Raw genomic sequence first — 284902 nt, forward strand, 5'->3', positions numbered from 1 at the left:
TGCTAGTGTTAATTCACTTGGTTAATGTTGGACCATGTTAATTTACTTGGTTAATCGGAGCGAGCATCCAGGTCAGCATCTTTTGGCAGCCTCAGCAGAAGCTATTGAAACTCTTGATGGAAAGGAAGAAGGAAGAGCCGTTACTGGTGTCTTTAAGTATCATGCTGGATCAAACACGATAGCCAGTTCCAAGTTAGCGAAGCTAGACTCTTGATAACAAACGTCCACATAGCACCACAACTGAGTCTGTAGGCTAGATATCTTTGTGATTGATCAATCCTCTCTACAATTTTCAGCCATCAAGACAGGCTGTGAATGCAACACCACTTTGAAGTGAAGAAGCAATCACATTCTTATGTTCCCTTTCCTCCAGCAAGCCTTACATAAGGCATGTCTCATTTTATTTGTAATGATGCAGAAACCCTGTAAAGTAGATTGCCTTTGGTCCACATAATGCGCTACTAGACTTGTCATCTTTGTGATGCTCTGGATAAAAAGCTCCATGAAAGAAGAATAGGAGCCCAATAGTGAACGTTGACGCTGATTGCGGAACGTTTCTTCTTGATGTCCTAGTTTTCTACTTTAAAGGAGTTTTAAAAAATAAAACAGCATTCAAAAATGGCAACTTCCACCTGTCTTCAGAAGGGATGCCATCCTTTATCTAAATTTCGTTTTCTGCCACAGTTGCAGCTTAACTTTTAGCTATGGATGTTAAGCTCTTTGGAGCAGGGCTTCATCTCTGCAAAGGGCTGGGTTCGCTCGATGGCCCTCTGTGAAGGAGCTCCCCCCCTTTGCTGCGGCTGCACAGCGACATACCTGCTTCCTTGGGACTGCAGAGTGCAGTGGTGCCTGTGTGGAAAACAAGGCGGGAGGGTTGCTGCTGGAGGAATTTGGAGGGGTGTGTGAAAAAGTCTATCGTTGTGCTAATCAGGAGCAAAAGCAAAGCGTGCAATTAATATGCCAGCAGAAGATAGGGCATGCATGCTAATAATAAGAGATAATTGGGCTTAAACAGCACCCTCGGTCATGGGCTGTGTGATGGGGAAATGGTGTTTGTGCTCCTTTTTGAATTAGCAAAACGGAATAAATTAGCACCCCCTCCAAATGAGCTGCTCTTGTCAAAAGGGCAATGGAGGCAGACACTTAGCAAAACTTACAGCTTCAAAGGTGGAGAAGCGGGAGCATCTGTAAGCAGGATTGGCAACAGCAGACGGCATGCTTGGACAGCTGCTTTGGCCCCAGGGCCCTTCCCGACACCAGCTGTGATGCTCTAACCTGAGCTGCAGAGTTGTATTCTGCTGTATCATCACGAGGTATGGAGGATGGTTGCATGGATACCCAGAGGAGGGAGCTGGCAGGGCTCCATCGCACTGGGACCCACCAATTATTAGTTGTATTCTGTGCTGTCCTTCGAGAGGGAGAATGGATATGTGTGGAATTGCCACTTGAGCTCACGATGCACACGGGGCCCCCAAACACCTGGAAGTGCCCCTGTGTGCATGTGAAATGAAGGTGTCACATCTCACAGAGAACACATCATATCCAAACAGATTTTAGGTGGAAACTGCAAGATTGCCTGTTCAAACGTTTGTGTCATTTCTAATTGGATTCCCAGATGGAAGTCTTGAGTGATGGCATAAACCCAGGAATCAAGAAACGAGAATGGGCTTGGAGGCCCAGCCTAGCATACAGGTTGCCGGTTTATTTTCTAAGCACTCAGGTTCCTGTTTTTACATTCAGAGATGTGCGTTCAAAACAACATCAATTTATTAGCAAGAAGCTATAGGGATAAGAGCAACTGATTTCAAGACACGACCACATGTGCAGTCTACAAGTCTAGCCAGGGTCCAGCAGGGATTTGATCCCATGGGACAACCAATTCACAAAAATATCCAAGGTGGGGAAGCAAAGTGTTCCATTTTAACATAGACAATAAAAACACCACAAGCACATCTACAGTTTTCAAATCTGCCTGACCATTCCCACTGCTCACTTCAGACCACCTTTTGGAGCACATTTATTTTCTTTTCGCAATGCAAAAGGCACCACGTCGTAACCTATCAGTTAACATTTCCTAATGCCCATTTGACCTCTGTTGCTCTTGTGACTCTGCAGAAGGCCACTGTGAACCAAAAAAAGATGTTGGTAGTGGGGGAGTCTCAGATAAAAGGAACAAGAGTGTTTGCAGAACTGTCATAAACTGCCCTTTGGAGAGATTTGGTTGCCCTGGAGTAGCAACTGGGAGCATCTCTGACAAATTCATGGAGTTCAGCTTGCAGGTGGCACGCTGCAGCTCAGAAGAGGCCTCCTATTTATAGACGCCATATGGATCCTCCACGGAGTTGTCGATGGTTTATTTAAGAGACGCAGGTGGGGTGTTCTTCGAAGAACCGGCTGGGAAGGAGAGACGTCTACAAGAGAGTCAGATTGGATTTCTTTCAGTCAGGGGCTGTCTCTTTATCTTGTGCTTTTGACTCCCCTCATTGTTATTGCTTATAATGGATCTTATAACTAGAAGGGTCTTTCCTGCTACCTGAGGTTGATTTACCTGGGATGGCAGCAATTGAACCCAGCCCATTTTCTCACCAGGCTTCCCCAAGAGGGTGTCCATGGGTTTTATGGCACCCATCATTTTATGGCACGCCTTGGTGCCTGTCAAGCATTTCAGAAATTGGATGCAGCCATCGTAAGTCAAAGCTTGTTATTGGTTGCCTTCATTAACATGAAAGGGTCTTCATTGGATGATGAGCAGGGACATGGTTCGTTCAAATGGCACCCGGGGCTTACCTTGGCTGCTGTCCCGTCCCCCCAGCTGAGACCCCACTCCATTAGGGATGGATGCAGCTGAATGCCAGCGAGCAGGGCTTACTCCACCCCAACCTCTATGTGGAGGTTGGGAGCCGTGCTCTCCCTACTTGCCAGCATTCAACTGTGCCCTGTCATGAACTCCTGGGGAGGGGGTGTGGCCCCAAAATATGTCTCCAGCAAGTGGCCCCTGGGGCTCCTGCCCCCTAGCTACACCACTGATGAGGACAAGGACTGATGGGCTTTAAATCCATTCCCCCCTTCAAGCTTCCCTTCCTTCCAGGAGGGGTGAAAAGAGGTAATCTGTTTGACTCTGCCTCTACAGGCAGCCATTTTGATTTGGCTCTGCCTTCTGTAGCAGCCATTTTGGGATTGAGCTCACCACTTCCTCTTGAAAACTCAAAGGTGCCGACAGGCTCAAAAAATTTGGAGACCTCTGCTCTACACAAAGCTTGTGTTCGGTCCTTCAGTGACGGTCCCACAAAATAAAGCGGTTTCTAGATTCAAGTCTTTTTGACAGAAATTTGGGATATAATATTGTTTTCTATCAAGTCAGCCTGTTGGTTCACTTCACTCAGAATGGCCTCTGAAAGGCCAGAACCTCAGGTAGAGAAAAGAGCTTCTTAAGGTCTTGCTGCATGCAATCGTTTGAACCATGAGCCCGCTAAAGTTCACTGATGCCTTGGCTGCTAGAGTCCTGCTTTTTAGTTTCAGCTTTTGAGGTTTTTGCTGGGCAGAGCTCATGCATCTCCAAGCTTTTATTTACGCTCACGAGGACTAGCAACTTGCTGTTGACATTAAAAGAGAATACGTGTGCCTCAAGACGACAGTTCCTCTCCCACATTCTGACCTTGCATGTTTATGCGCTCTGCAATGCAGCGTGTGAGAAGCAGACTGAAAACTGTGGAGAAACACATCGCAGGGTTAATTGCTCTATTTCCCTCTCCCCAAAGTGTTCTTTGTTGTCCCTGTCTTATTGAATTTTCCTGTTTTCTCTTTTCATTCTCCCCCACCCTCGCTTCTTCCGATAAGCCTGCACTTCAATGGCTTATTGAGAATTCCCCCAATGCTCTCCAAAATGTCAAGGGAGATGATTTTCATCTTCCCAATTGCAGAGGCCTTCATTTGCATCCCCTAAATCAGTCTGCAGAAATGATCAAAGCGCAAGATGGAACGTTTCAAAGGGGCGGGTGGTGAAGAGGGACTGGACTAATCCTCTTAAACAGAGCCCTCCCCTCTCCCCAGCAAAACATGGAAGCAATTTTAAAGAGTAAGAAAGGCCAGAGAAGGGATCGTCGGAAGGATCTGAGCCCTTTGCCTTCTCCCTGGTCGGTTTGCCCTTGACAGCACCCAACTGGAACAATATCCATCTGTTACGTCTCTGGGACGAGTCTTCTCCCTGTTCCGGCAGAAATTTCCAGGGATGATCCAAAACAGATCTGCTATCCTACAAAACAGTTTAAACTGCAAGAGTTTTTATCCAGTTAAAGAAGCTGAACTCAAACATCAAGATAAACTTTAGCCTGATCAAACGTCCTGATGCCTGTACGCAGGACGTGGAGGTTTCAAACCAAGGTTTGTGTCTAATTTATGCACTGTAGATTGTACAAACTCTGGCTTATTGCAACATCTGACTTCACAAACCACATTTTGTTGAACAGCAGCAACAAAATTCACACATCTGGTGGCTGTGGGAAAGAGGATGCTGTATGTGATAGATAGATGTGTGGGTCTAATCCAGCAGGGCTGTTCTTGTAGTCTTAGCTATCACTGGTTATTTGCCTGGAGGGATAAATAGAACCTCCATGTATAGGAGCAGCGTCCCTCCAAATGCCAGGTACAGGGGTCAATTAACAGGACAGGTTTGTTGCTTTCTTGGCATGCCTGTGGATTTCTCAAACGCATCTGTTTGTTGGATGGAGAATCCAGGGTTAGAAGGACTTGGGGTTGGGTCCAATATTGGTCTGCTTGGATTTTATTTTTATGCAAATTTCAGCAGTAGTGGAGGCCACTCTTTGGCACTACTGGTTGGTTGGGGGGCGTTATAGAATGGGGGTAGACTAACTTTTCAAATCCAGGTATGAATGTATTGAGAAACAGTTGCCCACTGCTTTTGTTTGTCAGATGGTCTCTGTCGCCAGAGGATGAGATTCCTTAGGAAGACAGCTACAGGAAGCTAGCTATCTGTTCGATTGATTTAAAAAGCCAGGCTGCCTGGGAGGGCTGTCTGCCATTCCCCAGTGTGAAAAAAGGGTCACGTGACACATCTGAAAATAAAATCAAAGCTGGAAACAATAGCATCCCAGAGGCACCACAGTTTATTTCTGAGTTTCTTTTTTTAAAATTTCTCCGAGGGAGGGAAACAGCTAAAGATGGGCATGGAAAAAGAGAAATGCTCAAGGGTTTGTTTTTGTTTTGGGCAATTCTGAAAGAATCCCAGGTCATCCGCTTTGCGACATGCCATCAGCCAGAGAGGCCAACAGCTCCCCAACGCCTAATTGAGTCTCCTCTCCCCCCCTCCTTTTTGCTCCTCATTACAGGAGGGTGGGAGGCACAGCACTCCTTTGCTAACGAACAAGTTGTAGGCACTTTAATTATTTATACCAGCAGGCTGGTGGAAGTGTGCAAAACATGTGGTGCTTTCCACTGAGAGAAAAGAGCCTTCGCAAGAACGCAACTGGCATCCATGTACTGTCATTTTTCTTCTGGCTTCTCTTTTTTGTGTGGGGATCTAGGTTTGGCACAGTCTGAAGGGGCTCTGGTTCGGAGGCAGCTCTAGCAAAAGGCGTCTGGGTGAGCAAAGAGAGTGGAGAAGACAGACATTAAGAGGATAAAAGGGCTTGGACAGCATTCCTTGTACGATGAATAGTTGTGGAGCCTCTAGCCACAGGAGGAGAGAGGCTGTGACTCAGTGGAAGAGCTTCTGCTTGGCATGCAGAAGATGCCAGGTTCGATCCCCGGCAACTCCAGTTAAAAGCACCAGGCAGTAGGTGATGTGGAAGAAACGGGAAAACTGCTTCCAGTCTGAGTAGACAAGATGTCACTTGCTTACAAAAAAGTCAAGACTTCATTACACACCTCACCTTGTTATCTGCTCATACGGATGCTGCAATGCAGCAAGACTGGGGAAAAAAAGCATTCAAATTTAGCTGTGGTTCCTCCCACATCTTCTAACTAATTGATGAGAACTTCAGAACGCAATTGTAATTTACAGGGAGCTGCATCCCCCATAGGATTGTTCTGTGCTGTTTGCCCTGTAGGATGGAGCAGCTATCATTGGGCATTACTCTGTTCAGTGGAACTATCACATGGGCTCTTGAGGGCTTGCCAAAGGGATGGAGTCCTAGCCACCTCTGCGTCATCTGCCTCCCTCCCTGCTCCACCTTTCTTGGCAGCCTGCAGAGCAAAGAAGAGGTTTCGGATTTGCAAGCTGAATACAATACAGGGCAGCAGTCAAAGTATCCTTCACAGCAGCAGCTTGGTGTTTACCCTTTGAAAGCATAGAGGTGTGTCCAAGTCAGCAGCCTAGAAGGGAGACAGAGGGGAGGGATGACTGTGGACAGAGATGGAAATGCTACCCTGCTACAGGGAGAATTTGGTTTCCTCTGTGCAGCCATTTCACCCCACCCATCCATGGCAGAGTTCTGTCTCCATTCCTTCCCCATATTCCTTTCCTGACCCTTTCTCATTTCCCACAAATCTCATCCCTTAATGTAGGAAGGCTCTGACATGTACAACTTAGGCTACCTAGCCTATTGAAAGCTAAGCAGGGTCAGCCCTGGTCAATATTTGGATGGGAGACCGCCAAGGAAGGGTTGCCATGCAGAGACAGGCATTGGTAAAACACCTCTGAATGACTCTTGCCTTGACAGTCCTAAAATGGCTGCAACTTGATGGCAATTTAAAAAAATGTAGGATTACCAGCTGTGGATTTCATCCACCTGGTACGTGGAAGTGGGTGGAGACTTGAACTGGGCAGGGAAGTAGATTCCTGCTAAGGGCAAAAGCCTTAGGTGAGCTCCGTGGCTGTCAACGTGTTGGGATTTCTGCATGGGGAAATAGAGCTGCATGCAGAATGGGATGTCCTGCTGCCTCCATCCCTCTCATGGCAGCAGAGGAAGGACACATGGTAAACCGTAAATCCCATGTAATTGACTGTAGGTTTGCAACCTCAAGGAATTGGGGTTTGGAAGGATTCCTCCTGTGAGATTTTGCAGAGCAAATTACCAGTCAAAGTATTTGCTGGGCTAGACAGTTTCAAAGGCTGACTCAGCAAAATACAGCTCTTGAATAAACATGCCCAGAACTGATGCTGCTTGGCTACAGTTTTGTACCCCTGCTTGCACAGAAGTAAAATCCTAATTTGGTGGCATTTACTTCCAAGTAAAACAGAAATGCATTTGGATTAAGGCTGACTGCTAGCTACAATTCTAGGTGTGTTTACTTGTGAGCAGAACCCCCACTTTTGAACTAAGACTTTTACATTGTGTGCCTAAACCCGCATTTTGAAGGCTTTATTTTGGGTAAATATGTCTTACAACTGGGTTCCATTCCTAAACACACTTGCTTCTTTACTTGTTACCAAAACACCTTCAGCCTATCCAAAAATGACAAAATAATGCTGAACAACTTGAATGACTCTCGCTTGGCCTTAACAGTTAGGCTTTCCCTGAGCAATCAGAGATTTTTTTTCCTGGCTATTCTTAACACTTGTTATCAGTATCTGTTAATTTTCATTTAACCATCAGACTACTTTTCCCAGAGTAAACTTCATCCCCTTGCTTATCTTTTCGTGCTGGCTGCACTGACATGGATAATTTACACTTGAATGACAGAACCCAGCCATTCTGTCTCAGCTGCTTCCCCCTGTAATCCTCACCATGATGTGTCTGTAAAGTGCCTCCAGGCCCAGCTGATTCAGGGCAGGCAAGCAAGAAGCAGGAGGTGCTTGGCCGTGGCCTTCCTCTGCACAGTCTTCCTTGGTGGTCTCCCTCCCAAGGACGGATCCAGCTTATCTTCCCGGGTCTGAGGAGAGGGCTATACCGTGCTACCTTTCCTTTCTCTCGGCATCATGGAGGTTTATAAAATTATGCGTGGAATGAAGAAACTGGACACAGAGTTTTTCCTCCCTCTCACATAATATTAGAAATGTGGGGTACCCAATGAAATTGTTGGGAAACGGATGGAGATCAGTGGGGTATAGTTGTACAGAGCCCACCGTCCAAAGCATCCGTTTTCTCCAGGGGAACTGATTTCCATTACCTGGAGACAGGGCCGGAGTGAGGGGGAATTGCGCCCAGTGCACTGCACACACCCCATTCCCCTTGGCGCTACGCCACTGCCTGGCGATCAGCTGCAATTCCAGGCCTCCCCTGGAAACTGGCCATTCTACAAGATTGTTGTTGTATGAGGATAAGATAGAGGAGAACGAAGTAATCCATTGGGGAGGAAAGGGGGCTATAAAATGAAGTAAAACAGAAGTCCTATAAATAAGATGTAAATCAGTGTGCAGGGGTGGACCAGAAAGGGAAGGGATCCGACCTCCCCCTCCTTTCCTTCTCTCCCACCTCTACTCTGCAAGGTTGTTGTGTGATGATAACATGGAAAAGGACGATGTGATCCATTGGGGAGGAAAGAGGGGCATAAATGAGGTAAAACAGAAATCCTGTCAATGAGATGTAAATCAGTGTGCGGGGAGAAGGGGCAGAAATGGCAGGCGCCCGACCTCCCCCTCCTTCCCCGTCCCTCCCTTCTCCCCCACCTCCCCCTACGGACATGGTCTCTCCTGCCGCCCCGCTCCTCTCAGCGAGATGGTCTCTCCCCCGCCGCCGCCTCCCCCGCTTCTGCAGTGGTCTCTCCCGATGCCCGCCCACCCCTCTCCGGCCGGCCGCTTGGTCCCTCCCGCTCCTCGCCTGGCAACCGGTGCGGGGGAAGAGGGAGGGAGCGGGGAGTGAGGGCGCCGCCATCTTAGTTCGCTGCCAGCCGTGCTCGGCTGAGGGGAAGGACCGCGGCGGCGGGGGCGCTTCTCCTCCTCCTTCCCGCTCGCTTCTCCGGCCTCAGGCTTCCTGCTCCTTTCCGGCGGGGGCGAGCAAGAGACCCCCTCTTTGCGGGGGGTGGGTCGGGGGGCGCCGGGGCGGTGGTGGGAGGAGGAGGAGGAGGAGGAGGGGGTGAAGAAGAAGCAGCACCAGCAGCCGCCCCCCCTGGCCGGGCCGGAGATGCTGCGCTCCCCGCTGGCCCCCGCCTGCCTCCTGGCTGCGCTGCTCTGCGCAGGGATCCGCGCCGCCCGAGGTGAGATTGCAAAGCCGGGGTTGGGCTGGGGGGGGGGGGAGGGCAGGAGGGTGCTGCCCCCTCTCCCCCCCCCCCCCGGTGCCTGTTCAGCCTTGCAGTGTGCAGACTTGTGTGCAGACTTGCATGCATTGCGATCGCTTGACAATTAGGAGCAAGGGCTGTGCAAAGCGTTTGAATGCATCGTTACGGGCAAGAAATATCCCTTTGCTGCGCAAGGGATGTGCAGCCGTTTCGATATGCACAGATACGAGGAGAGGATCTGCAGTCGCTTGTATGCACCGCTGTGAACAAGGAATATGCAGCCACTTGAATGCATCATCATCATCGCTATTATTATTGTTATTATTGTTATTATTATTAAGCAGCTTGCAGCGTGGCGTTGTTGTGAGCCAGGGCTAGTAGTGATGGATTTGGAGCGCTGCTGTCCGCCCGGACGTGTCGATCAATCGGGCTCCGACTTGGGTGCGGGGCTAATGGGGCGACCTGGCGTTTATTTACTGGCTCCGGGGGATGTTTTTGGGATGAATGCGGTGCAGCTGCTTTATTGCTAAACGTCGCGGCCGCACAGCGTGGTCAGTCCAGATAGGGAAGACCCAGGAGTCCGGAGCTGCAAAATGAAGCTGGACCCCCTGTTGTATTTTTATGTCTACACCAAGCGGCTGGTGAGGATCTTTCGTATTAATGCCAGCCTGTTCAGTGTTGTGATGAAGATATTTAATATTATCACAATACTTTTATTTGCTGTTAATGTGTTTAATTGCGGGCGAGGGTGCTGTAGCTTGATAATGTTGCTTGCAAGGGCACTATAATGCTCATAACTACTCTGTCCACAGAGCATTAACAATAACACCACATTGTTAAGTGAGCAAAGATATTATAATGATCGCAGTAATATTGTACTACTTAATATCCTTCCTAATAGTGTTGATATGGTATGGCAACATTACTGCAATATTCAATTATAGTCTTGTTAATGACACCTTCTGTTATGACATCCTTGTTAATAAATAACGTTGATACTTTAATCACTTTTTATTACTAGGATACATGCAGTATCCTTAAAAGCTCCTCACATTATCGAAGTCATGAATGTTGTAAACGTATCCATTTCCAAATGGATCTCCTTATTTATTTTTACAGAAATGTTACAGCATGTTGTTAGTACACGTTAAAAGATGTGACGACTTGATGTGGTGCTTTTTGCGCAAGGATTGATCTTAAAACCATGTGTCCCAAGGTATCATTACAAACTGTGAAATGTTGTTCTGAAATATTAAAGGTGTTATAAGATGTTGGTAATGTAGTAGAAGACATCTCCTTAGGGAAGCAGGAAAAATGACTGTGTGTGGCTTAATTACCTCGCTTCTCATTTTTCTCTAAGCTTCACTCCAGAGAATCACCCCATTGGTATGCGGAACCCCCTCACACCCCCCCCCCCAAATAGAATATCTTCTTTTATATGTAAATCTGATTGCTGCTGCCCAGGTCAGGGTTCTGTTTATGGCCCATATCCTGCTTTCCCAATAGCAACCCTCCCATCCCAGTCTCAACAAACACCCTCCCTCTCCTTTAACATCCTGTTGGTTAACCTTACCACAGTATATGTTCTGACATTCACCTGCTTCTGTTTATCTTTCGATTCCTCTCCCAAGACATGGCATCCTTCTACATCCCTCCCTCCCTCACTTGGTGCATGCCTGCAGAAGCAGAGATCTCTTTCCTCCCCATGGCAACCCATCCCGGTAGCAGTTGGCCCCATAACCTCCCCTTTTGGTAACCCCCCCCCCCCGTAACTTCTATCCCTTCCCCAAATCCATGCACTTGAAGCAGAATCTGCCTATAAAATGGCATCCTGTTTTCTTCCTTCTAATATTTCATCTTTGGTCCCAGCAAGACCTACCAATTCACCCCATGTGCTCTAAAACTCTTTCTTGGCTCCGTGGAGCTGGGGGCGGGGTCGTCTTTTGTCCCCCTTTGAATATTTAGTGTTCATTCTCCTCTCAGGTAACCTTGTACCCTGAAGGATTAAGCAGTCTTTGACCAGCACGTTTTGCCGACTGACCCTGTGCCCTCTCCAGGGATTTTTCTTCCTGTCGCCTTGTTAAGCTCTTCCTCCAAGGGTATTTTTTCTAAAAACCTGGCAAATGCTTTGGAAGACCTTCCACCCCCCCTTTCCTCCTTTCTGATGGGGAAACACGCCCCTTAGGTGTATGCTTCTGTGGCACCGGCACCGGCCCCCTTTTGATCCCTTTCCTTTTGTGTGTGTTTTCAAATCCTCCTTTGTGTCCAGCAGGCCGGGGACTTCAGTTTCGCCACCAGCACCCCTGCAAACGCACCTCTGCTTTTCATCCTTCTTGATTTGAAGGATGCGCCCTCTGTTTCCCTGGTGGCTCTCCCTGTTTGATCCGTGTTTACATCTCAATTGGGATTTAATTCACCACAGCAGCCCCCTCCCAATCAGATGTCCTCTTCTGCTGGTCAGTGCTTAAATGGGGAGGGGACATTCTTGGGGATTTCCTGTCCTCCTCTTTAAGAGCAGCCATATAGAGGAAGTGTGTGTGGTTTTCCTCCCTAGCCATTACCATTATCGCAGTTTATCTCTTTATTTGCTTTGTTTGTACCCTGCCTTTCTCACCAAAGGGAACCGTAAGCAGCATTGTTCTCCTTTACTCCATTTTATTCTCACAACGAGGTATGTTAGGCTGAGAGACAGCGATTGGGCCAAGGTCACCCAGCAAGCTTCCATGGGGGAGTGGGGATTCAAACTCAGATTTCCCGAATCCCAATACAACATTCTAAGCCCTCTAAAACACTGGCTCTCTAAATAAATTGCGGCCCTTGATATTTTGCGTGTGCATGCTCATGCTGTCCCATGCTAAGGGATGGCTGTAGGCCTGGTGTTTACATTCACATCAGCAATGAAATCTCCACCCTTTGAGCCGCTTATCTCCTTGTAAACACTCCCCCTCCCCAAATTTACATCAGTGATAGTTCCTCTTGCCCCAGGTGTTGGACAAGTCACTAGAGAGTGATGTTTCACTGCTAGCCCGAAGGGGTGTGTGGAAGGGGTGGGGTGGGGAAAATACTTTTTAGTCTCTGACAAAAGTTTTGAGCCGTTCTTGAGCAAGCCGGACTGAGGCCTGCAAGTGGGTGTTTTCTGGGAGTGGAAAGCAACGTTCTCTGCTTCTTCTGCTGCTGCTGGTTTTGGCTGGCGCTCCGCATTATTTGGGAGGAATGGAATGTGAATGCTTTGGGGTGATGGGGAATCTGCAGCAGTGGTGCCGGAATTACATTTGCATGCCTAGATGTGTGTTGTGCTCCTGTTTTCTTTGTTTGGGTGTACAGAAATGGTTTTCTCCCTTCCTGTGGACCCACATTGTCTCTGACTGGGTTTCCTTTTCTTGTTGTTCCTTTAAAGACAGAGGGACAGAGGTTGGAAGGAGAATAGCCAGGGAGCTTTTCTTGCATATTGTGAATACTGCCAGTCTTCTTCAGGTGTTAAGATTGCTGCTTAGGTGTGGAGAGCAATTTCCCACCCTTTCCTTCAAACAGTGGAGAATTGTACTTTTGATCCGTAGCTGTGAATAGCTTCAGTAAATTGGATATCTCATTGAATTTTGGCAAGCTTTTAACCTGTACAATTTCGCTGAGAGCGCTTTGTGGTGTTTTTAAAGCAAGCACAGGTCTTCTCTGCATTTGTCAGCTGCTTCATGTTAGAACTACTCAAACTCTTGAATATGGCTTGCCCTTGCAGAATGGAAAAATGGCAGCTGGTGTTCAAGGTTGCAAGCACTTCTTTCATGTTTTGGTCATAGGTTTCTTGTTCAGGTCATAGGTCATAGAGAGGGCCAGTTAATATTCTGAGTCCTTTGGAAGAAAATTTAGATTATTTTTAGCTTGGAACAGAAATTGTGATTTTAAATTTTGGTTTATGTATTTTTATATATGCTATTTTATGTGAATTACCTACATTACTTTGTGTATTAGTATATAATGTTATGTGCTATATTACCATGTGTGGTACTGAAAGCTGATCAATTAAGAAAGTAGATTCTTTTGAAATGTGGTGTTGGAGGAGAGTGTTATGGATACTGTAGACTGCCAAAGAACCAAATAAGTGGATTCTAGATCAAATCAAACCAAAACTGCCCCTAGAACAGTGATGGCGAACCTTTTCGAGACCGAGTACCCAAATTGCAACCCAAAACCCACTTATTTATCGCAAAGTGCCAACACGGCAATTTAACCTGAATACTGAGGTTTTAGTTTAGAAAAACAGTTGGCTCCGAGGCATGCATTACTCGGGAGTAAGCTTGGTGGTAGTCGGTGGCTTGGCTTTGAAGCAACCGTGCAACTCTTCCAACAGGTGAATCACGACCCTAGGAGGGTTTACTCAGAAGCAAGCCCCATTACCAGCAACCGAGCTTACTCCCAGGTAAAGGATCATGCTTTAGTTCTTCGCATCAAAATCAGTGGGGTTTAATAGCGCTTAACAGGGTTACCTACACTGCTTCCCCAAATCTAGGTTGTAGGTTTAATGCTAATAATCGAGCCCAGCGGCCCAGGCCAGCCTAGATGTTTGTGGGGGGCACTCTGCGCATGCCCACAGAGATGGCTCTGAGTGCCACCTCTGGCATCCGTGCCATAGGTTCGCCACCACTGCCCTAGAAGCTAAAATAACTGAAGTGAGGCTGTTGCAGTGAATGTGAGGCTGTTTGTCAGATAATGAGAAGACAAGAGTCGTGGGAAAAGACAATAACGCCAGGACAGGTGGAAGGCCACAGAAAAAGAGGAAAACCCTCCATGAGATAGATTGACTGTATAAAGGAAGCCCCAGCCCTCAGTTTACCAGACCTGAGCAAAGCTGTTAACAATAAGATGTTTTGGAGAATATCGATTCATCAGAAGCGACTTGACAGCACTTAACACACACGCACACATCTATATCACAAACTGCCTTGAGCCCTGTAGAAAAGAAAGGCAGCTAATGGATGTTTGAAATGAATGGAACATTTCTCTCTCCTGCCCATGACCGGAGTACATGAATATGGAATTCCAAGTTGCTGGTTTTTTAAAACCCTGATTCTTAACTGAGACGCTCTCTTCGTTGGGCCTGTGTCCAAACACCGGGTGCTCTTCTTCTGTGGACTGTGCTTGTGAACGCTGATCTGGATGCACTAAAATCAGCATCATGAGAAAGAGGCACCAAGGTACCATAGGATCCAAAGTAGCATCATGTTAGCCCACCCCCAAACCCACAAAGCTCTCTTCTCACCATTGAGCATTGGTCTTCTCAACCTGGGGTATGTGTACCCTCGGGGATATGCACCAGAGCATTTGGGGGCACGCAAAAAAATCACATAATGTGTTTGCTAGTGGGGGGCACAATTTTAGGAAAATGGGTTGCCAAGGGGTACATGAGTGGGAAAAGGTTGGGGACCACTAAATTAAGACATCAAATCACAAGAACTTGCTTCTATCTGGAGGGATCCTGATCCTTAAATTAAGAGGTGGAGCTTTGCTAAGTTGGCTTATTTGAAACAAAAGAAGCTCATCCGTGCTTCTGTCTGCAGGCGGGCTATCGTTTCCAGGGTACATTTGTCACTCTGCGAATGGGCTGGGGAGTTTGCCGACTGAGCATGCTCAGCTTGGAGGCTCATTATGTGTTTAAATCATCAAAATTGCCACATGCCTCCAGGAAGCCTGCAGATCCCCCCCCCAATACATGCAAAACCTACCCAAGAGCTGCTCCTTCCGGGTCCCCTAATATCCCCTCAATTTGGTGCATTGCTGTGAAACGTCTGGGCTGCCAATGGGACTGGCACGCTTTTAAGCAGACGAGGCTGTTCACTGTTAGTTGCTTCATGGTGATAAAAAAGCAATTCTGCTCAGGTTCCCTTCTTTTGTTTCTGCTCTTTCAGTCCTTTGGGTTTTTAGCACAGCAGGAAAATGCTTTTGTTTGGCCTGGGAAAGTCTCCCTCCCCCTTCCCCCCCCCCCCACTGTACTTTAAAGGGGATGGCTTTGAGGATTTGTAAGGTGTCTGTGTGCTACAGGGTTGCCACTGAACTGTGCTCCACAAGGGATTTCTTTAAAGCCCGTCCAGTTCTTTATAGGTCTTGCTCTGCAGATAACCCCACAAAACAGCGACGTGGCCAACCTGCCTTCATGGGACTAGGAAAGGGTGAAGAACCAGCATGTGTGAAGCTGTCAGAGCCCAGCTGGCATGAAACTGTTTCTTTTTGGTTGGTTGGGGTGGCTTTCTGGGCTGTGTGGCCGTGGTCTGCTAGATCTTGTTCCTAACGTTTCGCCTGCATCTGTGGCTGGCATCTTCAGAAGTGTATAACCCTACCCCCCACCCCCTACAATTCTGGGGCCAACTAAGGCAGCCATCAACCCCCCCCCCCCCCCCCCGGCCTAACCCAACCACGTCACATTTATGTCATCCGACTCTTATAATAAATGAGCTCCACGCCTCTAGATTACATTAATATCTGTTTGAAATCTTGGGTGGTTTATTTGTTTTTGTTTAGCTAAGCTGCCTGCTGCTGCACAAGTCAAGCCATTGCTCCGTCTAGCTCTTGTGTTGCATGTCCGAACAAGCTCTCAGTCAGAGAAAAATCTTACCTAATGCCTGCTACCTGTTTCTTATGGGTTACAGACCAGCTGTATAAAAAACATACAGTAGCAACTGCGGAGTAGAAGCTGTAGCATATGACTGGGTCGTTCGTCAGTATGTAAAAAGGAAAAACTTTTCCCCCCATGGACGGTGCTGAGTTGTAAAAGTGAGAAAGGCTCGTATTGTAAATGGATAGCTTGAGAGCTTTTCACTGTGAGATTAGGGATCCAGGAAGACATGGAGTTATTGCTGCTTCAACTTGGATTGATGGTCTCAGTGAAGGTGATATAAGGTCACACAGATTGAGGCAAGAAAACCAGCCCCGTAGCAGTACCCAGGAAGTTAGTTGTTGCTGATGTGGAACGACTCATGCGGTTTCCTGGGAGTGGTTTTGTTTAACCACAGACAACTTTCTTATCACCCCTGCCCTTCAATTTCCAAGGATTCTGTTTCCTCAACAGCTTTGTATATTTCTACAGAAGAGTTGGTGGCACAGCAAACATTTGGATGGACTGATTTATCTGGGGGGAAAACATTGGGTTGCACCCCAGTTCTTACCCGAGTAGAGTTTGTCAGTTCCAGTATATTTGCAGGACAGTCTCCTTCCACAGTGCCAGTATATCTGCAGGACAGTATATCTGCATGTTGTCCCTTTGTGTTTTGGAGATACTCCATTGTGTGAGGTTCTCCTTGGGTTCTCAGATGTTCTGGTCTGAATGGACTAGATGCTTCTCCATTGCCATGGCTGTGGGTTGCTTTTGAAAAGTGTTCCTTTAAAAATATTTGTGTGACTATGTAGCATCTTTCCAAATACCTGCCAGCGTGGCACAGTGGTTAAGAACAGCTGGATTCTAATCTGGAGAACCGGGTTTTATTCCCCACTCCTCCACCTGAGTGGCAGAGGCTTATCTGGTGAACCAGATGCGTTTGCGCACTCCTACATTCCTACTGGATGACCTTGGGCTAGTCACAGTTCTCTCACAACTCTCTCAGCCCCACCTGCCTCAACAGGTGTCTGTTGTGGGGAGAGGAAGGGAAAGGAGCTTGTAAGCCACCTTGAATCTCCTTAGAGGAGAGAAAGGTGGGGGTATAAATCCAAACTCCTCCCCCCCTCCTCCTCCTCCTCTTCTTCTTCAGCCCATTTTTTTAACTCATCTGACTCTCTAACAGATTTGCCCATTGACTGCTGATATCTCCCAACCCCCACCCCTGGCCCTTTCCCGGCTGTCCAGCAGATTATAAATGTTTCTTGATCATTTTGGCAGGTGTGAATCTTACCTGCCACAGGTGGTTTGGAGAAAATTTAAGAGCCTGCTGTGCACGGTCTTGAATACTTTTAGTAGAAAAGTAATTTGTGCAATTTGAGGCTTGGCCTTGAATACTTGCAGACGTTTTGAATTGGCGTCTGTCTACCTTTCCCCTTGAAATACTTTTTCTAAAATAAAGCTGGGCCTTTCCTCAATCGAGTTTAGACTCCATTTTAAAAACTGCCAGCTCCTGTGGCAAGTTGAATTTAAGCTGCTGCCACTCATGTGTCGAGGAAGATTCCCTTCTTTGGTGGGATTAGATGTGAGCTGGTCTGTAACCCTGTCGCATCTTATCATGGGATTTGCAGCAGATTCCAGCGGGGTCTCCTTGGCAGGGCAGAATATTGTATTTCGAGAAAACTCGCAGAACCTGTCCTTGCTTCTGTGGCAGGAGATTAACGGAGGTTAAGTGACTAAGTGAGTTTATTAATGTCTTTGTAGACGGAGCCTTCGTATTCCTGACTGTGTGAACGGTTGGGCATTCTTAACGTGTTGTTTGTGGGGAGAGCCATTGGGAATTCCAGATAATTTTTGAATCAGGGTATAGATGCATGCATGCGTTATTTACCCTCCTCTCTTATGCTTAGGATTTCCAGTGACTTGAATTTGGATGAGTGTCAGAAAGTGCATGTGAAATTGCCTTATATGACAGGCGGTAGGTCCATACTGCTTTGGTATGTCAGGCAACTTGTCTTGAGGGTTTCAGATGGGTCTTTTCCCCCTGGTAGGTCCCAAGCTCCATCCCTGCCTTCCCCAAAAAGATTTCCTCACAAAGAAAATGAGCTTATTGGTGAAAAGGTTAAACCAGAATCAGTGGATTTGCAAAACTCTGCAGAACCAGACATTTAGCTTGGCATACTTTGCCCTGGTTTGCAGCAGCACTCTACATTTTCAGGCGTAGAGGGTTCTTTCTCAGCACTTGCCAGGAATCGAACCTGGGACTTACTGCATACATGCAGCGTGTTATTCCACTGTGGCCTGCTGGGCTTTTCAGAGATCTCCTTCCTGGTCTCTGGAAAAAACAGTTTGATGAGAGCCGGCATGGTGCAGTGGTTTGAGTGTTGGGCTAGGACAGGGGTGGCCAACCTATGGCACTCCAGATGTTCGTGGACTGCAACTCTCATCAGCCCCTGCCAGCATGGCCAATTGGCCATGGAAGCTTGCTGGGTGTGAGTAACACTGTCTCAGCCTAACCGAGGAGGAGGAGGGGGGGTGTAGTAGTAGTAGTAGTAGTAGTAGTAGTAGTAGTAGTAGTAGTAGTAGTAGTAGTAGTAGTAGTAGTAGTAGTAGTAGTAGTAGTAGTAGTTTGGATTTATACCCCCCCCTTCTCTCCTGTAAGGAGACACAAGGTGGCTTACATGCTCCTTTCCCTTCCTCTCCCCACATCAGAGACCTTCTGAGGTAGGTGGGGCTGAGGGAGTTCTGAAGAACTGTCACTAGCCCAAGGTCACCCAGCAGGTATGTGGAAACACATCTGGTTCACCAAATAAGTCTCTGCCACTCAGGTGGAGGAGTGGGGATTCAGACCCGGTTCTCCAGATTTTTTGAGATAATATTTGGGTTCAAATTTTAGAACGCTGAAAAATTTCAGTAAAAAGCCGAACAAAGCTGATGGTTATTGGCCTTATTTGGCTTTACTAAAAAAAATTGGGTTTTTCAAACTTGAAATTTACTGAATAAAAAGATTGTTCTCGCCCCTGTTTGGAACACACAAGCATATCAGAAGGAATGCCATTCGCCAGGCAGAAACAAGGGCTGCTGTTGTGGGTGCTTATCTAAATTGGGCATTTGCCACCCTGAGGGACAGGTTGAGTTAGAAATAACATCCCTTGTATTAATTTCCAGATTGAATTTTAACAGGCTTTCTGTTGAAAACATCAGAAGCTTTAAAAATTAATCCCATTTAAGAGACAAAAAAAATCTGATTCTCTTTCATTCATTATTAAACATCCCAAAATGGACTTAATCTTATTAACCTTCCTAAAAGACTACTTATTAATCAAACTGTAAGGCTAAGATAAGAATTTGTGCATAATAGACAATTGTTCTAATATTCTCTGTAGGTAACTTTAGATAGCCTGTGTGTGTATGACAGGGTTTCTGTTTTCTATGTACAGATTTGTTTGTTACTGTAATATAAAGATTATTACGCCCACTCTCAGAAAGATGTGACTTTCTGTGCATGCCTAACCCATAATAGGAAGAAAATGGATAGCATGTGGGTGATTTTTCAGGATCACTACTTGGGCAGGATCACTACTTACATCAACCACACCATGTGTGCTAGCCATAATTTGTAACTCAAACCTTTGTTTACCAGCAGATGTACCAGCAAAAAGCCATCAAAACGATCTCTGATCCACTGGTTTACTTCGACGAGGGCTTGGCATGATGTTGGAATTGACCTTTGTCTCAAATAGGCAATTTGGGGGCTGGAAGCCATGCAGACAGGCTGGGGTTTGTCGTGTGTGCATCTGTAAATATAGCAGGGATCCCCAACCTTTTTGAGCCTGCAGCCACATTTGGATTTCTCACATGGGATGGTAGGCATAGCAGAAAAATGGCTGCCACAAAATGGCTGCTGCAGGAGGCGGAGTCCGTCACAAAAGGGTTGCCACAGCTTAACTTCTTCAGCTACACAGTGTAGATCCTTTTGCTCTGCTAGCAGCTGCTACCAAAGCAACATTAAAAAATCTGCACTGTCAATCCAATCTTTAATTGTCAGAAACCTTGCTGGACAGAAGCACCCACTTTCTAAAAGCACTAGGTGGGCACCAGAAAACCTGTCTACAGGCACCGCGTTTGGAATTTCTGTGGTACAGCATAGCCATGTTTACACGCTTGCCCGTCTTTCACTCGTGGCTTCTTTCTTCCAAGGCATGGTGCTTATGAGCTGCATTATGTGTGGTAACAGCTGTTAAAGATTCATGATACACTGTGCCAAAGGTTTGGCCATCGCTGCTGCTACACCAGGAGAAAACAAAACCTCTCCCATGCCCAACCTCTTTATGTTTCTGTCATTCTCCTTGCCTTATCGTTTGCACTGTAGTTTGCAAAAACATTATAGTTTGCAAAAACGTCAAATGTTTTAATGACTTCTTTAGAGTGGCCAGGAGGGCTGAATTGGGAGAAGTGACCATATCTGTGGTTAGTGGGATGTTTATGCTGAGGAATAGCAGTCACGTGTTGGGGTGTGGAGAGAGAGAGAGCAGTGTGGTTAAGAATAGTTGAGTTTGGGAATAAGTCTCACTGTTATCACAAGGTGTGCTTCTGAGTAAAATCGGGTCAGGCTGGGCCTTTGTTGATTGGGGTGCCGAGTCTTCTCAGGCCTTCACTCGCATGGAAGTTCAGGGCCTTTTTTTGATGTCACATCTAGATTAGCAGAAGATTGAAAGCAGCTAGATTTGTGGCGTTCAGAGTCTGTGCACAGTTTGGCCTTGCCAGCTTAAACTGGTTTTCCGGCAAAGTCATGTTTTAGCAGCAAGCCATATTGAGTGGCTTTGTGCCTGTTATTTAACCTGATGCAACTCACAGCTGGGTACTTTAATCAGGATACAGACTGAGAAGCGGAGCGTCTGGCCTCCCTGACCTGGCTGGGTCCTTTAGCAAAAAAAGCTGGCTTAAGGCAGATGGGTGATGCAGGATCTAGGAAAATGCCAAATGTAACGGCATTCAGTTAGTTCAGCAAATATTTCAGAGAGCACATTTGTATTCTGGTTTGATGGTGGGTTGTAGCAGTTAGTGTGAAAGGTCACATTTCACAGAAACCTTTGACCAGATTTGTCGGGGTCACAGTTCATAGCACAACGCTGGTTTCTGCGGACACTGTCAAGACTGTTTTTCCGTGCTGCGATTGAGAGGCGTGAGTTAATTTCTGAATGATATTCCTTCAAAACTAGAATCAGGGTAAGAATTCTGCTGGCCGGGAGGGTGTGGATTGGTTTTGCGTCCTCAAGGGGACAGCTGGCTTGTTAAAGCTTTTTTTCTCCTTTATAACAAATCATATCTAAACTTGCTTTTTTCCTGCTCCCTCCCGCCACAGTTAACAAGCACAAACCGTGGATTGAAACAACTTATCATGGCATAGTTACTGAAAACGACAACACAGTCCTGTTGGATCCTCCGTTAATAGCACTGGACAAGGATGCGCCACTCCGCTTTGCAGGTATGTTCACTCGTGCATTCTTTTGCAAATGGCTATGGTTGTGTTCTGAATTTGTGGCCAGATTAGGAGCGAGGGGGGGGGTTGCCTCAGGTGTCTTGTGGGCCTGATAAGCCCTCTCCAGGCATCCCCCCGCGCATCCCATTCTGGGGCCAGCCGAGGCAACCACCCCCACCCCAGGGCCTTGCCCAAGCAAGTCACATTTATTTCATATCCTGGTTCTCGTTTACAAATTAGTTTGATACCCCTAGCCTGGAAGGAACTCTGGCCAGGTGGTCTAGCGCTTGACTTGAAATAGTGCTGTTGGTGTGATGATCAGTGAGTGCAAAAAAAAATTGGAAAAGGGCTCGAGCAGAGCTGTGGAGGGGCCATCCTGGCACTTGGTGCAGCCCAGCATCTGTTACCTGTCTCTTGGAAGGAGCAGGTGATATGCGCACCAGGTTCTTGTTAACCCAGGTGTCCTGTCAAAACGAGCTGGGATGATAATGAAACCGCTGCTTGAGAAGCAGGTTATCACCTGAAATAGAACAGGGGTAGGGAACCTGCGGCTCTCCAGATGTTCAGGAACTACAATTCCCATCAGCCTCTGTCAGCATGGCCAATTGGCCATGCTGGTAGGGGCTGATGGGAATTGTAGTTCCTGAACATCTGGAGAGCTGCAGGTTCCCTACCCCTGAAATAGAAGAACTGAGTCCAAGGCTGTGCAGAAGCAGAACTTCTGAGCAAAATTTGAGGTCTAGACTTGATCATAAAAAGTGTTTTCAAGACCAGTGTTCTCAGGTTTAATAGAAGCAGTTAATAGTGGGGGAAGGCATCCCACTTCCTCTCCCTTTATCCAGATTTGGGCATCCTGCATTAGGACAGATGTTAAACTCCAAGGGGAGGGTTCCATATGTGGCTTGATGAATTAAGTGGATTTGCTTAAAATTGTAGGTCATGGTATGTTGAAAGGCTGGAAGGTTATGGCATAGACGAATCAAGCACAGGCAGGGCAGGGGGGCACCAATACTGTACAAGTCTGGCAAGACACAGAAATTATTGACAACACCGGCAGCTACTATGTCAGACTACATGGGGAAGCCATGGAAATCCACAGACAGTTTCGGCAAAAAGGAAGAGAGTTTGAAAATCAACAAAACCTGGCCACCAGTACTAAAAAACCCCACCAAAACTAAAAACCAGAGACAAATAAAGCATCCAGACACATGCTAATGTTACTGCAACTGCAAATAAAACCCACCTGGACAAATGCGCCTCACTCCCCCTACCTATGAGGTAGATGAAACATTACCTCACCACAAAATCACTCCACACTGTGTCAGAGAGAGAAGCACATATTACAGTGATGTACCTCTGAAGATGCCAGCCGTACATGCAGGCAGAACCTTAGGAGCAAAATCAGGCCACGGCCACATAGCCCGGAAAACCCACAACACCCATTTGGCAAGACTGTTCTTCAGATACGTTGTAGAAAGGAACACAGGTTTCAAACTGCACGAAACTGGGTAGATCTTAACCTTCTAGAGCAGGGGTCTTCAAACTATGGCCCTCCAGATGTTCATGGACTACAATTCCCATCAGCCCCTGCCAGCATGGCCAAGTGGTAGGGCTCATTGGAATTGTAGTCTATGAACATCTGGAGGGCCATAGTTTGAAGACCCCTGTTCTAGAGCAAACAGTTTTAAACGTAAACTGTTCAACAAGCTGCTGTAGGGACTTTTGAAAGGGCAGGATGGATCAGTAACTGGTAAGAGTATGTGAAGGAAAAGTGTGCCCTGTATCAGGGGGAAGACATCCTGGTCTGTATCATTACTTACAAGGTGTCTTAAAACTCCCCACTCTGCATAGTTTGCCTGCTATTGTTTTGTTTTTCTAGGCCTGTGCCAATTTCAGTAGCTCACATCGACATCTGCTACATTCAGCAAAGGGATAAACCTATCCTGCAGGTTGTCTCTTTGATCAGTCTGGCCTAAGCAGATTATGGGTAGGAGACCCGTTTGGTGTCCTGTCTGTCTCTTTATTACAGTTAATGTAAGCTTTTAATTAATGGCCTGTCTGCATGAAATCTTTTTGCAGGTCTGAGTCCTTGAGGGTTTTTTTTTTTCAGCCTAGGATATTAGAAGCTGACTGAAATGTCGCAGAACAAGTTCTTTGCACCCTGTTCTTGTGTGTACAATATCTGCTTCCCAGTAAACCGCCTGGGAGAGGAGGTCACAGCCACCTACCTATGGCTGATAGTATAGTCACTCATTCGGCAGGGCACTGTTGTAAGGTTTTTAGTACCTTAAAATAAAAATTAACCCATTTGTTGCGCAGCTTTCACAGGTGAAAACAGTGAGCAGGTTTGGGTGCTGTTTCTTGCAGTGGTTGAGTGGCCAGCCGAATAGATAATCAATGGCAGATGTACCCCTGCTTGCTCTGAGTACTTGGGTGGTTATTTTCCTTGGAGGGCATAATTGGGGGAGCCCAGAAGAAGCTTCCACTTCTTCTTCCCAACAGAACTTTTTGGATCCAACGCCAAAGCAATGCTTTGTGGAATGTAGTCTGCACAACTGGGGGGTGAGGGCGGGGTGTCACTTTTATTTTAAAAAGGCGGGAAAGGTGTTGACAGTGCAGACTCATTGGAAACATTTGGTACCAGTTAGTTGGGTGTTGAAAAGCTGCAGTGCATGTTAAATTAGGGGTGGCCAACCTATGGTGCTCCAGATGTTCATGGACTACAATTCCCATCAGCCCCTGCCAGCATGGCCAATTGGCTGGTGGGAATTGTAGCCCATGAACATCTGGGGACCATAGGTTGGCCACCCGTGTTAAACCATGACCTCCATTTAAATGGAATATGCAGATTAGCACCCTTTTGTGTGTGTGTTTTTTAAGCAACTCCTTTCTCTTTCCTTGTGAAGTGTTTGTTTGGGTGAAGGAAGTCCATGGCTTGAACACTGAATAGCCACACGAGTTCCACACACTTCAAAGCCCAATTAAAGAATTCTCTGGGTGAAAACGTGCTTTCTCTTCTTCCCCATCTTTGTGAAACGGGGCTGAGTCAGTTTGCCGATCCGCCCTTTCGGAAAACAATTTCTTCTTCAAATGCTCCATGCCCTCTAGCCAGAATGTTCTCAACTTATTTTTTTGCTTGATCGTGCACAGCTCTGTGTGTGTTTTGCACTCGAATGCAGATTAACTGCTGTGAAAATGTGAGTGGCAGTATGCCTCTGGACGATGAGCTGCACTTTCAAGCAGATGATAGCATCAAGTGATTTGTGGCGTTAAATCTGAACTTCAGTCAGGTTTGGAAATTGCCACTTTCCCAGCCGGCTGCCTCTGGTGCCGAAGGATTGCCTCCAGGAGACCAAGAAGCTTTGGTCAACTGGAATGCAAATACTGGTTTCCTGTTTCTTTTTTATATATATACTATCTCCCCCATTGGTAGGCTGTGTAGTAAATATAGTGAGCTTGTAGTAGTTGGAAGTCTGGATTGGGCAGAACTTAAAAGATAGGATGTGTTTGGATTTCACATTAAGCTGGGATGTGCACACATTGAATGGCTGCAGTGCTTGCGTGACTAGCCTCTTCTTCATCCTCCTCCGGTTTCAGAACAGCGAAGACTAGTAATAATGCCAGAAATTGAACCTGAGCATGCCAAGTAAATGCTCTGCCTGTGAGCCACACCCCCTCCCTAGATTAACCTGGTGGTCTCAGTCGTCTATAATGGCAGTGTCAGAAAACCATAACTGGAAGAAATCTACCAGTAGGTTGCCTTTTTGGAGTGTTGTGGGGTTTCCGGGCTGCATGGCCGTGTTCCAGTAGCATTTTCTCCTGACGTTTTGCCTGTATCTGCCAGCCACAGATGCAGGCAAAATGTCAGGAGACAGTGCTACTGGAACACAGCCATACAGCCTGGAAACCCCCACAACACTCCAGTGATTCTGGCCATGAAAGCTTTCGACAGGTTGCCTTTTTGCTTATCCGTGGTTTAATGTGCAGTCATGTCTCAACAAATAGATTTTTGTTGGAGGACTTCAGAATCTCTGCATGGCAGGAAAAGAAGAAGAGTTTTGGATTTATCCCCCTCCCCCCTTTCTCTCCTGAAAGGAGTCTCAAGCTTGCAAACTCCTTTCCCTTCCTCTCCTCTCAACAGACACCTTGTCAGGTAGGTGGGGCTGAGAAAGTTCTGAACGAAATGTGACTAGCCCAATGTCACCCAAGTAGGAATGTAGGAGTGGGGAATCAAACCTGGTTCTCCAGATTAGAGTCCACCACTCTTAACCACTACACCACGCTGGCACGGCAGGCAAAGGAAGTCAATAAATCGCAATTGTGCCCATCGCAACCAGCTGCCGTTTGCTTGTCATGTCTGAACGTCGCCTCGGTTGTCCCTTCAAAGTCATGAGACTGTCATCCTGTGTTGTCATTATATTTTTGGTCAATGTATTTTTCAGTAACGAAGCTCCCGTCCTTGCGAAACAAAGGGAAGCGGGTATTTGCTTTCCAAAATAACTTTCTGGCGCTGCAGACCTTTTTCAAGCAGCAGTTCAATACTCCTGCAGAGTGGCTGGGGGTTTTACTGGAGGGTCGGGTTGTGTCGGTGAGATGCCAAGAAATGTGAGGCTTGAATTGCCTTCTGGCAAAGGTTGGCACCGATGCCGCAGCTTCGAGCCCAGCTCCAGAGGCCAAGAGCTGAACGGCCTTTTCTCTCTTTCTGATTTTTATAGCAAGCCGAGACAACTGCCACATTAACACACTTTCCCTCTCTCCCACTTTCGATATCCTCTGTTGGGCTTTCTGCCATCCTGCCCTGGCCAGCTGTATGCTCTGCTGGCAACATAAATGCTTTCATGGGAATGTTGAGCTTGGAAGGTTAGGGTAGTGGGGGGGGGGGGGCATACCCGCTAATTGAAAGTGGGCAGTTGTTGTGTTTAAGCCGCTCTTGTGGCGTCAGCCCGAGTGGCAGGCGGCCTGGCATTTTCAGGAGCATTCCTGATTCAGCCGGTGGGGGAATTTGGCCGGTTTCCACTCGCAGAGATGGCAACAAAGCAGGGCTCTTGTGCTCGCTGGGCCAGTGGCCCTTGAGCTCCCTGATGGGCAGCCCAGGTTGCTGTTCCCAGCAAGGCAACCATTTGCCTTGTGTTCATGGCCTCGATGCGAGTGGACCTTGGCCTAAAGCAGGAAGGGAGTTGAGGCTTGAGTGGCACCTGATACCTCCCTTGTATACCTTTCTGCATTCCTCAGCATGAACATGTTGCATTTGGTTTGCACTTCCAGCATTCAAAGAGATTGGCAGATGCTGCCTTGTAATCCTTACATCATCCCTGTAAGGTGGGCCAGTATTATAGGACCCTGCTTGAAAATGGCTTTGGTAAAACAAGTGAGAGGTTTTCCCTTTTCCTGCCATTTCTGTTTGCAGTGCCACACCTCCCCCTCTTGCCCTGGGGGGAGATCCACCTGGTCATTTTTGTAGGTTGTCATTCTGCAGTGACAGGTAACCACAGACGGGCTCAGGGCGGCTTCCACCAAAGAAAAATAACTCATATACATAAATTCACAATTAATATTAAAGCACTAACATTAAAACATACTTCTCAAGATGGCAGAAATTGCAATATATTGTATATATCTCTAGTAAAAGAGCTTTTGTTAGCAGTCCCCAAAAGTTCCCAGTTTTTCCATTGGCAAAATTGAGAAAGTTGTCAAACGTTTTCACGGAACACATGTTGAGTGTGAAAAGGCTTGCTCTAAGAAGCACGTTATTCATTCTAAAAGAGAAAATGTAGGTGTTTGTTTCTGGATTTTCCATAAGAAAAATGTGGGGGGGGGGCAGGAAGGGGAGCTTGTTTTTTTGAACGATCCCTAGGCCCTCTAGCATGCAGTGAGAAGCCAATTTCCTCAAGAAATTGCCATTATGTTAGAAGAAGATGATGATTTTGGATTTATACCCCCCCCCCCTTTCTCTCCTGTAAGGAGGCTCAAGGTGGCTTTACAAGCTCCTTTCCCTTCCTCTCCCCACAACAGACACCTAGTGAGGTGGGGCTGAGAGAGTTCAGAGAGAACTGTGACTGGACCAAGGTCACCCAGCAGGAATGTAGGAGTGCGGAAACACATCTGGTTCACCAGATAAGCCTCCGCATACTCAGGTGGAGCAGTGGGGAATCAAACCCGGTTCTCCAGATTAGAATCCACCTGCTCTTAACCACTATACCACGCTCCTCCATCTTTACCCCTCATTCAGCAGTCATAGCCTTTGTACAGTTTTTCATCAGAGTTGCCAGTTCAATAAAACCCGCAGTTTCCTTTCTGAGAGAGGAGATTTCAACCCTGGTGCTTTAAAAAAAAAAGAAAAAGAAAAAAAGAACCTGGTTATAAATACTCCTAAATACTCTAGAGAGAGACCCACACGAGAGGGTGTCAGCTTTGTAACCAGAGATTCATTGATTAAGAAGTTGCTATTATCCTCCATATATATATATATATTTCTTTTTCCATTACGCTGAAGAGTGATCACAGGCCCGCACTTGTTCAGTGTTAAATAACCTCGATGTAGAACTGTGCGAGGAACGAAGCCTCTTGCTGTTAATCTGGCTTCTTTGTTCGTTAAAGCGAAGCCCAGAGATAAAGAAACCAGCGTGTGTTTTTTGCGCCCAGCTCCCAGATCTTCTGCTGCTTGAGAGTTGCTTCCTTGGAGAAGTAGAGAAAGCTGCACTTAGGGGGGCATTGATTTACAGCATCTTCTAAAGAGCTTGGGGGGGGGGGGACGGGGAGCACATTTAGCCTCTCTCCACCCTCTTTGTGGTCATGTGACTCAGCTGTCTGGTAGTCCATGATGCACGAAGACTGTGTGCAGTTTTGGTCACAGTATCCCAGAAAGGATATTGCAGGGCTGTGTCTCCAACCTCCAACCTCTTGTTACTTCAAATTCCTAGACCCCCCCCCCCCCCCCCCGGCCATTTTGGCCCGATACCCTTCAGCCATCTTTCCTCACAGTCTCTTCGCCGTTCCACTACTCCCAGGATACAGTCATGATCTTAAAATCTGTCAAGTCTTTTCAGAGCCCCTCTGTTCTGATCAACCCGTTTGTGTTTCCAATTCTCCAACTCCTTCATCCCATATTCTGTACCTGCCCCCATTCATGTTCTAGTCATGTGGCCAACCTATGGCTCTCCAGATGTTCATGGACTCCCATGCTGGCAGGGGCTGATGGGAATTGTAGTCCATGAACATCCGGAGAGCCATAGGTTGGCCACCCCTGTTAGTCTGTTCCCTACTCTACACAACCTTTCTGTTCCATACCCGCCTTACATCCCAGGACCTCTTCCCAGTGCCTCAGCGTGGTGTTTTCGTCCCATTCTGGCAGGCAGTATCTCTTTCCCTCTCTGAATCGGGACAGCAAACATGTTTAGTTCCCTGAGTGGCTGAACATGCCATACCACCACAGCAGGTCAGCCAATCAGTGCTGGAGACCTACCTCACCATCAACAGTGTTAATTAACATGTTTGGGTGGGCATGGGAAGGCTACTGCAAAGCATCTTTTCAGGACGATTCAGCTATCTTTTGTCTAATTCAGACAGATATATAGGATTGGATGTAAGGAGTCCCTTCCACTGTGTTGGAAAGGAAGTTTTCCTCAGACAAAGGAAGAACTCTTTATTTTGTAGAAGGGAGGGCAGCGAACAAAGCAAGTTAGAAGAAACTGGATGGATTTAATGGGATAGATTCAGTCGATGCTAAAACTGTTTTATCTGAAGTACCTTGTGAATGGAACGATTATAAATAAAAATGTGTACATTTAAGATGGCGTTGCCATTGTCCGTGACCTTTGCATGTGGGTGGGTGACCCCTCACCAAATAAGCTGAAAATTGGCTCCACTGAATTTACAGTAACTAAGAACTGGATTCTAATTCTTGAAAAAGAAATGTGTAATGTCTGAATCTCTTGACCTTCCGTTATTTTTTTTCCTTATTTGCTCCCTCTTCAGTCTCTCCTGCATTTACTGACTCGGGTTTATCTTTTCTCCCTTTAGAGAGTTTTGAGGTGACAGTCACCAAAGAAGGTGATAAAGGGTTCTTTCTATCCCTTTTATGAATATTAACCTACTAACTTTTGGTTTTGAAAATGGGGAATCAGCACTTAAACAGAAGATCCTGTCATGCTCTTTGACCCCATTTTATTCCCCCAGTACTCTCTCCTCCCCCCTCAAAATATATATAAATATATATTGATTTTAAAATGTTATGTAACCAACCCTTGGCTAGAAATATCTGTAAATCAGACATCCATTTGAACTGTGCAGTTATTAATATGTAAGCTGTGTAGCTGGCTTTTTGAAAAGAGGTGGTTTTTCTTGCCATCCCTTGTATTCTCTTGGACAGTTTGTTTTGCAGGGCATATTTGTTTGCATTTCAGTAATTATTAGTTTACCCTCAAACATGTATGGAAACCTTGGATCTATACAATGTACGGCAACGATTTGCAGCTAAACTTGCGTGTCATCTTGGATGCAGTTGAATATGAAGTTCCGTGGGATGGTCCTCATCTCAGCTGCGGAAGTCCCATCCCCCCCGTAAACTTGAAACCCCGCTTCTGCCATTCCTTTGTGTCCCTTTTTGGAAGCAAGTGTGCATTTCCATCCACAGACACCCCTGGCACTAATATTTGTGGTTTGCTAGCTCCAAGTTTGAAACCGATCATGGTTCATGGTGCCAACAGAAGAAGGGAGCAACTGCAGGCAGGAAAGGTGCAGAAGGCAGCTGTTTCCCAGCGGTCAGTCGTTGGGAAATGGGAACTGTTCTGAATGCACCGGACCTGTTTCCTCCTTTGGGTATGTTAGGTTACCTGCTGAGCAGGTGAAATGTCTCACCTGGAGGCCTGGGGGGAGGAAGCGGAGGGGAGGTTCTGACGGAGTGAATAAGATGGCTGTTGAAATGGATGCCTGAGACAGTTGGTATTTCTACCTTTTTCCATTCAGTAGTTTGTTTTGATTCCCCCGACTCTGGGATTTGTTTGGTTTGGTTTGGATTGTTTTGTTTTTTCAAAGTCAGGTACATTGCACAGGAAGACTTTGTCCTTTGGCTTCATTGACAGAATTTTTGTTAATTACAGTGCTGAATCTTCTATATCCCCCTTTTAAGCTTCCTTTCACCTCTTCTCAACTTCGTAACTGTGCATTTTTAACTTTCTGGCTCTGGTCAAAACCCAACCAGCTGCCTTCGCCATTTCCCAGCAGCTTGGCATAGAAGATACTCCCGGCGGCCTTGGCTACTATGCTGTTCTAAGATCTCTACTCCCCCCCCACCCCTAGAGTTTGTCTCAAGTACTCCTGTGAAATGCCTGTCTACATCTTTCTCTTTTCGTACTCCTGCATGACTGGATGCAAAGTAAACCAGTTGCTTGGAAAGCAGATGTATGCTTTATTTTTTTTTAACTACCAGCTCCCAGATCTCACCCATCTTTAAAAGCACAGTGTCTTTTGCTTTGTCCACAGACCTCTCACAAAACCCTTGGCTGCAAAAACAAATGTCGAGTGATATTTGTCTTGTTGTTTTTTTTGAGAGAAAAAAAATAAAAGCCAACACGGCACGCAAATGCGCCCCTTATCCCCTTTGTTACTCGGAAGTGCTAACCAGAGTCGCTTTGAATCTCGTAGGTGAGATTTGCGGATTCAAAATTCATGGGCAAAATGTCCCCTTTGAAGCCGTGGTGGTGGATAAGTCCACCGGCGAGGGCATGATCAGATCCAAAGAAAAACTTGACTGCGAGCTGCAGAAGGACTACACGTTTACCATCCAAGCGTACGATTGTGGGAAGGGACCAGATGGAGCCAGCGCGAAAAAATCCCACAAGTAAGTAGTCAGTGGGTGGGCGGGGGAGGGGGAGGGGCGGGGTCCAGCATTCCGGAGGCGATGTGGTTTCTCCATGTGGAATGAATGAAGGCAAGATGCTTGCCGTGGTGGCTGTGTGGGGGGTGGTCTCACGGAACAGCAGGCAGACCTTAAGAATCCTCCAGTCCTGTTCTAAAGTAGTCAGGCTGTGCCCCCAAAAACCGATTTCAACACTTCTGGATCTTTTTAAACTGTTAGTTTCTTTATGAAGGCCTGTTGGTGATGCGGGGTGGACCACGTGCCAGAAGAATTCCCGAGGCTGCGTTTTCCATGGAAAATGGTCTGCCCCTATATATAAATGTAGCCACTTTATCTCTAGTTGTCTAGGCTGTCCTGCAGCAAATCAATCATGTCAGATGGTCTAAATGTGTGATACAAAGCATGAATAAGCCCCACTGTTCATTCAGGGTTCAGGGCACGCAATTCATTTGCCTTCTTTTGCCTAACGTGATTTAAATTTCAGCCGGCAGATTTTCCGATTCAGATTTTCCCAGAAAACCCACCCCAGTGAATCCTACCCGGTACAGTGCTTTATGTCACTTGTGCCTGCCGTGGAGTAGTTGCGTTTACAGAACTTGCAAGGTAGGCTCTCCCCCTTCCTGGCAGAGAGAGGGGGCATCACCGTTGTGGCACTAAGTCCAATTGCATAACCCTCATGGACAGTTAACAAAGCCCTCTCAGAGAGGCACGGCGGAGGGCTGTTTATGCCCCGTAAGCAGTCGGCAGTTCTCCCGCTGCGGCTCATCGTGCCAAAGAGAATCCCACCCAAAGGGCATCCAGGCGTGGCCTAGGATGGGAAGAACAGTGCCTCGTTGCCTAGTTTGGAGAGTGAGATGAAGCAGTTGTTTCCTGCACTGCAGGGGGTTGGACTTGGTGTCCCTTGAGGTCGCTTCCAATGCTTTGATTCTATCTCTGTAGTAGTAGTAGAGTTTGAACATCAGCTCAGCCCAAGTTCTCCCCTTCTGGAGCAGCCTTGGGAGGAAATTGGGGTGCCGTGAAAGAAAAATCGACTCTGTTCAAGCCAAGTGCACATTGTGGTGGAGCCGTAGCCCCTTGCAGCCATAATCTCCTTCCACTGAATGCTCTTGTCTAATGCATTGAAAGACTAATTTGCACTGCTTTGACAGTTTTAGTACCTCGGCAGCGATGCATTAAAGGGGTGGGTGGGTTTCAAGCGACGTCGTCATTTCTAACTAGTTCAGAAGCACTAAGTGGACCCAGTAATCGATGTAACAGTGAGGCAGGTAAAAGAAAGAGAGATGCTGCTTGAAAACCTTTTAAAATCCCTCAGGGGAAGGTGGGGCCCAAGGAAGACCTCTGCTAGAAGCACTGGGGCGGGGTTAGGCTCCTGAGGCCGGGGAAGAAGAGAGCTGGATTCGAGTCCATTAGCATCAACAGACCATTGGGATTTTGGGGATATGAGTTCTTGAGTTTCAAAGCTCCCTTCACGAGGAAGGGGGTGACGGCAGCCGTTCACAGCAACACCCAGGGCCAAAGGAAATGCTTTCTTATTTCAAGAGTTGGGTGCACATGGAGCGGGGAAAACAGGGAAGTAAATCCCATGCGGTTTCAGCATGGAAAACATCTGTGAGGGAGGCCGGAGCCTGCCCCACGCAACAGTGTTCTGAGCCCAAACGCTTTCTGCTTTATTGTTTAAGAGCTGTTACTCCCAGCTGCTGTACGGTTGCTGAGAAGCTGGGTTGGGTTGAGGCAACCTGGAACCCAAATGGATATCTTGTTTTGCTCCCGATTCCCTAAAAAAAGCTGCTTCAGAGGAGCCTGCAGACTGCTTTGTGGGGGAAAGTAGGGTAGGGTTGCTCAGGAAAGGAGATGCCAAATAAGACATCTACAGCCAGTGTTGAGTGAGTGGCCTTGTCAAACCTGCCCCCACCCCCACCCCGGTCTTGTCTATGGTATGCCTCTCAAGTCCCCAGGTTCTGAAAGGGTGTGTGTTTGCTCTACAGTTTGGAGGAGGTGGCCAGACAGACATATCAGGCTTTGCAGACACAATGCAGAGAGGCTTGGGTGCTCTTCTCCACCAGGCAAAAGAGGGGCCCAGGAGTATGGGAGAAGGAAGATGGTCCCTTGCTTGTCAGAAGACTAGACTGCTTCTCCCCTCTCCTCATTAAGAATGTGGTATAGTGCCTTCTGCCCTCTTCCACTGGCCCAGGAAGCTGATCTGGGAGCCAAACTCCCTGTTGATCCAAGAGTTTGATTCTTCTTCCTCTCCTCTCCCTCCCGCAGCACTACTTGTGTGTGTCTAAAGTGCCATCAAGTTGCAAACGACTTGCGTTGACCCCATTAGGGTTTTCGAGGCCCGAAGCATGCAGGCAGAGGTGTTTGGCCATTGCCTGCCTCCACGTCATGACCTTGGTATTCTTTGGAGGTCTTCTATCAAAATACTTGCCAAGGTTGAGGGTTCCTCACCCACAAATAAATCATTGTTGGGGGAATCGTTTCAAGGGTAGAAATAAATTCCCAGTGCTGTGGTCCCAATGCATCCATTTCCTTCCCCAAAAGCTGCACATTTGAGAGTTGCTTTTGTCGGGCAGTCTGAACTCCAGGGCTGTCTTTTTGAAGGATACAAATGTGTGCATTTAACAAAAATGGAAATGTGTTTGAGGGATGCAAAGTATGTAGCTGATCCTCCCCCTCCCTTTGGTGGAATGCTGACTCAGCAAAATCAAGGCTGTTCTCAGAAGCAAAACAAGCCTGCGAATTAAATCAATGCTCCAGAAGGACAAATGAGTTTTGTTTCCTGATAGTGTCTGCATTTCTGATTCTTGACCGGCATTGATTCTCATGTTGGTTGTGCTTACTAAACTAAAATGGACATTTCCCCCCTAATAACCTTCAAGTACAAGTAGGACGTATTGGCAGCCCCAGATTTCCTTGTAGCCTGTTCTGGCAAACGTGAACACTGTAGGTGTTTGGCAAACTGTCGCTTGTGTTTTTTTCCTTTCCATGTACTGACCTTTATTTCTTTCCTGTCTCCAGGGAATAAGATGAATTGTGTGTGTGTGTCTTGATTCAGTTCTTGGGTAGTAATCAAGTCTCCCTTAACTCTGAATGAGCCAATAACCCTATCCTAATTTAAGCTCCCGTAGTTCAGTGCTTAATAAGGTATATTCATAAAATGCAGCCATCTTTTGCGACTTAGAGAGCTGGGTTTGTTTTGTCTGGAGAAGAGAAGGTTAAGGCGTGACATTATGATAGCCGTGTTTAAATATTTGAAGGGATGTCATGTTGAAGATGCAGCAAGCTTGTTTTCTTCCGTTCCAGAGACTAGGACAAGGAGTGATGGGTTCAAACTATTGAGTGGCGACTGGATTTTGCTTTATGGGTTGAGCTTAAAAAGCAATTCCCGCCCCCGTTTTAAGTATTTGCAAGTATGGTTAGATAAAAAGGTGTGCGTTGTAATCCCCCACCCCTGTCATGAACTCATAAGGAGAACCCTGCTGCTGTCTCAGACCAGGGGACCATCTAATCCAGCATCCCGTTTCACACAGTGGCCAACCTGTTCCTCTGAAGGTCCTGCAGCAGAGTACAGAGGCTGAGGCCTTTCCCTGAGGCTGCCTCCCAGCACTGGTATTTGGAGGTAGACTGCCTCTGAACGCGGAGGTTCCCTGGCAACCTGCCTCCATCCTTGCATCTGTGAGAGAGGAATAAGAGCAAACACAGTAGATGATATGGAGGATTCCCACCCCACCCCCCCCCCAGGAACAAATCTGAAGCTTCTGGAATTGAAAATTGAACAGCTTCTAGAAACAATAGGCCCATGAACACATGAAGATGCCCCACTCCTCCACCTGAGTGGCAGAGGCTTATCTGGTGAACCAGATGGGTTTCCGCACTCCTACATTCCTGCTGGGTGACCTTGAGCTGGTCACAGTTGTTTGGAACTCTCTCAGCCCCACCTACTTCACAAGGTGTCTGTTGTGGGGAGAGGAAGGGAAAGGAACTTGTAAACCACCTTGAGTCTCCTTACAGGAGAGAAAGGTGGAGTATAAATCAAAACTCCTCCTCTTCTTCTTCCTCCTCCTCCTTCATACTGAATCAATTTAGCATTTTCTACTCAGTGGCTTGCCAAGCTCTCAGGCTGAAGTCTTTCACATTTCCTATTACCTGTGTGTTTAAGTTGAGATGGTGGGGATTGAACCTAGGACCTTCTGCATACCCAGCAGATACTCTGTCTCTTAGCCATGGGCTCCTCCCATATGGATAACATTCATGCATTCGCTGCGTGCAAGGGAGCAGGGTCCCCATTCAACTGAACGCCGGAGAACAGAGCCTTCTTGGGAACTGAGTGAAGAAGCAGAGTCCCCAATCATGCAGTGGTCCTTGGCTGCACCGACCACTTTTTGACTTTTCCCGCGAACGGAAGTTGGGACCGAGGATGCGCAGAACCTCACGCGCTTGTCCCCCTGCCTCGCTTTCTGTGACGAAACCTTGTCGTGCCGTTTCACTTTTGAACTTATCCCGATGTTATTGAGAGCCTCTTGTGTTTCCAGAGCAACCGTGCACATCCAGGTGAACGATGTGAATGAGTACGCGCCTGTATTTAAGGAGAAGTCTTACAAGGCGACGGTGATCGAAGGGAAGAGGTACGACAGCATCCTGAGGGTGGAAGCCGTGGATGCCGACTGCTCCCCCCAGTTCAGCCAGATCTGCAGCTATGAAATCGTGACTCCGGATGTTCCCTTTGCGATCGACAAGGATGGTAAGGGGGGGAGGGGGAGGGGGAGCAGGCATTTGGGCTTATTCTGTGTCCCTGGAATGGTGTCCAGTCAGCCTCGTGCTGCACCAGCATTTAAAACTAGTCCCTTTTAATTGTGGTGGCTGTATGGTACCGCAAGAAGAACTCCTGTTTGTTCTCTCCAGTGTGGTGTAGTGGTTAAGAACAGGTGGATTCTAACCTGGAGAGCTGGGTCTGATTCCCCCACCTGAGTGGCAGAGGCTTATCTGGTGAACCGGATGTGTTTCCGCACTCCTACATTCCTGCTGGCTGACCTTGGGCTAGTCATAGTTCTTTGGAACTCTCTCAGCCCCACCTACTTCACATAGTGTCTGTTGTGGGGGGAGGAAGGGAAAGGAGTTTATAAGCCATCTTGAGTCTCCTTACAGGAGAGAAAGGTGGGGTATAAATTCAAACTCCTCCTCCTCTTCTCTTCTTCTTTCTGCTTTTTCGGTGTTTTATTTTTTCTCTATTTTTGCCTATAAAAATAAGAGTGTTTTGCTGTGTTCTTGAGAGCCCCGATTTTGCTCACAGACTTACAGGGGTTCTCCTTAAAGACCAATTGCAGGGGTAGATAAGCCTCCTTAAAGGACATGTTGCCAGTCACCATTGTATTTCATCTGAAACAAGGACAATGGTATTTATTTCAGTCATTCTGCCACTTCCAGCCAGACAGGAGCAGCTGGATACGTTGCAAAGTTTTGTGGACTTTTCAGTTCACCTGGGGTGATGTGCTCCACTGGGCTGGGTCGTGTTCTAGCAAGAAGCAGCGGTGCCCCTTGGAACATGCCACAGAATTCTCTTTCACGTCTGGGGCTCTAACTTGGGAGGCTGGGGATTTATTATCTATTAATTAAGAACATCAGAAAGAGCCTACTGGATCAGACCAGAGTCCATCTAGTCCAGCACTCTGTTACTCACAGTGGCCCACCAGGTGCCATTGGGAGCTCACATGCAGGATGTGAAAGCAATGGCCTCCTGCTGCTGCTGCATCCGAGCACCTGGTCTGCGAAGGCATTTGCAGTCTTAATATTTGGGTAGGCTGTAGCTCAGCAACAGGGTCCATGTTCTGCATTCGAAATCTGCAGGTTCAGCCCCAGCTATTTCCACGTTCTTGGAGAGGCCCTGGGGAAACTGGGCCAGGGAGTGCTGAGTTAGACAGACCCACAGTCTGACGAGATGTGTGTCAGCTTCACATAGCAATTTTTTCCATGGGTCTGTGGTGGAACATCTGCTTTCCATACAGGATGTCCCAGATTTAGCTCCCAGAAAGTCTAGCCTAAAAGGATCTTGGGTAGGCAGGTGTTGGGGAAGTGGCGTAGTGGCTAAGAGCAGGTGCATTCTGATCTGGAGGAACCGGGTTTGATTCCCAGCTCTGCCGCTTGAGTTGTAGAGGCTTATCTGGGGAATTCAGGTTAGCCTGTGCACTCCCACACACGCCAGCTGGGTGACCTTGGGCTAGTCACAGCTTTTCGGAGCTCTCTTAGCCCCACCCACCTCACAAGGTGTTTGTTGTGAGGGGGGAAGGGCAAGGAGATTGTAACCCCTTTGAGTCTGCTGCAGGAGAGAAAGGGGGGATATAAATCCAAACTCTTCTTCTTCTTCTGGCTGACGGCAGCTCATACAGAAAACGCCGAGACGCAGATTGATCAGCGTTCTGACTTGGTAGGAGGCAGCTTGGCGCGGTTAAAAACCGTGTTCGTTAATGGCTGAAATGTCTTATTTCAGGTTACATTAAGAACACAGAGAAACTCAATTACGGCAAGGAGCACCTGTACAAGCTCACCGTGACGGCCTATGACTGCGGGAAGAAGCGAGTGGCAGAGGACGTGCTGGTGAAGATCAGCATTAAGCCGACGTGCAAGCCCGGCTGGCAAGGTGAGTGCGGGCTTCCCGTTGCCGCCAGCCGTCCTGTCAGGTTGTTGTTAAATGCCAGTCTGGCGGTTCAAGCCCGCCTGACGGATCTCTTTCTTTCCGAGCTCAGGATGGAGCAAGCGGATGGAGTACGAACCTGGGACGGGCTCCCTGGCCCTCTTCCCCAACATCCACCTGGAGACGTGCGACGAGCCCATCACTTCCATCCAAGCCACGATCGAGCTGGAGACGAACCACATTGGGAAGGGTTGCGACCGAGACACCTACTCCGAGAAATCCCTTCACAGGCTATGCGGTGAGATGGCGCTGAGATGGCCTGGGGAAAAACCACCGGGTGTGGTAGTTTTGTTATTCCTGTGAATTTTTAATCTCTTGCCCACTCAGCCTAATTGGGAAGAATTGCTGAAAGGGGAGGGACAGAGGAAAAGATGCCCCCTGGAGGGGGGGGGGCAATTTCTAACTGCTGGGTTTTAAGAAATTGATCAGTGGACCTTTTGTGTAACTCACAGAAGACACCCCCCCCCCATTTTTTAAGAGAGCCGGTGTGGTGTACTGGTTAAGAGCAGGTAGATTCTAATCTGGAGAACCGGGTTTGATTCCCACTCCTCCACCTGAGTGGCAGATGCTTATCTGGTGAACCAGATGTGTTTCCGCACTCCTACATTCCTGTTGGGTGACCTAGTCATAACTTTTTGGAACTCTCTCAGCCCCACCTACCTTGCAAGAGGTCTGTTGTGGGGCGAGGAAGGGAAAGGAGCTTGTAAGCTGCCTTGAGTCTCCTTACAGTAAAGAAAGGTGGTGTATAAGTCCAAACTCTTCTTCCTCTTCTGTCCTGGTATCAGGGGCGGAGCGAGGGGGAACTGCGCCCCTGCCACGCCCCGGAACTCCCCCCTCCCTGCGTATTGGTGCACACCCGGTGTATCGCTCCCCACCCTCTTGGCGCTACGCCACTGCTTGGTATGAGCTGTTTTTGGAAGGGTCTTTGGCTCAGTGACAGGGCATCTGCTTAGCAGAACTGCTGCCATCCAAGTTGACCATACTGAGTCTTTCATGGCCTGACGGTCTCATTCAGTGATTCAGCTTCATGAGTTGTAACTTTCTGACAGTGCTGATTCCGAAAGCTTAGGACTCGTCCGGGAGAAGTAACTGTCTTGAATCCCTTGCTTGGGAATCCACTCACGCACTGTCCCGTGACAATCCTTTAATTCCAGGCGCTTCCTCAGGCACAGCTGAGCTGCTTCCCCCTCCAAGTAACACCGCCAACTGGACGGCAGGCCTTCCAACAGACAACGGCCACGACAGCGACCAAGTCTTTGAGTTCAACGGCACGCAAGCCGTGAAGGTTCCGGACAACGTTGTCACCGTCAACATGAAAGAGCCCTTCGTGATCTCCGTCTGGATGAGGCACGGACCCGGGTCTAGGGAAAAGGAGACCATCCTCTGCAATTCGGACAAGACAGGTTCGGAAAAGCTCCCTGTTTGCTGGGCCAATGCGCAACAGCGACTTTTTAGTCCCAACTACATCCCCACCCACCCCCCATGTAGTTGACTGGTCGGACGTGATGCCAAAGAGTGTTGACAAACATCCTTTTAAAAAACATCACCATTTTACATAAAATATAGTTTTATATTTACCAAACATAATGGCTTCTCTTATAGCGAAGCGATTATCAGCCGCTGTTCCTCCATACAGCAATTTTTTTCACCCGTCTTTTTTGTTAGTTCCAGCCTGTTGAGGCAGATGGGATGCTCCTACATTGGCAGTGTGCTGTTGGCTATCATCGCTGCAATATGATTCCTTGGTATCTTTGTCAAGGGAACTGACGGCACAGAAGTGTTGATTTGCTTCCAGGAGAGCAGATTTCCCCCCCCCCCCCCCCGCTCCCCCTTCCCCAGTGTGAATAGCTTTCTCTGTGAACAGCACTGCTCTGTGGACGCTTTCAAACAGGAATTTTTAAAGACTGTTTCAATACGCAGGAAATGTGATAACTTGGATTCCATAACTGTACCTTAACAGAGCCCCAAAATTGTTTCTTTGTCTCATCTAGAGAAAGGAATGGTGATTTTGTTTGATTTAAAAAAAAGAACCTCTCTGATAGTACCCTCTTTCATCCTTACTCAAAGAACTGGGGTTGAAATACACATTTCCTCTTCCACTTTACCCATGCAGCAGTCCTGTGTAGTCCTGTCAGGCTAAGAGAAGGTGATGCCTCCGAGGTTCTCTAGCAAATGAAAATTTGAACCTGCATGTTTTATTTTATTTATTTTATTTATTTATTCAACTTATATACCACCCAACCCCCGAAGGGCTCTGGGCGGTGAACAACATGACATTCAAATACAGATAAACATAAAACCAAATATAAGTTAAATCTCTAAATAATATAAATTAAAATGCAGCAATTAATACATAACATAACAATGCCCGCAATATCCCTCTTAAACCCTCCCGAGAGGAGAAAAGAAAGGGTGGGTCCAACAGATGGTAATGGACCCTAATTCCATAAAAATGGAAGGGGGGGGGGCACTTTCAAATGCAGCAATCAAATTCAAATGCAGCAATCATTTAATTCAAATGCAGCAATCTGAGCACACTGGGTCCCAAAGGAGACAAAAGCCGAAATCTGGAGCTATACAAAGTGGTCTGTTGAACTGGGGACAGAGCCAGGAAAATGCCAGTTCTGTTCACAAGCAGCTAGACCAGGTCAAAAAGTGCCAATCTGATAGCCAAAGTCATCTTTTTAATATGAGAATCGGAGTTAGGCTAACTAAGATCCCCCCCCCCCCTTAATTAAAAAGATATTGCTGCTGTAAGTCATTAGATTGGAAAGGGGCAAGGAAATTAGAAACACCCGTCTTTAGATATGGCTCATCAAGAGAGCCACTTCAAAGAATTTACTTTCTCAGCCACCCGATGTTAATTTTCAAGATGGTGGGGGTTTTTTTTGTTTTGCTTATTGATCACAGTAGCAGAAATATGAAGCCCCCCTTCCTCACAAGTGTCTTTGGGGCATTAAGGTTTTGTTGTTTTTTTAATTATCTGAATGGGTCCAACACGCTGTAGACTTCAAGCTGAACACCAGCACTTGGTGGAACAAGCCAAAATCTCTCCAACTTGTAGAAAAGGTTTGGAAGCCTTTCCTTCTTGGCCCACAGAACTGCAGAATCCCTCCAGTCAGGGCAATGGTTTGCTGAATCCCTTCTGCAGGTTAAAGGGGTCTTGATCTAAACCAGTGTTTTCCAACCTTTTCGACGTCATGGTACCCTTGACCTCGCTCTTCTTATCTCACAGTACCCCTGCCATCCTCCCCCCACCTTCCCCTCCCAGCCACCCCCCACCTCCCCCCCCCCCCAGGGAAGCATGGGGGGCTGGGTGGGAAGTAGCTGCTGACCTTGCGGCAGGCCCTGCCCCTTGGCCAGCTCCATATCCTTGCTGGTGCCAGCAGGAGACACTGCAAAAGTGAGGGGGGTGGTAGCATTACCGTGGTACCCCTGGGACATGCTCACGGCACCCCAGGGTACCATGGAACCCTGGTTGGGAATCGCTGATCTAAACTGAGCTCCACAATGTTCAGCCACAAAACCAGCATAGCAGATTTTGGCTCAGCCTTTTCCATTACTGCTTTGTTTCCTTCCTGTATACCTCCAGGTGAAATTCAGATGAGCAATTACATGCCTGGGGGGGGTGGGGGAATGTTTCTCTGATGTGCTGAAACCCCAGTTCTGAGTTATCACCCTGTGATGGCAGTCTGGGTGCTCTAATGGGAGGCAAGATGTGGCTTTAACTTCTGGGTTTTGCTGTGCTTCTTTTTTGCGTGTTTGTCATTTCCTCCTCGGTGCGAAGCGTACTGCAGTAGCTAGCCAACATTAAAAAAAACATGACTTGGAAATGGAGAGAGGCGGAAGGAATAGTAACGGATCTCCTCTTCCTCATGCAGACATGAACCGGCACCACTATTCATTGTACGTACACAATTGCCGATTCGTCTTCCTCTTCCGTCAAGATCCTTCGGAGGGGCAAAGCTACAAGCCGGCAGAATTCCACTGGAAATTGAACCAGGTGTGTTAAAAAGGAGGCTTTTTAAACGTTCTGTTGAATGTATATGTTGACTGTTTTATTTCCAACCAAGACTCTCCAGGCAGCTAAATAAAATCAAAGTGATTCAGGCTGAGCCAGCCGAAGGCTCTTGTGCTTCCATTTCTGGATCCATACCCCAGTGGCAGAGAAATACTTTTCGTTCAAACAGAAGGCCCCGAGTTCATTTCCTGGCATGTCCAGGTAAAGGATCTTGGGTGACAGGTATGGGTTTGTAAAAGGGCTTTAAGCTAGTCTCTGTTCGTTGGCCTTTGCTTCCTGCATTTGGATAATAAAAAGTAGTCGAGTCCCACCTCACAAGAAGCAGCAGTGGCGTAGGAGGTTAAGAGCTCGTGTATCTTATCTGGAGGAACCAGGTTTGATTCCCAGCTCTGCTGCCTGAGCTGTGGAGGCTTATCTGGGGAATTCAGATTAGCCTGTGCACTCCCACACACGCCAGCTGGGCGACCTTGGGCAAGTCACAGTTTCTCGGAGCTCTCTCAGCCCCACCTAGCTCACAGGGTGTTTGTTGTGAGGGGGAAAGGGCAAGGAGATTGTAAGCCCCTTTGAGTCTCCTGCAGGAGAGAAAGGGGGGATATAAATCCAACTCTTCTTCATCTTCTTCTTCTTAACCGATCTATCAGAAAAAAACTGTTTTCCATGGATCAGAGCCCAGGTTTCGTCCCTCAATCAATCCCAATTTAAGAGGACTTCAAAGATTAGACAATTCTGGCTTAAGTCCCTTAATTTTGCAGAGATCTCTCTGAAGCACATCTTTATAGTAAGAACTGGAATTGTCCAGTGATTCGCCCGTTCCATAGCTCCTTAGGCCAGAAGGGGCTCCAGCACGTCCACCAAGCTCTGTGTGTTTGAAGTGCGATATAACAGACATATTTCCTCTGCTGATGGATTGCCCGCTGCTGCTGCTGCTGTTTTTTTGCCAGGTGTGTGACAAGGAATGGCATCATTATGTCCTCAACGTGGAATTGCCGACAGTGACGCTCTACGTCGACGGCGTCTCCTTCGACCCTTTCCCAGTGACGGAGGATTATCCGCTTCACCCCTCCAAAATAGAGTCCCAATTGGTGGTTGGAGCGTGCTGGCAAGGTAACGCAAACTTGTTGAGTCCCTGTTGGGCAGTCGGTAGTTTGTGGTCAGGGAAGGGAAGGGAAGGGAAGGGCGCCGCTGGTTGCCCTCTTCTCTTGGCTTATGGGTCCTTCCCACTAGGATTGTGACCTGCACCAGCCTCCGTGGAAAGAGTCAAGGCACAAGCAGGAATGAATTATACACTGTCAGACTTCTGGCAGCTTAATGTATTGTCAAAGGCTTTCCACCAGCTTATTTATGGAGTTCTGTACTGGGGAATTCCTGACCTGGATGGCCCCGGCTAGCCTGATCTGGGACAGGGAATAGCAAGCACCTCTTTCCTTGAAAACTCTATGGGGTCAGGTCAGCTGCAACTTCATGGCACTTTGTTCCCAATAGTAGAAGTGATAACTATTGCCCTGACCTCAGTGGTCCTCAGTGGCCCAGACTAAAATTATCTTGTGAGACCTCAAAAGCTAAGCAGGATTGGCTCTGACTAGTGCTTGGGTGGGAGACCTCCCAGGTCGTCCAGGATTGCTGCGCACAGGCAGTGGCAAACCACCTCTGTTGGTTTCTTGCCTTGAGAACCCTGCAGGGCCTCCGTAAGTTGGCTGCAATATGATGGCACTACACATGCATATTTGGCTCTTTTCCCCCCCAGAAATAAATCTTGGCTGCAGTTGCAGCAGCAAAGCCAGCAAAATATAAAACATATACCCTTCATCCAGGAACGAAGAAGTTTGTGTTCTCAAACTGGGTCGCAAACCAGAACTCACACGGAGCAGAGGCTGCTGTTCCACGTGCACTTGGGCACATGTCAGCCTTGACATGAACTTGCCTGGGATTGGGGCCTGTTGTTTCTGTCTTGTTAATCATGCATCTCTTTTCAAGACGCTTTCCAGAGCACTTCTCCAGCGTTCAGGGTTTTGTTTTGTTTTTTGCTTAGTTAATTTTGTTGCTTTATAGCTATAAAAAGAAACACGGCTGCAGTGTAGACTTTAACATGCAGGGCAGGTTTGAAGAGCCGTTCCTTGGAGACCGCATGGTGCTGAGTCATAGACTCCGATGCCGCTGAAGCTTTTCTTGCTGGCATCTTCAGAAAACGGATCTGGGGATTCATCTGAGGATGGAAAATAAAAAGGAACGCAGGTTACCAGCGCTTTCTAAAGCACACCGCCTTTTGATGTCTTTCTATTTCTCAGTGCATCTTTTGACGGTTTGCTCCGACTTCATCTCCCGCCCAGTGGGCATCCTGTATGTTTGTGTATTTATATCCTGTAAATCTCAGCTGAAGTTTTGGCTGTGATTTGCAAGATAATTAAAAAACTCTTTTAACAAGTTTATAAAAATGTGACCCTTGTAAATAAATGAGACGATAGGAGCCAGGAAGACGGGGTTGCGCAGAGGACGAGCGTGACCGTGTCGTGGAGAGCAGGGCTGCTGTGTAGACATCTTTCTGCAATCTCCAGTTTTGAAAAATGGATCTTGGGGTGGCCAGGCTGTAAAGGATCCTGCTTGGAGACCATGGTTTTGCTGCCTCGAGGAGGTAGCGTGATTCTGGTATTCATGCTTTGAACAACTTTGTTTGAAGAATGATGGTCCAGGTGAGCTTATTGTGCAGGCCAGGTGTGATGTGCCAGATCAGCTGACGAGTCCTAACCGCCTGGTTCCTTGTTTCTTCTTTCTCTTCTGTTTCTTTGTCTCAACGCTCTGCAGAATATACAGAAAATGAGAATGACACAGAAAAAGCGACTGAGGCCCCTTCAGGTTGCCCGTGTTCCTCTTCTTAACTTTTTTTTCTTTTCTTTTCTTCGTTCACTTCTAAGCTGAGACATTGCTTCATCTCACACATAGCATGGAATGCCAGCGTTGCCTGACGGCCGTTGAATCAACATAATTCATTGCGGAGCTTGTTTATTTTTCTCCATTGTGCTGCTTGTATCTGATGTGTTCACCTCCCTTCGCCCCCTCTGATTCTTAACACCAAAATGCTGTTCTTAGTAGACTTTCAGGCAGTTGACTTGTACTGAAATGGAGAGTCTGGGATGCATTTTTATTGCAAAAATCTATAGCTTTTTCTCTCTCTTCTGTTCAACTCGTTGCTGCATGCATTGCCTAGAGGAGGGGGGACATTGTGGTCTGTTGTAGTTCCACAGTGGCAGTTAACCCTTGTCCCCAAACCAGCTGGCCAGTGGGAAGAGCATTTTCATAAACTAAGTAGTTCCAGAATGGTAGTCACTTTGGTCCAGTAGCACCAAAGAAGCCAACAAGATTTTAGAGGAAGAAACTTTCAAGAGCTAAAGCTCCCTTGGTCAGATATCTGATGAAGCTTAAACCCCAAAGCTCTTGTTCATCTCCACTAGACTTGAATCTAGCTACTAAACCAAGCAAAAATGAGGGGGTAGCGTTGAGGGTTATGGAGAGGAATCTTTAGAATGACATGCTGGTTTGTATGTCTAAGGCCCCTTCCGCACACGCAAAATAATGCATTTTCAAACCACTTTCACAACTGTTTGCAAGTGGATTTTGCCATTCCACACAGCTTCAAAGAGCACTGAAAGCAGTTTGAAAGTGCATTATTCTGCATGTGCGGAATGAGCCTTTGTGGCTGTTTGCATGACGCTTACTGCTTACAAAAGGGCTTTAGGAGCCGTGTAGCGTAGTGGTTAAGTGCTTGCACTGCCATGCACATGGTCAGGAGTTCGAGCCCCCTGTGGGTCAGATATCCTGGCAGCTGGCTCATGGTCAAAGCCAGCCAGCCATTTCTTGGTCGGTAAATGAGTACCTAGTTCATAGCTAGGGGGTAAAGAATAGCTGGGAAAAGCAATGACAAACTACCCCACAAAGCCTATAAAACCACTGCTGTAATTCTCACAACAACCATGCAAAGTAAAGCAGTGTTACTATTCCCATAATCCAGATTTGGGGTTGAGGCTGAAATAGTGTGGCTTGGCATTAGGTCACCTGGTGAGTTTAGGCCAGAGGTGGGATTTGAACCAGCAGCTTTCTGGTTCTCTTAGCCACCCCACTTTCCACCAGCTCACGTGCTTTCAATGCAGTTCACATTCCTAGTTATTTCTCACCGGGCTTTGCATTTCACTTAGAGACTATTTTTGTGTTTTTAAAAAAGCCTGCTCCCGTTTATTTTAAATTGTACATTTGAAAATTGCTGATACTCCAGAGAGTTTTGCCAGAGTAGGAAAATACCCTCTAATTATTCATCGCTTGAGCAATGAAATTTAAAACTGTCTTAGAAAAGAATAGTTAAACGGTGCAATTTAGCACTTCTGCTGGAGCCGGAGTCCTGTTGCAAAGAAATCTTAATTGATTTAATCAGAGGTGTCTTAACCTACTGATTAGAGCTGCATATATTTGCATAGGAATAAAGGCAGTCTTTCTACTGAGGAGGAGCATAAATCTCTGTGTTTTGATTATGAAAGCCCAGGTGAGAAGAGGCAGGAGCCAGAGGAAGGGATGCCTCTTCTTAGGAGGTGCATTTCATGCCTGTCTATTCTTTTAGAACTTAATTGGAGATATCTTTTCGATCCTTTGGAGGGTTTTTAATAGTTTGATATAAGTAAATGACTGCAACCAAGAGGCTCTTAGCTTAGGAGTAAATCGAACGGGAGATGTTGTGGTGTGTCCAGTAGATTCTCTAGGCTGGTGATTTGTCAAACTGCCTTTTGAGTCCCTGGGGAGGGGTGTGTGTGTGTGTTATGTCTTAATTATCCTGTGGATGCACACTTAATGTGTTTGAATGTATAAAGTATCAGTGGCTCATGGGAGAATTCTGGTGAGGTGAAGAATAGGCCGTGTGTCCGAAGAACCCTCATCTCTTGGCATCTGTTAAAATTTAGCTGACAAACCATTCACCATCTAAGGCTTTAGATCACTAATGGATTGTCAGCTAAATTTTGGTAGCTGTCAAGAGGAATGGAATCCAGTGATGGGGCTCTTAACATATGGGAGGGGGGACAGGAAAGATGGGACCGCTTGAGTTTTTGGCCTCCCCAGCTGTAATAAAAACGAAGCTCTTCTTCCAAAAACAGTAGCCATAAACTGCTGTAAGTTTCTCAAACCAGTCCCTTAAATAGCTTTTCTCTGGGTTTCGTTCCAGGAGTTCTTCACGCTGTTCACAGAGTTTATTTGGGTAGACAGGTCTCAGCAGTAACACATTTTCAGCAGGCAAGAACAATCCCATTACTTACAAATGATGTTCTCCGTCTTGGGATTGTTCTTCTCTGTTTGTCTAACGAACAGCGAAGCGAGTTTTCTTTTTATTCACATTGTCGTCCATAACCCATTCCCTCCCACTCCATTTCCGCGGCATGGAAGTTGAGGTTTGCCCTCATTTGTTCTGTGGTACATGTGTGATATGAAACTCTTCGGAGTTGATGAGAGACGCGTTTTTCCGTCCGCCCGTTCTGAATTGTAGCCGTGAAATGTCAAACGGTTGATGATGTCGCTCAAGGGTTGAGATTCATCTTTGGTCACAGATAGAGCCTTTAATTTTCCAGGGCTGAGCTGGGCCGTTCCATTCCCCTCCTTCGCTCACAGGACTCTACTGTATGCAGAGCTTCCTTTTAAGTTCCTGTCCCTCCTCAGCTGTGTGCTTGGATGTGACAGAAAGGTTAACCCACTAGAATGGATATCTATAACCTGCATGCTAGTGCAATGAAAACCATGAGCAGAGCTGTCCCACCAAAGAAGTTGACCGCACTGACCGTGTCTGTCTTGCCTTGCTCAATGAAGGTGGTGAGCACCGCATGGCCCAGTTTTTCCGAGGTAACCTGGCCGGCTTGATGATCCGCTCTGGTAAGCTGGAGAACAAAAAGGTGATCGACTGTCTGTACACCTGCAAAGAGGGACTAGATTTGCAGATGGCTGAGGACGCCAGTAAAAATGTGAAGGTAAGCTGGGATGTGAAATGGTGTGGTATTACCCGTTCTTGTCGGCTCCCGAAAGCTACACAGGGTTGGTTCTAGGATGGGGGACAACCAAAAAAAGATCATGTAGAGGAAAGAAATGGCAAACCACCCCAACATCTCACTTACCTTGAAAGCCCCTTGCTGGGATCACTGTCAGTTGGTTGTGACTCAGCAGCAATCTCTGGAGAGCAAAGTTTGGCATGGAGTTGTAGGGAGGGACAGATCTTGGACAAAGAAGAAGAATGTCCTTCTCAAGGTCTTCTGCCCTCAGGACCATCTGGAAACCCTCGGGACATTTTAGTGCTCGGCTAGATCCTTTTTTAATCTTATTCTGAAGAATTTTTTGTGAACAAGTTGGTTAAATGAGGGATGAGCATCCCTTTGAAGTACAGTTACTTAAACCTGGGGAGACATAAGGCTCAGCAATCACTGAAGGAGGTAGACCTGGAACTTAAAGATCCAAGCAAAACAAGGTGGGCTATCCTAGAGTTCCCAACTTCTCTTGAAGATGAACTTCAGGCAGGTGGGATCACAGTTTGGATCCTGCGGAGAAAGGTAACCTCTGCATGGTCTCACCTATGAAAACTGCCACCTTTCCCCTTCCCTGTTCTTGTTATCTAGGACAAGAGATAGGCACCCTGCATTTTTCCCCCTCTTTTCAATGTTAATGTGAGCGTGGGGGGCAATTTTGAGGGCAAAACCCCTTGCTGTTGGCCCCAATCTAAAGTGGGCCACTTGGATACCTGAAATGTTGTTTTAAAAACGCTGGAGGATCCAGGATTTCTTAGCTACTCAAGAGTTTTAAGCTGCTCAAAATGTATTTTGAAAATATACATGAGCAGCACGGTGAAATATTACACGATTTCCTGGAGGTTAATGCGAATCTTGGTTAGATTTTATTTGTTTGGCAATTTTGGACAATACTTTAAAGACAATTTTGGGCAATATTTTAAAGTGCGTAAGAAGAAAATCACAGTGCTTATCCAGGAAACTAGCACAACTGCCTCAGCATGCCGGTATTTACAGGCAACAAGTATTTAATAAACTGGTACTTTTCCCCAGGAATCTCAGAAATTGTGCTGTAAGTAATTGCCTTTCAGCACTTTGTTTTCCTGTATTTTATCAATCAGCAGTTCAGTGCCTGTCGAACAGCTCCTTGAAATCCTCCAACATAAAAAAGTTAATTACGTTTCTTTCCTCTTTCCTCCCTCGCCTGTTGCAGCAGGAAGCATGAATCACTTCTCTCTGCACAAATATATTCCATTTATTTAGGAGCCTGCAGAAAAGCTGGTGGGGGTGGGGGGGCTACCTTGAGCCGCAAACCTGGAGGTTGCAGTGAAGGATATCCCGATCACTCAGCTCAGCTATTATAGCATTAAGCAAATGCTGCCAGGTTCGCACAGCGTTTCCTGCACGGCGAAACTTGTAAAAGGTGTATGCTTCAGCATTCGGAAGGAAAGAGGGTCAGTTGGTTCATTAGCTGTAAGCCCTGTTTGATACAAGACCCTTCTGCCATTCACTGCAGAGAACTGTGCTCCTGATCTCACGTTGATGAGCCTAGAAGGCCACTGCCCTGACCCGGATAGCCCAGGCTAGCCTGATCTCCTCAGATCTCAGAAGCTAAGCAGGATTGCCCCTCGTTATACTCTGTCTCAGAAAAAGATGTTAGTGGATTGTCTATTCCTCCACTACAGAACTCAACATGCTGAACCTTCTTTGTTGTAGAATGCTCCACCTGGGTCCTATTGCCTACCTAGCCCTGCTCCCCCCAAAAAAATCTGTTTTAAAGTTTGATGCTAGTCCTTCAATGAACTATAAATGTTCTTGTATCAAAGTACCTTGTTCAGTAATGCACAAAATATTGCTTTTGACAAAGGAGGCGTGTAAAAATGAATTATAATTCTCATTTTCGTTTGGGACTGTATTCTAATGCAGAAGCCTACAATTGTCTCAACTGCTGCACCGCAATTGACTGTACTAACATTTTTGTCTGAGACATAGTACCCTGTTTCCCCGAATATAAGACATCCCCTGAAAATAAGACGTAGTAGAGGTTTTGCTGAAGTGCGAAATATAAGGCATCCCCCGAAAGTAAGAGGTAGCAAAGTTTTTGTTTGGAAGCATGCCCAATGAACAGAACACAGAAAAATAAGACATCCCCTGAAAATAAGACATAGCGCATCTTTGGGAGCAAAAATTAATATAAAACACTGTCTTATATTCGGGGAAACACGGTAGTACCTGGCTGGGAGAACTCCCAAGTAGTACCATAGTCCTGAGTTCTGGAGAGAGAGAAGGGGTTTGGATTTATTCCCACTTTTCTCAACCATAAGGATTCTCAAAGCGGCTTCCAAACTCCTTTCCTTCCTCTCCCCACAGCAGACCCCTTGTGAGGTAGGGAGGGCCGAGAGAGTTCTGAGAGAACTGTGACTGGCCCAAGGTCACCTAGCCGGCCTCTTGTGGAAGAGTGCGGAATCAAACTCTGTTCTCCAGATTGCAGTCTCAACCACTACACCTGATGCAGAGGCAGGCAATGGCGAGCCAACTCCAAACATCACTTGCTTCAGAAAACAGGGCTCACCATACGTCAGCTGTGAAAAGGACATTGCTAATGAATTCAGCTTGGCCTGAGTTTTCTTCTCCACACCCGCTGCAAAACAATCTCTTTCACTGCTGCTACCGAACTTCTGCTCGGCCTTTCAGATCCAGATGAACCCCAGCCAGTCGGTCTTGACCTTGGAGGGAGACGACATCGACCAGTTTGACAGAGCCATGCAGCACATTTCCTACTTGAACTCCCGCCAGTTCCCGACACCGGGGATCCGAAGGATCAAGCATCTACCAGGCACACAGTCCAAGTGGAGTCTCTTACCATGTCCAATACTTCACCGCATAAGCCGTGAATCGGTTCTGGAACACCTTTTCGCGGAGAACTAGAAGTCCTCTTTTGTGGCTGCCGATTCCTTGAAGGCAGGCTGGGTGGGCATGGGCAATGAGTGACACTCGTCGCTCAGAAGCAGAGCTGATATTCTGCAAGCAGCAGGTCTACAGCTCAATCCCCCAGCATTCCTAGTGAAAATATCACAGGTAGAATAGTGGGGAGAGGCCTCTGGGTGCCACCGCTGAACGGAGCAGATGTCACTGGGCAAGTCCCACCAGGACTGTGAAGAAGAGAAGAAGAAGAAGAGTTTGGATTTATATTCCCCCCTTTCTCTCCTGCAGGAGACTCAAGGGGCTGACAATCTCCTTGCCCTTCCCCCCTCACAACAAACACCCTGTGAGGTAGGTGGGGCTGAGAGAGCTCCCAGAAGCTGTGACTAGCCCAAGGTCACCCAGCTGGCGTGTGTGGGAGTGCCTAGGCTAATCTGAATTCCCCAGATAAGCCTCCACAGCTCAAGTGGCAGAGCTGGGAATCAAACCCGGTTCCTCCAGATTAGAGTGCACCTGCTCTTAACCTGAGGGGGGATATGATTGAAGTCTATAAAATTATGCATGGGGTAGAAAATGTAGACAGAGAGAAATTTTTCTCTCTTTCTCACAATACTAGAACCAGGGGGCATCCATTGAAAATTCTGGGGGGAAGAATTAGGACTAATAAAAGGAAACACTTCTTCACGCAACGTGTGATTGGTGTTTGGAATATTCTGCCACAGGAGGTGGTGATGGCCACTAACCTGGATAGCTTTAAAAGGGGCTTGGACAGATTTATGGAGGAGAAGTCAATCTATGGCTACCAATCATGATCCTCCTTGATCTCAGATTGCAAATGCCTTAGAAGACCAGGTGCTCAGGAGCAGCAGCAGCAGCAGAAGGCCATTGCTTTCACATCCTGCATGTGAGCTCCCAAAGGCACCTGGTGAGCCACTGTGAGTAGCAGAATGCTGGACTAGATGGACTCTGGTCTGATCCAGCAGGCTAGTTCTTATGTTCTTATGTTCTTAACCACTGTGCCACCGCTGCTCAGGTATATTCAGATATGAAGATTTTTAGGGGACCGCCACAGCATCTGTTCTGCATTCGTAAGGCCAGGATGCATGGTCAAAAGTTCTTCCCTCTCTGGTGGGGATTCTTGCGGCAGCCAAGAAGGCCAATGCAATTCTGGGCTGCATCAATAGGAGTACAGTGTCTAGATTGAGGGACACAATAGTAGCCGGGTTTTGGGCTTCAGTGCCAGCCGGTCTCGATCACTCTCCGCAGGTGCTCAACTGAAGAGGCCTGCATGGCTGTCCCCTTCGTCGACGGCTACGTCATGGTCTTGCAGCCCGAGGAGCCGAAGATCAGCTTGAGCGGCATCAATCACTTTGCCCGTTCCGCATCAGAGTTCGAGAGCCCCGAAGGGGTCTCTCTCTTTCCCGAGCTTCGCATCATCAGCACCATCACTCGGGAGGTGGAGCCGGAGGGAGACGGGGACGAAGATCCCACAGGTGCAGCCTCTGTGCTTGATGGCTAAGTATTATATTGTCAGGTGCGCTGCAGAACCCAGAAGTGACACAGTCTCTTAGGGGCAGGGGAGAGGGTGTAAACACTGAGGAGTGGAGGGAGGGTAGGAGATGCCCTGTGTTTAACTTGGGAGGTCTGTTGGTCAAGCTAAGTTTCTAGTGCTGTGAAAGACAGTGTGGGACTGGTTGAGCTGCGGTTTTCAGGATTTCTTATTTCTGTCCAGAGCAGGTTCCAGGTGCTCCTTCCTTTCCTCTGTGTGCTGTTGTGTCCCTCAGTTCACACCTGCCTGTGTTCTCCTCCCCCATTCCCTCACTGTCTGTACTTCCCCCTCTCGCTTGCTCATTTTCCAGTCGTCCCTCACTATACTGAAAGTGTGGGTGGTGGGGAGCAAATTCCCCGCTAACCATTTCCCACCACTGTGGAACTTCCCTACCTCTGAGCAGAACTGTGTCGCCTGAGAGAGCTCCCTCTTCTGGGCGGGAGGCCAATTTACATGGCACCAATACGGTGACTGCATGGCGGTGCGGCTTAGAGGGAGTGTTGGTAGGGAGGGCTCACAGCAATCAGATAGATAGCAGGGGGGGATGGGGGGTGGCAGGCGTGGGCCCCACCAGAAGATTCAGGGCTTGGCAGGTGCCCCACCTCAGGGTGTGCTGAGACTGGACCTATTTCTGTCACTGCCTGTCCTCCACAACCTCCCTGGTCTTTGAGTGTATGCGTGTGTGTTTGCAGTCCAAGAATCGTTGGTGTCAGAAGAGATCATGCATAACCTGGACACCTGCGAGGTGACTGTGGCAGGGGAGGAACTCAACCAGGAGCAAGAGAGCCTGGAAGTGGATCTGGTCCGGTTGCAGCAGAAGGGGATGGAGATGAGCAACTCTAACCTGGGCGTGATCATTACAGGTGAATATTTGCCAACCAGCCTTCAGTGTGGTCAAGACCCCAGCAAAGAGCCGAGGGATAACAAGAGAGGTCCCAGACGTATTTTCCTTAGCACTTGCATACAAAGGAACTTCATTTAGGATCAAGGTGGTAACCCTTGGGATAACCGACTGCTTGATTTAATCCAGGATTTTAAATGGGGACCAACAGGTTGACATTTTGAGTTGGGCAGATCCTTTCTGAATCTGGAGAATAAATACTACCTTGCCATTTAAAAGGTTTCTGTGCCAGAGGCCAACTGAGGAGTGGGGGGCAGGGAGCAGGTACAGGTGTTTTTCTGTGACCCTCCAGCACTCACGTGTTGATCTATATCAGTGGTGGCGAACCTTTGGCACTCCAGATGTTATGGACTACAACTCCCATCAGCCCCTGCCAGCATGGACAATTGGCCAGACTGGCAGGGGCTGATGGGAATTGTAGTCCACAACATCTGGAGTGCCAAAGGTTCGCCACCACGGATCTATACGCAGGGGTGCTGAATTTAGCTCACTTTGAAGAGCCCGTTCAGCAGGGGCGCCCACTGTCAACCAAAGATGCTTGGTTCGTGTTCTCCCATGAGGAAGCAGGAGGTTGCTCCCAGAAACCCCTGGTGCCTCTTCCTGCTCTGGGCAGTTAATTCCCAAAGAAGGTCTGAGCCAGAATATGTCTTGCTTGCCAGGCTACATAGGAGAGCATCAAGGAGTCTCTTTCTTGATTGCTGTCAAGAGTTTTATTGCCAGCAAGGAGTATTTTCTTCAAGGCTGTGCTGGAGAGGTACCCCAGCAAATGTTGGCACTTTCTTTAGCATCCCTTTAGAGCTCCTTCAGAGAAAGTAACAACTGAGCAAAAATGAATCGCATGTCTAACCTCATCAGCCGCTTTCTTCCATTTGGACCCTCTAAAGCAGGGGTGTCCAACTCTGGCACTTCAGATGTTCATGGACTACAATTCCCATCAGCCCCTGCAGCACGGACTGATGGGAATTGTAGTCCATGAACATCTGAAACGCCAGAGCTGGACATCCCTCCTCTAAAGCGAGCCACACAGGACAGCTGTGAGAACTTTCAGGCTAGCATTTCTATGCACCGGGGGTGGGGGCAGTTTATATCCCTGCTGCCTGAGCCAAGTCCCTGATAGCTGCTGTGCTGCATTCCCTGTAGGTGTTGACACTATGGCCAGCTACGAAGAGGTTTTACATCTGATCCGCTACCGCAACTGGCACGCCGCCACTCTGTTTGACCGGAAGTTTAAATTGGTCTGTTCGGAACTCAACGGCCGTTACGTCAGCAATGAGTTCAAAGTGGAGGTACGCAAGTAGATCTTGAGGAACTGATGGCTGGGCTTGCAGAGAGGGAGTCTGGTATTGAATTGTGGGGTCTACTACTTGCAGAGGAGAGTTTCCATTGCTGATCTGAGGCCCCTGGGTTAACGGTCTCCCTGGTAGCAAAGTCAATCGATGGCAGAGTCCCCGGTAGATCTTGACCAAAATTTTAACCAGCGGCATTCCGTTGGGGCTTTCTCTTGAAGATTATAACCCCCCTGCCTGCTTTGGTCACCATCTCAATACTTCTTGCAAGTGCCTGGCTCCAAGATGATCTTCTTAGCTGTTACCAGAGGGAAGGCTTCCTTGTGGAGCGCACACTCTGATAACACCCATGTCCTGTGGGACTTGCTTCGTTTTTACAGGGTGTGCCAGGCTGAATTGTCCAGGTTGGCCTTTGGAGGTTAACCAGATGTCGTGGGCTGGTTTGATATTGTTCTGGTGCGGAGTCAAATATCTTTTATATATATTAGCTGATTTTTATTGGTTTCTAACTTATGAATGATGTCACACAGCTTGCCAAAGTGAGGTAGCTGCATTTAGTCATTTCTGCAACCTCTCCCTCTTCAACCTACCCGACGTAGGATGAATAAGAGATGCCCTAGACAGCGCAAAAATGAGAACCAGCTTGCAGTCAAAGGCTCTACAGAGAAATGTGGTGGTTTGTTGCCAAGTTGCACAGCTTGCGTGTGTTGGGATAAGTGCTCCTGGTAGTTGGAGATTATCTCTTTATCGTAGTTAGCAGAGCGGCACGGGTGGCTAGAACACAGCAGAAGCCCTTACCTCGCAGCGTATGCAGCGCGGATGAACCAATGTGCCATGTTTACACAAAAGAAAGTCGGATTATAGTTTCTATCTAATAAAGAGTATTTATTATGAACCTGGCCCTGATAGAAAGGTAGATAGAGTCACTATGCTATCTTAATCTAGTTGGATGGAGATGGATGCTAGAGCATCCATCCTCTCTAGGCATGGCAGGAAGAAGTGGTGAGGAAGGGGTCGAGGAAGAAGCCGGAAGGAAGGAAGTCCCTGAGAGTATCAGTCTAACATCAAAGGGATAGAACCAGCATGATAGAGTAAAGGTGTCAAATCCCTAGGTCCCTATCTAGCCACTTCAGTTTCCCTCTAGTAAAAACCCCCTCTGTAGGTTGAGGCAGGAAACAGCGTAACAAAGTCCTTCACTTCCAACAGCGTGCAAGATTTTTTAATTTGCTGCCTGTTTCTCCCGTCTCTCCCCTCCTGCTGCCTCTGTCTGCCAGGTGAATGTCATCCATACAGCCAACCCTGTGGACCACGCCAGTCACATAGCAGCTCAGCCACAGTTTGTCCAGCCCGTCCACCACTCCTTTGTCGACCTCTCTGGTCACAACCTGGCTAACCCGCACCCTGGGTTTTCAGGTAAGGACTTGATCTCCATGTAGTTCCTTCATTCAGATCGAGAGGCTGAACGGGTGCGGGAAGGGCGCCCTTCTCGGAAGTGGCTGATGTATTGCAACAAATTGTCCCATGTTTCTGTTCCCACAAGGGCCACTAACACAGTTAAGAGTTTCAAACGTGCGTGATAAAATCACACGTTAACCATGAAAACCAAACATGCATGATTAAAATACACACAAAGCAGCAATGAAAACGTTGATTAGGAAGTCTTATTGCTGCATTCCAGTGTAATGCTATTCAGCCTCAATATTTGTAGCAAAGAAACTCCAGGGCTTGCTTCTTCATAGGGACCCGGCTGATCCTGGAAAAACCACCCTGAACTTCTGAACTGTTTGGTCCGGGAGTTGCCTGGAACCTGCCACTGGGGATTCCATCCGCTACAGGTCCCATTTGGCTGGCCGTGCGGTCCATGTTGCTCTCTTTCTCTTCCTCTCCCAGTGGTTCCGAGTACGGCCACCGTGGTCATCGTGGTCTGTGTCAGCTTCCTGGTGTTCATGATCATCCATGAAATTCGCGATCAGAGCCCCACCAGCTTAACGACATGCGGGACCAGGATTCGGGAAGGAGAACGGTATGTATCACTTCACTCTGCCTTGACCATCACCGTTAACCTCGGGATGGAGTGTGAGAGGCATGCGATGTTCTCCTTCAAGAAGTTTGGCGGTTAAAAGGTCCTGAACAGGTAAAGCTGTAGACGACATCCTACCTGCAGAACATCTGGGGCGGGGTACAGTCCTCAGTCTGTCTGCAGCTGCTCACAGGGGCTTCTGGTTCTCTTTTAACCTTCCGCTATGATCAATTCTAGGAGCCGCGGCATGAAAGTGGTGCCATAAGCTTGCACCGCCACTCACACGGGTCAGGAGTTCAAGCCCCCCTGTGGTCAGGATATCCGGCAGCTGGTTGGCTCATGGTCAACTCAGCCATCCATTCAATCCTTGGTCGGTAAAATGAGCACCAGCCCATAACTAGGGATAAAGAATTTCAGTTGTGGTGCCATGGCAAACTACCCCACAAAAACAGCTTGCCTATGAAATCACTGCTTGCAGTGGTACCCCAGGGTGGAACACGACTGAAGGGGAAACTTTACTTTATGATCAATTCATGGTTCTTGCATGCCCTGGTCTCCTTCTGTGCATGCTCTCCAGGCTGAAAGCGTGAATCAGAAAGGAATCCAGGTTTCTCGGATGCTTGTGCAAGCCATGGGCATCCCTATTTCGTGCCATCGCCTCCCCTAGCTAGATTGACTGTAGATCTCTCCGCCCTCGGGTAAGCTTAGTAATACTAATTACACAAACATCCTGCCCTACCCCCAGTAGCCACTCCCTGTGGGAAAAAATATTTATTTTGTTCATTTATTTAAGACATTGATCAGCTACCGTTCTTTTGTGCAGAGCTCAAAGAGGATTACCATGTAGATTTTTTTAATCCATAATTTTTTTTTAATAATCACAGTTTAGGATTTCAAGTAACCTAATCAAATACAGTCCTAAATAAAACTGTCTTCAGCTGCTTCTTAAAGACTGCAAGCAAGGGGTCCAAATGCACCCCCATGGGGGAGGTTGTTACATGATTGTGGGGCTGCCGCTGAAACGGTCCTCTGGGCAGCCACGTGAAACTTCACCCATAAGGAAGCAAGCCTTTCTGGCCCTGTACCCAGGAGCTCCCACCCCCCAAAAGCTGGGGCTGCCACTGTCCCCCTCGCAACAAGGGGGATAGCCAGGGTGCGGCTGGGTGGTCAAGCGGAGTTTTAAAAGGGGTGTCCTCTTTCGTCCCTCTGATGTACCAGACCTACGAGGACCAGCACAGCAGTGAAGAGGAGGAGGAAGAGGAAGAGGAGGAGAGCGAAGAGGGCGAGGAAGAGGACGACATCACCAGCGCGGAGTCCGAGAGCAGTGAGGAGGAGGAAGGGGAGCAAGAAGAAGACCAGCGGAATGTCAGCCGGCAGCAGCAGCTTGAGTGGGATGACCATCAGCCACCTATTGATCCCTGCCCCTTCCCGGCCTCCCTCTGTCTCTCCCGTTCTCCTCCAGAAGACTCCATGGCAACCTGCTCCATCGCTCCCGAGGATCCATGACGTGAGCAAGTCACCTGGGCCATAGAGCCAAACGATGTGCCCCGATCTCCCTGCCATGTGTGTGTGTCTCTCTCTTTCCTGCCTAGCCCCCCCCCCCCGCCCTCGGGCCTGTCTCTGGAAACCTAGCTCGCTGCTCCTCCCTCTTCTTTGCCCCACAGTGACTGGATATTTTTTGGGTCTTTTTTTTTATTTTGCAAGGAATTGCCTTGTGCGCGTACTCCCTCCTCACCTCGGTTCATTCTAAGGGACTTGACAGCTCTGTAACAAACACAGGGGTGAAACTGTCTGGATTTTTAACTTTTGGTTTGAGGGGAAGGATGTCGGGGAGACAATGTTATACCTCCCAGCTTAGTTCCTCTTTTCACGCTTTCCTTGTGGGGGATTTCAAGACTGTTCATGGATGAAAATTAATTGGGGGGGGGGAGTTATTTTTTTTCCCTTTTCGTTCTCTCCCCCCTTTTTTTTCTGCAGCTCACTCCATCCCTGTGAATCTGAAAACCTTGTTTCCACCCTCCCACGGTCTAGTGCATGTGTAAAGCGGCAGAATGAGGTTAATATGTAGAAGATTAACAAGACTTTTTAATATTTTGTAAATATATTGGAATTATGTAATTATGTCCTTCGTGGTAGTGAAAATGGGAAGGGAGGGAGGGAATAAAACCATGCTAAGGTTTAAAAAAAAGGAAAGACATTTTTTTTTAAAAAAAATCATACAGCATGATATAGAAATAAGTTTTTTTTTTCTCCATGGGACAAGGTTAATTTAGTGTAGAAGAATTAATGGATGACGTGGTGGGTGTCAAACTCCGCTACCATCTTCACTCTGGTCCAGCTCTGTCGTTCGGCTCTCCCCTTTCTTGATTTTTATTTCAGAGGTAAAAAAGGGTCTGTTAAGCTGCAGATATTTTGCTTCCCACGAGCCTCTCGGGGAACGGAGGGGGGGGGGACCAACTGTTGCCATTCCAGCCGTGGGGTTCTTGGTGCATTTGGCTGGTAGGGAGCGGAAGCGAAGTGGCCAGCGCACACCCTGTGACGACGGCGAGTCAGTTCTTTTTTGCACAAGTGAGGAAGCCTGGTGGCAGACTGGGGCTTCCCGATTTCACAATAGCAGCTGCCACGGGGTTGGCTCCCATTGGTGGCGATGCAGGACCTGGAAGGCCCTGTGTTTTGCTTTGGCTACTGATCGAGACAGGTGAACCTGAATACACAGATTGGGTAGAAAGCCCAGCAGGCTTGGGCCAAGTTACTGGCGTCATTCCCACTTGAAACACTCCGCGTCATTCCCCGTAGCACCTTGTACAGTGGCTTGGGACATGGGCGTCCCGAGCCGTATTTTTGTTGTTGTTTCTGTTCTGCACTGTTTACACAATGGGCACAGGTCCTCCTCTGAACCAGCATGTTTATCCAAGACTCCATCTTGCAAACTGGCTCACCAAGGTTCCATGAGGTTTGGGTGGGCATCGAGGCAGCCTCAGCCGTAACCTCACCTGGGTTTGGAAAGACCAGAAAGCCTAAAGGATGTGAAAAGCAAGTTATGGCCCTGTGGGCGGGGCGGGGGGGGGGGGGGAGGGTGGGTGCTAGGCTTTTCAGGTGAATTGCAGTTTCCTCTGTGCCAGCTCTTCTGGGAGACTGCCTCAGATTTTGTTGTTTTCTGTTTGGTTATGATTATTTGAGGGAAGGAGGGGGTGACCTTCTGGCCATACTAGGTGTCTAACTTGAGTGCCAGATCTGGTTTATTCAGCCCCTGCTGGCATGGCCATGCCAGCAGGGGCTGATGGGAATTGTAGTCCATGAACATCTGAAGCTCCACCCCTGAGCTATACACTGGTGGTGGTGGGAAATGCCACCAAGTGGCAGGCCAACTTACAATGACCTGATAGGGTTTTCAAGGTGGTTTGCCCTGCCTGGCTCTGTGTAGCAACCTTGGACTTCCGTGGTGGCCTCCCCACCCAAGTCCTAACTGGGGCTGGCCTTGCCTACCTTCTGAGATGTGACAAGATCCATCCAGCCTGGTCCACCCAGTTCAGGGCAGGGGGTGGATGTGCCATCACATTGCAGCTGGTTTATGCCAACCCCACAGGGTTTCCGAGGTGACAGCAGAACAGAGTTGGATCGCTGTTGCCTGCCTCTGTGTTGTCTCTGGACCTTCTTGGCAGCCTCCCATCCAAGGACTAGCCAGGGCTGACCAGCTTCTGAGCTCTGCTGAGGTGAGGCTCACCTGACATTCAGGGCAGGTCACATGTTCAGAGTCGGCTTGTCATTGCTGGGCTCTGCAGAGCAACCACGGACTTGCTTGGTAGGTCTCTCCCATCCAAGCCTGCCCAGTCCATCCCAGAACCTGCAGTCCCACAGTTCACCTAAGCACAGCCCTCAAGCTTAGACACTCCTCCGGCCAAGGGAGACTAGGGGAAGCCAAATTTTGTCCGGTTGGTGTAGTGCCGGGCGTCCTAAATGGTGATGTCTGCCAAAGCGGCTTTTGCATTCTGGGCTCCAGAAACACACACAGAGAGTACTGGCAAAGCCTCTTAGGCTCTTGCCATTCCCAGGGTCAGGCAGTTGGAAGGGATTACAGATGCTGCTCACCCTTTTGGAAACAAAGCTATTTCCTTTCTTCTCCCCCATTTCTCCCCATTTCCTCCCCGTTCTAGCAAGCAGCCTGACTCTAGGGGTTTCAGTGGAAGAACAGCTGGTCTCTAGAGTGCCTTTTGCATAGGTGTCAAACTCGCAGCCCTCCAGATGTTTTGGACTACAGTTCCCATCATCCCCTGCCAGCGTCATGCTGGCAGGGGATGATGGGAATTGTAGTCCATAACATCTGGAGGGCTGCGAGTTTGACACGTATGCCATAGAGGGTTGGTTTGAAAGCAGGCAAGGTTGACCCCACACAAATCAGCTTACCCTTTCTTTAAAATGTTTTTTTAAAAGAGATAAATGGTTAGATTTTTTTTTTTAATGGCCAGGGTAAAGCCAGTTCAGCAACTTTTTACCTAGTAACAAATCTGCTAGTTTTAAACCTGGGAAAACTTTTAACTTATGTCCAAGTTGTCCTGTGTTTTAAATGTCATTGTGTGGAAGACTTTTAACCCCTTCCATTATACCATCACTGTAGCGGCTGTATTTTTAGACTGTAAACTTGATCATGAGTCTCTCTCTCTCTCTCTCTCTCTCTTAAAACGCTAATGCTGAAAGGATGTAAACTTTTTTCTGATGCCGTTTGTAGCCATCATGGGTCTAACATTTCAGATGTGTATATTGGTAAATAGGTTGAGTTTGGAAAGTCTGAGCTACAATAAATTTCTGGTTCTAAACCTTGACTGTCGTGCTATACTCTTTCTAAGGAAGTAAAGTGATGACCCAGGAACTCCGTTCAGCTAAACTAAATAAGTGTTTTCTGCTGGTCGCAGGTTAAAGAAACCAAGTGTGTCACTACCTGGTATAATCGGATATTGTTGAGTGCTGCTATGTTGCAGTTTCTCTATTGCTTATAAAGGCTAATGCAGGTGAGAAACTGGGAATAGCGGCACCTAGTGACAGAATGAAGCATTATAGAGTATATCTGTACTCCCAAAAATAAACCACCTCAGTTCTCTAATAATAGCCCAAATCTGCCCTGTCCTGTCCTTCCAGCAGCTATATGAGAACTTTACATGTTTTTTAAAAGGACATTATTTAGAATAAGTAGCAGGCTCATGTGCATTTTCCTCATTATGGAGTGTAAGAAATACAAGCCTCTCTTTTGAGCTTCAGTACAAGTCTGCTGTGGCTTTTTGTCTCCGGCAAAAGAACCAGATTGCTGAGGGTCAGGTGAGAGGGCTGCTTCCCTCATTCAGCCACCACCACCACCACCACCCCACCCCCACCCCCGTGGCCTCTGTGCAAAACGCGCCTGGCCGTGTGCCACCTGGCAGAAAAGGACTGCAACGCTATTTAACAAAAACTGTTTATATTTTAACTCTGAAAAGAACCTAGAATGGCATGTAAACATTTTCCCTTAGAAAAGCAATTTCTGAGGCTTGAACCAACATTTGGAACAAAACAAACAAAAAACTGCAGAACTGGCTCACAGGAAGTACAACAAGTGTTACTTTTTACAGTTACTTGATTAAGAGCATACGAGTATTATATTTATCATGACCTTATAATACTGCTTTGTGTGTGTGGGGGGGGGGGGAGGTGGTGGTTTTGATCTTCACTATGAAGTGACTCCCCATCTAGGGAGTGCCCTTTCTTTTGTCTGGGATTTGGTGCCAAGTTACAGGGTAGGCTCGGAGAGGATTAAGTGTGCAGAAACTGTGCACAGCTCCAGTCTGAATATTGGAGAACATCTCCGAGGTCTCATCAGAGATTCAGCTTGTGAACCATCCACCTCCTGCGATTCCCAAATCTACACCCTAGAAGAAATAGTGCCTACCGCAGGGATAGGCCTCTCCCCCAGTTTTTTTACCCTTTGGCAAAACTACAAATACTTGGGACCAAAGGAGATGCCTGAAGTTTGAACGTACTGCATCCTTGGTGCAGAGAAGCAGACACTTCTGTCTGTGTTAAATGGCTTTTATACAGTGATCTTTATGGGGCTGCGAGTAAAAGGCCTTTATAACGTCAACCAGAGTTTGAGTCCCTGTCTTCATCCGTCGCTGGACTCAACAACTACAGCCACGGCTGTCTAACCGCAGGGAGAAAAACATGCTCGTACTGGGGGACTATGACAGAAAAGACTCTGCTCGGTCTGCCTTGAACTGGTCAGTGGCTTAGAGCCACAAGAAGGGTAAAATGCCACTTGTCCAAGGAGCATAGGGCAAGTGAGCTATCAGCTTTCAGGAACGGATCAAAAGGAGGCTTTCCCCAGCATCTCAAAAGTCAAAACAAGACCCTCTCTTTTGCAGGGCTTGGGGTACCATCCAGGCCTAGAAAAATTCAAGCCCTGCAGTTTATCTTGTCTGAGACTAACACCGATTGAGTTACCAGTGGTTCTCAACCTTCCTAATGCCACAACCCTTTAATACAGTTCCTCATGTTGTGGTGACCCCCAACCCTAACATTTATCCATTTTACAGATGGAGAACACTGATGCAGAGAGTCTTAGGTGACTCCTGTGAAAGGGTCGTTGGACCCCCAAAGGGGTCGCGACCCACAGGTTGAGAACCACTGTTCTAGATAGAGTTAGTGGTTCGTAATGTTTTCCATATTTCATGGACCATATATTCCCATCAGCCCCTGCCATGGCCAGGTGGCAGTGCTGATGGGAATTGTAGTCCATGTACATCTGCAGGGCCGTAGTTTGCAGACCCCTGCTCTAGAGCAATCTTGTGTAAGAAGCACATGGCAGTTAAACAGATCCTTGGTAGCTTGATGCTAATGGGCCTTCTAGACCACCTTCTAGCAGTAAAGTCCAGAAGAACAGAAAACCCTGGGCTTCATTAGGACATTTTTTCAAGGTCTCAAGTTACGGAATGCACGGATTGGAACCTCTCCAATCATTGCAGTTTAACAAAGACGATTTGCTCTACAGTGACACAAGTCACCCGCATGACGTTTGCTTTTGACCAGAAGGGCTTCTGTTTCTTTAACAGCGTTTTCCTTACTGGAACTGGCTTGCAAAGCCAGATTGCATTTTTAAGAACTGACTGAAGTACCTGAACAGCCTCCAAACTTTTCCCGAAGAGCTCAGCTCCTCTTCTTTGAGGCCACAGTCCTTAACGTTTCAGGTTTTTGTTCGACCAGCGAAAGGGTAAAATAAAGCACATCTGTGATCTTTCTAAACTATGCAATTTACACACATACACGCAGTCTCACCTTTAGATCTAAGCTACTGCAGAACTGTCATAACCAGAGGCACAGGTAGCTTTTTCCTTGGAGTTGAAGAAGTCATTGAGCATTCGAGGGAGGGGGGCTATGATCAATTGCAAAATGACTTCCTTCCTGGGGTCAAAAGATGACCCCTGCCTGGGGTCAAAAGATGCAGGACCACCTTGGCTGCCAGCCGAAGAGCAAGCTCTAACACATAACCTCTCTCCTTGGGGTTGCCTCGGGCGAGCAGTGAGGAAGCGGTTGAGCCGGTTTTTCACACTGCAGCGGCTCTACTGCCTGTTATCCTTGGCGACGTTGTGTGCCAGCCAGTTGACCTTGGTCTTCCAGCTCTCCCGTAGGGCCTCGTTGAACTTGAGGTGGAAATGCTTCCTGGCTTCTTCATCTGCTTTCCCTAAAGCCAGCGAATCCTGGTGGGGGAAGGAGGAATACAACATCGGGGTCAAGTTGAAAGGCTGTTTCTGTAGGTCTCTTGCTGCCGCCATCCTGTCATGGATCCCAAGAAAGCAATGAGGGCCCCACGCAGACGCTGACCCACCAAGCATGGTGTAGTGCAGGGGTCTGCAACCTGTGGGAGGGGCTGATGGGAATTGCAGCATGGTGGCAGGGGCTGATGGGAATTGTAGTCCATGAACATCTGGAGAGCCACAGGTTGCAGACCCCTGGTGTACTGGTTAAGAGCAGCTTTGGGTCCCGTAAGGAGAGGCAAGTCAGCTTACAAGCCCCTTCCCACAACCTTGGGAGGTCGGTGGGGCTGAGAGTTCTGAGAGAACTGTGCCTAGCCCAAGTTCACCCAGCAGCCTTCATGCGTAGGAGTGGGGAAACAAAACCAGTTCACCAGATAAGAGTCTGCCACTCATGTAGGTGTAGGAGTGGGGAATCAAACTCAGTTCTCCAGATTAGAGTCCATCGTTCTTAACCACTATGCCACACCGGCTCTTAAATCTATATATATAAAAATCTATCAGTTTGTTTTTTTGCTGATAGATAATCTCCCAAACTACTGGACTGATTGCTTTGAAATTTTCACACAACGTCGCACTCCTGTGCGGCCAGGTTTGCATACTGTTTCCACACCTCCTGTTGTGTACACGTCACAACTGTGGCCGTTATTGTGTACATACTACACCTGTGACAGTTGGAACCACAGTTCTGTTCCGCAACAGCGCCATCTGCTGGCCATCAAAGCAACACCCTCTGATACAAGGGAACCAACCATGCTTTCCTTGAAAACCACTGCCTTATGGAGTGAAAGGGATGGGGCGGGCTATCTGCACATGGCCCACCCACCCTAGCGGAGGAAGGGGAAGGTGAGGGAAGGTCCAGGGGTTTGCTGGACCAAATGCTCTGAAATTTGAACACAACGTAGCTCATGCCTCCCAGCGTGTTTTACGCTACATAATTCGCCTGCAAGGGGAGGGAGTGAAAGGGCAGGACCAGCCACCTGCACATGGCCCACCCACCCTAGCAGAGGAAGGGGAACGTTAGGGAGGGACCGGCCGGGTTGCCATGCAAGGGAATGGGAGAGAGGGAGGGGAGCGAGGGGCCTCTTGCACCTCCCCTCCCTTGCAAGCATTGTGCAATGACACATGTTCGAACCGTTCGCTTCCCCTTTTCTTTCTTTTCCACTTCACCAGACTCAGCCACAGCAACGCGTGGCCGGGCCCGCTAGTGTTTTATACGTGTTGTGAGTCACCCTATGCCCAGAAGGGGCGGGGCAGCATATTAAATCCAACAAATCAAATCAAAATCTTGTTGGTCTCTTAGGAGCCACTGGACGAGAATCCAGCCCTTCTACTCACGGACCAACATGGCTACCCTCTGAAACCAACCATAATCACCCAGTGGCTGAAAGAGTGATTGGAATGTATTCAGCCAGGGAACTTAACAGGCTGAACAGGTAATCGAACTCAGGTTTTCCTGCAAGAAACCAAATGCTCTTAAGGGCTCTAGGTCGACCTAAGGATTGATTTGAGCAGCACACCAAACAGCTGGATTTACATGCAGCCAACAGGACCTATAAGACCTCACACTACACGGGGAAGGAGAATGCTAAAAGATGATGAGTTCCCCCCTTCCCCCCACATATGCTCAACTTCAGGGAATATCAGTGGTCCCGTCCCGCCCCCCCGTCCCCCCCCCCCACACACACACAAACATTCTCTCTGTCTCTGACTCACTTTGAGGTACTGGATGTCTTTGGAACAGCTGAGTTCTGGCAAACCGGCTGCTTTCATCAGTGCAAAGAGATGTAGGAAGAGAAGGCCGTGGCAGCGGAGGATCATGTACGCTCGCTCGCAGTAACCTCGGAAGCTGTTCGGCAGAATAAGAGGAACACGAACTCTATGAGGGTGGGAGGCGGCTGCCTTGCGAGGGGGGGTATCATCTGAAACTATGCAGAGTTCCAGTTGAATGGCAGGCATCTTTTAAAGGGGGAAGGGAGAGAGATTTGGGGCTTGCTGTTTTATTTTTGGTTTTAACTGAAAAATGTGTTTATTATTGGATGCTGCCTTGAACCACAAGAAAAAGCAGGCTATAAATGTTTGAATAAAATTGGGCCAGATATCTCCCCTGACCCAGACCGGGATTTGCCTACTTCTGATGTGATGGTTTGTGAAGTCTGAATTGAGCAATTAGAGTGATACTAGAAAGCGTAGACCGGTTGGTTCTCAAATCTTTGCCCTCTGTTCGGTATTTGGTTACTGGTCTTTTCCCGGCTCTGTCTGGAATACAAGCCTTGGACTTCAGGGGAAAGAAAATCAATGCCACAGCATTGCTCACCGTTCAAATTTCTCGCTGTTGTTGGTTTTCCCTTGCTGGATCACGTGGACAAAGTCATAGGTCAAAATGAAAGGGACCCGTTCGCGGTTGATGCCAAACTTGGTCTTGAAATTGCCCAGAAAATGACCAAAGTCAATATGGAACAGCTGGAAACGAATGTGGAGGCAGGGAGAGAAGAGAAAGGTTAGGAGTTTTTATGTCCAGGTAGAATATTCATCCAGGTGTCACTTCTGAGTGGCTAGCAGAACAAGAAATGAGAATTCAGAACATCAGAGTTCTAAATCCAGAATAAACACTGGATAAATTAAGAAGAAGAGGAGGAGGAGGAGGAGTTTGGACTTATATCCCCCCTTTCTCTCCTGCAGGAGACTCAAAGGGGCTTACAATCTCCTTGCCCTTCCCCCCTCACAACAAACACCCTGTGAGGTAGGTGGGGCTGAGAGAGCTCCGAGAAGCTGTGACTAGCCCAAGGTCACCCAGCTGGCGTGTGTGGGAGTGCACAGGCTAATCTGAATTCCCCAGATAAGCCTCCACAGCTCAGATGGCAGAGCTGGGAATCAAACCCGGTTCCTCCAGATTAGATACACGAGCTCTTAACCTCCTACGCCACTGCTGCTAACCTAAATTGTGCCTTAAGTATTTGGGCCCAGAACTGTAAAAACCACAGAACACAGAATGCATACGCTCTGACAGTCAAAAAGACTAGCGAGGTTGGCTTTTTAAAAAAGCAGCACGGCGGCCAAACAGTAGCTGCCTTATTCAGCCACCTCTCAGCCATTTGGAATTGTGGGAGGCATGCGATCCAGCAGCTCTCTCTGCAATCATAAATTCTAAAAACTTGTGTATGTTCCTTGTTAACAGAATTCTTCTATGTCTCTAACAACATGTGGCGATCGATTGCTACAAACAAGCGGTCAGTACCTGGCCGTTCTCTCGAATCATAATGTTGTCACTGTGGCGGTCCCCAATTCCCAGCACGTACGTGGCCACGCAGTAGCCGGCACAAGAGAGAGTGAACTCCTCGATGGCATGCTCCAGCGCATCACTGCATCAGAGGAAAACCCCATTATATTTTGGAATCTCCCGTGAGGCTCAGTGAGAAAGGTGGGCTATAAACATGATTGATGACACCAATAGTTCTTTGCAGGGACTGCATCGGAAAAGCAACTGTCGCGAGCCAAGACTTGCTTGAATCATGACTTCTGCCAACAGCTTTAAGCTTACAGACAGAAACGGCAAATCCCAATTTGTATGTCTCCCCCAGCAGGACTAACACCCTCTCTAAACTGCCATTTTTAGCCAGGCACATTAGGAAACTGCAGTTTGTGGATTCAGACTCCCCTACAAGGTTAATGCCGCCTGTGGTTAACAAACCAGCTATAAAAACCCTAGTTTGGAAGCCGTATTTTGATCTTCACCAACAAACCCCCTTCTGTTGAATTCAAACATGACAAATAGCTGGAGTTCATAAGCCATGGTATGTTGTGAAGATTGAAGGGGGTTATGGGAGAGAGAGAGAGAGAGAAGATGAAGACAAGAGCCCCCCAGATCAAACAAACCTACAGATGGAGCCCCAAACCTACCCAGGATTCTTGGATTTTAACCAGTTCAGCAAAGCATCCTTATTGAAGGCAGCGGTAGCAGCCATATTGCTCTTGTTGAGCTGAATGTTTGCAATTGTATCAGAGTGCATGATCACTTCAATCAGGCCCGTCTTGTCTCCCGTGGAGAGGCAGCCGTAAGGGGTCATCCTTTGAAGAGGAGAGAAGGCAAAGGTGTCCTTGATATTCTAGTTTGTGTTTACATATTTAAAAAGCAACCCCTGTTGAAGCATAACCTTCCTTGGATGTCCCATCCTTGGACAGTGGAGCCATATTCCCTTTAATCCTGCATGGGCCTACGGTCATTCACAAGGGGAAACACACTCTGTACGTGATCAGAAGCAAACAATTTATCATGTAATCAAACAGTCCACTGCAAATTCATTCAACAGAGGATTATATGAGTGAAAGCACAAGGCATTCACTATCTCATCTCACGGCTTTTTATTTACTTTAGAGATTTACTCTACCTATTCAGTCACAATTCTCAAGGAGACCTTCAGTAAAACCCAAAATTATAACACAACAAATTCTGATCAACCAACCAACCTCCCCAAAGAATTTAAAACAGGCAGTTTTTAAATTAAATATGCTTAAAGCAGCAAAGTTCTGATACAGCAAGAACAAGTAGCAGATTAAAATTAAAAAGAAGGCCGGCTGATGAAATCTAGTTGGTATTTGGAATAGATATGAACACAAGAGAAAGACACGCTATCTAGTCAACAGCCTCATTAATCTTAGGCCCCTTCCGCACATGCAAAATAATGCGTTTTCAAACCACTTTCACAACTGTTTGCAAGTGGATTTTGCTATTCCGCACAGCTTCAAAGAGCACTGAAAGCAGTTTGAACGTGCATTATTATGCATGTGTGGAATGAGCCTTAGAAAGGTTTTCTCGGAGAAATAAACCACACATGGCACAGAGCAGATTCGTACATTACATAGCAGCCAACCTAGGTTTGCCACACAGTGCCCTATCGGAAAACCGATGCAGAAAACCGCATCACATTTGCAGTTTTGGAGGACTGTGTGTTTAATTTGCCCTCAGTTCTGAAGGCAGCAAAATCTGGAGAAGCAACTGTGACGGCATTCAAATGTCACAAGCCAAGACTTGTTTAAATCATGGCTTTCACCGACAATAAGCTCCCAGACAGAAAAAACAAATTCCAAGGTAGGTTAAATGGCAAACTCCTTTTTCCAGGTTAGATGTCAGCTGCAGAGGGAGGGAAGGGAACGGCAAGCTGAGTTGAGCCAAAAGATCTCAGGATTCACCAAAATGTCATTGCTAAATGAAGCTAGACAAAAAAGGTTTTCCGTTGGTAGGGTGGAGGAATGAAGGTCCAGAAGGTTAAATCGGAGTCATTTCATCATAGATCAGTTTAACATTTTAAAAGCAGATAATTTGGGGGGGGGGGGGTTATGTCTCTCTCAGAGAAGTGGCTTTTTCAGGACCATTTTGCCATGCGTAGTAAATAAAGAAATGTTCTGACTGTTGTTCTTTGCTTGGAAGGCGTAGGGCAGTGGTGGCGAACCTATGGCACGGGTGCCAGAGGTGGCACTCAGAGCCCTATCTGTGGGCACGTGTGCCCAGAGTTCATCATGTGGGCAGGGCGGAAAATCATCCCCCCACACACACACATCTAGGCTGGCCTGGGCACAATCCTTTACCTGGGAGTAAGCTTGGTTGCTGGCAATGGGGCTTGCTTCTGAGTAAACCCTCCTAGGGTCGTGATTCACGCATTTGAAGCGTTGCATGGTTGCTTCACCAAGCTTACTCCTGAGTAACGCACACCTCGGACCCAACTGTTTTTTCTAAACTAAAACCTCAGTATTCAGGTTAAATTGCTGTGTTGGCACTTTGCGATAAATAAGTGGGGTTTGGGTGGCAATTTGGGCACTCGGTCTCGAAAAGGTTCGCCATCACTGGCGTAGGGTTTCAGGAAAGGCAATGCCCTCCCTACCCACTCCCACAGTTCCTCGCCTAACTGGAAAGAGCCACATAAAATCCATCAGAGACTGAATTACACCCAAGGGCCCCCGAGGGGTCGACGCCGTTCACAATTAGAAGCCTCACCTCAAGTCCAGTCCCTCTATCTTCCACAAAATGTCCATCAGGTGAATCATCTGCAGGGTCAACATGTCCTGGCGAAGATCTGAAATTTGAGAAAGATAAGAGGTTTTTTTGTAGTCATATGATGTCTCGTAGGGACTAAGATGACGCATTTTTGATTCAGCATGTCCAGACACAAGAGGCCCTCGCAATCTACCCTTATGGGGGTCAGATCCCCAGCCCCTCTTGCTTGACCTTTTTCTCTTCCACATGGCAATGACCCCCCAGGGTCTCTGGGCCTTTCACAGGAGATCCGTGAGATCAAATGTGGGACTGCATTCCAAACACATGCTCCACCATTAAGCCACAACTCGGCCCAACACAGTGGCCTTTAGAGTGGATTCCTTTAACTGGGGAGCCACCTAGGAAGCTGCCTCATGTCCAGCCAGACTGGTGGGCCCCATGGTTCTGACAAATAAAACCAGTAGGATTAACTACTATTGCGGGCGGGGGGGGGGAGGGGGCTGCAAAATATGAGGTACAGAAATCCCAAAGTGAATTTTACATGGTTCCTAACCCCACACCAACTCTGGCGCAGGGGACCGGGAGGCCTTCTTACCATCTCCGTTTTTGAAAATTATGCCCACGTTGGTGCCCCCTATTTCTTCATTGTTAAAGACAATCCACAAGGGCTTCATCTTGGAATCCATGAAAGTACAAAGGTCGACACTAAAATCACATACAAACAAAAAAATAATCCTGGAAAAGGTCCCTCTTTTAAAGAAAACAAAATATCACATTTCTAGTCCTCATCCCCAAGATCTTGCTGATGGTTGGCCAGAAGAAGAGTGCAAATCAATACATCTTTAAAAGGTAAAATGTTATTGCTACGAATACCTAAATCTCACCATGAGAAAGGCGAAGACCTGCAGCTTTCATACATTATGAAAATGAAGCAGAAGTGTCTGTCTGTAAATGCAATGTTATTTAGGCTGTTCGCTAAAGGTAGGGTAGGGAGCTCAAATCACACCATCTCCAGCAACATCTATTGCGTGGCAACTACTAATTGGAACCTCTGGGCTCAATGGTAGGAAATCTCTAAATTGCTGCCAGGGGAAGGGGTCAGTGGTGGGATCCAAAAAATTTAGTAACAGCTTCCCATGGTGGTGGGATTCAAACTGTGGCGTAGTGCCAATGGGGCTGGGCGGGGCACAACAGGGGCATGGCCGGGCATTCTGGGGCGGGGCTGTGGCAAGGACACAGCCGCTGCGCTGGTCCTTGGGCGGGAAACGAATGCACGCAGGCGCAGGCTGCCATGCACGCCGGTGCACCTCCTGCTAGACTGCTTCTGCGAGCTACTGCTGAGAGGAGGGGCGTAACTAAGGCAAAAATCATGTGGCAAAATCACCAATTAGTAACCCCTTCTCGGTACACACAAATAATTAGTAACCTATTCTCGGGAACCTGTGAGAACCTGCTGGATCCCACCTCTGGAAGGGGTCATGCTGTTCATGTCCTGCGTGGGGGCTTCTTCAAAGCAACTGCTAACTCATTCTGGAAACACAATGCTGAATGAGATGGCACTCTTCTCTGGATCAAAAGGTCCTTCTGGAGCTCTTCTCTGGATCAAAAGGTCCTTCTGCAAATCTTTCACATCCTACACCCTCATTTCTGTCCACTAATTATTCCATAACCTTCTTTCATATCCCTGAGGACTAGAAACTTTTAAAAAATGGCTGACTTTATTTTTAAGCTTCTAGTCCTCAGGGTTATGAAATAAGAGTACCCTTTCCGCATTGCCGAAAGTGAGCAAGACCAATGTTATGGGGAAAAATATCTGTCCAGGTGGAGGCATCAGCAGCCACCAGCACAAACTCCAAAGGTTGGACCTCTGGATAGAAAATTGACAGGCGGCCACAAGCCCTGCCCCCCTCCCAAATCAAACCCCCCCCCCCCCCCCCCGGATCCTCTTTGCCCATTCTAAGCAGCCTCCACTGCAGTCCTAGACCACCATCCTATTTACCTGACTTTTGCTAGAACAATGCTGGGGTCCAAGGGGGACTGAAGGTTGGAGAGGGCCTCCAGGTAAGTCTCTTGCCGCAGACAGGAGTACATGAACTCCTTCGTCTGGGGCTTGGGATTCTTCTGGGCGCTCGTCTTGATGATGTCATTCAACGCCTTCATCTTGTGGAGGGCTTCGCCCTGCAGCCAGACACAGAAATACGCTCTTAACCACTACACCATGGCACTCAAACTGACCAAAGACCGAAGGGGAGCACCTGCCCCATCCTACCTGCTTCATCAGAGCCTTCATGTGGTGGGTGCTGCCTCGGCAATAAGCCTCCAGGATCAGCCCGAACCTCAAGGTGACAGAAGGAACGTGCATTTCTGACCTAAGAGGGGAAGAAGACACACATATTATCCAGCTTGCTTCATTGGCCCTGGAATGCCACCAGTTGCATGTCCTTTCCCCCTGAAGACTTTACAAATAAACTTTTGAAGGACACTTCCCCCCACCCCCCAATTTCTCTGCCTTTTTTCGCTCTTGAATTATACAGAGCAGCAGAGAGAGCAGCAGTGGCGTAGGAGGTTAAGAGCTCGTGTATCTAATCTGGAGGAACCGGGTTTGATTCCCAGCTCTGCCGCCTGAGCTGTGGAGGCTTATCTGGGGAATTCAGATTAGCCTGTACACTCCCACACACGGCAGCTGGGTGACCTTGGGCTAGTCACAGCTTCTCAGAGCTCTCTCAGCCCCACCCACCTCACAGGGTGTTTGTTGTGAGGGGGGAAGGGCAAGGAGATTGTAAGCCCCTTTGAGTCTCCTACAGGAGAGAAAGGGGGGATATAAATCCTCAAGGTTTTGCAGGAAACCTCTTCACAAAACTAGTTTCCAGGTTGTTTTGCATGGCAACTGGGTCAGCCAATCAGGCTGGTTTAAATCTACCCTACAAAGGTTTCCGTAAATGCCTCTGCTTACCTGAGATGCCAGAAGAGAAAGTGTCCTATTTTACGATTGGACAAGGCTCTGTCCAACAGGAACTTGACTAATTCGCACTCCAAATAAGACTCGTATTTCAGCACTTGGACCAGCTGCAGAAGATACTGGAACAATTCATCATCCCTGGGGAGAGAGGCGAAGGAATCATTCCTCCAGCAGGTATGGAGCTACCGGTCACCACTACTGGGTTTCACTGACCAACCGAGGCACAAGCCTCTTGCTTCAGCAGAGACCAGAGAGCAGAAATCTTGATGTATAATTCAAGTGCGAAAAAAGCAATGCAGGCTAAATGGATCAGGGCCACAGCGCTGGGTAAAGGAGCAAAGAAGATTCAAAGAAGATTCACAGATTGATTTGTGGAGCTCGGCAATTTAGTGAGGAACTTAAATTTAGACAACTTCCAAAAGCGATTAGATAATGTCATGGAGTGTTAGTGGGTATGGCGGAATGGATCCTCCATGTTTAGAGGCAGTATACTTTGAGTACCATTTAATGGTGGCGGGGGAGAGGAGACCTGGGCCTCTGTGCCTCTGATGCTAGCCTCCTGGGGGTATCCAGACAGCTCCTGTGGAAAGAGGGATGCTGGGAGAGATGGACCAGTTGGTCCAAACCAGCAAAGAAACTCTGCTTTTTCTGATCAGCATCATAATTTATTCATTTGCTTCTTCAGCATCATCCCTGCCATTTGCAGAAAGACATGCTAAGTCCCTGGCCCCAAGAAGCCCACAACCAAGTCTTACGGGTATTGAATCGCAAATGTTGCATCAAGGACCAAATCTTACTCATTCCGCGGCCCACCCCTCCTCCCCATTCCCAAAACACTCACGTCAGCTTCTTCAAGGAGTTGACAGTGAAGGAGCCCACGTGGCGGTCAGGGAAGCTGAAATCCAGCAGCTCCAGGGCGTTGAGGACAGGCAGCTCTGGCCAGGTTTGGAGCAAGTGGATCATCTGCAAGGGATGGACAAGAAAGGTTGAGGCCGGGCCGGGCCCCAGGGGGTTAATCCCTCCCACAGAAACAAAGGAGGGGCACCATCAGGACACTCACAGACTGGGCATCTGAGTAGACCCTCTTAAACCAGGGGATGCCCTGAGTCTGCTGGCACAAAATTGTGAACTGAACAGCCCCTCCCTCGGCTCCTCACCTGAGCTACATCTTCGTGTTTATTCCACTTGGTTACAAGCAGAAGCTTAGCCAAGGCATTGGGGTGCTGGTCCCGAATCTGGTACCTCATTTTCCAGACCAAATCCTTTTCGTGCTCATAGAGTTCTGTGTGGGTCCTGCGCTCCAAAATCTCCCTCAGCTGTTGCCTCTGCATGTGTGGAAAGAAGAAGAGAAATAAATAAAGGAGACATTGGGGGGCATCTGTAAGAAATGCACACAGAAATGCAAACAAATGTCTGTTTTCGGGCCATCCCTTCTGTCTATCTTTTTGGCAGAGTTCATAAAATTCCTGGGGAACAGCAACTTTGCCCCTGAAACTATGATCAAGTCAAAAGATTTTATATTGCCTTCTTTATGGAAATATAAGAAATAAAATTACGCATAAGTTCGTTATTCATTTTTCAGATCCAGATGAGGAGTGCATTCAATTTTTTACTGCCAAATGCACTCCATAATGTTACTTTTCAGCTGGTGACTTTTATGGTTTTGTCTATTAAAATTAGGAAGAAGCTTATATCCTCTTCTTGGTATAGATTTTTATCTAAAATGTAGCCTTCAGTTTTAGCTATGTTGAGAACCGATGAGGTGTTCATCTCATGGCGCTTCAGATAAATGACGACTGGTTTCTCACTTCAGGCCCCTGTTGGCATGGCATGACATGCCGGCAGGGGCTGATGAGAATTGTAGTCCATGAACATCTGAAGCGCCAGAGTTGGACACCCCTGGTTTAAACCATGATTGGATGGGACATGGTTTATACTTGTACTTTGATACGTTCTAATGTTATTTACTTATGGTATATTCTTGCATGTGTGTATATCTGATATTCATGTAATGTTACAACATACCATTACGATATTAAAATCGATTTGAGTGAATTTGGGAACAGCAGGAAGAAAGAGTGCGAGTTCAATGGGATATGACTAGATTGGGTTGGAGTTCTTAGGTCCTTGGGAAGGATTCGATATTCAGAGATGAATTCCAGACACTTGTGCTGTGTTGTTATGTGTATAATAATAATAATAAAATTAAGTTGATGGTTAAGTTAGGGCTTGACGAATCCTAGGTGCCAGGGCACCATGGCACCTAGAAATTTCACTGCAACGCCTATTATTTCCTGCAGTCGTTTAGTGTGTGTCTCTCTTGGCAATTCACAGTAGAAGCACAAAGCTTATGTGAGTGAAGAACAGAGGTTAGCTTCTCATGCAGTGACAACCAGGAAGAAGAGTTCAGGATCAGCTTTTGTTGAAACAATAATTAGAAAGCACAGTCATTAAAATATAAAAGCCAGAAAGTTGAACAATAAGTTTAACTACTATATTTTTGAGATGGTTTGTGAAGGTGAAGAAAATCCATCAAGGCCTGAGATAAAGGGGTAAGTAAGAGAGAAAGGATGAAACAGGTATCCTCAAAGAGTTAAGCAGTCTACTTCCACCCTACCTCCTCTGGATCCTCTACTGTGTAACGGAGACATAGTGCTTTTCTCCCCTCCTCCAGCATCTAGAATATGTAAAGAACAGAACTCATAAGGGAATCTAGAAAGCTGCTTTATGTATAAAAAGCCAGGCTATTGGTCCATCTTGATCTGTATCCTCTGCTCTGAATGTCTTTCAGTCAGAGAAAGGTCTTTCCCAACACCTTGGAAACTTAAATGGGAGATACTGGGGACTGAACCCTTGTAAACCAAACACACTTGCATTGTTTATTTAGCAGAAGCTCTGAGGTTTGGAAGTTTTGACCAGCAACTCAGCAGAACCACCAGAAAGTAGACAAAGATCAATACCAAGACAGCTGCCTTCTTACCTGGTCAAGGGACGGATAGTACACGGGAGAGAAGGCAACGGTGGGGAAACGGATGACCAGGGCTGCGGCGCTTTCCGTGTTAGGGTTGGTCTGGACGGTGCCCATTGGGTTCAAGAGCTCATCCTTCTCATCTGGAAGCCAAAGTGGGGCTAGGATCAGCAATGAAGGTGGCGCCATCTGGTGGCCACAGAATGTCACATTTTTGAAAGATGAAACAGTTTGTCCTTTTTATGGATTTGTTGAGTAGTAGTGGTTTTGCGGAGAGGTGATCTGAGTATGACATAGGCAGCAGTGCCAAACAAATAGTCTCGAGCCTGAGGACCACTGGGTTGGCGTCCCCAGATAACTACTTGGAAAGGAAAAGAACAGAATTGCGCAAGATAATATTATTTCATTCATTTCTAGGGTCCTCTCCCCACAACATAAGAACATAAGAACTAGCCTGCTGGATCAGACCATCTAGTCCAGGACTCTGCTACTCACAATGGCCCACCAGGTGCCTTTGGGAGCTCACATGCAGAATGTGAAAGCAATGGCCTTCTGCTGCTGCTGCTCCTGAACACCTGGTCTGACCTCTTTGTGAGGCAGGTGGGGCTGAGAGAGTTCTGAGAGAACTGTGACTGGCCCAAGGTCACCCAGCAAGGCTTCAGGAAGAGGAAGTCTGGCCCCTTCTCTCCCAGCAGCAAAGAAAAGAAGACTTCTGCCCTACCTGGGAAGGAGGACCACATAGGCAGGAAACACTCCCCAGCTTTCAATTGGTCTCGGTAGTCAAACAGCATAACGTTCACCCAGGCAATCGGGCAGTCCTGCATCGCAAAGGAGGAGAGGAAGGGAAGGGGTTAATCATGTAGGCTCGTCACCCTTTTCACCCGTGTCAGTCTCTGGAGGAAGGATCTGCATGCTGTTTGCTACCGCAGAATACCTGCTACACCTGTGGGTCAAAGGATAAAAGGGAACAGGCATTCTTCTGCTTCCATCCCATGTCGACCAAAGCATGGCATTCAGATAACATCTGCTCCACAGTAGTCACACAGTCTATGTAAGTATAGGATTACAGCCTGTGCCAAAATTGCTCAGAACACTGTTGGATCTTGAACTCCCCCCCCCCCCATCAACTTGGGTCTGGTGTGCTACCTTGTGAGGTCGGTGGGGCTGAGAGAGTTCGGAGAGAACCAAGACTAGCCCAAGGTCATCCCACAAGCTTCAGGTGGAGGAGCAGGGGAAGAAACCTGGTTCTCCAGATCAGAATCCACCTGCTCTTAACCACTACACCTTGCTGGTTTATTGGTCTATAACGGCCTACTGGGCTTAAGTCCGTCTCACCCCATATGTCCCAAGTAGGCCTCTGCGGTCGGCAAACTTACTGGTGGTCCCTGGCCCCTCCATTATGCGCGACTCGGTTTTCTACCCGGCCAGGGCTTTCACGGCCCTGGCCCCTGCCTGGTGGAATGCCCTTCCATCGGACGTGCGGGCCCTGCGGGACCTTGGAGAATTCCGCAGGGCCTGTAAAACGGTTTTGTTCCACCTGGCTTTTGCGAGGCTCGGCTATGCGACCCTCCAGGGATGCCCCCATGCTACGCGCTTTCTATCTTACCATCAGCATCGCCTAATATATAATATCTTGACTGACACTGCTACTCCCCGCCCGGCCTTTGGGATCGGGCACCACACACACTTTTATAATCTTGCTGTTATGTATATTGTATTGATGCTGCTAGTTTTATGGATTTTTGTATATTGTTTTAACTTGTTTTAACTGTTTTTTTGGTGTATGTAGTTTTGGCCATTGTATGTTTGGCCCATTGTACACCGCCCAGAGCCCTTCGGGGGTGGGCGGTTTATAAATAAATACATACATACATACATACATACATACATTGCCATTGCCATATTGCCATACATACATTACATACATATTGCCATACATTATTGCCACGCTATTGCCATTACGCTATTACGCTACGCCAATACAGAAAGAAAGAAAGAAAGAAAGAAAGAAAGAAAGAAAGAAAGAAAGAAAGAAAGAAAGAAAGAAAGAAAGAAAGAAAGAAAGAAAGAAAGAAAGAAAGAAAGAAAGAAAGAAAGAAAGAAAGAAAGAAAGAAAGAAAGTCTGGCTTTCCTCTCTCATTTGGAGCACTCTAGATCTGCAACAGAAGGCACAACCTTTAAACAAAGAGTTCTCAGCACCTTCGTCAAACTACAATTTCGGTTACATCGGTTAAAATGGCATGACGCAGGCATGGGTTTGTACTATAAACAGAGCTTGGGAGACTAGACCAGACCCACCCATGTTTTGTCTATTTTCTTCTGCAATGTTCACTTCCAGCACAGGTCCAAAGGGATCTGAAAATATGGTCAGAAATGACCTACACCAAAACACACACAGAAGAAAAACTGGCAGCCGACCAAGCACAAAACGCTGCGATGGTGGACGAAATCCAAGAAGCCGGTGACTCAGCAATTGCAGGGATAGCTGCTGCGTGACTCAGCAAGCGGGGCGGTGAGAAAGGGTGGCCAGCTGGCCTTGTCAGCTTGCCCAGTTCCTCTCGGAGCAATGCCGTGGTCCTGTTTTTTCTGGGTAGTGAATAGTTCCGAGGCACCTCCCAGCTTCCGGGCATGGAGACTTCCAGACAAAAATGCTTCAAGCGGTTCCAGTTTGCATTTTTTTCAACAACTGCAATTCATGATGAGACAAACCCAAGGGGGAAAGAATTCTCTGACTAAAACTTCTAAACATCACTGTCAGCTTCCTGGGTTGGATGCAGCACTAGAGCGTCACAACAGAGATACCGGCACCAAATGCCCCCTCTGCACCATTGAGGGGGCTTTTGAACCAAGGGAGCCGCCGGCTGGACCCCCTCTGCTCGACTGCCCTGCCCTGCCGTTGGTCGGAGCTGCAGCTTTTCAACCCAGCAGAATCCGGGAGTCAATAAGATCCGATCTGCCCCTCGGCCAGAACTCAGGCTGAGCTGCTGCACTTTTCATACTGTAGCTCTGGTTTTAAATGCTTTGATAATGTAGTTTTTTGTTGGTGTTAATGGTTTTTACAGTGTGATATGATGATGTGTTGTTTGATTTGTTAGCTGCCCTGGTGGCCCTTACAGAGGCAGAGAGGAGGGGTAAAAATGTTGTAAAATGAAAAATAAAATAATGATGATTAACTTCTTCCCATTGGATTTGCTGGGGTCACCATGACAGATATTGAAGCTGGACTGAACTGATATTGATTTGCAATGCAGAGAGGAGCCAGTGGTTCAAACAGGCCCTGGTTTGGGGGGCTTGTGAACCACTTTGCTCTTCCCAAAGTTTACAGCACCAAGATTTAAGAGATAATTTCAGCAGGTAGCCATGTCGTTCTGCAGCAGAAAAGCAAGACTGATGTTGCGTAGGACCTCAGAGACCGTCCAGATTTTCGGGATATAAGCTTTTGAGAGTCATGGTTTCCTTTGCCTCAAAAGCTTGAAAATCTGGATGGTCTCGGAGATCCTACTAGACTTGCCTCAAGACTCAAGACAGGCTGCTGGAATAAAACCCCTTCTTACTGGTGAAAGACTTACGGCTTTCTTGGACTTCTTCTTGGTGGACCGTGCCTTCTTGGTCTTCTCGACGACGGCATAGAGGGCCAGGCAGAGCCGTGCCATGCGAGGAAGGTCGCAGATATGGATCTCGAATTCCAACCTCTGATCCCACAGTGGTTCTGAGCAAACGTTGACCTCGGAGCTGGACACCATTTTGCAGAGCATCTCGTTGCCGTGATACAGGCCCGCCTGGACCACCAGCTGCAAGGAAGGGAGGTCAGCAGTGGGCTTACAACTTACCCTCATAGCCGAGAACGGAACCAAGCAAAAAGATAACCGATAACGGGAGCAGAAGAAACAACTACAGGAACCGAGGAAAACTAGGGAATGTCAGTTTTTAATTCTTTCTCTCATTTTTTTTTAAACTTTCTCTGCAAGTACACAAGTAGTGCATTAGAAACTAAGGTTCTAGTGGTGGGGGAGGTTGTTTTTTTTTAAAATGCCAAACAGCATTCAAAACGGCAATCACACATATCTGTGGCTTGAAGTTTCTAAGAACTTGGCTTTCTGCAGATCGCTAGATGCCTCTCGGTTTCCTCTGCTGGGGTTTCAAAGGCTAAGAAGAGCGCTGAATGAAACACCCTTGAGGGGGGATCATCACGTGACTTCTGGCTTTTGATCTACACTCCCCCCCCCCTTCTGTTTTACACACAAGCAGTAAACAACACCAAGGCAGGAAGAGAAAAAACCTCAGTGCGTCTAGCCGAGAAATCCTACCTTCATCCGCTCATCTGCGTTCACCTTGCAGCCTCGCACCAAGTTGATCGAATATGGTTGCTCCAGCGACCACAGCGAGGTAGAAGTTGGCTAGTGGGGCGGAGGGAGGAGAAGGAAAAGGAGAGAGTGAGAGAGAGAGCACAACCAGAATTTAGCAGAAATACATGGCAGCCATTGGAGTCTCCCACAAGTAATTCGGGGGGGGGGCGGGCGGGCGGGCAGAGAAATATAATGGTTATGTTTTTGTGCACAACTGCTTCTGCGGCCTGGTTCAAATACAGTGTTAGACCTTAGACTGGTGCCTATGTGCATTCACTCACATGTTCCATTGTAGCACAACTCATTGCGTGCCAATGCATCCTTGTTGACAAACTATGATTCATTCTGTAATCCAGAAGTGAATGTACATGAAGTTGCCTTAAACTGAATCAGGCCACTGGTGCGTCAAGATCAGCTCCCTTTCCCCACTTACCTTAAACCCCGCGCTACTCTCCTCAAGTAGCTGCCAGTCCCCCCCGGCACTCCCCACTACAGGGGCGGCAACAACGCAGCCGCCCTGATGCTGCCGCTCTCACGCCCCCTCAGCACGCGGCATCCCTGGCGCTCCTCGAAACGGCGCCTTTTGATGACCCTACGCGGAGCGCGGGGTCGTGAGGACGCCCGGGCGCACGCCAGAGATGCCGCGCGCTGAGAGTAGCATGCAGCAAAGGGTAGCAAAGGTAAGTGGGGAAACGCCCCAGGACTCTCCAGGCGGCTCTCCAGGGTTTCTTTCAGGCAGAGAACTTTCACATTTCCTACTGTCTTGTTCTTTTAACGGGAGACAACCGGGGGTGGGGGGTGGGGACCAAACTTGAGACCTTCTGCATGCCTTCCACTGACCCGTGCCCCCCCTCCCATAAAACTGACTTGTACTTTACAAGCCTGGTCGGGAGAGAGAGAACAAACTGGAGTCTGCTGCTGTGAACTCAACTACAGTTTGTGCAAAAGAAGAAGGTATAAATGGGCTCTGACGGGCCAGGAGAAGGCGGCAAACAAGCAGAATATGTGTTTATTTGTTGCACGCCTAGAACACTTCCATTGTCTGCATTTTCAAACTTAGAATTTTTGCAATTCTAAAAAGTACAAACTTGCACTTGATTAAAAGGGTACTTTTTTAACTAATGCAGAACTATCGTATACCAGAGTGTCACGGCAACTTTGACATTCAGCGGCTGACTATTTTTTATTTTCAGAAAGTCTTCCTTCCGCATTTCACTTCATCAGAATCATTCTGCCCTCTGCACTTCCTTCCACATTCAGCAACCCTTTTAGAACAGGTTAATTTTTGCTGCGCCCACAACAGATCTGCACACACACACTGTGCACGCTTAAAACTCTGACCCTGTTGTTAAATGTGTCTCTTAAGTTGCTCAGTTTTCTACCCCACCTGGGAGTGCATCACATTCACATCACGTGATGGGAATAGGCCATTGGGGGGGGGGGGGTTGCCTAGCAAGGCATTTGATTGGCTGTGCAGATTTTTTAAAACGTTGCTTTGACAGCAGCTGCCACAGCAGCCCTCAAAATTTCACCATGTGACTGAAGGAAAGCTGTGGCAGCCATTGTGTGACTGGCTCTGCCTTCTCCAGCAGCCATTTTGTGGTTGACTCCGCCTCTTCCAGCAGCCATTTTGTGGCTACACTCACTGCGCTGTGTCAGAATTCCAAAAGTGCCTTGAAAAGGTTGGGGACTAGAAGTTCAGTTTCAAAGAAAAGGAGAAGTGCCCTAATTTGTTTCTTTGCGGTTACCAAGCAGTAGCATTGAGCCTCACCTTTTCCTTGGGGGGTGGAAGTGGCCTGGGGGCCATTTTGGGGGGGTGAATGATTCCATTGGTCTGCTCCTCCCGCAATGCCAGGATGGAAGATGAATGTACCACGGTGAGGTGAGGCAGCAAACCACAGTGCAGGCATTCACAGATGTACTGGAGGAAGGGAAAAGAACGGAAGTATGGTTATCCCTTCCCCATCACGATTTTCCTCATTGTGGTTTTGATATTTTGCAGGTCGGCATATGAAATAAAATGGGAACTTTTGTGGAGTTTTGCAGAAGCCGTAGATGACACGCAAAGGCCAACAGATGACACAAAGAAAGTTTAGAAACTGAGCATATGTATAGTATTGTATAATATCAACATACTTTATCTTTTAATACCATAAATACACACAATTTCTTTTTTTTAATTGAAAAAGAGAAGAAGAAAAAATCCAGACATTCTCTGGTACGAAGGGAAGGCCAAGAATTTTTTATGCAGATTTCCAGATCGCAGGAGTTGCCACGCCCCAAACCCCAGAGATGTGGAAGAGATAACTGTAACGCCTTAAGAAAGACAGAACAGTTCAATAGCCAGCTGCAGGCACGAACAGCTTGACACAGGGAACAGGAAAAGAAGAGAGTGGAGGTGGAGGTGGAGGAAGAGAAAGGACACAAAACTGCTGATTACTGATTCAGATAATAGATCGGTCAGTTAGTATTTCCTGCTCTGACTGGCAGCAGCGATCCAGAATCTCAGGCGGAGGTTTTTCACGTCACCTACTATTTAATATTTTTAACTGGAAATGCTGGGAATTGAACCCTCTACCTTCTGCACGCCAAGCAGATGCTGTACCACTGGACCACAGCATCTCTCCAAGCTTCCCTGAACACAGATTATTCTCTCAACCACAGCAGCTTTTATACCAGTGGTGGCGAACCTATGGCACTCCAGATGTTCATGGACTACAACTCCCATCAGCCCCTGCCAGCATGGCCAATTGGCTGATGGGAGATGTAGTCCTTGAACATCTGGAGTGCCATAGGTTCGCCACCACTTTCTTATACCAATTTAACCACCATGGCTTCCCCCAATGAACCCAGGGAATTGTAAGCTGCGGAGGCATGGCCATTTCTAACCCGACAACCTGCCCCAGCCCCCAACGGAGTGCCATGAAAAAGAGAGAGACCCACCTGGAATTGATACAAGGGGTAGCGCCCATAGATATATTCGCATTTCCCATTCACCTGCAGGGTGTATTCCTCTGGACTTTCCACTCTTTGGTGGCGGAAGACAGTGGCTTGCTTCTTGATAGCGTAGCTGATGAGAGTCATGGGGAATTCCCGAAGGGAGATCTGGAAGGTGAAGCTCTCCTGCAAGTCCAAAAGGGACACACGACAAGTGAGAACAGGAATTAAAAGCCCTCTGGACATGAAACACCCCGCTTCCTTTAATGACAGTCTGGTGACTGGTCTCAGGGTGGGTGGGGCCCTATGGGTTTTGGTGTTGGGCAAAGACTTTCCTCTTCACCCCGGTTTCTGACACCGTCGATGCCTCCTCTGGAAACTGCCAATCTGGGGGGGGGGGGGGGAGGGTATGTGGGTGGGTTACATTTTGGAAGTTTGCTTCATGGAGTTTTTATTACTGTTTTATATGATGTTTTTATTGTTGTTCTGGATTTTGTAAGTTGCCCTGAGACCTCCAAATAGGGTGGGGTAGAAGCCCCAGAAATAATAATGATGGTGATGGTGATAGTGATGGTGATGATGATGAAAGAGAGAACAATGCAAACCACTTTCAGTCCCCACTGGGGAGAAAGGTGGGATGTAAATGAAGGGAAACAAAATAAAAAGGAGAAAGTCAGCACCAACCCCCTAAAAATCTCCATACAGCTTTAATGTGATGAATTTTTAAAAGACAGCTATTACCCCTCCAGATTCAAATCGGACATTGATGTGAAATAAAAATAAACAGCCTGTATAGCTTCCCCGGGGTTGGGGTCTGGTCTATAGGGCTGTCGGCCAGGGGCTCCAGCTGCACGGGGAAGCTGTACTCCATCCACGCCTTCCAATTCAGCTGCTGCCGCCTGGCTGCCCTCTCCTCGCAGAACTGCTGCATCCGGGAACGGAACAAGTTCACTTCCGGGTCACGCAGCAAGTCGAACTCGTGCAAACCTGAACAGGTGAGAACCGCAAGCTCCATAATTTTTTGTTTTTGTTTTAATGAAGTAGAACTTGGAGTTGTGTGAGAATTTGCCCACCCATACCATAAAACATGTTGCTGCTGTCAACATGGACAGAATAGCTTATGTGATTATTTTACAAATCCAAGTTCCCAGTTCTCATGGGCAGAGAGGACCATGCTTGAAAAGTGACAAGATCGTGTCTGCCGAAGTATCAAAACCAGACCAGACTTTGAGTGGGAGATACTGTCTGCATTCCTAAAACCATTCCGTCTCTCGTGACTCCCTGCCCAAAGGGTGGCCCTCACCTTTGCCGATTAGCAGGCTGATCTGCGAGTTGACCAGCTTCTTGGCCTTCGGATCTCCTTGGCGAGCCACGAGCCGCAAAACCGGCAGGAACGGCTGGACGTCACAGAGGCGGCGCTGCTCATCTTCCAGCTCCTGCTGTTCCGCCGTCTGGTTGATGCAGGTGAAGACATAGGCCTCCGGGCTACTGAGCATCTGGAAGAGGGGCTCGTACTGGGCATGGTGCCAGACCACCTGTCACAAAGACAGAACCATTGGTGATCCCTTCTTTAGTCCCCCCACTGAGCTCCTTTTGGCCCTACATAGTCTGGGACCCATAGACCTTAGGGCCTTACACTGAATGCCAACCCTAGTCCATAACTTCCCCATGCAATAATTGTCATTCCTCCCTCCTTGAACTACAATTCCCAGGATTCCAATGGGCAGGGACTTCATAGGGTATTACGCCATAGGGTTCGTACTCCAAAAAAGCCATTTTTTCTAATCTCCGCATTGGTATTTCCAGGAAATCTTACACGGAAAATAGCAATCCTAGACCAGCATTATCTCACATCGTCTGAAGCACACTTAAAAAAAAAGTTGCCCAATTTTGCAAACTCCAGTGAGAGAAGCACAAAAGAGGGGTACCTGTTTGATACTGCCGAGACTTGCTTTGCAGGAAACAGAGAGTCTCAGGTAGATTCCGGTGGGCAAAAGGAAATCCACTTCAATGCTCTGGTGTGCTTCCTGGGACCAAAATTCAAGGGGGCAGTAAATGCCCGGGGGCATCCTGCTCGTTCCTCAGCTACAACCTGCAGCAAAGAAGAAAACCGCAAACAAACGTCAAGGATGTCCCTGTAAGGCCTGAAGGTATCTGTCTGCATTTGTCTACAAACACACCACCCGGGTCCAGAATTACATCATCATGATCCTGAGAAACCTGTTTTGTACCTTGGAATTAGTTAGCTTGTGGTCCTTACGTCAAAGTTTTGAAAACAATCCAAAGGAAGTTTGCTACTAATGTCACTGTAAATGGGGTAGGGGTAGCTGCTAGCCCCCTGAAGAATAAGTTCCTGGCTTGGGAGTGCTCCTGGATGCGAGGCGACTCGTGAATAAGCAGATGGCAACTGCAGCCTTTCCTGGGTTGAAAAGATCTGGCCACTGGGGTGCATGCCCTGGTAACATCTAGATTAGATGACTGCAATGCTGTCTACATGGGGCTGTCCTTGGAAAGCGGTCAGAAATTTCAGCTGCAATAGAATGCTGCTGTCATGATCTTGGTTGGAGTGGTCGTATGAACCACATTACTCTAGTCTTGGCCCATCTACACTGGCTCTCTGTTTGTTGTTGGGCCCAATTCAAGGTGCTGGTGTTGAAGCTTAAAGTGTGGCTTGGGTGGCAACTCAAGACAGGGCCTTCTCAGTCATGGCACCAAAATTATGGAACTCTCTCCCCCATCTGTCCCTTCTATCATGATTTTCAGCCTGTAGGCAAAGACTTTCTCTGTTTCAGTGACTTTCCCACTTGTGTTTCAACTCTTTTTGCATTTTTACATTGCATGATAGTTTTGATTTTAACATGCTTTTATGATGTGTTTTTGTAATGTTTTTCTTTGCGTCCAGTGGCCCTGATTAGGAAGGATCAAAAGGTGGTCAATAAATAAACATTCCACCACCAACACTTCCTTCTTTCTGGGCTTGGGAGCAGTAGGGAAGAGTCAGTGGTTGCCTAGCAACCCCTGGGTTCGAACCTGGGCTTGCCCCCTCCCTACCCAGAAGGAAGCCCATGGCCTCCATTTTGAAGACCACAGACAATAGAACTGTGGAGGAATGGTTGCTTTGTTTCTCCTTGCATATCTACAGTGGTTAATCTGAAAAAAAAAAGGTGTTAAATAGATTTCCATCTCTCCCTCCCCACTGACCGCATTTCTTGCGCTTTTCATAGTTACGTGACAGAAATTCAGCAGGCACCCCAACTGACATTTTACCCCTTGTGCATATTATGCAGGGCTAAGCCCAAGGATTGAGACTTGGAACACCCGGCTGAGTTTTTGCTATTGTCCCTGCCCGTGGCTCTTATCTGCTAGTGGCACCAGAACATGACATTTCCTCAGGCGCAACTAAGCAGGGCCAAAGATTCCCAGAAAAGCAAGCTGCGCTGTTTATCTGTCAAAACCGGCACGGTATCACTCCAGGCCCAGATGGGAAGACCGTGAAACCATCAAGCTGAGTTTATAGGAAGGAAGTGAAAGGAAGGGCAAGGAGACTAACTGGGAACAGAAGACATCCAAGCAAAGAGCCTGTTACTATAGCTGGCTGCGGCCGAGCAAAACTAACCAGCTTGCAGGGCACATTTCCCTCCAGAGCCGGAGAGGCGTGCATGCACAAACACAGGGCCCGTTTCAAAAGATGCCATGCCAGGGCACCCCAAATACTATAACGTGCACCCAAACTATTTCTTTAAGCAGCCTCCAAAGCATCCTCTTTGCAGAGCTTTTCTTCTTGAATGGCTGGGAAAATGGTACAGCTAACCAGCCCCCTGCTGATCTACATGATAAACAGCTCTGGATATTGTCAGGAGGCTGCTTCTCTGGAAACTGCTTCGTGACAACAGATTTTTTTCCCCCAACACCATTTTATTATTTAATCAATTGTGTCCTTATATATGTGCAAGTACGATTTTGAGATTAGCTGGATTACACTCAGTTGAATGCCTATTTTGCATGGCAGAGGTTAGAAGTCAGGTGCTGCAAAACATTTACTTATCATACCTGGTTGATTTCTGGCTTTTTACAAATTTAGTGGGTGCTCTCATGGCTTATTAATTAATTGATTGGTTGATTTATACCCCACCCTCCCCTGTAGGGCTCAGGGTGGCGAACAACAAGCAAATAACATCAAAACACTAATCAAATATCAAAACAGCAAATATCAAAACTGCAAAACAGCAGTGTCAATAAACATATCCCCAAATATCAAATATTATGGGAACCCCACAACCGTAAATATATTTCAAGTAAATATATTTCAATTACCCCTCCCCTACATTCCCTTTTTTTTTTCAGAAAGAAAACAAAGTTTTTTTTCCATAGCTGCAAAATTCCAGATATTTTGCACCTCTAAGAAGGAAGTAGAATCCTGACACACCAAATCAAGGAGTTCTTGGTGAAGTGTACAGTATTTCCCACACCACAGGCCGAAACACAGAATCTTCCATTGCTCACAATCAGGAACCAATCCACTTAAGGGCACAAAAAGGGCAGCTAAAATTCCTCTCCAAAACAGCAAGAAAAGAAAGCAGGAAGCTTTTGCAAAGGTGAAGGGCTTGAAAGGGATGTTCAGAGAGTAAAGGATAACAGGAAGTGGACAGTTTATTCCAGGAAACAATAACGAAGTCACGGGGTGGGCAGCCAGCCAAATGTGCATCATTCATAGACAATAAAAACTCCTTTCCGTTCATTCTGGCAACTGAGCCTTTGGCAAATACAACCACATGCAACCTGGAAGCCTAGGTTCTTGTCTGTCTCTTTAACACAAACACAAAACCCAAGTTCTCAGGACGCCAACATTCCGTACCAGAATCCAAATCAGTTGCAATGACCAAGTGAAAGATGAAGAAACATCTGCCAATCCCATCCAGCTTTCGTCCACTTTGTCGGCAAAACTATGGGGACGTTACAAGGCACGTAAAACAAATGCACAGGAAGGGGAAAATTACATTAACACCCATCGTAAAACTGAAACCCTGGCTTTCAACTATTAAGAAAGAGTATTGAAGGCAGCTTGTAAGATCAAACTGACAAGTAAAACGACAGACAACAACTTTTAATTGGAAACTGACATCCATAAAGCACCAACTGGGGAAGGGGAAGGGGGGGATCACCAGGGAATCAAATAATCCCAATGCAGGTAATTTCAAAGCAAATAAAACCAGGAAAGCCAATAAAATCAATCAAGAAAAGCAGCATCAGAACAACTTCCAGCTGGAGGGGATCACATACAGAAAAGTCCATATTCTAGAGGCCACCAATGAAAAGGTCCTGCCTCTTCCTCACCAACCTGATGCCTCTTAAGGCAGCATAAGGCCCCCAATGATCAGCAGTGGGCAGATATTCATATATCAGCCATACCTGGAGAACATGGAAAGGAATCTCAGCCTCATCGCATGCAGCGCAAGAGTGTGAGCACATGTCCCAATCCAGAGCGCTACCAGCAGCAGCTAGAGTCCAGCTATGCCCCAGCCATCTCCAGAACAGGGCAGCAGGAAGACACACACACACACACCCCCCGCAGCCTCTCCCCCCAACACCAAAAGAGGGAGGGTGGGGCAGGGTTTCGTCTTTCTCCGACCAACTTCAAACCCCGCCCCCGCGTGCCTGGATCTCGGCTGATGACTGATGACCAAGCAGCATTCTGTCCATGCCCAGAGGCATCCTGCTCTAGGAGACACCTGCATCCCTCTTGTCATCAGGATCCCGCCTCCGCCTATTCTCCGACCTCCGCTGTCCCGGAAAGCCTTTTTCCGCTCTGGGGCGCTCCTGACCTGGGGGGAGAAGCCAGCAAGCAGGAGGGGAAAGAGCCCCGAGGCGCGAATCCCGGGGGGAGAAAAGGTGCCCGGGAGCAAGGGGGGCTTTCAAGCGTGCGCGCCCCCCCCAAGCTCCCCCGCCCACTGACCTGCAGAGAGCCACCATCTCCGCCCCCCCGCCTGGGGGCCCGTGGACCTGTTGCCACTGGCGGGCCGAGCTCTGCCGGGGAAGCGGGGGGGAGAGGGGGAGTCCCAGCAGCTCCGCCCCCCCGCCCCCACAAGCCGCTTGCAAAGCCTCGGGAGCCTCCGCGGAGCCGCTTTCTCCGGCGCATGACCTCATCTCCTCCCGAGAGCAGCCCGGCAGACTCAGAGCGCGCTGCCTTCACGCACCAGGCGCTGGCCAACCTCCAGGACCAGCCTGGAGACCTCCCGGCGTCTCGAACCAGGAAAGGAAAGGGCTGCTTTGGAGGCTGACCTCGAGGCCCTCGTGCCCCACGGCGGTCCCTGCCCTCCCCAGGCTTCAGCCCCAAATCTCCAGGGCTTCCCCAACCTGGATCTGGCCACCCTCGTTGGCAATTCTAGGCGAAGCTATTGAAGAAGAGACTTGGAACCAGCTCGATCGCTTGCGTTTTGGTGTCGTCCCGGTTTTTAGTGCCCCCTTGTCCATTGGCCATGTGCAAAGTGCAAAACGGAGGCTCAATCCACCTATGAGATTATTCCTTTCTGCACCTGATTCAGCTGTCCCTGTTTGTCAAGGATGGCCCCCATAGTAAGACCATCGGTCCCCAGCTGTTGGCCTTTGGTGGAGAAAAAGTAAATATCAATACAATACAAAATACCAAGCCAAATTCTACAAAGTTGTGCTTTGCAGAACCTGGGACTGGGAGGCAGGCGTTGCTTTTGCTGAGAGAGATTAACTTCTGCATCCCACGAAGCAGGTTCTGGCTCACAGCCAGTCCGTCCTGTTTGTTTATTTGATTTGTTTCTTTCCTTTGTACCCCGCCTTTCTCCCCAGCAAAGACGCCAGGTGGCTTATTCCAGTCTCCTCTCTCCTATTTCTCATCACCACTCATGAAGTAGGTTAGGGGGTGACTGGTCCACATTCACACAGCCAGTTCCCATTGCAGAACAGAGATCCGAACCCGGGTCTTTCGCATCCTATCTAGCCCATCTCTAACCACTACACCACACTGGCCCTCCCACAATAAATATGTAAACCTTTGAAGTATCACTGGTCTCTTTTGCCCTCTTGCTTTTATTTACAGGATTGCTTTTACATTAATCTTCCCAGAATTGAAAAACAAAAAAAAATGACAATCTTACAAACGACAACAAAATGCATTAGTCCAGTGTGGCTACTACACTCTGCTTCACAAAAAGATGTTAGCAGATTGTATATTCCTCCGCACAGAACTCAACATTCGGGACCTTCTTTATTGAAGAATGCTCTGCCTGGGCAGTAGTGCCTACCACGCCCTGCTGCTCTCAGTCCATTTGAAAGTTTAATGACAGTTGTTCACACTATTGTGGATACCACACAACAGTTTGTGGCTGTTGTTTTAACTGCGCTTTCTGGTGTTATTGTTTTTTAATTATTGTTTAATCGGTTTGATTTTTTTTATTTTCGAAAGCAGTTTACTATTTTAATAACAGGATTAAATTCTTCTCAACAAAAAATACATAAATTAAAAATAGTGAATTTAAATATATTTGCATGTGACCAAAACCTCAGCATAAAACCTCAGTAGCAAATACTAACATTTGAGAGAATTTAACAGTTAATAAAAAGATATTAAGAAGCAGTGCCCTTCGTTTTCTGTTTCAGTCTCTGTTACCATAACATGCCAGGAACAAAATAGCTTCAAATATGAGCCTGGTATGACTTTAACTCTTCAGTTTTGCTCCTTATTTAACCCTTGTTGATGAGCAACAAAATTCATAATTGATTAATCTATGCCCGTGTAAATTAAATATGACAGAAATCCATTATTTTCCATTAGTACAAGTATATATTGTGAAAAAGAGTAATTATTTTTAATGCATTATTTTATGTTATAAAAGCAGATTGGGATTTTCCTTTTTAAAATGTGAATGTTCTACATTCTGTTGCAGTTGCTCATTAGGTGTGGGTAAAGTAACTGTGGAAAGCTAGACATTGTTATTGTATTGATTTCAATGCGCTTAGCTTTGCATGTGATTAACAAGCTGCTGCTTTGTTAATTTAATAAAAAATCTAATAAGAACTCACAATCAGTTCATAATTTTAAGGCTTCATATGCATCATGTCGATAATGTCTACAGTGTGATTTTTACAAGTGAGTTTTAATTGGTCCTGCAAGTGGAAGTTACACTGTGGTTTTGTTTTGTTTTTGAATATCAAGCTTCGCTACGGTATAGAGGTATTTCTGAAACTCTGTGTTTACTGGCAGGTCTGCTTTCTGTTCTGCTTCTTTGCCAAGCGAGTTTTGATTCACTGCTTTTGCAAGTCCCACGGAAGGGCTGCCAGTATATTCGAACATGACCAGGTGTTCATACACAGTCTCAGAAAAGAACAGGGCAACTGGAAGGTGGCCAACTTTTCAGCTAGATACTGTAGCTATGCCTTTAGCAGCAGAGCCATTTTCTCTCCCTCCCACAACCAGCTTGCCCATAAAGATACCAGAGCAAACCTTTGGAAGTTTTATTTTCCTGGTCAGTTGGCAACCCTCCACAACGAGAATCCATGAACTGGGCGTACTAACCTCTTAACCTCATATGTGTCCTGAGCAACATACTGGAAAGTTGTTACCAGTTTGCCCAGATAGATTCTGGGTAGGGTCTTTGGCTCCAGATTTGGAAATTCCTGGAGATTTAAGGGTAGAATGGGGGGGTGGGGTGGCAGCAAGGGGGCAGGGTTTCACCAGGGTATATTGCCCTAATGTCCACCCTCCAAAGTAGTAATTTTCTCCTGAGCAACTGATCTCTTTGATCAGTTGAAGTTCCAGGTTTCAAGACCGTACCTGGAAGAAGAAGAAAAAAACGTTTTTTTTTATTTATACCCTGCCTTTCTCTCCTGTAAGGACACTCAAGACGGCTTACAAACTCCTTTCCCTGCCTCTCCCCACAACAGGCCCCTTGTGAGGTAGGTGGGGCTGAGAGAGTTCTGAGAGAACTGTGACTGGCCCAAGGTCACTTAGCAGGCTTCATGTGTAGGAGTGGCTAAACAAATCCAATTCACCAAATTTCTGTTCTGCTTCTTTGCCAAGCGATGGCCGTTATAACGATCGTTCTAACGATGGCAAGGGGCGTTCTAACGATGGCAGGCTCAGGGTGGCGTGGTCGGGGGGGGAGGGGTCTTTGTTGATGAATTCCATTTTTCTTTCCTTCAGAGCCTCAGGATTCAGATGAGAAGCCTGTTGAAGTCTCAGAAGTCAGAGAAGGGGCAGTTTGCCTGCTTGCTTTGCCCTCCCTGTGATCAGCAATATCAGAATACTGCTTACAAAATGGCCCTGTGTCAGCCTCAGTAATGCAAAACTGCTTAATTTGAATGAGCGATATGCATCGCAGGACGGAGCTTCTGTCAGCCTGGGATCACAGTTTAGTTTTGGCCCGGCTGGGAAGCATTTTTGTTATGCAGCGCAAGAGGGGAAGTCCTGCCAGGGGTTGACGTTATCACTGGTCATCCCTTCTGGATGCAGGAGAGGGAGTAAAGCCTTTAGTATCCCTTTACATAAGGAAAACACAGCTCCCTGCAAAGAGAAAGCTACCAAGACAGGGAGGAAAATGCTGCCACCAGCCTTTGTTTGGTTATCTAGGGACTTTTTCAGCACTACAGAGCATCCCTGAACTTGATCCTTCGCCTGCAGAGGAGTTATTTATCCAGCCCCCGTACATTATTTGGCAAATTTGTGACAATTCTATCTAGGCAAGGGAGCAGCAGTGGTGTAGTGGTTAAGAGCAGGTGCATTCTAATCTGGAGGAACCGGGTTTGATTCCCCGCTCTGCCCCTTGAGCTGTGGAGGCTTATCTGGGGAATTCAGATTAGCCTGTGCACTCCCACACACGCCAGCTGGGTGACCTTGGGCTAGTCACAGCTTTTCGGAGTTCTCTCAGCCCCACCCACTTCACAGGGTGTTTGTTGTGAGGGGGGGAGGGCAAGGAGATTGTAAGCCCCTTTGAGTCTCCTACAGGAGAGAAAGGGGGAATATAAATCCAAACTCCTCCTCCTCCTATAAATCCAAACTCCTCCTCCTCCTCCTCCTGCGGCTGCTGCTGCTGCTTCTCCTCCTCCTCCTCCTCCTCCTCCTCCTCCTCCTCCTTCTTCTTCTTCTTCTTCTTCTTCTTCTTCTTCTTCTTCTTCTTCTTCTTCTTCTTCTTCTTCTTCTTCTTCTTCTTCTTCTTCTTCTCCTTCTCCTTCTTCTTCTTCTTCTTCTTCTTCTTCTTCTTCTTCTTCTTCTTCTTCTTCTTCTTCTTCTTCTTCTTCTTCTTCTTCTTCTTCTTCTTCTTCTTCTACTATTATTCCATAGCTGACAGGAGGCATAGTGGTGGTGCCCAAGCTTGGGTAGGTGGGTCATGTCCAATCCTTCCTGACTCCTTTAAAAAAAATGTTTCCTCCATCTTGCAGGACTGAGAATGATCCTCAACAGTCAGAGGAGGTCATGGGTAGTTAGCTGCTAGCCTTCAGAAGGGCCTGGAGATTTCCCAGAATTACAGTGGCAGATCAATCGTCAGCAGAAAACGGCTACTTTGGAGACAGACTCTATGGAATTATAGCCCACTGAGGTTACTCCCCAAATCCTTTTATGCAGGTGCAGCCAACTGGACTGCAGAAAAATCAGCATGGCTGCAAGTGTTTGTTTCTTTACGCCTTTGGAGCTATGCATGCGTTGTAAAAGAGAGAGAAAAGCATTTTCGTGCAAAGGCGCAAAAACAACCTGCATTATTTCCATGGGCTCAAACTGCTTCCTGAAAAGGCACACATGTGAACATAAAAAAGGAAAACGGGTTCATTTATGGCTACTGCGACTCATTATAAATATGTTGTGCAGAATCCACATATGCCACAATGGCCAAGCTATCCAACTTTGTAAATAGACAGCCAAAACAGGAGTTTAAGGAGAAACTGTGTATTGCGCTGAAATGCTTAAATTATGTTTTAGTTCAATGACAGATTTGTGAAATCAGTGTAGTTTTGTTTCATTAATATTTGTGTATTTTATAGATTAGGAACCTAATTGTTAAACTTTCCCCAAGTGAATATATATAATGGCTGTAGCCAATATATATGGTTATTAGTATTGTGTTAATAATTAAATAAGCAAGAAAAAGCAAGTCTCCCCCAAATTCAGACTTTCAAATATGACATGATTTCACCTTTGGTATAATGATACTATCTCATATTCATTGTATGATTACTTTTTGTCTTTTTTGCTTTGTGTATTCTATTTTGATGTTTTTTATATTTTATATACATGAGAAAATAATTACAGAAAGAAACAGATGTTCATATATTCAGGGAACTGATTAAACATCCCATTTTAATCTGGGGGGAGGAGACTAGAGGTCGTTAGGGTCAAAGGTCTGGGGGCCACTTCAATAAAGTCTGAATAAGGCATTTTTTGAAAGACTGCACATTCTCCTCTGTGTTTGGTTCAGCTGAATAAATGGAGCTGTAAATTAATGTGTGGGGGAAAAACACCCTCAAATACTTTTCTCAATAACTATCTGGCCGTGCTGGAGAGCACTGTGGAAATTCCAGTCAGAGAGGATGTTTCAGAGGCCGTTCAGAGGTCAATCGACTTGTTTGTGGAAATGTTCTTTACAAATCCTTTAGAATTTTTATCCTGTCACTTCTTTATCCTGTTGTTATGGCAATCAAAACAATTTTGTGGTTTCTGTTTTTCTGCAGATCCAGAAAAGACTAATGATACGATCTTCACACATACCTCAGTCTCTGGCACCAAATGTCTATTTCACTTCGTAGAGAAACAACAACCATCATCCCTGACTTGGTTGTGATCGACCCCCAAGATACGATTGTTGTCAGCTGCTCTGAGGGGACCCAAAATGCTCACTCCCAAGTTGGAGAGCAGAACAAGACATCACCCAGCCAACGGATCAGGGTCTCCAGAAGACGACGTGATTAAGATGAGTGGCAGACTCTGGTGAACCGGATTTGTTTCCCTGCTCCTCCACATGATGCCTGCTGGGTGACCTTGGGCTAGTCATGGTGTGGCGGAGACTTATCTGGTGAACACCTGAGTGGCGGAGACTTATCTGGTGAACCAGATGTGTTTCCGCACTCCTGTGTTCCTGCTGGGTGACCTTGGGCTAGTCACAGTTCTCTCTGAACTCTCTCAGCCCCACCTATCTCACAGGGGTCTGTTGTGGGGAGAGGAATGGAAAGTTTGTAAGCCCCTTTCAGTCTCCTTACAGGAAAGGCAGGGTGTCAATGCAAACTCTTCTTGTTCTCCAAGGACCTTGGGGAAGACTCATGGGTTGCTCAGCAACCATGGACTCCTCCTCTGGGGGAAAACTTCCCACTCAAGGTCTGATATTGATGAGGGGCTTCCCCACCCCACCCCCGGAGGGCTGCTTTGGTCCCCACAGGGGTGGTGGTGGAGGAGAATGCTTCTAAGCTTCCACTGGGAGTGAAAATCCCAACAGGATGAGGCATATCTTTTGTTGTACCTGGACCTTTCCTGAGGAGGGGGGGAAGGCAAAGGTGATCTCGAATTGGAGCGTTTGGACCTCCAAGATGGAGTTTGAATGGGAGGGGGCTTTTCCCAATGAAGGAGCCTGGGATGCCATCAGCTCAGCTGAACAAGAAGTCCAACCACCTACTTTATGGGTGGGGAGCCTGTACCCCTTAAAGATCCATTGTGGAGGTCAAGGAATCTATCTTGATGGGGGTGGGGTGCAGCAGAGAAAGTCCCAAAAACAAAAGAAACAGCAAAACTGAAAGGAGGTGGAGAGAGAAGAAGAGTTTGGATTTATACCCCACCTTTCTCTCCTGTAAGGAAATTCAAGGTGGCTTACAAGCTTCTTTCCCTTCCTCTCCCCACAACAGACACCTTGTGAGGCAGGTGGGGCTGAGAGAGTTGTGAGAGAACTGTGACTAGCCCAAGGTCACCCAGCAGGAACACAGGAGTGCGGAAACACATCTGGTTCACCAGATAAGTCTCCGCCACTCAGGTGGAGGAGTGGGGGATCAAACCCGGTTCTCCAGATTAGAGTCCCCCTGCTCACACTGGTGTGGAGAGATTAGTAGACTGTAATCCAGGTCTGGATTGCTCTAGGACAGTAGTTCCCAAACTGAGGTACACGTAACCCCCAGGGATATGCACCAGAGGATTTGGGAGCACATGAAAAAAAATTACATAATGGGTTTGCTAATATGGAGGTACCACTGTAGAGAAATGGGCGGCCTAGAGGTATGCGCGTGAAAAAAGGTTTGAACCGACTGCACTAGGAGAAAGGCAAATTAAAGGGGGAGGTTTTTAAGCCACTGCTGAGGAGTTTTCTGTACTCCTTTTAGGAAACAGGATCTGGGGCAGGTGACTCCCAACCAGAAGACAGGGAGTTGTCAAAAGTTGTTTCTACCTCCCTGAGCAATTGGTGGGAATCACTCAAATTTCAAGATGCCTCCTCCTCCTCCTCTTCTAAGTGAGAAGAAACAGGAAATCAGACGGGGGGGGGGGGACGAGCAAGAGAAAAATAGCATTTCCCCCTCCCGCAAAGCTTTACCACAAGGCTCTCTTGGGAAAGGAAACTCACCAGTAGTTCTGGGAAACTGTTGGCCAAAGAAACCCCAGGGAGGGGGAAACCCAGCATCTGGAGGAACGACTGCTTTTCACTGCCAACCCAGAAAGGTTTCGGACTAGGGCTTCATGCCAAACGTTAGGTGAGATAAACATAGCAAGACGGCTGCCCTTGAGGATGGAGCTGTGTGTGTTGTCATCAGTCCTCGCATTTTGACATCCTGCAAATTTCAGCCATCTTAAAAACAAAACCTGTTGCGGATCTGCCAGGTGAATTCCACTGGAGGTGTTTTGTGAGAGATGATGCTGACATTTGTTTGGTAAATGTTTTGCTGGGGGTGATTTGTGAGAGATTTACATGCTTAATACCCACTTGCACTGGCTTGGAGTTGTTTCTCAGGCTAACAACCTACCTCATAGGGTTGTTGTGATTAGGAAATTAGGAAAAGAGTTGGTGGGGAGAAAGTATGTTTTGATGGGAGTGGGAGGTGTTTTGTGAGCTGGTACAAAAATCATTGTTTGGTCATGGTGGGGGAGGGTGGCTGCCCATACGGGGGGGGGGGGGGCGCCAAACTCAGGTTTTGTCCCCGGGCGCCAGTTTGCCTAGGTACGCCCCTGCTGGTGGGCCACTGCGAGTAGCAGACTGCTGGACTAGATGGACTCTGGTCTGATCCAGCAGGCTAGTTCTTATGTTCTTATGTTCCAATTCTTTATGCCACGCAAAGTGCGCAGGTGGAAGGGACTGTGCTCCCCAAACTAAGCAGTTGAACAGATGAGAGGATTTTATCATGCACATCTTATCAGTAGAGGTGAGGGAAGAAATGCAGTTGTTGATGGGTCTACCAATGCTTATTACCCCCTCCCCCCGCAGAACAGGGCTGCTGCTTGGGGGGCGGGACTCTGGGACGACACCCCCACACACAGATCCCCCTCTCAAGCATTTAACCCCAAACTTCTTCAATACCTGGCTGGGAAACCCCCCCCCCCCATCGGCTGCAGCAGCTGAGGAGCATCAGCCCCACAGTGGTCGGGAGAGCCGACCCCTTTCCCGCCCCGCCCCCCCCCCCCCCGCGACCACGCCACCCTGAGCCTGCCATCCTATAACGGCCATTACTATCGTCATAACGGTCACTACTATCGATCGGTATATCGATCGTTAAAACAGTCATCACTATCGTCATAACGGCAACTGCCATAGATCGCTATAACGATCGCTATAACGATCGACAGCAGTGCCTATTATGACGCTAGTGATGGCTGTTATAGCGATCGTTATAGCGATCGTTATAACAGCCATCACCAGCGTCACAATAGGCACTGCTACCGATCGTTATAGCGATCGCTATAACAGCCATCACTAGCTCATGATGGGCACTGCCATCGATCGTTATAATGATCGTTATAACGATCGTTATAACAGTCATCACTAGCGTCATGATGGGCACTTGTATCGATCGCTATAACGATCGCTGTAACGATCGCTATAACAGCCATCACCAGCGTCATAATAGGCACTGCTACCGATCGCTATAGCGATCGTTATAACAGTCATCACTAGCGTCATGATGGGCGCTGCTATCGATCGCTATAACGATCGTTATAGCGATCGATAGCAGTGCCCATCATGACGCTAGTAACGATCGTTATAGCGATCGTTACTATTGTCATGCAGTGGTCAGAGTGGCGCGGCCCCGGCGGAGGGTGCGGGAAAAGGGGTCTGCCTTACAGCCCCGCCGGCCAATCAAGCGGGAGGAGAAAGAGGACGGGAGACGGCCCAATCGGCGCGCTTTGTCCGGCGAAAGGCTTGGCCATTGGCCAGGAGGCAACGGGGGGGGGGCTTCCGTCACTGGCTTCCGGTGGAGGCCAAGCCCCGCCTCCGTGGGATGCCCTTCCGCCCTTTCCAAAACGGCAGGCAGTATACCTCTGAATGTTAGATCCTGGGAATAGGTAACAGAGCTCTTCTTCCTGCCCTGCCGGTATGTTTCTCATGGGCAGCTGATAGATCACTAATGCAAAGAGGATGCTGGATCAGAGCGAGCTTTGGTCTCATCTGTCAAGGGAATGATTGAGTCCTTAACCCTTCATAACCTCCTTCTGTGTTGTCGTTGCCTCTCCAGCTTTGTATCTGACGAAGGGAGCTTTTGAACGCTCATAATCCCAAAATCTTGCTGTTCTCCAAGATGCCAGTGGACTCAAATCTGGCAGTTCTGCTGCATCCCGAAATGGCTACCCTCTGAAACCAAGTTTGCACATTCGATAACGTTTGCATTGTGTTAGATTCAATCAACTGTCTTGTTTGCAGACAACCCCTTTCCAATTTAAATTCTATTTAAATCTGGGTTTATAGCAGAAGGCTCTGGTTTTCTTGGGCACCATATGCAAAAGCAGTTGGGTCGTTGTATGTATGAAAACATTCCGCTTCTTCTTTTCTGTCTGCAGGCAGCTAGTCACCAATGATGGCAAAAAATAAATTTGAAAGAACAAGGAAACAGACCCCCGAAAGGTAAAGCAGTACAATCCCTTAAGATCAAGACAGCCAAACGTTCCCAGAGCACTGTGGATCAAAGATTAGCTGAGGCAAAGTCACATGGAAATCACGCCTCCACCTGGTGTCTAGAGGGGAGCAAGCAGTGTGTGAGTGGGGGGAAAGAAAAACAGCCCTATAGATTGGGTTGCCAATCTCCAGGTGGGTCCTGGAAATCTCCCAGAATTGCAACTGATCGCCAGACTACACAAATCAGTTCCCTTGGAGAACATGGTTCTTTGGGAGGGTAGATTCTACAGCATTAGACCCTGCTGAGGCTCCTCCCCTTCTAATTCCCCCCCCCCAAAATCTTCAGGAATCCCCCAACCTCGTTGGCAACCATATCAATAAAGCAATTCAGTGCACATCAGATTTACAGAGGACACCACGTTGCTTGGGAACTTACCCATCATCTCAGATTCGGTGCTTCAACAGGATGCGCTCATACCTTCAGCTGCCAGTTGCCAAGAATGATGAAGTCACTGGATGCAGATGTATGTGTGAACCAGCCACGTAGCATCCCGTACTGTCAGACAGTAGCAGATTTCACCCTCCCCCCCCCCCCAGGCCCCCACAACAGACTTCTGAGTGTAGTGGTATCACTGCAGGGAGTTGGCTACTCGGGGAGCAATTCAGCATGGTCTCAAAGTGGCACTGATGCGCACCTGCCCCAAATAATGTGACATCACCTTGAGTCAGTGTTTTCAGTCTCTGTGTGGTTCAAAGGCGCCACCTAGTGACGACTGATGGTAAAATGAGAAAATAGTACTATTTTTAAAATATGTTTGTGTGTGTGTGATGTTGAGATTGTAGGGAGCCCTCAGTTCATGGAAGAATCTCTTTTACAGGAGAGTTCCAGGTTTCTAAAAGCAGTGATTTAGAGCTGAGTTTGATTTGGCATGACGAGGAGATCTTATGCTACAAAATAAGTTTATTCTTCAATATAAAAAAGATGCAACCTTTTCTATTTAACCAACCAGTAAACAATACAAGAAAGTGCACCAGAGTGCCCAGTGCTACAATACAGTAATGAACACTTTCAGAAAAATATCTGACTTGTAATTTTGCATGTGAAATATAGTGGGAAAACGAAGTGTATTAAAACCAACCACAAACATACATCTTTGAGTGGAACACATCTGGTGTAAAGCCTGTTTGTGAAAAAGACATTGATGACAGAGTGAATTAAAAATATTTTTTCTAACATGACAAAATGTAAACAAGTTACCTGAAAAATCACTCATCCACTCCTGAAGGCAAATGTCATCCTCTTGGAGGGGTTTGCTTGAAAGATATCCAAATATCTGCATGTAAAAATATCTTCAAGGGAGGTACATGGTATGTGCATATGATGCAATATACATACACAAATACATTTCCTCCTTCCATAAATGGAAAAACTTTCTGGGGCAAAGGGCTTCAACTTGGTTGCCTCCTCCACAACAGGAAGGTGAGTGGTTGTATGCTACATAGTGCATGGAAAACAACATGGCTAAACACATTAACTGCAATCGTTCCTGGAAACCAAGGACCAAATAATTTCTATGAGAAAGTTTCACCGTTAACATTCAGTAGTGGTGGTATAACAAGGAGAAAAGAGTGTGCCTTTGCAAATTTTCAGAGAAGATCTAAGCTTGTAAAGAACTTTCAACTGTGGAAAACCCATTTACAGAGATCCCTTTTTTTTTTAGTTACAAGTTTTGTGGCAACACAGACAAAAATGCAAGTGGACAGGAACCAGCAAAAACGCCACCGACCACTCTTTTCCTGTAGTGTGATCCTTTGCAAGTCAACAACTCCCAGACAATATTTCCCTTAAAGTATAATTTCAAAGGGCGGATTGGAGGGGATTCCCAAATAAGAACCGTTTTGCCACTTGGTGCCAGTTTTGCCTTTCAAGGCATCAACTGCCCCTCCATTCCTCCCCCCCCACCAACCAAGCCAAACTGCGGCAACTTTGGGTGGAACTTCCTTGCAAGGTCCTCCTTGGAGCCAGAGCTCTCACAAATAGCTTTAGGGGTGGGGGTACAACTCTGGGGAAAAGCCCCCAAATCTCACCCCAATGATCTCCCATGCACAGATCATGGTCACTGATTATAGTGGATTTCATCTCTTCCTAGGGCTGCTATCCTAAGCAGGCTTACTGCAGAAAGGAAGCCACCGACCTGACTCACAAGGAAAGTTATTTTGGATGGGGGCCGGGAGGGTCACCTGTCAAGGCACCTAACGGCGGCAGGGCAGGCAGCAAGCCAACAGGGGAAGGCTGCGCCCTGTAAGGCAGAAGCGCTCCACCTGTTGAATTCCTTTCAGCGGCAACAGCGAGTAGCCTCAAAAATCACGCTCGAGGGGGGCATCAAGCGGTTTTCCCGTCATCTTCTCTGCCTGGCCCTCTAACACCCCGCTCCCCCAAGCCAATCGAGGTTGGCCCCCAATTTCCGCGCAGGTGCTGTAAGGGCGCGCCCCTTCTCAGAGGTCCAGGCCGGGCTCGACCCCTTCCTGCGGCCAGGTCCAGCGGGGCCCCAGCGGCACGTCGGGGGGCTGCAGGCAGAAGGCGGCGGCGCGGCTCCAGGGGTGCGGCACCAGGAACCCCGGGTAGGCTCCGTAGGCGCCCAGGGGCCCCAGCCCGGGCTGGCCCTGGCCGGTGGCCACGAAGTAGGCGGCGGCGGGGGGCGAGCCGGCCAGCGGAGGGTAGGGGCCTGGCAGGTAGTAAGGCGGGTCGAGGTGGGGCGCGCCGGCGGGGGGCTGCTGCGGGGCCGGGGGGCCGGGGTCTGGCTTGCGGCGCCGGTGGCCTCGCTGCTGGAGCACGTGGCGGAAGGCCGGGTCGAGCTGCCAGTCGTGGCTCCGGGCGCGCTGGGCGGGCGGGCGAGGCGGCACCCGACGGAAGCAGGCGTGGACGCTCAGGGTGTGGCGCACGGTGTTCTGCCAGCTCTTCTGGCTCAGCCGGTAGTAGGGGAAGCGCGCCGCGATGGCCCGGTAGATGCCGCCCACCGGCAGGCGCTGCTCGGGGCTCTCCTGGATGGCGGTGGCGATCAGCGCCACGTACGAGTAGGGCGGCTTTTGGAGAGCTCCGCCGTCGTGCGCCTCCGCCGCCTCCACGTGGCCGGGCACCGCCACCTCCTCCTCCTGCATGCCTGGACGGGACGAGCCGGCTCCTCGCAGGGGGGCCACCAGGTCCAGCTCTTCGGCCTGAACGGTCCCCCGTAGGCGGCTCCGTCGGGCCAGGCTCCCGTGCGCAACAGGCACCACTCCAAAGCGCCCTCCTCCAGGTCGTGCGCGCGGGGGCTTCGCTGGGCCCCCAACTGCTTTGCGAGTCCCCTGGTCGTCTCGGCCGGGGAGGGGAAATAAGCCGGGCAGGGGGAGAAGCGCTCAATCTCTCGGGTCGGGGCAGGGAACGGATCCAAGCCAAGCGGGACCCCGGAGCTCTCCAAACGGGGCGCGGGGCTTCTTGGCGGCGCTTGCGAAGGCGCCCTCCAGCCCGCGGCTCCTTTCTCCCGCTCCCAGGGCGGCTCGGCTCGGCTCGGTTTCAGGGCAGCAGCAGGGTCCCCTCTGCTGTCCCGCTTCTGCTCCGCGCGCTCCGCTGCCTTGCCCAAGTGGCGCAGCAGCCCGGCTCCTGGCCGGGGTCTCCCGCCTGCCCTCTGGATGCCCCGGCAGCGTCTGTCTGACCTCTCCGGCTGGCTGCTGAGCGGGTCACGGTCGGGTCACCGAAAGAGGCGGCGGGACACAAAGCCACACCTTCAGCTTTCCGATTTGGGGTAACCACCGGTGGTGGGATTCAAAGAATTTAACTGGTTGCTTACAAGCACCATTTTAACAACCGGTTCTGCCGAAGTGGTGCGAACCTGCTGAATCCCACCACTGCCACCAGTACTAGGTATGTATGCAGCGGGAAACGTCACTCCTCCCCTCAGTGCTATTTCCTAAAATTCCTCTTTTCCAGAGCTGCCATTTGCCTTGTTGGAGGACAAGTTGCCAGAGTTTCCCTGGTGTCTTTCTCTGTATGGGACGAATACAAACTTGGGGAAGGAGGAATGGGGGTTGGGCAAATGGCAAGGGAGAATGGTTAACACTTGGGTTCAGAAAGGTCAGGTGAGCCAGTGCCCTCCCTCCCTCCCAGCATTCAGGTACCGTAGCATCCAAGAGTGCCCCAGGCCATACGCAGAGTGCTCTTTTTTAACTCCACAAAGCGTCCAAACAGCTGGTCCTAATGAGGGCACCAAACCAAAGAGCAGGACTTTGGGGGCGGGGGAGGATCAGAGATCCAGCCTTGGGCCCAAGCCCTTCCCAAAGGGGCACTCAGCTCTTGACCTTCTCCCTTATCCTTAGAAGGCCACACTTGGATCTGAAAGACTCTGGTTCAAATCCATCCCTTTTCATGGGAACCTCTCCTGGGTGGCCAGTCGATCTCTCTGGAGGGGGGGGGGGTTCCCACTGAGCCTTGTTCATGACATTCCTGTCCTTTCCTTGGGCCAGTGGATTCTCATCCTCATCACGACCCTGTGAAATAGGTCCGGTTCAGTGGCTGCTCCAAGATCACCTAGCGTGCTTCCTTGGCAGAGCGGAGATTGGAACTCGCCCCCCCCCCAAATCCTACTGGCCAACGCTTTAACCACTACACACACTGGCACTTACTGACTTGACACTTCGCCACCCTGCCCTATGCCACTTAGCCATTTGACATTTCCCTCAATCCTGGGAACCAAAGGACAGTTTTATGTTTTGGGTTTTTGTTACGCCGTTGTAACGCAGTTGTAACGCTGATATAAGGGTTAGGGTTAAGGCAAGGGGAGCGGCTCCTGCTTGCCTTAGTGTTACGTAGAGTTCAAGGGCGCAGTCCGAGAATAGTGCTTTGGTCAGTTTCACGTTTCGGGATATTGTTAACACTTTGGGGAACAATTTATGACTGAATAAATTAAATAAAAACAATAAGTGAGGGTTAAGGTTAAGGCAAGGGCAGCGGGTCAGGCTTGCCTTAGTGTTACGTTGAGTTCTAGGGCACAGTCCGAGAATTGGGCTATTGTCAGATTTATATTTCGGGTTTTTGTTACGCCATTCTAACTGCGTTACAATGGCGTTACAACAGCGTTGTAACGCCTATATAAGGGGTAGGGTTAAGGCAAGGGGAGTGGCTCAAGCTTGCCTTAGTGTTACGTTGAGTTCTAGGGCAGAGTAAAATATTAATGCAATGGTCAGTTTTAGGTTTCGGGTTCTTTCTTTTTTTGGGGGGGGAAATTTTTGACCGAAAAAAATCAATAAAAATAATAAGTTCAGGTTAGGTGTAAGATAAGGGCAGGGGATCCGGCTTGCTTTACTGTTATATTGAGTTCTAGGGCGCACTCTGAGAATAGGGTTATGGTCAGTTTCAGGTTTCAGGGTTTTGCCATAACCCTTGCCCTTGCTTGAAGCAAGGGTGTTACAACGGTGTAACGGTGTTACAACAGCCGATATAAGTGTTAGGTTTAAGGTAAGGGGAGTTGCTCAGGCTTGCCTTAGTGTTACGTTGAGTTCTAGGGCGGAGTCCAGTATTAGCGCGATGATCAGTTTTAGGTTTCGGGTTCTTTCCTTTTGGGGGGGAACAATTTTTGACTGAATCAATTAAATAAAAATAATAAGTTAGGCTTGGGCTTCAAGCAAGGGCAAGGGTTACGGCAAAACCCTGAAACTGACCATAACCCTATTCTCGGAGTGCGCCCTACAACTCAAGATAACACTAAGGGAAGCCGGAGCCCCTGCCCTTGTCTTACACCTAACCTGAACTTATTATTTTTATTTAATTTATTTAGTCAAAAATGGATCCCAAAATTGTAACAAAAAAAATTAAATAAAAAAATTGCTTAGGGTTAGGGTTAAGGCAAGGGCAGGGGCTCAGGCTTGCCTTAGTGTTACGTGGAGTTTTATTATTATTATTATTATACACATAACAACACAGCACAAGTGTCTGGAATTCATCTCTGAATATCGAGTCCTTCCCAAGGACCTAGGATATTTGAGGTATTTGCGTAGAATGTGTGCAGTTCCTGGAAGTGCTGCTTTCTGCAGCATGTGGACTGATGTTCTGTCCAAGTTTAGGCTTTCCAGATGTTTTTCAAGATTTCTTGGGATTCCTCCTAGAGCACCGACTACTAGTGGGATTACTGTTGTTCTTTTTTGCCACAATCGTTCAACTTCAATTTGTAGGTCCTTGTATTTTGTGATCTTTTCCAGCTCTTTGTCCTCTACCCTGCTGTCAACTGGCACAGCAACATCTATGATCCAAACATGTTTTTTCTCTATCACTGTTATGTCTGAGGTGTTGTGTGCCAGGTGTCTGTCTGTCTGTATTCTAAAGTCCCAGAGTATTTTTGCTTCTTCATTTTCTGTGGTCTTCTCTGGTTTGTGCTCGTACCAGGTCTTGCTACAGGGCAGGCCGTACTTTTTGCAAAGGTTCCAGTGCACCATTGCTGCTAGCCTATTGTGATGTTCAAGATAGTCAGTTTGGGCTATTTTCTTACAACAGCAGATGATGTGCTCCACGGTTTCATCACCCTCTTTGCAGAGACGAATAAAAAAAATGGGAGGGGCAAACTTTAAAAGTTACAGTTAAATGACAAGAGACGAAGACGTGACAATCCATTTTTATTTTTAATAAAGAAAATAATCTCTCCAACACGTAACGTAAAACCCCCGGGAGGAAAGAGAGGGGACAGAGGGGGGGAAATGTCCCCTCCCGTTTTCCCCAAACCTAAAGTACAAAGGCTAACTGAACTGTACAGAATTGGGAAAACAACCCTCCCCCCAACATATAAAGCACAACATAATACATTTTTTCCAGTTGAGACTACCATTCCCTCCCTGACACCCCCCCCTTTAACAAGCAACCAATTTTGTGCTTCCCCTCTTCTCTCCACCCCCACCCCTCACCCAGAATTCAAGCCTCCAGGACACACAGTGTATTTGATAAGAGAGACCTCTGAAGGCGGCTGCTCATACATTCGCCAAGGAACTAGCCCCCGGGCAGCCCTGATGGGGTGCAAATGGAAACCTGCTCGTCTGTGCCTTCAACCAACCCAACAGTGCCAGAATTTAAATACCCAAAGTATGTCCACGCATACGATGCAACTGAATGCAAAAGAATTCACCCGCATGTGTTACAAAGCTCACAATTCCTCCCCGTGTGAGGAAAGCAACACTCTTTCTTTCTGTAGACCTGTGACCGTTTAAAGTTTTTAAACCATCCCCCGTCTCACACGCTTACATTCAGCTGCTTTTTTTTTTTGCTATCCCAGTCGAAGCAAAAGAGAAGTCAACTTTGATAAGTTCCACTTTGTGCGCACATACCCCTCTCAAATACAGAAAAAGAAAAGTGGCACCAGCAAATCTCCCCGGCTAGCAGCTGAGCGAGAGAAAGAGGAAGAAAGCAAGGAAAATCCTCCATGGCCAGATGAAGAACGCACCAAAAATTGCATTATAAGGCAGTGGGAAATTGAGGTGGGCTGAGACAGCTTGAACACACCTCCACTGTTATTACACAAGAGAATTGTGAAGCACTGCACCTGTTTGTGAGCACCAAAGTGTCTAGCACCTTATGACAAAGGATAGGGTTTTCCTTTCTCCCCCTCTGCAGACAATACTTGTTTAAAAAAGGAAAGAGGGATCGTGGTTCGTATTGTGTCCAAACTCACCCCAGTTCAACAGACGTCACAGGTTTTGGTATGGTTTTAAAAAAAACCCCTAAAGAACCTGTTTGACCAGAGGCATAATGGGACAAAGACTCTGCATGTGGTCACACACCTGATGAAGCAGGCCATTCCCAGTTTTCAAAAATGGTGGTCTTCAAACTATGCAATTTCAAATCCTTACAAACAGACCTGCTCCATCATCAAAACAATGACACCAGAAGCCGGGTACAAATGAGGTGTGGAACCAGAAACCTTCCTCAAGGAGGAAAACTGGGGGGAGGGGACTTATGGTATGTGCAGGAGAATATAGCAGGACCTGGAGTCTTGAATGGCTAGCTTTCTTGATGAAGGGTACATTCCGTCACTTGCAGGCTGAAGGGGGACAGTCAACAACCAGAAAGTACTCCAGTCAGGGAGAAAGTTCTGTCCTAGTTTTCTTCCAGATATGCAAGTTTTCTACGTGCATTAAAAAAACAACCACCATGCAAGCCATGTTCCCTCTGCCGATTCTTCCTTTAGGTTCAGAAGCAGTTTGGCACTGATGTGGACCTCATCTGCTTTCAGCAAGGACAAGCCCTTATCAGTTGCCACAAGTGGGCATTCTTAAGGTGGTGGGATGTGAACTGAGCCAGTTAAGCAGACTCAAATGTTTTGAGGAAGAGAGCCCACACCACAGAAACCCCTGGCTCTCTTTCCTTAGTTCCTTCCCACCTTTCAAAGAACTGAGCTCCACGCCGTGGAGAGCCGTAATGTGCCCCAGCCCCATTAAAGCACCCTTGTTACGTTAGAATCTATACCTTCATGCGCTTCATGTATGTATGTTTGTTTGTTTTTAAACACACACTGTTAATAAAACAGCACAACTGCGCCCCGAATGAAGCAACACGTGCTACGTCAGCACCAGAATGAATTGGAGCTGGAGGGACGGCCGGAAGACTGGCTCAGGAGGAAAAGGAGATCCGGAGAAAGCCAGACAGAGTTTCAGGTCCACCTGTCTCAGGTCCGACCCTTTCATGAGCCAATAACAGTGTTGCTAAAAAAACAAAACAGAACTACTGAGAAAGCCACCCGCTCAGAGAGATGGAAGCCAACGAGAGCCCAGCTTGCACCCCTGCGACGTCCCTTGCCAACAGTTTTTTTTCAGTCCATTCCTCCTAACCGGTTCTGTACAAAAGAAGGTGTGCGGTGCTCAGAGGGTTCATCCAGATCTCTCTGGCCGCTGCTCGGCTGCCGAGGAGGCAACAACGAGGCACCGGCTTCTTTGTGGCGGGCGAGCAGGAACGGTTGCAGAATGGCAGCGTGGAGGTGTGGGTGGATCGAGTCCTTCTCTTGCCAAGATCTCCCTGTGGGAGAAGGACCACGACGGAGACAAGGAAGGAAGTTCTCCTGGGGCCACGTGGCTCAGCGGAAACTTTGGTAGAGGTAGGCTGATGTGAAGATGGCGTTGACGGTCAGGCTGGCAGCGAGTAGACCTCGGACAGCCGAGTTCCCAAAGCGACCTGGGAGGGGATAAGAAGAAGAAGAGGGGTTTGGATTTATACCTTTCTTTTCTCAACAGTTAAGGAGACTGGAGGCAGCTTACAAACTCCTTCCCTCGTTCTCTCCACAACAGAAACCTTGGGAGGTAGGTGGGGCTGAGTAAGTTCTGAGAGAACTGTGATCGGCCCACGGTCATCCAGCAGCCTTCACGTGTAGGAGTGGGGAAACAAATCCACTTCACCAGAAAAGAGTCTGCCACTCATGTGGAGGAGTGGGTATCGAACCTCGTTCTCTAGATTAGAGTCTGCTGCTCTTAACCACTACACCGTGCTGGCTTGGTTGCGGTTCGATATTTTGCCTGATAAAGGCAAAAGATATTTTGCCTGATAAAGACCAACTAAGACAGATTAAGAGGTTTTCAGTCACACGTCTATCCGTGGAAAACCTGCACCATAGGCTAGAAATGCTGGCTGTCTTAACTATGCAATAAACTTGGCTAGAGAAGGAACAAAGTCAGGTGTTCCCCTGCAAACAAAACCTTTTCCTCATTCCCCTTTGAGGACCAGCTTGGACAGCTAGCATTTCTGGGCAGGATCCATGCATAGGTGAGCACGTACCAACACTCACCTCTCCAGCCCGTTAGCTCCTCCCCCTTTGTTGTGGTGTCCACTACGCAGCTCGACGAGTGTGAGGAGTCGTCTTGCCTCTTGACAGAGCGGTGGCTGCAGACGCTTCCTGCTTCAATGACTGCCCTCACATCTAAAAGGTAGGAGACAAACATTTGCACAGAAATTCCGCTCGAAGAACAGGTCCGGGCATCTCTTTTTCCGCTTCCCTGCAAGCTACCCCTCGTGCCCAATTAATTCCCCCCTCCCTTTTCCCTATCAGTCTGCTTGGCTCAAACTGGTTCTCGTTTAAAGTCAGCAACTCCACAGATTTTCATTCCAACTTGCCGAAGAGCCGAGACCGCTATGCGGTACCCTAACCCCACTGCAGGGGAGGCCAGGCTAGGAGGGAGCAACCGGCAACCAAAATTACGGACATTGCGTGCCAGACAGAGGGCATCAGCATACTAACCCACCAGACATGGATTTTCCAGCAGCAAACAGAAGCCGGACCAATCCAGAGATTTCCTACTGCCTGCCATCTACACGTATGAAGCTTCTTTACACTGAATCAGACGACTGGTCCTTCAGTACTGTCTACTCAGATCGGCGGCTGCTCTGCAGATCTCAGGGGGAGTTCTAACATGTTGCCTACGGTCTGGCCCTTTAAACCGGAGATGCCGGGGACCGAACCTGGATACAAAGCAGATCCTCTTCCGCTAACCCACAGCCTTTGCCCAGGGACTAATTATGTGCTCTGTTGTGCCAGCAAAGGACCAAGTAGAGAGAGTCCCGCGTTGCTCATTCTGTTCTCTGCGAGCCGCAAAACAGGACTCACCGTGCATTCCACCGTCACCCAGATTCCTCTTCGGGAACGTGGGCACTTCCGAGGCAAAGACGCTGTTCTCTGAGTGGACGTGGTCGTCCCCGTGGTGGACTTGACCCTGAGAAGGGAACAGCAGGAGCCGCTGGCCTTTCAGGTTGAGCCGTGCAGGGCTGATGAGGGGTCGGCGATAGCGCAAGGAACTGGAGCTCGATGTCACTGAGCCGGCGACGGAGGGCGCCGGCGACGGAATAGGTGAGGAGACGCAGCTTCCAGACAGAAAGGAGAAATATTCTGGAAAACAGGAGCACGGCCAAGAGAAGTGAACTTTTAAGGAAGACGTTCTTTTGGTATCCAACGGCCCATCCCGTCCAGCATCTGGTTTTCTACAAGCTGCATGTAGCAAAATGCAAAGTGATGCACATTGGGGCAAAAAATCCAAACTTCACATACAAGCTACAAGGGTCAGTGCTATCAGTCACAGACCAGGAAAGGGATTTGGGCGTCTTAGTTGATAGTTCCATGGGAATGTCAACTCAATGCATGGCAGCTGTGAAAAAGGCAAACTCTATGCTGGGGATCATTGGGAAAGGAATTGATAATAGAACTGCAAAGATTGTCATGCCCTTATATAAAGCAGTGGTGCGACCGCACTTGGAGTCCTGTGTCCAGTTCTGGTCGCCGCATCTCAAAAAGGATATTGAGGAGACAGAAAAAGTGCAAAGAAGGGCAACAAGGATGATTGAGGGACTGGAGCACCTTCCCTATGAGGAGAGGCTGCAGCGTTTGGGACTCTTTAGTTTGGAGAGGAGGCGTCTGAGGGGGGATATGATTGAAGTCTATAAAATTATGCATGGGGTAGAAAATGTTGACAGAGAGAAATTTTTCTCTCTTTCTCACAATACTAGAACCAAGGGACATTCATTGAAAATGCTGGGGGGGAAGAATTAGGACTAATAAAAGGAAACACTTCTTCACGCAACGTGTGATTGGTGTTTGGAATATGCTGCCACAGGAGGTGGTGATGGCCACTCACCTGGATAGCTTTAAAAGGGGCTTGGACAGATTTATGGAGGGGAAGTCGGTTTATGGCTGCCAATCTTGATCCGCCTGGAGCTGGAATTGCAAATGCCTTAACAGACCAGGTGCTCAGGAGCAGCGGCCGCCAGGCCCTTGCTTTCACATCCTGCACGTGAGCTCCCAAAGGCACCTGGTGGGCCACTGCGAGTAGCAGAGAGATGGACTAGATGGACTCTGGTCTGATCCAGCAGGCTCGTTCTTATGTTCTTAAGGCCATTGCTTTCACCTCCTGCATGGGAGCTCCCAAAGGCACCTGGTGGGCCACTGCGAGTAGCAGAGAGATGGACTAGATGGACTCTGGTCTGATCCGGCTGGCTTGTTCTTATGTTCTTATGTCCCGGGAGGCCTGCAAGCAGGGTGCAGAGACTCCCCCAAATTATTACACTCTGCTTTTCCACACAGCAGCTTGTAAAGGTGTATACGTGGTTCACCGCAAGTGTCCTCTCTCCAGCCAGACCTGTGTTGCGTTTGCAGAAGAGGCAGCTGGCCATCCTCCAAGACTAAGCTTGTTTTTCTGCTGGAAACCCAGAAAAGATCCATCTCCGCATACTCCCAACACAAAATTACCAATGTGATTTCATTTTGAGTTGTTCTCACGGCTTGTTAACGCAACACACACACATGCACACACACAATCCAGCCACAATGCTCCAGGAAATCATTTGCAGGAAGGCTTAGAAATATTGGAGTCAACAGGGGCACATTTCACTGTCAGCTCCTAAAGAGAGCAGTCAGATATTGTTAAACAAAACAGAACAAAAAAAAAAAAACAGATACATATACCCTCTTCAATTGGCAAAATCAAAAACACCTTCTCTTGACACAAAAATCCAGATCCATTCCAACAACTTACAAGAGAATCACTCAAATGTTTGTGGCATTTTTAATTCCTGGGAAGGGCCTTATTGGTGGGGGCAGAGACAGAGAGTAAAGGGATCCAAATCAGACGGGGTCAGAAGGCCGCTAGACAAGTCAGGGGTGGCAGCTAGAGCAAATACTCTTTCATCCTTGCAGAGTTTGGGAGTGCAAAAAAAAAAAAAGCAAGCTGTTTCAAAAGAAATGTTCTGCACTCTTTGGGTTAAAGCCACCCAACTACTAATTAGGTTAGTTTTTAGAGAGGGTATCTATACTCAGCATATATACTTTTAAATAACTATCTTACCTCTCAATCAGTGTTTAGCTACTTTTACTGGATTATTTAATTTTAAATGTTTTGTTGAAGGCTTTCACGGCCAGAATCACCAGGATGTTGTGGGTTTTCTGGGTTGTATGGCCGTGTTCCAGTAGTATTTTCTTCTAATGTTTCACCTGCATCTGTGGCAGTTTGCAAGTGTAATTTGCATGTGTTCAGTGGAATTCATCCATTTTAGCGTTTGTATTTAACACTGAAGTTGCATAATCAATTAGTAAAGGCATTTGCAAACTGCACCTTTAATACTTTTAACAATTGCACATGGTTCTTTCTCCCACCCTGGGTATTTCACAGGTACATATACTCCACTTGCTTTACTTCCACCAGATTCTCTGAAGATGGCAGCCACAGATGCAGGTGAAATGTCAGGAGAAAATACTACTGGAACACGGCCATACAACCCGGAAAATACACAACATCCTAATTTTAAATGTTGTTTTTAATTGCTCAAATGTTTTAATGTTTCTGTGTGTGCCGCCTTAGAAAGGCAGTAGAAAAGTGATAAAATGATGTGATTAAAATAGTGGAAGAAACCAGCCCTCCCAAAAAACCCTTCTGAAGTCAAATACAACATAGAGTAAAAATGCAGCAGAAGCCATTACGAAGAAGGTCGAAAGGAGATGCACCCCCTGCATAAGAAAACTAGCAACTCAGGGAATAAGATAGTCAAGCAGTGTGTCACTTTAAGACCTTTTGGGGCTACCTTTCCATTTGATGAGGATTCACAAGGTGGCAAACATAAAAACATTAAAGAAATTCAACATACAGTTCCCCCTTTGGGGAGGGTTTTAATGAGGGTTATTGCTGACATTGTTTGTTACTGATCGCTGCGTTTTAAATTGTTTTAATGTATTTAAGGGTTATTGTATATATGTGACTTATGTTGTTCACCGCCCAGAGCCCTTCAGGGGTAGGACGGTATACAAAACCAAACCAAACCAAACCAAACCAAAAAATAAGTAAGTAAGTAAGTAAGTAAGTAAGTAAGTAAGTAAGTAAGTAAGTAAGTAAGTAAGTAAGTAAGTAAGTAAGTAAGTAAGTAAGTAAATAATTCAATTAAAGCGTGTAAACAGGCAACATTAGATGGTCAGTAATGGTCCCTCCCTTGCTCCTCTCTCACCAACCATATTTCAAGCCATATAGAGAGACATCTTGACTCTCACCTGACACAGGTGACTCCTTGGAATAAGAGGTCTGTGATGGGGGGCGGCTTCCACTGAACAGATAACCAGAATCTTGAAAGTAAAATAAAAACAGTGACAGACAACTGAAAAGGGGAAGGGAAAAGCCACAACAACATTATACCCCCAAATAATCTTCAGAACATTCTTAAATGTGAGGGGACCAAAGGTAATTTGCCCCCAAAATCCTTCACCCATATAATTGCTCAATAAGGTGAGAAATAAGCACTTCATGCAAACTCAGAGACACCCTTTACTGAAAGGTGTTTCAAATTAAAACAGCAGGGAAAGAAATTCAATTCACCAGATAAGTACGGCCACTCACACAGAGGAGTGGGGAATCCAAGCCGGTTCTCCAGATTATAGCCCGCTGCTTTTAACCACTAAGAAGTCCATGAAAGCAAAATAAAATGAGTACTTCATACCTGTCCTGGCCAAAGAAGGAATCGTGCCCAAGGAGAGGGCCCGGTTTAGCCGTCCAGGAAGAGAGGAAGAGGAAGCTCGCCGTGGAGAGTGGAAGAATTGCTGGTTCATCAATGGCAGAACACTGGGAGGTGTTGGGATGAAAGCAGATGCAGCAGCCGGGGAATACGGGAAGCCCAACCCTGCACTGCTGGGGAATGCCGCCACCGGGTCTCCAGAGAAGTATCTGTGAACAAGGCACACAAGAGGGCATTCAGGACAAGGGTGAACTCCCTGTATGGAGTCTACCATGTCCAAATGCAAACTGGTGCAGCTGCTAAAAGACAGAGGCGCAAAGAGAGGCTTAGAGAGCTGGGGATGTTTAGTCTGGAGAAGTGAAAGTTGAAGGGGGACATGATAGCTATGTTTTAAATATCTGAAGGGATGCCATGTTGATATGGACATATAGTTTATGATGTTTTAAGCCATTGTATTTAATCATATAAGTTATATGAGTGTAATTCACGGGGCACCAAGCACTTCAGAAGCTTACTTTAGTTGGAAGAAACGAAACTCATGGGGCAGCCTGACATGGAGTTTTTCAGGTGATTTGGGAAAACAGGGCCCCACCAAGGAGATAAGGAATTAGCAGAAGCTCGCAAATACAGATAAAGGTAAAATAAAAACCATTAGTTGTTATAGAAACCTTTTACGCAAGGTGTTTTTGACTTAAGTTTCACCAAATATGGGAATGGGCAAGGTGTGGTAAAAGGTGGCATGAGATGACCAGGTCTGTATGTCTTCTTGACTCAAACCAATGGTCAGAAGACAAGGAGGGATGTTTGTAAGAGGGTATAAATTATGTTACACAAGCAACAGCCCCTTGAACCTCCTCCCTGTTGCTAACAGAGGAGAGTTCCCTCTTCTGCGCAGAATTGAATGAAAACAATAAATCTCTGAACACTGAAGAAGCTTTTGGATGGTTATTTTTGTAACCGGTCAGAGCTTTTGCTCTGTGGACAGGGCCTTTGCCCTGTGCCTATCAATGTCAAAGAGGGAGCAAGCGTGTTTTCTGCTGCCTCAAAGGCTTGGACACAGAGTAATGGATTCAAGGTGCAGGAAAAGAGGTTCCACCTAAACATTAGGAAGAACTTCCTGACCGTCAGGGCTGTTCAACAGTGGAATTCACTGCCTCGGAGAGTGGTGGAGTCTCCTTCTTTGGAGGTTTTTAAACAGAGGCTGGGTGAACATATGTCGGGAGTGCCTTGATTGTGTGTTCCTGCATGGCAGGGGGTTGGACTTGATGGCCCTTCTGGTCTCTTCCAACTCTATGATTCTAAAAGTACCTGCAGACATAATGGTTACAGTGTCAAACTAAGGTTGGAGAGATCCTGATTCAGATCCACAGCCAACCAGGATGCTCAGTGCACTCCGGGCCAGTCACTTCCCCTCAGAATGACCTACCTTGCAGAGCTGTTGTGTAAAGATGACAAAGGCAAGATGGCTGGCTTCTTGGACAAAGTAAGATTTTATCACCGTTGCAGTGTTTAAAGCATTCCAAAAACAGAATATAAGGTAGTGGGGAAGGGAATGGAGAAGACATATTTTTAGGCACTTGAAGTCTAGTAACCAGAGCTCGGAAAATAGGTGCTCTTATGACCATATTAAAATAGCACCTTGCTTACGGTCAGCGAAAGAGCTGGTTACGCTGAGTGAGATTAAGAAACAGAAGTCTAGAAATCAACATTACCTGGATTACATTCACATTTTAAAAATTAGTGAGATGAAATTTAAAGAGCACTTTTGGTATTTTTTAAAGATACTGTTGTTACGGTGTTTTATGGAAATACTAGAGAATGAAAGGGGAAAGAAATTTGAAGGGTTTTCTTGTCCTAAAATTAAATGGTAGCTTGCGTTTTTGAGTTCTCCTACTTATTTATTTTCTTAATTTATTAAAATGTTTATATTCAGCCATTCCTCATGGTGCAAAGTAGCTTACAAGAACTGTCAAAACACCTCCAGCTATAACCAAAAATAAAACAGCAACCCCCAAATCTCTCCCCATCCCCCCTTAAGATACCTCACACTTTCTTGAACATCATACAAACCAACATCTTTCATAGCTTTTCAGTTGGAGAGGAGACTGTACCTAATAAAGGTTTTTGGATTGGATTGGACTGGAGTGTACCTCAAGAAAATCCCTCCAAATGTTGCAAACTCTACCTTCTCTTTTGCAGCATCCAGTTTTTGGCAAGAGACACGAAACACCTTTATTTACAGAGAGGAAAACTGATTGGGAAAACAAACTTCCGCTTCGCCCTTTCATGAAGGATTTTCCCAGTGCTCAAGATTTGTTTTCTTGTCTGCTATTTGAAGCGAAATTCTGACGGCTGTCACTTTTCACGTTCCAGTTTTTGAACTGTCGGCATTACTCGACTATAATCCCTGGACTTTCTTCTCCTTTCTTTGAGCTATTTGCTTATGCATTTAATCCCATAAGTCATCTCACTGCTGTGAATACGTCTAGAAATTATTTCATTCATTGAAATCGTTATTGGGGAACGCTACATCTTAACAAGAACAAAGGGGAGGGTGGCTCTTGTCTGACCGCCCTCCTCCCCTTGACGATCTCTTGCCCCCACAGTTCCTGGGATAGCTGCGGGGCCGGCGGGTCAACCTCTCTTCTGCATGTGGGAAAGCTGGCAAGATCCAAACTAGAATCATTGTCTTATAAGGAACCAGAGAGGAGAAAACAGCCTGACAAGTTCATTTCCAAGCTGCAATAAGATTTAAAGGCCACTTCCGGCCATAAGCTAAAGTTGCCAGGAGCGGTTACGGTGGCGGAGTTCTGACCAATTTCTCTAAAAAAAATACTGCAAGGATTTTTCCAAAGTAAGAACAGAGCAGATGACAGACCCCCAGAGTTTACTGAACTTGCTGCAAATGCACTTTTGCACACAAAGGGCTGTGAAGTAAAAATAAGTGAGACGTCAACACTGCAAATATAATTTACTGGGAGCAAGCAGGAAACCACTCAGAGAGGCTTGCTTTGGAGTAAACTCGACTGCCTTTGCACAGGCTGCTTGCCCTCTATTGTTCCCTCCATGCCCCTTAGACTGGGCAGCCAAGCATTTTATATGTCCTTAAGGTGGCAGTGGTACTTTTAGGTTAAAAACACATGTCGACTATTTTCACCAGGAGAAAGACAGGCACGACAGCCAACGAGAGGCTTCGCCTACCGATGCCGGCACCACGGATGGGCCAGCTGGCCAGGTTCATCTGCATGCCTCGCCACTATTGGCTACGAACATCTTGGAGGCTGCTCCAGCTTCAGAACGGGGGGGCGGGGGAGCTGCAATTTTCAGAAGGCACAGAGGAGTTTGGCAGCTTTGCGGAACTGCTCAAGCACTGGGGCGGACTGAATGCAAGACGGAAATTGCCTCTTGTGCACAGAAGAGACACGGCGCCTGGAAAACTGAGCAGTGTGTTCTCTGTTCCCTGATAAATTATAAAAGGGCAGTGGATCTGGAATCCTGCCACGGTGTGCAAGTACGAACACATAATGATATCCATCTCTTCCCTCAATAGCTGTCTGGATCCAGCGAACTCCATCCCCAGATCACGCCAGGTGCAGAAAACTGATGTGGCATAGTGATTACAGCCTTAGGCAAGAATCTCTCACTCTTAGATTTCCCAGGTTACTGAGAGACAAAAGAAGAGGATAAAACCAGTTTCACACCTGATCTTCTTGGAGGGATGGTGGCACAAACAGAATTTTTTTTAAAAAGACCTAATGACTGTGCTTCAAACCTCTGAAATCCGAGAACCCATCTTTCCTTTTCTGCATTTCATTCAAGAGAAACACACAAAACCCCAACGAGGAGCAATCCGGCCCACTGTGTAACCTAATATGTGCTGCTTCAGAGATTAGGTCTATGGCAAAGCACAAGCTGCTATATTTTCCAAAATGCATAAGTATCTCCACTGTGCCCATTATAATCTAATGAGGCTTAGCACCAGCCACAATAAAATTCTGTAGCACCTCCAGAAAAGAAAGGATGATAGAAAGCCTCCCATCTTTTCATCCCAAGAGATATTTTTAGAATATAAGGAGATCATACAACCCTTTGAGAACAAGCTACTAGTTCTTACAGAGCAGGGGTGCGGTGCAAGGCTGGGGGGGGGGGGGGGGGGGGGGGGGGGGGGAGGAGGAAAAGATATGCAATGAATTCTTGGCACAGCCCCACTGCTCAGATTTTGGTGTCTGCATTGCCTTAAGATGCGACAGCGAAGATTTGGACGCATGCTTTCGAGTGAAGAAATGTTTCAAGCTATGCATGGCTGCCAGAGGTCAGAGCAATGAAAACGGAAAACGAAGAAAAAAAGCTGCAGAGTCAAAATGGCTTGTTGCAAAGAGTGAGGAGCCCTTTATTTTCACATTGCGGCATCTTGAATAGAGTTTACAACAGTGTCCATATATAGTGCTTACTAAACAATAAGACACAGACAGGCTACATAAATAAGAGAGGACTTGGGGGGGGGGGAATTTAACCAATACACACACAATCCCTCTGAATGTGGAACAGTGCCTAGTGCGGAAGCATTTCTGCAAAGACCTCCAGAAATCTAGCTCATTTGGGGGGGGGGAGGGGGAAGAGGGAGAAGCACCCCCCCCAGAGCATCTGATTGAAATCTGCAGAAAATAGCAAGAGTTCAGTAGACCTTAAAGACTAACAAAACTTCTAGCAGGGTTGTGAAACCTTCTTCAGATACAGCTAGAATCTAAGTCCATCTGTCTTTAAGTTGAGAAGAGTAAATTCAGACACCCTCTGGCAATAGCACGTAAATATCAATAGCATGTAAATGACAACAGCAGGCGTGATTAGATTAAGTAAGATTTGCAAAGGGGTAGGAAGCGTCCACTATTGCCTTTGGGTGATATTACTCCTCTCTGCTTAAGGACAGATGGACTCACATTCTGACTGTATCTGAAGAGGCGACCTCTGACTCACCAAAGCACAGATCCTGAACGAAATGTTGTTAGCTTTTATGGCACTCCTCTCGTTTCTTTTCCACTGCTACAGACAGACTAACACAATTCCCCATCAGGATTTACCTGACTGAAAGCTAGAAATTCTGGGTAATGGGGGATCTCCTCCTGCCCTCTGAAAGAACTGGAACATAAAATAGAGTTGCTGCATACAACAAATACCAGGGAAAACCGTGCCCTAGCACATCTGCAATGCAAAAGAACATGCCACTAAAACGTGTTCTACCAAGCCAGGCTGCAGATCCATCTAGTCCTGTATTTATTCTAACTGGCAGCAATTCCTCAGGGTTTTGAGATGAGCATTATCTTGCCCTCAATGCAAAATCCTTCAGCTAGGAGCTAAACTTGGGATCTTTGGCATGAAAACCAGGTTAAGCCATTTTTTAGCAAATGCTTCAACAGTTTAGAAAAGAGATCATGTTAGAGAATTATAAATGTTTGCTTTAAAAAGGGATTAGCAGATTCGTGGAGGAGAGATCCTTCAACGACTACTAGTCATGGTGACCAAATGTAACCTCCATATTCGGAGGCAGTCTATCTCTGAATTCCAGTGCCGGGAGGCAACGTCAGGGGAAGGCCTTGGTCATTATGTTCTGTTGTTGGACCTCCAAAGGAACTGGTTGGCCCACGTGAAACAGGACGCTGGACTAGACAATACCACCGGTCAAATTCAACAGGGTTCTTATTATCTTCACAGGAGAAAAATATGTACCATTTCTCTATTCAGCATGGTGTGCAGCCACTCTTTATAAAAAAATCTTAGAACAACCAAGCAAAATAAGTTAGGAACTGCAAAAAGGTTGTTGTGATGAATCTGATGAGAATGAAAATCTGATCCCACTTCTCCAGGGTCCTAGCTCAGTGGCCCAGGTACCCTTCAGTCAGGGCATCCGAGCAAAGGATTATGGGAAGATCTCCATGGCATTGCAGCACGGAAATGGCTGTATTTTCCTTCCTGTGTAGTTATTCGGCACAGCTTTAGCTCCCCAGTCCCAACCAGAGCACCCTCTTCAGGGGGCAGAGCACATTTGCACATACTTCAGAACCAGACACTGTTCTTTTGAATCACATTCTTGCTGTTTCACACAGACGGCAGGAAAATAAAACCATAACTCGGAATTCCCTGGCTGAATAACCAGCAAACAGCAATTTAAGATTCGTCAGGAACCCAATCCTCAGTTTTAAGAACTCCTCCTCTCTTTGCTCACTTCAAAGAATAGAAAGAAACCGGAGTTATCGGCTTCATATAAATACGTACTGAATATAATCAACCGTTGTAGAGAATAAATAATTCTACTTAAAATACACTCATATGCATTGATTATTTTAATTAGCTTCCTCATTGACCTTCATTACCATTGCAAAAGGTTTTCTTTTTTTAAAAAAAGTTTTGAGAAATATATTTAAAGCATTACCTAAAAAAATATAAGTTTGCGGTGCGCCAACCCTTCCAGTAAGAATCATGCGCGGGTGCGCACGTGCACACACACACACACAGAGAAAAGTATTAAATGAAGAGTCAAGGGAAAGTTTTGTTAAATCTAGGATGAACAGAACAGACACATGGTTATATGCAAAGATTGCTTTTTTAAAAGATGCACACACAGAAAATCAGGTTAATCAAGGTCAGAGGAAAATGTTCCTCTCGGTCGTTTTCATTCTGCATCACTGCCGGATGTAAAAGCAGTGGATACTGCCAGAAACCCTTCCTGCATCTTCTCACAACTACAGTCTGGACCAGCTTTGAACCTTCCTATACTTTATCTGGGTGGCAAGAAAGAAGCGAATGATGTGCCAATATGAAGTTTTGACGCTACCTTACGTTGAGTCAAAAACACTCGCCTGTGTAGCTCAGTATGGCTTCTTCTGACTGGCAGCAGTCTTCGGGATCATCCCCCAACACCAGGAAGGAAGATAACCCCCCCTCCCATCCACTCCATGTAGCCCAAATGAGATATTTAGTGCTTAAACAACACTGTGCCCATCTTCCAGATGCTCTCAGCTTCTCAGAGACCTTGCCCCGGACTATACTACTGAGCTATTGGTACAGCTGGAATGGATGCTAAACTCACTTTGAATAAATCCAACATGGCCACCAGCAATCAGATAAAATGGCTTCAAGATGGCTGCCCCCGGACAGGGAGCACTGTAACAATGAAAAGCCATGAAAATCAAGTCATGTCGCAGGAAAAGTGTATATACTAGCAGGGGTCTGCAACCTGCGGCTCTCCAGATGTTCATGGACTACAATTCCCAATTGGCTATGCTGGCAGGGGCTGATAGGAATTGAAGCCCATGAACATCTGGAGAGCCGCAGGTTGCAGACCCTGTAAGCAGAGCCTCTTTTACAATCCTTCACTATACACAAGTTTAACTGTGAGACAATTCAAAGGGAAAAGATTCCTTTGAGGTAAAAAAACTCACAGCTCCTCCACCTAAAAAAACCCCCTAGTGTTTTGAAATATATCCCAGAATCTTTTGCACCAGGCTGTACTTTATGTAGCAAGCAAACTAGAGGGGAAAGCATTCCTCGAACAGACAGTATGCTGCAGTGCTTAAGAGCAGGTGGACTCAAATCTGGAGAACTGGGTTTGATACCCACTCCTCCACAGGAGCGGCAGACTCTTTATCTGGTGAACTGGATTTGTTTTCCCGCTCCTACACATGAAGCCTGCTGGGTGACTTTGGGCCAGTCACAGTTCTCTCAGCACTCTCTCTGCCCCACCTACCTCACAAGGTGTCTGTTGTGGGGAGAGGAAGGGAAAGTAGTTCGTAAGCCTCTTCAAGTCTCCTTACAGCTGAGAAAAGGAAAGTATAAATCCAAACTCTTCAACTTCTTCAACTGGGGAGGGGAATGAGGGATGAAGACTTCTCTGGGGCATGCACTTGGATCCGGCAGAACCTAAGCTCACCGGGCACAATCAGACAGAACAAGCCACCCCTCTAAAGCTCAGCAGAATAACGAGATCTGGAAGGCAGCAAGGTGTCTGTGGGAGAGGGCCCGCAATTCCTCACACCTAAAACAGAATGCTGCTATTCAGTGCAAAGAACACAATTCTGGACAACTTAAAAGGATCAAGGTTTGTGTTATCTTGCCAGTAGCAGAACTAATAATCTGGCTGCAACACACCTAAGCAATATCATAGGAGGAAAACAGGCTTAGCCTAAAAGTCATTCTTAAGGTTGAACTGAACCTCACCAGGCATCATTTTAGCATGGCCCTACAAAGAGTTTGAGTTTGGATTTATATCCCCCCTTTCTCTCCTGTAGGAGACTCAAAGGGGCTTACAATCTCCTTGCCCTTCCCCCCCTCACAACAAACACCCTGTGAGGTAGGTGGGGCTGAGAGAGCTCTGAGAAGCTGTGACTAGCCCAAGGCCCCCCAGCTGGCGTGTGTGGGAGTGCACAGGCTAATCTGAATTCCCCAGATAAACCTCCACAGCTCAGGCGGCAGAGCTGGGAATCAAACCCGATTCCTCCAGATTAGATACACGAGCTCTTAACCTCCTACGCCACTGCTGCTCCTACTCCAAACTGTCTGCTACAGCCAAGATGACACGACTCCACGCAGTCCCAGGGATGGGAGACCACAGGCAGTCCCACACAAATGTGACTGTTTTTATTAATTGTGGGACTATATTTGCAAAAGTATCTACTTGGATACAGGTGAAATCAGGCAAACAGGGGCCTGTCACAGACTAAAATGTGCTTGTTAACAGCAGAAGTATGTTTCCGTCTGGACACTGAAAATATTTTCCAAAAAAGTCGGAAAGAAGGATGATTCCAGAAGCCACACTTGAGGAGAGTAGTTGTGGATTTAGCTAAAAAGCAAACCTGTACAGTTAACCACAGTCAAGGATTTGCAGATACCCACGATCCACTATCTCCTCCAAGCCCATTACATTTATTTTAAAAAATCCAACAGGGCTATTTCCAAAATCTAACAGGGCTATTTCCAAAAATCCAACAGGATATTTCCAAAATCCAACTCACTCATCTTTGGTGGGCAACCACATCTCACTGTGCCACAGCTCCCTAACCAGGGTTTTCTGCAAAAACTGGTTTTTTGCACATGTTTGCAAACATCTGCAGATGTCCTGGTCCTGTGCAGGGTAGTTACGGGGATTTTGTTGACAGTGAGGAGCAGTAATTTCACACCCAGAAGGAAGGGCCAAATTACACGGAGCATCTGCTAATGGCAACTGCTAGATCAGGGATCTTCAAACTGTTCAGTGCAAGGGCCACGTCGTATATTTCACATATATTCGAGGGCTGAGCGCTGAACTACAAGCTTGGCCTCGCTGGATGAAGCTTTATACTGCTGGCTCCGCCTCTGAAGTCACATGGACTTTGGAGGCGGCCCCCGCAGTTTAAAGATGGAACCACCCAGGCTGAGCCCAGTTTTGAATGGGTGGAAGAGAGAAAAGCGGCTTTGGGCTAGATTAAATCATTTGTCAGGCCAGACATGGCCCACAGGTCATACTCTGGAGAGCGCTGTGCTCGATCAAGAGCGTAACTTGTTCCAAAAGGTAGATAGGATGGTTTCTAATCAGAGACTCTTTCCTTACATAAACCTGCATGTTCTAGTTTCACCTCCCTTGATGGGAAAGTTTAGGAATGAGGGCAAGTTAAAAGTTAGAAACACAACAGTCTCAATACACACCTTGCGATACACAGATGTTAACGGTGGTCAAAGTTTTAGTGAATTTAGTCTGACATGCCCAAATGCACACCCCCTGCTGACCCCACCCTTCCTGTGACCTGCACTGCAATACAGGCACAAACATGCTGTTAATCAGAGCAAGGCCATTTGAACTACCATCTCCAGCCCCATACCAGAACTGTCTACGTAGCGTTATAACACTGTGCTGTTCTAAAACTTCCCATACAAAAGTCACAGGAACTCAAGGAAAGGAGAGAATAATCCCTACTAGGGTATGCCTGGTACAATGGATTTAAACCAGTTTCAATCCGGTTTTAGCCACTACGCTTCCCAGCCAGCCATGGAATCTTGGAAACGGTGGTTCCGGGGAAAGGGCTAGAGATCTCAGACTGTGAATCCTAAGCCCTGCAATGAAATAGAAACATGCACACAATTTCTGCGGTTCTTCAAAGCGAGCAACGGCAGCGAATCAACGGTTCCAAAGCAGCTTCGAGTCGGCAGCGCTCAAGAAGAGGCCTGGCTGCTTAGGATGAGGGGGTTCCCTCCAGGACAAGCTGGCGAGATACAGGCACACACGCAGAGAGCAAAAGCGGAGGCGAGGAGGGAGGGAGGACAGACAAATCGCTTGAACCAGAAGCGGCAAAAAAAGAGGACATGTTTTGCTGGAGTTGCAGTCTGTAGGGAGAAGATGCAGCTTTAGTGTTTGGGTGGGATGGAGCACCTGGGAGAGCTCGGACCAATGTATCCAGGGCTTGATGCTACAACCATTGGGAGTGATCCTTCACAGTTAGTTAAAAAGAAAAAATAAAGGGGGGAAACCCCAAAAAAGTTAAAAACAGGAGAGACACTCCACGGTAATGAAGGCCTGGATTTTTCTGCATGTACCCCTCCCCCCCAAAGTCACTGTTCTAGCTCTGACCTTCGGGAATGGGGTCTCTGCTGGCCAGTCGATTTCCTGGTGGCGACAGCTGCTGCGAAGCCCACGAGGCAGCACAGGGACGTTGTGCTAAACTTTGCAGTGTCCAGCCAGCTGGGGGTGTCGGCCTGCAGGTACTTCTCGGCCAGATGGAAGCTCATCACCAATAGCCACAGGACCGAGGCAAAGGCATCGATTCGGCGCAACCTGGGAGGCGGAAAGGGTTAGAAACAGTCAGTGTAAGAACCAAGAGCCAATGTAAGAGCCGGCATGGTGTAGTGGTTAAGAGCAGGTGCGCTCTAATCTGGATTCCCCGCTCTGCCACCTGAGCTGTGGAGGCTTATCTGGTGAACCAGATTAGCTTGTGCACTCCAGCACACTCCAGCTGGATGACCTCGGACCAGTCACAGTTCGTCAGAGCTCTCTCAACCCCACCCACCTCACAGGGTGTTTGTTGTGTTTTCATGCTGCTAGAGGTATTGATCTTTTAAGTTTTCCAAGTTACATCGTGAAATACTGAGCTGCTTAATCTTTCAATACATTTCTGTTCACAACGTTATTTTAAGGTTTTATTCTGGCTTTCCCAAATTTCTCAGGATTCCCTGTTTTTTCCGACTGGGTATTTCATTTTTATTTTACCTGTTCCGCCGTAAGCTACAGGGTGCCCCAATTTTGGGAGACAGTCGTGGGATATGGGTATTTAAAAACCAGTTAATACCAAAGGGAATGGAGACCCATTTGCTTTGATTACATCTGGATTAATAATTCAACAGAGACCACCACAGCTGCGATGCTTGGAATTCAATAAGCCAATCTGTTTGTTTGTTTGTTTGTTTGTTTGTTTGAAGCATCGCAAACAACACAGTTCATGGACACTCCACCTACCCCTTAGCCCACGTACCTGATGCGTCCAGCTAACAACATGGCCAAGATGCACATGGTCAGCCCCAGGGCCACCACCGCCACTTGATGGTTCTTCCCATAGGTCCAGACAGCACTCAGTGCCGCTAGTAGTTGATCCGGCAGCAGGTGAACCATCTCTCGCCAGTCCAGGAATTCCAGCAGGGTTCCATTGCTGGGGGATGCTGCCTCACTCCCGTTCCTTGCCAGTGAAGACGGAGGAGGGCTCGCAGGCCCAGGGGAGAAAGGGTTGCCCGATCCGTAAAGACCCATGGCGATGAGGATGGCACAGCTGAGGAAGGCCAGGAAACGCAGTGCTAACACGTGGATCGGTGTGGTGGTGGAGGCTGCGGAGGCAGCCGCATAGAAACTCTGTGGAAGAGAAATGGCTTCAGCTGCAAACAGACCACACGGGGGAGACCTCCAGCATCTACATGAGTGCAAATGGTGCGACCAGCTGATCTTGCGTGAAAAGTGAGATCTCAAGCAGAAACCCATCCCCAGGAGCCTTCCCCCTTCAGAAGGGAAGCAGGCAACTGATGGGGGCAAGGCCTCTTTAGTAGCAGCCCCTCGACTACAGATGATCGACTGCAACCTCCCCATTGCTGCTCTCCTGGTTTGCAGCTGATGTACTGCTTTAGGGAAAGAATTTAAGTTTTTCCCACCAGGTTTTCCCATACTGTTTTGCTAGTTTTTAATGGGTGGGGTTACATTCGCAGTGCACCTTTAAAAGATCAAACTGCCTCCTGTGGTCCTTATTTACATTGATTATTTCCCAGTTTTAAACTGTTGCTTTTCATAGAATCGCAAAGCTGGAAGAGACCCCAAGGGCCATCCAGTCCAACCCCCCTGTCATGCAAGAAGACACAATCAAAGACACCCTTGACAATGGCCATCCAGCCTCTGTTTAAAAACCTCCAAAGACTGCCGTGCTGGGGAGCGAGGCGTCTTTGAAAGTCCCGCAGAAGCCGGTTGCCTTGGCTGCCGGCTTCTGCGGGGCGTTCAAAAGCGCCTCGCCCCCCCTGCCTTTTGGCCCGGCCCTCCACAATATTTTCTGTTTCTTATGTGGCCCCATGGAAAAAATAATTTCCCACCCCTGGTCTAGGATCTGAGAAGATCCCTCCCCTTTCTCTTTCGCCAGGGTTCCCACAAACAACTGCCAGATTCCAGGAGGAAACAACGGACGCTGTTAGTTCGGTGCCCCCACCTGCATGTAGGAGTGGTCCATCTTCCGGTGACTGAAGTGATGGCGGAGCAGCAAAGCCCGCAGCTGCCGGTTCTGGTGCTTGATGTAGTATTCCACGGCAGCTTGGCAGGGGCGGCAAAGCTTGTAGGTTTGCTCCAAATGATGTTTGTACACTTCAATCTCCTCGTCGTATTTCCCCTGCCCAAGGGAGAGGGAGGAACAGCAGAGAGACGAGGTCAGTTCCAGGCCACCCATTATTACTTGTGAGGAAAAATAAATTACAACCCTACTAGCCAGATTCTTCCCTTTCAAAAGCAGAACTGAGAGAAAAAGGTTCCAGATATCCAAGCGCACTTGGCCGCAAACTCCATTCTCTTGCAGCAGCCCCGGAACAAAAAGCCCCTTGTGTTAATCTGCCGTGGAGGAATCACGGCCTCCTTGTAGCTGTGGCATCTGAAATAAGTGGGGCAGATTTTTCAAATGGAGTTTGTACTGGAGGCTTGTGGGGGGGGGGGGGGGAAAGAAGACAGGCAGAAAAATGAAAAATAAAAGGAAAGATTGTGGTGGGTAGGGGGGTTGGCATAGAGAAGGCTGCCCAAATTGCCAAGAGGGCATGGAAACAGGAGGGTGGCTCTATGAAACAAAAAAGTTTGCTATGCCACTACTGAACACACACAAAAATTTGAAAAGGGGGACAAGTCTTAGTCTGGCTTAGCTCCTGCAGAACAGAATTGGAACCAAACGTAAAGCAGCCACACCGGTGACAAAATATCTCAAAAGAAATAAGCAACCGGATGGAGAGAGGCTAAATGTTTAATTCTATATTGAGAGCCTAAGACAGTGATGGCGAACCTTTTTGAGACCGAGTGCCCAAACTGCAACCCAAAACCCACTTATTTATCGCAAAGTGCCAACAAGGCAATTTAACCTGAATACTGAGGTTTTAGTTAAGAAAAAATGGTTGGCTCTGAGGCGTGCATTACTCGGGGGTAAGCTTGGTAGTAGTCGGTGGCTTTGCTTTGAAGCAACTCTTCGAACAGGTGAATCATGACCCTAGGAGGGTTTACTCAGAAGCAAGCTCCATTGCCAGCAACCGAGCTTACTCCCAGGTAAAGGATCACACTTTAGTTCTTTAAATGAAAATCAGTGGGGTTTAACAGCGCTTAACAGGGTTACCTACACTGCTTCCCCAAAACTAGGTCTTAGGTTTAATGCTAATAATCGAGCCCAGTGGCCCAGGCCAACCTAGATGTGTGTGTGTGTGGGGGGGGGGGCGATTTCCCCCCCACATGATGAACTCTGTTTGTGCATGCCCACAGAGAGGGCTCTGAGTGCCACCTCTGGCACCGTGCCATAGGTTCGCCATCACTGGCCTAACATAAACCACCATCAAACGTTTTACTTCTCACGTTATTTTTTATCACGAAGGCATAAACAATTTAGGTCAATACAGGATCAAACAGTTTGCCTCGCTCCACCTGGTCGCTTAGTTCTTTTGAGGTATTCTCCTGTAGAACAGCGACCAGCCACAGGGCATAAAGGCATTGCCAAAGCATCTCTTGCTGTTTACAAGGGAGGATAAAGAGTCTTTAGTCTCACACCGGTTTGAGAGAAAGTGGCCAAGAGATATAAGGCTCATTCCGCACATGCAGAATAATGCACTTTCAAACTGCTTTCAGTGCTCTTTGAAGCTGTGCGGAATAGCAAAATCCACTTGCAAACAGTTGTGAAAGTGGTTTGAAAATGCATTATTTTGCATGTGCGGAAGGGGCCCAAGAGTATGTTGAAGGGGAGAAAGGAGAAGAAAAGTGGAAGGCCAAATTTGGTTCTTGCTGCCTCTGTCTCTTGTAAAGAGTGAACCACTTTTGAAAAGGGGATGTGTGTGCGCGCAAACCTCCAGACCCACCCAACTCCCCAGCATTCTTGTCCAGCTGTTCGACCCTTCTGTCTCTGTTTGCCCAAAACGGATCCATACCTCCTCCCTGGGCATGAAGGATGCCAGCTGCTTGATCTTCAGGGTCTGGTAGCTGTTGCATTTCTTGCAGAGCAAAACCTGGCTGCTCACCCACTGTTGGGGCTTGGTGGGGTCATAGCAAGCAGCGGCACCGGTGACAACGTGGTTCAGGTGTTCCATATACTGAGCTGGGATGGGCTTGTTGTAATCGCCGTTCTGTCCAGAGATCAGGCAGAATTGCAAGATCAGGATTCAGCAAGATTACCACAGCAGCCGTCCTGCAGAACCCACATTACAAGGTGAAGCCTTCAGAGTCAGCATGATGTAGTGTCGGGCTGGTTAAAATCCCCACTAAACCATGGAAGCTAATTTGGTGAGCATGGGCAAGTCATACACAAGGGAGTGTGGTGGTGCTTGGGGCTAAAATGAACACAGTTGTTGTGTGTTTATGAGTGTGTGCTGCAGTGGAGAGCATGCTGCTTTCTTACCCACAAATCCAGAAGTGGGATCCAGCAGGTTCTCACAGGTTCCCGAGAGTAGGTTACTAATTATTTGTGAGTGCCGTGAGGGAGTGACTAATTGGTGATTTTGCCACGTGATTTTTGCCTTAGTTAAGCCCCTCCTCTCAGCAGTAGCGCGCAGAATTTGAAGCAGTCTAGCAGGAGGTGCACCAGCGTGCGTGGCAGCCTGCGCCTGCGTGCATTCGTTTCCCACCCAAGGACCGGCGCAGCGGCTGCGTCCTTGCCACAACCCCGCCCCGGAATGCCCAGCCACGCCCCCATCGTGCCCCGCCCAGCCCCATTGGCGCTACGCCACAGTTTGAATCCCACCACCATGGGAACCTGTTACTAAAATTTTTGGATCCCACCACTGCACAAGTCTATACTTATTCCTTTCCAGTAAAGCTGTAACCACTTTTTAAAAAAGCTACAGGTAATAAACCTCTCAACTTTCGAAATCCCAGATTCACCTTTCAACTTTTCAAAAGGCAAAAAGCCTTCAAGAATGTAATGATCTCTGGGCAATATATTTACAAGTAGACCCTCCCCTTTTTCACAAACACACAGAGCCAGGCAGAGAACTGGCCCTTGATTTCCATTTGGAGAGAATGGCCCTCACCAAGGGGGATTATGGGAAATGACTCACCTCTTGGAAACCATTGTACTGCTCACAGTTGGGGCAATCCCAACAATTGCGGTTCCCATAAGGCACCACAGTGTCCTGGTTGCAGAACCAGCAGTTCACAGTTGTGTGCGTGGGTTTCTTCCTGCAAAGGCAAAGAGAAGAATACTGTTCAGGAGGAAGGGCCCAGGACCATTAAGAGTGAAGATGGCTGCATAGGCCACGTTTTAATACAGGAATATAGGAAGATGCATTACATTGAGTCAATTCACAGGTCCATCCAACTCAACAGAGTTGATTTCAACTGTCCAGGACCTCTCGATAACAAAGGTCTTCCCTCTAAATGGGATGCTGAGGATTAAACCCAGGAATTTCTGTACCAAAGCAGGTGGTTTAACCTTCAACTATGTCCCCTCCCCATAAGAAGCTGCCCCATTGGTCTGCAACGTTCAGTATGGTTTATCCTGATTGGCTGCAGCTCTCTGGGAGCTTTCCTTGGTGCAGAGACACCTCCTTGTGTGTAAACCCCCCCCCCACTAGATGTTAGATCTGCACATTATAAGGAAACACCAAAAATATTAACCAGCCTAGAAGAGGAAGAACAATGGAAGGGTATCATATTCCCCTCATTAACCACAGCCCAGAAGCCTTCAGGAAGCATGCCCTGTGGTCGCCAGGCAACCAGATCCCCACCACATTCAATGGGAGTATCTTATGGTTGTCCCAGCAATCCCTCCCTACTCACTTCCTCTTCCTGTGACCATGTCCTGGGGTTACCAGGCTACCTCAAGATGTGAGGAAGGAAACCTCTTGGAGTTGCTAGGCAACTGCAGACCCTGCCCTCGAACAGCTGACATAAATGGTTAGAAGGGAGAGCTGCCAGGTTGCTGAACAACCCCAAGGGACTCCCATAGCCCTCCATGAGGAAACTGTTGCCTGGCAACGTCAAGCCACACTTCCTGCTGCACACTGACCTGGAAGTGGTTTACAGCCTAATGGTTGCCTAGCAACCCAAGAGGCTTCCATTCCTGCAACTGGATAAAGGGGAGAAGAAACACCCAGAATCTGAAATTATAAGGACAAAAAAGAGCGTGCAGATGTCCAGGAGGATACAGAGCCAGAGATTCATCAATATCATCTTAGATTGAGGAGGGATCGTTTGGGACCTAATTCTAAATTAATTCTAAACCTTTTCCAGGGTGGAAACCCTTACAACAACAGGCCCAAGATATAAATTACAGCCAGCTGTGATTAAGCAGTTCTTTTAACTTACGATTGGGCTTTGTGTATTTGAAAGGGGGGGAGAAGAGGGCCTTCATTGTGAAGGACGCCTGGCCATGTGCTGGAATGAACACTTGCACAGCAGATGCACGGCAGATGGGATTTCTCTCCGTGCGCATTGAGGTGGTGTCGACAAAGGGGCAGTTGATGACTGCTTCAGACCTCACGGCCATGAATCTGCAACTGTGGCATCCAACGACATCATGGAGGTGAGAATTTACCATCCTGGACCATCTGCCGTGCAAAGCCAACAGGGAACGTCTCCGAGAAGTGCCCATTTCAGACTATGCCTCTGCATCAAAGTGGCCTCCAGCCTTGCAACTAATCTTCAACTGGTTGGGGAACAATAACCCTGGCCCTAGGTTACAGGGCATTTGTAGGAACTTCAGCGATCAAATGTGAGGTGGTTCAAACCCTGAACATGCTTTACAAATTGCAATCGACACGACAATTCCCTAGGGTTTTCAAGGCAAGAGATGAACAGAGGGACCCTGGAGCTAGGTGGTCTCCCATCCCATTTCCCTTCCAAGATCAGACGAGACATTATCACTGAACCCTTACTTGCCATATAATTGGAAGGGATGAAAGCTACAATATTTCAGGTGGACGATAAATGGCTGTTAGGCCGTCACAAGAGCCAACAAAATTGACTCAAGCAAAGACACTGCCAGCCCCAACAGAAGACCTGGAAAATAGAACCAGCCACTGGACCTCATCCTTTTTGGGACGTAAGTGACCAACATAAGAATCCTCTCCTATTTCCTGGCTTCTCCCCACGTTCCACAAGGGCTCTTTTGAAGGACAGTTGTTGGCAACATCAGCGTGCAAAGCGCCAGCTGACGCCAGCTGGGAGAAACAAGGCCTGCAACTTTCATCTGCAGCAACCTAATCTTCTGTCGGCCAGATCTCACTGCAGCTGTTTTCCTTGAATGAATGGATGGATGTTAACCAAAACACTGAAGGCAGGAACAGACACCGTTCAACAGGAGAGTGCGCCAGTCTTCCTTTTCAGCTGCTCCCTGGCTAGGACCTCAAGATCTCTTAATGTACATTAGCTGCCTCTGTCTGGCCTTGCAAAGGTTCCCATCTAAGCTACTAGTCCACAAAGAAGTTCATTAGGCCGACTGCACACAAATCTAAGGTTGCTTGGGCTAAAAGACCGCGATCTTTCTCCAGTTCTGGTCGCCGCATCTCAAAAAGGATATTGAGGAGATAGAAAAAGTGCAGAGAAGGGCAACAAGGATGATTGAGGGACTGGAGCACCTTCCCTATGAGGAGAGGCTGCAACGTTTGGGACTCTTTAGTTTGGAGAGGAGGCGGCTGAGGGGGGATATGATTGAAGTCTATAAAATTATGCATGGGGTAGAAAATGTTGACAGAGAGAAACTGTTCTCTCTTTCTCACAATACTAGAACCAGGGGGCATACATTGAAAATGCTGGGGGGAAGAATTAGGACTAATAAAAGGAAACACTTCTTCACGCAACGTGTGATTGGTGTTTGGAATATGCTGCCACAGGAGGTGGTGATGGCCACTCACCTGGATAGCTTTAAAAGGGGCTTGGACAGATTGATGGAGGAGAAGTCGATTTATGGCTACCAATCTTGATCCTCTTTGATCTGAGATTGCAAATGCCTTAACAGACCAGGTGATCGGGAGCAACAGCCGCAGAAGGCCATTGCTTTCACCTCCTGCATGTGAGCTCCCAAAGGCACCTGGTGGGCCACTGCGAGTAGCAGAGAGCTGGACTAGATGGACTCTGGTCTGATCCAGCTGGCTTGTTCTTATGTTCTTATGACCTCTGCAAAGCCACCAACCTGAGTCTTACACAATGGCAGGTGGGTGGTGGTAAGCAAAGCAATCCATGCTCACCAAATTAGCTTCCATGGTTCAGTGGGGATTTTAACCAATCCTGCCTCTGCCTCTGTCAGGGCAGTACCACTTCAAACTGTACATGCAGGCCAATAATGGAAGTCCCCACCCCACAAATGCCCTTCACATAGAAACTGAGAGGTCAAGAGCAGGGTTCTCTGGTTTTTCCCTCTGGGAAACTAATTTTCTACCTGCAGGTAATTTTGGCACAGGAATGTTCAGCAATTACAGTTTTTACCTGCAGCCCGAAGTGGTATAATCCAAGCACAGGTTTACCTACTAACCCGGGCATTCTTAAGATACCAAAATGCAGGTTTGGCGAGACGCTCCAGTCTGTGAGACAAAATGTGCATAAACCGAGGATGAAGCTGTGAACCTTTTCATCAATCTTAGGGGGAGGGAAGGATCTCCCTGGTGCCCCCTTTTCCAGACTTCATAGCTAAAATCTCCAGCCCCACCATCTTGCTGATCCCTTTTATATCCGTTGCCATGGAAAGGGGTATTAAAATATAGCCTAATGAACCACTGATCCCCTGAACTTACAGACACAATGAAGACCAAACAATACACTCCCACTAAGGAGAGGGTTTGGGTGGCAGACAGGATAATCAAGTGATTTATGAACTGTCAGGATTGCTTTGCTGGATTCTCCCCGCCACCATCTTTGTCTAGACTGGCATTATGTCCCTGAAGGTGGGAAATGGAAATCAGAGAGAAAGGGACAGTTTTGCTGTAGCGTTGGTTATTTAAAGGTATAATGTTCCTGTACATGGAGGTTCCTCTTAACCACCACGGTCAATTATTAGTAGAGCTATGTCTCCATAAAGAAGGGTTCCTGCCACCATTATGCAGCAGCTAATTATTTCACTTAATTGCTTGAACTTCATAGGCCACTGAAAGTTGTATAAATTTTGATTTAGGAAGCATTCTCCGTTCCGCATAAAAGTTCTGAGCTTCCTCAAACTGCACTTGACTCTGAGCCTCAAACCACCACCAAGGAGGAATAACTAGCGCAGGACTAGAGAAGTTCACTGAACTCCAATGAACACAGACAGCGACTAGAAAGAACTTGATTCGGGTCCACACGTGGTCTTGAAACATGCCAGATACAGCTGGACAAGAAACCATGCCTCAACTTGACCTACCTCACAGGGCCCCTAATTCAAAAAAGAAAGAAGGAGTAAACACGTGAGCAGGAAGCCCATCGCATCTCTGTATGAGTCACTGCTCTGAATTGGCTTCCTTTTCAACTGCTGCAGCATACGGACCAACTGGATTATCCAACAACTCTGATGCTAAAATGCCAATGATTAGCAGCTCTTTGAGGATGCTGTCCATGGTATCTCTGCATGATGTTCATGCATTTTCCCAGATCAGTGACTCTGGCAGAAACACAGAGCAGGAAATTCAATACTCTAAGTAAACATATTTTTTTTAAAGGAATCTGGTGCGCCCGTTGACATTAATGTAGAGTGAAAACATGCCTTAGCTTATCATAGCTGTGGGATGTTTTGAACAAGAGTCCCGGCATACCTAAGATCAGGTCATGACTGGAGGGTGTGAGAGCCGTTGGGTGCAAATGGCCCCCAAAGAATCACATTCTTAGCATTCCACCAAGATACACTAGAAAAAGACATGCCTAATTCCTTTGCCTGCAGTCACAAAACCGGCCAGAGAAAACACACCCTTTGCTTTCTGCTCAATGTATTTCCCTTGTCCAAGGTCAAATATATCAGCTGCAGAGAGGGGTGAGAGAAGGTTTTCATAAAGATTTTAAAAGACAATCCAAGCACTATTTCTTTTAAAGTCTATTGTCACGAATTATACATCAGCAACAGCCTTTAGTACCTGTACCCACAGGCGTTTCAGTAAATCTATCAAAAGGTTAAACACACATATGAAATCATGCCCAATTCAATCATTTCTGATGCAGAAGGAAGAATCAGCTGCCAATTGAGGAAGCTCCCCATTGTATCTCTGCATGAGTCCTTGCTCTAGTTGAGCCTATTTCTGATCAGAAGGCACACCCCGATCAAAGATTCATGCAGGAATTCAAGAGGGGGTCATTTAGGGAGACCAGCAGCATTATATCATGACATAAATGGCCCAGGCTAGCCGGATCTTGTCACATCTTGGTAGCAAAGCAGGGTTAGTCCTAGTTAGTACTTAGATAGCAGCCCGCCAGAGAAGTTCAGGGTTGCTATGCAGAGGCAACAGCAAATAACCTCTGGAGATCTTTTGCCACATAAGTTGTCCATAACTTGATGGCAAAAAATAGCAATTTTCAATTCTAGCAAATGAACTTGCCCTGCTCTTATCACTTTTGGCACAGGTATCTGACAGTTATTTTAGGCTCTAAGCTACAGCTGGGATCACCTGTAAACAATAAGAGAACTCTGGATCCAGCTACTTATATAGGAACATGGTGACAATTCTGGCAGAGATTGTGGCACATTAGAACCAGTTTGGAAAACTCATTTCACACACAAACAACATGCAAAGGTACACATACACAGAAATCAGAATCTAATTGCAGCTTTAAATCCACAAAAGTTGCTAGTCCACAGAGCCCTTCACTAGGCAATGAAGCAGACGTGCATAAGGTCTGGTGTACCCTTGCAAGAGACTGAGGCCCCTTCCGCACATGCAGAATAATGCACTTTCAAACTGCTTTCAATGCTCTTTGAAGCTGTGCGGAACGGCAAAATCCACTTGCAAACAGTTGTGAAAGTGGTTTGAAAGCGCATTATTTTGCTTGTGCGGAAGGGGCCTGAGGTGGGACCACCACTTCAGGCTCCAGCACACCTATTCCCCTTTACATAAAAAGACTCCCCTCGAATAAAAATGCTGCAAAACAGTGAAGAAGCACGAGCATGTCTTGGCTAGCTGTTCTGATTTTCCAATGGCACAGATTTTATTATAACACATGTGTACAGTGCATTTCAAAATATTATTCTCCTGCACACTAATCTAACATTCCTGCATGTGTGAACCATGCACGTGGTCTGAGTGTAAAGCCCCATCCCCACCCTGCACCTATTTTCATTAGGAAATCCTTGCATGATACCAGAGACCAGGAGAGTGCCTAACACGGTTTGCACTGATCTCTCAAAGAGCATATTCATGCTAACCAGTTTAACTGGTTTAAATGGTTGTGTCCTCTTTCCCTGGGAACTCTGAGCATCGTGTGAAGGTACCGTGCTCCTAGTAGCCCTGGCCAGAATTTCCAGGATTCTGTGGCAGATAACTACATGGCAACGAATAATAATATCAATATGCCATCTTAGTTACTCTAGGTTTTTCTTAACTGTGTAATTATTTTAATTTTTAATTTATCATTGTTTTTATATAACAATGGATGAAAGTGCTGTCGCTAACCTCCCCGAGCATCATTGGGTAAGGACCAGATAAATAAATAATAGCTGAGAAGGGCCGTCTTGCTGTCCTCCCAAATTTCAGAGCAAGGATGGCTGGTTATAATCAGTAGGGCCCTTCTGGTAGTGGCACCTCAAATGGAGGAACCCCCCCCCCCGAACTTTCTGGCCCCTTCCACACACGCAAAATAATGCATTTTCAAACCACTTTCACAACTGTTTGCAAGTGGATTTTGCCATTCCGCACAGCTTCAAAGAGAACTGAAAGCAGTTTGAAAGTGCATTATTCTGCATGTGCGGAATGACCCTCTGTGTTGGAAGTGTCGATGAATGCTCAAATTGGGCTCATGGCAGATTCATTTTAACTTTATTGTGGCCAAGCTGCTGCAAGAAAAACACCCCGGTGGGAATTTACACAAACTAACCATCTTGTTTATCCCCCGGTATAAGCAGAATACATACGTTTATACCAGAATTAAAATCTTCAAAGTTACTCTCCGTCCACACTGCCACCCCTCGCAGGGGTGTGGCCAGGATCTAACAGTGCTGGGGCAGCCTCTGAAATGAGCTCCCCGGCAAAGGAAATGAGCAAATTGCAATAAAATCAACCAAGAAGGCAGTGGTCCTATGCACATATGAAGCTGTCTTATACTGAGTCAAATCATGGGTTCCTCAAGGTCAGTGTTGCCTACCCTGACTGACAGCTGCTCTCCAGGGTCTCAAGTAGGGGGTCTCGCACATCACCTACTACCTGATCTCTGTGAAGAGGAAATGCCAGGGATCGAACCTGGGACCTTCTGTATACAAAGTAAATCCTATACCTTTCCCCACAAAGGTCTTAAGATCAGCATTGCCTACTCTGACTGGCAGCCGCTCTCCAGGGTCTCAAGTGGAGGTCTTAACCATCACCTACTGCCTGACACTTTTAGCAGGCAGTTCTGTCACTATGCCAGAGACAGAACTGGGGACCCCCCCCCCGCCATGCCAAGCAGAGGCTCTCCCACTGAGTCACAGCCGACCCCTCCCCACGTGGGCGCCCCTCCTTCCTTCGATGGCCCCCTCTGAACGACTGGGCGGCATTTTCGGAATGAGATTATATCCCACTCGAGGAGGCTCTCCATTGTACCTCTGCACGAATCCTTGCTTTTTCTCATCGGAAGACACACCCCCGTCAAAGATTCATGCAGGATTGCAAGACCGGGGTCATTTCAAAGTTCTTTCAGGGAGCCCTCTCCCGCCCACTAAGCGTGTTCCCAATACAACCCCGCGCAATCCTTCTCTGCAGAGGATCGCCCTGGCCAGTCCCTCTGCAGCGTGACGACCCCCACCGGGCATGCAAGCGCGAGCCGCTCCTCGTTTTCCCACCGACCATTCCTGACTCGGGGGGGGGGAGGTGTCTATGCGTGCATGCACAGCCCCCCCCCCACTTCCAGCCCAGACACAAAGAGGCCTCCCCCGCCCCCCACGGGAGAAAGCCGCCCGGCCTGCTGCGCCTGTCCCCTCCCCTTCCGCGCCTCACCTCCGGGCCATCTTGTAGAGCCAGGCCCCTCCGGCCGCCGCGCACACGGTCACCCCCAGGCCTCCCGCCAGTCCGGCCGGGGGGCAGCCGGCCAGCAGCGCGCCCACGCCCTCCATCGCCGCACAGAGCGCTTCGGGGCAGCCGGACGCGGCCGCTGGGAATCCCGCACGCGGCCCCGCGTCACAGGCCCCGCCCCTTCCGAACGTTGGGTCGCAGGCCTCGGAACGCGCCGCGGCCAATCGCGAGCGCCGCCGCCGCCCCGAACGTTCCAACGGCGCGGATCAAAGCCCGGCCGGCCGAGGGCGCGCGGGAGCCACGCCCCTCCTGGGAGGGGGTGCAGGAAGGGGGCGTTCCGGCCCGTCCGCGCGTCGCGTCCCCACGGCTCCCGGGACACGTGTCGGCGGCTCCTGGTCTGCGCCGGTTGCGAGCCGCGCGGCTACTTATAGCGAGGGGCTGCGGCTGGGGAGGCGCCCCCGCAGGAGGGAGCGAGGGGAGCGGCGTGAAAGGCCGGCTTCGTGACTCACGCGGCAGGGAGGAGGGAGGCGTGAGTCAGCCACGAGCAGCCCGAGGGGTCGAGTGAGGGCGCGGCACGAATCTCATGGCGGGAGGGGGGCGGAGATAGGAGGTCGTGCGGGACCTTTAACGACTCGGAAATCCGCGCTCAGCAAGCGGCCAGTTTGGATTCCCCGGGCGAAGGCGGGTAATGTTAGTTCCGGGGACGGAGCGGAGGCACCACGAGCGCCCGACACGAAGATCTGCAGCGGGAGGAGGAACCCCCTCCTGCTGCAGCCTTCTGCAGGGTTTGCAAGCGCTTCTGGGGTTTGCTGGGAGGGGTCCTCCCCTTTGCCTTATCTTCTGTGATGGGGTGGGTGGAAGCTTGTGTAAATAGATGGGGAGGAGGTTCTCTCTAAGGCTGCCAACCCCCAGGTGGGTCATCTATAAGGCAGAAAGCCTGTACAGAATCCACTGATCACCCTAATAAACCAAAACAAAACAAGCCAGAAATCACAAGGTTTTTTTTGATGTAATTATGTTGACAAACAACATTCTGTTTGCTGAATATTCTGTATGTACAATTTTCTGGTTTATTATGGTGATTTTTTTTACAGTGGGTTTTTTACAGTCCTTTTGACTTGGAAGCCATGGGTAGCTTTCCCCCTTTATGATTACTTGACTTTGTACCTCCCTACCTGATAGTGATTACTGTTAACCTGGAGAGAGATCAGTTTCCCAGGAGTGCTCTAAATTGTAACCCATCGAGAGACCCCTCCCCAAACCCTGCCGTTTCTAGACTTCACCCCCAAATCCCCAGCAAATCCCAAGCCAAAGATGGCAACTCTTTGCTCTCCCTGATGTGCTGCATGGCTCCAGGTGACTTTTGAGGTGCCAGTATTGTGGCAGGAGAAGGAAATGTATTCCAGGTACCACACACCTATACCCTGGGGTATTAAGTTGAAGCTTCTATGACTGTAAGCGCTGCTGGGGAGAAATCTAGCAATGGCTCTAACCTTGGAGGGCTTAAAAAAACTTCCATGAGCCTAAGGAGGCAACAATAAAACAGGCCTTGACTTCAGGCCCTCTGCCTCTCAGATATGTAACTCTGCTTGTTTTCTAAGATGCAGACAAGATCTTAACATGCTTAGAGGCTCAGAAAGGGAAGCAATCCTGCCAGGGGCAGAATACCAGCTTCACCAGGCGCTACGGCTGCTACCTGAGTAAAACTGATTTAGCTCCGAATGCCACTGCAGGGATGTAGCCGGCTGTTGAGCTGCTGGGGCTCTTAGAGCAAAAAGCAATTTGAGGGATAATTCCTAACAGGAACATGTTGAAGAATTTGGAACTTTTAACCTCAAAATGCTCACAGTCTTTCCCATGTATCAAAGCTTGCAGGGAGATTGAAATACGGAACTGGAAAACTGGCAATAATGCAGTGATTGCTAACAGCACAAGAGTCCTTACCCGTTTAACTTTCCTACACTCAAACAAGCCTTGGGGTCAATTGTGACAGCAGCACGGTGTAGTGGTTTCAGCATGAGACTAGGATCTAGGAGACCTCGCTCTGCCATAGAAGTTGGCTGGCTAACTTTGTCGGGGCCAATCACTCAGGCTCGGCCTAACCTACCTTACAGGATTGTTGTGAAGATAAAATGGACAGCAGAACATAGAAACAGCTGGGAAGGATCTCAAGGGTCATCTAATCCAACCCCCTGCACAACATGGAACTTCACAACTACCCCCTCCCCCAGGTCTATGCCCAGAGGAAAGTGTAAACAGAACAGTTTGGATTTATATCCCCCCCTTCTTTCCTGTAAGGAGACTCAAAGGGGCTTGCAAGCTCCTTTCCCTTCCTCTCCCCACAACAGACACCTTGTAAGGTAGGTGGGGCTGAGAGAGTTCAGAGAGAGCTGTGACCAGCCCAAGGTCACCCAGCAGAAATGTAGGAGTGTGAAAACACATCTGGTTCACCAGATAAGCCTCTGCCACTCAGGTGAAGGAGTGGGGAATCAAACCCAGTTCTCCAGATTAGAAGCCACCTGTTCTTAATCACTACACCATGCTGGCTCTCAGGATTTTATTATGTATAAGCTACTTTGTGCCTATTTTAATTAATGTAACTGTACACTGTTGTAAACCACTTAGAACTCTTATCCAAAGAGAAGCAGTATAAAAACTGAAGGAATAAACAAACAATTTGGGGAAGAGGAGAATAAAAATAAAACCTCCGCTGACCCAATCTGTACATAAATTAAATAATCGATTTAATTTAGTGATGGTTAAGTTCTGAACTTTACCTCTTTAAGTTAAAAAAGTTATAACTATAAACATTAATTAAAGACAAAACATTTCAGAAAGCAAGTACCCGGAAAGAGAGAGAAAAAAGGGGGAAATAAAATTGCTTTAAATAAAAAAGCAACATGTTCTGCAGGTTCCAAACTGTTCTCAAGTCCTGCACCACCACTAAGAAGGGTCTCCGTTTCAGGGAGAAAACTGGCCCATGGATTCTTGTCCGTTTTGCAATTGGTTGCGTGCTGGTCTGCTATTTAAGGCGGTCTTCTAAAAGGTACACTATCAACTCGTAGGTCGACAAGACGATGGCTGTGTTTGGGATCTGCCTCATGAGCTGAGCAAAGAGTCCTCTGTAGAAGGCTAGATATCCCTCCTCCCGGGCGACCAGCCGGGCCGTCTGGACAAACGTCTTGTACTTGGTGCCTTCCTCACGAAGTCGCGTTCGTATAACCTCTGTGGTTGGGGGGCAAAAAAACACACATAAATCATGAAGTAAGCAAAAGACTGGTTCTTCCAGCCCCCAAATGACCACTGGCTGAGCTGCAACGATGCCAATGGAATGTTGACGTACACAGCTGTAAACTGCTCGTTGCAGCACTAGAATGTCAACCAACAGCACAACTTCTGCAGGGTGAGTTTGAATGGGAGAAGCATTTGGCAAGAGGGGCATGGTTCCCTGTAGTTAAGAGGCAGGGTCAGCATCTTTCCAAATGACTTAGACAATTGAAGGCGAGCATTCAGCATTTCCTGGGAACTGATGGCATCAGTGGAAACGTGTCCTCCCTTTCTAGAAACCTGCCCGTGCTACTGTCTTTACTGACATTTTGAAAAGCTCACTAGACTTTGCAACTGCAACCGCATTCACGATTGATTTCCCTGCACAATTCAAAATGCTGCTGCCTACATTGGAAGCCTGAACCACCATGACTCCCAAGTACTTAAAGGATTGCCCGTCTCGTGTCAGCCTGTCTAGATGCTATCGTTCCCCCTTTCCAACAGCAGTTTGGAGTGTCCTGACATACTGCATCTGTGCTTGGTTTTCCAGTTGCACAGTGGCAGATAGGAAGGCGCTCCATAGGGTGATTACTACTGCCCAGAGAATTATTGGATGCCCTCTCCCCTCTTTAGAAGAACTTTATAACTCCCGCTGCTTAAAAAAAGTTTGGTATATCCTGAAGGACCCGTCTCACCCTGCTTTTTCTTTTTTTGAACTATTACTATCTGGCAGAAGATACAGGATCATGAAAATCAAGACAACTAGGCTCAGAGACAGCTTCTATCCTACAGCTGTGGCTATGATTAACTCCATGGCGATGTGTTGACGTGGTGGTGGCTGCGTAGAGATGGTTGTGTAGGAATGGCTGTAAGTTGGGGGTGTGCGGATTGCAGCCCCGCAATGCCTAGTGCGAATTGCAGAGATGTTCATCGGGGGATGTTTTGTATGTTTTGTAATTTCGCTGTTTTGTAATTTCGTTGTGTGGACACAAGGCACAATGGGTGTGCACAATGACATTAAAGTTATTCTATTCTATTTCCCTGGCTCATATTTTTAAAGCCTGCATATAGGGGATGCTGTTCTCCCAGGCATTTTTGCAACTCTTCAAGGTTTACGGACCAGCTCTTGTTCCTTTTAAGTCCTGCTTTTAATAGCAGCTGCTAATAGTGTACAGTTTTTCCTTATGTGGCTATCGTTGATTGCTCTTTCATTGTTAAACAAGTTTTGCTTGTCAGTTAAACATTTATATATATATATATATATATTTAATTGCCTCAAGGACCTTGGCTGGGAGGCACCCTGGAAACACTTTCAATAAATTCTTCAAAGTTTTCTTATTACTGGTAGAGATGACCGTGCATAACCCTTGGAGGAAATTCTGCAACAAGAAAAGCTGAATTTTGTATCCCAGAGATTGTACAACTGGGGAACGCAATGGCAAACCATCCCATAAACATAGGAAGAGAAGAGTTTGGATTTATATCCCCCCTTCTTCTCCTGTAGAAGACTCAAAGGGGCTTACAATCTCCTTGCCCTTCCCCCCTCACAACAAACACCCTGTGAGGTAGGTGAGGCTGAGAGAGCTCCGAGAAGCTGTGACTAGCCCAAGGTCACCCAGCTGCCGTGTGTGGGAGTGTACAGGCTAATCTGAATTCCCCAGATAAGCCTCCACAGCTCAGGCGGCAGAGCTGGGAATCAAACCCGGTTCCTCCAGATTAGATACACGAGCTCTTAACCTCCTACGCCACTGCCGCTCCTATTCCGCCTATTAAACTTCGTGATGTGACATCACTCCATGTGTCAATCAAGAGCTGATTATGCAACTTCAGTGTTACATACATATGCTAAAATGGGTGGATCCCACTTAACACATGCAAATTACACTTGCAAATTGAACCCCTTAACACTTTTAACCAATGCAAATGGTTCTTTCTCCCACCCTGGACATTCCACAGGTATATATACTCCACTTGCTTTGCTACCATCAGATCTTCTGAAGACGCCAGCCACAGATGCAGGCGAAACGTCAGGAGAAAACGTTACTGGAACACGGCTATACAACCCAGAAAACCCACAACACCCTTGTCAGTGCTTCCACAGGGGGGGACTACCTTTACCTTTTTAGAGATTATACAAGTCTCTCAGAGTTCACCTTTTTTTTCGGTTCACTAATTATGAGAAGGTCAACAAAACGAAAGCTGCAAACTTCGTCTCTCGGTTTCTGAGATTCTGTGCGCTTTCAATTGTATCAATATAAGGAACTAGAAACTTAACTTTACAAAAAACAAATGTGGAAGTGAACCCCCCCCCCCTTCTGTTGGTTTGCCAACAGAACTCTGGTCCTTAGTTGTGTCTCCTGTAATTCCCCAGTAATCTCTGCTCCCAAACAACAAACTGGGCAGTGCCAGCAGCTGCCTCGTGGGCATACATACCGTGGGGGTAAGCAATGCAGGACGCACAACCCTTGGAAATGGCAGCAGCGGCCATCAGTCCAAAAAAGTTGGTGGTGTTCTGCTCCCGCCCGCCAGCCGCAGAAGGGGACAGCCGGATGTTGTTCATGTGCTTCTTCAGGTGCTCGTAGATGGCAAAGCAGATGATGGTCTCTGAGATGCCGGCGTAAGAGGCACTGAGTCCCCGATAGAAGCCCCGGACCCCTTCCGTCCGATAAATGTACCTCACGCACTGCAACGTGTTCCTCTGCTTGGAACCTCTGACTCTAAAGTGAAGATGTTGATTTTGGATTTATACCCCACTTTTCTCAACTGTAAGGAGACTCAAGGCGGCTTACAAACTCCTTTTCCCTTCCTCTCCCCACAACAGACAACTTGTGAAGTAAGTGGGGCTGAGAGAGTTCAGAGAGAACTGTGACTAGCCCAAGGTCACCCAGCTGACACGTGTTGGGAGTGCACAAGCTAATCTGGTTCACCAGACAAGCCTCCACAGCTCAAGTTGCAGAGCAGGGAATCAAACCTGGTTCTACAGATTAGAGTGCACCTGCTCTTAACCACGACACCACGCTAGCTCTTGAGCCCATGCATATGTAGCCTAAGACATAAGCAAGCTCACCTCCTCTCAAGTTGCATTCTGGTCTTCACCATCCAGATAGGGTTCATCAGTGAATTAGTGACAAAGGCTGGAAAAAGGGTCAGAAAAAGTGAGTTACTCTAGCTAAGAACAGAACAGTTAAAACAGCACTAGTTTGTGCACACAGCAGCTCAATAAGAAGAACAAGTATCAATCCAAGTATATGGATTTCGCAAATGCAACCTCCATTTTTAAAAACTCTCCACTCTTATTAATCCCACCCCCCAATTCTTCTATTCAATGGGGGAAGGAGAGACCATTCTTCTCATCTTCAAGTATTTGAGGGCTGCCATACAGAGGATGGAACTAGAGTTGTTTTCTGTTGCCCCCAAAACTCCAAACAAAGGAGTTTTCAGCTAAACATTAGTAAGAACTTCCCAACAGTTTGGAGTTGTTCTTCAGTGGAACAGCCTTCCTCGGGAGATGGTGGGCTCTCCTTGGGGTTTTTAAAGAAGAGGCTACATGGCCATCTGACGGAAAAGCTGCTCCCGTGAATTTATGCAAATTGTGAGAGGGAGAGGCAGGAAGGGATGAGTTGGCGCTCAATTCTTGTGACCCTTTCTTGCACGATCAGGGTAACGCCGATCCCACTTTGGGGTCAGGAAGGAATTTTCTTCCAGGTCGGATTGACCAAGGAACTCAGGAAGTTTTCTGCCTCTCTCTGGGCGCTAAGCAGGGGTCAGGAGGGTGAATTGTGAATTTCCTGTGTTGGGCAGTGGGTTGGACTAGATGACCTTTGGGGTCCCTTCCAGCTCTGTGTTTCTAAGTGCTCAAGTAACTTGAACCCTTCTGGCTTGTGGAACACTCAAGCCCTCACAGCCCTGTCTTCGCCAGTCCCAATATTCCTCCTGCATCTCACACACACACACTTCCCAGCTTAGCAGAATTCTGTTTCCACGTCCTGCTCTTTTCTCCCCAAATCCCATCCGGTTTAAAATCCCTGGCTATAGACCTTCACAACAGCTTGTGCGTGTCAGCAAAGCATTTCTGGAGCCTGGCTCTGTGCAAACTCCCCTGGGCAGCCTTGCCCAGCTCCTGTGTCTCCCAGAGGCTCTGTGCACAGACCGGTTATATAACTGGCCCTTGTCACACTTGTTTATTACAAGCTCCTCTCCAGTCTGAGCCAGATCGAAGGTTGTGTAACTGGAGAGCTTCAAAATGCAGCTCCCTCAACTTCAACGCCCAGGGACCGTCCGTCCCTCCAGATTGTGTGCAGGAGTGGGCATCTCCTTACCGAGAGAGACTGGAAGGAAGTGGCTCTCCCAGGCTTGATTAGAGCACACAGTTCCCTTTGAGCACACTTTGCATAACTTGAAAGCAAGCTTTCCCAGAAAACTTGTGCAACTCCACTGCCTTCCCAGAACACAAAACCAGGCTCTGTTCAATCAGATTGGCCACCTTCCTCCAAGACAAAAGACACTCTGCATTATTAACAGCCCGCTGCCCCTAGCCCGTTTGTCACCTGATGCAAAGTCCTTTGAGTTCCCCTTCTTTCCCTTTAAGTCTGAATAGCTGAAAGCACAAGGAAGAGTCCTGGGCTATTCAAAAGCAACCCGAGCTTAGAAGGGGACAGATTTTAAAGTCAGGAAAACTACACACGCTGTTGGAATCACAGACAAAAGCCTCTTTAACCCTTTCCTCCCCAGTTTGATGGCCAGAGGCTCTGACTAAACGGCCCCCTTCTTCATTTCAGTGGCTTACTCTTGCACACGCACTAAGACATAAGCAACACAGGAGCGCCAAGCCAAGGTCAATAATTTAGATGTCTCTCCCCCCCAAAGGGACCCAGAAAAAGGTAACAAAACACCACCCACAACATCACTACAAAATAAGTGTCTTTATCATAAGAACCATCCGCAAAACACAAAATACATGGGAGAACTCTGCCAGAGCCTCCATAGCTGTTCAGTGCATGTTAAAGAGCCCTTTGCACAAAGTCTTGTAAGGAGCTCTGCCACAACCTCCACTGCTATTCAGGCTTCGAAGGGTGGGGGGGTGCAAACAGTCCTTTACCCCATCTGGAAATGAGCAGATCTGGCATGTCCAAGGAAGGGGTCCCCCCCCCCCCCCAGAGCCTCAGACACTGTTCAGTACACCGGTCAGCCAAGGCAATTTCAGCCACATCCAAAGCCAACCTAACTCTCAGTACAGTCAGTTGACAACTGACTATATGATCTTCCGTAAACTCCCTTCTAAGCTTCTGGGCCAGCATAGCAACCCCAGCCCCTCTGAACATATTAAATGTATTACAGTCTAAGGTCTTGGTTGATGTTCAGTCCAGGAAAGAAGAATTAAGGGGTGAGCCCTTTGCCCCAGGACCCCTAAAAGCAGTTCAGGTGGGCAGGATCCTGCAGCAACTGGTGAAACTAAACGTGTATGGATCTGATCAAATTCGGAATGCAAACCACGGAAAGGACAGGATACATACTAGAACATACTAGTACATACTGTTAACATCTGTGGATCCTGCCGTCCCTCCCCTCTTTTAGGGGATTGGTTAGTAGGTCGCCTCTTATTGTATTCTTATTGTATTCTTTATTGTATTTGATATTAATACGCTGCTTTTAATGGGGTTTTGATGATTCAAAGACTATAGAGCCATTTACTATGATTTATTTGATGGTTTGAGATTTGTTGATTTTATTTTGTGCTCTATTTGTATGTTCATGTTCACCGCCCTGAGCCCTTCGGGGGAGGGCGGTATATAAATGTAATAAATAAATAAATAAATGCTGTATGTACTTTAAGAGAGCTCTTTGCATGGGAGCAAACAGCAGAGGTGTACCATGGGATCACAAGATAACAGCGGGAAGTAGAAGGCACCCCTCTGGCCGGATTGGGACTCCAAACTTTCAGCTGCCTCCCTGTACAGTTTGTAAGCCAAAGAGAGGTTTCATTGTGTTAGTGTTGTACTGCCCGTGTGCATACTGTGTGTCTGTGTGTGTGTAGGAAAGAATGATGCTGACACCTGCTGCTTCCCCCACCCTGGGGCCAGCGGGAACGATCTCTCACCAGGGAACAAGGTCTACACCCCAACAACGGCAACCTACCTGCAGAACCAGCTGCGCAGACATGAACAACGTTGCTGTTCGGCACAAACACGTTGTTCAACAGCTCCTTGGCTTTGGAGTAACATGCGAAGTAGACCGCCCTGTGCAAGACAGAGAAGTTCGACTCACAAACGAGGGTAAAGTCAGAGGAAGTGGGACCCCTCCCCAAGCAAGCAGCCCTTTCAATAAGGCCGAACACAAAGTCCTTCGTGTCTCAGTGACACACAAATCTCAAGGGCCCCGTGTGGCACAGCGGTGAGCTAAAGTACGGCGCAGCTCATAACCTGAGTTCGATCCCATGATAACTAAATGGAACTTCCATGTTAGGACAGACTAACCCTCTGAATTGCCTGGAGGAGGACAAAGACAGGGGCAGGATTTGGCCCTGTTGCTGCACTTCACAAGCCTTCCGGGGTATCAGGACAGCCACGTAAAACTGGATGCTAGCCCAGATGGACCATTGCTGTGATCCACTATTCCTGTTCTTATTTAAGATGTGCATTTCGATTCCTGCAGAGAGCTGCAGGTGTTTACGCAGGATGGTGCTCTCAAATCCCTTCCACACTTCAGGCCTCAGCCAAAGTCCTGATAGAAAAAAGAGCTATCAGCGCCACATCTGAGCGTCAAACAATGTCCTATTTTTCTTGAGGAGACTCCAGAGCAAGGAGGAATCTTTCAGCTGAGATCTCTCTATTATTGTTCAGCTCTTTCAAGGAGAAATTCCAAAAACAGCACGTAGGCCCGGGTGGAACACTGTCTGCCTTCACTACATAAGAGAAGGGATACTTTCCAAATTGCAATGGTTACTGTTAAAAAAAATTAAGAATTTGTGTGTCCGATTATTGCTGGTTGCACACAGCATTAAAACAAAAAACCAAGGAGAAACTAACTCTGGCTTTAAGACTGCTCTTAAATTTGCATCAGTTTGCTTATCACACTTAGCTTGCTGAAGGGCAAAGAGGAATCCAGAGGCCAAACCTTACAACTCAGGGGGGCTGAAAGGTAGCGTTCAGCTCCCCAATATGGGGACGTTGATTTTCAGCTGAAAACACACTTCACAGAATTTTTAAAAAGGTCTGAAGAGCACAGCAAGCAATTGATCTGTTCATTTGTTTAAAGGGATCTGTTTTCCTAATGGTCCTTTCATCTTTATTGATTCCTGATTTTTCAGTGCTGGGATTGAAACTCGCAGAAAGAATCAAGTATTAAATTGCCTTTAAAAATAGTAAAAGACCATGCAGTTTCCAGATCTGTACCTTGATGGAGCAACCCCAACCAAGTTTGGTCCCAGCCCCCGGAAAAGCGACCTGGGTCCTTCTTTTTCCAAAATGGACCTATAAGAAAAAGGAAAGAGCCATAAAAATGTTACAGAATGGCAGTAAAATTGGGAAGCTGACGACTAGAACTTTCCTAGAAATTGTGGAGGGGCCAGTGGGCGAGTGAAGGTGCTATTAAGTCCAGAAAGCACAGTCCATTTGAGGGAGCAACCTTGTTTTCTGCTGTTCCAGAGAGTAGAACCAGGAGTAATGGGTTCAAGGTGAAGGAAAAGAGATCCCACCTAAACATCAGGAAGAACTTTCTGTCTGTCAGGGCTGTTCGACAGTGGAATGCACTGTCTCGGAGGGTGGTGGAGTCTCCTTCTTTGGAAGTTTTTAACCAGAGGCCATCTGTCAGGAGTGCTTTGATTGTGTGTGCCTGCATTGCAGGGGGTTGGACTTGATGGCCCTTGGGGTCTCTTCCAACTCTATGATTTTTCAGATACTGTCAGCTGGTATACTCAAGAGTAAAGATACCCATTCCTAATGTATTAATGCTCCTATCCGTACCATTAATCTGAAGGACCACCTACTGCTGGGGACTCATCCAAGATTGAGCCACAAAATCTCTCCTGCAAGCACTGTACCACCATAGCCCGCTAAGAACATAAGAACCACCCAGCTGGATCAGACCAGAGTCCATCTAGTCCAGCTCTCTGCTACTCGCAGTGGCCCACCAGGTGCCTTTGGGAGCTCACGTGCAGGATGTGAAAGCAATGGCCTTCTGCGGCTGTTGCTCCCGATCACCTGGTCTGTTAAGGCATTTGCAATCTCAGATCAAAGAGGATCTCAGATCAAAGAGCTACTACATTTACCAGGCAGCTTTTGTGATGGGTTAGGTCCTGGATAACTCAGGACCCTTGCAACAGATCTGAACTATCCCAGCTCCGCAGCCTTCCTACGCAGCCAAATACAGCATTAACTAATTTATACGGATTCTGCACTGCTTCCTGCCAAAGTCATCGGCTTCATTAAGATTTATTTATTTTCTTTCTTTTCTTTTTTTTGGGCCTGGCTCAGAGCCTTTCTTTGCATCTGCAAAAAAGACATAGCCAATTTTTTTAAATGCCAACAGAAGCAACAAGAGCACTTCTGCAAGGGGAATTCATGCTCAAAAATTTCACGCAGTTCTACTTTTCTCTAAGCTCTATTCAGAAACAGGTCACAGAACTTTGAAGGCCATCCAAAATGGGATGGCGGTCATTTTATTCTTATGCTAGGAATGGGGGGGGGGGGGGATATCACACTGCAAAACGCCACCAGGTCTGTTGCGTACGCGGTCCGAAGAAAGGCCCACTGAATATACGAAATGGCCCTTTATTTTAAAAGCAGAGACTAGATTCAGGCGGTGGAGCATCTCCAGATAGAAGTTTAAAATGCTGAGCCTCTGCCAGCATGGCCAATTGGCCATGCTGGCAGGGGCTGATGGGAATTGTAGCCCATAACATCTGGAGTGCCAAAGGTTCGTCACCACTGGACTAGATGGCCATCTAACAGTAATGCTGATTCTGTGAATTTGTACAGATCGGGCGGGGAGGAATCAGCCAGTGATAGATTCTGGCGGCCCTGTCTTGGATGCCCAGAGAAATGATGACAGACACTTTGGAACCAGGAAGGAATTTTCCTCCAAGACAGATTGGCCAGAGATACTGGAGTTTGTCTTCATCTTGGCACAGAGCAGGGGTCACTAGGGAAGTGGGGGGGGTGGGGGGTGGGATAGCAGTGAATTCCCTGCCTTGTGCAGGAGGCTGGACTAGATGACTCTTGGGAGTCCCATCCTGCTCTATATTTCTAACTCAGACCACTGACAGAAAAACACACAAAGCTACCTTAAAAATGAATCAGACCATTAAGTCAGTTTTGTCTCTCCAGGGTCATGAAAAGGGGCAAATACATCTTGAGCACACAAAGGTTCTACATAACTTTAAATTAACCGGAGAATCCAAATAGAAAGAAAGATTATTCTTAGATAGAAAGACCAGTGCAAGTGAAGAACACGGCCTCAGAGCATCAAAATGAGTGTAACTCTTGCCTCTAGCATAAATCAATTTGGCTACAAGTTTTCCATGGCCCCTCTCCACTGAGCTCAGTGGGATTTACTCCCAGGTAAGTGTATAAATAACTGCAGCCTTAGTATAGCCACAGCTGAATTAGGAAGTCCCCAGTTTCAACTCTCACCTCTGCCCCTAGCATGAGTCGCTCTCTTAATCTGTAATATGGGGATAACATTGACCCGACCGGGCGATCGTCCAGTAAGGATTACTGAGACAATACGTGTAATCCGCTTCAAATGCTCAGAAAGCCCCATGAAACTCATACGTCAAGTTAACACAGCAGAGCTGTGCGACGGACCTCCGTTTCTTTCCTCGAACTACAGCTTGGAGTTTTGCAGGGGGTGAGTTACTATCCATAGCTCAAGACGGGTGTGGGTGACTCTGCAACTCTACTCACTTGAGAACCTGAACAAGTCCGGGCGAAACCGACGTCGGTCTGACCACTCCGGCACCGCTGATGGTCCCCAGCTGGACTTGGGGGTAGTAGACAGCCCGGAATGCCAGCTTGGAGGACTGCAGCCTCGTCTTGATGACTTCCAAGGGGCAGGTGCAAATAGCACCCACTGTCCCCCCACACCTGAAGATGACAAAAAAGGGCACCCAGGTAAATACAAAAGGAACTCAAATCAGCACAGTCACCATTGTATGCAAGCAAGCAAAAGTTTTATTTATTAGCCACTGGCTTTCACAATCTTTCCCGATGAAGACAATACAATCATATGGATCTAACAAGTCAGAAAAAGGAATAACAAATGTACCCTAATGGCTAAAATCCTATAAAACGTTAGCAACCTTAATAGTCTAAAAGAAACCTAAGTTAATCTTTTAAAAATTATAAAAACAGACTGCCATAAAAAACATGCAGATCACTTCACAACATTTAACTTAGTTTTCCTTGCAGCATGTCTGAATAGCGCAACTCGCTTGCCTTTGTATGCAAGACCAGTTTTATGGTCGCCACATCTCAAAAAGGTATTGAAGAGATAGAGAAGGTGCAGAGAAGGGCAACAAGGATGATTGAGGGACTGGAGCACCTTCCTTATGAGGAGAAGCTGCAGCGTTTGGGACTCTTTAGTTTGGAGAGGAGACGTCTGAGGGGGGATATGATTGAAGTCTATAAAATTATGCATGGGGTAGAAAATGTTGACAGAGAGAAATTTTTCTCTCTTTCTCACAATACTAGAACCAGGGGGCATACATTGAAAATGCTGGGGGGAAGAATTAGGACTAATAAAAGGAAACGCTTCTTCATGCAACGTGTGATTGGTGTTTGGAATATGCTGCCACAGGAGGTGGTGATGGCCACTAACCTGGATAGCTTTAAAAGGGGCTTGGACAGATTTATGGAGGAGAAGTCGATTTATGGCTACCAATCTTGATCCTCTTTGATCTGAGACTGCAAATGCCTTAACAGTCCAGGGGCTCGGGAGCAACAGCCGCAGAAGGCCATTGCTTTCACATCCTGCATGTGAGCTCCCAAAGGCACCTGGTGGGCCACTGCGAGTAGCAAAGAGCTGGACTAGATGGACTCTGGTCTGATCCAGCTGGCTTGTTCTTATGTTCTTATTTCACATTGAAATTAAAACGTGGTTCAGAACATCAGGCTGGATTATCATTTATCTGGCAAAAAAACGAGCCCCAAATCCACGATTCTTGGAATGGGTGATGGAAGAACTAGGAATGCCCTTGAGCATGTGCAGAAAGCAGCTTTCTTCAACCGGGTAACCAAAACACGCAATTGGCATTTGAAAGAAGACAGTGCAAGAAGCCGAAAAGCATTTTAACTCTCTTCTAAGAGAACAGAACATTTACACATTGCCTGTAATTCAGAAGATGGTCCTCTGAATCAACAACTCCGTTTCAACATGAAGTGTGGTGAAACTCTTGTGGGGCATTCTGATCTGGTGGTGTTGTGATGCCAATCCAATAGTTTCAAATATTTGGGGATGTGACACATTTTTCTCATTCGGACAGGTAGATGGCTACAAAGAGCCAGGTCTTGCTGCACCTTGATTTTCAAACACCCTCTGCGCATTCACTTGGCACCAAATGGAAACACACTTCTGCACCCCAGCCTTGGTGAACTTTATTATGCCTTTGCCTGACATGTGCTCTGGTGCATTGGCCTACTATAATCATTTTAATTGGCTTTGCTGACTCTGGGCTTTTCCACTTAAGCGCTATTTTGGTTTTTATTTGAAGTGCGTTTTAAGAGACACGGTGGGATACTTGTTAACCTGCCGCAGCTCCACCTAGTTATTTTTAACGACCTACTGAGGTATTTTATGAAAGCTGTTGCTGTTTGCAACCCTCAGGAATTAGACAGGGGGGGGGGCGCAGAAGTTACCCCCCACACATGGGGTAAATAACACAGGAAACTTCGACCTTTAGACTTCAGTACTTCAGACAGACCAAACAAAGGAAATTGCCATGCTAGAGTCTATTCTCTGCTACTGAAAAGAGTGTAGCACCAGCCATGCATACAAGAGGCACACCTATTATCAATGGATACCTGGTAACTCCACCTGGCTGATACCTATGAATGCTGCACTCCCCACCTAGAAAGTTAACCTAATCAGTTTTCCCAAAATAAAAGTAGCAGGAATCAAACTGCATCAATTTCAATCAAGCTAGTCCTTTATCCTAAGTTTTTAACTGAATCGATACCCTTTTCAGGATAAAGATGACAGGAGTTTTGTGAATGAATCCACCAATTCCTGGACCATCTTTGTTTTAGGATTCTGGTGCTTGCCAAGTGGAGCATTCTAGAACAAAGACAGTCCAGGAAATGGCGGATGGATTCACAAATCTCCAGTCACCTTTATCCTGAACAGGATATAGTTCCTCTCATACCCAGCCAGCTTCTCAGTACCCCTGCCAGTCCTACCAAAAATTGATTTTTCCACCCCTAAATTCAAATTCCAACAGTGCAGAGAAACAACAATATAAAACAGCTAGATCTGACTCCAGTTGCATCTTAGAGACCAACAGGATATTAGGGGGATCTGAGCTTTTGGGAGTCAAAGTTCTTTTTGTCAGATATCATCTTGTTGGTCCTGGATTCGAATCTAGTTCTTCTAGTGCAGACCAACATGACTACCCTCTTGGAACAATATACAAGGGTCTCTTTCATCTAGCAATTTGGAGTCAGCTGCTCTCTGGAGCGAGGCATGGACTGTGTCAGGTAGGCTAAGAAGATTTGTTATTCTCCCTTCTATGCCCCTTCAGACTTTAGCCAGGTATCTTTGTGTAAGACTATGTCTGATCTGGAACAGATGCTTAATTCTGAATTGCTTTATTTCCCTCCCTTTCTTTCATGTTGCCTCTTTGATCCTAAATAAATGTGCTATGATTATAATGTCCCTTTACTCCTTACACTTCTGGGAAACATGGCACCAACTTTGACTCTTGCACACACTAAAATCCCCTAAAAGACCAGTGAGCTCCCAAAGGCACCTGGTGGGCCACTGATAGTAGCAGAGTGCTGGACTAGATGGACTCTGGTCTGATCCAGCAGGCTAGTTCTTATGTTCTTAAAAGGAAAGATGGACTGTTGTCGGAATGTTAAACCCTAATGCCAGCAGCACTTGGCGTAACGACATCAAAATATTGACATTTAAATATTGATGTTAAGATATTGGTGTTAAACACCCACGTGCCCCCATGAACATATCTGAAAGTCTTCTGCAATACACAGAACTTCCATGACAGTCTAGTTAATGGTAGGGAGGGGGAGAAACTTGACAAAAATACCAGCATTAACAAATTACCTCTGTAAAAAAAACACAGTCAGTCTTTGTTTTTGTGACATTTTTGACCCATGTTGGCTTCTGTGTGCCCTTGACATTCATAAAGAAACTGTAGCTTCCACTCTGCAACTTTAAGCCTTAAGCAGGTATTGAGTGACCAAGAAGGCTGAAGAGTTATAAATGAGATTCGTCGGCTGGCGGGAAATATCAGGGCCACAGGTCTGGGAGAAGCCACGTCAGGAATATTTTCAGCCATTGCTGTAAATAAAGTAGGTGGGAGGAACTTTTGACAACTGGGCCAGGAAAAAATATACCTATGGCCACCTGGTTATGCTTGTCACAAAAGTATTTCTCCAGCCCACATTGCAAATATACGAATTTGAAATAAGAATGCACATGCAAAAACTCCAACCACCATCATGAAATGAGTTGCATTAATCTATCCTGCCTGGTTTCCTGGAGGAGACAGTTGCTCCTCCAAGAAGAAGGAGGAGGAGGAGGAGGAGGAGGAGGAGGAGGAGGAGGAGGAGAAGAAGGATAAGGAGTTTGGATTTATATCCCCCCTTTCTCTCCTGCAGGAGACTCAAAGGGGCTTACAATCTCCTTGCCCTTCCCCCTTCACAACAAACACCCTGTGAGGTGGGTGGGGCTGAGAGAGCTCCAAAGAACTGTGACTAGCCCAAGGTCACCCAGCTGGCGTGTGTGGGAGTTCACAGGCTAATCTGAATTCCCCAGATAAGCCTCCACAGCTCAGGCGGCAGAGCTGGGAATCAAACACATTTCCTCCAGATTAGATACACGAGCTCTTAACCTCCTACGCCACTGCTGCTCCTTGGGTGACTAAGTCGGGGTCTATACATCAGTCTAAACTTCTCATGTCTGGGTCCAGTCCTACGTTGGTCCACTAGCCAATCCAGCGACGGACCCATTCCAGATTTGGGGTTTTTTGATACAACAGGGGAAAAAACAGCACAAACGGATGCTCTTTAATCTGAACAAACAGTTGGAAGTAATCAGAAATGAGATTATTCTACAACGTTCCCTCCGAAACCTTTTTAATCTGTCTGCCTCGACTTTGGCGGGAGACCCCCATTACCCAAAATGGCTTATAGATTCCACAGGCAGAGACGTGAAATGTGGCCGCTCATCCCAAGAGGACGAGCAAAGTCCACAGAAGGGAAGACACCATAAGGACTTTGAAGTCCAGATGCTGTCGTCTGAGCCTTGTGTACACACCCTGGGAAGGTGACATTGGCTTTTAAGCTCTGCAAACACCACAGCAAGCAGTGGACACACACACACACACGCAAATCCCGTGCAGTTCACATGTCTGCAGCAACTGAAAGGCATTACCATGGGAAGAGAAGAGCTTTGATAGACAAGGATTTCGTTCCCTAAAATTGGGAAAGGAGGAGGTTTTCAAAAGTAAGTCACAGATCACACAAAGCAACCTCAACTGAGTGTTTCTCACCAACAGGGCACGTGGCAAAGAGCCTTCTCCTGTTCTCCTGCAACAACTGATATGGAGGTATACTGTCCCTGTGCCTAGAAGTTCCATTTAGCTATTATGCCCAGCACATGCCAACAGTCCAGCCCATTACCAGTGTGCCCAAGGTCCCTCTCCAGGCTTCCATGGCAGAGTGGGGATTCGAACCTGACTCTCCCCGAATGCTCTAACCACTACATCACGGTTGCTCTCCAGTATATACAGCAGGGATCTTCAAACTATGGCCCTCCAGATGTTCATAGACTACAATTCCCATGAGCCCTACCACTTGGCTATGCTAGCAGGGGCTGATGGGAATTGTAGTCCATGAACATCTGGAGGGCCATAGTTTGAAGACCCCTGATATACAGCAACATGCACCCAAAAAACCATGTGGAAGACTCCCAGATTCTTATCTGGCTGTGCTAGGTAGGCTCTTACCGGGTCAGCCTTGCTCATAGGTGACCCGCAGAGCATTTGTGGGGACCAAACTGACAACATTATTGACTTTGGGGGCATAACCAGGTGAGACAATCACATCTAACGTTTCCATAGTGCTCTAGCAGCGGTGGCGAACCTATGGCACTCCAGATGTTCATGAACTACAATTGGCCATGCTGGCAGGGGCTGATGGGAATTGCAGTCCATGAACATCTGGAGTGCCATAGGTTCGCCACCATGGCTAGAGGGTCCTTCTACACCACCTCTGAGCAATTCTTACGACAAACCTGCGAGAATGGCTGCTGGCACTGTCACTCCAGATTGTTCAAGAAATAGTTGACCGGTTTTTACTCCTTAATAACTCTGCTGCAGACAATAATATTTGAGAGCCAGCGTGGCGTAGTGGTCAAGAGCAGGTATATTCTAATCTGGAGAACCAGGTTTGATTCCCCACTCCTCCACCTGAGTGGTGGAGGCTTATCTGGTTCACCAGAAGTGTTTCCCAACTCCTACATTCCTGCTGGGTGACCTTGGGCTAAATTCTCCCAGAACTCTCTCAGCCCCACCTGCCTCACAAGGTGTCTGTTGTGGGGAGAGGAAGGGAAAGGAGCTTGTAAGCCACCTTGAGTCTCCTGACAGGAGAAAAAGGTGGGGTATAAATCCAAACTCTTCTTCTTGAATGGGGGGGGGGGGATATATATTAATGGCCCACATTCTTAGCCACTCCACCTCCTCAGCAATACCTCGATCAGGGAGCTCTCCAGAATGCACGAGCCACAAGCCAGGAGAGCCAAAGCCTTAAGAACCGCACTCTCAGCATTAACAGCTCACTGCTGTTGTTTCGACTGAGCAACCCTTGAATGGCCGGCTGGTGCAAACCGATGAGACAACACAAGCATCCTCCAGGCAGACTCAGTATCTCTCACTTCCCTCCTGTGCATCAGGGGCTTGTTTCTCCCACCCTGGAAAACTGTTCAGAAACAGAACCCTGCAAACGGGAGCCGGTGTTCTACCTGATGGGTGTCGGTGGAACGTGAATGCTGAGTTAAGCAGTGCTTCTGTTTGGTACAGCAATTCTTATTCAATTTGGGGAGATGAAAACAACCAGGCCATTAGTGGTCTCTCTCCATGGAACCTGGGCTGAAAAGCACTCTGCTTGGTAAACAAGAACCCATCTCTCCTCATAGCCCAGCTGCAATATGGGTAGGTTTCCTAGTTTCCAAGACATCTAACATCCAAATGCTGCCCGGCAGCCAGGGGCAGTGGCCACCCAAACCAGCCACAAGGCTTCTGTATTTGTAGAAAGGAGTCCTATTAGATTAGACCCATGGCACTCCAGATGTTCATGGACTACAATTCCCATCAGCCAATTGGCCATGTTGGTAGGGGCTGCTGGGAATTGTAGTCCGTGAACATTTGGAGTGCCATAGGTTTGCCACCACTGGATTAGACCAATCCCACATCTGTTTCCCAAAGCAGGCAACCAGATTCTAAAAGTTCCCGCAGGAAATCACATATAGAGGTAGACTAACTCTGACCATGGAGGCTCCATTTTGCCCGCATGAATCCCTCCAAGGAGAGAGTCACCTTCCTGTTTTCCCCTTTTCTTCTTGGAAGATATAAGGGCTGCACCAATAGCAGAGATTTTTTTTCTTTAAAAAAAAAGGAAAAAACTCAAAAGTGTGAATGAAGAATATTTTATTCTTCAGATTTTTTTTAAATGGCCAAAACTGCCTATGTATTCAGCAATAAAACTTCTTCATGGGAAGAAGCTAATAAAAACCTTTGGAGAGTACAGCAAAGCAGTCAGCGGGCGCTCTCTCTATTTTTTTTCATATGCCTCTTAATACGGAAAGAAAACCCATGTTTAAAAAAAGCTAACTCGTTTTGAGATAACCAGGGTGGGCCACCACACAGGATACAGGAAGAGAAAACGGTACATTCAAAAATGCACAAACTGAATTTTCCGTCATTGAAACAAGCCACGCTGGTCCACAGCCAACTCCAAATACTGTTTGGTTTTTTTCATTAAGAACACAAACCACCACACATTCACCAGAACTCTTCATTGGGCTGGATGTCAATACACACCGTGTGTGTGTGTGTGTGTGTGTGTGTGTGTGTGTGTGTGTGTGTGTGTGTGTGTGTGTGTGTGTGTGTGTGTGTGTGTGTGTGTGTGTTTCAGGTTTTAAGCCCTCCCCGTGCCTGCATTCTGACCACTGCACAGTTGTGAAAAGTCTGCCTCTCCAGATGTTCATGGACTACAATTCCCATCACCAATTGGCCATGCTGGCAGGGGCTGATGGGAATTGTAGTCCATGAACATCTGGAGAGCCACAGGTTGCAGACCCCTCTGGAAGTACTGATATCAAGTCAAAACTTACGCGGCTGCACACGCAACATGAAAATTAGAATCCTCAAGTTGAAACAGTCTGTATGAATGACACAAGAAACTGGCTTAGAACAGTTCGAAGTGTTAACAGGCAGTTTTACACCTGCTTCACACATGCAGCATGGAGAGGCATTTCCCCTTGGATTCCAACTCTGAATGCCTTTGTGGTAGAGTTGTCAACCTCCAGGCAGGGCCTGGCGATCCCTGGAACTATAACGGATGGCCAGGTGACAGAAATCGATTCCCCTACAGAAAATGGCGGCATTGGAAGGCAGCCCCTGTGGTGTTATACCTTGTGGTGAGACCCCTCCCTCTCCAAACTCTGTCCTCTCTAGGCTCCGCCCCCAATCTCCAGGTATGTCCCAATTTGGGGTTGGCAACCCCACGGGTTTTGGCTTGTGTTGAAACAGAAACTCGGCAACAGAAAACAAGCGCGTGCAGTAGAGAGAAAAGTTCCAATCCCTCTTTGCACTTGCGGAGCTGATTTTCTTCTGACAAGGAGTTTCTAAACTTTCTAGACTTATGGGAACATTCCAAAATTGTGATTCCCCCTTCCCTGTTACAGTAGGGCAACACACACACACACCCCTGCATTCTCCAGGACGTGGGAACCAGACCCACAATCCCCTACCTCCCTTGCAGTGTCTGGACAACCCGGCACATGCCCGCCGGAGAGAAACAAAATCTGAAACTAAATATATTTACTGGGAAGCTTGCTCTACGTCAATCAGCTGTCCTTACTTTGCAAGAAAGCAAGGTCCGGTTCCAAAGAAGGGAACTTGCGTCAGTCACACATGGGAGGCAAACACCGGATGCCCTGCATAAATCAAGGATGCCCACAGAGCTTTGTCGCACCAGGGGAGAGTCAGGCGGAGCAGCACTTTCCAGAGGTGTTCTTTTGGCCTCTGCCTAAGAACTTTTCCCAAGCACATGCATGCCCTGGAGCAAAAACGTAAGAACACAGCCTTCGGTTTTATTTTAATCACCATTACCAGGCATGCCAAAGGAAGAGTTTTTCTAGTTTTGAAAACAGCCAAAAGCACAACACACTTGTGTTGAATCTTGGAGGAGGAGCCAAGGAGACAGCATGATGCTTTTGTTTCTCGTATGTGCCACTTTTATGAAAACTGAAAGGGAAGTTCCAAGCCCTGAAGGGAAAGCCAACTTTGAAAATGAGAAAGAGTTTCGACACCAGTCAAAAGCCTGTTTTCACTTCCAAGGGAACGCTGCTCATAAACACAGAAGAAAACCACATCCGAGAGCCCTTTAAAAATTGCCTTCGCTGGAAATTCTCTCAAGACAGGACGGATGAACCCACAACCACTAGGCCTCTCTGCTCCACATACACATTGCTCCAACCTGCATGAAAGCACAAAGGGGATTTCGGCTCCCCAGTGGTGCGCACAAAACCAGATAGCTGGCACTCTCTATCGATACCACAAATACAAAGATTGCTTGAGTGCGTGGGGTATGGATACACAATCTCTTTTGGCCTATACAGAAGTTACCCCCATACACAAACAAACACACAGTCTTGACAATTTGACACAAGAGCTAGTTAGAAGGAAAATGCTGCTCAAGTCCCCACTCCAGGGCCCCTTCCGCACACGCAAAATAACGTGTTTTCAAACCACTTTCACAACTGTTTGCAAGTGGATTTTGCTATTCCGCACAGCTTCAAAGAGCACTGAAAGCAGTTTGAAAGTGCATTATTCTGTATGTGCGGAATGAGCCCAGGTCTCACTCAACTGCCCTTTGAACTGCATTTGCAGAACAGAATTTCTAAAGCACACCCCTATGATGCCTATTGTCCCCTGGTAATAACCCCCTCCCTACTATTACACTAAACACACATGGAATGTAAAGGGGACTCACCCTCTATTAATCTGACTGAACCACCCACCCTTTTTTTAAAGCCGTGTAAAGCCATCAGCACAGCTAGTAAGGTGGGGTTAAACCTTTCAAGGTAGCTTCAACAAAGCTACCAATTCGGTCTTATGACCTTTCAGCAGTGCCCTACTAATAAAGTTAAAAGCCCAAATCCAGTCTCGGAGTCATTCATTCACTCATATTATTATATCTTGCTAGATACCTTATTAGAAAGATGATTCAGAAACATATATGCAAAACACCTGAAACACGAGACAATCATTATTATGGATTAAGGAGGCCAATTTCATAATTAGGTACCATGCAAAACAGCCCTGCCTTCTCTCCCTTCCTGAAAGCAAGCCTAATCAGACTGTCACCATTTCATCTGCAGCAAATGGCAGGGTAGACTACTTCTGCACATGGAAGCACCACCAAACACCCACAAAATAAATATACTGAAGTGTATGAAAGGAATATACATATGGTTGAGGCAGCTACCATGAGATTTCAGATAAGCCCCCTCCCCACACACTGGGGTCCCATTTATATTAAATAGAAAATGGGATGATCAGATAGGGCCCATGTATTAAATTAGAACTTGAGAGAGTTGTAGTTGATATATTTTAGATTTAAATGATATTTTTGTATATGCAGTTTTGAAGAATTTAGTGTTGTTTCACATATTGATTATTGAAAACAGACCTGGCCTTCCAGGGAAGGGAGGTAAACAAACCTAATAATAAATAAAAACAAGATAACACATCCTGCCTCTGACCTGAGCCTACTAGGAACTTTCACCTTTATAGGAATAATACCACTGTCCTACCTTATAGGACCATTTGTGCAGATACGCTGCCAAACATTTTATAACTGGAAATCAAGAAAGATGATTAAAAAGGGAGGAAGGAGAAGTTCGAGAAAGGAGAGATAAAGTGTGTGTGTTGGGGGAAAGCAAATGGAAGAACGGGTGAGGAAGACAGAGGAATAAAGAGAAAGGGGGAAGACCTTTATCTGCCACTAACTAAAGAAGACAAAAGGTTGTATTGGGAAAGACACTGAACATCCCTTTCTGCGCACAGAAGATTGTCCCGTCTATTAGGGGGGACCCCACAGACAAAGCTCCGGGCGGAAATAGGGTATGGAAAGGATGGGTCTTAAATCTAGAAAACGGAAGGATATCTTCTGGGATGGGAGAAAGAGAGGCTGAATGAGGGACAAGTGATGGGGGGAACTGAAGGGGGGGGTAAAAGAAGAAAGGAAGGAAAGGCAGAAGAAGAATGAATGGGGAAGAGGGGAAAGGAGGATGAATGGGGAAGAGGGGCCGGAAGATGAAGGGGGGTGGGAAAAATGAATGGGGGGGAAGAGGAAAATGGGGCTAGCCCAGCCACTCACCCCCCAGCGAAGAGGTGCAGCAGCGTGCTCTTCTCCTGCGCCGACCCGGCCATCCCGGACCCGGCCCGCCCTGCTGCGTTCACACGAGCACTGAGCTCCCGACGCGCCTCCGCTGGACCTGCGAATGGCCACGAGCAGAAGCGGAGCGCCCCACTGCGCCTGCGCCCGCCCAGCCACCCAACGTCACGCGACGCCGGCTGCCGGCTCCACGTGCGCCGCCGGCCAACCACGAGGCGCCCCGGCCGGCTGCGCGGAGGCGGGGGAGGAGGGGCGCGGCCGCGACGTCACGGGGTTCCGAAGGGCGCCATAGGCTCCCCGCCACGCGAGGGGGTGTGGCGGGGGCTGGTGCAATCGCGCCAGCCGTAGGAGCCGAGGCGGGGCTAGCCGGGCGGGGCGGGGCTTAGCCGGCATACTGGACGGTTCCAGTTTTTTTTTTTGTGAATGGAACCCGCCTTTTCTTATTGCCAAGGGATTGGTGCATTAGGATTGCGGAGGCGGGCCTTGTTTGCAAAGCTGCGGTCCTGCGGGTGCTTATTTGCAAGGGTTAGGGTCAAACCTGGAAGTTGGTAACCCAACTTAAGAGTAAGCTCCACTGAACTACATGGGACTAATGAACAAGTATAGAGAGGATCTGTTATGCAGGGAACTTTTGCCTATTTTGTTCATTTATTATATGTGCTTTATTTATACCCTGCCATTCTCCTCGCAGTTTATGCTGTTTAAGGAGTGCTAGTCAGTGGTGGGATCCAAAAAATTTAATAACAGGTTCCGATGGTGGTGGGATTCAAACAGTGGCGCTGCCGCACACACGCACCTCCAGTCCTATTGGGCAGGGAGGTGGCTTTAGTAACCCCTTCTCCGCACTCAGAAAAAATTAGTAACCACTTCTAGAGAAGTGGTGAGAACTGGTTGGATCCCACCTCTGGTGCTAGCCCACTTTCCCAAGTTTACTGTCTTCCTTTTTTCCTGCCTCCTTCAATGTTTCCTAGCTCTAGGGAGCCGGAAACCACTGCTTTCTGACTCCCTAATGCTAGGAAATGTCAGAGGCAGCAGGAAAAGAGGAAAACATGAGATGGATTGACTCTGTAAAGGAAGCCACAGTTGGCAAGATCCAAGCAAGGCTGTTAATGGTCAGACGTTTTGGAGGCCACTGATTCATACATTCACACCATGAGTCAGAAGCAACTTGTGGGCACTTAACACACAAGAAAAACTGGCATACTCCAATTCATGAATCAGTACAAGAACCTGGGAACGCTTCCCAAATGGAGACTCTGTGGATTCACAGGGGGCCTGAGTAGATTCCTTCATCAGCCTCTGCAGATCGGTTTTTCAACTGTGGGACTTTCCTAGAAGCCTTGCAAAAAGGGAGTGCCAAGACAAGGAAATGGACCAAATTTATTATGTACTGAGAATCTTTTTAATGCTGCCTCTCCAGAAACCTGCTTGAGGTGGCTTACAAAATAAACATAATAAAAACAATATAAGCAAATGAATTAGTTCAGCATTGGGAGAAAATCCCAGCATAAAAACACAGACCACAAAAACAGGCCACAGACGGCTTAAAATAAGTTTCCAGACTAAAACAGAGTTAACGTATCAAACTCTTAACATAAAAGCCTTGGGGGAACAGACATTTTTTAGCCTGGTGCCTCAAGGAAAGCCAGGTAGAGGAGACTTAAAAGGAAGGGCATTCCTTGAGTGAGGTGACACTACCAAAAAAGCCACGTCTCCGATGGCCACCTGCCTCACAGGTGGGGGGGACACAGAGAAGCAGATCTTAATTAGCACGCTGGACAGCCTAGTGAGTTTGTGGAGAACTGGGGAGCTGCCAGCTCACAACTTGGCTGGGAACGGTCTCCCCTTGGATGAGAGGGGTCAGGAAAAAATTTCTATTTCCTTTGGGTATTCAAAACCAGAAGGAAATCAGAAGACTTGTACTGTGATAGCAGATTGCAGAAGACTCAAAAGAGTGCCAGCTGTCGCTGTAGCATGGCGAAAGCGACGGCGAGGGGGAAGAGATCTCAGACATCCCTCTCTTCTGTTTGTGCGTTTCCAGTAAGCAACAAGCATGTGACCCTGGGGTCATATTCCACCAGGCTTTGCAGCACATTTGGCAGCAAGGTCTGTTTGCAAGTCCAACAACCCCATGAGCCGTGGCAGTGATGAGATATGTTGTGCCCAGGGGATAATTTTGGAAGAGGTTTGTTTGAAAGGAGAGAAGTCACTGGATGGGAGGGGGGAAGAGAAGAGAAGGGAGCGCTCCAAAAGAGCTGCAGGGCTGGAACCACCTAATTCAATAGGCCAGAGTGAATGGGGACCCCTTTTGTAAATCATCTAAATAATAATAAAAGCAATAAACACAACAGAGATTGGATAGGCTGGTGCTGAAATAAAAAGGAACTAGCTATTAATATGACACAGGACTCTTTTCTATGCTGGCTGCCTCGTAGGAAGGAAGACAGGAGAGGGTCCAGTGGCTCAGGGGTAAAGCATCTGCTTGGCATATCGAAGATCTCAGGTTCAACCCCCAGCATCTCCCATTAAAAGAAGTCGGCTGTAAATGATATGGGAAAGGCTTCTGTCTGGATCAGGGGTCTGCAACCTGCGGCTCTCCATATGTTCATGGACTACAATTCCCATCAGCCCCTGCCACCATGGCTGAGTCCCTTAGTGGCTTATGGCCATAAGGGTGAACCTCAATGTTTAGAGGTAGTAACTTTTAAAATATTTTTTGGGTGCTGTGAGGTTTCCGGGCTGTATGGCCGTGTTCTAGCAGCATTCTCTCCTGACGTTTCACCTGTATCTGTGGCTGGCATTCTTTGAAGATCCTCTGAAGATGCCAGCCACAGATGCAGGCAAAACGTCAGGAGAGAATGCTGCTAGAACACGGCCATACAGCCTGGAAACCACACAGCACCCAAGTGATTCCTTGGTGAACCTGTGAAAGCCTTCGACAATACATTTTAAAATATGAGTCACAAGAGAGGGCAGCAACAAAGAGATTTCAGCCTCTGATCTCCTGTAGTCCTTCTGAGGGGTATTTATTGGCAACAGTCTAGGGGACCCTGCATACCCCATTCCTTGACATCAGCCTCTGCTAACGCAACCCGCTCTCCCAGGCATCATAATTCTTTGAGAAGTCCAATCAATGGTTTGGGGAAATTATGGAGACGAAGGGGAAGGTTGCTTCATTTGGCTTCAGGACTGACCCCGTGCTCCCTGGATGCTTATCAGAATTTACCCCCCGATAAGCATCTGCAGGTCATATTGGTCCAGAGATCATGTGATTGTATTCGATTTTTGGAAGCAAACATTCTCCTCCATTCAGATAAATAAGCCTTCACCTTTATCCCAATAGCACAGTTTCCCCCCAGCCTACAGTTTAAACCCTGGCCCTGCCAAGCTCATGCGACTATCACGTGTACAAAACATGCTCAGAAGGCAGCACCCTTTGAGATTTCAGGAATATTCACAGTAGTCAGAGCCAGGGGTAGGTTTGAACATGTGGAGTTGCTCTGATCAGGTGATCTGTATTCTGGCCAATTACGCCTTGCCCAATTATGTTGCTTGGTCAATTTTTTAAAGACTTTTCCAGCATAAACTAAATGCACTCTAGCAATAATTTGCAAGTGAATTTTTGCCATCCCACATGGTAAAATCCAGTTGCAATGTGCATTTCTGTGTGTGTGTATGAAGGAACCCACAGTAACTGCTTTAATCTGCAAAATGCCCATGACCAACTTTAGACCAATGAGACCAAAATAAATGTAAAATGCTTTACAATCAGAAATCCCACCAATTGACTGATTTATTATACAATGAAAAAGAAAGCCTTTATTGGAGCTTAGACGCCTTTACAAACATGCTGTTTTTGCATATGGTATGAACCTATAGACAAGGTCACAGAAAAAGTACACCCAGTGGGCACAGAATTCTGCGGGTTAAGTTTTCATTTAAAAAAATCAAGTGTCTAGTTCATACTGCTGCAAAGATAGGCTTGAAAGTGAGTAGCCATGACTATAATGCCAGAATGCAGAGAGGTGGCTAAAAGACACTTATCCATGGTTGGGCTTTCGTGCCAGACACAATTCTCTGTATCTCACCTTTGCTGGCAGAACAGAATGTTATAAAATGGGACTCTGACTTGCAGAATACACTGTGCCAAGCCATGATACACAAATGCTGCATTGACAAGCAGGTATGACAATGCTCAGAATTCAGTGAAATCATCCACCCTGGATTTTCCATCTTGCCTTTGAAGAGGACAGCCTTTTATGGAGCCTCCTTTCTTTTGTACACCAGCCCAAGATGGGAACCTCTGAGCAAAGATCTGGGCCCATAGCGCACATACTGCCGCCAAAGAATTATTTATAACCTGCACGCAGCTCTGGGACAGAACTGGTTTGTTCAGCTCGAAAGCACATCAAGGAATCTTTTAACAAGCAGGGTGCAGGAAATCAGATCGGTAGGAAAAGGTGACTCGAAGCTGGCAACTGGGAAAACAGAAAGTCCCGGGGAGCAATATTTGCAACTTTGCATTTACAGGGTTTGGAAATATGTTTCTGCTTGCAGCTGCCGGATGCTGAGGCGAATGCCAGTCTATAAGAGGCATGACTGACTGCACATGTGAGCATGAAGGGATAGTTATATATGTGTGTATATATGTGTGTGTGCAAAAACCATCTCTTCATGCTCTCTCTCACACATATATAATAAATAAATAAATAAATTGAATGGGTGTCTATTTAACCAGAAAGATAGATTAATCTAACAGATTACATTGATTAAAAACTGCAGCCTGACCATTAATAAAAAAGACAAGTCTCCACAGCTCAAGTGGCAGAGTGGGGAATCAAACCCAGTTCTCCAGATTAGAATGCACCTGCTCTTAACCACTACACCACACTGGCTCAATGGGTCCTGTACAAGTAGGAAAATTTGGATTTCCCCCCACCCACATGACAGCTGCCTACCCTGCCCTGGCAGAAGCCATTTCCTCTCCCCCATTCCCAGCATTGTTATATTGACAGACATATTTTTAAAAAGCATATGAATTCAGTTGCACTTACTGTTATAATGTTATATAGATATAATAATTTCCTGTGTCCTATTTTTTAAAAAAACTGAAAAAAGCCCACAAGGGTGTGTGTGTGTACCAGAGATCAGGGGCTGAGAAACTGCAGGGAAGAAGAAGAAGGAGGAGGAGGAGGAGGAGGAGGAGGAGGAGGAGTTGGAGGAGTTTGGATTTATATCCCCCCTTTCTCTCCTGCAGGAGACTCAAAGGGGCTTACAATCTCCTTACCCTTCCCCCCTCACAACAAACACCTTGTGTGGTAGGTGGGGCTGAGAGAGCTCCGAGAAGCTGTGACTAGCCCAAGGTCACCCAGCTGGCGTGTGTGGGAGTGTACAGGCTAATCTGAATTCCCCAGATTAGGTGAGAATTCCGTTGCCAACACTGGGTCAGGAAATTCCTAGAGATTTGAGGGTATAGGCGTGGGGGGGGGGGGTAGGTGTGTGGGAAGCTTCTTAGCAGGGCATAATGCCAGAGCCCCCAACCTCCAAAGCAGGCATTTTGTCCGGGATGGCTGATGTCTAAGGTCTGGAAGTCAGCTCTAATTCCTGGAGACCTCCGGGTTCCATCAGAAGATAGCAATCTTAGCCCAGCCACAGCAGCAGCAGGGAGACCACGCAAGCCTGCTCGGAACAGAGACCACCAGCAAGTAACACAGTGACGAAAGCGGAGACAGAACTTGTCTCTGGCTTGGGCGACCTATGTCAGTTTGAGCCCTGCTTTGATCCAAGGGTCCATCCTGCGGCTGTCTATCCAACCTCCCCATCCCTCCCCATTTCAGCTCCGCACTTCCCTTCAGTCCCAAAGGCCTGAATGCACAGGGCTCCCCATGGTCCGTTGCACAGTAGCCAGGCAACGCTCTTCTTTCTGCTGTGCAGGAAAGCAAGGCAGCAATCGAGCAGAAAAAAAAACCTGGGCTAATGAATTAAGGCGAGGGGGAGGGTGAAGCAGGAGGGGGCATCTCTGCTAGAGCTGCTCTGCAAACAGCTCTTGGGAGAGCCCTCCGGAGCAGAGGATGTGTGTGAGCGAGAAACCAGGCCAGGCCCAGGCGTGTCCATGGTCCAACAAACCTGGTTTAATACAGCATAGCCAGGCTTTTCCATCACCGCTGCCTATTCCGACTGGTGATTGGTTGGTCTGATATATTCAACTCTGCGGATTTTTGGCCCCAGTGTGACATTTCGTCCCCCAACCCCCAGAGAGTGGCACCTAACAGTTTTGTAGCATCTTAGAAATATGTATGAGGGCAGATCCTTTCATGAGCCACAGCTAGAGTAGCCAGTTCGGGGTGGGAAATTCCTACAGATTAGGGGGCTGGAGCATAATGCCATTAAGTCTAACCTACAAAGCAGCCGTTTTTTCCAAGGTAATTCTGGGGAATTTCCAAGCCCCACAAGACACAACTTGCTTTTCCAGATGCTCAAAAAAGATGCTTAAGATCGTAAGAGTTGGAAGCTTGCTCGCTGATCTGTGAAATCTTGCCGCTTAGTTAAAATAAACAAAACAAAAAATATTTTCCAACATGGGTGTTGTTAGAGGTTGCCTCCACCAGAGGGTAGCAGAAGACTGCAGGCAGCAGCCCAAATCCCCTTCCAGGAGATGGTTGCGGCTCCCAAAAAATTAGGGTCAGGGGCATGGCGCAGTAGTCAAGCAGCAAGATTTTATCTATCTATCTATCTATCTATCTATCTATCTATCTATCTATCTATCTATCTATCTATCTATCTATCTATCTATCTATCTATCTATCATATGTCCAGTTCACACCTGGGCACAGCCAGGCTTTGGGGTGGTTTACAATCAGTTTAAAAAAATACGTAAGATCAACAATTAAAATATACAGTAACAAACAATCCAATTTCTTTCCCTAATGTAGACAGCGATAAAAACCCTTCACCTTAATAATAATAGTCAGGAAGGGAGTGTGCTATGAAGATGGCACAATACATTAGTATAAATAATGATGGTCTAATAGACTATTGATGATGCGTGGTCGGGAGGCCGGCGAATTGAGGTTACGACAAACAGATGGATGGTCTCAGCCAAAAGCCTGACGGAACAGCTCTGTTTTACCGGCCCTGCGAAACTGGACAAGATCCTGCAGTGCTCTGGTGTCAGTAGACAGAGGGTTATCCCAGGCTGGAGCTAAAGCTAAAAAAGCCTCGGTCCAACTGTAGTCTGAGCTCGCCTGTGATGGCGGCCAGCACAGTCTCTGTCCCATGACCAGCATGGAAGCCGGACTGGAAGGGATCTGGTACCTTTGCGTCATTCAGAACTACCTGCAGCTGCTCCATCACTTCTCTCTCAATCAGCTTGCCCAGACACGAAAGATTACAGACTGGGCCAAATCCACTGGATCTAAAGATGGTCTTTTCAAGAGCAGGCGAACTACTGCCTCTTCCAGCCTGCCTGGGAAAAACTCCCTGGGAATACACCCATCTCCAATGGGTGGCCTTTTAACTCCTCACAATGGGCTCTCGCCATCCACGAGGGCCGTGGACCAAGAGAACAAGTAGTAGATCTTACGGCTCCAAGCCCTCTGTCTACATCGGACTGGGGGAGCACAGCAAAGTGGTCCAGTATAGATCCAGTCAAGGGGGCTCCGGTTCACTCACTGTATCAACCAGGGGCATAACGAGGCAAACTGTGGCCCTGCGCAAAACCTGATCCCCCCCCCCCCCCATGGGCGGCCACTCCACCACGACCAAATTTTTTTTTTGCACCAGGACATTGGTTCCTGCAGGGGGTCATTTTTAGACATATCAGCACCAACATTTCAGCGTATCATCAGGAGACGGTCCTTATGCTACCCCCCAAGTTTGGTGAGGTTTGGTTCAAGGAGTCCAAAGTTATGGACTCCCACAGGAGGTGCCCCATCCCCCACTGTTTCCAATGGGAGTTAATAGGAGATGGGGGCTACAGTTTTAAGGGTCCATAACTTTGGACTCCCTGAACCAAACCTCACCAAACTTGGGGGGTAGCATAAGGACAGTCTCCTGATGATACGCTGAAATGTTGGTGCCACTAGCCTAAAAACTGCGCCCCCTGCAGGCCAAAAATGAAAAAACCACTAAAATACCCAAAAACGAACCCTGCATTTTGATGCCCCCCACAAGGTGGTGCCCTGGGCAGCTGCCCACCTTGCCCAATGGGCATTACGCCCCTGGTATCAACCGTGGCAGGGAGATCTTGGTGGAGCAACAAGACTTAATCCACAAAAAAGCTTGCAGGAGCCTCACAGCGAATATTTTGGATCCCATTGGAAGGAATGTCAGCAATCATATTACCCTAAACAGTTGAGCTGGGCGTGAGCTGGTGGATGCAATAGAGGAAGCAAAGAACATTTTTTTTCCGTCCTGTTGATTGCCATCTGACGGGCTTTCATAAACGTCCCATCAGATGTCCTTGCAGCTTCGCTGAGAGTTCACCACCACACTTGCTTAAGGCACCTAAGCTCCCTTTCCATCAGCTGTAGCCCCTCGGCATGTAGGGAATACATATAGGATACCGGGAAGTCTGGGCTCCCCGTGTGCTGGACGCAGCTTCCCCTCAGCACACTTTGGAGAGCGATGAGGTATCCATTCAGGAATGTTCTGTTGACTGACAAAATCTTTTGCGATGTGGAGTGACACAGGGATGGGGGGGTCATGGGGTCACAGGCACGCCCTGCTGGGACAGCCAGAAAGCTAAGCCAGCTCAGACTGGGAGGGAGAATCCCAACGTCTAAATCGGCCATCGCCCTGCGTTGGCAATAAATAGAAAGTCACTCTGTGCGCAGAGCCAAAGAGCTGGCCAGAAGCATCAAGAGTGCCTTAAGGGTGGAGCGGCAGCCAACAGCCCAGCTAGGGTTGCCAACTTTGGGTTGGAAAATTCCTGGAGATTTGGAAGGGCAGCGGAAGGAGGGGAGGCATCTCGGCAGGGATGAGATGCCATAGAGTCAGCCCCCTAGAGCAGCCATTTTCTGCAGAGCTGAAAACGCTAAATCAGGGGTGGCCAACCTATGGTGCTCCAGGCGTTCATGGACTACAATTTCCATCAGTCCAATGGGCCATGCTGGCAGGGGCTGATGGGAATTGTAGTCCATGAACATCCCTAGTCTGGCCACCCCTACGCTAAATCACATTCTGGGTTGTAATCCTCTTCCAGCCTTTCCAACTCTCTTAAGAACATAAGAACAAGCCAGCTGGATCAGACCAGAGTCCATCTAGTCCAGCTCTCTGCTACTCGCAGTGGCCCACCAGGTGCCTTTGGGAGCTCCCATGCAGGATGTGAAAGCAATGGCCTTCTGTGGCTGTTGCTCCCGAGCACCTGGACTGTTAAGGCATTTGTAATCTCAGATCAAGGAGGATCAAGATTGGTAGCCATAAATCGACTTCTCCTCCATAAATCTGTCCAAGCCCCTTTTAAAGCTCTTATTCTCCTGCGTGTGGAAAACAAGGCAAAAATTCTGCACAGGGTGGGAAGGAGAGGCAGAAGTTGGAGCTGAGCAGAATGTTAATTTGATTCTGTGGCAAGTTTGATTTTAGTGGATGATGAGGTCTGCCAGTCACATCTTTCTCTCTCCCTTCCCCCAGGCGGTACAGTGCGGTATGCACAGTTCTCTCTCCTTCTGCATGTTAGCTTCCCATCAGCCCTGTGAGGTAGGACAGGATATGAGAAGTCACCCAGCCAGCTTCCACAGCAGAGTGGGGTTTTGAACCCAGTTCTAGTGCACACACATTGCGTGTCTATCTTGTTCATCTCTTCCTGCAGCTAAGAACCACTTTCTCACTCCATTTCTGCATGAAGTTATACCGTGCGGCCAATGTTTGGCTGTTGCTGGGGCGACCGTTCAAACAGCCGAGGCCTCCCGGGCCTCATGACAGCTTCATGTGGCTGCTGGGCCAGGAACAGTGGCCCGTGGCCAGGCGTAGAGGAAACGAGCTCAGTCCTCCTGCCATTAACACTCAGAGTTCTCTGAAGAGCGGCAACCTTTTTCATGCAAACCACGGGCCACGGCTTTGGGCAGGCCAGGGACGCAGTTTGTAGCTAGGAATCCATATCAGGCAAAGCACAATTTGCACCAGGATCCTGTGGGTCAAGCATTAGACTCCTCCACTATGTATGATCTGAGGTTGCCAGGAGAGACAGACACATTTGTCCTTTAAAAATCTTGTTGCTGATGTTTTGCACGCTGCCATTGTGAGCTGTTTTGTGCCATTCTCATACGTTTGGGGTTGCTGGCAAAGGTGGATGCGTTTCTTTTACGCCACTGATACACACGGCTTTCATCTCTTTTATGGATTACGTACGTGTAATGCTGAGAAACCAAAGAATGCTGGACAATGCATTCACCTTATGGGGAAAATATGGCACTGGGGCGCAGAAAATCAGAAGGGTTAAATCACAATAGAGATACTCAAAATTCATGGGCTTCTTTAGAAAGAAAGAAACAAACGAACAAACCAAAAACAGGAAAACTAGGTAAAGACCACCAACCAACCAAACAAGTCAAAGCTGTGCTATTATATTGTGACCCCAACGAAATTGATGATTAGCTCCAGCTGCTCATAGATTTCTAACAGCTGTTATAATAGGTTTTAATAAAAATCCTAGACTACTAATTTGAAATGCAGACCGAATTCCCTGCTACCATATCATTTATTAGGACTGAACACAGTCTAAATCAGCATTGTAGCTGCATATTATTTAGATGACAAAATTCTCAACAAGACAGCTTTACCAGTTGAATAGCTGGCTAGCAAATTAAAATTACTTCCAAAGATTATATGTAATCACTTAAATCTCATAATGGTACAATATTTGGAGCAGCAGTGGCGTAGGAGGTTAAGAACTTGTGTATCTAATCTGGAGGAACTGGGTTTGATTCTCCGCTCTGCCGCCTGAGCTGTGGATCTGGGGAATTCAGATTAGCCTGTACTCTCCCACACACGCCAGCTGGGTGACCTTGGGCTAGTCACAGCTTCTTGGAGCTCTCTCAGCCCCACCCACCTCACAGGGTGTTTGTTGTGAGGGGGGAAGGGCAAGGAGATTGTCAGCCCCTTTGAGTCTCCTACAGGAAAGAAAGGGGGGATATAAATCCAAACTCTTCTTCTTCTTCTTATATTAATAGCGTTTGCAATATGCAGAAACTACAGATAAGTTCAACCAGTTGAATAGATGACTGATCAGTTAATTAGCTCTGTATTTGAAACTAGCAGTCCAGAATTTTGACTAAGACCTATTATGACAGCTGTTAGGGATCTATGAGCAGTCGTCCTTAGAAAGTAGCACCGTAAAAGTGGCCAGAGACCAACACATCCCATCTCCTTTTCTGGCTATGTTGCAACTCTGAAATTGTTTCTGTCTAGCCACGCACACCAAAAATACATGCAGCCCCCCAAGTCTAGCTGGAAAGGAGCCACTCTCGCATGCAGCTACCAGCCAGCAAAAGCCACTGAGCAAAAATACCTTTTTGCCACTGGGGTGGCCACTAGAGAAATTAGCATGCAGAAGGGCATAAGACAGAGAATGCTGCTGCTTACAGCCTGCAGTTTGAAGAGCCTTCTCCCCCTCCCTGGATCTGCCCACTCTAGGTTGGGAACTTCCTGGGGATCTAGGCCTGGAGCCTTGGGAAAGTAGGCTACAATGCTACACAGTCTACCCTTCAAAGCTGCTATTTTCTTCAGGGCAGCTAATCTCTGAACTCCATATTCTATGGCAGTGGTTTCCAACCTGGAGTACATGTACTCCCAAGGGCAGGGGTCTGCAACCTGCTGCTCTCCAGGTGTTCATGGACTACAAATCTCATCAATTAGCCATGCTGGCAGGGGCAGATGGGATTTGTAGTTCATGAACATCTGGAGAGCCGCAGGTTGCAGACCCCTGCCCAAGGGTATGTGCCAGAGCGTTTGGGGGTAAGCGAAAAAACTGCATCATGGGTTTGCTAATATGGGGTACATTTAGGGAAATGGGCTGCCAAGGTGTACACGAATGGAAAAAGCTTGGGAACCACTGTTCTGTGGCATTACAGCCAGCTGACCTCCCTGCCCTCCCCAAATCCCAACCTTCAGAGACTCCATCCCAAATCTCCAGGAATGTCTCAGTCCAGAGCAGGCAAGGGCATTCATTGCTAGTTGGCACTGGTTTTAGTGATTAGAGCAGGGGTCTGCAACCTGTGGCTCTCCAGATGTTCATGGACCAATTGGCCATGCTGGCAGGGGCTGATGGGAATTGCAGTCCATGAACATCTGGAGAGCCACAGGTTGCAGACCCCTGGACTAGAGAAACACCCACTGGCATAGCTCAAAGCACATTCAGATAGCTGCACCCAATCTGTGGGAATGGGGACCCTTCCGAGCAGCTTCCAAACGCCAGTGCAACAAAACTTCCTGAAGAGCTACTAACAACCCCAACCGGTAACGAACAACTGAAAACCAGCAGAATCCAAACCAGCAGCAGGATGAGCCAAAGGAAAGACAAGCCATTCCAATTAGCCAAAATGGAAAGGCCAGAAGTTGCCAGATATTAGCTGAGAAGAGATTAAAAAACCAACATAAACAAAGTCCAATCAATTGAGGGCTAATTTCATTGAATGGGAGATTTTAAACTAACCCCAAGGGATGCTCAGCCGACCGTATCCGCATTTGGAACAATTTTCATTTCATTGTACACATATCGATGCTTGATTAGGTTTTCTAACGGACCTCATCTTATTCCATTAGCTTCCGTTACGGCTTCAGAACAAGATATATATCAGTGCCGAAACATTCACTTGTTAAGTTGTGATTGCCTTATAGCAATTCCTGGTGAACTCAAAGTAATGGCAAGATTTAGGCAACAGATTTCTAACCCGCTCAGCTGTTATTCCGCGCATGCACATATACACACGTACACAAAAACTAAGGAGACTTTTGCATTTTGCAACTCAATTATTCCGATTTGAAAATACCCATTTTGCTTTTCCATTGTACAGATCAAACCCGTGAGTCTGTTTTCAAACCATTTTCTCTGATGGATTCGATATAAAACAACTTCGTGTGTCTTCACTTTGTCCGGTTCAATAGACACACCCTTTTTAACATTATGTTTGCAGCCAATGAGTCTAACCAGCCCAAAAGAAACCAGCACACCGGGAACACCAGCAATGAAAACATGTTTAGCAACCACATAGGATGAACGTAAATGGAAAGAGGAACATCCACGCATTCCTAATGGGCTGATGGGTCTCATGCACAGTTCATTCAATGGTTCAGAAACCAGGATTTCATGGCAACAACTCTTTCTTGCCAGCTTCATCCTCCTCCACCCTCTCCTCAAACTCTAAATTAACCCTGCCTTCCCTTGGGATTAAAGGGACTTCTTTAGTGAGGCCCACAAGTTCACAACCCCTAGGCTAAAAAACTGGCTGAATGCTAACGATTCAGCCACTACAGCACACACACACACAAATGCTGCAGGTTATAAATACTCTAAATGCGTCTAGACTGTGTCTGCAGTCAGCTGGGGTGCATCTTTGACACAAGGCAGTGAGGAAAGAGGCAAGGGAGATTTTGCCGTAGGAGTGCAAGAGAAGTGGGGAGAATCAAAGGCCGCTCTGTCTCCAGACGGCTGCACCTGGGTCTCTCCCGCTTCCCGTACAAGAGAGACACCGGCATCTTTTGCCGAAGGGCTCTGGAGATGCTCTCCCTCTTCCCAGCCTATTGGGCGCCCTGCCCACAGGAAACGTTTTGCCCCAAATCCTTTCCCGTGCTGCCTTCAATACTCCGCTGAATGCAAGAGGCCCACCCCTGCAGCTGTGTGCCGCTCTGCTGGCCACCTTTGGCTCTGCTTCCTACCAAGGTGGCTTTGCCATTTTCTGAACAGCAGCCACCCCAGGCAGAGGACTTTCCTTTCAAGGAAAGAACCTCTTGAGACACAGCTGGCTTATAAATATTGAGCCAGAGGGTTTGAGCAGGCCGAGACAGGGATGCTGAAGCAAGCACACGGATAGCACCAAGCGCTTAGAAACGTCACACCCTCTCCATCACCACGAGACTCTTTGTCAGCTCGTTCTGAGGAGCTTATAGCTCAGTGGTGGAGCATCTGCTCGGCATGTAGGAGTTCCCAGGTTCAATCCCCGGCATCGCCACTTCAAAGCATACTGGGGAAGTAAGATGGGGCTCTTGGACAGCAGCTGTTAGTCAAAGGAAACACTCACCGGCTAGACAGACCAAATGTCCTGGCTCAGCTTCATAGGCTCCGGCTCCGCAGGTTCAGTCCCAGGCGCCTCCATGTCCAGAACCTCAGGATGGAACGGATAATACATCACATGAAATTCCTTTTGCTGGGTCCAAAGAGGCAGCTGCTGAGGCTGCTGTTTGCATTGAGAGGGTCTTTCTTGGCTCCATCAGAGCAAGATGGACCTATATCAGGCTGAGGCAGATGTTTGGTCAAGGACCAAAATGCAACTCCTGTTGTGCTGGCCACCATCAGCCCCAAGTTCAATGCCTGGTATCTCCACCGGAAGGATTTCAGGTGCTGGGGAAGACCCCTCCCTCCCTGCCCAAGATCCTAGGAGAGCTGCTACCCATCACAGCAGGCACTCGAAGGGTCTGCAACCTGCGGCTCTCCAGATGTTCATGGACTACAATTCCCATCAGCCCCTGGGGGGGGGGGTGGGGGGGGGGGGGGGTGGGGGGGGGGGGGGGTGGGGGGGGGGGGGGGTGGGGGGGGGGGGGGGTGGGGGGGGGGGGGGGTGGGGGGGGGGGGGGGTGGGGGGGGGGGGGGGTGGGGGGGGGGGGGGGTGGGGGGGGGGGGGGGTGGGGGGGGGGGGGGGTGGGGGGGGGGGGGGGTGGGGGGGGGGGGGGGTGGGGGGGGGGGGGGGTGGGGGGGGGGGGGGGTGGGGGGGGGGGGGGGTGGGGGGGGGGGGGGGTGGGGGGGGGGGGGGGTGGGGGGGGGGGGGGGTGGGGGGGGGGGGGGGTGGGGGGGGGGGGGGGTGGGGGGGGGGGGGGGTGGGGGGGGGGGGGGGTGGGGGGGGGGGGGGGTGGGGGGGGGGGGGGGTGGGGGGGGGGGGGGGTGGGGGGGGGGGGGGGTGGGGGGGGGGGGGGGTGGGGGGGGGGGGGGGTGGGGGGGGGGGGGGGTGGGGGGGGGGGGGGGTGGGGGGGGGGGGGGGTGGGGGGGGGGGGGGGTGGGGGGGGGGGGGGGTGGGGGGGGGGGGGGGTGGGGGGGGGGGGGGGTGGGGGGGGGGGGGGGTGGGGGGGGGGGGGGGTGGGGGGGGGGGGGGGTGGGGGGGGGGGGGGGTGGGGGGGGGGGGGGGTGGGGGGGGGGGGGGGTGGGGGGGGGGGGGGGTGGGGGGGGGGGGGGGTGGGGGGGGGGGGGGGTGGGGGGGGGGGGGGGTGGGGGGGGGGGGGGGTGGGGGGGGGGGGGGGTGGGGGGGGGGGGGGGTGGGGGGGGGGGGGGGTGGGGGGGGGGGGGGGTGGGGGGGGGGGGGGGTGGGGGGGGGGGGGGGTGGGGGGGGGGGGGGGTGGGGGGGGGGGGGGGTGGGGGGGGGGGGGGGTGGGGGGGGGGGGGGGTGGGGGGGGGGGGGGGTGGGGGGGGGGGGGGGTGGGGGGGGGGGGGGGTGGGGGGGGGGGGGGGTGGGGGGGGGGGGGGGTGGGGGGGGGGGGGGGTGGGGGGGGGGGGGGGTGGGGGGGGGGGGGGGTGGGGGGGGGGGGGGGTGGGGGGGGGGGGGGGTGGGGGGGGGGGGGGGTGGGGGGGGGGGGGGGTGGGGGGGGGGGGGGGTGGGGGGGGGGGGGGGTGGGGGGGGGGGGGGGTGGGGGGGGGGGGGGGTGGGGGGGGGGGGGGGTGGGGGGGGGGGGGGGTGGGGGGGGGGGGGGGTGGGGGGGGGGGGGGGTGGGGGGGGGGGGGGGTGGGGGGGGGGGGGGGTGGGGGGGGGGGGGGGTGGGGGGGGGGGGGGGTGGGGGGGGGGGGGGGTGGGGGGGGGGGGGGGTGGGGGGGGGGGGGGGTGGGGGGGGGGGGGGGTGGGGGGGGGGGGGGGTGGGGGGGGGGGGGGGTGGGGGGGGGGGGGGGTGGGGGGGGGGGGGGGTGGGGGGGGGGGGGGGTGGGGGGGGGGGGGGGTGGGGGGGGGGGGGGGTGGGGGGGGGGGGGGGTGGGGGGGGGGGGGGGTGGGGGGGGGGGGGGGTGGGGGGGGGGGGGGGTGGGGGGGGGGGGGGGTGGGGGGGGGGGGGGGTGGGGGGGGGGGGGGGTGGGGGGGGGGGGGGGTGGGGGGGGGGGGGGGTGGGGGGGGGGGGGGGTGGGGGGGGGGGGGGGTGGGGGGGGGGGGGGGTGGGGGGGGGGGGGGGTGGGGGGGGGGGGGGGTGGGGGGGGGGGGGGGTGGGGGGGGGGGGGGGTGGGGGGGGGGGGGGGTGGGGGGGGGGGGGGGTGGGGGGGGGGGGGGGTGGGGGGGGGGGGGGGTGGGGGGGGGGGGGGGTGGGGGGGGGGGGGGGTGGGGGGGGGGGGGGGTGGGGGGGGGGGGGGGTGGGGGGGGGGGGGGGTGGGGGGGGGGGGGGGTGGGGGGGGGGGGGGGTGGGGGGGGGGGGGGGTGGGGGGGGGGGGGGGTGGGGGGGGGGGGGGGTGGGGGGGGGGGGGGGTGGGGGGGGGGGGGGGTGGGGGGGGGGGGGGGTGGGGGGGGGGGGGGGTGGGGGGGGGGGGGGGTGGGGGGGGGGGGGGGTGGGGGGGGGGGGGGGTGGGGGGGGGGGGGGGTGGGGGGGGGGGGGGGTGGGGGGGGGGGGGGGTGGGGGGGGGGGGGGGTGGGGGGGGGGGGGGGTGGGGGGGGGGGGGGGTGGGGGGGGGGGGGGGTGGGGGGGGGGGGGGGTGGGGGGGGGGGGGGGTGGGGGGGGGGGGGGGTGGGGGGGGGGGGGGGTGGGGGGGGGGGGGGGTGGGGGGGGGGGGGGGTGGGGGGGGGGGGGGGTGGGGGGGGGGGGGGGTGGGGGGGGGGGGGGGTGGGGGGGGGGGGGGGTGGGGGGGGGGGGGGGTGGGGGGGGGGGGGGGTGGGGGGGGGGGGGGGTGGGGGGGGGGGGGGGTGGGGGGGGGGGGGGGTGGGGGGGGGGGGGGGTGGGGGGGGGGGGGGGTGGGGGGGGGGGGGGGTGGGGGGGGGGGGGGGTGGGGGGGGGGGGGGGTGGGGGGGGGGGGGGGTGGGGGGGGGGGGGGGTGGGGGGGGGGGGGGGTGGGGGGGGGGGGGGGTGGGGGGGGGGGGGGGTGGGGGGGGGGGGGGGTGGGGGGGGGGGGGGGTGGGGGGGGGGGGGGGTGGGGGGGGGGGGGGGTGGGGGGGGGGGGGGGTGGGGGGGGGGGGGGGTGGGGGGGGGGGGGGGTGGGGGGGGGGGGGGGTGGGGGGGGGGGGGGGTGGGGGGGGGGGGGGGTGGGGGGGGGGGGGGGTGGGGGGGGGGGGGGGTGGGGGGGGGGGGGGGTGGGGGGGGGGGGGGGTGGGGGGGGGGGGGGGTGGGGGGGGGGGGGGGTGGGGGGGGGGGGGGGTGGGGGGGGGGGGGGGTGGGGGGGGGGGGGGGTGGGGGGGGGGGGGGGTGGGGGGGGGGGGGGGTGGGGGGGGGGGGGGGTGGGGGGGGGGGGGGGTGGGGGGGGGGGGGGGTGGGGGGGGGGGGGGGTGGGGGGGGGGGGGGGTGGGGGGGGGGGGGGGTGGGGGGGGGGGGGGGTGGGGGGGGGGGGGGGTGGGGGGGGGGGGGGGTGGGGGGGGGGGGGGGTGGGGGGGGGGGGGGGTGGGGGGGGGGGGGGGTGGGGGGGGGGGGGGGTGGGGGGGGGGGGGGGTGGGGGGGGGGGGGGGTGGGGGGGGGGGGGGGTGGGGGGGGGGGGGGGTGGGGGGGGGGGGGGGTGGGGGGGGGGGGGGGTGGGGGGGGGGGGGGGTGGGGGGGGGGGGGGGTGGGGGGGGGGGGGGGTGGGGGGGGGGGGGGGTGGGGGGGGGGGGGGGTGGGGGGGGGGGGGGGTGGGGGGGGGGGGGGGTGGGGGGGGGGGGGGGTGGGGGGGGGGGGGGGTGGGGGGGGGGGGGGGTGGGGGGGGGGGGGGGTGGGGGGGGGGGGGGGTGGGGGGGGGGGGGGGTGGGGGGGGGGGGGGGTGGGGGGGGGGGGGGGTGGGGGGGGGGGGGGGTGGGGGGGGGGGGGGGTGGGGGGGGGGGGGGGTGGGGGGGGGGGGGGGTGGGGGGGGGGGGGGGTGGGGGGGGGGGGGGGTGGGGGGGGGGGGGGGTGGGGGGGGGGGGGGGTGGGGGGGGGGGGGGGTGGGGGGGGGGGGGGGTGGGGGGGGGGGGGGGTGGGGGGGGGGGGGGGTGGGGGGGGGGGGGGGTGGGGGGGGGGGGGGGTGGGGGGGGGGGGGGGTGGGGGGGGGGGGGGGTGGGGGGGGGGGGGGGTGGGGGGGGGGGGGGGTGGGGGGGGGGGGGGGTGGGGGGGGGGGGGGGTGGGGGGGGGGGGGGGTGGGGGGGGGGGGGGGTGGGGGGGGGGGGGGGTGGGGGGGGGGGGGGGTGGGGGGGGGGGGGGGTGGGGGGGGGGGGGGGTGGGGGGGGGGGGGGGTGGGGGGGGGGGGGGGTGGGGGGGGGGGGGGGTGGGGGGGGGGGGGGGTGGGGGGGGGGGGGGGTGGGGGGGGGGGGGGGTGGGGGGGGGGGGGGGTGGGGGGGGGGGGGGGTGGGGGGGGGGGGGGGTGGGGGGGGGGGGGGGTGGGGGGGGGGGGGGGTGGGGGGGGGGGGGGGTGGGGGGGGGGGGGGGTGGGGGGGGGGGGGGGTGGGGGGGGGGGGGGGTGGGGGGGGGGGGGGGTGGGGGGGGGGGGGGGTGGGGGGGGGGGGGGGTGGGGGGGGGGGGGGGTGGGGGGGGGGGGGGGTGGGGGGGGGGGGGGGTGGGGGGGGGGGGGGGTGGGGGGGGGGGGGGGTGGGGGGGGGGGGGGGTGGGGGGGGGGGGGGGTGGGGGGGGGGGGGGGTGGGGGGGGGGGGGGGTGGGGGGGGGGGGGGGTGGGGGGGGGGGGGGGTGGGGGGGGGGGGGGGTGGGGGGGGGGGGGGGTGGGGGGGGGGGGGGGTGGGGGGGGGGGGGGGTGGGGGGGGGGGGGGGTGGGGGGGGGGGGGGGTGGGGGGGGGGGGGGGTGGGGGGGGGGGGGGGTGGGGGGGGGGGGGGGTGGGGGGGGGGGGGGGTGGGGGGGGGGGGGGGTGGGGGGGGGGGGGGGTGGGGGGGGGGGGGGGTGGGGGGGGGGGGGGGTGGGGGGGGGGGGGGGTGGGGGGGGGGGGGGGTGGGGGGGGGGGGGGGTGGGGGGGGGGGGGGGTGGGGGGGGGGGGGGGTGGGGGGGGGGGGGGGTGGGGGGGGGGGGGGGTGGGGGGGGGGGGGGGTGGGGGGGGGGGGGGGTGGGGGGGGGGGGGGGTGGGGGGGGGGGGGGGTGGGGGGGGGGGGGGGTGGGGGGGGGGGGGGGTGGGGGGGGGGGGGGGTGGGGGGGGGGGGGGGTGGGGGGGGGGGGGGGTGGGGGGGGGGGGGGGTGGGGGGGGGGGGGGGTGGGGGGGGGGGGGGGTGGGGGGGGGGGGGGGTGGGGGGGGGGGGGGGTGGGGGGGGGGGGGGGTGGGGGGGGGGGGGGGTGGGGGGGGGGGGGGGTGGGGGGGGGGGGGGGTGGGGGGGGGGGGGGGTGGGGGGGGGGGGGGGTGGGGGGGGGGGGGGGTGGGGGGGGGGGGGGGTGGGGGGGGGGGGGGGTGGGGGGGGGGGGGGGTGGGGGGGGGGGGGGGTGGGGGGGGGGGGGGGTGGGGGGGGGGGGGGGTGGGGGGGGGGGGGGGTGGGGGGGGGGGGGGGTGGGGGGGGGGGGGGGTGGGGGGGGGGGGGGGTGGGGGGGGGGGGGGGTGGGGGGGGGGGGGGGTGGGGGGGGGGGGGGGTGGGGGGGGGGGGGGGTGGGGGGGGGGGGGGGTGGGGGGGGGGGGGGGTGGGGGGGGGGGGGGGTGGGGGGGGGGGGGGGTGGGGGGGGGGGGGGGTGGGGGGGGGGGGGGGTGGGGGGGGGGGGGGGTGGGGGGGGGGGGGGGTGGGGGGGGGGGGGGGTGGGGGGGGGGGGGGGTGGGGGGGGGGGGGGGTGGGGGGGGGGGGGGGTGGGGGGGGGGGGGGGTGGGGGGGGGGGGGGGTGGGGGGGGGGGGGGGTGGGGGGGGGGGGGGGTGGGGGGGGGGGGGGGTGGGGGGGGGGGGGGGTGGGGGGGGGGGGGGGTGGGGGGGGGGGGGGGTGGGGGGGGGGGGGGGTGGGGGGGGGGGGGGGTGGGGGGGGGGGGGGGTGGGGGGGGGGGGGGGTGGGGGGGGGGGGGGGTGGGGGGGGGGGGGGGTGGGGGGGGGGGGGGGTGGGGGGGGGGGGGGGTGGGGGGGGGGGGGGGTGGGGGGGGGGGGGGGTGGGGGGGGGGGGGGGTGGGGGGGGGGGGGGGTGGGGGGGGGGGGGGGTGGGGGGGGGGGGGGGTGGGGGGGGGGGGGGGTGGGGGGGGGGGGGGGTGGGGGGGGGGGGGGGTGGGGGGGGGGGGGGGTGGGGGGGGGGGGGGGTGGGGGGGGGGGGGGGTGGGGGGGGGGGGGGGTGGGGGGGGGGGGGGGTGGGGGGGGGGGGGGGTGGGGGGGGGGGGGGGTGGGGGGGGGGGGGGGTGGGGGGGGGGGGGGGTGGGGGGGGGGGGGGGTGGGGGGGGGGGGGGGTGGGGGGGGGGGGGGGTGGGGGGGGGGGGGGGTGGGGGGGGGGGGGGGTGGGGGGGGGGGGGGGTGGGGGGGGGGGGGGGTGGGGGGGGGGGGGGGTGGGGGGGGGGGGGGGTGGGGGGGGGGGGGGGTGGGGGGGGGGGGGGGTGGGGGGGGGGGGGGGTGGGGGGGGGGGGGGGTGGGGGGGGGGGGGGGTGGGGGGGGGGGGGGGTGGGGGGGGGGGGGGGTGGGGGGGGGGGGGGGTGGGGGGGGGGGGGGGTGGGGGGGGGGGGGGGTGGGGGGGGGGGGGGGTGGGGGGGGGGGGGGGTGGGGGGGGGGGGGGGTGGGGGGGGGGGGGGGTGGGGGGGGGGGGGGGTGGGGGGGGGGGGGGGTGGGGGGGGGGGGGGGTGGGGGGGGGGGGGGGTGGGGGGGGGGGGGGGTGGGGGGGGGGGGGGGTGGGGGGGGGGGGGGGTGGGGGGGGGGGGGGGTGGGGGGGGGGGGGGGTGGGGGGGGGGGGGGGTGGGGGGGGGGGGGGGTGGGGGGGGGGGGGGGTGGGGGGGGGGGGGGGTGGGGGGGGGGGGGGGTGGGGGGGGGGGGGGGTGGGGGGGGGGGGGGGTGGGGGGGGGGGGGGGTGGGGGGGGGGGGGGGTGGGGGGGGGGGGGGGTGGGGGGGGGGGGGGGTGGGGGGGGGGGGGGGTGGGGGGGGGGGGGGGTGGGGGGGGGGGGGGGTGGGGGGGGGGGGGGGTGGGGGGGGGGGGGGGTGGGGGGGGGGGGGGGTGGGGGGGGGGGGGGGTGGGGGGGGGGGGGGGTGGGGGGGGGGGGGGGTGGGGGGGGGGGGGGGTGGGGGGGGGGGGGGGTGGGGGGGGGGGGGGGTGGGGGGGGGGGGGGGTGGGGGGGGGGGGGGGTGGGGGGGGGGGGGGGTGGGGGGGGGGGGGGGTGGGGGGGGGGGGGGGTGGGGGGGGGGGGGGGTGGGGGGGGGGGGGGGTGGGGGGGGGGGGGGGTGGGGGGGGGGGGGGGTGGGGGGGGGGGGGGGTGGGGGGGGGGGGGGGTGGGGGGGGGGGGGGGTGGGGGGGGGGGGGGGTGGGGGGGGGGGGGGGTGGGGGGGGGGGGGGGTGGGGGGGGGGGGGGGTGGGGGGGGGGGGGGGTGGGGGGGGGGGGGGGTGGGGGGGGGGGGGGGTGGGGGGGGGGGGGGGTGGGGGGGGGGGGGGGTGGGGGGGGGGGGGGGTGGGGGGGGGGGGGGGTGGGGGGGGGGGGGGGTGGGGGGGGGGGGGGGTGGGGGGGGGGGGGGGTGGGGGGGGGGGGGGGTGGGGGGGGGGGGGGGTGGGGGGGGGGGGGGGTGGGGGGGGGGGGGGGTGGGGGGGGGGGGGGGTGGGGGGGGGGGGGGGTGGGGGGGGGGGGGGGTGGGGGGGGGGGGGGGTGGGGGGGGGGGGGGGTGGGGGGGGGGGGGGGTGGGGGGGGGGGGGGGTGGGGGGGGGGGGGGGTGGGGGGGGGGGGGGGTGGGGGGGGGGGGGGGTGGGGGGGGGGGGGGGTGGGGGGGGGGGGGGGTGGGGGGGGGGGGGGGTGGGGGGGGGGGGGGGTGGGGGGGGGGGGGGGTGGGGGGGGGGGGGGGTGGGGGGGGGGGGGGGTGGGGGGGGGGGGGGGTGGGGGGGGGGGGGGGTGGGGGGGGGGGGGGGTGGGGGGGGGGGGGGGTGGGGGGGGGGGGGGGTGGGGGGGGGGGGGGGTGGGGGGGGGGGGGGGTGGGGGGGGGGGGGGGTGGGGGGGGGGGGGGGTGGGGGGGGGGGGGGGTGGGGGGGGGGGGGGGTGGGGGGGGGGGGGGGTGGGGGGGGGGGGGGGTGGGGGGGGGGGGGGGTGGGGGGGGGGGGGGGTGGGGGGGGGGGGGGGTGGGGGGGGGGGGGGGTGGGGGGGGGGGGGGGTGGGGGGGGGGGGGGGTGGGGGGGGGGGGGGGTGGGGGGGGGGGGGGGTGGGGGGGGGGGGGGGTGGGGGGGGGGGGGGGTGGGGGGGGGGGGGGGTGGGGGGGGGGGGGGGTGGGGGGGGGGGGGGGTGGGGGGGGGGGGGGGTGGGGGGGGGGGGGGGTGGGGGGGGGGGGGGGTGGGGGGGGGGGGGGGTGGGGGGGGGGGGGGGTGGGGGGGGGGGGGGGTGGGGGGGGGGGGGGGTGGGGGGGGGGGGGGGTGGGGGGGGGGGGGGGTGGGGGGGGGGGGGGGTGGGGGGGGGGGGGGGTGGGGGGGGGGGGGGGTGGGGGGGGGGGGGGGTGGGGGGGGGGGGGGGTGGGGGGGGGGGGGGGTGGGGGGGGGGGGGGGTGGGGGGGGGGGGGGGTGGGGGGGGGGGGGGGTGGGGGGGGGGGGGGGTGGGGGGGGGGGGGGGTGGGGGGGGGGGGGGGTGGGGGGGGGGGGGGGTGGGGGGGGGGGGGGGTGGGGGGGGGGGGGGGTGGGGGGGGGGGGGGGTGGGGGGGGGGGGGGGTGGGGGGGGGGGGGGGTGGGGGGGGGGGGGGGTGGGGGGGGGGGGGGGTGGGGGGGGGGGGGGGTGGGGGGGGGGGGGGGTGGGGGGGGGGGGGGGTGGGGGGGGGGGGGGGTGGGGGGGGGGGGGGGTGGGGGGGGGGGGGGGTGGGGGGGGGGGGGGGTGGGGGGGGGGGGGGGTGGGGGGGGGGGGGGGTGGGGGGGGGGGGGGGTGGGGGGGGGGGGGGGTGGGGGGGGGGGGGGGTGGGGGGGGGGGGGGGTGGGGGGGGGGGGGGGTGGGGGGGGGGGGGGGTGGGGGGGGGGGGGGGTGGGGGGGGGGGGGGGTGGGGGGGGGGGGGGGTGGGGGGGGGGGGGGGTGGGGGGGGGGGGGGGTGGGGGGGGGGGGGGGTGGGGGGGGGGGGGGGTGGGGGGGGGGGGGGGTGGGGGGGGGGGGGGGTGGGGGGGGGGGGGGGTGGGGGGGGGGGGGGGTGGGGGGGGGGGGGGGTGGGGGGGGGGGGGGGTGGGGGGGGGGGGGGGTGGGGGGGGGGGGGGGTGGGGGGGGGGGGGGGTGGGGGGGGGGGGGGGTGGGGGGGGGGGGGGGTGGGGGGGGGGGGGGGTGGGGGGGGGGGGGGGTGGGGGGGGGGGGGGGTGGGGGGGGGGGGGGGTGGGGGGGGGGGGGGGTGGGGGGGGGGGGGGGTGGGGGGGGGGGGGGGTGGGGGGGGGGGGGGGTGGGGGGGGGGGGGGGTGGGGGGGGGGGGGGGTGGGGGGGGGGGGGGGTGGGGGGGGGGGGGGGTGGGGGGGGGGGGGGGTGGGGGGGGGGGGGGGTGGGGGGGGGGGGGGGTGGGGGGGGGGGGGGGTGGGGGGGGGGGGGGGTGGGGGGGGGGGGGGGTGGGGGGGGGGGGGGGTGGGGGGGGGGGGGGGTGGGGGGGGGGGGGGGTGGGGGGGGGGGGGGGTGGGGGGGGGGGGGGGTGGGGGGGGGGGGGGGTGGGGGGGGGGGGGGGTGGGGGGGGGGGGGGGTGGGGGGGGGGGGGGGTGGGGGGGGGGGGGGGTGGGGGGGGGGGGGGGTGGGGGGGGGGGGGGGTGGGGGGGGGGGGGGGTGGGGGGGGGGGGGGGTGGGGGGGGGGGGGGGTGGGGGGGGGGGGGGGTGGGGGGGGGGGGGGGTGGGGGGGGGGGGGGGTGGGGGGGGGGGGGGGTGGGGGGGGGGGGGGGTGGGGGGGGGGGGGGGTGGGGGGGGGGGGGGGTGGGGGGGGGGGGGGGTGGGGGGGGGGGGGGGTGGGGGGGGGGGGGGGTGGGGGGGGGGGGGGGTGGGGGGGGGGGGGGGTGGGGGGGGGGGGGGGTGGGGGGGGGGGGGGGTGGGGGGGGGGGGGGGTGGGGGGGGGGGGGGGTGGGGGGGGGGGGGGGTGGGGGGGGGGGGGGGTGGGGGGGGGGGGGGGTGGGGGGGGGGGGGGGTGGGGGGGGGGGGGGGTGGGGGGGGGGGGGGGTGGGGGGGGGGGGGGGTGGGGGGGGGGGGGGGTGGGGGGGGGGGGGGGTGGGGGGGGGGGGGGGTGGGGGGGGGGGGGGGTGGGGGGGGGGGGGGGTGGGGGGGGGGGGGGGTGGGACCCCCCCCCCCCCCGCCTTCCCCCTGCACCAGTCACTTTTACTGCCTATAGGGTTGGGCTGACCCTGGGGCTGAGTGTGAACTCAAAAATATTCTGCCCTGCCCTTATACACCACCCAAGATGCCCCGGTCAGCTCACAACAGATGGTAAAACAAGATCAAACTGTTAATAATTTAAAAAGAAAGGGAATAAAACCAGCGGGGAACACACCGATGCCTGGTGCATTATTTAAGCATCAGCCGTCAGCAAAGCTACGGTTACCTGCCAGATACAGAGGGGGGAGGGAAAGACCCCACTTTCAACTTTGCACTCCAAAAAGCTTCTTAAAAGCACCTCTGCTTTCTGCAGAGGACGAGACACACACAAGGAAGGTACTAGGGAAGAGCTCCCTTCCCCTTGGGGCGGGAATAGGTGCTTGTTGCATGTGCACAGACATGCAGGAAAGTAGCAGCACCTGCTGCTCTGCAAACTTCAGCTGCGGAGGTAAGCTTTGAACTGCTGGTAACCTCCTGTAGGATGGTGCAGCTCTTCTGGAGCAACACGCACCCTCCTGGCTTCTAAACTGGAGGAAAGTGAGCGATTTCAGGGCATTTGTTTATTTTAGCTACTATAATCCTGCTTTTTTTCTCCCCAGTAGAGATCCAAAGTGCCATCAATCGTTCTCCCTCCCTTCATTGTATCCACGCAACAACAGCCCTGTGAGGAGGGCTTAAGTACTGAGAGAGAAAGACTGGCACAAAGTCCCCCAACAAACTTCCATGGCAGACTGGGGATTCGAACTAGATCCTATTCCAATGTGATAACCCCTACAGACCATGCTGGCTTTAACCCAGTGTATATCTAAAGGAGCCACGTGGCGTAGTGGTTAAGTGCTTGCACTGCCACTCACACGGTCAGGAGTTCGAGCCCCCTGTGGGACAGATATCTTGGCAGCTGGCTCATGGTCAACTCAGTCATCCATCCATTTCTTGGTCAGTAAATGAGTACCTAGCTCATAGCTAGGGGGTAAAGAAAAGCTGGGAAAAACAATGGCAAACAACCCCACAAAAGCGGCTTGCCTACAAAATCACTGCTTGCAGTGGTACCCCAGGGTCGGATACAACTGAAGGGGAAACTTTACTTTTTTATATCTTAGGGGGAATTAGGGCCTTCAGAAATGTGCCTTTGTAGGGTGGGGAGATCTGGGCAAAGATTCTTGAATTGGATATTAGAAGTGTATGATGACGGGATGTGAAGTCCCACCCAACCACAACAAATGCACCCATTCAGGTCACACTTGCTAAAAGGTTTCTAGGTTGCCACAGAACATAAGAACATAAGAACAAGCCAGCTGGATCAGACCAGAGTCCATCTAGTCCAGCTCTCTGCTACTCGCAGTGGCCCACCAGGTGCCTTTGGGAGCTCACGTGCAGGATGTGAAAGCAATGGCCTCCTGCGGCTGTTGCTCCCGAGCACCTGGTCTGTTAAGGCATTTGCAATCTCAGATCAAAGAGGGTCAAGATTGGTAGCCATAAATCGACTTCTCCTCCATAAATCTATCCAAGCCCCTTTTAAAGCTATCCAGGTTAGTGGCCATCACCACCTCCTGTGGCAGCATATTCCAAACACCAATCACACGTTGCGTGAAGAAGTGTTTCCTTTTATTAGTCCTAATTCTTCCCCCCAGCTTCTTAGCATCACCATGGAGAAGAGATTTTTAGAAGAAGAGGAGGAGTTGGATTTATATCCCCCCCTTTCTCTCCTGTAGGAGTCTCAAAGGGGCTTCCCCCCTCACAACAAACACCCTGTGAGGTGGGTCGGGCTGAGAGAGTTCCGTAGAGCTGTGACTAGCCCAAGGTCACCCAACTGGTGTGAGTTGGGGTGCACAGGCTAATCTGAATTCCCCAGATAAGCCTCCACAGCTCAGGCGGCAGAGGGAGGAATAAAACCCAGTTCATCCAGATTACAGTACACCTGCTCTTCACCACTACACCACTGCTTAGAGGTGCTTCCAGAGGGGTGTTAACTCTAGGAGCCTGGAGTTCTCCTGGAATTACAGAGGCCAATTCTGCCGGAGAGCATGGCTGCTTGGGAAGACGGACTTGCCCTCTCCAGCTTCCATCTCCAAAATTTCATGGAATTTCCCAACCCGGAATTGGTAACTCTACTGGTAACGTCGTTCGGAACTGGTCCTCAGGCTGAGCAAGAAATAACAGATGGTGGAGGGCTCCTTGAATTAAACTTAAGTTTGTCAACACCGCTCCACACCCCTCTGAGCATAGCTGGGTGCGGTAGAATCACAACAGGCCGCTCCACAACACAAACCTTGGCTAAGCCCTGCCAGTGAGGAAGACAGATCTAATCTCTTTCACACTTGCTTGCTGGGTGTTTTTTTTTTAAACACACACACACACACACACAAGGCAGAAAGGCTCCAGCATGGTTGAAATAACTCTGCTTACTGTCAACTGTCCAAGAACAGCTCGGCCTGCTCATAAAACAGTCCCTCACATCCATGCGGTTTTGCGTTGCCAGGCGACGAGATACACAAAACACAGCATCACGCACGGGGCACTATAAAACCTTATATCCCCCTCAGCGCTGGACTTCATCTGAAGAAATTGTATCACCTAATTAGAACTGAGTTGTGTGCGCTCAAACAAACAAAAAGAGAGAGAAACAATAACCAAAAAGCCCTTTTCTCCCAACCCTCCTCTACCCCGTCCAGTTATAAATTAAAAATTACAATAATGCAGTGGAAAGGTATCTGGGTAGGCCTCTTGACTGGGGACAGCGGGTGTCAGAGGGAACGTTGAAAGGGGAAAGTTGCTTCTTCCTGCAAGTGATTGCTATACTTACTCAAGAACATCATAAGAGAAGAAGAAGAAGAGTTTGGATTTATATCCCCCCTTTCTCTCCTGTAAGGGACTTACAATCTCCTTTCCCTTCCCCCAGAGAACTTGATCTTACTTTAATATCTATTTATTTTATATATGTCCTTGTTTTTATGCCTATTAAAGGTTATGTGATATGTGTGTGACATAAACTGAGTATGCAATGGTATAGCTCTACAAGTGCCCCCCCTCGCCCCCCGGGTACCAGGGGACATCACTGTTCCCTAGCATAAATACTGTAAATAAAGAAGAAGAAGAAGAAGAAGAAGAAGAAGAAGAGTTTGGATTTATATCCCCCCCTTTCTCTCCTGCAGGAGACTCAAAGGGGCTTACAATCTCCTTGCCCTTCCCCCCTCACAACAAACACCCTGTGAGGTAGGTGGGGCTGAGAGAGCTCCGAGAAGCTGTGACTAGCCCAAGGTCACCCAGCTGGCGTGTGTGGGAGTGCACAGGCTAATCTGAATTCCCCAGATACGCCTCCACAGCTCAAGTGGCAGAGCGGGGAATCAAACCCAGTTCCTGCAGATTGGATACACGAGCTCTTAACCTCCTATGCCACTGCTGCTCCTTCTTCTAGCAGCACGTGATAAAGTCTTCTTCTTCTAGCACCATCTGATCCTCCTTTTCCCTTGGGAGGTAACACCCCAGATTTCAATGGGCCGTAACAAAGGCTTCCTATCACCAAGACTTGTAATTAGCGAGGATGCTAACAACGCTAACTCCCCTGCACTGGATTACAGCATGCGGGGGTCCCTGAAAACCGGATATGACTTTTCAGCCAGTTCTAATCTGTGATCTACATCAAACCTCTGTGAAGCAGTCGAGGCCGGAAGTGTGTGCAGCTGGCCCACCCAGTAAGCCTGCTGACTGAGGGAGGACTTGAACACAGATCTCCCCTCGTCCATTCTGGGTTTACGGTTCCTCTCCCAGTTTGCCGTAACTCCATGGTCAGTCTCACAAAAATCTGGCTTTTATCTTTGGCAGCCGAGGCCCTGACATTCCTCCGGTGCCCCTGTCCCTTCCTCTGCTCAGACGAGCCAAAGCAATTGAATGGCAGATGATGAGGCAGCTGGTCGGCCCAGCCTTCATCACTGGTACGGGAGTGGAAAGAGATTACTCACCCTCTGCTCCAAACTCCGTCACTCTTCTCCGTTTGAACAAATGGATGCCGCCCAGGCAAGCTCGCTCCAGCTCATGGGCCCGAGCCCACCTGCCTGCCAACGCGCTCAGGACAGCTGCCTTTCCACAATTTCCAGCGTTGCGCAGGGCGGGTGCAGGGAAAAGAAACAGCTGTTGCTGGAAGGCTGCGGGCTGCGAAAGAGAACGAAAATGGGGGAAAAGATGCGTGGACTTGCGACATCATTCAGGAAGCCACAAAGAGGATGCCCCCGAGCTCAGCCTCACTGCGGGGAAAATGTGTAAAGTTACAGCATGGCATGGGAACAACAGGCAATTTGAGGCCATGCCATACCCAAAACAGAACAATTTAATTAGCGACCAGTTATGCATGGCAAATAATTAATAACCAACTCACTCCAGTTTACCTTTTGGGCTTTGCCATTTGGGTGTACTTTTTATGCAAACGTCAGCTGGCTATTCTGGAAGGGTAATGGATTTGCAGCATTGCAATAAAGCAAAGGGCCAAAGCAGTCTGTCGTCGTCGAAGGATACTGCTCAGAACAGAAGGAGATGCTACGCTAGCACCTGCAAAGTGCCTCTTGGCTCTGCTACTAAGTTTGCCAAACTCCAAGGAGGGCCGTGGCGATCTCTTGGGATTGCAACTGACAGAGATCAGCTCTCCTGAGAAAAGAGCTGGTATGGAAAGAGGACTCTATGGCTTTATACTTGGCTGAGGCTCCTCCCCACTCCAAAACCCAGACCCCACCCACAAAATCTTCTGACGTTGATAGCCAACCTGGAGTTGGCTATCCTACTTCTCCTATCCCAGGCGGGTTTTGGAGGGAAGCAGTTTACCTTTTGGGCTTTGCAATTTGGGTGTACTTTTTATGCAAACGTCAGCTGGGTCTGTGAGAGGGAGGGTCACATCCCCTCTGCTGGGATGCAGCTGTATCCTCCAGGCCAGAAATCTGGTCTTTACGACCGCCTCTCTCCCACCATAAACTGATTCCTACACCTAGCCCCGTGTGAAGAAACAGGAAAAAAAAACCCATGTGTATATTGGTATAAAGAAGGATAGGCATTAGATTAGATTTAAGGTCTATATATTTATTTTTTATTTATTTTGTTGTACTTATACCCCACTCATCCCAAGCTGTAGCCAGGCACGGAGCGGCTGACACATCATAAAACCATGTATAAAATCGCATTAAGATAAAATTAAAACCCAATTCAAATTCTGATGGTGCTAAATAAATCCCTTCAGCCTGTAACCCCCACCCCCAGGGTAAGATGTAATGGGGGGCGGGGACACACAAAGCTGGGCAACATATCATTGTTGGCTGTGTTTTGAGAATGGCAGGGCAGCTGCCTCTGTCTGCCAGGTGCTACCTGGTTAATTCACATATTCCATGGCCATCTCCTCCCCCCCCCCCCATCCCTCCACCTTCTTCCGTAGTTTACACATGCAAAAGTGATTCTTTTCTGCAACTCCAGCTGCCTGCAAGGGAGGGAAATTCTTGAGACAGCTGGGGCCGACCCGGCTTCCTGGCTAGTCTCGGCCTCACCTTCTCGGTGGCGACTCAGCATCACCCACCCAGCGACCAAGAGAACAGAGGAACACCGCTCACTTCCCAACGGGTGCCAAAACGATGGTGCCGGGGCCACAACGAAAAGATTTTTTAGCAGTTACAAGCACAGAAAGCGGTATCAGTTCCCTGTGCAATCAACTGCCCTTCAGACCACACTTTTCCTGAAGTGAAAAGACCAGCACACATAGATCTGAGACCCTCCCTACAACAGCCATGTGAAGTAGGCTAGGAAGAAAAGGGAGCAGCAGTGGCGTAGGAGGTTAAGAGCTCATGTATCTAATCTGGAGGAACCGGGTTTGATTCCCAGCTCTGCCACCTGAGCTGTGGAGGCTTATCTGGGGAATTCAGATTGGCCTGTACACTCCCACACACGCCAGCTGGGTGACCTTGGGCTAGTCACAGCTTCTCGGAGCTCTCTTGGCCCCACCTACCTCACAGGGTGTTTGTTGTGAGGGGGGAAGGGCAAGGAGTTTGTAAACCCCTTTCAGTCTCCTGCAGGAGAGAAAGGGGGGATATAAATCCAAACTCTTCTTCTTCTTGGTCTGAAGTTTGAAATTAACACATTGGGTTGGATCCACTGTAGATTTTTCACAATCGAACCAGATTTCTGGACGCGGACATTATATTCTTCCTCTTTAGAGTCAATATCGTTTCCCGGCGGCATTTATTTATTTATTGCGAACAAGTTCTTAGTCTTTGTCCTCTCTCCCCTTCCCCATGGTTGTAAATAAATGGCTCTTCAAATTCCAGGACTGCTTCAATTGCTCTCACCCGCAGTCTAGACAGAGAGCAGCCCACGGGCAGCGCCTTAAATCAAAAATGGACCTCAGGGCTTGTTTTTTGTTCTCCGCTCTCTCTTTGGACTACTTTTTGTAAGAAAGCAGAAGAAAGCAGAAATTGCTGTTTGCACACCAGCAATAGGGCAGGGAAGTGCTATTTATTGGAGTATTTGCACACCTGCTTTTCTCCTGGACATCCCAAGACCAAAAGAGTGGTGTTGGAGGGCAGACTAGCAAAAAGGTCATGGTAGCCAGCTATCATTTCAAGCATCACCTAACTCCAGACTCAAAGTGAGCTCCATGCAGGGCTGACATTGAGGTTGGGCATCATCAGGCAAGGCAGAATACAAATATATAACTGTAAACTGAAGTGTGTTGCCTTGTCCACTTGCCTGCAGCGGTTGTTGTCTTCAGATATTTCTGGGGCAACCATTAGGGGTTGAAGTTCTCCCAGAATGTCAAGTGATCTCCAGATTACAGAGATCCATTCCCCTGGAAAACAGCTTTGGAGAGTGGACTCTTTGGCTGGGGGTCCCGCTCTGAACTCTAGTATCTATTTTCAGAAGTGCTGAGCAAAGCCGGCACATACAACGGAAACTTTTAAAACCAGAGCAGTCAGGACAACATGGATGCTCTATGCATCATTCTATGGCCAATCATGACAATCTTTCCAGGCTCCACCCCCATATCTCCAGGAATTTCCTGACCTGGAGATGACAACTCCAGCAGCCATCTCCCGTTGTTGGAAAGTGCCATGAGGTTATGCCTGACTTATGAAGCCAAGAGATGTTCAGAGGTGGTTTGCCATTGCCTGCCTCAGCACAGCCTGAGAGATTTTGGAAAGAGCTGTGACTAGCCCAAGGTCACCCAGCAGGCTTCATGTACAGGAGTGGGGAATCAAACTCAGTTCTCCAGATTAGAGTCTGCCACTCTTAACTACTATACCACACTGGCACTTTCTCAGATCCTATTAGCAAGTGGTAAACATGCTTTTACACCCTATCTCTTCCCCATTTTTATTCAGTCCCATCCCAAACCACTCAGAAAGGGGTTTATTTGCTGAAGGGTGTACCAAAACCTGGAATTAGCTCTCTGTTCCTTACAGATTAACAACCACCCAGATTCCTGACTTGGTCGTTTAGTACTACAGATTGGCGTCAAGCCAAGTTACTTTCAATTGCCGTTCACACAGTCACTTAAACTAGCTGGAAAAAAAATTAGTAGCAAATGTTTTTATCTCACAATTAATTCCCCCTCCCCCCCCACTTTTTGTAAAGTATTGCTTCGCTTTCTATTTTTAAAGACAAATCTTTGGAACGTCTCCCAGATACGCAAACTTCTCTGTGTCCATGATTTGGTTTGGGTTTCTCTCAGGGGACATGATTGGGTAGTGCTTCAGCGCAGCTCTGTTTGGAAGTAAGGGATCAGGGCCAAGTCACTTCCTAATATACATATATATTTAAATCACACACCCTGTTCTCAGGACATCAGATGTCAGAGTTCAGTGCTAACAGTCAACAGGAGGCCGGCTTGAAACAAAAGCACAGAGCTGGTGAGAATATAAAAACCCAGACAAAAACTTGTTATATAAATATCACACAGCTGTCTCTCCAAAAACTGCTTCCAATCCATTTCTCAAGGTTTGGAAGAAGACTGCAGGTGGTTTTCACATTACAGGGGGAGGGGGGAGGGTCCCATTTGGTTCTATCTGCTTCCCCTAAACTCTCAAACATCTGAATTACAAGTACACACATTTAATTTATATATCCTGAAGCAACAGTCTGTGCAAAGGAAATTTGCTTCTGTGTGAGTTAGTGGGTTAACTCCTGACTAGAATGAGGCATGTCTGGCGGGATGGCTCAGATACAACAGGAAGACTCTTCAAAGATCAAAACACTCATCTGTGCATTGAAATTTTGTAAATGCAGAGATGTGGCAGGACTATGTGCCTGTGATAAGGGCTGATTGGAAGGGAGTGACTGAATGACCCAACCATACCTGAGCCTGTGGTGCGGCAGAATTATTAGCCAGCAGAGTAGGCAGAGGGAACACTAAACCATGCAGAGATGCAGCGGGTAGCATCCTCTGTAATTCCCAGGAGTTGTTCTAATAATTTCAATTTTAATACTTTCTTCATGGCACAGGTGGACTTGGAATCTACAGCGTAAGACCTACATATACCTTTATAGTAAGTCCAGGGGCCTGGAGGCGAATGTCCATTTTTTGCCCAGCTGGATACCCCAAGTTCATTTTCTTCAAATCTCAGCTCTATCTATGGCAGTGGTGGCGAACCTATGGCACGCGTGCCGGAGGTGGCACTCAGAACCCTCTCTGTGGGCACACGCGCACAGAGTTCGTCATGTGGGGGGCGAGAAGAACAAAAGTACGATCCATTACCTGAAAGTAAGCTTGGTTGCTGGCAATGGGGCTTGCTTCTAAGTAAACCCTGCTAGGGTCGTGATCCACCCCTTCGAAGCGTTGCACGGTTGCTTCACAAGCTTACTCCCGAGCAACGCGCACCTCAGAGCCAACCATTTTTTCTAAACTAAAATCTCAGTATTCAGGTTAAATTGCCGTGTTGGCACTTTGCGATAAATAAGTGGGTTTGGGGTTGCAATTTGGGCACTCTGTCTCAAAAAGGTTCACCATCACTGATCTATGGGATAAAACAGGAAGGAATATTTTCCTATATGTCAGATTTTTTAAAAATCACATGTACGCACAGTGCAGGTGGACCTCACCAGCTGTCCCTAATCTTGCCTAAGCACCCTGTAGTTTTTATCCATGATAGCCCCCAATCTGCACCGTAGCCTCTTCTGTGCCGTCGAAGTGATCCCTTCCAGTTTATTTCATCAGCGGAAACGCTGGCTGAATCCAACCCAAAGTTCCTGGCAACTGCAACCTGAGTTTGAACACAGTGTCCACTTCATCTGCTTCTTGGACAGAAGGAGGCATGTTTTTTCCATGTAACACAACTGCGAGAGCTTCTGTCCCCTCCGTATATTTCTAACGGGTTTGGAGAAGTGATTCCTGAATGCAATCAAGATGTCTCTTCCCACCATTGATGGCTTTCCTAAGTTACAGACCAGCAAATGTTTTGGACTATCCTGTTCTTCGTCTTAGAGATTGTGGGGGATCCTTATAAAAAATGGTTAGGGGGTTCAGTGGTTTTCCAGTGCTCCTTCAGGAGGGCCAACCTATCATGCTGCAGATGTTCATGGACTACAATTCCCACCAGCCCCTGCCAGCATGGCCAATTGGGGCAGGGGCTGATGGGAATTACAGTCCATGAACATCTGGAGCACCATAGGTTGGCCACTCCTGCGTCTAGATTCTTCAGTCGCAGGCTATGTTTTGAGTGCTAGACCCTATCTAGTAGACAACAAACAGGCATTCCTCTCAAATCCTCAAAAATGGAACATAATTTACCACCAGCAGGAGCCCATCCAAAACACGGCTGCCCCTTCCAACAGGCCATATGCCCACCATACATGGCCTCACAACTGAAAATCCACTCAACACACTAGTTTGTCCCCAAAGCTATGGGCTGATTCCATCATCAACACATTTTCAATTGCAAGTCATATGAACCGGGGGCGATATATCCTTCCATCCTGAAATAGTTTGGAAGCCCATAAAGCTAGTATCTCTTTGCTTCCTCATACCCCAAGTGATGGCAAGACAAGCTGGATCTAGTAGCGTTTGTAGGGACAGAGCCCTATGGAGAAGAAGACCCCATGAACTGTATTGTCGAAGACTCTGGACACAGTGTCTAACAGACTTCTCTCTGTGATACACCTCTGAAGATGCCAGCCACAGATGCAGGCGAAACGTTAGGAACAAGGTCTACCAGACCACGGCCATACAGCCCGGAAAACCCACCAGAACCATCCCATGAACTGCTTACAAGTTTTCAGGTAGTATTTCCAGGTCAAAAGTACTTTCAGTTGCTTCCACAAGCCTTCCACAACCTGGGCCAAATCTGAATACACCCGTTCCTAAAAGTAGGAACTACTACCTTATCGAAAGGGCAGGAAAGCGGAAAACGCTAAAAAACTGAAGCATGCGTGTGAATGTTTCAGAAACGTTGCAAAACAGAACAGCCTGGCTCACAGTTTGCCATATCTTGATAGTGATAAACTTGCAGTCCAAACATCATGCATGGAGAGTGGGGAAAAGGGCCAATGGAGGGAGGAGAGGAAAATAGGAACAGGCTGCGCCGGGGCACTGTGAATTCCAAGCAGCAGGGAGAATTTTTACTAAATAGTAAGCAAGCTGTAAAACACACAGTCAGACAAAACATCTGGCAGCTGGTTCAAATAGTTTTGTCTGAAGGGCTGACGAGACGGCAAGTGACTCGTAAATCAAAATGGGAGCCTGGACAGAGCCGGAACTCAACCATGCTCCACTGCGAGCTGTTTTTCCTTTCTGGCCCCTTCTTACAGCTTCCATGGTACCAATTAAAACATAGTGTTTTCTTTTTAACCCCCCTCCCCCAATGGTCTATTTTTAGAGCTGGAGCTATTGGCCCTAAAAAAAGAACGCACCACGTGTTTTGGCACTCAATGCTCATCAAGGCATGCCTCCTGGTTGAAAAGAAGTCAGGCCTGATACTCATGCAGAGAAGCAACGAGAAAACTCCTGTCTTTTTTCATCTACGATGCTGCATACCGTCAAGTCATATAATCAGTCCTTTCTAGTTGAAGGTTATTTGTTCTTACTGGAAGCAATTCTGCAGAGGACTTAGCAGAGAATGGTCTTTCCCAACACTTGAGATCCTTTTTCTGGGATTGAATCTGAGACCGTCTGCGTGCAGAAGCCGACACTAATCCATTTGCAGAGGAGGAGAGGTCATGGCTTTGTGGTAAATGCAGCTGCATGACTCAATCACATTTGATGTTGATGCACTGTGGAAGAAAGCCGATCAGGAGGCAGAGCACAGATCCACGCTGAGATGCAACAGGCAGCCTCCACTGTGACCTTAACTTTTCCATTAACTCCCCTCTGCATACCAGCATTTCCTGGCACAGTCTGGAAATTACTGCCACTTATCTTTAGACATTCAGTTTCAAAGAGCACAGAAGTGTCTGCATCCCTGAGTCACCCTCAAAATTGTTCATCAGGAGATTAACAGATGGAAAAAACTGCTTACCTCATACAGAATACAACTCATTTAAGAAATCTGTAAGTAAAGGTGGCAGTGACAGCACTAAATTTGTAGGTTTTTGTTTTTAAACAGATCTAAAATTCAGAGAGAGAACAGGTACACCAGACAGTTGAAAGGAACCTCAATTTCAGGAGTAGCATAACTCCCAACACAAGGTCCCAGGACAATCAACAGAGGGGAAGGCTGTTGCCTTCATACTGTGCTCAGGAGGTTCTGTAGGTACCTGGCTGACCACTACCGGAATCACAGTTGTTGACTAGACAACAGCTCCTTCTGGTTGAGAAAAGTGGGGTACAAATCCAAACTCTTCTTCTACCCAAAGCTTTATAATGCAATCCCAAATGGAGCTACACCCTTCTATGCCGATTGACTTCAATTAGCTTGGAAGAATGCAACTCTGCTTAGGATGGTGTGGCTGGGAAGAGAAATGGCGTCAGATTCAAAATGCAAAACATCTTTTCAGATAAGAAGCAACACAGTCATCATTCTGCTATTTCTTACCTCGCCCATTTGGCTCCGCGATGGCCAATAAATACTTCTCAGAAACATATTCCAGAATTCTTCGCAACAGTTTTGGGCTGTGCAGCAGACAAATCCATCTAGAAATATTTGCCCAGTTGTCAACACTTTGGCGAGGGCTGGATTAAAAAGCAATTCTTCCAGGATGTTCCAGCAGGGCCTGAAGATACACAGGAGGCAAAGAACAACTGTTAAGTTGTGCATGCAATACTAGTATCTCGAGTCTAAAGCCTACGAGGCAGAGAAATACCATTGGCCAAGATCCTTGAGAGCCTCTGGAAGTTACAGTATCCCACACTGGGAAAGATGGAGCAGTGCTCTAAGGCGTCTTTCTAAATTTTGCAAGTTCTTTCCGCTTCCTGTTTGATACAACCTCACTTCTCCATCAGAGACACGCAGCCCGTTCTCTCATCTGTTGATTTCTGCTGTAACACGCTAATATGGCTTCCTCTCTGGAATTACTCTTCTTTTCAAGAATTCATAACGCTGAAAGAGTGATTAGCAAGAGGAAAGGTGTATGTTGTTGTTATACTGTGCTAATAAAAGGCATTGAATTGAATTGAAGAGGAAAGGTGCACAACCTGATTAAAGTGTAGACGAAGTGTAGATAGTACCATAATAGTAGAGATAGAAATGGTCTCCTTACTAGAGAGCAAACTAAGAAAGTCCAGATCACTACAGACGTTGCTGCATTTCTAATAAAGTTGAAGATCCGAAACCTTAAAGTCACTCCAGATTAATGTTATGGATAATCAGTGTAAATCGTTTTAACATTTTCTTTTTCCCTACCTACATTGATCCATGCAGGTAGTTTTATTTTTTCTTCTTCATTAATTTATTTATATGCCAATAAAAGGGGGTGTTGTTGTTAGAGAACAGAGAGTGAGTGACTTCAGAGGAGGAGGATATTGCCCTAGCAGTAGCAATTGAGGGACAGACAGGAGTAGTAGTAGTAGTAGTAGTAGTTTGGATTTATATCCCCCCTTTCTCTCCTGCAGGAGACCCAAAGGGGCTTACAATCTCCTTGCCCTTCCCCCCTCACAACAAACACCCTGTGAGGTAGGTGGGGCTGAGAGAGCTCCGAGAAGCTGTGACTAGCCCAAGGTCACCCAGCCATGCAGTGCAGGGAGTGTACAGGCTAATCTGAATTCCCCAGATAAGCCTCCACAGCTCAGGCGGCAGAGCTGGGAATCAAACCCGGTTCCTCCAGATTAGATACATGAGCTCTTAACCTCCTACGCCACCGCGTAGGATTTATACTCTGGATTTCTACTCTGCTTTTATCAATTGTAAGGTGCCTGAAAGTGTCTTAGAGACTCCTTCCTTTCCTCTCCCCACAACAGACATCTTGTGAGGTAGGTGGGGCTGAGAGAGTTCTAAGAGAACTGTCACTGGCCCAAGGTTACTCAGCAGCCTTCATGTGGAGGAGTGGAAAAACCAGTCCAGTTCACCAGGTCAGAGTCGGCCGCTCATGTGGAGGAGTCAGATCTGGTTCTCCAGATTAGAGTCTGCCACTGTTAACCACAACACCATTCTGACACTGAAAAGGAAGGTACCGACCTCACTATCCAGTCTTAACTGCCCGTTTGCTGTTCCCCTGGAGGGTCGTCTTCATACACTGCTTATTCCAACACCCAAATCCTCCACTCTGGAAGACCTACTCTTTGTTCTATAAACATACTCTTCAAGCCATCAAAAATTTAGCCACAACTGACTGGAAAATACTTATGTGAAACTTTGTCTTGTGCTAGAAAGCCATAGCAAGAAAAAGGTGCCTATTTCCACCAAGGAGTATTGACCCTGTGACCCACTCCCCTACCTCTGCCTAAGAAGGGATGCAGCTCATGAAGATATGTACTTGGACTCTGGGCAGTATAGAAGCGGGGCCACACTGCAGAAGGCCCTGTCCTCCTCGGTAGCCATGATTGGAGAGAAAGGCAGAATATAAATTCTGTAAATAAATACCACTGCGTACACGCTCCTTGAAAAGTTGGGTTACGCGAGAGCTTCCAGCTTTATCAAAATGTTAATTTCCTCGCACAGGAGGGCCAAAGGTTGTGTGTAGGTGCTATGTCGATGTAAACACATCCAAGGACTCCACGCTTTTTGAACCAAGGGGCCGCGATGGACCCCATTCCAAGCTGCTTTCAATCTGGTAGAAAAATCCTTTGTGTGTCCTAGATCAACAAACAATGCCAATGCAATATGTTCACAATGGTTTCGACACAAGCAAGACTAATCGGGACTGGAAAACTGGCTCGCGTGAGCTATTATTAGCCTCTAGATCTTTTGGGAAAATTCTTCAAAATTATCAGCAATACAGCCTGAAATTGAAGTGAATTCTCATCCCAGTAATTGGATTTTACGCTTCTCTGGTCAGATTCATGACTACGTTCTCAACTTGCAGTTTTGCAAAGGAGAAGAGGCAATGTTAAATCCGAAGCCGTCAAGGCTATGAAGACGAGGGCATCCTCAGAGTACTCAACAGGCAGCTACGCTAGTTCAGTAGTTCCCCCTCCACAAGGAACCGGGGAAAAACAAAGTCTCTCCCAACAGTTATCAGAGCAGAACTTAGCCTTGAGTGCACTTAAAATGTCAGGTCAAATGCAATGAAGTACATTAGTCAGCAAGATTTTTAAACACAGAAGGGAAAAAAAATAGCAAATGGGATGAAGAGGCCCAGTTTGACACATCCCTATATAGAACTGAGAAGAACCCGCGTAAGAGCTCATACAAGGAATCCTGACCAGAGAGTTTGTCTTCTGCAATTCCCAGAATGCTACAAGGGAAGCCTCCAGAGATTCATAAAATGAAAGGGTCGTGTCACGGTTTGCTGAATAGGTTCGTCATTTTTAAAAGTTATTAACCCCATAATAATTGGGATCGGGTTCACCACTTTAGAAAGTATGTCATCATTTGCTATGTACACACACTGGTTTAAACTGAGCTTAAAAAGCAAACATAAATACCCCGGCTATCTAGCTTTCTACCCCAAGGGGATCCAAAGCATCTTGCTATAAACGACATTCTGTTATCGTTCAGTTGGCAGCTATGGGTTGGGAAGGTACTGGACATTTGGAAGTGGACCCTGAGGAGGTGAGGTAGGGTATAATGCCATCGACTGCACCTTCAATTCCGCCATTTTCTCTAAGGGAGCCCAACTCTGTAGTCTGGAGCTCAGTTAGAGGCAATTAGAGGCAATCCCCAGGCCTCACCTGGAAGCTGGCAACCGTACCCTAGACGACTACAGCCAGGCAGCATACAGGCTCCCAAGGAGAAGTACCAGAATACCTGATCAAGATTCTCTCCTTTTGGAGAGGCGTACCCCTCAAGGCAGGAATGCAGTTTCCAACAGCATCACCTGTCAGTTCAAACCCACAAGAACCACCCAGCAGGCCCGTTGGGTCTAGCAAGCGGGCCACAGCACTTTGCTCAAGTTATGGAGTCTGGTCTCCGTTCCCCACCCTTTGCTCACGCGAGGCCTGCTTGGGTTGCCACGGTGATGTACATAAACACCACCAACGGCAAGGAGGTCATTGATTACAGCTGCTCATGGCAGCTGGCCCGAGCGCCTGTTTGGGTGTCTGGAAGCCAGCACGGACAAAATATGCTCTCCCCCAGGCAGTTTACAGCTGAGCCGAGCTTGCATTCCAGCGGAAAGCGTGAAGAGCGGAATGGGGGTGGAACTGATTTTGCCCACATATGGTCCTAGATAGAGGCGGCCCTCCTGGCTGCCGCTACCTGCTCCAATAGGAACCAGGGCAGATTGGTTCCACCTGCGGCATTCTTACCTGCAACCTTGCTCAGTTCAGAATTCGCCTGCCGGAGCTCTTTGCAAAGGCAGGAGCACAGAGGTTGTAGGGAATTGCACAAGCACAAGTCAGGCAGCTCCGGCGGGGGAGATTCTAATGCCATAGAGTTCACCCTCCAGAGCAGCCCCTTCTTCCAAGGGAATGGATGCGTTGCCGGCACTTCAGTTGCAATTCCAGGTTTCCAGACCCTACCTGGAGGTTGGCAACCCTGTACATGGGACATAAAGAAGCCCTGCTGGAGCTGACCCAGGTAGCCCATTTCATACAGCAGCCAGCCATTGTTCGGGGGGGGGGGGGGATCCAACTGGAGATAGAGGCCTAGTCCCTCCCCGATGTTGCCTGCTAGCATTGCTAGTCAAACGTTTCAGTCACCATGGTGAGTAGCCACCAATGAAAATCTCCTTCATGAAACCCCCCTCCCCTTTTTATAAGTAGACTCAAGGCCATCATGACCTCCACTGGCACTGAACTTTGCCATTTACTCACTGAGTAAAGGAGTATTCCTTTTTGTCTGTCCCACACCTGTTGCTCATTAACTTCACTGGGTGCCCCGGCCAGAGTAGATTTTGAGAACGGGAGTAAAAACTCTGGGAGTCTTTATCTTCTGTTTCCACACAACACATCATTTTATAAACCCTTACCATGTATGTGTAATTGACAATAACTCGTCAACATTTCCAGCAGAGGTTCTGTTTTTGGGTATGTTTTTGAGGGGGGTTGTGCTCACACCAGAGGTGGGATCCAGCAGGTTCTCACAGGCTCCCGAGAGTAGGTTACTAATTATTTGTGTGTGCTGAGAGGGGGTTACTAATGGGTGATTTTGCCACGTGATTTTTGCCTTAGTTACGCCCTTCCTCTCAGCAGTAGCGCGCAGAACTTGAAGCAGTCTAGCAGGAGGTGCACCAAGGCAGAATTAGCGTGCGTGGCAGCCTGTGCCTGCGTGCATTTGTTTCCCACCCAAGGACCAGCGCAGCGGCTGCGTCCTTGCCACAGTCTCGCCCAGGAATGCCCCGCCCCCGGAATGCCCGGCCACGCCCCCGTCATGCCCCGCCCAGCCCCATTGGCGCTACGCCACAGTTTGAATCCCACCACCATGGGAACCTGTTACTAAAATTTTTGGATACCACCACTGGCTCACACCCTCTCACAAACAAAAGCCCAACGGCAGGCCAACAGACGAATAAATCCACTGGGGACAGGGAGTGAGAATGAAGACATCTTTAGCGGCAGCTCCCTCCTAAATTGTAAAAATCTGCACAGCCAATTGAATCTTGCTGGGAAAGAGCAGGAAAGGAGTCTGTGTTTACCACAGTCCAAAACAAAAAGCCACATAACACTTTACAAAGACCAATAGAAATAATCTCTCCCTGGTCATACTGAGTAGAAACACAGGATGGATTTCTTTCCCTCTCCCTCCCTTTCTCAAGCATATCTGTTCTTGACAAAGCATTGAGACCGTACATACAGGACTAGAAACTTGCAATTTTTCTTTTTAAAAAAGCAGAGCCAAAGTTATCAAGAGACAGCCTTTGCTACGCACCCTGTAGCTGCAATAACTTGGAACAACCACCAGAGATGCTCAATATTTAATAAAGTTTATTTTTGTCAGTTTGATTACTGATTATTTATAGTCAATAAGGGGGGGAAAAACAAGACATTTAAAAACTGTACAAGCCAAACACACCACGGGTTTAAACAGGAGACAGAGGTGAAAAGGAGAGGCGGTGGTTCCAGAGACACCAGGCAATGTGGCTGATTCCAGGTGACCGTGGAAGACGCGTGCAGAACAGACCAATTAAAATTCTTGGCTCTGTACACATTTAAAACTTTGTGCAATTTTAAGTGTCCCACCCTGTGTAACAGGTTTTTTTCCCCCTTTTAAAAAGACTCTGGTCAAGGCCCCTGCCCAAATCTGATCTTGGCACCCTCTGTGCACTTTTTAAAAAATAGGCAACTTAGTTTAAAACAAACAAACAAAAAATTAACTCCCTACAGCAGCTTTTCTTAAAAACAAAAAACCCCTCCTCATCAGTCCTTTTTACAAACCAAGGAAAAAAAATATATTAACATTTTCTAACGAACAAGTCCATTTGTACCTGTACAGAATAAAAAGAGAAGATCCCCCCGCCCCCCACACACAAATCTGGTGAAAGACACTCAAGGGTGTTTTCCTTCCCCACGAGAAGAAAAAAATATGTGCAAAAAATTAATCCCTCTAAGGCAACTTTAGAAGTTTGCTGAACTGAGACAGCTGTAAAAATGGCTTGAGAAAGACAATTTGCTCTTCTAGACCACCTGCGCACGCCAGGAGCCGAGCATGGATGGCGTTCCATTCACTGCCCCTACTCTGTACCAAGTGGCGTTCCTGTAGGCCTCTGATCCCCCTTTCCCAAGGCTATGCAAGTGAACAGTTGTATTTCAACTGCCAGCCAAAAATCCTGTGGTTTCCTGATGACTTGCATTTCAGACCCATTTAAAGCTTGGCTGGACATAAATGGTGGGGGGAGCCCTTTCTTACAAAGTTAGTTCACAGTAGCTGCTGATGGGGGGAGTCCTTTCTTGCAAAGTTAGTTCACAACGGTGGCTGGAAGGTGGTCTCTCTCTTGGATGCCCGCTGGAGATTTGTCCAGCTACGTGACAAGGCAGGGAGTGACCAAATATACAGACACCCTTGTCTCCTGACCTCCAATATGGAAACAAAAGATAACTGTGGAGGATCCGTTTCCCCTCTCCCTCTTGACATAACCTGAACTCTGAGGATTACAAAGTTTTGCTACACACTGCAGTGGCAGGAGATGGAAGGATCGAGCCATAGAACACTGACTCTAAGAACGCACTTGGAGAATTACAGAACTTAGGGTCCAGGCAACACACGCAGATTTCAAAGCCATTTTAGGCCCAAAGCGTTGCTCAGTTAACACTGACATAAAGTAAGGTGCAGGGGGGAAATCAAGGGCCAGCCTTAAACATGGGTTGGGTTCATGCCAATGAACTGAAGTCAGTCTAGAAGAGCAAATACCACCCCAAGGCCTGCATGGCCTACAACCAGGTCATCAGAAGGCTGGACCTGGGCACCATTTGAAGACGTTCTCATGCCAACCCTCAGAATTACAGGTTCAAGTGAATATCCAGACAGAACAGTCAAAATGGCAGCATCTAGGTTTTGGGCCTCCAGTCGGTACCAAACTGGTATGGCACACACAAGCCCTAACAGTAAGAGGGCACAACACAGAGAAGGACTCTCCTTGCGACAGCGAGAGCCGCTTCTACCTGTTTCTTTGTCTGAATGAATAATATCCACATGGAGAATTTTTCTAACACAGTTTTGCCCACTGGATGTTTTGGTAATGCTTCGGGTCACGATCCACCAACTTACACAGCAGCCAAGGTGTAGCACCTGGTATCTTAGCTGCTGACTTCCCCCAAATTTTGTCCCCTCCACAGCCAGCGTAAGAGAGGGGACTCAAACAAGAACACCACTTAGATGGCGGCCAAGAATTGGAGAGAAACGGTGTCATGAGTTTCTGCTAGTTTGTCAGTTGTTTGAAACGTGGGGGGCTGTGACTGCCCCTTCCCGGATCAATAGTTGCATATCGAGTTCTCTCAAAACAGCTGGCTTTGGTTTGACGTAGTGATCAGAGACAGACTTCAAGTCAGTATCTGCCAAAGGTGTGCACCAACAGGTATATGTGCAGGGGAAGGGAACCCCTTGTCTGGAGATGTCCCAGCCAATTCTACTTCACTTGATTTCTTGTGCAAGCCAGTCCTCCCAACAGGAGTCACTGATAGAGAAGGTAACTCTTGAGGGATTCGGGAAGCGGCAGCTCGGGGATCTCATTCAACCGATCCTTGCCCAGCGCGAGGCGCACGGAACGCCGGCACAGATCCATCAGAGGCAGAGGCTCAGCTGCAGAAGGGAGCAGAGACAAGAAGCCATTAAGTTGTGCAATTAAAACTGGAAGAGATAAGTTGCTAGCCCACCCCAACCACAAATGCACTGGATACCTTTTGGCAAATCACTAAACCCTCAGTTGACTCAGCTACAGAATGGTCAATGAAGAAGAAGAAGAGTTTGGATTTTTATCCCCCCTTTCTCTCCTGGAGACTCAAAGGGGCTTACAATCTCCTTGCCCTTCCCCGCTCACAACAAACACCCTGTGAGGTAGGTGGGGCTGAGAGAGCTCCAAGAAGCTGTGACTAGCCCAAGATCACCCAGCTGGCATGTGTGAGAGTGTACAGGCTAATCTGAATTCCCCAGATAAGCCTCCACAGCTCAGGTGGCAGAGCTGGGAATCAAACCCGGTTCCTCCAGATTAGATACATGAGCTCTTAACCTCTTACGCCACTGCTGCTACAAAGGAAGAAGAGTTTGGATTTATACCCCACCTTTCTCTCTACAACACACAGGTGTGACAGGCAGGTGAGGCTGAAAAAGCTGTGACTGGCTCAGGGTCACCCAGAAGGAATGCAGGAGTGGGGAAACAAATCTGTTTTGCCAAATAAAGAGTCTGCCACTCAGGTGTAGGAGTGGTGAATCAAACCAAGATTAGATTCTACCTGCTCGTAACCACTACATCACATTCATCCATTAAAGTCCATATTTTCTGCTCAGACTGGCAGGAGCTCCCCAGGGTTCCTGGAAAAGGTCTTTCACGTGACCTACTACATGGTCCTTCCAACTGGAGATGCCAGGAATTGAACATGGGACCTCTTGCATGCCAAGGAGATGCTCTGCCACTGACCCATGGTTCCTTCTGACAATCCCAATCCGATTTCTCTGCTCTTGGCAGGACATGTGAGATTTGGGCCTAGCCCAGCAATCGCTCTGCAATTAGTTTCATAGCTCTGGAATTTAAACGCGTTTCTGCACAGTTCTTACTTCCACTACACACCAGTGTAGCAAACAGCTCTGGAGCGGCAACATACAAGCCAGACCAAATCCGGAGCCAGCTGCGAGGGTTGGCTGTTGCCAGATACAGAGCTGAGTCCCACAGCAGAGTTCTAGGATTGCATCCTGTTCTCAAAGGTTTCCTGAAAGAGCTTCTACAGGCAGGACACCTGCAGGCCGCCCTGAGCCGAGGACGTCACGGAGAAGGGCCATAAAAACTCCTTTCTCTGGGCAAGCTTCACTACAGTGACCGGTTTCCAGCTGCAGCTTCCTCCCCAGACAGATTTTCCACTGAGGTAGTTCAAGACATGAGCCTTGATCAGAAATGACCGCAGTTCCAGCTTGGAAAAGGAAAAAAGGCTGCAGGCTTTTGAAACATGAAGTCATTGGTGAAACGAGATCTCACATCCACCGGAGAGGCCATGCCAGCAAAACATTCAAACATTAGCGTGTCAATACCAACGGTTCCCGTAGAGCTGGACCAATTCAGCTGGGAAGCCAATGCAAGACTATGGTGGAGGGCAAAGTTATACGGGAGATTTTGGACAGGCTAACACAGAATGCTTGGCCCCAGAATATATCGCTGATCTGTGGCCATTACAGCCCAGGATGTATTGATGGCTTTAAAAAAGACGATCAAGGAAATTCATGGAGGAAAACTATCGCGGCCAACAGCCACTCCAAGTGGAACCTCCATACTCAGAGCCAATCTACCTTAGAAAGCCAGCTGCCAGCTAGTGCCTTCATGCCCTCCTTTGTGGGGGAAGAGGCTTGGGCTTAATCCAGCCCCAAGGGCCCTTCCGGTGGACCCCTCTGCCACTCAGGCAAACAGCTCAGCTGCAGAATCGAGACGAACCCCCTTCCTGCTCCAGAAACAAGGTTGCTTAAGCACTTCTGCCAAAACCCATTTGTAATTTGCTAGAGACCAATAAAAGTCAATATGTTCACTTAAGTGTTTACAGCTGGGACAAACTGGGAACAGAAATGAGATCGTGCCACACACCAAGGGTGGGGGGAGAGGAGAGAAAGCTGAAAAGCAGATGGGCCTGCAAGATCTGGAAGACCAGGCGATTATCGAGTCATGCTCAAGGCCCTGGACTCTGCCCACAAACCCTTCCTTGTCGTTAACAAGAGTTCCCTCTGCCATGTGAAGATAAACAGGCGAGGCCCAGGAACCTTTTGAGAGGAACTGGAAAAAATAAAGTCAACTGAAAAGAAGTCCTCAATCATCACTGAAGTCCAGGCATAGTTTTTTTTAGCAAGTTAACACCTGAATTCACATCTTATTTAGCTAAGCTTTTTGCTTCAGGACATCCTACGTTGTTTTTGCATGATGCTCTGGCCACATCTCTCTTGTCTGGAGGACCAGTTGAGAGCAAGAAATCATTTAGGGAGGCAACAGGAGCCTCCTCTTGAGATAATTATGGGGACATTTGAATTCTAAGCAAGTTCCAACTTCTTTTTAAGATCCAGCCTTTCAACAGCAAAGCTTTTTCTGACCTGCGTTGCCTGATTTGCCCTTCCACATTATTGGGAGATTCAGAAGGGACCATCACTGTCAAAAACACCAACATTTCCCCATCTAACATAAACTGAAAAGCCTCTGGATATGGACCGGACCAGTTCTGTAGAGTATTTTATACGTTGTTTGAACTTGCTTATGAATTCACCCGTACCCAAGAATATGAGACAGCTCAAAACCATGCTGGTTATAAGGAAGCAAAGACAGAACAGCAAGTCACACAGAGACCCAAAGGAAGCCTCTTTTGAGGCCAAGAACTTAGGGGGGCTCACAAGAGCTGTAATTTCTCACAGCACATTCTTCTCTGCCAAAGAATTTGAGTATGTGAAAATGAAATGCACTCCCACATTTAAAGCTTTAAAAGATAATAGTGAAAGTGCTTCAAATTTGGGAAATACCATTCTGTAAATCTGGCTAAACTGACCATCCACCAATACATTATCTATTCCAGGTTTCCACTGCAAAGCAACCACTGTTTTGATCTTCTTTTCCTATAATGGACTATGCACACACAAGCCAGAAATAAAATACTTACGGTCAAGCCCATTCAAGTATCGCATCTTAATTTCACAGTGGCCCCAGACAGCGCTCACAACTGGGTACAGCTTTTTCCCTTTGAGTCCTCGAAAAGCAACGCCCATATATTGCCCGTCCACAATGAAGCTTAACGTTCCATCGTCCATGTCTAGCACCACCAAGAAAGAGTCCGGCACAATGAAGGTTTCATCTGGCTCTAGAAAAGTTGGGTACGTCTTGCTCGGCTGGTTCTTCCCGTCGTGGTACAGCCGGTTCCGCCCGAGATCCCATCCCCAGGACTCGTGGTTGCTCCCGATCAGAGTTGTGTACCCGACAGAATGTAGGGGGGCATCCGCTGTCGCCACGCCCACCACAGCATGTGTGCCCCGCTGACGCATAGCCCACGTTATCTGCCACACGTGGAGCCCCCGTGTGTACCCCACTTTGCCCCGGATTGCGTCTGTGCTCTGGGCCACCGGATGCCGGTGAAATATCAGCTTGTCATCCTCTTTCACGAAGACGTTGAGCGAGCGGTCATCGTTGTTCCACGAATGCAGCAGCTGGATCTCACGGGAGACGGTGGGCATGTCCAACAGGAGGTCCAGTCGGGTGGGCTTACAGTAGTCCAGTCCTTGGAGTTCATGCTTCAGCGGCCTGTAAGCCGGGTCCCGAATATCCACGGTCTTTATCCCGCCGGTGACCTTCTGCCCCATCCTGCCTGTCACCTATTTATAGACCGCAGGGGCAAGTTCATCAATCGACTTTTGCACTGGCCGTCCCCAGGTGTGTTGGCGTCAAGCGGGGAGAGGCAGGGAAGTTGCCGGGAAACTCTGCCGAGATGCCGCTGCCCGTCAGGGTCCCCTAATGGATGGAAAGAAAAGCAAACCAGAAGAGTTAAACATTAGCAAGAGCACACGGTCTGGCCCCTCCAGAGGAACACACTCTGTTTATCATACCCAGAACTGGTGATTCTCTGCTCCCCCCACCAGTCTATCCTATAGCCTCCCATCGGCCACAACAAAGCAAAACTGGTGCCCACAAGTGGAAGGACGTCTTGGCCAGTCGCTGGCCAACAACTGCAACCCGCCCCTGTACGGAACCCGTTCCGAGATTCTACATTCCGCAAACAAAACACTGATTGTAGTAGAAGCCTGTTGCCTGGGAAATGGGGGGGGCAGGAAGCCACACGCCCTGGTTGCCCGGCAACCGTCCCCAAAGTTCTCCCCATCCATTGCCCTGGCAGAAAGGAGAGGCGGCTACAACTCAGTTTATTTCTACGAATTTGGGGAATTAGCACCTCCTAACACAGCCTGAAAGGTGCTCCTAATTCAATGCCTGAAGGCCAGCCGACTTCTTAGAAACCTGCTCGACGGCTCCCCTCGCCTTCTGTTCACGTCGGGGCTTTTCATTCAACACTTCCACTGGCTGTTGAAGCCTGAATCAAGTCCACATTTTTTTTAAAAAAAGAAAACTCTGCAACATTTCGGATGGCGATACAGACAGCTATTCACTCAAGATTCAGAGGTTCTAACTGCAACATGGAAAATCCGCTAACAGAATGTGGTTGCTTAATGAGTGTATTGTTCCCAAACGGCTTGGGAGAGGAATGGAAGCGGTCTGTCTATGCTTATCCAAGCCACCTAACCTAAGAGCCATCGTGGCATCCTGTGGCGGAGAGTCCCAAGCGCTGCCTGAAGGCTGGAAGCGGCCAAATGCCTCGTTCCAGCAAGGCAGCAGAAGGGCTGTGCTCCGTGCATCTCTAGGTTTGGAAAGCAGGTTCGCTTTTGCAGGGTGGGACAGCAAGAATCATCCGATTCCCTTCTTTTCTGGAACGGGTTCTTTCAGCTTGGCTGAGAAGCCAACCTTTCCTGGCCGCCTGCCCCGCCATGACAAGGCTCCCGTGGGCTTGACGAAGACACAGCTCTGCCGCTTCGATTACACGATCCACGCACTCCGCCCTTCTCCCGGGCGCGTTTATCTTTCTAGCACCAATGCCAGCATCTCTTCCGCATGTGTAAAAGGCCTTCTTCGTGTCAATTCAGACCTTCCCGGAATGGCCTGACTGATTCCAAGTATTTCTCCTTTGTAGATGAGCTCATCTTTTTAAAGCTTAATCTGTAGGACTTCAAACCTGTCTGGAAGTAAAAATGGTCTGCGACTACAGCAGAAAACTGAGGTCTAGGAACTGACTAAGAAGGTGCAGCTGTGGTCCAGTCTTTCACTTCCGTCTGCAAATTAGTATACAAATGAAATATATTAGGCTAGGGGTCTAAGACACAGGTATCAAACTCGCAGCACTCCAGATGTTATGGACTACAGTTCCCATAATCCCGTCAGCATCATGCTGGCAGGGGATGACGGGAACTGTAGTCCATAACATCTGGAGGGCCACGAGTTTGACACTTATGATCTAACGCATTAGACCAGGGGTGTCCAACTCTGGTGCTTCAGGTGTTCATGGACTACAATTCCCATCAGCCTCTGCTATCATGCCAGCAGGGGCTGATGGGAATTGTAGTCCATCAACATCTGAAGCGCTGGAGGTGGACATCTCTGCATTAGACCATTCTCAGCGCAGAAGAACACTTCAAGCTACCCTACATTGAATCAGATCTCTGGTCCCTCGAAGTCAGTATTGTCAACTAAGACTGGCAGCCGCTCTCCAAATCTTTCACATTACCCAAAGCCAGAACCTTAACTGGCAATGCCAGGCAATGAAACTGGGACCTTCCGCATGCCAAGTAAATGCTCTGGTACTGAGCCCCGGCCCGCCGCTGCCTGCTCTTAGATGTACATCCCCCCCCCCCCAAATCCAGTGCACATTTCTTAACCCTGCTGCAAGAGCATGTTTTCCACCCCCACTTCACAATGCAGGGAGCTGCTGCAGTGGTGACGAACCTTTGGCACTCCAGATGTTATGGACTACAATTCCCATCAGCCCCTACCAGCATGTAGTCCATAACATCTGGAGTGCCAAAGGTTCGCCACCACGGTGCTATAGCAACTCAGGGTAAGGCAAAAACTAGAGGGCAACATCTGAGAGGCATCCCCATTGGCCAGCTTGATGAACACCATGGTAATGTTTGGTGCGGGCTTAAAAAATAACATCCAATGAGCGAGATAATGCAGAGTGTTACTCTCCCAGGTGGGCACCCAGAAACTGATGTCGCATTCAGGTTAACACAGACCTTTGTCCACCTGTAGAAAACCTGGTTCTTTCCCTATTTTAATCTACAGCCAAAACGACGCAGCGGTTAACATGTCAGACTAGGAACTGAGAGACCCAGGTTTGAATCCCTGCTGTCCCATGAGATTGCCTTGAGACAGTCACCTGCTCTCAGCCTAGCCTACTTCACAGGGTTGTTGTCAGGGTAAAATGGAGGAAGAGTGATGCAAGCCACGTCTGATCTTCACTGGGGAGAGAGGAAGGGTGCAAGTGGAACAATTAAACCACACACATCACAGGCCAAGGCTGAACCAACATGCACAACAACCACAAAAGACTTGAGTAACTGAAGATGCTCCATCTCGGCAAGACACCCAAGGCAGGTGCTGCACCCAATGAACCAAAGCACCCACAAAACACCAACACAACATGTCCTAGCATGCTCCTAACCCTGGCGAAGAAGCAGATCTTTATCTCCCCACACTCTGGTTTCCAACTGGGCTGTTGCTCCCACCCACCGCGTCACCACGGCTGTTTCCAGCATGGTAAAGTGGTTAAAAGCCATGGACTCTAATCTGGAGAACCGGGTTAGATTCCCCACTTGTCCACATGAGCAGCAGACTCTTATCTGGTGAACCAGATGTGTTTCCGCACTCCTGTGTTCCTGCTGGGTGACTTTGGGCTAGTCAGTTCTCTCAGAACTCTCTCAGCCCCACCTACCTCACGAGATGTCTGTTGTGGGGAGAGCAAAGGAAAGAGTTTGTGAGCCACTTTTCTGCGACTCCTTAAAGGAGAGCAAAGTGGGGTATACATTCGAATGACTCTTCCAGCCAGGCACCGAAAGGACTGGGGAATACCAACCGTGAATGCTCAAATGGTATGCCTCCCAATTGCTCCCCCTTTACAAGAGGCGGGGGAGAACCCTTTTCACACTTTCTCTGCACGGCCAGGGCACAAGATGCAAGGAAAGCTGGCTTGCCTTTGCCCTGGATAGTTTCACATTCCTGCCCTGCTTGGCAGCCCCAGGTTGCAACAGAAGAGTTAGCAATCCAAGCAAGCTCAGAGTCAGAGTTACGGAGTTCCTCCGCTGGGCTCCTCCTGATCAAGAGAGATCCTCCCGAGAGACCACAAGCCGGCAACTGGAGCAAAGTCCTCCACTTCCTGAAGACCTCGTCCTTGCAGATCATCAGCAGAAGATAAACGAGGACCAAAGGGCTCCATGACCGACACGGATACCACAAGGCAGACAGCTCTGCCTTCGGCCTGCTACATACAAGCGGCCTTCTGTACGGCAAAGACTCCAGACCGAAGGGGATTGAGGAGGGGAAAGGGTGGGAACTCGCTTTCTAAGAAAAAAAATACGTTGCTTTAAAACATTTCCTGAAGTGAGGCAATCTCCCAAGGCCCGTGCCAGCAGCCGTCACAACCCTCACGACCAGAATTTCATTTGCCATGGAAAGAAACTGCAGTGATTCAGACCTTGTATAAAACACATCATGTATTTCTGGAGCTAAAAAACAAAACAAGGTACAGAGGGGCTGTGAAAGGGGGCTGGGAGACCCAGGCATGACCAATTGGGTAACCAAGTGACGCTATGAAGCAAAACATCTCATTCCTGCAACTTTTAACATTTTCAGGCATTTGGGTAATTGGCTTCCAAGAATTATTAAGTGCTGAATTCAGACCTCATTGGCAAAGCATCCTTCAAGTAGCTGTTACAGCGAAGGGTATGGATTTGAAGCCGGATTGCTAAGGGGTTATTTTGTCATAAAACTCCCCGGGTGACGGTGTACTAGTCCCTATCTCTCAGTTAGGCCTACTTTGCAGGGCTGTTGCAAGAATACAATGAAGGGAAGAACCATATATGATGCTCTCAGCTGCATGAGAAATGTGCAGGATCAAGAAGAAGAAGAAGAAGAGTTTGGACTTATATCCCCCCTTTCTCTCCTGCAGGAAACTCAAAGGGGCTTACAATCTCCTTGCCCTTCCCCCCTCACAACAAACACCCTGTAAGGTAGGTGGGGCTGAGAGAGCTCCGAGAAGCTGTGACTAGCCCAAGGTCACCCAGCTGGCATGTGTAGGAGTGTACAGGCTAATCTGAATTCCCCAGAGAAGCCTCCACAACTCAAGCGGCAGAGCTGGGAATCAAACCCGGTTCCTCCCGATCAGAGTGCACCTGCTGTTAGCCACTGCTCTTAGCCACTACGCCACTGCTGATCAATAGGTAGATCTCCCTTGTGCAACCACGGTATGAATTTCAACCAACAACAATCACAGATCATTAGATACACACCTGCGTCAAAGGCTACTTCCTCTATCCCACCGGTCACCTGAGTATCACTACCTTAAGCGACCAAGGAATAAAATGCCCGTTTTCCCATTGATGATGTCCCTCCCATTTAAGTTCTTCGGGACAAAGGAAGTTGGCCGCAACAGGCAGAGAAAAACCTGCTCCTCCACACATGCAAGAAACCCACTCATTTATGCATGCGCGGCTATTGAGAACAGATGACTGACAGGAAGAGAGAAACACTCATATTTCCTGGAAGCCCCATCAGCAATGCAACACACACACACACACACACACACACAGAGAGAGAGAGAGAGAGAGAGAGAGTAACACAAACACTGGCAGGAAGCGTGCAAGCCCTCCCAGGTGAGTTCCAACTGACTCCTCTTCTCTAGCTAACATAATACAGGCACCGTCCCAAGTGAGTCGCAGCCGGCAGCAGAGAAGTCTACCAGGGCAAAAACCTGAGGTCCAGCCAAACCCTGTTTCCATCTGTTAAGAGAGGCCAACCGTTCCTTTAAGCAGGCTGTATGCAAGCCATGAAAATGCTTCCTCTTTTGCATGCAGCCTCTGGTAATCAGACGTAGTACTTCTGGGCATAGAGAGGATCTATCTACGGGTAGGAATTAGAGCTACCGCGAACCTGTTAAAGCCTTTAAATAATGTATTGCTGAAGGCTTCCACGGCCGGAATCACTAGGCGCAGTGGTGGCGAACCTTTGGCACTCCAGATGTTATGGACTACAATCCCCATCAGCTCATTGGCCATGCTGGCAGGGGCTGATGGGATATCGAATCCATAACATGGCGATGGGATTCGCTCCTGCAACTGAGAATGAAGATCCTCTGAAGATGCCAGCCACAGATGCAGGCGAAACGTCAGGAGAAAATGCTACTGAAATGCGGCCATGCAACCTAGAAAACCCACCACCCACCACCTTTAAATATTCTTTTTTATAAACACTGAAGTGCAGTCTGTTAGCTCAAACCAGAATTTATTTTAGTCTAGCGTCCCATTTACCAGAAGGGTCCATCCAATGCTTTCGATATGCCCTTAAGATGAGCTCGAAGGCAATCTCCTCACCACCACAGCAACAGCGATCCAAAGGTACACTGTCTCCACAGCTGGAGGTTTGACCTCCATCATACACGTGCTTATTTTCCACGAGGTGTGCCACAGTTAATTGGGGACTGAAGGTCACTGGCCTCATTGAATTGCATTTGACTATCTACCCCTGGAAAACCCTTCTCCACAGACATCATACGAAAACATGACATGGTTCCCAAGCAAACGTACTCCGCTGGATTTCCCCTCCCTTCAGGAAATCCGTTCTGCTGAGGGGGGAAAAACCCCGTGGGAAAAGGAGATGTGATCAAAGCATCCGTAATGCAGCTAATCATTTCCAAATTGATCTATTTGATTGCACGTATGTGACAAGCAAGACCTCACCATTTGCACACTGGGATTTCATAACTGTGGAGCAATGCAACTCACAGTATGTCTGCATTCCTGGGGGAGGCAACAGTACAAACAGCTGTGTTTTTCACAAGGGCCAGAGAATCCACACACCCCATGAAATGCAGAGTTGGGCTTTTTCTGTACATGAGGGATGCTGCAGGGTTGTCGCCAAACGGCAGAGCACCTTGAGGAGGCAGAGGCCGAGTTTGGCATCTCCACCTCAACCATCTTAGGACCCAAGTGCTGGGAAAGGCCTCGCAGCCAGAGACTTCGGAGAATGGCAGCAGGGAACAGATTGTATAGGAAGGGCTGCCAGCTCTAGGGTGGGAAATATCTAGTGACTTAAGAGGTGGAACCTAAAGAGAACTGGGTTTGGAGAGGGGGAAGGACTATAAGGCCATAGAGACCACCGTCTAAAATGGTCCTTCTCTCCAGGTGAATGAATCTCTATTGCCTGGAGGTCAGCTATTAAGAGCGGGGAATTTGGAGGCTGGTAGCCCCACTTATGGGCCAACGGCCTGAACAGCTGGCTGGTTCAAATGAACATAATCCCTTGCATAAAACTGGAACGAAGGCAGCTCATCATCATCAGGATTCTAAGTACATAGACCACTTTTTCAAGGCATGGGTGCAGAGGCGTAGAAGGGGGAAAAGCACCCAGTGCACTGGTGCGTCTTCTGCCCTGCCGGAACATCCGCGTCCTGCCCAGAATGCCTTGCCCCGGTGCTGTGCCCCGGAACTGCATCTCTGCAATGGGTGAGACATCAAGGGCCCCTTCTCCATGTAGGCTTTACACCGGGGTGTCCAACTCTGGTGCTTCAGATGTTCATGGACTACAATTCCCATCAGCCAATTGGCCATGCCAGCAGGGGCTGATGGGAATTGTAGTCCATGAACATCTGGGCACCAGAGTTGGACACCTCTGCTTTACACTGAGCACCAGCTCGGGAATTGTAGTCCATGAACATCTGAAGCACCAGAGTTGGACACCTCTGCTTTACACCGAGCACCAGCTCGGGAATTGTAGTCCATGAACATCTGGGCTTTTCAGAGTTGGACACCTCTGCTTTACACCGAGCACCAGCTCGGGAATTGTAGTCCATGAACATCTGGGCACCAGAGTTGGACACCTCTGCTTTACACTGAGCACCAGCTCGGGAATTGTAGTCCATGAACATCTGGGCACCAGAGTTGGACACCTCTGCTTTACACCGAGCACCAGCTCGGGAATTGTAGTCCATGAACATCTGGGCACCAGAGTTGGACACCTCTGCTTTACACTGAGCACCAGCTCGGGAATTGTAGTCCATGAACATCTGGGCACCAGGGTTGGCCACCTCTGCTTTACACCGAACACCAGCTGCGGGGTGTAGTCCATGAACATCTGAAGCACCAGAGTTGGACACCTCTGCTTTACACCGAGCACCAGCTCGGGAATTGTAGTCCATGAACATCTGAAGCACCAGAGTTGGACACCTCTGCTTTACACCGAGCACCACAGACCCTCCAAAGAGACATTGTGACAATTGCACCCAGGAACATTGGCATGCTGACCACTCCGGTACTTCCTGGGGACTACAGCCACCCAGCCCTAGCCCCTTATCACCTTCCAAGCACCCCAAAATAATGATCTGACCACTTGTGAAACTGGATCGTAGGATGGAACCTGCCACACGAGAGCTACAACAAACCCGAGTGGTGCTTGCGCAGAGCGGTTCTATTTGAGGGCACTTTATATGATTCAAACATTCATGAACGGCAGATTTTGCTTTCTGCATTCTTGCATTTTACTATTTTATGTATCCTGATTATATTGCAAGCCACCTCAGGAAATAAGGCAGCTAATAAAGGTGTCAAATAAATAAAATACATTTGCAGGACTGGCTCCAAGAAGCATCAGCATCAGGTCCGTCAGCGGCGTCCATCCCAGAGGGCCAGGGCGAGCAGCAAAATGGGCAGTGAGATCACTCCCAAGACAGGAAGGTGGCCTCCAGCTAATTCAGCACTCCCACACACGAACACACACACAATGCCTTTCTTCCCGGACCCAGGTGGAACCGCACACAGCTGGTCTGGAAGCAGCTCAGAGCCGACTAGTGGGGAACTCTGCGCTGGACTGCCAAAAGCCTCCAGCTAGCCTGGGGTATCATCTGGGTGATGGCAGGAAGAGAGATGTGTGCTGGCATGCTGCTTCACAAATGTCTGGGGGATGTTCACCTCCCTAGCTGCTGTATAGGCACACTCCTTGTGTTGTTTATGCATCATTTCAGGGCTGGCGTGGCATAGTGGTTACAGCAGAGGTGTCCAGCTCTGGCACCCCAGATGTTCATGGACTACGATTCCTATCAGTCCCTGCCAAATGGCCATGTTGGCAGGGGCTGATGAAATAAATGATCCATAATTTATCAGCCAGAGTTGGACACTCCTGGGTTAGAGTTTCAGATTAGAACAGGGGTCCCCAAACTACGGCCCGGGGGCCAAATGTGGCCCCCTGAAGGCATTTATCCGGCCCGCCAGGCATGGCGGCGATGGCTCCATTCATGTGCAGTGGGGGCTCGAGGGAGAGGAGGAACCGGCCCCAACGGCTGTTGATTGCAGTTACATGATGGCACCCCCAAATCTCCATGAATTTTCTGACCCAGAGTTGGAAACCTAACGTAGCCAACGCCTGCTGCACCCTTCCCTCTCGGCTCTCCATGTGTGTGCTCTCAGGCTTTCTGTTCCACCTCACTCCCATTGGCATCAGCCAGGCTGGCCCGAATCGCTGGCTGGCTGCTAGGGAGAAAGAACCCAGGAAGATACCTGATCCTGGGTTAGATGGAATGTTCATTGGGAAAGTTCTGCTTTTACAGGGGAAGGTATTCCACAGCCTCCCCAACAATATTTGGAGCCCACCCTGTACTTGACATACTTTGGTCACTGTTCTAAAAATAGACCATGACCGAAAGGCTGAAAGGTGAAATCAAACATTTTACAATCATTTGTGCATAGGAATTTGTTCATAGTTTTTTTTTAGTCCGGCCCTCCAACAGTCTGAGGGACACTGAACTGGCCCCCTGTTTAAAAAGTTTGGGGACCCCTGGATTAGAACATAAGAAAGAGCCTGCTGAATCAGACGAGAGTCCATCTAGTCCAGCTCTCCTCTACTCGCAGTGGCCCACCAGGTGCCTTTGGGAGCTCACCTGCAGGATCTTGGCTGCTTCTGCTGCTGCTGCTCGAGCACCTGGTCTACTAAGGCATTTGCAACCTCAGATCAAGAAGGATCCAAGATTGGTAGCCATAGATCGACTTCTCCTCCATAAATCTGTCCAAGCACTTTTAAAAAGTTATCCAGGTTAGTGGCCATCACCACCTCCTGTGGCAGCATCTTCCAAACACGATCGTGTGTTGTGTGAAGAAATGTTTCCTTTTATTAGTCCTAATTCTTCCCCCCAGCATTTTCAATTAGGAGCAGAAACTTTTTATTAGGAACTTTTCAATTAGGAGCAGGAACTGAGAGGTTCGACTCCCCCCTTTGCTGCAGAAGATCTCCAGGTGAAACTCGAGGTTGTCACAATTTCACAGTTTAACTTACCCTTATGGGCAGTGACGTGAAACAGAATATTTTCCAATGCTTCTGTTTCTCAGGGATAATTTCAAATGCAGTCTTTATCTGCAGTGGCGTTGTGCTGCATCTTGTCATCTGGGCTAAATGTGGGGTTAGAAGTACGGACAAACCCAGCAGTATCTATGCCTGGTGCGTTCGCCTTCCTTGTTTCATGTGTGGGTTCTGCCATCAAGTCGCAACAGACTTTTCCAGAGAAGCTATGAAAGCACTTAACCCAACAAAGCAAAATAAAGAGAGTGCAGAGGTTTCAATTAGAGCAAAATCAACAACCATCTGACTCAGGGCATTAAATATTCCCCGAAGCCGAGGAGAACCAAAGTGCCTGCGCTCCACCCTCAGAACGCCAAGCAAACTGCTTCGAAGTCGAGATTCAAAGGCGAGGAGCAGTGGAGAAGAAGGCCTGCCTTTTCTTGATTGTAGTGGTTAAAAGCTGGTGGGTTCTAATCTGGAGAACTGGGTTTGATTCCCCACTCCTCCACCTGAGTGGCAGAGGCTTATCTGGTGAACCAGATGTGTTTCCACACTCCTTCATTCCTGCTGGGTGACCTTGGGCTAGTCACAGTTCTCTCAGAACTCTCTCAGCCCCACCTACCTCACAAGGTGTCTGTTGTGGGGAGAGGAAAGGAAAGGAGCTTGTAGGCCACCTTGAGTCTCCTTGCAGGAGAGAAAGGTGGGGTATAAATCCAAACCTTCTTCTTCTTCATGCAGGCATATAAGTCTGCATGTGGAGCAGCAGTGGCGTAGGAGGTTAAGAGCTCGTGTATCTAATCTGGAGGAACCGGGTTTGATTCCCCGCTCTGCCGCCTGAGCTGTGGAGGCTTATCTGAGGAATTCAGATTAGCCTGTGCACTCCCACACATGCCAGCTGGGTGACCTTGGGCTAGTCACAGCTTCTGAATCTCTCAGCCCCACCCACCTCACAGGGTGTTTGTTGTGAGGGCAAGGGCAAGAGATAAGTAAGCCTTTGAGTCTCCTGCAGGAGAGAAAGGGGGGATATAAATCCAAACTCTTCTTCCTCTTCTCTTCTAAGTCATCTTGGCAAGAGGGGAGGGACAGAACCAGGCTGACGAGGTTCTCCCCATGTTGGCAGGTGGACCTTTAGGTCCCCAGATGCAAGCCGTTTGGCGAATTACAGCTCAGGAGCTCTGCACAGAAATAAAGCAGCCACTGGAATAATTTTTAAGCAGCTCTGCTCGTTTTTCTAAGCCTTTTCCAGGTGATGCCTAAATTGGCTTCTGAAATCCAGGTGTACCAACAGGAGGAGGTGGGAAATGCATTCCACACAGCTCACTCGTAGAGGGAAGGAAGGAAGTGGTGTGAGCTGTCCACCCTTTACGGAGACAATTCTCAGGGTGAAGTGTGGGAACTCGCTGAGTCAGGACTGCAGAGGCTGCCCCGGAATAATTAAGCTGAATGGCAGGGTGTTAGCAGGCATGACACTCGAATATCTATTTTGCATAATTTGATCTGGCTGTGATCCTCGTGGGAAGCATACCGCCCCTCCAAGTGCGGTTGTTCAGTCACCTGCCTGGCAAATCAGCCTCGAAAGCCATGAGGACCAGGAACTTGCTTTCATAAAACTGGAAGCACAGTTCTGCCCCTGACATCCCAAGTGGTGTTTGCATGTTGAGAGCCAGCGGGGTGTAGTGGTTAAGAGCAGGTGCACTCTAATCTGGAGAACCAGGTTTGATTCCCCTTGATTCCCATAGGAACATAAGAACAAGCCAGCTGGATCAGACCAGAGTCCATCTAGTCCAGCTCTTTGCTACTTGCAGTGGCCCACCAGGTGCCTTTGGGAGCTCACGTGCAGGATGTGAAAGCAATGGCCTTCTGCTGCTCCTGAGCACCTGGTCTGCTAAGGCATTTGCAATCTCAGATCAAGGAGGATCAAGATTGGTAGCCATAAATCAACTTCTCCTCCATAAATCTGTCCAAGCCCCCTTTAAAGCCATCCAGGTTAGTGGCCATCACCACCTCCTGTGGCAGCATCTTCCGAACACCAATCATACGTTGCGTGAAGAAGTGTTTCCTTTTATTAGTCCTAATTCTTCCCCCCTAGCATTTTCAATGAATGCCCCCTGGTTCTAGTATTGTGAGAAAGAGAGAAAAATTTCTCTCTGTCAACATTTTCTACCCCATGCATAATTTTATAGATTTGATAGACTTCAAATCATAGACTTCCTGGGTTGGATTCCCCTGCTACTTGAGCTGTGGAGACTTATCTGGGGAACCAGATTAGCTTGTGCACTCCAACACATGTCAGTGGCTTGGAATTGTTTTGGGCTAGCCACAGTTCTTCAGTGCTCTCTCTGCCCCACCCACCGCCCAGGATGTTTACTGGGAGGAGAAGGGAAAGGAGTTTGAAAGCCCCTTTGAGTCTCCTTACAGGAGGGAAAAGGGGGGGGGGGGAATATAAATCCAAACTCTGGTTCTTCTCAGTCAGAGGCAGCAAAACAGGCTAAGAAGTTGGTGGCAACCAGCACAAACAGAGATTTACATCTGATTGCCCCATTACATTTTATAACATTCCAGCCCACCCTTACGAAACTGGACCCGAGGGAGGGTTACAATGATAAAAGCATACAATTAAAACCATAATGCCCCACCGAGGTCAAAAGCCCACCTGAGCAGCACTACCAGACGCACCTTGAGGGGTCTCAGCAAAATGGCAACCATCCCAACAGCTTCAGGAAGGCTGTTCCATAAACCAGGAACAGCCCCGAGGCCAACGGCAGCTCTATTTTTAGGTTCCTTGCATCCACTACCATTAGAAAGGCAAGCCATCTTCCTTTCCACAGAGGCATGCCCCGCAAACAGCCAAGCCTCGATTTCGCACAGCTAATCTGGCACCATCTGAGCAAATGCCACCACCCCACACAGAAGCGTGCTCTTCAGCTCGAACACACACACACACACACAAAACTTACACAGCCGAGAATCTTTTTGCTTGTTATATCAGATGCCAGGCAGGCACCACAGTGTACCAGGCAGACCTCGATGTGCTGTGAAGCGCAAAGCCCAGTCCGTTTTCCAGGGGCTGGAAGGGGAATACGATGAGATGGCAGCTCTGCTCGGAGCAGCCAATAATGCCTTGTTCTCGTTGTGGTTTTTTTAGGCCAAGCAAGCAAGCTTAAAGTGGAGAAGTGGCGTCCCGTCTCCTCTTTGCCAGCCCAGCAACGGAAGCGACTCACCTAAGATGGTATCAGTGGTTAGGTCTGGCTGCGATGCTTCCTCTGAAAGCAAAAATTTGACCCGAATGGTTTCACTGGCAGCAAAAACTCATTTTCAATCTAGCAGAATTACCGTCCAGAGGAGACTGCTGTTTCTTTTGATGTCTGCACTGAGCTAACTTTAACAGCAAACCCTGCCCAGAACAGTGACTCAAAAAGGTGGGCTCTTTCAAAAGTGGGCATTCCTTGCATAATTGAGAGAACTTTTCCTAGAGGCTGAGGCTAGTATTTTAATTCAGGAAATATACTAAATGCTGAAGATATTCCACATACTGGGCTGGGCCGATTTCAGAGACTAAACCTTGCCCCTTAAAAGGTAAGTTGAGGGGAAACTCAGTCCCTCTGCATGGGAATGCTTACATTATCGGCCCGACATCGATGCAACGCTGGAAGGAGCTAAGGCAGAGGGTAAAACACACACACACACACACAAAGTGGATGCAGCAAGCATTATTTGCTAAGCAAAAGTAATCCCTTCAGAGCAGAAGAAATATTGCAGTTGCTACCAGGTTTTGGAAAAGGGTGAAAGGATATAGCAGCTGCATAGCTTTGACTGAGAAAAGGAAAACTTCACCCACAGAGCAAAACTGCATGGTCAGCAGGTAGATCAGCTTCAAACATGAACAAACACTCCGAAACCTTCTCAGCCAAGCCATGGAAACCTGCAAAAGGACATGAGAGAGAGTCACAGAACCCTGGCCCATCTTTGTCCTTGAGAACCAAGATCCTTTAAATGTGAGGCAGAGAACACTCCCTAGCCCAGTAGGGCCAACTGCGGTGTAGTGGTTAAGAGCAGAAGTGATTCTAATCTGGAGAACCGGGTTTGATTCCCTGCTCTGCCACTTGAGCTGCGGAGGCTTATCTGGTGACCCGGATGTGTTTCTGTCCTCCTACATTCCTGCTGGGTGACCTTGGGCCAGTCACAGTTCTTTGGAACTCTCTCAGCCCCACCTGCCTCACCAGGTGTGTGCTCTGGGGAGTGGAAGGGGAAGGAGCTTGTAAGCCACCTTGAGTCTCTTTACAGGAGAGAAAGGTGGAGTATAAATCCAAAATCTTGATTTAAAAAAAAATCAATTAGAAACATTAACTCACCAATTATTCCGTTGTCCTAAATCGGCAAGTATTAGAGTCAAATACTCTGGTTGCTTTCTATGATACCTAGCGAGCTGGATGAACTAAGCAGACTAGTGTCGTTATTGAATAATTCTGATGCTACATTCTGTAAAATGGCTGCAAACTTTCTGCTGGAAATATCCCATAAGCAACAGTATGTATGAATCAACTTCATTTTGTTATATTTTGATGCGATTTAGATGTGATTTTATACTGTTTATGCCAAATAAAGGCTAAATGAATGAATAAAAAATCCAAAATCATCTTCTTCCTCTAGATCAAGTCACTGATCCTGCCAGGAACCAAACAGTTCGAGGAGCCAAAGGTCCGTCTCTCAGGATTGTAGCCCCACGGAAACGGAGAATCTAGCAAATGCCTTCAATGGCAAGGCCAACAACAGAACCCTGTGCCATACAACTTAAGGGGCTGGCCTGCGAGACAGGCCCTTTGGGAAGGGCTACAGCTCACTGGCAGAGCATTTACTTGGCAATGCCTGGTTCGATCCCTGGTGAGAAGGCTCTGGTGGTCAGGGATGGTGAAGACCTCCACCCTGGAGAGCAGCGTCCAGTCAGAGCAGACTTTAACGAACTGATGTCCAATCTAGAATGCCGCAGGTTCAAGTGTTCAACCCCCTCCCCTGTTGATGGGTGGTTAGGATGTCGCTTTGGGACAAAACATGGCTAATTCGGAGCATGGCGGGGGGGGGGGATGTTGCCCATGATCCAGGGCAGAGTATGCTCAGCTTGATAGGCGGCAACCACAAAGGCCCGCCCGTGGCACATGAAGTGAGGCCACATTCCCAAGGCACCATCGTCCTGAGGCACAACTGCACCAGTGTTTACGAACGGTTGCACAAGACAGCTCCCAGCCATTCAGAAAGGCTGGAAAACAACTGGTTTGACTTTTCACCTTCTGCTGGGATTCCTCTGCTGAGCAGCCGAGGGGATTGCAGCAACCTGTTAAGCAATGCCATCAGGAGAAAGGGCAATATGCCTGCAGGTTCACTCTTGGGTTTGGGAGGCGAACAGCGTCTCTGCTTAGCCGAAGTCCCTTTCTCCAGTTAGGCAAAGAAAGTTCCTTTCAAAAGAGGGAACACTGTGTGGCAGAAACACAGGCAACTCATTCTTCCTTGCGGGAGGGGGTGAGGAGATTTATCCCAAAGCAGAGTCAAGTCATATGAAGGGTGTGTGTTCAGGGGAGAATCCGACACAAACACTGCTCCATTATCTGTGCACAACTGCAGACCCATGGAGTGCTGGATTTACCTATAGGCTAACACCCTAAAATGAGTGCAAGGGAGCCAGTACGATGCTTACAGTGTTGACCTAGGTACAGGCCAATTGGGCATGCTGACAGGGGCTGATGGGATTTGTAGTCCATGAACATCTGGAGAGCCGCAGGTTGCAGACCCCTGGCCTAGGACAGTGATGGCAAACCTTTTCGAGACGGAGTGCCCAAATTGCGACCCAAAACCCACTTATTTATTGCAAAGTGCCAATATGGCAATGTACCCTGAATACTGTGGTTTTAGTTTAGAACAGTGGTGGCGAACCTTTGGCACTCCAGATGTTATGGACTACAATTCCCATCAGTCCTATAATTAACCAATACTGGCGAGGGCTGATAGGTGTAGTCCACCAACATCTGGAGTGCCAAAGGTTTACATACCACGGGTTTTAGAAAAAGCGGTTGTCCGAAACTGCGTTACTCAGAGTAAGCTTGGTAGTCGGTGGCTTTGCTTTGAAACAGCAGGTGCAATTCTTCCAGCCCGGGTGAATCGACCCTAGGAGGTTTACTCAAGCAAGTCCCTATTGCCCGGCAACGAGCTACTCCCAGGTAAAGGATCATACTTTAGTTCTTCACATGAAACTCTGGGGGTTTAACAGCACTTAACAGGATTTACCTACACACTGTTCTGGAATACACTGCCCAAAACTAGGTCTTAGGTTTAAAATAATCGAGACCCAGCGGCCCAGGCCAGCCTAGATATGTGGGGAGGGGGCGACTCTGTTTGCGCGTGCCCACAGAGAGGGCTCTGAGTGCCACCTCTAGCACCGATTACCATAGGTGCGCCACCACTGGCCTAGGACTGTGGTGGCGAACCTTTGGCACTCCAGATGTTATGGACTACAATTCCCATCAACCCTTGCCAGCATGGTCAATTGGCCATGCTGGCAGGGGCTGATGGAGGTGTAGTCCCTCGATTATAAGAACCGCCACCACTGGCCTAGGAGGTCTGAGTTCGACTCCCAACTTGTGCTATGGAATTTGCTGGATGACTTTGGGCCGTTCACACACTCTCAGTCTAACCTACCTCTCAAGATAGTTGCAAGGATAAAAACGTGGAGAGGAGGAGGAGGAGGAGGCTGCTTTCTCCATTGGGAGAAAGGCAGGGTGTAAATACAGCAAATTAAAAAAAAATAAATTAAAGGTGCCTGTTAATTTCAGGCCTGCGCCTGCGGAATCATTTGCAACACGAAACCTTCTGGGAAGGAGATCAGAAAGGTACAGCTGACAGAAAGCTGGCAGCCGTTTCCGCGTCCCTGGTCAAGTCCTAGCTTGGGAAAAGAAGCACACTTTCAAAAAACATAACAAAAACTCCGTGGAAAAACCCTTCTTTCTAGCAACACAGGAAACAGAGGCAGTGGGGACTTGCCCAGGTTCCACAGACGCAAGCCAAGGTGGGGGGGGGACCTCACCCCGCCCTTAGAGAAAAATGAAGCCTTTACTGCCCCCCACCCTAACCCCTTTGTACAAGGAAAGAGCCCAGATTTTCCTGGGTGGCTCCGTGCCTTTAGAAAAGCCGCTGCTGGCAGAAGGCGGCCTTGTAACCCCAGCCAGAAAGGGAAGGAAAAGTCTGTGTCTTCGCCTTTCTTCCTTTCCTCAGAACGGAGAGTTCTTTTTATTTTTTTAAAGGAGAGGTCAGGCAGGATTGCCGGAGAACGTTACATAACCCTATTTGGGACCAGCGTTACCAAAATGGATTGTTCAGCTGCAATGTTTTCTCAACTTGAAATGTCAAAGGCACACCACACTGAACACAGTTTCATCCAAGAATTACCTGGTAGGGTTACTACCGTGGTCTGCCATGCTACCCATCTTGGAAGGAAGCTGGTTGAGGCTCATGCAGAGGTGCACTGGGCAGCCTCCTCAGAAGCCATGTGGTTCTGCAGCACGGCCACATCATCGTGCAGACTTGGCTGAGGGAGAGAAGGATGGGCAAGGCTGTCTGGAAGGAAAGGCCAGAGCAGTAAATTATGCAGGGAGGCAGCAGACAGCCTCCTAGGAATGGGTAATTTGGGCTCACTAGACCCTCCAATCAGATTCATTCCTCATAACACAGCTATTTCACACTATTTCAAGGTGCCCGTTTCTAGCTGACTTGGTTGGCTTTGTAACTTGTTGCGGATGTTTGTTTACCTATTGCAGGCTGCTTTATAATTAAATTGTGTGTTGTTATGAAACACCTCCGGCACATGCTTGGAGAGAGGCAACATGTAAACACGGCAAGCCAAAGAAGAAACCTGTTTAGACCAGGATGTGGCTGCAGGTCGCCAAGAATTGAAACTGGTTTTTCAGATCACAGCTGGCACACAATGCTGGGGTCCATTTGCCTCCTCGTGTGCAGAACCTCTCTGGCTCCGCTCCAGGTAGTTTCTCTACTCTTAACGGTCACAAGGAGCGTTTGTTCAGGGTTCTCCCTGCCCAAGACGACCCTGGAGACACCACACACCAGCCATTCTCAACCAGGGTTCCATGGTACCCTGGGGTGCCGTGAGCATGTCCCAGGGGTACCGCGGCAACACTACTGCCCCCCCTCATTTTTGTGGTGTCTCCCACTGGTGCCAGCAAGGACATGGAGCTGGCCCATGGGGCAGGGCCTGCCACAAGGTCAGCAGCCACCCCCACCCCCAGTGCTTCCCTGCACCCTGGGAGGGGAAGGTGGGGGTGTGGCAAGCAGGGGCACTGGGAGGGGACGGTGGAGGGTGGCGGCAGGGGTACCGTGAGATATGAAGAGTGAGGTCAAGGGTACCCTGACCTCGAAAAGGTTGGAAAACACTGCCATACACTGCACCGAGCGAGGGAAACAGAAGGTCTGACTCCATACACAGCAGGGGTTCACTCTAAAACATGGGTGACCAGCATGCACCCCCACCATCTCTTTCCTTGACGCCCACTCGATGTTTTTTTAAAGTGGTCGATAGGGGCGAGGTCTTACCTGAGCAACCGTTTTGATCAGCTGTGCAGATTTTTTTAAAAAACTTTGCTTTGGCAGCAGCTGCTATCTCTGCTCAGGGATCTTCGCTGTGTAAGACAGAAATGTTCCGCCAAAGATACTGGGGTCTTTCCCTTTCTTCCTGACGGTATATAATAGGGGCCCCCCAATCTTTTTGAGCCTGCGGGCACCTGGGGAATTCTGACACAGCGTGATGGGCGTTGCCAAAACTGGCAGCCACGGGAGGAAGAGCTACACGGTGGCAGCTGCGGTTGCCTTCAGTCACATAGTGAAGGTCCTTAGGTTGTGGTGGACCTGTTGTCCAAAGGACATTTTTTAAAAATCTGAACAGCCAATCAAATCATCAATGGCCAATCAGAAACTGTGCTAATCAAAAGGCCAACCTGCCCCCGCTCACTTTCTAAAGCACTCAGCAGGCATTCCGAAAGGTGTCAGTGGGCCCCACTTTGGGGAACCTTTGGTATATGACAGCGATGGCGAACCTATGGCACGGGTGCCAGAGGTGGCACTCAGAGCCCTCTCTGTGGGCATGCACAAACAGAGTTCATCATGTGGGGGGGAAATCGCCCCCCCCCCCACACACACACATACATCTAGGCTGGCCTGGGCCGCTGGGCTTGATTATTAGCATTAAACATAAGACCTAGTTTTGGGGAAGCAGTGTAGGCAACCCTGTTAAGCGCTGTTAAACCCCACTGATTTTCATGCAAAGAACTAAAACGTGATCCTTTACCTGAGAGTAAGCTTGGTTGCTGGCAATGTGGCTTGCTTCTGAGTAAACCCTCCTAGGGTCGTGATTCACCCGTTGGAAGAGTTGCACGGTTGCTTCAAAGCAAAGCCAACAACTACCACCAAGCTTACTCCCGAGTAACGAATGCCTCAGAGCCAACCATTTTTTCTAAACTAAAACCTCAGTATTCAGGTTAAATTGCCGTGTCGGCACTTCGCGATAAATATGTGGGTTTTGGGTTGCAGTTTGGGCACTTGGTCTCAAAAAGGTTCACCATCACTGGTATGAGTTTCCCCCAAAAGCCCTCAATACAATTATAAAAAAACTTGGCAAGACAGCAGCAAACAGATCCCCTGTGCTGTGATTTGCAGGACCCCCAAACCGTATTATGAAGAGAATTCTTAAAAGGGATTTTAATGCGTTTTAAATGGGCCGTCCTAATTTTTAACTGCTGTGTTTTTCTAATTCAGAAATGGTTTCCAACAAACGTTTTTGTTATTCCGGTTGCTTACAATTCTGGCCCTATGACCGTAATAAACGAATGAACAGATACTCCACCTGGGCCTCGTTCCAAACTGTAGGCCAATGTGCTGAGGCAGCCATTCCTGATGCTTCGCCCGCCTCGCAAGGAGACGTTCTATTCAGCAGGTATGCCCTGAAGTCCATTTAGCAATCCTTACACACCTGTCGTAAGGCAGTTCCTCAAATATTAGAACAACCAGGACAGATGTTATTAGTAATAAAGGGCCCGATCTCCCTTTTCCCAAAAAGATGTGGGTGCAATCGCCAAGCGTATGCCTCACCTGCAAATAATACAGGCCCTTGTTACGTAGAAAGAGACACAGTCAGGTTTTCCCAGGTAAAGGACAAAGCATTCCTGTAGTCTAATTTGACCATCAGCAGAATCTGCCCTTGGCTATAATCTGGCATGTGGGCAGAGTTCGGTTTCCCAGGGATCCGAGCCGTCATTTAAAAAGTGAACTCACGAGTGGCTAGTAGTCCTTATGCTTGGGCAATGCCTGGCGATGCCTCATGCGCCAAGAATTCCTCAATTAGAGTTCCAGTGCTCAGGATTTCAGCGCCCCGTGAAATTCCCCAGCAATTCCAGTAAACACCAAGATGAGGATTTCTACCAAGGCAGGAAAGGCTGCATTAGGAAAGCAGCTCACGCCGTTTCTATGAATTGGGAAGCTGAAACCTCTTGGAGAATCAAGATGTTCCTGGTATCTAATTTGTGCCGGCTTGCCACACCACCCTCCCGGGGTAAACATCTGAAGCTGCCTCATGCCGAGTCAATTCGTCCACTTGCTTCACTCCGTGCTGTCTGTCCTGAGGGGCACGAGGGGACAGTCGCAAGCAGAGAAGAATCTTCCCAGAGGCATTCTCCACTGGACGTGGCCAGGACTGAACCCAGGACAGGAGGAAGAGGGAGCTGTCCCCTCTACCCCTTCTCTGCCCCCTCTAGAAGGCCAGTTTAGAGGACAGCTCAGTGGCACACTATCTTGACTGGTTGTTGTAAGCGTTCTGGGCTGTGTGGCCGTGGTCTGGAAGATCTTCCTAATGTTTCACTGCATCCACAGATGTTAGGAACAAGGTCTTCCAGACCATGGCCACACAGCCCGGAAAGCCCACAACAACCAGTTGAGTCCGGCCATGAAAGCCTTCAACAATACATAGCACGCTATCTTATTTGCACAGAGAATACTCCCCCCTTTAAGAGATTTCACAAAAGGACTCGGAAGAAGCCAGGCCAGCCACGAGAGCCACTGCTGAGCTAGAGGGACCGACGCTCAGCTTAAGAACATAAGAACCACCCAGCTGGATCAGACCAGAGTCCATCTAGTCCAGCTCTCTGCTACTTGCAGTGGCCCACCAGGTGCCCTTGGAAGCTCACATGCAGGATGTGAAAGCAATGGCCTTCTTGTGTTCCACAGGGAGGCCACCGGGTTCTTGGCTAACAGGAGAAGGGAGTGGAAGGTCTATGGCAGGGGTAGGGAACCTGCGGCTCTCCAGATGTTCAGGAACTACAATTCCCATCAGCCCCTACCAGCATGGCCAATTGGCCATGCTGACAGAAGGATTGATAGGAATTGTGAATTCCTGGAAGAGAGCCTGGAGGTTCCCAGTCTATGGCTCAGTGGGAAAGCCTCTGTTTGACACAGAGGAGGTCCCTGGTTAGAAAGGGTGATATGAAAGACCTCAGCCCCATCAGGAACTCCTCCACCAAAGACCCTGGAGAGTTGCTGCCAATCTGAACAGGTAAGACAATGGTCGGACTCAGTAGAAGAAAGCTTCAGGATAAAAGATTCCCAGTTCAAGGCCTGGCACCTCCAGTTATAGGAGTTTGAGGGACGGGAAGACGGTTCTAAGCCCGGAGAGCGCCCTCCCCTCCCAACAAAACAGCAAAGGCCAAAGATCAGATGCCGTTGACAATGGCTCCGGTGCCACAGCAGAAGCTTCCTGGTTTGGTCTCCAGCTAAAAGATCACAGATAGCCGGTGACAGGCAAGATTTCTCTCTCTCTGGCTTCAGCTGTCGGCCAAGGCCCAGGGAATGAGCCCCAGTCTCGAAGCCAGCAAATGGGGACAGGGAAACCAAGCTGCTGTCACAAGGTATTGATTCTACCTGCCCTCCTCCTCCTCCAGGTGTCCATTGCAAGGTAAATTTCATCACCTGCCTCATTTCACCAACTTACATAACCGGCAGCAGCATCTCTCCTGAACGCCAGAGAAGAAATGCATGAATTGCCCAAAGCTGGTTGGGCAACCGATGGGCAGGCAGCAAGCAATGCGCTTGGCTTGCAAGGGGCAGTTATGTAACCCTGTCCAGCATGCACCGGACCTCTGCTATGCCAGGGCCACGGTGCATGCCACGGCGGCTTGGGCTCAGAGATCTGCTCAGCTGCCTCAGAAGGGCTTTGGGGAAGGCCACGGACAAATGGGATTTAAGAATTTGTTTTAGCAGCTCAGCAATCCTCACTGGCCCACCCCTCATTCGTGAAAAGTCAGCCCTCCACAGAACTGGGCTGTGTTCTAGGGGCAAAGAGCTACCGCATCCTTCATAGTGGGGCCCGTGTGCAGGTGCTGGGACAAACGAAGAGACACGGCCCTGCTCCTTAGTGAGGGTGCTCAGAGGCCACAGGGAAATCAGGGTTGCACAAGCCGGTTTCAAATTGCAGCTTCCTCAGCCGTGGATGGGAGCTCCCAATGCTGAACTTGTGAGTATGTCTGGCCTGCAGGCAGGGGTCAGATCTTCTGCACAGGGTACAATCAGCCATCCTCATTGAGAGGTCCCAAACCTTGGTTAGTTACAATCCACGTCCGAATTTGGCTGGCCAGTCCCAAACTGGGATTTCAAACTGGTATCCTGATGTTGACTGCTAACCATTTACTAAACTTATAGCCAAGTCTGCCTTTCTCACTGAGAGTCAAGACAGACTATACAATCAACAGGAAGAGACTGCTGATAAGCAATGTAATAAGACTAGGGTTCCAGGCATCTAACACAAGCACAGAGTATCAGACATAATACAGAATGTATACGTAACGCAGAAAAACAACCTTACATGAACAGCGACGCCAGCTGAGCTGATCTGACTGTGAAGATTACTAGTTTAATCTTGCAAGTTTTTAATTCCCACCTGATGAAGGATTTTATCATCCTCCGGGAACAAAGTTGTCATTTTAGCTCAAGGGGAATCTTTCGAGAGGACTAAGACAAGCTGTGAGTTGATTCTATAAAGCATAATACAAACCAATCCTTTTTAACACAATGCATTTGGCTCTCTTCCAGCACAGTAGTCGCGAACTTTTATTCCCCTGCAGATTTTGGAAGGATAGTTGTTACGGGATGCTGGAAATCTTTTGTGCAGAGGGAAAATGAGAACAGAGGGGGAAGCCAGCCGCTTGAATACCAACTGGTCAGACGGGCTAGAAAAATAAACTCCCTTTACAGCCTTTACTAGTTCCATAGATGTTTACAAGCTCAGCTTTTGTTTTGTTACAGCCAGACAAGAAAAGTAAAAGCTTGGCATGAAAGCCCTCGGTGGCACCGGAGTGGAGATCAAACGCCAAAACTTTTCACAACGGAAAGACGCAGCCGGGCTCACCAAGACCAGTCCGGCTTTTCACACTTAACTCTGGTCACACTTTTTTTACCCCCAAACAACCACCCCATTTATCAAAAACAGCCATTAAACTTCAGGGTTGTTTTTTTGGCAAAACTTTAGGGTTTGTTTCCAATCACTAGAAGGTTTACACAACAATGGGCTTCACAAGATGGAGTGGCAAGTACAAAAACAAAACCAAGCCATTGTTTTTCCTGTGGCTGACTTGCACGGTGCCAGCGTGTGCCCGCACAGAAGATGGGCAACAAACAAACAAATGAACTTGCCTGGACTAAAGCAAGATCCGTCTTGCTCAGTACTCCGATTCCAACAACAACTGCAGGAAGCTAGCAAGCAGTCAGCAAACCAGCCTTCCAGCCAGTCACCAAGATCCAGTATTCTGATATACTGCCTCAATCCATGGAGGCTCCATTTAACCATCCTGCCTAAAAGCGGCTGAAACACCCACAACTTTTAAGTTTTTAAGAAGCCATCTGAGCTATTTGTCATCGCTGCTGCATCTTGTGACAGTGAGTTCCAAATGTTAATTACACATTAACTTATACAGAACTCGCTTTGAACGCCTTCAACCTAAGCCTCCGTTCTATTATGAGGGAGGGTAAAGAATTCCATGCCTACACACAGGATCTGCAGCTTTATTATTTTTCTTCCCATTCCCGTTTTCCACACCCGAGACAGCTTCTTACTTCTTACCAGCAAGATGCTCCAACCTGGGGATCAATTTGGTCGTCCTTTGCTAGCTGGAGATCAACCAACCAGGAAGCCTCAATTCCAATAGTCAGTAGCCAACTGAAGGTGCCCAGTTTTGGCTTAGTCCCTGCCAGATTTAATACAGGCACTTCAGAACTTCAACACAGAAACGCTGGCGTAAACCACATCATTCCAAGCACAGCCTGCTGCTAGGCTCACACAGTTTGCCAACAAAATTGTGCTGGATGGGAACAAACTCCACACCAATCCTGGCACAGGGTGGGCTGCCTACCAACAGGCATCTCCTGGGCAGAGTCATGCCAACTCACCAAGCTTCCTTCAAACAAAGTCCTCTTCTTTTCTTTTTTTAAAGGAAGACTTCAGGGAGTCTATTGGGAGCGTCACTGGCCACCTCTGGGAAAGTCCTAGGAAAAAACTTGCAAGCAAAAGCGAATGCTCAAAGATGCCAAATGAGCAAGACATTCGGGCCAGTCGGCTACCATTGATGGTGCAACTGGTTCTGCAACAGACATTATCAAATTATCTGCCATACCGATCTGTCCCTCAGTATGTCCAAACAGAAGAGTCAAATTCTCGGTGTGGCTGGCAACAGCTAAAGCAGCCGCTGTATTGCAGTAATGATTCAGATTCAGAGACCTTTATTAGGCATATATTTTAATGAATTAGTGCATTCCTAGAATGCACCATGTGTGCTGACCCCCTCGCCCCATTTAAGTTAACGAATAGACGTTTGGAAAGTCGTACATCCATAGGGTCATCAAAAGTTAGAAGGGACTCGACAGCCCATATCACATACTTTTGAGCTATCCAAAGTACCATTCCACAATCTAAGAAATTCAATTTTTGAATCAGTCTATACCCGTGGTGGCGAACCTTTGGCACTCTAGATGTTCATGGACTACAATTCCCATCAGCCCCTGCCAGCATGACCAATTGGCCATGTTTTGAATCAGTCTATCCAAGGGTCTGCAACCTGTGTCTCTCCAGATGTTCATGAACTACAATTCCCATCAGCCCCTGCTAGCATGGCAATTGGTCATGCTGGCAGGGGCTGATAGGAATTGTAGTCCATGAACATCTGAAGCGCCAGAGTTGGTCACCCCTGCCTTACACATTTGGTATCGTCTGCAGTAATATTAGTCCCATACTGTAACCTTTCAACACATAGGATGAAGAGGAAGTAAAAACACAAATCCATCTGTGACCTTACAAACCAGGGTGGCTGAAGCCGTTCTTCTGGTTTTGAGGAACTGAACAAACCCAGCCCGGTTCCAAATACTCCTCCAGGGTAGACTAGAAACCACCTCTTTGAAATCCAAAGGTAAACAAGCAATTCCATCTGTACAATAAACAGTATCCCTAAAACCAGAGCAACCCAATCTTCCAGTCAGAGCCGCAACATTTAGTTCAAAGGTGTTCAGAATAAGTCATTCTAGACAGACATCACCGCTGCGTGGTTAAAAAAATCACAATGGTGTAGTGGTTAAAAGCAGGTGGACTCTAATCTGGAGAACCAGGTTTGATTCCCCGCTTCTCCACATGAGTGCTAGACTCTGAACTGGTGAACCGGGCGATTCCCCACTCTTCCAAATGCAGCCTGCTGGGTGACCTTGGGCTAGTCATAGTTCTCTCCGAACTCTGTTAGCACCACCTACCTCACAAGGTGTCTCTTGTGGGGAGAGGAAGGGAAGGAGTTCCTAAACCACTTTGAGTCTCCTTACAGGAGAGAAAGGTGGGGTATAAATCCAAACACCTCCTCTTCTTCACGCACACAAATAGCTTAAGAAAAGCATAATTCCACCAATGCGATGCTCATTTTTAAATTTCTCCTCTGTATTACAGCTACTCTTGTAAAAGATGTATATCCCATCTCTCATCCAACTTCCAGATGATGCATAATCATTCAACAGAACTGCAGCGAACACAAAAATAATAGTTTGCCATGTAGCTATGATGAGCAAACCACCTCCGAAAGTCTCTTCCTGGAAAACCCTGCGGGGTTGCCATAAGTCAGCTGTGACTTGACAGAAGAGAATGTGCACGCTCAAGAGTCATAGACACTAGGTATCTCAGACAAAGAAGAAGAGTTTGGATTAATACCCCAGATGGAGCAGGTGCAACTTCAACCAGTTGGCAGCCAAGTTTCCTTTCCCCCCAAGATGCTGATTTTTGGGTTTCTACAAACAAGTGGAAAAACCAACACAGCCCTTCTGTAAGCATCCTCCGCGGGCAAGCCAACCACAAGCCTTTTGTAAGAGAAGACGGAAGTCGCAACGTAAGACACGGCTGCTGCCCATACCGGTCTAGTGACATTTTCAGAAGAGGAACTTTCACCACTTCCCAGATCAGCAACTTGGGGTTGAGGGGGGTGTGTGGGGGTGGATGGAAAGGCAATATTAAGCCCTGCACAGGAACAGCTTCCCCAACCAAGATATCAGATATTTCAGGGAAAAATACAACATTCACAGCTCAAAACTGGACCAGCCAATTTTCATACATTCAAATGGCACATTCAGGCTGCAGAATTGGCCGCTTGTCTGGGCCAATTCAGCCAGTCATGCTGAAGCAAGACAGCAGACCCTGCAGCAGGGAGTGTCCAATTCTGGCACTTCAGATGCTCATGGCCTACAACTCCCATCAGCCCCTGCTGGCATGGCAGGGGCTGACGGGAACTGTAGTCCATGAACATCTGAGGCACCAGAGTTGGAGACCACCTGCTCTACAGCCCTGTGCCCAGAGAAACCCTGAGCTCGCCTCCTTGTTCTGCAGGTCACAGAAGGTAAACCAGCCGGGAAAAACACTGTCGGGCTGTTACCCGATCTGGCCAGCTACAACCGGCAAACCCAGTACAGAATGGCAACCGCATGCCATGAAACCACCCTTGCTTCATCTATACAACCAGAACGATGTGGTCTGTATCTGCAATTTGAATTTGTGTACACAGCCACCTTACAGGCTCACAGCACCGACACACAGCAGAATCGTCCATTCTGACCAACACGGCTGAAAGCAAACATAGCCGGCCCGAGATCATGCAGCAGGCTCCAATGGAAGAAAGGGGATTTAATTGTATTTATACCCTGCCATATCTCTGCGACTCAAGGCGGTTTACAATAAAAACAATCCAAAAAATACAATAAATAAATTTGAACCCAGGTCCTCGCTGGACGCTTGAGCTATTGCACCATACTGACTTGGCTATTGGCAAGGAGCTACGAACGCAATATTACCCTGTTTCCCCGAATATAAGACATCCTTTGAAAAAAAGACGTAGTAGAGGTTTTGCTGAAGTGCAAAATATAAGGCATCCCCTGAAAGTAAGAGGTAGCAAAGTTTTTGTTTGGAAGCATGCCCGACGAACAGAACACAGAAAAATAAGACATCCCCTGAAAATAAGACATAGCGCATCTTTGGGAGCAAAAATTAATATAAGACGCTGTCTTATTTTCAGGGAAACACGGTAGACAGACATAAAGGAGGTGCCCACTCCTCTATTTAGAGAGCTTTCTCAGTAGGAGTTATGCCAATCTAAGAATATTTCTTTCTAGCCTTGAAAACTCCCAAGCCACTAAAACACTTGTCTCTTCAAGCAACCCAGGAAGCTGACCAGAGAATTAGTCAGAGGCTAACTAGCAAAAACACTCTACGAAACACAGAGAGCTTCCGTGGAAGACTAGCCATGGGGTCTCTTGCTTATCATGCGTCTGGAATCTGGGGGGCGAATAGTTCCCTTCTTGCCTTCCCGATGAAGAAACCCAAAGAAATGCAAGCACACCCTGACCCGGCAGCTGTCTCCAGCCCACAAGCTTTCTGACAATTAAAGTTTGAGGAATTAACATTCCTCACAGTCTAGTTTGCTGCAAAGCATCAAAGTCACGTTTCTATCAGCTTGCTACTGTTCCCAGAGTTTGCCACTGCCCCAGTAACCATTTGGTGTTTTGATAATGGAAGAGAGCAACTAGAGTGGTATAGTGGTTAAAAGCAGTGGACTTCAAAAAGCAGCGATTCCCCGCTCCTCTACATGAAGCCTGCTGGGTGACCTTGGGCTAGTCACAGTTCTCCCCCAGAACTCTCTCAGCCACACCGACCTCACAAGGTGTCTGTTGTGGGGAGAGGGAGGGAAAGGAGCTTGTAAGCTGCCTGGAGTTCCCTTACAGGAGAGAAAAGCGGGGTATAAATCCAATTCAGCTCTTCTTCTTTCAAAGCATCCAGTGGAGTCTGAGGGGGCATTCACACACTACTTGCTTGAGATAGCTCAAGTGATTTGTGATGTCTGAATGCTGAAAATACAAGAAGCCTCTGGGTTGGCGCTAAATTGGTTTTTCAAGTTACAGTTTCTAGCCATGTTGTTCACCACCATTTGGACCAATTGTGGGTCGCTATGTGACCCTGGGCCAGATGTTCCAAGCTTGCCCAATCTCAACACATCTTGGCAGCTAAGTATAGTCCACTGAATGGGAGCCCACCAAGGAAGTCCAGGATTGCTGCACAGGTGTGAAACTCGCGGCCCTCCAGGTGTTATGGACTACAGTTCCCATCATCCCCTGCCAGCATCATGCTGGCATCTGGAGGGCCACGAGTTTCACACCTGTGTACAGAGATAGGCAATGGCAAACGAGCGAGTTTCACGCCTGTGTACAGAGACAGGCAATGGCAAACGAGGCAATGGCAATTGGCCATGCTAGCAGGGGGTGATGGGATTTGTAGTCCATGAACATCTGGAGAGCCACAGGTTGCAGACCCCAAGCAGAGTCAGTCCTTGTTAGTACTTGGATGGCCGTTCACCAAGGAAGCTTGGGACCGCCGTTTTAGTGTATTTCACCTGTGCACTGTCAAAGTCTTTCACAGATGGAATCAACCAGTTGTGGGTTTTCTGGATTGTGTAGCCACGATCTAGTAGTTTTTGCTAATGTTTTGCCCACAACTAACTTCAGGTGCCAGCCACAGACGTGGACAAAATGTTAGAAAAACTACAAGATCATGGCCACACAACCTGGAAAACCCAAAACAGCCAGTATTTTAACTCTGCTTCAATGATGTGCATGGGGTGTGTGTGTGTGTGTGTGTGTGTGTTTCGATTTTAATGGTTTTTAAATGTGATTTTATCGTGCATGCTTAAAGTGTTGAGAGCCGGGATGCAAACTTTGTAAATAAATCTCTTGATCCTCAGAACGGATATCTGGGCCTGAGGAGTCACCCGTTCCAATAACCTTAGCCAAGCCCCTCCATACAAAAGGATGAAAGGATTTGTCACACCGCAGTAAAACGGCAACACCTACTTCCTAAAGGGAATTCCAGATGTGCCCAAGCCAATTTCTACCCATTGAGGCTGCTTCAGTGCCAGGCCAGGCTGCCCTGGTGACGCAGAAATGGCCTGCCCAGTTAGAATCCTGGGCCTGTCGCCACCGCGGCCCGTTTGCCTAGCTTTGGTTCACAGTGTTCGAACCACTGCTGTGTGTGACCTCTTGCATTTCTACACACTGACTGGTAAGCGGACACAGTGTTGACACAGCAGCCGGCTCTTTTTTAGATGCGATTAGCATTGAGGTTTTATTAATTTCCACCGCTCTTCCTGGATTATCAATGCAAAACTCTGCTGATTTCATAGAATCATAGGCCCCTTCCGCACACGCAAAATAATGCATTTTCAAACCACTTTCACAACTGTTTGCAAGTGGATTTTGCTATTCCGCACAGCTTCAAAGAGCACTGAAAGCAGTTTGAAAGTGCATTATTCTGCATGTGCGGAATGAGCCAAAGAGTTGGAATAGACCACAAGGGCTGTCAAATCCAACCCCCTGCAATGCAGGAACACACAATCAAAGCACTCCCAACATATGCTGAACACACAATCAAAGCACTCCCAACATATGCTTTGTTTAAAAGCTTCTAAAGGAGACTCCACCACTTTGAGGAAGTTAATTCCACTGTCGAACAGCCCTGACGGTCAGGAAGTTCTTCCTAATGTTTAGGTGGAATCTCTTTTCCTTCACCTTGAATCCATTACTCCGTGTCCTAGTTTCTGAGGCAGCAGAAAACACGCTTGCTCCCTCTTCGACATGACATCCCTTCAAATATTTAAACATGGTTATCATGTCACCCCTTAACCTTCGCTTCTCCAGACTAAACATCCCCAGCTCCCTAAGCCTCTCTTTGTAGGGCATGGACTCCAGACCCTTTACCATTTTGGTTGCCCTCCTCTGGACCCGCTCCAACCGGTCAATATCCCTCCTGAACTGCGGTGCCCACAACTGTACACAATATTCCAGATGAGGTCTAACCAATGCAGAATAGAGAGGTACAATTACATCCCTCGATCTTGATACGTTGAGACAGTCAACATGCCAGCCCCTCTACTGGGTCCCTGCAGCTAGATCTCGCCGCTTTAAATATTTATGTTTTGGGGGCAGTTTTATCACTTGCTGCTAAATTTGCTGGAGGTTTACATTTTTTGCCCGTTTAATTTACAATGGCCTATTTTTAGTCATTTTCAAGTTTCCATTGTCAGTTGCAGGGCGAAGAGATGCTTCAACCTCAGAGCAAAGGTTACTGACCCCTGTGAGTTTGTCGCCCAAGAAAGACTTAAACCAGCTTTGACATTTGGCGCTTACGCCAACTCACCTGCAACCTGCACACGTTCCTTTTGGCATCGTTTCAATGCAGGCTGTTTTTGACTCAAAAGCTTTCTGGAGGATACAAAACCAAGCACCCCGAGGTCCAAGCAAGTCAGGTATAACTGCTAACTGACCTATATGTCGGGAGTGCTTTAATTGTGTTTTCCTGCATTGCAGGGGATTGGATTTGATGGCCCTTGGGGTCTCTTCCAACTCTATGATTCTAAGACCCAATGGAAAATGGCAACTGCGTGCCAGTGGTTCTGAACAGCAGCCTAAGAGCCCCACAGAGGATTAAGGGCACAACAGGTGCCCTCCAGAGGGCACATAACTTGTAGAAACTTTGCCAGTTGCCTGGGCAACTAGGTTTACAGATGCAATCAAGCAAGGCACACAGCTCCACTGGCCCCCTGCTGCCGCAACCTTCTTCAGGATACACCGAGCACATCTGCAAGGAGAAGAACATGTAGCACAACAAGGTCATTGTACACAGCAGCCACACTATTTAGTCTGGGAGAAAATAACTTGGCAGAGAGGTGGACCACGCGCCGCAGTGCGAGGGCAGACAGCGCTGAGTCACAATGACACTGGGAATGAGTGGGGATTGGGCAATGGCAGAGGGGTGGGAGAGAGCTTTTCCCAGGCAATTCACCAAGAGGACCCAAGGCCACCAGCACTGAACCCAGAATCAAAACTGGGCAGTCTTTAGGGGCGCAAGGCAGCACACTTAGCCATTCCACGTATTCAGGTGGACGTTCTAAACTGAGCTTGGAAGCAGCAGCAGTGGCGCAGTGGTTAAGAGCAGGTATACTCTAATCTGGAGGAACCGGGTTTGATTCCCCGCTCTGCTGCTTGAGCTGTGGAGGCTTATCTGAGGAATTCAGGTTAGCCTGTGCACTCCAACACACACCAGCTGGGTTAGTCACAGTTCTTCTGAGGTCTCTCAGCCCCCCCTACCTCTCAGGGTGTTTGTTGTGAGGGGGGAAGGGAAAGGAGTTTGTAAGCCCCTTTGAGTCTCCTTATAGGAGAGAAAGGGGGGGTATAAATCCAACTCTTTTTCATGTCACTGAAAGATTTGCAAGCACATGAGTGGGAGGTTATCAACACCCACAGGAGACTCTAATGTCACAGCTGAGGGCAGTCAGAACAGCAACTCAGGCAGAGATACTGAGCTTCAGAGAGAGAGTTGTGAAAGGTACAGTCTCATTCATATAGTTGGCCAACTACCTGCACATTATAAGGCTCATGATGCCAATTTAGGATGGGGACACCTGGATTGAACTTCCCACTGAGCCACAAAGCTCAGGTGAAGAGTCACAGGTGCTGTTATGAACAGGGTTGCTGTAAAGACCCCAATGGTGGGGGGAAGGGGGGCAGAGAAGACGAAGACATACATTAAATTTTAAAATTGGGGTTGGCGGACGCCTCTTTTACTGCTATCGCTGTTTTAAAATGGTTTTAGTAATTTATTTATTTAACTGTATTTACATTTTTGTGTTGTACACCGCCCAGAGCCCTTCGGGGATGGGGCGGTTTAAAAGTTTAAATAATAAATAAATAAATAAAAATTAAAGGAAGGGTAGGATGAAGACGGAAACCAGGAGAACCCAAGGCAAGGCCAGAACAGTAACTCACACAGAGATAAGCCCAACTTAGTGAAGAAAGGGCAAGGTACAAATTGGACTTAAAATTAAATAAATAATATGCACAGACTTACCAGTCCCTTTTTATGCACCTGAGACCAAGGAAAGGCCAGGCATCGCATACTACAGCTCAGAGATAGTCTACCTATGAAAGAAAGGTGCACTGAAGCAATCCATTTGACCTATCTAAAGATGTCTGAACGCACACGAACGCTTATAACAAGAATAAAACTTTGTTGGACTTAACGGTGCCTCTGGACTCCACCTTACCCCTGCCGCTTCAGACCAACGCAGCTACCTACCTGAAGCAACATACAGTCTCCCTGCTTCGTAAACAAAGGCACAAGCACAGGAATAAATCTCCCCATCTTACACTCGTGAACAGAAGCAGTGACTCTCTAGCAGCAATTCCCAGGGGGAGGAGAGGAAAGCTCTTGTAAATCGGATGTGAACAGACTTGACCCCTCCCCTTCCCGCAGTTGATTCGCCACTAGTGACTTATGCACGAGCAGGTGGGCTAATAAAAAGGTTGTGCGCTGGTAGCTTACAAGGGTGGGTTGAGTAACACATGGTGCTTCGATTTACACCCAGCAGCCTTCTCTGTAGGCAGGAGGAACGTTTCGCTGGAGCACGAACACACGCGGAGACACGAATCTGCCTTACACTGAATCAGATCAGCAATCCTTCCAAGCCAGCGCTGTCTACTCGCCCTGGCAGCTGCTCCCCAGGGACTCCGCTAAAGGCCTTTCCCATCACCTACTGCCTGGTCCTTTTTAACTGGGATTGAAACTGGGACCTCCTGCAAGTCAAACAGATGCTCCAGCCCTTCCCCCACACATGAAACTGCCTTATATTGAATTAGACCATCGGTCCATCAAGTTAAGAATTGTCTACTAGGACTGGCAGCCGCTTTCCAGGGTCTCAGCGAGGGGGTTTTCCTGTCATGTACTGCCTGGTCCTTTTCAAAACAGAGGCTCTTCTATCAAGCCACAGCCTTTCCGCTAACACACGTGTCAAACTCGCGGCCCTCCCGATGTTATGGACTACAATTCCCATAATCCCATGGGAACTGTAGTCCATAACATCTGGAGGGCCGCGAGTTTGACACCTATGCCCTGAGATGAGGGCTACAATGGGTTGGCTTGGATGAGCAGAGAAGTTAGTGGTGGCACCCCAGCGAGAGAACACCTCCCCATCCCACCCTGGATCCCAGCCATAATGGGGTGCAAATCCCAGTTTTGGCACCTCCCCAACACCAGCCGAACTCCCACAACTGAAGCGCCTGGTACATTAGCTGGACACAGTTTGGATTCTGAAACTGAATGTAGCTTTCCACGCAGAGGAAAACCACAAACCTCCCTGCTCTTATGCACATAGCAGTCACGTGAACAGACTGGTTGGGAATATATCTGATGAACTGGATGGAAGGGGGACATCAACACCCTACAGTCACCAACATCGCAAAAAATTAAAAGTCAGCTGAAATCAGGATAAGTGGAGAGAGAACCTGCCCATGGGGTTTCCTGGTAATATATTAAAGGACGTGTTCTGTTCCCAGGACAAGACATGGTGTTCTCCAGTTTCAAAACAAAGGGCCCATTTAAGACTCATTCAAATTCGCCTCCTATCCAGTCCCAAGATTTCAAGAAGATAACTTCTCCTGTGTCCTCTTTTGTATGCAGATCAGCCATGGAAGGAGGGGGCATTCAACAGGAAGGGGGGCAGCTGGGTGGTTCAATTCCCCACTGGATCTGAACACAGTTGCAAAGGATTACTGTGGAAGAAGGACTCCCCACATTCACCCCTCGTGTGACCTGGTTTAAAACAAGTATGTCGAAATTGGATCTGGAAACTATGACCACAATCTCTGAACAGTTTATCGTTCATCTTACTCTGAACTAGGGTTGGGAGCTCTCGAAGTCTCCCAGGACAATTTGGAAATTGCCACCCACCCAAACGTTTACTTCTTATCCTAGAGGCCTATAAAGGCCGATTTCTTCACCTACACTTTTCTCCTTTGGACTCTCAACAATTCATTCCTTGGGGGGCATTGTTAGCCCTCTACTTTTGGATAAATTACAGGTTCACATTTCCCCTTGTTTACTTTATTTATACTGTGTTCTTCCCCCATTGGGACCCAAAGTAACTTACATTATTCTCTTTTCCTCTATTTTATCCTCACAACCACACTGTGAGGTAGGTTTGGCCGAGAGTGGAGGCACAGCCAAAAGTCACCCAACACACCTCTGGGGCAGGGAGGAGATTCAAACTTGGGTCTTTCAGATCACAGACACTCTAACCACTACACTATGCTGGCCGTCTTGAGTTTCTGGATTCGTTGGGTGGCCCCATTATGGAAACAGTGGCTAGCCAAGTCACTACCAGATGGCGAATTCTAATTCTAGTAATGTCTTGTGAGGATGTATTATCAAAGGCCTTCACGGCCAGAATCAACTGGTTGTTGGGGGTTTTCCAGGTTGTGCGGCTGTAGTCTGGGAGTTTTTGCTTCTAACATGTTGCTGCCCACCTGAAGATGCCGGCCACAGATGTGGGCAAGATGCTAAAGCAACCAGACCATGGCCACACAGCCCAGAAAACACACAACAGCCCGTTTGGGGAAGGCTTTGTTATACCTGAGCCACAACCAAAGGCAGTAATACTGAGTTATGCAAACCGACATTCTGCCTCTGCATAAGTCAGCCTTCTATGGAGAGCCCCATGGGGCTGAACAATTCAACTGTTGGCAGGCAAGGTGAGATATGGGTTCTAATCTCCTGTGGGCTACAACATTTACTAAGTAACCTGATCAATATCTCAGTCCAACATGACCTCCATAGGAAGGCCAAAATGAGGCGGAAAGAAACGTGCCACACCCATTTCCCTGGAGGAAAGGAGAGATAAAGATGTGATTAAAGTAGTATACCTTCTGATACCTGGGAATGAGAAAACCACACCCACTCCATTCAAACTGGGAAAGATACCAACAGGGAAAGCCCCACCGTTCCTTACAATTATGTGTGAGAACAACCCTTTTGCATGTATATCTCCTGAAGATGTGCTAGTACACCAGTGCCGTGCAACCCTCCCGCTCCCCATAAACACCTGAAAAACTCAAGCCGGCTAAGGTGCGCACAAGACTTGCACATGCGATTGCAATGGGAACCCACAGAAGTTTATCCTAGTCAGAGAAGCAAGCTACCTGACCACAAGCGCTCCGCCACCTCTTCCAAAAGGCTTAATTGGAGGGAAACCAAAGCCACGCTACCTGCCTTGGCCAGATCTGAACACCTCCAAACCAGGTAACCTTTGCTTCAGAAAGCTGGGTGATAAAGGTAACCTCTGGCTCCTGGCTCCAGCTAATCATTTGACAACAATTATAGGGATCCCTCCCATCCTTACGGCTTTCCCACGAGAAGAATATTCTTCTGAGCTTCATTCGGACTGCCCCAAAGCCAGCAAGAGGTTCTGTTGCAACAAGTTAGGTTTGCACAAGACCAGTATTTTTCAAGATAGATTCAGCTAGGGGAGTCTGCAGAAGAGAAGCAAGATTCAAGCCCAGGAGAACCTCCGAGACGAATAAGATTTTCAGGGTAGGAGCTCTCAAGAGTCAAAACTCCTAAGACTACACCCCAGAAATTAGCTTTTAAAGGTGCTTTTGAACTCAAATTATTTTTCAAGTACTTTCCCTCCTCTTCTGGGATTTTGGTCTCTTGTAAAAAATTTACAGTGCAAAAAAAGTTCTTTGCCACCTGCTTTATTTAGCACGTATCTTGCTCTCTAACGTACATTTTTTCACAGCAATATCAGCTGACTCTTCTCCCAACACTGAATAAAAAGAAGTTGGATTTAGATTCTGCCTTTCTCTCCTACAAGGCAGCTTACTAACTCCTTTCCCATCCTTCCCCCACAACAGACACCTTGTCAGGTCAGTGCGGCTGAGAGAGCTCCAAAGAACTGGAACTGGCCCAAAGTCACCCAGCAGGCTTCACGTGGAGGAGTAGGGAATTGAACCACTCCAGATTAGAACCCACTGCTCTTAACCACTACTTTTGGTACAGAGGGACCAGATTGCCACATGGAACACAATGGAGAGAGGGGTGGGAAGGAAAAATGCAACCAAGGAACCTGTTGAACACAGGACCAAATCTATGCACACCCCTAGTGCCACCACAGCACGCACAACTACAGCAACACAAAGTACATTCCACTCCAGGCTTTTACTGGAAGCCATCCACACATCAGATGCTTTTCTACTCTAAAGACTGAAGTTTTCAAGATCCATCTTCCAAATGAGATCCCAGGGAGCAAATTTTAATATTTCCTGTGGGACGGGGAACAATCTCTTGCTCCGAATCTTGGACAGTACTAAGTAAAGCAGATGTGACATCTAATGTTGAACAAGGTGAATGCTACCAGTTATGGGTATTTGAAGGGGGAAAGAAGAAAAGCCAGAAACCCAGGAAGATATCCCCTGTACTTGTAAACACCTTGAGGACTTTGCCCCAGACTGGCCCAGGTATGCCGGTCGCCTCGGTCCACAGCTCCAGGGGCAAGCACTTCTCCAGATGTTAATTCGGCACTCAAGTTCGGAAAATACCCAGAAACACAAGCAGTGATCACACCCAGATTTGCAAGAGCTTGCTCAGAACCAGCCCAGTGGCGCCAAAGGGGAAACCAATCGGCACTTCCAAATTGGCAAGAGTTCCTTCGTGGGGCCTACCTCACAGGGCCTGCGTGAAAGCCAGCCAGACCCCTTTGCCGGGAGGGCACTGAAGTTCGAAGATATCTGCAGCAGGGCTTAGGACTCGGCCCACAAGAAGCCCCCTGCCTGCGGCACCTGGGAAAAGTTCAACCAGACAGCTGTAGCATCCACTGGTGTGAGTTTCCCAAACAACAAAGAAGTCCTAAATGCGATCAATGGGTTTGCCTGGGAGGCATTCCGGGATTCTTGTCAGTTTCCCGCAACTAACAACAAGCACAACTACTTTGCCCCTCGGGGGACTTCCCTGCGAATTGCAACGGTTGTTAAACGACGCCAGAAAAGAAGTGGAAAGGAGCACAGTATTCGGACCCGGAGAGGCCAGGCCAGCTGCGGGCAAGCCCAGGGCGGCCAAGTCACCCCCCCCCCCCGCCCCGGGCCCGGCTTCTACCCCAAACAGGTTACTGGATTGGCCCTTCAGTTCCCACGGGATCGGGCGCACAGACCCCCCGGGTTGCTCCAGGAGGGCAGAGAGATCCGGGAACGAGCTTCCTCGGCAGCCCCCTTTCCCCGACCGACTCCCGGCTTGCAATTTTCAGCGGACACCCCCCCCCCTCCAACGCGCCCCCACCAACCGCGCGGCCCAGGAATCCGGAGCCCACAGGCGCTCCCGGCCCCCCTCTTACCTCCCGAGGCGCCCGGGGGAGACCATGCCGAGAGGTCGCCCTGCTGCGCGCTCCTTCTGGACGGGGCGGCTCCGGGGGGACAGGCGGGCTGCCCGGGCTTGCTTTGCAAAAGGGGGCCGGCTGGCTGGCTGGCTGCGGGGCTTCCTTCCTTCCTTCCGCCCGGCCCGGGGTTGCAGCAGTGCAAGCGGGGCTGCCAGGGACCCAGGAGCGCCGCGCGTCCCCTCCGCCGCCGCCAGCCCTGCCCAGCGGCTGCTCCCGGGCGCCAGACGCGGCTAAAAGGCGAGCGCGGCCGGTCACATGACGAGCGCCCGCCCCACCCAGCGCCCGCCGGGGCGGCGCTTCCTCCGGAGCCCCTCCCGCTGCTGGAGACCCGCCGGCCCCCCGCCCGCCCGCCCGGGCGCAGCAGCAGCAGCGGCAGCGTACCTAGGCAAACTGGAGCCCTGGGCAAAACCTGCGTTTGATGCCCCCCCCCCATGGGCGGCCACCCTCCCCCACCCCCACCGTGACCAAACAGTGATTTCCCCCCCCCCCCCACCAGGTCGTTTCCAAGTCCCCATCACATTCTGAAACAGTGGTATGGACTACAATTCCCATCAACCCCTGCCAGCATGGCCAATTGGGAATTGGAGTCCATAACATCTGGAGTGCCAAAGGTTCACCACCACGGTATCTAGAACATGCCCCAACTCAATGGGCCATGCCACACAGCAGAAATATTTTTTTTGAAAACATTTTCAAAATGCTTTCCAAATGTTTTATTACTGCTATGATAACATTTTATGGTGTTGTATCCAGTCCCCCCCCCCCAAATTGGGGGAAACAGCATCACTTTCAATGTTATTTAAACTGGGGACCGCAGATTCTCCCTTTAAGGTGGATTTAAAAGGAGAATCTGGGGAAATTTAGGGGGTGCCTGCTGTCAGGGGTGCAATTATTAGGATAGCAGCACCACAATTTCGGAGTATCTTCGTGAGCCCGTATTGATGATACCACCCAGGTTTGGTGAAGTTTGGTTCAGGGGGTCCAAAGTTATGGACCCTCAAATGTGTAGCCCCCATCTCCAATTAGCTGCCATTGGAAACAATGGGAGATGGGGCACTCCTTTTGGGAGTCCATAACTTTGGACTCCAAACCAAACCTCACAAAACCTGGGTGATAACATCAAGAGAGTCTCCTGAACATTTCCTGAAATTTTGGTGCTGTTAGCCTAAAAACTGCACCCCCTGCAGGCCAAAAATGGAAAATACACTGAAAATACAAAAAAATCCCACAAACCAACCTGCATTTTTGGTCCCCACCACAAGGGGGCGCCCTGGGCAACTGCCCACTTTGTCCAATGGGAGGAACGCCTCTGAGCAGCAGCAAGAGTTGCCTCCTGAGAGGGATCGTAGTAATCTGGGTGGCTGCCACCCTCCTCAGCACGCTTGGGAGCAGGCTTACCCGAAAGTAAATCAGGAGACGGTTAAGAGGCCATGTGCCCAAGCGAGCACGCACCGGAATGTGCCCACACTGGGGAAGGCGCAGTACAGAGGAGCTCCCTTCCGAATAAACAAGTGTCGGAGTGGGGCCCCTGCAGTTTGTTTGCAAACCGTGCAGAACCAGTTGTTAAAATGGTGCTTGCAAACAACCAGTTATAAAACTGTAACAGTATAAAAGTGTAACTAGGAGCCGTGGGGTGTAGTGGTTAAGTGCTTGCACTGCCACTCACACAGTCAGGAGTTCGAGCCCCCTGTGGGTCAGATACCCTGGCAGCTGGCTCATGGTCAACTCAGCCATCCATCCATTCCTTGGTCGGTAAATGAGTACCTACCCTGTTTCCCCGAATATAAGACATCCCCAGAAAATAAGACATAGCAGAGTTTTTGCTGAAGTGGGAAATATAAAGCATCCCCCAAAAGTAAGACGCAGCAAAGTTTTTGTTTGGAAGCATGCCTGACGAACAGAACACAGAAAAATAAGACATCCCTTGAAAATAAGACATAGCGCATCTTTGGGAGCAAAAATTAATATAAGACACTGTCTTATTTTCGGGGAAACACGGTAGCTCCAATTGGCCGTGCTGGCAGGGGATGATGGAAATTGTAGTCCATAACATCTGGAGTGCCAAAGGTTCGCCACCACGGAACCTAGCTCATAGCTAGGGGGTAAAGAATAGGCAGGGAAAGCAATGGCAAACTTCCCCACAAAAGAGGCTTGCCTATGAAATTATCTTTTTTACTTTATTTATTTATTTATTTATTTATTTATTTATTTATTTATTATATTTGTAGACCGCCCCATCCCCTTTAAAAGTGTACCAGACTTCTCTCTGTGATGATACACCTCTGAAGATGCCAGCCACAGATGCAGGCGAAATGTTAGGAACAAGATCACCACACGGCCCAGAAAACCCACCAGAACCAGTTGCAAAATTCTTTACTGCCCAGAAAACCCACCACAACCAACCAGTTGTAAAATTCTTTGAATCCCACCACTGGCTACATGTTCATTCTTACTTGGGTGTAAATGTTACTGAAAGCAATAGGGCTACCTGTTAGTAATCAGGGCTGGGCTGGGTAAAGACTGCAGTCCAAAACGTGCTCCGTTTGTGTGGTGGCCAGCCCTGAAGAGATCCAACTAGCGTCCACCCAAGCCGGGGCCTCTTCTGTCATGGCCCCACCTCGGTGGCAAGCTCTGTCTAATAAGATCTGGGCCTGGCGGGACATCAAGGCCTCCCCCTTCTTTCCTTCCTTTTCCCATCCTTTCTCTCCCCTTTCCTTCCTTTCTTCCATCTTTTTATCCCTTCTCACTTTACCTGTTTTAGGGTAGCTTTTCCAATTGGGAAACTGCAGAAGTTTAGAGACATTTTATCTATGAGGCTTTGAAGCGAAAGTTTTAACTGCTGAAACTGGAACTCTTTGTAGTTTTAACTGCTAGAAGTAAATTTGCATTGGAAACGTTAGAAACCGGCCTGAGCTCCTATCCGGAGGAGAAGTATACAAATCTAATCCACCAAATCAAGATTGCTTTGGGGTTTGCCTCAGCCTGTTAATCGAGATTGTAAACTTTCATAGGAACACCTAATTAGGGTGTAACTTCACGGACAGAGAGTGCCCTCTCAAACATAGCTGGACGTAATTGTACTTAAATATTGATGGGCTCCAACTTCAAAGAGAAAAACAGTTTCTCTTTGAAGGTGGAGCAGCAGTGGCGTAGTGGTTAAGAGCAGGTGCATTCTAATCTGGAGGAACCGGGTTTGATTCCCCGCTCTGCTGCTTGAGCTGTGGAGGCTTATCTGGGGAATTCAGATTAGCCTGTATACTCACACACACGCCAGCTGGGTGACCTTGGGCTAGTCACAGTTCTTTGGAGCTCTCTCAGTCCCACCTACCTCACAGGGTGTTTGTTGTGAGGGGGGAAGGGCAAGGAGATTGTAAGCCCCTTTGAGTCTCCTATGGGAGAGAAAGGCAGATCTAAATCCAAACTCTTCTTCTTCTCTCCAGTTCTCCAATGAATTTGGCCAGACAAAAGAACACATTTCTCACCTCTGCATCAGCCATTTGTGGAACTCATCGGTACATCAAGACCCGTAACACACCCCTTAAGTTGCAGCTGATTTTTGGTCACCCCAACAGGGTTTCTTTGCAGGAAATGAGCAGTGGTGGTTAGCGGTACCTGTGTCTGGGTCAGACCCCAGATTTCCTTGGTGGTTTCCATCCAAATGCTTGCTGGGGCTGACCCTGCTGACCTTCTGAGATCTAGCCAGCCCGGACTATTCAAATCAGGTAGATAGCTTTAAAAATCTATTATTAGACTCACAGAGGAGGGTGGGACTATCAACTATGATAAGCAGTGATCGTAAAATGTATCTTCCAGGTGCAGAGACAATACCACTGAGCTGGGAACAAACTAGTGGAAGGGCACTGATTGGGAGTTTATCAAATGCATTTGGTTGCCCATTGTTGGAGAAGGAGACAGGGATATGCTAAACAGATGGTAGCTTTTTATGAACACAATGGGCCACGCTCAGCCTTTGTCTCACATGCGGGGGTGGGGGGGATGTAGCAGTGTCAAATCTTGGGTTCAAATCCCTGCTGAAACATAAAAACATGCTCTTTTCATCTCTGTTTCTAGGGTAACTTTCCTCAGGATGGTAATGACGGAAAAGGCAGCCAAACTGTGATTCTTGGAGGAAGGGTGGTATTTTTAAATAATGCACATGGAGTCATTGTGGAGTCATTCCTGCATAAACATCTCTAAGGACCTCGAAGAGCAGGTCCATCTAAGGCTATTAGCCACATTGTCTGAACAGAACGTCCACATTTAGGAACAGTAGATACCATTTAAAATCCAAGAACAAAGGAAGTATGTCGATTTGATGCAGCAAGATTTGGTTTCATTTTCAAAGATGGCTGTTTTCTTGAGCAGTAAGGAGGAACAAGACTAAAAACCAGATGGTATATTTTGATATTACTTAGATCAGCAGTCCCTGACATTTTGAGCCTGTGGGTACATTTGGAATTCTGAAAAGACATGGTGGGCCCGGCAGCAAAATGGCTGCTGCAGGAGGCGGAGCTAGCCACAAAATTATTTCTACTAACTTTAGTAATACAGCGCAGATCCTTATGCTGTGGTGGCAGCTGCTGCCAAAGCAACCTTTTAACATTAAATAACCGATCCAGTGGTGGCGAACCTTTGGCACTCCAGATGTTATGGACTACAATTCCCATCAGCCCCTTCCAGCATGGCCAATTGGCCATGTTGGAAGGGGCTGATGGGAATTGTAGTCCATAACATCTGGAGTGCCAAAGGTTCGCCACCACGGCGAGGTCAATCAGAACCCTTGCTAGGCAAAAGTCCTACCTGGCCCATTCACTTCCTAAAAACCCTTGGCAGACACCAGAGAAGGTGTTGGTGGGCACCACAGTGCCCCACGACGCCATGCTGGAGACCTGTGACTTAGATGCTGTTTCCTTATTGGCTACTTTGCCAACAGTGACACAGCAACTCTGGTGATTACTAATTTTTCAAATGGTGCCAGTAATGTATATAAACAGTGAGCGTGAGAGAGAGACAGAAGGGGTGTGACAGACAGCATGAAAACAATCCAATGCAATTATGTACCGACTTGACATAAACATACAAATTACTACTGGGAAGCACTCCCAAATTATTTGGATTACAGCTCTGATTGCTAAGGGAACAGCCTGATGTCACTACGAAGCCATCTAAAAGAAAATAATTGATGCTCTTGTCAAGGTGTGGAGGTTTGGGATCAGATGCATCGAGTATTTATGTGTTCTGCCCCAGAAGCAACCACCAGAATGCACTCTGCACAAACTCAGAGGTGCATGATCTTTAGGTCAGCTTTTAGAAACCGAGTCTGTTGTCCTTCTTTCCCCCATCATAAATGAAAGTCACTCTGCTCATGTTCAGAGGTATGTTGATCCTTCTTTAAGAAAACTGTATTTTTAATTTTACTTCACTTATATACCCAGCCTTTACCTCCAACGGTGATCCCAAGCAATTTACATCATTCTCCCCTCCACTGTTTTATACTCAAATCAACTTTGTGAAATAGGCCAATCTGAGTGTGTGTGATTGGTGACCCAAGGTGACCCAGCCAGCTTCTGTGGGGTGGGGTGGGGGATTCAAACCTGGGTGTCAACTGATCTTCAGACAACAGAGATCCATGGAGAATGGCTACTTTGGAGGGTAGACTCTGTGGTATTATGCCCCATGGAAATTCTCTCCTCCCCCAAGCCCCACCCTCTTCAGGAATCCGCAGGAATTCCAACAGGAATCACCAAACGCTTCCTAACTCAGAGTTGGCAACCCTGGGGGAAAACAAATAGCACAGAAATAGTTAAAGACCGATTTATTTACAAAGAGCGTGGGAGGTGGCTACTGGCAGCTTGTGACCAAACTGAAGATGGATGTTGGTTATTATTTTTTAAATTTTTAAACCACCTCTCCCTTTTCAGGCTCAAGGCAGTTGGCATTCCATAACATAAAACCAATAACAATATCTAAAACAATCCAATTCTCAAGATTGCAATCCTGCCCTGGACCTCTTCAAGATCTCAGGTGGGGAGGGACTGTCTGACCACAAGCTTGCTGAACTTGGATGCCCAAAGTGGGCATTGGCTATGGCTGCAAGCCTTCAGTGGTGGCAGATTTCACGGAATTACAGCTGGTCTCCTGGTTAGGTTACAGAGATCATGGCTGGAGAACACGGCTACTTTGGAAGGCCAACTCTATGGTTTTATACCTCGCTGAGACCCCTCCCCTCCCCAAACCTTGCCTCTCCTGGGCTCCACCCCCTAAACCTTCAGGAATTTCCCAGGCTAGAGATGGCAACCCAATATACCGTGTTTTCCCCAAAATAAGACAGTGTCTTATATTAATTTTTGCTCCCAAAGAGGTGCTATGTCTTATTTTCAGGGGATGTCTTATTTTTCTGTGTTCTGTTCGTCGGGCATGCTTCCAAACAAAAACTTTGCTACGTCTGAGTTTCGGGGGATGCCTTATATTTTGCACTTCAGCAAAACCTCTACTACGTCTTATTTTCAGGGTATGTCTTATATTCGGGGAAACGGGGTAGCTTTTGTGCTGGGCAAGCCCAGGTGACAGTCCTTAGGACCATGGTGGCTTTTTCTTGCAAGGCGATTGGCGTCCCTTCCTCAGCCTTGGCACATCTTTTTCTTCTGCTCTCATGGAGCCAGGGCACTTTCCCCCCTTATCTTGGTTTTGCGCAAGGGGAGGGGAATGCCTGGGCCGTCCTGTTCTAGTGGGCAGATACGGCTGTCGACACCGTAAGACCCTGATAGAGCTGTTTCACTTGGGTGTAAATTCAGTCTGCATGATTTTTGACGGGTAGCTGTGGACGATCAGTTCAGCCTGCCCTCTGCGGCAGAGATTAGGCCCTGCCGAATGCCGGCAGAACTTGCGTGTGGAGGAAGCTCCAGGGTTTTGCTGTACTAAAAACAAGTCCTCTCTGTCCATACCCTTCTGGGGCACTATCTCAAAACAGCTGGGATACTTCGGAACTTGACAATTGGGGGAGGAAGGGGGTGTTTCAGAACATAAACAAGATGGACGGACTAATAGCAGAATCTCCATGCTCTTGGTTCAAATTTTAAAATGTTTTCAGATGGACATTAAAAGAATAGCCCTGTTGGATCAGACCACTGGTCCCTCTAACCCAGCATCCTGTTTCACACAGAGGGCAGCCGGTTGACCTTTAGGGTCAGAAACAGCATATAGAGGCTGAGGTCTCACAGTACTGGGATTCAGAAGTCGACTGCCCTCGAGTATGCAGATTCCCTTCAGTCACCAGGACTATAGTAGCCACTGATAAGACCGGTCCTTGGAATTTTTAGGCAGTAAACTAAAACCACAAGTAACTCACTGTCACAGGCTATGGTGACGGCTGCGAGCTTCAATGGTTTATGAAGGCGGTTAGACAAGGCCAAGGAAGATAGATTCGTCAAAAGCCTACAAGAATGAAGGTTGAGTGGGGGCATCTTTCAGCATTGCTGAGGCTGGGGCAATAATGAGGCCAGGGGGAGATAGTTTCTATGCCCATTGCCGACCTTTAGGGACATTTGTAGGAAAACAGGGTGATGAATGAGTCACTGGTGTAGACAAACAGGGACCACCTATGTTCTTCCGAACCAGCCTTCCTGCGCACTCCATTAGGGGGAGGCTGGTACTAAGGACCAGGATGGTATTGCAGTTAAAATGTCAATCTAGAACCTGGGAGAACCAGGTTCGACTCCCCACACGGCTATGGAAGCTTGTTGGGTGACCATTGGCCAGCTACACACTCTATCCTACCTACCTAGAACCAGGGGGCATACATTGAAAATGCTGGGGGGAAGAATTAGGACTAATAAAAGGAAACACTTCTTCACGCAATGTGTGATTGGTGTTTGGAAGATGATGCCACAGGTGGTGATGGTCACTAACCTGGATAGCTTTAAAAGGGGCTTGGACAGATTTATGGAGAAGTCGATTTATGGCTACCAATCTTGATCCTCTTTGATCTGAGATTGCAAATGCCTTAGCAGACCAGGTGCTCAGGAGCAGCAGCAGCAGAAGGCCATTGCTTTCACATCCTGCATGTGAGCTTCCAAAGGCACCTGGTGGGCCACTGCAAGTAGCAGAACGCTGGACTAGATGGACTCTGGTCTGATCCAGCTGGCTTGTTCTTATGTTCTTACCTCAAAGTGTTGTTGTGTATATAATTTATGAGAAGTGAATGATGTAAGGCATTTGGGGGTGTTCAATAGAGAAAAAGGGGAGACAAAGATGTGCTCAAATCCACACCTGGCACATCTGACCTGGGTGCCCAGAAATCAGTAGGGCCCGAAAGCAGGAGTGAGAATCAAGGCCAGAAGCTGACGGGCAGAACTGGGTTCCTAGTCTTGCTACTGGGGTCGGCCAGTCCAGAGCCTTCTTAGTGCCTGCCCCTTGCAAGAGTGGTCGTTGCAATCCAAACGATGAGCACATGGCTGCTGAAGTCAGAGGCAGCTGGGGCCTGTTTGGAGCAGGGGAACACAAAATACACACACTCTCTCTCTCACACACACACTCAGGCTCTGCTTTACAACTGCTACACAACAGTCCAAACCAGTCAGATTCTGCACAGAGAAAACATTTTCCAATCCAAGCCATTTCCCATTCTCTTTCTGGGGCAGGCAAGAACATTTCTGCAGTAAATGCAGGGGCTGGGGGTGGGAAGAGATTCTAACCAGAAAAGCCAGTGGGAGAGATTTTGCTATGGAGGTTCCTGTTCCCCTTCATTTGTCAAGGAAACGCCAGCCGGGTCCTGTTACAATCAGCAGCACCACGTCCGTCCCATCGTTCACGTCCCCGCTACAGTCTGCCAGCAATACCTGCAGGAGAGCTGCATTGCTACGAGGAATGTGCCAACTCACTGCAGAGGTAGGAACCGCTTACAGCACACACAGTATTTTGTGAAGCAGCTCTGAGGATCGGCCCGGTTTCCCAGGGCTATTTCTGGACCAGCACGTCTTCCTCAAGATCAATGGGGCTTCTCCGTTTCTTGTGATGCCAGAATGTGGAGTCAACAAACAGAAGCAAGTCAGACAAAACTTCAGATCAGTCCCATGTTCTTACTTAACTTAGGAGGCTTGTGCCTGACGATTTGGAGATTACTACTAGATGTTTTCCTTGAAAAACATTAGACAATCCACAGTAGCTCTAATCAATGGAACCTCCACGTTCCAAGGTTGTATCTCTCAAAACATCAGACACTAGAGAGAAACAGGAAAAGTGTTCATAGCTTGGTTTGTGAGAATTCCAAAGGCATCCAGCAGAGCATTGTGGGTAAATGCAATGCTGAACTATTAGCAATAGTAATCATAACAAACATGGCCAGTATGATACAGACAGAATTTGCTTGTTGTTGGGTGGTTCGGGCTCAGTGGAATGTGAATTGGTGGCCTTCTTTTTGTTGAAGATGTGAACACGGACTGATGTGTCTTGCGGGTTTGCATTGGATGTGTTTTGCTGTATTGGTTTGTTTTGTAGCTGCGGCGTTCTTTTAACATGCCAAGAAAGGCTTTCTGTTCTGTTCAATGCTGAACTAGGTGGGGTCTAATTCAGCAAGGATCTGCCAGTTTAACACCCAGAGACATTTGGTCTCTTACGGCATTGTTCTTCCTTGAACCAGTGTAGCATTGATGCAATTCAGAACCACTGAAGTCTACTTATTGTGTTAACAGCACACTCAGGCTAATTCTTCCTGTAAGAACTTATTCAAAGAGACATCTGGTCATGGAGAGGAGGGACACCAGCTCAGCGGCAGACCTTCTGCATGGCGCACAGATGGCCTGAAGATCCATCTTGTCCAATAAAAAGGATCACAGACAGCCGGTCTGGGAAAAACCTTGCCCGGCTGGTGCCAGTCAGAGCAGGCGCTCCGGGGCTAGAGTTGCCAAAAACCTGATTCAGCATCAGTTTCCTGTGCTCAAATGCAGCTTGCAAATCTATCTGCCAAATGCAGCTGGCCTTTGCCCACCTACACATCCCTCGCGCTGCAGCACATTGAGCACCCCAAACCAAAGGCACCCTCGCACTTTGCAACGTACAATGCCTGCCCCTACCTGGTCACCTCGAGACCCTTTTTACTTGTCACAGGTGAGCTGTGACTAGCAGCCCCATTCATACTTTTAAATCACAGGTGTCAAACTCGCGGCCCTCCAGATGTTATGGACTACAGTTCCCATCATCCCCTACCAGCATTATCCTGGCAGGAGATGATGGGAACTGTAGTCCATAAGATCTGGAGGGCCACGAGTTTGACACCTGTGTTTTAAATGCTCACACAAATGAAGACTAGACTGTACTGGAAATGAGCAAGAAGACAAGGCCCGACTTCTTTCGAAACAGTGTGCGTGCCCTATTGTCTTTCCGCGTTGACATGCAACAGACCTTCGAGTCTACTTTGTTGAAGTATCATACGTTTAAAGCCATAGCTTCACACTAGAGGTGCAACCCAGCCAGAATTAAACATTTTTAAAAGTCCTACTGATTTGAAAATCTGCATACAAACTCACTCCCGCTGAAATCAGTGGCTCTAAAAATGCCTACGGCAAATTCAAGACAGTCAGAAAGGTTTATAACTCCATCTCCAAAACATCTCTTTTTTCCCGTTAGGCCAAGAAAGAACTGATAGCCACCCCTCCAAACATAAGCATCAATCAATATTTTTTGCACAACAGTCGAAAGCTTTTTATTATCTGCAATTTACAAAAATAAAAAAAAATCTTTCCAGTGTTTGACTTTTAAAAAGGCACATAAAAAAACACACTTAAATGTTGATTCCTTTGCATGGGTTTTGGCACATGGCTTTTGTTTAAAAGCATCAGTAGAATTAAAACACAGATGGACGGACACAGGAAATCAGGAATGCATTTGCATCCTTTTGCGAGATCCCTGAGAAGCTAGGAGGTATTTATTTAAGGCACATTTTGTACATTAGAGCAGCTTTTGCCCAAATTCTGTTTTCAATGCTCCGGCTGTAGCAGCTGCTTTACCTATGCAAATGGCCACTTATAACCCAACAAGTGATGGCCGTACCTGAATGAAGCTGCCCCTGGTTCATTTCCTTTGGGTTGTTTTTTCAAACTTTCTACCTGCAGGGAACCCACTTCCAGTAAGACATGTCCTCTATCACTAACGTTCTCACTGAGGAACCCACAATAAGCTTTGGAGAACCATGTGGGTTTCCCAGAGAACTGTGGAAAGCCTCAACTTCTCGGAAGCCTTTTGCACAACAAGAAAGCACAACGGAATAACAGAACTAGAGAACAGAATGATAACGGAACAGAATGACAACATCAGAATGGAATAGAATTATAACAGAATGATAGAATTATAGACGAGTGGTGCCAAGGCTAGTCTCAGCCCTAAGTATTAGCACCACCTAGTGGTAAGATCTAGTCTCTCTCTTTCTTACTCGCAAAAGACCCAATGTGAGAAACTGACTTTGACCCTACTAAAGGGCAGGTACCACCCTGATCCAGTAGACTGAAACAAGTAGGCTCAGGGCAAGGTTAAGTCTGCACCAGCTCATTTTGCTCCTTTTCTCAGTTGCAAGTCTCACTGAACTCAGAAGGATTCTCTCCATAGAAGAGACCCCAAGGGCCATCAAGTCCAACCCCCTGCAATGCAGGAACACACAATCTCAGCACTCGTGACATATGTTCACCCAACCTCCGTTTAAAAACCTTCCAAAGAAGGAGACTCCACCACCCTCCGAGGCAATGAATTCCACTGTCGAACAGCCCTGACGGTCAGGAAGTTTTTCCTAATGTTTAGGTGGAATCTCTTTTCCTGCATCTTGAATCCATTACTCCATGTCCTAGACTCCAAAGTACATGTACCAAGAGAGGGCACTGCAAGAATGTAGGACGGCTATTGTTTTAACACGAGAACAAGCACGGGGTAGTGGATAAGAATGGTAGACTCCAATCTGGAGAACTGGGTTTGATTCCCCGCTCTTGCACACAAAGCCTGCTGTGCTTTGACAGCACGCACACACACACACACACACACATATACACATTGAGGAATACCCTTCTTGGGGAAGGAGTAATGTCAAGAGGGACTTTAGAAGTCCCAAGGCAGAGATAATCAGCAGAAGCCAGTAAGTTCTACAAATCAGTGCACCAATTTGAATTTTTGCATAATTTTTAGCTTTGGAGTTTTCTCCCCGCCCCAGTCCATGCAACCCCAGTCCAAGACCAAGGGCTAAATTCTCTACAAATTCTACAACCTTTCCTCACTGAACCCTGAAGCTGAGTCCAATCTCCTGAAAAGGTTCTGGGCTACTCCTGCGAGGTAGGTCTTATATAAATATTCCCCTTCTCTATAGAAGAGAGAAACAACAGAGGCCTGCGATGGTTAAGTCATCTGACCATGGCAGAAGGAGGCATTAGAAAAATGCCTCTCATATTCACATCCATTGTCTGTTGGAACTCACTGCCACAAGATATGACCCTGGAGGACCACTGATGATGACTTCAACAGACAAATCAGACAAACTTGCAGGAAAGCATAGGTCTAGCAATGGTTGCTAAGTGGAACCTCCATGTGCAAAGATAGTAGAATTCAGAATTATAAAGGCTGAGGAGAATCCGACTAGAGAGAAAGGCGTTGTCACCTTGTGGATGTTCCAGATTGGAGGGTGGGGTGTGTGGAGTGGAAGATCTGGTGGATCCTCCAAGAAGCAGAACACTTAAAAAGACAGAGTTTGGTCTGATCCACTAAAAGAATCCCCATGCTTCTGTCACAAATAGGCAGCAGATTTCTGACTCTCCCCCAAAACAGATTCTCTCCCCAGGACTGTATAAAAGCAGCTGTTCTAACCATAAGAGATCCCGAATGACCGAGGAGGAGGAGGAAGAGATTTCTGTGGATCATCCGAATAAAGCTTCATAGTCCACGTACCACGCTATGTGGCCGGAACTGGGGTTGACTCCAGAAATGGGCCATTTCTGGGGCTGGTGTCCCACCCTGCTGACCAGGGTCACGATATCGTGTTTTCTCTTCCCCATTACCAGCACGGACACTTGCTTGGCCTTGTTGATGAGGGGCAAGCTGAAGGTCATGCGCTGGTGAGGTTTGGCAGGGCTCTCTGCGAACACCACGTCTGGGCTCCCTTCGAGGCCCACGAGGGAGTTTGGGAAGAGCGAGGCCGTGTGCCCGTCCATGCCCACCCCGAGGAGAACCAGGTCAAAACTGCCATTTGCCACCAGGGCTGCAATCTCATTGGCGTACAGTTCTGGCCCTTTGTCATCCTCCACGCAGAGCCTCCGGTTGAGGTGGACCGGCATGGGGTGGATGTTGTAGTAGGGGACCCGGACCTGCTGGATAAGGTGGTCATGCAGGTTCCTGAAATTGGATTCCGGGTCAGTCAGGGGGACGCAACGCTCGTCCACCAGCCACAAGTGCGTGTGCTTCCAGGGGAAACCGTAGTGATGCGCAGCCAGCTGTCTGAACAGAGCTAGAGGGCTCGATCCGCCAGAAAGCGCCAAGTGGAACTGGCCGGACTTCTCCACAGCACCGGCGGCGGCTGCTTCCACATCAGACGCCAGGCGGCCGATCAGTCCTTCTGCCCAATCAGTCACCAGCTGGTTTTGCCGGAATCTGGACTGGAGGGTCTTGTACTGGCCCGGTGCTTGCTCATCCTTTGCGTGCATCACCTCCAGCGCCTCTTTCGCCACAAAGGACACCTCTCTGCCTGCCATCTCAAAATCCAAGAGGTGTTTGTTTTGTGAGCCCCCTGGGTACAAACGAGGGGCTTCTCCAGCTAAACTGTCCAGCAACGGGCTCCAAAATTCCCAGGAAGCCAGCAGATTCTCCGTGGTGATGAAGGAGTCCTTTTTGCCGTGGTAGATCCTAGAGATGAGGATCGCGTAAGGCTCTCTTTCCTTGACGGGGACATACGTATAATAATCAGAGATGGGCTGTCCAAAGAGACGCAGCCACGGGCGATCTGAGACTTCCTTCCAGCTGCCTCCTGGCATGACAGGCTTAAAGAGGTTGCGGCTCACCAGGACAGCGGGAGAATTCAGCTCCCCGTGGCCGATGTAGAAAACGATCTGCTTGCGTTTGCACTGGCTGCTCTCGCTGTCCCATGCGGTTTCGTTCTGGGTACAAAAAGCCTGGTTCTTGAACAGGACACGGGCGTAGCCGACTCGTTCGTCCAGGACTTTTCCCGAGGTGAGGATGAAGGGGACCCCTTCCCAGCGCAGGCTGTCCAGATGAATCAGCACCCCTGGAAACCACAAGAAACGGACAAGGGAAATGCGACTCAATGGACAAATAGTTAAAAGGAGTCTTCCCGGCTCCTAACTGTTGAAAGAGAGGGACGGAGTCATGGAATAGCCCCATGGTGGCGAACCTTTGGCACTCCAGATGTTATGGATTACAATTCCCATCAGCCCCTGCCAGCATGGCCAATTGTAGGGGCTGAAGGAAATTGTAGTCCATAACATCTGGAGTGCCACAGGTTCGCCACCACTGGGCCTGATCTTATCCGATCTCAAAACCTAAACAGGATCAGTACTTGGGTAGGGCACACTAAGGAAGGTTCTACAGGGGCAGGCAACTGGGTGGCTCAGGTTAACATAATGGTGTCAGAACTTGGAAGCTAAGCAGGGTTGACCCTGGTCTTGGATGGGAGTACTTGGATGGGAGACCGGCAAGGAAGTCCAAGTTTAGGTAGAGTCTTGTGTTAAAAGTGCTGAAACCTAGTAGGATGAATACAGGGAATTGTTTGAGAAGTCAGTGACAGAGCATTTGAAAAGGGAAGGGTGGCATGGGAAGGGGAGGGGGTGTGGGGTGGCATGCAAGGGAGGGGGCCCAGCATCTGGACATGGCCCACCCACCCTAGCGTAGGAAGGGGAAGGGGAGGGGAGGGTGGCATGCAAGGGAAGGGGAGTGAGTGAGGGGTGGCATGCAAGGGAGGGGAGGGAGAGGGAGGCATAGGAGCAGCAGTGGCATAGGAGGTTATGAGCTTGTGTATCTAATCTGGAGGAACCGGGTTTGATTCCAAGCTCTGCCACCTGAGCTGTGGAGGCTTATCTGGGGAATTCAGATTAGCCTGTGCACTCCCACACACACCAGCTGGGTGACCTTGGGCTAGTCACAGCTTCTCGGAGCTCTCTCAGCCCCACCTACCTCACAGGGTGTTTGTTGTGAGGAGGGAAGGGCAAGGAGATTGTAAGCCCCTTTGAGTCTCCTGCAGGAGAGAAAGGGGGGATATAAATCCAAACTCTTCTTCTTCTTCATAGGAAGATAATGGCAAACTACCTCTGTTTGTCTGTCCTGACCTAAGCAGGATCAAACCTGATTCCTACTTAGATGGGAGACCACCAAGGAATTCCAGGGTCACTACGCAAAAGCAGAAAATGGAACTCCACTTCTGAACCTCTCTTGCCTTGAAACCCCATAGACTTGCCGTAAGCTGGCCTCAACCAGTTACCAGGGTGGGAGGATTGGGGCCACAATGCCCCACCCGCTTTCAAACTCAAGCCTTACCAGCAAAAGTGGGTGTTCGGCTAAAATAGTCTGGTCCTTTCTGTAGCTCCTCCCTCACATGGTTGTTGTATTCCTCGTACTGGCCAATCACAACCTTGCTTTTCTCCAAGTCTTGCAGCGACCGGAAAGTCCGCAGCTTGCTCTGCAAAACATCTTGGGAGCTGCTGACATTTGCCGGAAGCTCCATGGTGAGAAACATCAAGGCCTCGGTGAGGTGGTTTTGGTGGATGTCACGAATGACCCCATATTCTTCGTAAAAGCCGGTACGATCTGAGCACAGAAGGGGGAAAATAAACACAAGAGGCCGAATGAGCAAACTGTGGAGACATCCTACAAATTAGCCAAATAAAATAAGCTATTCCATGTAAGGGCCTCACCTGGATGCTCCAGGCTACCTCGACCTCATCGGATCTTAGAAGCTAAGCTGAGTTGACCCTCATTAGTACTTGCATGGAAAACCACCCAGGAAGTCCAGGAAAGTGTTCCCAAACACTGGAACTCGATTCAGCCACCATTCTGGCTTCTGAGATTTCACCCCGTCTCACATGACCACCAGGACTAGGAACCTGACTGCATTTTTTAAAACCAAAATGGATCGTTTAGGGCACAGATGTCAAACTCGCGGCCCTCCAGATGTTATAGACTACAGTTCCCATCATCCCCTGCCAGCATGATGCTGGCAGGGGATGATGGAAACTGTAGTCCATAACATCTGGAGGGCCGTGAATTTGACACCTATGGTTTAGGGAGTGCAATTCTTCACCCGTCACTTCGTTCTGCCATTTCCCCCTGCTTCTGCACAGACTCACACAGCGGTGTAAGCCATTCTGGGCTCCTTGGTGGAAAAGCAAGGTATAAATAATTGAAGTGAAAAAGATGCTGGAAAAGGGCTTCAAGTGATTTTCCCCTCAGGAAACCTCTTGCTGCAGTACCCTTGAGAAGGGGCTGACTTCAGACTCCCCTGCCTTTTTAATTTCTTACTGGCGATTAAAGAGATGGGAGGGAAACGGGGAGAAGGACCAAGCTGACATTTCTCCTTGATGCTGCCCCGTCAGTAAACTCTGCAGAGGGCACCACTGTTCCCCTTTGAAATGAGGAAATCCACCTCCTCCTAACCCACCGCGCATTCATTAATGTAATCAATGCTGCACTTTCTCTGGCAGGGGAGAGAACCATGCTGACATGGGCGGGGGGGGGGGGCGGGAGGGAGGAGATGGGGGGTGAGCAAATGAAAAATTGCAGAGAGGGAGAGCGCAGGACACCCGAGGAAGAGGTACTGTGGCTTTGCCAAGTCAAAACATCAGTCACAGCTTTTAATAAAGCAATTGCTCATTGGCACCGCACACAGAGACGCATTCCTGAGCCCGTAGAGCGTAAGGGCGCACTCCACGGATGCGGATGGCAGGTGCAGCCTCAACCGGCCGGACCCGCAGAACAGGCGCTGCAGCACTGCAGTGAATTGGAGCACAGCTGTGTCCTTGACGGGACAGCAATGGCAGGCCTGCTTACGCCGGCCGGCAGGAAAACGGGATCGCAGGCCAATGCGCAAAGCACGAGCCTGCAACAACGCCGCCCCCCCTCCATGAACTAGCTGTCTCTCTCTCCTCTCCCCTTTCCCCACCACAAATAGAGTCACACAAGGAAGTAAATGGGCAAAGGTCATTCTCCCACCGTTAATTAACTTGTGGAATCTCCCACTGCAAGAGGGGAAGCGGCCACCAGCTTTGATGTTTTTCATTTTTAAAAAGGCATGTTTTGGAAGACCATGATAGTTGGAGGAAACCTCCATCTGCAAAGGCAATGTACCTTGGAAGGCCAAAAGAAGAGACGGGAGGGCTGGTGTTTACATGCCCTGGTTCTGGGTTTTTTAGGCACATCCAGCTCCTCAAAATTGGAAATAGGGTGTTGGACTAGAAGGACTTTTGGTCTGGTCCAGTGGGACAAATCCTTGTGTTGCTATAAGCTGAAGAAGGGAGTTTTCCCCAAGCTGGAATGTGTCATCCAAGTCAAAAAATCAGAAAGCAAGGCGTGAACCATCAACAGACGCATCCACAACTGAAGTTAGCAATAGTTTTTTCTTGCATCCTCCAGGAAAATTTTAGAAATTATTCTACTTAATCAATAATCATACCTACGGGACCGTCTCACCCCATATGTCCCGGGTCGTACCCTCCGCTCCGCGGAGGCGAACTTGCTGGTGGTCCCCTGCCCCTCTATGATGTGGCTGGCCTCCACACGGGCCAGGGCGTTTACTGCCCTGGCCCCTGCCTGGTGGAACGCTCTTCCTCCAGCAGTTAGGGCCCCCTCACCGGCGGACCTTGGGGGGGGAGTCTCCCGCCTGCGAGGGCCTGTAAAACTGAGCTGTTCCACCGGGCTTTTAGGGGGACCGGCCGCTGATTCCGCCCCCTTCTTATTGCCCTATTTACTGGCTGTGCACCTGACCATCTGCCAGCCCCCTCCCAGAATTCGTCCACTTCCAGGTCTTGATCGCCAGGGTGTGATGCCAGACGCCCCTTATTATTAATTATTAACTATTTATTGTGGATTGCTGCTGCTATAGTTTTAGGATTTGTAATTTAACTGGGGTTATTCGATTTGTTTTATTATGGTAGTTCTTGTTTTGTTGTACACCGCCCTGAGCCCTTCGGGGGTAGGGCGGTTTATCAAATCGAATAAATAATAATAATAATAATAAATGGTGGAACCGTAGAATAAACTTCTGCACCGTCAAAGAACTGAACAGCAAAATTATTTTCTCCCTACCAAAGGCACCCTTAACGGTCGACGGCAACTCACTTGCACAACCTCTACGCTCCATCTTTAGGAAGATAATGGTTGCCTACTTTGCAGGGATGTTGGAAGGTCGAACAGTTCAAAGACTGCAAGAAAGCTTGCAGATTAGAAACACCCAATGTCGAAAACACACACACAAGATCCCAGTTCTATCACAACCACCATCATGCTTAGACTCTCTCAAGGAAACTATTCCAGGGTAATGAATGCCACTGTGATACTGAAAACAAAGTCCCATCCTAAAGACTCACACCCATAACAGACAGGTGAGTGGGTTCCTTCTTGTACAGACCAGCATGTCACACAAAAATCACCTACTTTTTACATCTACTGTCTCCTTCAAGACAATTTCCACCCTCTCAATGTGATGCCTATTCCAGATCGGATCCAAATACTGTCGATTCTGGTCTCGGAAGGGTAAGATGTGGGTCACAGCCTGCAGGGAAAGAGCAAAAAAGGAAAAGAAAAGATCCAAATGATTGAAAAAAACATGGAGATGGAATTTCTGCCGGAATGGTGGCTCAGGAACAAAAGGCCACGTTTCCGGTTCTAAAGGATCTTGTGAAGCCGAAGAAAACCCTTGTGAGAGACCATGGACAGTCCCATCCAATCGAAGCAATCAATACTACCTGGACCAATCGGCAGGGTGAATATTTAAATGCTCGAGCACACAGCTGAGCAGAAAACAAGAATACCTGGGCCATTATTTGGAAGAGGAAAATCTGCATAAAAACAGAATGTGTGCATGTATTTGGTTTTAACAAAACATAGTGCTAGAACGTGACGGCAAGAAAAGTTCCCCATCCCCACCCGAATCTGCAGCTGGTCACTGTGTTACAGAATCATAGGCCCCTTCCGCACACGCAAAATAATGCATTTTCAAACCACTTTCACAACTGTTTGCAAGTGGATTTTGCTATTCCGCACAGCTTCAAAGAGCACTGAAAGCAGTTTGAAAGTGCATTATTCTGCATGTGCGGAATGAGCCATAGAGCTGGAAGAGACCTCAAGGCCATCAAGTCCAACCCCCAGCAATGCAAGAACACATAATCAAAGCACTCCTGCCAGATGGCCATCCAGCCTCTGTTACGACAAGTCCAGCCCCCACTGCCGGTGTATGCGCTCCCTGTGAGAATGCCTGCCACAAGAGTGAGCATTGCACCCACATTGGAGAGGTGGCAGAAATGGGTCCAAGGGGCAGCCAGTCCTGTGAAGCCCTCTGGACCATGTGATGCTGTCACGGTACCCCAGGCCAATCTGTCTGCAGGAGGATTCAAGCTCGCGAGCCAGCGGTCTCCAAAGTCAATCCACAGCAAAACTCCAGGAGACAAGGGAAAAAAGAGGCCTCAGCGAATAAGCAGACAGCTGAATGTTTTGCACTAAAAAGCGCTCAGTTGCAATCTGCATGCAATGCACGCTCTTGCGTCCCCCTTGGGCTCACAAGAGGCTGAGCCAGGTGCTCAGAAGGGGGGCGAGCTATGGTAGAATGAAAGGAATGCTGGAGTCAGCAAAGCCATCTAGCTTACCGGTAGGTTATGGGGAGGGGATAGCGTCTCTGATTAGCAAGCAATGGCCAAAAGCATGGTGTGTGCAGAGACCACTGGACACTAGTGCTGTCCAGAACAAACACCACAAAGAATATGAACAGAGAAGTGTAAAAACAAATAAAGTGAGATCATTTTAGCCCACCTGTCTCTGAAAGGGGATTCCAGGTGGGTTATAATGACAGTAAACATATGCAATCAACATCCATTAAAATGAACATATGGAAGGCAGCACGGTGTAGTCTGATCTCGTCAGATCTCGGAAGCTGAGCAGGGTTGGAACTTAGTGGGGAGACCACCAAAGAAGACTTAGCAGAGAAAAGCAATGACAAATCACCTCCACTTCTCCCTTGCCTGGATAGGACCTTGCTCTGGTCACTGTAAGTAGGTTGAAACTTGATGGGATTTTGTATGTAACTAACCTATGCCATTAAAACACACCTAGCAGCATGGAAAGTACATAGAAAATGTTGACAGAGAGAAATTTTTCTCTCTTTCTCACAATACTAGAACCAGGGGGCATTCATTGAAAATGCTGGGGGGAAGAATTAGGACTAATAAAAGGAAACACTTCTTCACGCAACGTGTGATTGGTGTTTGGAATATGCTGCCACAGGAGGTGGTGATGGCCACTAACCTGGATAGCTTTAAAAGGGGCTTGGACAGATTTATGGAGGAGAAGTCGATCTATGGCTACCAATCTTGATCCTCCTTGATCTGAGATTGCAAAGGCCTTAGCAGACCAGGTGATCGGGAGCAGCAGCAGCAGAAGGCCCTTGCTTTCACATCCTGCACGTGAGCTCCCAAAGGCATCTGGTGGGCCACTGTGAGTAGCAGAGAGCTGGACTAGATGGACTCTGGTCTGATCCAGAAGGTTTGTTCTTATGTTCTTATGTACTCCAAATAATTCCACCGTGGACAACTTGTGGGATCTCAAGAAAGCAAAAGCCTTCCTGAAGTTGATGCATCCCCATTAGAAAGACAAACCCCCTGGGTAGCCCCTCGATCTACCAGTAGCTGTCCCAAATACCATACAGGAAGGACAGAACAAAAGGTGTGAAGTCGTAGCACGGCTCAATACTATGACAGATTAGAAAAGCTAAGGAATCCATGTTTTCCACGCATGAAGCTAACAGGCTTGCCAGAACCAAGGACTGGCACGGTCAAGCAGATGCCAAGGCCAAAGGCTAAACAGAGGGTCTGGAACTGACCAGAGCTAGGAGATCTTTGCTCTCTCACAAGGAACGGGAACTGCTACACACACACAGCGCCTCCCAGAAGCAGTTTCCCAGTTCCTACTGGGAGGATTGTTGGAGGATTCAGACACAGACTTGCTGACTCGGATGGACATTAAGGGTAATGTGGTGTTCCATGCACCGCATGCTTAGCGGGGAGTCACCGGAAGGCATTTTGCTCGCAAATCTGCAGTTATCCTGTCAAGGTTGTAGCCACTGCTCACACTGGCCCTCCACTGGGTAGAACCAGGTCCTCCCCCAACCTGCCGAGAGGGAAGAGCAGCAGTTAAGCCAGTCATGAAGACAAGGCACACCACACACGGCTAGAGTCACTGTTTTCTTCTCCTCACAATCCACAGCTGGAAGCTGGCGCTGACAGTGAGGAGACTCCGGTTTGTCTCAAGATGATACCTCACGTCCACTGTGCTAACTGTAATTCACTACCCACTATTTGGTCATTGACCGTAAATAAAGTCTTCTTCTTCTTCTTCACCACCCACATCCAGGGAAAAAATATCCTGCCCTGAAAGCGTGGTACATTTTGTTCCCCCTCCCACCTTCCTTTGCAAGAATGGCTGAGCCAGAGGCTGGGAGGGGAAATGCACCACATTCTTATCAAATTAAAAGCCTCGCCTAGAAAGCCGGGACTTGGCAGCCTCCTTGTGAACAGACAGCAGCGAGGCCGATGGAGAGGAGAGGAATGGAGCGATGATGACTCAGCAAAACGGAAAGCCTGACCTTGGCTGGAAGATCACGCAGATACAGATTTTATCCTGACTCCACACACACACGTACAAAGACTCTCGTAGACGTAAAATTTTAAAAATCGAACGTTTTTTCTCCAGTGATGAACCACTCATTAAAAAAAACTTGCTTTGGGGGAAGGAACGGGTTTGCAGGTTTATTTCCTCAGATAAACACGCAGTCACCAAAAAGCAAAGTATGTTGGAGCAGGCCAAACATCCATCTTAGCCCAGCAACCGGCTTCCAACAGAGGTCAGCCAAATACCTTCAGGCAGCCCAAAGAAAGGACACAAAGGCAACAGGTCTCCCTGGTTGCTTGCTCCCTTGCTTGCTCTTAACTTTGTTATTTAAATTTTAAGAAATTGCTGCTGTGGAAATTTGTTTTAATGTGGTTAGTTTTAGTTATGTATTTTATGTGCTGTCATTGGAACAGCTGTATTGTGAGCCGCCTCGAGCCCTTTGGGGGTGAGGCGGCCTATAAATCTAATAAATAATAATAATAGTCATCAGCTCACAGTACCAGGCATTTGGAGATAACTACCACTGAACATGGAGTCTCCATTTAGCTGACAGGGAATGATATTCTATTCTCCACAGTCTATGGCAGTGGTGGCGAACCTATGGCACGCATGCCAGAGGTGGCACTCAGAGCCCTCTCTGTGGGCACGTGTGCACAGAGTTCGTCATCTGGGGGGACGGAAAATTATTGGGTTTTGGAAAGCAAAAGTTTTACTTCCCTCTCCCCCCACACCCCTCCCCATTCCTCTGCCAGCCCCCCAGTGTGATAATAGTGTAATTATTTCAGGGAGATTATTAGCATTAAACCTAAAACCTAAAGCGCGATCCTTTACCTGGAAGTAAGCTCAGTTGCTGGCAATGAGGCTTGCTTCTGAGTAAACCCTCCTAGGGTCATGATTCACCCATTCGAAGTGTTGCACGGTTGCTTCACCAAGCTTACTCCCGAGTAACACATGTCTCGGAGCCAACCGTTTTTTCTAAACTAAAACCTCGGTATTCAGGTTAAATTGCCGTGTTGGCACTTTGCGATAAGTTAGTGGGTTTTGGGTTGCAATTTGGGCACGCGGCCTCCACTGGAACCTCAAAGGTCTATGGGGACTCTTGTGAGGAAATTATTTGTGCTGCCCAATTTATTTCTGTGGTGGTGCACTTCCTCAAGGAAACGCCCCCCTCCTTGGCATCAGAAAGGGACAATGCAGGAACCAGCTGTTCAAAATTGTGACTTATTTAAAATGGCATCCCAGTTTTGGAGCCACTTGGAGTGCAAAGCAGGGGCACAAACAATAAAGACAATAAAAACAAAACATTAAAAGTTATTCATTAAAATCCAGCTTTCAATGTTTTCTCTCTGTACTGTGTTTTATCCCTCTACTCTTTTTATCTAGTCCAATTCACATCCAGGCTCAACAGCATGCTGCAATATTGTTAAGTCAGGAGTTTTGCTCCAGCTCATAAAATGTATAGGGTCCTTTAATCCTCAGGAGATGACAGGCACAGCATCACCTGTTTTACCTGAGGGCAGCCTTGCCAAAAAGGTACAGATGTAGCAAGGCTGACTCTTTAAAGGCCTACAGCCTTAGTTATACTGAACTTGGGTCCTGTAGGAATGGCAAATATTTACACTGTATATATGGCTGGCTGATCTTAAAACAAATATCTGTGCAGGTATTTGCTTGTTTTCCGAACTGCACAGAAGACAAATTGGCAAAGTTACAGCCTCACAAGCCAGGAGGGGGTCTTGAAGTGTGGCAACTGACTGTATCACAGACAACAGAATACTTCCTGGGCCACACTGTCACCTTCATCAGAAAGCTAGAAGGCCAAACAAGAGAGCAAAGTCTCTATACAAGCAAGAATACCCACTTTGTACATGCTCAGGAGTATGCACCATTTGAAGAAGTACAGTCCACTAGCACCTCATTCAGCTGCAAATGTAGAACCCGCCTAAATGTAAACTTGGGTCCAGGCTGCCAGAATCCCCCCGCTCAACCATGCTTTTTATTTTCCAGTCGACAGAGATTTTCTGGAAGTCAAGTTCAACGGCTACAATGGCTACAAGACTGCTCACCTGTTTGCCGAGGTAGTGGTCCACCCGGTACATCTCCTCTTCCCGGAAAACCGTCTTCAGCTCATCCGCCAACTGCTGAGCAGACTTCAGATTGTGGCCAAATGGTTTTTCCAAAACGACACGCAGCCAGGCCCCGGGGCGTGGCCTGCAGCTGCTGTTGATGTGGCGGGCAATCTCCGCATAGGCAAAAGGGGGCACGGAGAGGTAGAAAATCCGGCCTGCTTCTTCCAGGTCTTCCTGACTGAGCATAGTAGCAATGTCTTGGCTCAGGGTGGCATAGTCCTCCGCTGTCTTCAGCTGGCGATACTGAGTCAGCCTGAGAAACTGGTCCTTCAACATGGCGCACCGGTCCGGAGACACATCTGATGGACAGGTCAGTCTCTTCAGCCGATCGAACATCAGTTTCTGGCCTCGCTCGAGCTCTGCTTGGGCACCTCCGTAGAACGTGAAGGTGTGTCCATTGCTCACCTCATCCAGGTAGAGCTGGAAGAAGCCCTGCCACAGGTACTTCTTGGCTAGGTCTCCCGTGGCACCTAGCAGGACCACAGAAATGTGGCCCTGATGCTCTCTGGCTGCAGACGGCAAGACTCCCAAGAAAAATAACGTGCCAAGTGTTGCCATGAGAAACATGGTGGGGGTGGAGAAGGCTGGGGGGGGGGGGGGAATGGAAACAACATTGAAAAAATTCCCACAACATATTCTGGGACATACAGCTATATTTGAGTCTAGTAGCACCTTAGTAACCTGCAAGATCTTCAGGGTCAAAGTTCCCTTTGTCAGATGTAAGTGTCTCTAAGGTGCTAGTGGACTCAAATCTAAGTGTTGTACTGCAGACCAACATGGCTACCACCTGAAACACAGACATGTCTCCAAATCAGTCTTCCCACCATCCATGTGAAGATTTTGCTTAGAGGGAAAGAGTGGGAAGCGAATTTATTTAATTTTAGCAAGCCTTTATTGGCATAGTCTTTATTGGCATAGACAACAGTACAACAATAATAAAAAACGGATTAAAAAGTATATACAATACAGGAAATAAATGTTAGGTCAAAGGAAATCTACTGGCGTTTAGTAATTTCCAGGAGAAAGTCTGCCACTATCATACAGAGAGAAGGATCAGGATTGTCCAACAAGTAGTGTAATCTAATTAAATCGAGGAGATGGGGTAAATGTAAAGGAGTAAGATTTACATACTTGGATCTGATTTCCTTGAATCTGAGACAGTGTAGTAATTGGTGGGCCAGAGATTCAACTGAGCCATCGTTACATGGGCACAATCTTTTTGCCATTTCCTGCTTATTAAATCTGCCATGTAACAAGGCAGAAGGCATAACATTAAACCTGGCGAGCATCATGGCTCTCCTTTGAGCAGGGTTTATTAAGCAGAACAGGTAGTGTGCCAAGTGGCCCCGTTCAAATGGGAGAGAAAAATACAGGGGGGAGCACGTTTTCTTGGCTGCGGTGATTAGGGTAGAGAACTCTCTAAAGCGAATGTATTTATTCAGTGCTATTTCTAAAACTTATCACTAGCTGGGAGACTCCAGCGGAGGCCTATATCTAAAACTATCTAACACTGATCAATAAAACTTAGGCTATAAAAAGCATCACAATTCTGCAGAACACAAGCAAAGACCCTTAAAACCGCAAGCAGGATTGATGAGGTATCCCAGAGGAAGCAAGAGGAAAGACATGGCAGGATGTCTGGGGGCTGCCATCTCACACACGTCCCACTTTCTCCCTTTGTGCATCTTACCTGGATGACTCACCTGAGCAATAGGAAAAGTGATGCAGAGGGGACCTGAGGGGGCTAAAACGTGTCCGGGCTGTTTTGTATTTCTGTTTTCCTCACTGCCTTCCCACCAAGAAAGACTGGGAAGCTGGTCAGGCCTGCTAGCCTTGTTCCTGTTCAACAGTTAGACAAATAAAGATGACGTGTTAAAGATAAGAACCTTTGGACACTTCCTGGTAAAAGAACCGCTCCAATCCTTCCTTTTCCGAAAAGAAAAAAAGGCACACGGTCCTTAGCTAACTCAAACAGAATACTCTGCTCAGGCTCACTGTACATCTGAAGATGTCTTATTATAGAGCAGGGTTGGCCTTGGTGGCAGGGGCTGATGGGAATTGTAGTCCAAGAATGTCTGGAGAGCCGCAGGTTGCAGACCCCTGTTATAGAGGGTCGGATTGCTGGTCCATCTAGCTCAGCACGGCCTCCTCTGATTGGCAGGAGCTCTCAGGCAGAGATGGGGTTTAAGAACATAAGAACATAAGAACAAGCTAGCTGGATCAGACCAGAGTCCATCTAGTCCAGCTCTCTGCTACTCGCAGTGGCCCACCAGGTGCCTTTGGGAGCTCACATGCAGGATGTGAAAGCAAGGGCCTTCTGCGGCTTTTGCTCCCGAGCACCTGGACTGTTAAGGCATTTGCAATCTCAGATCAAAGAGGATCAAGATTGGTAGCCATAAATCGACTTCTCCTCCATAAATCTATCCAAGCCCTTTTTAAAGCTATCCAGGTGAGTGGCCATCACCACCTGCTGTGGCAGCATATTCCAAACACCAATCACACGTTGTGTGAAGAAGTGTTTCCTCCCCCCCCACACACCTGATACCTGAGTAGTCAAGGATCAGGGCCTTTGGCACGTAAAGCACATATTCTATCACTGAACGTTTCCCCACATTAATGTAGAGGTCTCGCCTCCATCCCAAGTATATTGTTCTGAAGGAACAAAAACCACAGGAAACCCTGGGACCAGAGTAGTTCCGTGCTGCTTTGATCAAATGGGGCAACTGTGCCCAGCACAAAGACGGAACAACCAGGAAAGCCGCCCACGACTGAATTTCAGCCTTCCCCATGCAAGGAAGAGCAGCTGCTGGGGAAAACCCAAGTGGCAACCAGACGTTAACCTTGCTAAAAGCTTCCACAAGTTTCTAGTCCTTTACTCGCTAACATGCTCGCAATTACATAAGTCATTTTCAGCTTAGAAGAATTAATGCTTGTGAAATTTCTCTACCTGATCCCCTAGAGGTGATTCTTAGTCTCTGTCAGCAACCACATATATTTTGGCAGGACGAAAGCAAACCACAATTAAAAGTGGTTTTGGGCTCGCAGTTCAACAAGGCAAAGAGCTCTATGAAGCATGCCCTGGAATTCAGCAGCCTGCTGTAGTTTGTTAACGTCTTTGTGAATATAGAGAGTTCAGAGGGAAAGTGTGTGTATGTCGCGGGGGTCAGTTCCTGATTGTCACCAAAGAAGTGCTCTCCTCTCCTCTCCCTGGAGCCATTCCTCCTACACATCTCTACCCACTTTTAGGACAACTCAGAGAACCAGTTTCTCAACCCTTTTGAGTTGCACAACAGTTCTCCAGCCGTGTCCTCTCATAAGTCAAACAAATCTCCAGGGGAGAGGAGGGTTAATGGGTTACACATCTGATTGGCCATGCAAGCAAGAGTCTTTCTACCATATGGATGCTCTCCAAACAGGGTGCAAGAATCCATCAGTGACAATGCAGATGCCCCTGCACAGATGCTGGGAAGCAATAAAAAGCGCAGTGGCGATTATTTAAATGAGTGCGTTTCTTTGTAATCAACATAACAATGGAAACACACAAAAGGAGGCACATACTTGGCATAAGAAAGTACAAAGCGCCTGGCTAGAGCAATCTTTGGAGTGCCAGGTCTAGTTTCTCACAGCAGACCTGGAATGAAAGGCCTACAAGGGCCAAAACGTGGCAGCCTGCCACTGCTATTGCCTCTGAGCAACTGGGTATTCCAAGGTACACTGTCTCCAAACATGGAGGTTCCATTTAACCATCCCGGCCAAAGGCATAGACCTCTCCTCCAAGCATCTGTCTAATCCCCTTCCACAGCTCTTTAAACTTGCAGAATGTCTCAGCCAGAATACTGGAAAAGAAGATGTAAGTTGATTTAACATCTATACTTTTATGTTCAGGGTTGCCCCCTTTTCTGTTCCTCTGTATCCAACACACAGAAAAGTAGCTGGGCGTTTGCAATGAACACCCTCGCTCTATGTGTGTGTGTGTGGAGGTGGGGGAAGGTATGAAATCTCACCCTTCCGGGGTGCAGGGATCCTTAGCCACAGCCCCCTCCCCCGGACAAGAGGGGCTGCACTAAACTCACACTCATCCCAATAGCAACCCAAGCTGCGCGCCCATGTGCCCTTGCAGCGCCTGCTCGTGAGGAGACGCCCCCCCACACGGCCAACAGCCCGCCCCATTTCTCTGGCCAAAGAGAAGGGAGGAGGAGAAGGGGGAGGGCCAAAGGAAAGCGGCAGGGAGGGGGCAGGAAGGCGCTGCCGCCTCCCAGGCCTGGATTGGCACGAGTGCGCCCAGGACGCCTTGCACGGAGCAGCTGGCCTGGCGCGCAGCAAGCGCGCGCGAGCCTTTGCAACCGCCGGGCTCCTGGGGCTCGACACCGGGGTGGGGGCGGCCGACAAGGCGCAGGATCGCCGGCCTGCCCTCCGCCCTCCTTCCCTCTCCAGCGAGGCATCCCCCTGCGGCGCTGCCACAAACCTAGGCGCCTCGGTTTTTTCCATCCACTCACCTGCCTTGGGTCAAAAGCGGATTTGGGGCAAACGTGAACCGGATCCTGCTCCGCTTTCCTGGAAAGGGAAACCCGCCCGGCTGTGGCTCCTCCTCCGGTGGGCCGGCGGCTGGCTGGCTGGGCGGAAAAAAAGTGTACGGTTCACAGTTGCACAAGTGCGTCGCTCGGGAAGCGGCAGAGCGCTAAACGCCAGGGATGAATGGAGACCCCCGGGGCCCCTGCGCAGGCTCAAGGCCGAGGCGCCCGGTTTTTGGAGAGGCGGGCGCGCTCCGGCAGCCCCGCGCCGTAGCAGGAAAGAGGGGCGCCGCTCTCCAGCCGGGGCCTGGAGATCTCCCGGAATTGGAGCGGATCTCGAGCCTACGGAGAAGATCAGTGTCCCCTGGAGGAAATGGCAGACCCAGAACCGGGCCTCTATGACATGAGACCCCCACGGAGGAAGCGCCACTCCCATATCTCCAGGCGTTCCCTAGTCTGCAGCTGGCAACTGTGCATGATAACAATACATAACAATAAGAAAGGAAGACAATACATTGTTATTGTTATTAAATTTTGCTTAATGTCACCGCTGCCAGTTCTTTAGCTGATTGCTGGTCTTTCATTACAATTCGATTAATCAGTCCCTAGGCCTTTTTAATGGAGATGCAAAGCACAAACGTGCAGGCAATCTTCTACCTCCTTGCTCAGCCCTGTTGGCATTTTCTGCAATAAAACATTTTCTAAGTTACGTTTTCACTGTCTTATACAGATGGCTATGTCATTTTTAAATTCTCTTGATAATATATTAACGTATCTGAGGCTAGATTGATAATATATTAACGTATCTGAGGCTAGATAATATATTATTGTATCTGATGCCCCTCTCTGTTGCCCTATAAGTCATCAGCTTATTTGAAAATCTGTCAGTCCCCTCCCGGGGTTTTACTGGACGTCATCTACCTATTTTTATTTATTTATTTACTATGGAAAGGTTTTTACTGCTACTGTTTTATTGTATTGTTTTAATTGGGATTATTTGATTGTTTTAATTGCATTTGGTTGCCTGTAAACCGCCCTGACCCCTTCGGGGGTAGGGCGGTCTAATAAATCGAATAATAAATAATAATAATAATAGATTTTGCATGTTACATTTTCAGGTGAGGCTTTGGCTTAGATTTGGCTTCAGTTAATTATATTTGTTTAGGGTTACAACCTGATTAAAAACATTTAGTTGTTTCAGCAAATGAGAGTTAGCCCATTAATGTGAAATAAATCTGTCTAACTTTGCCTATAATTTAAAAACCTAATTTTAAAGCATTACTTTCTGTTTTTAAATGACTCATTCATTGGCTAGAGCATCAGCATCTTAAAAGAGCATTTCTGTCACTTAGGATGACTCTTTCTATTTGCATTTTTAAATAACCACTTGCACTGAAAATTATTGACTGCACCTTCCAAGATTTCCATGAGCCTGAATGGCCACCTTAGGCTGCGCTCCTCAGAGCTTGGAAGCTAACAGAGTAGGTAGGCTGTGGTCAGTACCTGGATGGGAAACCATTAAGGAAAATGGGGCTGCTATGCAGAGGGAAGGCAATGGTGAACCATCTCTTGCCATCTCTTGCCTGGAATGCCCTGAGGAAGGACTCACAGTCAGTTGCTACTCAACAGCACATTAGTGTGTTGTGGGTTTTCTGTGTTGTATGGCTGTGTTCCAGTAGCATTTTCTCCTGACGTTTTGCCTGCATCTGTGGCTGGCATCAAGATTTCGCCTGCATCTGTGGCTGGCATCAAGATGGCATCAAGATGCCAGCCATAGATGCAAGTGAAACGTCAGGAGGAAATGCTACTGGAACACGGCCATACAACCCAGAAACACACACTAGTGATTCCGGCCGTGAAAGCCTTCGACAGTACAACAGCACATTCTCCATCTCCGAGTTTTTCAAGCAGTGTTGAAAATAGAGTGGAATGGACTAGAACCTCTTTCCCTGATCTGCTGGCTTTTTAATTGCAGGGAGCATTACATTTGGAGGAATCACTTTAAAAAATGGCCCCTTGTAGCAGCACAGTTTGGCGCTGCCCCCCAGTTTGGCACTGACCACCTTGATGACGGCACTCTGCAATAAGGTAGACTGGAGTCCAGTAGCGCCTTACAGAAAAAGATTTTTCGGGGTATTAGTGTTTGAGAATTAAAGCTCCATCAGAGGGCCTGGAGTCCAGAAAGCTTATACCCTGGAAATTGGGTTCATTTCTAAGATGTCACTGAACTAAAATCTCACTTTTGTACTGCAGACCAACATGGCTACTCTCTGAAACTATCCGTAATAAACCAGTGTTCTTCTCTCTTTCTCCCATGGCAAAAGGAGGCCGAGAGGGAGATTTGAGCCTGGCCTTTCTTAGCTCAATCCCGCATAAGTGTCAAATCAGCAGCCCTCCAGATGTTATGGACTACAGTTCCCATCATCCCCTGCCAGCATGCTGGCAGAGGATGATGGGAACTGTAGTCCATAACATCTGGAGGGCCACGAGTTTGACCCCTGTGCTTATAGTATTTCTGGGTTGCCAACTGGCCCGAAATAAACCCACTGGGGTTGCTCCTGTGTTCCGCAAGCCTCTCCATCTGTATTGACACACTTCTGGTTACGATCCTGGCATATTCTAGCCAGCTTGACTCATAAGTAAGCATTTGCTGAGGAAGCTCAGTTTGGACATGCAGAACTACGGTTGCCAGCTCCAGGCTGAGAGAGACCTCAGTGGGCTGCATAGAGCTCACGCTCCAAACCAGCCATTTTCTCCAGCGGAATTCATTTCTGTAGTCCAGTTGCAATTCCAGGTGTTCTCTCCAGGTTCCCCCTGGAGGCTGGCATCCCTCGCTCCAGAGGGAACTGATTCCAGGGACTCCACACCAGGGTGGGGGGCAGAAATCAGTTGTAATACTGGGAGATTCGTCAGGACTGCCTCCATGCTTCTCTCCTGCTCGGCCTGAGATGGTTTTACCTTTTGGAACGGACAAGGACATTCTCCCTGCAATATCAGAAGCACAGAGGCAGCGGTCCTGAGCCATCCCCTGCTCGGCCAGCCTGCTGCTGCTGCTGCTGCTGCAGAGAGCTGCATTGCACACGCAGCGTATCCAAAGGGGCATTGGATATGATGCGAAGTGCTGCAGTTAGCAACAACTGCAGAGGAACGAGAGAAAAGACCGAATACATGCATGCACGCAGACAGGCATTGCAGCCAGGAGCTGTTTTACTACTGCTATAAATCCTATTGATCCGTTCTTTATTCGCCACCCTCCCTCTCCCCCCGACACACGCATCAGGCTTGATATCAAAGCTGCAGATCAAAAAATGCACGCCACAAATCAATTTGGTTTAAGGTTGCAACTGTGAATCCATTTTGGGCCATGTATGGCAGACCACCGGGCAAGCTCGAGCTGCTCTGCTGTCCTTCCAGAACGGAAAGGAAAAATAAAAAAAGTCTATAGCAGACTTTAAAGTTATTATGTTACAGGAACTGGAGCTGCCAACTGATGGCCTGCAAAATGTGCTTTTAAAACATGTGTGGTGTCCTAATCTGCTCTGGAACACAAGAAATTGCCTTATATTGGGTCAGACCCTTCGATAAGGTCTGCCTTGTCTGTTTGATTGGCAGCAAGTGTGAAGGTCTTTCTCATCAGCTGTTGCTGGATTCTGTTAACTGGAGGTGGAATTTAGCACTTACTGCATGCAATGCAATCGCTATGCCATCCAGCCATGCCCCTTGCCTTCTGTTCTGCCTCCGGGGTGACATTTTGAGTTATCTCCTGTAGGTAAAGCAAAGCTTAGCACTTACAGAGCACTTTCAGTGTTGCGGCAATTCCTTCGACAAACCTCCAAGGCAGGCAGGTATGTCCCCCCCCCCCCCCCATACTGCAGACGGGAACAGACTGAAAAGCTTGCCTAAGGCTACTAGTGGATGGGTGCTGGAGGTGAGATTTGAATGGAGGACTTCATTCTCTGAACCACAACCCTACTCTACCTCTTGTTTTGTACGGTTGCCAACTGACCATAAAGAGAGGCACACATTGTGCCACAGACAGCCACCATGTTTTTTTTGTTCCCTTTCATTTCAAGGGTGTATCTTCTTTACTGATATATTTTAAGAATTAATTTTTAGCAATGTTGAGGCAGATGTTTGGCTTGGGAAAGCAGAATGACTGTGAAGGGCCATATAATTCAGTATGTCAGCAAGCCTCAGATAAGCAGTGGTTTAATAGTGGCAGAGCCGGTTTAAATGTGCTGGTTTAACTGTGGCAGAGCCTGGCTTCAGTTAGTAATTAGCAACTCAATTTTGAGCTTTGAGAGAAGCAACTATAAATCCAACACCATTTGCCACTTCCTTCCTCCCCAGAGCAGGCCTGGTTTTTCCCCTTGGTAGTCTTCCATGCATGTACTGATCTTGGCCAACCCTTCTTGGTTCTCAAAGTCAAGCTGGGTTATTCAAGCTGCAGAATGGGCATTCGAATTTGGGTCTCCCACATCCTTACCCTGTGCTTTTACCGCTGCATCACATTGGCTCTACAGCTTATTATTTATTGTACTATTTATTGTTATTTACTATGATTTATTTTAATCCCACCTTCCCACCTAGGAGCACCTGGAAGCATGGACTGTCTCCCTTCATGCTATCCACACAACAGCCTTGCGGGGTAGTTTAGGCTAAGAGTCCTCCTAGCCCAAGGTTCCTCAGCAAACTTTATGGCAGCGTCTGCTCGTCAGACACTGTAATAATCACTGCACTGTACTGGTACTGGTCATACTATTAAAGAATCGTTAATAATATCCAGTCACCAATGATCACTAATAATACGATGCAGTTGCTGACGACGAAGAACAGGATACGAATCACTAATAATATGCAGTTATCAATAATCACTAAAAATTATGGATGACAAACGCAGCGTACTGTTGTTAACACTGATGTTACAAATAATACCCAGGGAGTGCAGCATGCAGGGAGGCAAGGAGGAAGGTCCCGAGGAAACGCCCCCGTCCCCGCCGTGCAAACCCTGCGGAGTCGTCTGGATGACCTCATGGAGTCCCTTCCCTTGCCAATCAGGGAGGGAGACGCGTTGGCTTTGGGATGCGGCGGACTCGTTCTTGCAAGGTAAGAGGTTTTCCTATATTTTATGTCCTGTCTTCGTCTCTCCCCCACCCCCCACCCACCCCGGTTTCTCCTCCCCGTGCCAGCAGCGCCTGGTCCTGGCTGGGCAGCTCCCAGACCAGAAGCGGATAACTTTTGCAAGAAGCCTCATTGCAGGGCGCGGAGCAGAGCGGTGCGGAGCAGGGGAGAGCAGGTAACTCGGAGGAAGGGGCTGAGGTGGAGACTCCCACCCGAAGCAGTGGAGCTGGATTCTCTAAGGGGGTTAGGATCCATTCCCTCCCACCCCCGCCCCGATCTGGGGATCTAGTCAGTTTCCTGGGGTCCTTCCTCTCCTTGGATGGTTCAATCTAACAAATGGCAACTTTTATTCTTTATTTGGGCGGGTTTGCGTCTGCCCTGCGCCTCCGCCAGCCACGCCACGGACTGGAGCCGCTAGAGCTCTTATTTCCTCGCGTCCACTTCTTGGGATTTTCTGTCTGCTTTTGTGGGGATGGGGGAAAGTATGTGTGCAGCTTGTGGGTGGGTGTGAGGCTCTGGGGTTATGTATTGCTCTGTCCCACCAGGGATTGCACCGTGCAGAGGCTGCGCCTGGAAGTTGTCTGCATGCATTGCAAAAAAAAAAAGTCTTTTTCATTTTGATGCAGTCTCGCTGCAGTATGAACTGTGGGGGAAGGAGGAAGCTGCAGGGAAGCTGCAGAGGTTGTCTGCAGCGGCGGCAGCCTCCAGAATGTGCATTAGGGGGCATTCCCTTGCACCAGAAAGCATTCAGAGAGGAGGGAGGGAGAGAGTAAAGGGGGGTGTCTCCTCTCCAGATAAGTACCCCCCCCCCCGCGTCCCCTGCCTGCATTGCAAAGCGCCGGGCCGTGTGGCTGGCGCTACATTGAAATGCAGAAGAGGCGCCAAACGCTGCAGGTTGGAAATTGCTTCGAGAGAGCACCAGCTTCCCCCCACCCTCCTCCAAATTTCCTCTTCCCCGCTTTCCCTCTCCGTCAAGGGATCTGCAGTTGCAAGAGGAAGCCCTTCCACTCCTTGTCGGCATCTGGCCTGCCCCACAGCACAGACAGACCCACACCAGAGGGTAGTCCAACTCTGTGCATTTGGGAGGAATGGGAATGTCATTCTACAGGTGCCAATGGGAATGTCATTCTATGTGCTTGTCATTCCAGTGCCATGGAGAGCGGGCATCAAAATGGGCGAGGGCGAAAGTTGGCAGTGAGGTTTCAGATAAGGGAAAAGATAGGTCAGGGAGTGGGCCTTGGTTGGGATTTGTGAAAGAATTAAAGGGACGGAAGCCGTGCATCTTTTCTCACCAGAAGTCAGGCCGGCCCGCACAACTGGCTGGCTTCAAGTTCTGGGCAGAGTGTGAAAAATATATATTTATGCACATGGTACGTGGTGAACTTATGGAACTTCCTGCCACTGGTTTACATGGTTTTAAAATGGGATCAAGCAACTAGCAGAGGGTACTACCGACAGATAAATGGAACCTCCATGTTCAGTGGTTCTCTATCTTGGGGTGACTACTTACTGTTGGGGAACCATGTGAGGACTAGGTTGCTGGCCTTCCCAAGGGCAAACTTCTTGGCCACTGTAGCAATTATGATGCTGAGCTAGATGGTCCAGCAGGGCTCTTCCAATGATTTTATGTTTGGCCTGGGAATCGAATTACAACTTAGGGCAGCTGGTAGTGTTTGAGAGTGAGAAATTGCCTTAGTTTTTTTTTTAAAGCATCTATTTCTCGGCTGCCGTCAAATCTTTCTGTTCTTTTCCTTCTGCATAGACCTTTTCTTGATATTAAACAAAGTACCCTGTGTGTGTGTGTTTTTCTCAGCAAAACTGGACAAAAAGGATCATCGTCAATGACCCGTAAAGATCCATTCAATTTCAGCTGACTTGAGAAATAAGGTAAATCTTGATGGATGTTGCATTTTTTAAAAATTTAAAAGAAAAACGGGATGCTGGGTGCATTTAAGATGGCCCCAGCTGTGGCTGCCGGAGAAAACATGCTTCCAAAACGCATCTCCGGAAACGTCTTGAAAAGGGAAGATAGTAATGGCAGAGTGAGCTTTTACACGTAAAGCATATTTTCTGGGGTATGGTTTTAAAATAATGCGGTGCTTCTGAGAATACAAATGCATCGGGAAGGGAAGTAGGCAGGCAAGCTTGAACGATTGTGAATTCCCAAATGGAGTAGAAAACAAATAATCAGAGTTCAGTTTTTCTGGTTGGTCTGTATGGTTCTACTGGCTATTCGACTGCAGACCAACATGGCTAGTTTCTGAAACTATGTATGCTTATATACTTTATTTTATGTATTTTATTTATGTTGTAAGCCACAAGGAAGGAAAACTAATAGGAAGGAAGGAAGGCTAATAAATGTTTCAAATAAACAAAGGAAGGAAGGCTAATAAACGTTCAAAGGAAGGAAGGCTAATAAACGTTTCAAATAAACAAACCAGTAACGTTTAATAAATATAAGGCTGATTCCGCATGGGCCAAAAACAGCAGTGTGAAAACTGTGTGAAAATGGTGTAAAAGGGTTTATACTGTTTTCGCACTGTTTTCACAACGCTGTTTTTGGCCCATGCAGAATCAGCCTTAGATACCGCAGTTTGGGGATGAAGTAATCCATTGGGCAGTTCCTAATTCCAGGGCCTTCTGTGTAAGGTAACCAGCAAGTGGCCAAATAGGGAAGCATTGTAAATCGAAAGAATTTGACTCTTTCCCCTCTCTGGCTATCAGCCCTTCTATGTACTGCAAATGACACGCATTGAAGCAGTAAAGGCCTCATAGCGATTTTGTGGGCTAGTAACTTTTGGAGGGGGATGAGGAGGAAGAATTACACAATTGTTTGAATGTTGGCAATTTGAATTTGTTTCTCCCTTGTGTGAAACGAGACTGTTATTCCTTCCCCCACCCCCCGTGGTTCCATTTCTTTTTCTGAGCGTTCCCTGCTAAAATGAATCCATTTCCCCCCATTTAATGTTTGCATTAACGACATAGGTGTATAACAGGACCGTCAATGAAACCGCAGCAAAAACAAAAATTACATTCAAGTCCAGTAGCGCCTTAGGAGACCTACAAGATTTTCATGGTATCTGCTTTCGAGAGTATCTGACCAAGGGAACTTCGACTCTTGAAAGCTCCTATCCCAAAAATCTTGTCGATCTATAAGCTGCCACTAACTCAAACCGAGCTGTTTTACTAGACACCAACATGGCTACCTTCTGAAACAACTGAAAAATGGTGACTCTAGAAGAACAAACACAGCAGTTTAAGTTTGCTCTCTTTTGATTTGTTTGTTTGCAAGTTTGTTTTATGTGTGTAAAAAAGCAAACCCATTATTGGACCCTGGATCTTTACGCTTAGGAAGAACTGATCGATCCCCGCAAGGGTGTCAAACTCACGGCCTTCCAGATGTTCATGAACTACAATTCCCATCAGTCCCTCCCAACATGAGCATTGGCTATACTGGCAAGGGCTGCTGGGAATTGTAGTTCATGAGCATCTGGAGGGTCGCGAGTTTGACACCTGTGCAAGTTAGACAGATCCAAGCCACTGATGCTGGGGCAGAGGTGTGGGAGGGCTGCCCTCCAAGTAGTCAATCCACGGGCTCAGGA

At 49.4% G+C, this 284902-nt stretch overlaps 6 protein-coding genes across 11 annotated transcripts; 1 reads left to right on the plus strand and 5 right to left on the minus strand.

Moving 5' to 3' along the window:
* Window positions 1-8744: 8744 nt before the first annotated feature.
* On the plus strand, window positions 8745-58627 carry CLSTN1 (calsyntenin 1). 4 transcript variants are annotated; one of them, XM_048519364.1, is made up of 19 exons: window positions 8745-9093; window positions 21060-21182; window positions 29196-29225; window positions 30819-31014; window positions 35565-35773; window positions 37517-37666; window positions 37773-37958; window positions 38875-39123; window positions 41602-41723; window positions 42683-42845; window positions 44541-44591; window positions 47577-47734; window positions 50456-50610; window positions 51950-52176; window positions 52925-53095; window positions 54274-54419; window positions 55694-55832; window positions 56310-56492; window positions 57656-58627. In XM_048519364.1, exons 1-19 carry the CDS (start codon window positions 9021-9023, stop codon window positions 57943-57945), a joined length of 3021 nt encoding a protein of 1006 aa, XP_048375321.1. In that variant the 5' UTR covers window positions 8745-9020; the 3' UTR covers window positions 57946-58627. The 4 variants fall into 4 exon arrangements, with proteins under 4 accessions (XP_048375321.1, XP_048375323.1, XP_048375322.1 ...); XM_048519366.1 differs by lacking the exon at window positions 44541-44591 and having other exon boundaries at window positions 8746-9093; XM_048519365.1 differs by lacking the exon at window positions 29196-29225 and having other exon boundaries at window positions 8746-9093.
* A 4542-nt stretch (window positions 58628-63169) lies between these two features.
* On the minus strand, window positions 63170-100110 carry PIK3CD (phosphatidylinositol-4,5-bisphosphate 3-kinase catalytic subunit delta). Its single transcript, XM_048519362.1, is given in 24 exon segments — window positions 63170-64160; window positions 65931-66063; window positions 66532-66677; window positions 67453-67576; window positions 68115-68282; window positions 70207-70285; window positions 70802-70911; window positions 72206-72384; window positions 72476-72575; window positions 73160-73303; window positions 74007-74128; window positions 74323-74490; window positions 75783-75842; window positions 76146-76276; window positions 76855-76951; window positions 79703-79924; window positions 80441-80530; window positions 82251-82400; window positions 83423-83602; window positions 84158-84184; window positions 84186-84403; window positions 84720-84951; window positions 85345-85508; window positions 99890-100110. Coding segments are annotated over 23 exon segments (3159 nt in total). The 5' UTR covers window positions 85486-85508; window positions 99890-100110; the 3' UTR covers window positions 63170-64022.
* Window positions 100111-106078: 5968 nt separating this feature from the next.
* TMEM201 (transmembrane protein 201) lies at window positions 106079-138108 on the minus strand. Of its 2 annotated transcripts, none has more exons than XM_048518819.1 (11): window positions 137738-138108; window positions 129716-129836; window positions 128591-128785; window positions 126637-126813; window positions 125431-125801; window positions 124533-124736; window positions 113924-114147; window positions 113481-113552; window positions 110061-110339; window positions 109235-109376; window positions 106079-108637 (listed from the first exon to the last, which is right to left on the minus strand). In XM_048518819.1, the coding sequence occupies exons 1-11, from the start codon at window positions 137851-137853 to the stop codon at window positions 108337-108339; spliced, it is 2202 nt and encodes a 733-aa protein (XP_048374776.1). In that variant the 5' UTR covers window positions 137854-138108; the 3' UTR covers window positions 106079-108336. The 2 variants fall into 2 exon arrangements, with proteins under 2 accessions (XP_048374776.1, XP_048374777.1); XM_048518820.1 differs by having other exon boundaries at window positions 108403-108637; window positions 109245-109376.
* A 2367-nt stretch (window positions 138109-140475) lies between these two features.
* SLC25A33 (solute carrier family 25 member 33) lies at window positions 140476-162004 on the minus strand. The gene is made up of 7 exons (XM_048519464.1): window positions 161857-162004; window positions 150922-151101; window positions 148411-148488; window positions 147155-147255; window positions 144087-144153; window positions 143453-143736; window positions 140476-140977 (listed from the first exon to the last, which is right to left on the minus strand). Exons 1-7 carry the CDS (start codon window positions 161907-161909, stop codon window positions 140775-140777), a joined length of 966 nt encoding a protein of 321 aa, XP_048375421.1. The 5' UTR covers window positions 161910-162004; the 3' UTR covers window positions 140476-140774.
* A 41983-nt stretch (window positions 162005-203987) lies between these two features.
* SPSB1 (splA/ryanodine receptor domain and SOCS box containing 1) lies at window positions 203988-247923 on the minus strand. 2 transcript variants are annotated; one of them, XM_048519561.1, is made up of 3 exons: window positions 247649-247923; window positions 209359-210200; window positions 203988-206320 (listed from the first exon to the last, which is right to left on the minus strand). In XM_048519561.1, the coding sequence occupies exons 2-3, from the start codon at window positions 210050-210052 to the stop codon at window positions 206193-206195; spliced, it is 822 nt and encodes a 273-aa protein (XP_048375518.1). In that variant the 5' UTR covers window positions 210053-210200; window positions 247649-247923; the 3' UTR covers window positions 203988-206192. The 2 variants fall into 2 exon arrangements, with proteins under 2 accessions (XP_048375518.1, XP_048375519.1); XM_048519562.1 differs by lacking the exon at window positions 247649-247923 and adding an exon at window positions 242338-242390.
* A 10440-nt stretch (window positions 247924-258363) lies between these two features.
* H6PD (hexose-6-phosphate dehydrogenase/glucose 1-dehydrogenase) lies at window positions 258364-276264 on the minus strand. The gene is made up of 6 exons (XM_048519576.1): window positions 276165-276264; window positions 273372-273507; window positions 271606-272252; window positions 266315-266432; window positions 263204-263473; window positions 258364-261938 (listed from the first exon to the last, which is right to left on the minus strand). The coding sequence occupies exons 3-6, from the start codon at window positions 272233-272235 to the stop codon at window positions 260578-260580; spliced, it is 2379 nt and encodes a 792-aa protein (XP_048375533.1). The 5' UTR covers window positions 272236-272252; window positions 273372-273507; window positions 276165-276264; the 3' UTR covers window positions 258364-260577.
* Window positions 276265-284902: the final 8638 nt, after the last annotated feature.

Source organism: Sphaerodactylus townsendi, linkage group LG16 (assembly GCF_021028975.2).
Source record: "Sphaerodactylus townsendi isolate TG3544 linkage group LG16, MPM_Stown_v2.3, whole genome shotgun sequence".
Lineage (NCBI taxonomy): Eukaryota > Metazoa > Chordata > Lepidosauria > Squamata > Sphaerodactylidae > Sphaerodactylus > Sphaerodactylus townsendi.

Excerpts from the sequence above, each read along its gene's own strand:
- SLC25A33 (XM_048519464.1), bottom strand. The coding sequence starts at position 161,909 with ATGGCCGGGTCGGCGCAGGAGAAGAGCACGCTGCTGCACCTCTTCGCT. Across the intron at positions 148,489-150,921 it reads GGACTTGTTCAGGTTCTCAA|GTCCATTTTGGAAAAAGAAG; the intron begins GTGAGTAGAGTT and ends TTTTTCTTATAG. Across the intron at positions 144,154-147,154 it reads CTGCGCAGCTGGTTCTGCAG|CCTTTGTCACTAATTCACTG; the intron begins GTAGGTTGCCGT and ends CCCTTTTTCCAG.
- TMEM201 (XM_048518819.1), bottom strand. The coding sequence starts at position 137,853 with ATGGAGGGCGTGGGCGCGCTGCTGGCCGGCTGCCCCCCGGCCGGACTG. Across the intron at positions 126,814-128,590 it reads CCTTCATGCCCAGGGAGGAG|GGGAAATACGACGAGGAGAT; the intron begins GTATGGATCCGT and ends TCCCTTGGGCAG. Across the intron at positions 109,377-110,060 it reads GGGTGACGGTGGAATGCACG|ATGTGAGGGCAGTCATTGAA; the intron begins GTGAGTCCTGTT and ends CCTACCTTTTAG.
- CLSTN1 (XM_048519364.1), top strand. The coding sequence starts at position 9,021 with ATGCTGCGCTCCCCGCTGGCCCCCGCCTGCCTCCTGGCTGCGCTGCTC. Across the intron at positions 9,094-21,059 it reads AGGGATCCGCGCCGCCCGAG|TTAACAAGCACAAACCGTGG; the intron begins GTGAGATTGCAA and ends CTCCCGCCACAG. Across the intron at positions 41,724-42,682 it reads TCCACTGGAAATTGAACCAG|GTGTGTGACAAGGAATGGCA; the intron begins GTGTGTTAAAAA and ends TTTTTTTGCCAG.
- H6PD (XM_048519576.1), bottom strand. The coding sequence starts at position 272,235 with ATGTTTCTCATGGCAACACTTGGCACGTTATTTTTCTTGGGAGTCTTG. Across the intron at positions 266,433-271,605 it reads ACCACTACCTCGGCAAACAG|GCTGTGACCCACATCTTACC; the intron begins GTGAGCAGTCTT and ends CTTTCCCTGCAG. Across the intron at positions 263,474-266,314 it reads GGAGACAGTAGATGTAAAAA|ATCGTACCGGCTTTTACGAA; the intron begins GTAGGTGATTTT and ends TTCTGTGCTCAG.
- SPSB1 (XM_048519561.1), bottom strand. The coding sequence starts at position 210,052 with ATGGGGCAGAAGGTCACCGGCGGGATAAAGACCGTGGATATTCGGGAC. Across the intron at positions 206,321-209,358 it reads ATACTTGAATGGGCTTGACC|CTGAGCCTCTGCCTCTGATG; the intron begins GTAAGTATTTTA and ends TCCCTTCTGCAG.